The 281492-nt window shown below is 49.7% G+C and overlaps 6 protein-coding genes and 1 non-coding gene across 27 annotated transcripts in view; 5 read left to right on the top strand and 2 right to left on the bottom strand.

Annotated features, from left to right (window-relative positions):
• METTL2A (methyltransferase 2A, tRNA N3-cytidine) overlaps positions 1-1191 on the top strand; it is a 12324-nt gene extending 11133 nt beyond the window's left edge. The window contains exon 9 of the mRNA XM_072356541.1: positions 1-1191. This exon is cut by the window's left edge and continues 337 nt beyond it. The gene's annotated coding sequence lies outside the window, so the exon portion shown is untranslated.
• Positions 1192-9943: 8752 nt separating this feature from the next.
• On the top strand, positions 9944-52928 carry TLK2 (tousled like kinase 2). 6 transcript variants are annotated; one of them, XM_072356519.1, is made up of 23 exons: positions 9950-10225; positions 12121-12206; positions 13928-13993; positions 21027-21098; positions 23277-23346; positions 24421-24464; positions 25465-25560; positions 28246-28413; positions 28973-29068; positions 31914-32006; positions 33352-33462; positions 34833-34969; positions 36409-36561; positions 39603-39669; positions 42386-42483; positions 42797-42878; positions 44500-44591; positions 45514-45603; positions 46076-46245; positions 47710-47848; positions 48729-48840; positions 49832-49939; positions 50325-52928. In XM_072356519.1, exons 2-23 carry the CDS (start codon positions 12126-12128, stop codon positions 50496-50498), a joined length of 2319 nt encoding a protein of 772 aa, XP_072212620.1. In that variant the 5' UTR covers positions 9950-10225; positions 12121-12125; the 3' UTR covers positions 50499-52928. The 6 variants fall into 6 exon arrangements, with proteins under 6 accessions (XP_072212623.1, XP_072212624.1, XP_072212620.1 ...); XM_072356518.1 differs by having other exon boundaries at positions 9952-10225; positions 12118-12206; XM_072356522.1 differs by lacking the exon at positions 28246-28413 and having other exon boundaries at positions 9944-10225; positions 12118-12206.
• Positions 52929-57957: 5029 nt separating this feature from the next.
• MRC2 (mannose receptor C-type 2) lies at positions 57958-80057 on the top strand. The gene is given in 34 exon segments (XM_072356875.1): positions 57958-58039; positions 58150-58315; positions 58317-58422; positions 58424-58549; positions 58552-58726; positions 65453-65851; positions 66877-67050; positions 67201-67365; positions 67522-67635; positions 68143-68286; positions 68795-68983; positions 69285-69439; positions 69682-69789; positions 71188-71303; positions 71412-71560; positions 71664-71881; positions 72100-72242; positions 72321-72423; positions 72578-72716; positions 72796-72831; positions 73176-73336; positions 73511-73578; positions 73839-73939; positions 74033-74178; positions 74322-74436; positions 74517-74680; positions 74929-75037; positions 75438-75676; positions 75759-75927; positions 76083-76232; positions 76508-76627; positions 76875-77054; positions 77223-77249; positions 77946-80057. Coding segments are annotated over 34 exon segments (4977 nt in total). The 3' UTR covers positions 78167-80057.
• A 3360-nt stretch (positions 80058-83417) lies between these two features.
• On the bottom strand, positions 83418-83499 carry TRNAS-GCU (transfer RNA serine (anticodon GCU)). The gene has a single exon. It is a non-coding gene; the product is annotated as a tRNA-Ser (tRNA).
• A 24309-nt stretch (positions 83500-107808) lies between these two features.
• TANC2 (tetratricopeptide repeat, ankyrin repeat and coiled-coil containing 2) lies at positions 107809-243939 on the top strand. Of its 13 annotated transcripts, none has more exons than XM_072356811.1 (31): positions 107809-107866; positions 122506-122652; positions 145255-145317; positions 148942-149041; positions 157631-157702; positions 159297-159365; positions 164135-164212; positions 171631-171741; positions 180206-180354; positions 183467-183653; positions 189806-190069; positions 193876-194001; positions 198670-198951; positions 200898-201031; positions 208716-208947; positions 211157-211323; positions 212108-212715; positions 220506-220614; positions 222460-222582; positions 222792-223028; positions 224857-225042; positions 225772-225865; positions 230085-230218; positions 230810-230933; positions 233996-234171; positions 234741-234873; positions 235406-235435; positions 236241-236332; positions 237818-237964; positions 240112-240212; positions 241760-243939. In XM_072356811.1, the coding sequence occupies exons 4-31, from the start codon at positions 148975-148977 to the stop codon at positions 243732-243734; spliced, it is 6207 nt and encodes a 2068-aa protein (XP_072212912.1). In that variant the 5' UTR covers positions 107809-107866; positions 122506-122652; positions 145255-145317; positions 148942-148974; the 3' UTR covers positions 243735-243939. The 13 variants fall into 13 exon arrangements, with proteins under 13 accessions (XP_072212912.1, XP_072212914.1, XP_072212907.1 ...); XM_072356808.1 differs by lacking the exon at positions 164135-164212 and adding an exon at positions 120324-120454 and having other exon boundaries at positions 107832-107866; positions 159297-159476; XM_072356813.1 differs by lacking the exon at positions 164135-164212.
• A 717-nt stretch (positions 243940-244656) lies between these two features.
• On the bottom strand, positions 244657-254150 carry CYB561 (cytochrome b561). Of its 4 annotated transcripts, none has more exons than XM_072356822.1 (9): positions 254062-254150; positions 253658-253828; positions 253010-253159; positions 252525-252675; positions 251330-251898; positions 250482-250580; positions 250310-250413; positions 250071-250228; positions 248880-249519 (listed from the first exon to the last, which is right to left on the bottom strand). In XM_072356822.1, exons 5-9 carry the CDS (start codon positions 251529-251531, stop codon positions 249324-249326), a joined length of 759 nt encoding a protein of 252 aa, XP_072212923.1. In that variant the 5' UTR covers positions 251532-251898; positions 252525-252675; positions 253010-253159; positions 253658-253828; positions 254062-254150; the 3' UTR covers positions 248880-249323. The 4 variants fall into 4 exon arrangements, with proteins under 4 accessions (XP_072212920.1, XP_072212923.1, XP_072212922.1 ...); XM_072356821.1 differs by having other exon boundaries at positions 251330-251537; positions 254062-254145; XM_072356819.1 differs by lacking the exon at positions 253010-253159 and having other exon boundaries at positions 244657-249519; positions 251330-251537; positions 254062-254145.
• Positions 254151-260606: 6456 nt separating this feature from the next.
• ACE (angiotensin I converting enzyme) lies at positions 260607-276101 on the top strand. The gene is made up of 25 exons (XM_072356538.1): positions 260607-260996; positions 263826-263993; positions 265118-265205; positions 265628-265771; positions 266000-266191; positions 266321-266418; positions 266690-266862; positions 267132-267355; positions 268431-268575; positions 268866-268964; positions 269194-269316; positions 269810-270021; positions 270416-270552; positions 270707-270865; positions 271273-271360; positions 271552-271695; positions 271902-272093; positions 272225-272322; positions 272588-272760; positions 273101-273324; positions 273543-273687; positions 273887-273985; positions 274317-274439; positions 274968-275155; positions 275433-276101. The coding sequence occupies exons 1-25, from the start codon at positions 260784-260786 to the stop codon at positions 275627-275629; spliced, it is 3846 nt and encodes a 1281-aa protein (XP_072212639.1). The 5' UTR covers positions 260607-260783; the 3' UTR covers positions 275630-276101.
• The last annotated feature ends 5391 nt before the right edge of the window (positions 276102-281492 follow it).

The following is a 281492-nucleotide window of genomic DNA, read 5'->3' as shown; positions in this document are numbered from 1 at the left end:
TTGCTACTGGGCTGGGTTTTTAAAGTTCATAGTTTTTAACTACATAAGAAATAGTCATGCTAAGAGCAGCTGTGCAAGTTGAGTAGCAAGCCTCTCTTACTGTGGATTTCTACATGAAACAAGATCTTCAACCTTGTCTCTGTGCTGTGTACTCTTGTTTTTTTTGTTCCCAAGACACAGTTGGTAGATCTTATTTCCTTTGCAGCTGGTCACATGGATCCCTTTGCCAACTTATCTCATGCAATTCTCTTCCAGTCCTTCAGATCTGTGCAAATCCAGAAGTTAAAATACACTTATTGAGGGCATGAACTGAGAGCACGCTTGTTTCTCTGTGCCACTTTCCACACAGATGTATCCTGGTGGGCAGATAACCTGTGGAGAACACAGACTATTGCTCTTGCTGTCTTCAAGATTGTTTGTATAGGGAGCTAGCACACTATAGCTCAGGTGCTGTGAATCCTCATCAGGCAGAGTTCAACCTTTCAGAAATGTGAGGTTGATGCCAGTTCTGAAGCACCTTCAGAGGGCAGAGAAACCAAAGCAGCTTGTGGGACCAGAGTTTGCACAGAATCCATTACCTGCTTTTTCTGCCTGAACAGTCAAGAAGTGTTCCAGCTGGCTGCAGAACCATGTCACAAACTGCACTGCCCTGTCATGATAATGCACTAAACCAAAGTAGGCAAGGCACTTGTCTTTGATAAGAAATCTGAAGAGTGTCTACCAACATTGTTTGATTTATTAAAGGAAACCAAGTGTGGCTTTCTGAAGGTATTACCCCACTTTTGACAGCTGACAACCTTTATCTCACATGGTTGTTTTTTTTGTTACTTTTAGGATGTGGGACGTCGGATATTCGAATAAATTCTGAGGTAATGTTTTTCATTGCTGGTTTGAGTAATATAAATGAAGCCTCCACAGAAACTCACATGCCTGTGGGCACTTGATCTGAAGGATTTCAGCTACTGTTAGGTAACTACTGATTTCTTTTCCTTGAAGAAACAATGCCTACTAAGTGTGCACCATCAGCTAAAGAGCAGTTTGTGCTGTTCATAGCACATATATTTTGTTATCTGGACACTAGTATTTGTAGTTTACAATTGCTTAAGAATAACCGTCGACTCTGAGGCCACATAGATGATGAAATAACTGCCTTCTTGAAATGGAGGAGAAAGTAAAAGCTGATGAAGTGTCATTGCTGTATTTGGAGGGTCTGTGGGAGTTTTCAAGGAGCATCATGGTTTGTGAAGGGTTGGAAGGGGCGTGCTCCTTGCTAGGTATGTGGTAACACAATCGGTTCATAACTTGCACATCACTGTGTCACCCCACAGTGATTAGTTTGTCTTCTAATGCAGGCTTCCTGGGTCAGGACGTTTCTTACCTTACTGCGGAATCAAAGAGTTGGGAAGAGAATTCTTGTTCATTTGGTTATAGTATATTCTATATGAAGAATTCTCTTCCCAGTTTTTTGGTTTTTTTTTCCTAAAATGCTGGGAGCATTTCTGAATGACATAAAAAATGAGGCTTGAAGCCCTTGATGGATCTTTATTAGGGTGCAGGAGTCAAAGCATGAATGCACCAGTGCTTGGGAGGAATTCCTTAACTCTCCAAATCCTGTCAGTTAGCCTGTGGGCTTGAAATGCTGAAAGAAATGATAGTATTAAAGGCAAGAGAAAACACCAATGAAATTCTGAATTCCCCTTCCATCCCTTTCACTTGCCTCTAACATATTTATCATCTGTTGGCCACAAGCTTGACCAAACCCCAGAGCTATGCAGCCACTTTTGTTTTTGTGCTAAGCCTACAAAGTTTGGTCCCCAGCAAGGCTGGAAACTCAAAAGTCTGGGCAAACTGCTCTTGAAGGCCCCCAGGAGCTGAGCAACTTCATGTCTCCTCATCTTATCCAGGCAAAGAATCAGTCTTAGCAAAAGAAGTACAGGGGGGTTTGACATGATGTGATTCATGTAACCAGCTCTGTTGCTTTCTGTGAAACCCCTCTGTATGTTACTGGTGCCTTAGGCAGTTCCCTGGGGTTCTTTCCCTCTTGGTCCCTGGAGGGGAGACCACCTCCTGGGATAGCTTTAATTCCCTGGAAGAAAAATTATTGACTGGGGTAAACAAGCAACTTAATTAGTGTGAATTAAAATAGTTTGAAAAATGCCTTATTAATCATCCAGGGGCTTATTTGCAGCACAGGAAAATGTTTTTAATTATGAACAGGATTTATTTAAAGTTGACGGACTCCCCTTTAAGTTCAAACTCCTGAAAGGGAAGAAATGAAGACTAGTAATTTATTCCTTTCTACTTTGAAGGCTACATCCCAGTTGTCTGCCTGGTTTTGACTTGGGCTTCATGCAAAAACTTGCAGCCCTGTGAGCCTGCAGCCATTCAAGTGGCCCTGCACCTTTCTCAACGTTCTTCATTCTGCTGTAATCTTTAAGCAGTCATTGAACACAAACCATGCTGGGCCAACGTGCTTCTGCTTCCAGTCCTTTTGGTGCTGTTCAGAGAGCAACAAGTTAATGGCCTTGAGTTGAGCCAGGCCTCCTACAGACAGATACCATCTGAGCTTCATGTATTAATGTCTGTCAGCTCCCATTCCCTCTGAAGCTGCTACGATTCTGCAACTCCAGGCCTTGCCTCCCACACCACTTTGCTCAGGTACCTTGGTCTTGACTTGCAGCAGCTTCTGCCATTCCCACTTAGAGCCTGCTGAGCAGGCTGGGTTGCACAACGCATTTCTAGCGTGTGCAAAGATTTCTTGAGTTTACTTTCACTACGTTTCACTGTGTGTTGGGTTTTTCTTATATCTCCTAAGTGTTGTGACATTAATTTTAAAGCAATTCTGAACACATCTGCTCAAGTTTTGTTCCCAGTGCTCCAGCCTTGTGGTCTGTAGCTGACGGGCATTGCCAACATAGCTGGTTGAACCTCCCAGGCTGAAGGGATGATTTCATTGCTCTTCAGAGGCTCTGCCCCTGTGATTCTGGAGCCAGACACATTGTTGCACTTTAGAAACTTGTGGTCCTGGCCCTTGCCAGAGGATGGTGGGTTTCCTTGGATGTTTGTAGATTGTTTTGGCTGGAAGGGGATCTTATCATCACCGATTCTGACCCTTCGCATAACCCTTTCGTGTAGAGATTGTGGCATCGTGCCCATGAATTAGGCTGAGCCTGAAAAAAAGTCCTTCAGAAGAGCTTTCAATCCATCTGTGATCCTGAGGGTTCCAATAAATAGCAAGGAACGCTTTGCCTCCCCAGGTATTTCATCCCAAAGCATCCAGATTTCACAGGTGGGCTTTGGAACCTGGGGGGGGGCAGAAGGGGAACAAGGCAAAGAGAGCAGGAAGCTGAGAGTGTTTCTGATATCCTCACTTCAAAAATAAATGCATTGTAAATTCCAGTGAACATCAGAGCTTTCTCAGGATCTTCCTGACAGCGCAGGGATGTAGGAGACAGCAGTCACCTGTAAGGACTTCTATGGCTACAACAAGTAACCACCGAATGCTTCTGAGACCAGACACAATCGTCTTCTCTTCTGAATGCTTTGTCTCTGCCTTCTCAGGGTATGTCACCATCATTTCTGGTTGTGTAGTTACTTGCAGAGCTCCAGGATAAGTGAAACTTGATTGTTTTCAATGAAAGGTGTGAGTGGAAGTGCATGCCTGTGGCTTTTGTCCCTGCATGGTAACCAAAGCTGAGCGAGCTTCCTTTGTCATCAGCATTCAGATGAGCCTTTGGCTGCTTTGCAGTCAGGTTCCCTGCAGGAGCCCGAACCAAACAACTGTTCTTCCTGAGCACAAATAAGATATACACAGGTTTTAAAGCCTGGAAGTGGGAGTGATGATGGAGACGAGGCAGCAGGGGTCAGGTGAGCATCCCTCCATCTCTGTAAAGATAGATGGAGGGAAACTGAGTCATGCAGGTGTGGGAAGAGATATCTTTATTCTTGTCAACAAACTGGACCTTATTTGTCAATCTGAGCAGTGCAGCTGCTTTTGGTTTGGTGCCACGACAGAGGAAAATCATTCCAAAAGAGAATAAGCACGTTCAGATACTGGGAGGAAGTGTTGAATGCCAAGGATCGCTTTTGCAGTTGTAACTATTCATCCTCCCAGACAGGGGTGTGTGTTTGGCACACACCTTTTCGTACAGCTATCTGTAGGGTTCTCACTTTGTGCTGTTGTCACATACGCTTTCAGGGCACGATAGGAATTATTAGAAGTGCAGGGAGGTGGGATGAGTTTTTGGAGGAGGTTCCTGTGAAGCCTGGTGCTCTAAAGGGGAAGGAATTGTCAATTCTGTGCTTAATCAGCAAAGCTCTGAAGTTTGTCCTTAACTCCTGCTGAAGGCAGTGAAGTTCCTGTGCTTTGCTGCCTTGCAGAATGGGAGCTTGTGTTGCAGAGAAAGTGGGACACACGGCAGGAAATCACCTGTGCAGGCAAAAGCAGTGCTAATTTGAACCAAGGGAAATACAGCTACCTTTGTTACAGACAGCACGAGCCCAGGAGTGATGTGGTGTGATTGGGGATGTCAGCCCTCGGAAGACTTCTACCTTTGTAAATGTGGTCTTTGACCCCCACGCAGATGTGCCAGCAGTTGGATGAGTGGGACCTGGTTGTGGTTGGAAAGCAGCAATGGCAGAGATTGGTAGCACGTGCCTGGAACTGCCAGCCTGTTGGCTTACAGCTGCTTCCAGGAAGAAAGAACAGCCTAATGAGATTTGGACCCTGCTGCCCTGACTCATTCTATGCAGAAGCCCCCAAGTCTTCACTGCAAGCAGCAACACGGAACATGTGAGCAGCATCTTGATTTGGGGGAGGAGAGCTAGCAGGACTGCCGTATTCAGGTTACTTTGATGTTTTGTGGTCCAAAGGACTTTTTTTAGCTCTCAGGTTTTCATTTTATTTGAGGGCTGAGTAATTTTTGGGACCAATCTGAAGCCAAACCTTTGGTCTGTGAAACGTTCTTTTGGCTGATGTGAAATGGAAAGCTGCTGTTTGCAGCTTCAGGTTGTGAGGGCCAGGCTTACACCCCCGTGCATGAGGCATATCAGGCAGGGGATCTTTTGCACAGCTGGAAGTGGAGGGGTGTCCCATACCACCCTTCTCTGGGAGTATTGGATGGGAGTTTCCTCATTTAGAGGCAAAGATGGCTGATCTCCCCTCAGATTACTGCTTTATCCAAGCACAGGGTGCTGCTCTTGATCCCCCTTATCCATACAGAACCACCTAGGCAGATACTCTTCACTGCAGTCTTGAATTGCACAGCTGTACGGGTTATTTTCTGTACTCATCACCAAGGGTGGATATGAAGAGGTCGATTGAGTTTGCATGGAAAACAAAACGTAGCTTTTCCTTAACTTCAAGTGACTTCTTCCCTACCGAGACACCCCTCGTTGTGAGGGTTGGTGTGTATTTACACACGCACACGTAGAGGCTGAATATACTGCCAGAAATATGCATGCAGTAACTCCAGCTTTACAATGGGATGTTGATTTAATTTTCCTCTTACACAAATCTGAGAGCGGTTTTGTTTAATAGAGGCTTTCAGAAAGCCCTGTAAGGTAGGGTGTTATTATGCCTGTTTTAAGCAGGAGGAAGAGAAGCAGAGGACAAATCCTGCTGAGAATAATATTCTCTTGTATTCTAGGAAGTAGTGAATGAGGACGGGGAAAGGTTTGCTGGCACATAGAGGAAAATCACACCATTTCAGGCAATGCAGAACAAACAATGGTTCTCAGCCGTGTGCTGTGGGGAAGTGAATGTGATCATGGAGGTATTCGTTTCCTACCTGCCAGTTTTGGCTGGGGTGCTTCCTGCATGCAGGTAGGACACGCGCTGCCTTGGCTCAGGCACTGCTCTGAGGTTGTTCTCTGCTTGCTGGATGCTTTCCTGCTGGGTTCGGGTATCAGAGCTTCCCTAATGGGATACCTGAAGGTGTAGACAGAGGGAGGGGCAGGAACAACCTCGGAGATAAACTCCATTGTGTGGGAGGGCGGGGGCTCCAAATGGCCTCAGGAAGGAGTCAGGTGATGGCATGTTGTCTTGGAGCAGCTTTCTCCCTATCTAATGAAAATGAGAAGAGACCCTTTTAACTTTCCTAGTGAGGGAAGGGCTGCGCTGGAGCCACTAGAGAATCCACATAAGGGTGAGCTGTTTTGAATGCCTATGTCCTACCAGCTCTCCAGTTGCAGCTCAGTAGGACAGCCTGCTCTGCAGGCAGGGCTTGGCCTCTTCTGGATGTGATGCCTCGAGGTGAGATCATCTAAATCCATAAGGAAACCTGTTGAGTGAACTGATTCGGGTGTTTCTTTTTCCATCTCAACAGCTGTAAAATTTCCTGATTTGAGATCAACGATGACAGTTTTCATGCTTTAAAGGTTGAGGCAATTTGGTGCTTTCCTCGGGTCCCGGATTCCTGCTATCACAGAGGAATCTCAGCTCTCCTTTTGCAGTGTGCTACGTTATGTCGGTGCATTCCTACACCTCACAGCTGTACAGAAACAAGAGGGAAAAACGCAGTTAGAATCTTTTACAAGCCTGGAAAGCAAAGGCAAAGCACTGATAACACAGAAGGGGGGGGGGGGGAGGGAGGGAAAAAAGATAACAACCTTCTGATATTTTATCTTCAAAATTCATGACAAAGAACTTGTTGGGTGCTGCGTTGCGGTATCTCTAAAATCTCAGCACATTTCTTTTTTTGCCAAATCTAATGTTGGTTCAGAGCACAGCAGCGATGCAAAGGTTTTTTGCTCTCTTTTTTTTTTGCTAAGCACGGTGCTGGCTGGAGGCTGCTCCAGTTGAATTCAGTGACAAAATGGCTGCGGCAGCTGAGTAGCTCTTTCCAAACCGTGATAGAAACGCAACATGCCAAAGATATTGCTGACATCCAGGGAGTGAAAACAGGAGCGCTGCCACGGGGGGATGCAGCAGGAAGCATTGCTGCTGGCTGATGGCAGACCTGGAGAGCAGGATGCTGTACAAGAGGAATCTGGCACAGATGAGGGTGTAGGAGGGCTGGCTTGCCCCCATGGATGAGATAATATTTGGTCAGCCCTGTACGTCCTGCATTGCTCATAAGCCGTCCTGCCCGCCAGCTTTCAAAGCAGCTCCTCTAAAAGGACCGGTGTGTCGGAGCTGTAGCATCTCACATGGAAATGGGGGGAAAAGTGAGGAGTGTTTGTGTGCCACGCAGGTTTATTGCGTGAAGAATGGAGGGTTTATTGCATGAGGGTTCTTAGAGATCCAAGTACTCTGAATACTGTGATGTTGGGATAACCAAACTTTGTTTTCCTATTGTTCTATGACTATGTTTTATACGTGATGAAACACAGCAGGAAAACCTCCAGGATCTCTGACTTTGACCTCCTGCAGAAGCTGTATGATAAGCTCGTCTGTCCTTTATACCTACCAGGCACTTTGCTGACAGCACACGATGCTCTTAGAGGAATTCTCCAGTATTTCTGCCCATGGCCATAAATGTGGTTGCCTGTTGATTCCTTTCCCATCCACAGCATAGAAAGGTGAGCTGCCTCGTCCTATGGGAGCTGCTTCGGTGTCTTGGAAAGGAGCCGCAGCTACAGGTGTTACATGGAAGACAATTTGTGGAGGACAGCATGCAGGTTTGCAGCAGAGATGGGGCTGTATGATGCAAACCCCGACCCTTTTTGGTAAGGCTGGTGTTAAGCTCAGCTTATTGCTGAAGTAACCACCCACCAAAGTGACCCCCATCTCCTCCCAAACACAAAGATGGGGAACAGAGCAGTGGATTCAACAGCACCGCATCCAGTTCCTGTTTAGTGCTCAGAGATCACAAACTGCCCCATTCAAAGCTCATCCCATAGATGCAGCCCTGGCTGCTGGGATCCCTTCCTGGGTCCGACAGCCCCCAGAGCGTCTCCTCCCTCCACCCAAAATCAAACAGAAACACACAATTGAAATGTATACATCCTTTCAGAACCGCGCTCACTGCAAACGGCACTAATTAGCACTGCCCTAAATGGCTGTGATTGGTTTAGCAACCGATGGGATATTTACTTTAGAATGCCTCCTTTTTATTTGGGGGAGGGGGAGAGAGAAAAGCAAAGCGAAATAGCAGGTCGTTTATTTCTTTAACAAATTCCTGCTGCCGGCCGTGCTGAAAACGTGAATCACGCAGCGAGGAGCTGAAACCGGAGTGGATCCTCTACCTTAAAAACAACAACAAAAAAAATAGCAGATTAAAGTACAGGAAACACAAGCTTGTTGAGATGAGCCTCGGAAAGCCATTTGCAACGCGAAGTTAACGAATAACGCCGGGTTCGGAGCACGATAAATGAGTGCTAAATAACAGATCCTCCCCCCCCAACACATACACCATCAACAGCGTGTTGTAAGAGCGCTGTTCCCCCCCCCCCCCCCCAACCCGCAGGGCTGAAGCTCAGCCGCTCCCCTTCATTCCCCCTCCCGCTGTTGGATGGGCTCCGCTCTTTGGCTGCGCGGTTTTGGGGTGGTGACACCCAGCTCTCACTATCCAACCCAGCTCAGATCCCATCTCTGATCCACGCCTGCCTCCCCTCGGACAGGCCTGGCCGCTTCCCGACGTGCTGCTTTCCTTTTTCTCCCCCCCCCCCCCATCCTCCTCTCTTTTTTAATGCTTTCTTTTTGTTGTTGTTAATCAATCCTCCCCCTCCACGTTTGCTCTGCAGAAAGCTGATTCAACCTCGGAGGCGAGCCAGGTTGCATCGGCGGCCGAAGGGGCGACCGCACCGCCACGCCGCCTCTGGAAGAGCCTTTTGCATCTTCATTCTCTTCTCCTCCCCCCGACCCCCCACCTCCCTTCGTTTTATTTTCTTCAATCGCACCGTCTCGGCCTTAGAAAGGCAGCAGTGAGCGCAGAGCCGCAGGGCTGTGTCTGATGGCTCCGAAGGGATGCGAGGGGCAGCCTGGATCGTGGTGTGTGTGTGTGTGTGGGAGGGGGGTTCATTTAGGACTAAGCCATCATCATGGGGGGCTGCAGGGGTGATGAAGGGGGGTGGGCAAGGCCGGAGGGGCATGTGCCCTCAGCCAGGGGGATGGAGCTGCTCCTTGGGAGCGGGGTTAATGCTGGTTGGGGAGTGCAGAGGGGTGTATGGACATCCCCTCGCAGACCCATCCTCCCCCCCTCATCCACATAAGGGAAACCCCTTGAGGAGGGGTCGGGGGGGGGTGTCAGGTCACCCCTAAAGAGAGACAAACACCCTCAGGGCTATCCTGACCCCCCAGCCCTGCCCACCTTCCCCTTGTGTCTGCTGACCCCACAGCCGACCCTGACCCTCATAGGTCGCCCCCAGCCCCGCCCTGCCCTTCCCCCCACCCCTCCGTACCTGCTGCCCCCCCACCCCAGGGCCGGGCAACGGCCCCTCCCTCACTTTAAGCCCCGCCCCCTCCCACTCGAGGCCACGCCCCCCGCTGACCTGCCCCCCCCCCCCCCCCTCCCCCTCCCGTGCTGACCTGCCCTCCCCCCCCCCCCCTCCGCCCTCTCGCCGCCGTGCAAATCTCGCGAGACGCCGCGCGCTTTCACCAGTGTGTGTGCACCAATCGATCCGATCCGGGCCGGGCCGGGCCGAACGCCGTGGGAGGGGGAGGGGTGGGAGGGGGAGCACCGGCCCCGCACCTGCCCGCACCGCGCCGCCCCCGCCGAGCGAAGGGTCTCCGCCGCCACCCCCCCCCCCCCCACCAAACCCCGACCCCCCACCTGCCCGGGCGCCGCACCCGCCGAGCCCTCCCTCGGGCCTTTGTCCTGCCGCGAGGCCTCGCCACCTCCGCCGGCCTTCGCGTGCCGCGCTCGGGCGAGGCTTCTACGCGAGGCCGGGGATCCGCGGCCTGCTCCATCCCCGCTCCGGTCCCCTCCCCGCCCCGCAGCGCACCGAGGGGCTCGTCCCCATCTTCCGCCCCTACTTTCCATCCCCCCCCCTACCCCCACCCTCCCCCACCCTGTGCCGCCGCTCCCTTCCCCTCCGCCCTTCTCCTCCGGGCGCCCGCAGCGGCGGCGGCTCACGAGAGGCCGCGGAGCCGCCCCTGGCCTCCCCCTCCCGCCCGTGCCGCCGCTGCCGCCGCCGCAGCAGGTTCCCTCCCTCCCTCCTCCTTCTCCTCCTCCTCCTCCTCCTGCCCCCGGCGGCGGCGGGATCCGAGCGGTGCCCGGGGAGCGCCGGGCCCGGGCGGGAGGGGAGAGGAACGGCGGGGCGGCGGCACGAGCAGCAGCGCCAGGTGAGAGAGCCCGGGGGGCGGCGGGGATCCCCCCCTTCTTCCCTCCCTTCCCTGGGCCGTGGGGGCGGAGGGGGCGGCGGGCTGCGACCCCCGGGGGCGGGCGGGCGGGGTGGCGATGGAGCGCTGCCCGCTGTTGGCCGCGGCGGGGCCGGGCCGGGGTCAGGCGGAAGGGCCGCGGCCTGTGCGTGCCCCGAGGCGGCGGAGCGAGGCCTGGGCCGCGGGTGCTCGGCTCAACGCGAGGCCCTGCGGGCTCCGGTGGAGTGTTGGGGGGGGTTAAGACCGAGGACGGCCCGGCCTCAGCCCGGGGAAGCGCGGGGGCCGCGGTGAGGAGGTGAAGGGGTGGGCACGGCCTTTGGATCCCCGGCCTGGGAGTGAGGCAGTGACGGGAGGAGGCAGGCCGAGGCGGTGCAGCGGCTGGCGGCGGGGCAGGCTGCTCCTCACCCGCTGCTCGCCCAACGCGTGCCCGTGTTTGGAGAGAGGGGGGCAGCGCGTCGCCCCTCGGAGCCGTCGGGAGGAGGGCAGGGAGGGAATGCCGTGTGCTGCCGGCAGGGATGGATGGGTGGATGGGGGGGGGGCATTCCCCAGGCCCCAATGGGCAGAGGGGCTCCGGGGAGGGGGCAGTTTGGTGTGGCCCCTTTCCCAGCCCGGCATCCCCGTGGTTCCCTCCCTATAAAGGGGGGACAGAGTTCCGAGCACTATAACACCTTCGCCTTCAGGGCTTGCCTGTCATTTTCCTCGGTGCAGAGATTTCCTGTTTTGAAAACTAGGCTGGTAGCTTTGTTGGAGCAAATAGTAGAAATGGGGTTCTGCGGTGACCGCGTTTGGTTGTTGAGGCTTGCTGCTGGATGGGGAGAGCACTTGTGAATGCCCCTGGATTGATTCACTGAGCCCTCTGTAACTTAGAGCCGCAGCATTTGGAGGAAACAGCAGGGACAAAATGGACAGTTAATAAAAGGAACAACTGTATGCTGCCTGATCTAGAGGGCACTTGCTGCCCTTCAGGAACTTTCCTCCTCACATACACTCTTTATACAGCAAATCTTCTGTCTTTTTTTTTTCCCCTTACCTTCGTCTGGCAAATGAAACTGGAACAGACATTTCTGGAAATGACGGACTCGATTGGTGCATTTGGGAAGATGCGATTCGCAGTTCAAATGAACATTGAAATTCGTCCCATTTTTCTTTCATAGTTCAGTATCTGCATTTTACGTTTTATGCTTTTTTTTTCTTCCACCTCTTTACGCAGCCGTGCTCGTTTGGTTGGCTGTTTCTGAACCCTTCAAGTGATGGCATCCATTGCATCAGATTGCCGAGAGGTACCCCAGGTTATATGCAGCGTGTAGGTGCAGCTGGGGGTATCCGATACTTTATAATGGATAGAAGCATCCATTATTTTCCCCTGACAATCCCTTTCTGAGCTTAGAAGAACCAGAGCTGTTGTCAGTGAAATGTGGAGTTTTGGGAGACCTTATATTTTAGGGCTTGGCCAAAAATAAATTCTAGGATGAGGATCTTTGCTTTTTTTTCTCCTAGTCATGCAGTATGGATGGGAAGCTGTGAAGCCTTTAGTCATAACGCTCTGGTCCTGTGTTTTCCTTTTAATAAAGCATCCAGTGGGAGAATGTGACATAATTGGTTTCTTGGATTAAGAGATCTTGAAATGGCTGGTGCTACAGACAGATGAACCTCTCCATCAGGGCTGTGGTTTACATACAGTAATATGGTGACAAAATCACGTAGTTATTGCATGGTAATCTCATATTTCTCTTGCAAGAAAATGCTCTCTACGTGGTTATGCTTCAAAACAGGCAATTTTGAGTCATGTCAGTGGCACAGAATCTTAAATCTTTCCTTTCCTTGCATTGCATAATCTGAACGTTATTCTCCCACAGCAGCAGAAATGATGGAAGAATTGCATAGCCTGGACCCACGAAGGCAGGAACTACTGGAGGCCAGGTTCACCGGCGTTGGTGTTGCTAAGGTGAGTGCAGATACCTTCAGTGAAAGGCATGACATCCTGCACCGCATTCTTTTATTTTCCCCTTCCCTCCCTTGCTAATTTTGCTTTGCTAGCAGGATGTGTTTGTATCCCTAGTTCTGTTTTGACTGCTGATATGCCTGAAGTATGTTGAAGAGGAATGAAAATGGGATCTCTATGAGCAGTTGCACTGTTCTATGGAAGATTTGGGGTTCCAAGTTCTCAGGAGTTGCTCCATCTTAAGGCAGCTTGCACTCCGCTGACACCTTTGTCTTTGGGAATCTTACCCCTCTCTTCCTTTCTCCAAGTCTGCATTTGGGAATTGGATTTGGCCCCTTGTTAGATACGGTTTCAATCTGATTGTGTTTAATACAGCATATAACCGGGCTGAATATTTTCAGGAATTTATTCATGCAGTTCTTTGTGGGTACAACGTGTTGAAATTGCCTACTTACTTGGTTGCATGAAACACACCCAAAAGTACTTGAAGGTAACCTTTCCCCTATCAGTGATCCACAACCTGCTGGTAAATCCCATCTTTGTCCTCATGTACAACTTCAAAACCACCCAGTAGCTGATTTTCTTGAGCGAGACACCTAACAACAACACTGTGTGGCTGCTAGATATGCTAGCATTAAGTTAGTACTTCTCCAGATGTTGTTGGTAGTGCTAAATTGATTTCCTCTCTGAGCAATGAAATGGTGGCAGAACTCATTTTAAACTAGGTCAGTGATAAGGAGTTTATTTTTCGTGAAGATGCTGAGTTTTGAATGAAGGGAAAGGTGGAAAGTAAAACACCATCTTTGCTATGGAATTTTTGGAAGCCTCTTCGCATTGTTTTGGAAAGAAACTTTGTAGATTTGCATTAGAAAAACTGATAGTAAATCAGAGCTTTAAATTGGTTTAGTTTGAGTACATACTTTTCTTTATGTACTTCAGCCAGGACTCAGACATGGTTAAGTCTTGGAAGAGAGCACCAAGAGGTAAAAGATCCAGTTCTGAAGCAAAGTAGTGAGGGCGATTAACACTAAAGTCATTAAGGAGTAACTCTTTCAGTTACTGAAGTAGGAGTGTGGGCTTTTTTGATCTTTTTCCCACTGTTAAGACTTGTAATCTCAGGGCTTTTACTGGTTTATGCTCTGTAATGTAGTTATGATCCTGAAAGATGTTTTATGCAGCGTTACGACTTTCTACGTACTTTCTCATCTGTTTTTGCTTCTTCCTCCCAGCGTGGGTAGAGTACAAATAAAGTCAAACAACTTTCTTAAGACTTAAAACCGTAGAGACTGCCTTTGTTTAAAAGAGTGCCAACATACTCAGTGCTCTTGAAAAACGTTAGGAGCTGCTCCTTTTAAAGGAATAACCTTTAAAGGATGTCGAAAAGCAAGTCTGAATTGTTTTCTATGTGTCTAGCCTAGAAACTTTGTACAGGTGGATATTAAACAATCATGTTGTTACTAAAACGTGTCCAAGTGATGAGTCCTCATTTCTTGGAGAGCACGTTTTGAGCAAAGCTCTACACTGAGTTTTGTTTTTCCCTGTTATTGTGCAGTATTACCTTGTGTTGGTCAGTAAACTGTTAAAAGTGCATTACACGTTATATATTGATATACTTGCTAATATGCAATAGATCAGCCAACCTTTGATATGAATTAGCATGACTCTACTATGTTGCAGCAAGTCTTGGTTGCAATATTAATCTCAGATACTACGTTCCCTCCCAGGTTGGTGCTTCAAATTCCCTCCCCACCCCCCCAAGTCTCCGTCCGTCATGCTCCGCACTGGCATTGGTAGGTCACTGTCTTCAAGGGAATGTGTTGGGAAAGCTGTGATACAATTTGTGTGATTCAACTAAGATTTCTAGCTCTCTCCAATTAAATGTTTAAGGAAAGCTACCTAGAGTAAATTAGTGCCATCTAGTGGGACTGGGACTGGCACATCCTCCTGGGATAGAGGTATTCTGTTGCTGTTTATTGCATAAAAGGAAGAAATGTCTTCTCAGATGCTCTCCTATTGGGTGAATGCAGCAGGCAGTTACAGCTCTGAGCTTCCTGCCTTCCATTGGCCTGTTGTGCCGCTCAGTGTGTGCTCAGTTCCATTTCTTTAATGTTGAGAAATACAGGGTATGTTTTGAGCCTGCATAAAACTGACGTGCTAGTTGGCGTCTTTAACGTAACTGCAGCATTAAAGCCTATTTTTCCTCCATGTTTGCAAGCAAAGAATATCTGCGCTTAATTCTAAGAACGAATAGAAGTAAGCTGATCAGGAATAAGTTTTTGATCCAGAAACTAGGGGAAAAAAAATGCTTCTAGCCATCAGGGTCATGGGATTCTGTGAGTGCCTTCCAGTAACAGTAGTAGAGCACAGAAATCCTAAACTGCTTTGGAAGCAGCTGTGTGCTGTCACCTCCCATGTTGGCTGAAGGCACAACCCAATGGCTGAGGTCGTTTGCAGTCCTAAATGCCTCAAAATTCTGTTGCAAGACTGTGATGCATTTTCTTAGTAGTTGGAGAATGTACTTCTCTAGAAGCTTGGAGTTAACATGTGGAATTTATGAGCCAAGGATGTTTCTAGGCAACTGTTATAGTCCTTGTGGTGCATCCGGGTCACTAGATAGCTTCAGAAAGTCGGCGATGCTTTAGATATGTATTCTTGCCATATGGTCAAGTGCCATTCTCCCCCAGATTCACAGAGTAAGTCCTTGAATTAACATGTGACTGTCTGACATCCACAAGAATTCTTGTTTATCAGGCTCTAGTTTGTGTTTACATGTATAAGGGGTTTTTAAGCATGTTCACCTGAGATGTTATTCTGGCTAGTCATCTTGGGTGTCTTCCTTGGGTCGTGAGGTCCAAAAGGCAAAAAGTAGCGTGTTTCTAGAGATGGCGTTGTTCAGCTTTATCTATTAAGGTACGTGGGCTAGCTCCCAAGGATGGGTATCATTATCAGAGACTTCTGCTGGGTGAGGGTTGGAATAGGTAGATGTGATGGGTGAATTCATGTGCTTGTGCATAGTTTGCTTCAGGCTTAGCCAAGCTGTATCACCTCTACATTGTTGGTATTTGCTACAGGTTGATGGTTAAGTGGTCTTCAAACTAAGCTGCATGCACCACTTTGCTGTAGTTAACACAGAAAGGCTTCAGTGTTACTAGAGGGTGACTGGGTCTGTTTTTGTGTGAGGTGACTGAAGAAGCATTGGTCTTGGTGGCAGCTACTGCTCCCTTTCCTCTCGCTTTGAGGTATCACAAAGAGGAAAATAACCTGAAGAGTGTCACTGACGTTGCAGAACATCTGCCTCCAAAAAGAGAATAGCTCATAAAAAAGAACGGCTTTCTTTTTTTTGTAGTTTTTTTTTACCTTTTCTCTGATGCTGGACAATAGAAAGTCTTGATCAGTCCAATAACTGCCACTTGTGTAGTCTGCTTAGCAATGTTTTTAGCAACAAAAGTTACCAAGTTGAGAATTAATGCACGAACGTAATTGTTTTCTTTGGAGGGAAGCAGAGCTGCACAGTGGCAGTCCCTGACAGGTGTCACATGCCACCAGAGGAACTAATTAATAAGAGTTTTGAACCTTAGAAATACGTTTCTCAGCTACTGCAGAAAGTGCCAGGACTTTATGCCAGATAGCTGAAAACTGTTTGGATGCTTCTTTGGGCAGCATTCCTTATTTCGAATGTGTTGTCTAGCTGCTAGAGTTCAGAAACAGTTATCAGATTTCAGTTCAGCTCCTGCCCTTGACTTGGCGTTCAGGTTGAGTTGTGTGACGTTTCTATCCAACGTGCTGTCAGTAAAATAATCATCTTCTTTTTATTTTCTGAGGGAGCTCTTGAGACGTAATGGGACTCAAGCAGATCCTGTTAGAATTTTGTTTACCTATCGCATATGAGGGAGGGCAACTGGGCACGGCTGATGGTAGCTTAACTTGTCATGGCAAAAAGAAACACCTGCAGCATATAGGTGATATGGGGACTTCATTATTGACCAATAGTGTTGGTTAACATTGAGCTTTCCTAGAAGCAGGCTTTAATTCTCACACTTCAGAGATCCTTGAAAGAAGACGGAAATGTTTCTCAAACCTGGCTTGTAGAGCAGCCCATGGATTAGTGTGACTGGAAAAGCATTTCTCTTTTTGTGTAAGGCTGTGTGGAGTCAGCAGTAACTTCTAGTGGCACAAAAGACTGACTTTCTCCCTTTGAAATCTCTTGATTTGCTGCAGAATTCAGAATAATTTGGGCTGCATTGGCCTGAGGTAGTGAAGCAGATCTCCGCCACTGAGTTAGCAAGAGAGTTTTGCAACGCGTGTAACTCCACATGTGAGACTCCAGCTAGGCAGCTTGGATTCCTAGAGCTCTCTTCCAGTATGAGGAGTTGCAGAACACAAAATGGAGGCTGCCCAACGGAAGAGGTGCGGACAAGCTTGGAGCATCGTGTCTGGGAGCTTGGAGAGGCTGGGGAGATGCACGAGTCATGCGAGGCAGTATGTAGGCTTGAACAGGAGGTAGGTAAGGGCCTGAGTCAGACTAACTTTGTTACAGGAGGTGCAATGGGATCTATTATCAAGCCGAGTTGTTTCTATTGAAACTTCAACCATTGTGCCTCATTTGTGGCATTCCCAGGGCTCTTGCAAAGGGAGAAATGACTAACTGAGTAGCTTGTGTAAGTGGACAGGTTTTTAATTCTCGCCTTTGAGTGGGAGTCTTGAAAGGGCCTGCTGCTCCTGCATCCAGTTCTTAACATGGAGGTTTTATTGTGCATAGGTAGGCCACTTAGAGCAGTTGAAAGGTGAATCACAAGGGAAAAGAGCATGCCAGCTTATCTCAGAAAAATTCCTCACGGAGGAGGAAGTGCGTGCTGTTCTTACGCTTGTCACTTGGGTACACACCGTAGGAACTATGAGCTTCTTTCAGATGACCCATGTGTTTCAAATGTTTGCTGAGCCTCATTGCCATTTCCCTTGATGGGGTATAGTGGGTGAGTGGGCTGAAAGTGAGGGCTGAGAAGTGCGGTGTTATCCCAAGGCAGACTGCTGGAAAAGCCTGATGCCACTGCAAGTGGCTCAAGAAACAAAATTCATAAGCTCTTCCAATGTGAACTTTTGCAAGTTTATTCTCTCCCGCTGCTTCCCAAGCTGTATCCTGGTGTTCCTGTACTTTGCCATTGCTTGCTTACTTCTTCCCAAAATTCGGGTTCATTCCTTTAATTCTTTTTGTGTCATGACCGCTTAAAATGGTACGCTAAATTAAGTACTGAACATTTATCTGATGTCAGATGCTGAGTTAAATATAAACAGCCAGGAGTGATAAAACATAAAGGTTTTCTTAGTATGCACACGCGCTCCCTCAGTGTTAACTGAAGGGCAGACACTCAGATGTATAGCTTCTCATATCCGGGGCCTAAACCTGTTGCTTTAGGGAGCTGATAGCATGAGGTTGTATGTAAAAGTGGTTGTGTAGCTGGCATGAAAAATGTCATCTTCCTCTTGTATAACTAGGAGAGAAGAGCAGTAGCAGTGAGGCTGAGGCCGTACTCCTTAAGCATCCTGGGTACTGCATCTTCATTGCTTCAAGTGCAACACGTTCTGTGGTATCCAGACTATAAAAGCACAGGGTGCTCATTAGAACAAGTTGTTTTTTCTTACTAAGTTTGACGTGAACATGATGCTTTAGCTCCTTGCCTGTAAGATGGGCCTGATGCTTTGCTGTAAAAGAAATAGAAGCTGGAGGCCTATTTGAAGGCCTTCAAGGGAAGCAAGAGCTCATTTGGTGGAATTAGGTCAAAAATCGTCTCCAAAGGGTCTTGCATTTGTTCACATATTCAATAAACATGGCAGTGAACTTGTAGATACTTACAAACCTCTCACAAACTTTGCTTTCCTGATTCTGTAACAAAGTACCAAGTTCCTTTTCACCATTTTTGTTTCTTGATTGAATTCAATTTTGTGATGTTGTCAGTGTAGTTTCTAAGGAACTTTCTGCAGTAATGGGAGAATCTGTAATCAGAATGGAATTGCTCTTTTGTTGATGGCAGGAAAGTGTTTCATTCTACCTCCTCTAGAACAGTAGATTGCACACGTGGAATAGTACAGATAGCTGTCTTCTGGAGGGGGAAAAACATTAGAGATGAGGTATTTTGTGAGGCTGCTTGTGTTCCAGATCTTAATATTACACTGCAAGGGAGGATAGTGATAGGACAAGGAGGAATGTTTTCAAACTGAGATAGGGGAGGTTTAACTTGGATATTAGGAGGAAGTTTTTCACCCAGAGGCTGGTGATGCACTGAACAGGTTGCCCAAGGAGGCTGTGGATGCCCCATCCCTGCAGGCATTCCAGGCCAGGCTGGATGTGGCTCTGGGCAGCCTGGGCTGCTGGTTGGCAACCCTGCACATAGCAGGGGGTTGGAACTGGATGAGCATTGTGGGCCTTTCAACCCAGGCCGTTTTGTGATTCTATGATTGCATGAGTTTAAACCTGGATTTCTAAAAAAATCTTAGGATTGTTTCTAACTACCGATGGCTTCATCAGCTTATTATTACAGGTTACAGTGCAGTGCAGCTTGGCCCCATGGAGAGCATCCATTCAACTGCAGTGTTCCTGAAAAGCTCAAATGTGGCATTTCAGGAGCAGCTGTTCTTGTCATTTGCTATCCATGTGCAAAATGGAGGCAAGGAAATTGAAGCAAATGCGGGAGCAACTTTCACTTTCATCTGCATGATGTCAGAGCCCCAACCTGTCCATATGAGACCAGCAAGTGCTAATTGGCTGAGATGCTTCTGTGTCTAATCAAGCTTTCACACTCGCACAGAAGGTTGACATCTCGGCTGTGCTGCTGAGCTTTGATTTCATGAGAGAGAGAGTGAAGAGTTGTAGAGGGACAGCATTTGTGTAGCTTGTAAACAATCTTTTTACATGGGTGAGAAGGTTAACTTTCTGTCACATTTGCCATAAGATGTTATGCTTATTATGTGAGGGCTTCACATAGATGTGGTTAAGGTTAGTGTTGGCACTTCTGTGAAGTCCTGTTGGCTAAGAAATAAATGGCCAGGACAACCAAGAGTTCTAACAGTAAGATTTGTGCCCCGTCATAGCGGGGATAATCAGGGATGGGGCAGTGTGGAAAGCTTGGTTGTTAGTACAGGACACAATGAAACGTTAAGCCTTGTATCACTGAGGGCATAAAGTGAAATGTGTGTGTGCTAATTGTAATGTCTTGAGTTAATTGGACAATGAGTTGAAGGGAGTAGGTTCCTATACATCTTACTGTGCGGGACTTTGTTAGCAGGAGGTTGGGCTAGATGATCTCCAGGGGCCCCCATCCAACCCTCTTAAATATCATCTGCCATGTTCTTAAGTAATTTGATTCTGAACAAAATTCCTGATGTAGCTTCTGGAGTTGTTTGAGTGTAGATTGTTTGAGTGGTTTGCTTGTTTTTTTTATTATTTCTATTCTTTTATTTTTGCCTTGAAGCAACTAAGTGTGTCCTTTAAGGAGAAGCAGATTTACTAGTTAACATTCACAGTGTCACACAGAAGGTAAACAGAACTGCTGCTTTGTGTGGATGCCTGCTTGGAAAAGGGATTAGTAATAGCTAGGTTGTATCACCAGCTTCGTTGTATGGAGATTGTCTTTCTTATAAGTGGGGAAGAGAGAACTGCTACCCTCAAAAGTAATCTATTATGAGATCCTTCCGTGGTGCTCAGGCTTCTGAGCTAACCCTCCCCTAAGTCTTCTGTTCAAGCATGTAATGAGAAGCGGTTTTGCCTTGAGGAAGGGTTGGTTGGTGGGAAGTGCTTACTGCAAAAATAAGAATGCCAAAATAGAATGAATCTTGGGGAAAAGATGCTCACAAGTTATTAATGGAGAGATGGCTTTATCGTGTCATTCTTCCTGTTAATGCATTCCATCGGTAATTGTGGATTTTGTCTTTGTCAAATTTGTCTACATGTCTTGAGTTCGGGCTGTGGGAGGACACTTTTGTGTCAGAGCATTAGGCTAAAACAGTGACTTTGCATGATTCACTTTTCTTTCTTTCTTAAAAACAATTTTGAAGGTGTTTTTTTAGAAAATAATATTCCAAAATGCTTGGATACCTAAAGCTGTAGGTGTGTATCCAGCAGAGCCTGCAGAGATGCAATCAGACTCTTGTAGGTAACTGGATACTGTTTTGATAAAGCTATTCCAGCCTCTTGGGTTTGTGCTTTAGCTTGGTGGGAGCAACTGCTCTTATGGCAGTTCAGCTGTGGGCCCATAAAATAGCCCGGTGAGAGGGATTGTCGTGTGGGTGACAGTTTTACTGCTGTTAACACAACTTGTTCACTTTCTTAGTGGGGGAAAAAAATATACATTAAAAAAAGTTAAAGAAAAAATGGTGCTGCTGCCGGCATCTGATAGCAGGAATGGATGCCTTGCCTCTAAAGTTGTAGCCAAGGCCAAGCAGATACTTGCCTAAAGACCCGTGCTTTAAACTAATGATGCTCAGCAGATCAAAAGTTTTGTTTCTCAAGCTGGTTAGCTGTTTTAGACCTTTGTGAATACTGCCTTGAACGCCTTGTGACTGTGGTTAAATAGGAATTAAACGGACACAGAAATAGACATAATTGCAAAGGCCTAATCAGAACACTGAGAAAAAGCTGCCTGGCATCAGTTTTGCTTCTTGTGGCTTGTGGAGATTTTTAGTGCACTACCGTGTGTAGATATTTGACCCACGTTGCTGTTGTATCCACGTGGCTTAGTGCAGCATAGTTTGCCCAGAGATGCAATGTGTGATAGAGTGCATCTGCCTTGTAGGGAAATTTTCTAACTATATTTGCTTGTTTTCCACTAGGGTCCATTAAATAGCGAGTCTTCCAACCAGAGCTTATGCAGCGTGGGTTCTCTCAGTGATAAAGAACTGGAGGTAAGCGGGCACAAACCCTAACAGTAATCCAGTTAAACACGATTGGATTGAAAGTGTAGAAGGAATTTTATGGGAGTGAGCGCAGCCTTCGGACTGTGCTGTGAAACAGCCCTTCTTGAAGCTTCCCAACTGCAACAGACAAATTTTACCCAACCCCCAAAAAAACACAGTATTCATAAAACTCAGCTTATGAAATTGTTTTCAGCTGCATTGTGATTTGTTTGTGGGTTTTGGATAAAGTTTTGGCCAAACGAAAAGCCGGAGAGCATTAATGGAAAAGTTTGCCTTACCTATCAAAAATGTGGATTTGCAGAAATCTCTACAAAGCTGAGTGTTCTCATGAACCGCTCTGTAGAATTGTGGGGAGGTGAAAATTGATCCTTTGTCCCCATTTAAACTCGCTGCTTTAGTGGCGGCTATTTCTAAACGCTCACTAAAGCAGCAGTGAAATGAATTGCAGAGTTAATTTTTTCTCTTGTTGTTTTAAAATCGCATTTTCGTATAACAGTGTCTCAAATTAAAGGCCATTTTCTTATGGCTTTAAAGAGCTTTCCACCCAATTACCAGGTAAGTTGTGGGCCATATTTCCTTCTATTATGAGGCAGCACTGGTGAAGCTAAGTCTTTCAAGAACAAAGTATCTGTACAAGTACAGCTAAGAGTGAAAGATGGAGCATTAAGTCTTATTTTACTTGATTTTTGATCAGCCTGTGTGAAGTGATTTAAATTGACCAAGCTTACATAATCATATCTTCCATTCCTGGCTTTTCAGTCTATAAAAGATAATGTTGTGTGTAATTTTGGTTATATAAATGTACTTGAGTGGAAAAACAACTGAAACTGACTCTCATTAATATGCCTAGAATTCCACGGAGGCTGTAATGTGGAGCTTGTGTTGTTACAGTCACTCCAACATGAGTTGCTCTTCGCTCAGCGTTGAGGAGGCTTTTTCATTCACTTGTACGCATGCAGGAGCTGGTGCAGCAAATCTCTCGATTGTTATGGGGTTTTTTAGCCTCTCACTTTTAAAAAGTGCTTTGCAGTCACAGTGGCCACCTCTGTCTTAACAACGCTTCCATCATTTTACCAAGATAACACGTCAACAATGGCCCAGTTGGTGATGTGGGACCATAGGTGTCCAGCATCCACTGGGGATGCATCCAGGTTTGGGTTCTGGCTGTGTCAGCTTTATCCTTTTCATTCTGTTAAAGTAGGTAGATTGATTTCTGTGCTTACTGTGAGCAAGTCTTTTGGCAGAGGTCTTAAACAGGGTACTTTGGACTTTGGTTTCCAAAGAGCACAAAGCTTAGGTTTACCACAAACTTTCTGCCCAAGCCTTTCCCTCCCCCAGTGTTGTTTTGCACGCTGTGGGTTTCCTCCTGCCCCTGGGCTACAGTTTTGCAGTGACTGAAGCTATTGCAAAGCCTGTAACTTGAAAATCGTTTGGGACCCTTTAGGATAGATAAGAGATTCTTTTTTTTAATGTGACACAGTGATGGAAATGACGAGATATCTTTCTTTCCAGCAGCCTCGGTGAGCTGCTTCCAGTGCTGTGCTTCCTCATGATCACAGCAGGGTTGGAAACATAAGTGACACCGGTAACACAGAATACACCATGTTAGGGTCCCTTCTGTTCATCTTAATGAGAAGAGATGCAAAACAAACCGAATCCTGATGAAGTGCTGCACCTGTGGCAGCTTTCTGCCATCTCAGGGAACTCTGCCTTTGTTTGTGCAAGGTTGCAGATGTGCACCGACGGATGGCATAGTTGTGACAGCCATGTGCAAGCAGCTTCAAGGAGGTGAACTGTCCTGTTCTTAGCCACACTACACCCCTTGTGCCAGGTCTGCAGTCACCCTGAAATGGTTTACACAGATTGTTTTATTTTTAAGTGAAATTATTCTAACTGTGAGGCTGACATATTGCAGCTAAAACAGTAGAGGAGGGGGGAGGAAATTAACCTAATTTCTAACCGTGTTCTGTCCATGTTGCAGTGCTTATATCCAAAGGTAGCAGCTCTTTGGGAGCTATTGTTTCTTTAAGTACCGGCAGTAGAAGCAAAATGCACCAGAGAAATGAAACGGCCACTGGGGATGTGGAGCGAATTATTGTGTTATGGCATTTTCTTTAAACTTTGGAATAACTGCAGAAATGTTAATTTTGAAGTATTGTTTAACAGACTCCTGAGAAAAAACAGAATGACCAGCGGAATAGAAAAAGGAAAGCAGAAGCATATGAGACCAGTCAAGGTAATCCATTCTCCTGACCCAGCTGCAGGATTTCTGAATGGTTGGTAATTTGTGTACGTTTTGCACAGTCAGTGTCTTAGGAAACTAATGGCTCTTCTCAAGGGTGTGTCAGGCAGCTTGTTATGAACAGCTCCGTGATGGTGTAGTTCTCTTCTGGGAGCCTTCTTGTCCTTATTGGCAGGAAAACGCTCATCTTCAGCTTATTTGCCCAAATGATTAGATTTTTTGGGACAGACTGCCCAAAGGCTTAATATGGCATCTCTGCAGTGTCGTTCTGGTCCCATGTCACTACGTATACCGCAGCCAGGCTTCAAAATACAGGATGTACTCTCTCTTGCCTATTTGAGACGTATGCCTGCTTTGTTAAAGGAGGTTCTCACCATAACAAATAGGGAACAAACTGTACTTGGGTATAAAGCAGGCAGTGCTGACTCAAAGTACTGAGAAGAACCAGAGTGTTTCAGTCCAAGTTCAGATTTCCTTTGGGGCATGGGGGCAGATTTCAGTTCCTTTTATTCTTCAAAAGAAAGGACTGAGGATTGTGTTGACAAAATGGCTTTGATAGTACTACAGTGAGAGAGAAGGGCTAATTTTTTAATGGGGTGCTATTAAGCCACTGCTAGTTATCTCTCTAACTTTTACAGGGATGCTTGTGAGAAATCTAATGTGCAGTAATTTATGTGAAGGTGATGGAGTAAAGTAGAGGTAAAAGTACCCTTTGCTCTGCCCTCATCTTGAAGGAAAGTTTGGAGAACTGTGGAATGTCCAATGAGGTTTCGTGTTTTCTAAGTCCTTCAGCAAGTACAAATGATGTTTGATTAGATTTGACGTGTTTGGAATTGAGAGTTAATTGAATTGTCAACTCTAAACCCTCCCAACAACCACACAGAGCTGTAACCCTGGGGCAGTCTTTTGTTCTTTAGAAGCTTCTGTTATGGTCGGTGTTGCACCTAAAGAAGTACAGGGAAAGTGTTGAAGCATAGGAGTAGTTTTCAGAAAACTACTTCCTAAGTTCTGTGCTTAATGTGTATATATGTGAACTCTTTGATATTTGTTCTTTGTTTTTCCTTTTAGGAAAAGGCACTCCTAGGGGACATAAAATTAGTGACTATTTTGAGGTAAGTATCTTTGCGTAGATTCAGAGATCTGATTGAATTCACGTTATGCATAATCTGCAGATGGAGGTCTGTGATGTGACCGCTGTTACTGATCATATTAAGTAATGGCTTGGAGTCGTTGATTGATGATGTGAACCTGATACATCCAACCGTGGTTGGGTAGAGGCTGGGAGATATTTTGGAAGCTGGTTTTTAAATTAATTTCTCTCTGAACAGTGGATAAAACAGTTTTGCTTTTTATTTTAAAGAGCAGTCATGTAAATGCAGGCCTGGCACCTGGATCTTGGATGAGGATATTTGAGCTCTTAGTATGCAAACCTACTTTAATACAGGTCCTGTGCAGTGAAATCTACCTGCCGCCTTCCCCAACCCCCCAAGAAGTTTATTCTTTATTTTACTCATTAACTTGGAATCAGAAATCAACTGCTTATTGGTGCTCATTTCTTACCTTGTTTAAGTTTTTGATAAGTCAGGTGCATTGGAGGTTGGTGGCACTACCTATGACAGAGGTTGGAACTTGATGGTCCTCGGGATCCCTTCCAACCCAAGTCATTCAGTGATTCTATGATAGTGCAATGCAGGAACAATTCCTGCACCAGCTAGACCAGTTGCCCAGCTGCTTACCTATCTCATCTTCAACAGTGACTGGCACAAATGCTTCTATGGTGCACAGTCAGATGCACCTCCTCACAGAGAACTGAATTCCTCATTCTGCACCGTAAATAATTAGCCAAGCATTAGTGATGGCCTGGCTTATACCTTTTGTTTGAAAATGAGTGCAAACAGAAATGTTTGTCTGAAGCACTTTTGCTGTTATTTTTGAAAACAGAGCATGAAATTTTCAAGTTTCCCTTCCAGCTTATCTTCAGTTTGTTTAAACGAGTCCCCGGAGCCCGTGTGGCTTCATCTTTAATATCACGTTAATTCTTTCCCTGTTAAATTGACTGAATTGCAGTATCTCTGTGGAATTACTGATAATCAAATCTTTTGCTTTGACCAGTTTGCTGGGGGAAGCGGCCCAGGAACCAGTCCTGGTAGAAGCGTGCCACCAGTTGCCAGATCATCACCGCAGCATTCCTTATCCAACCCCTTACCAGTAAGTGTTCTCCTGGGGATGGTGTGGGTGGCACATTGCGTCTGTTGGTGGCTGCGCTTCAGGCAGGTGATAAAATGTTCTGAGCAGGAAGGAAGGGTCTCTTGGTGAGTGGTTTCACTTGGTCTTTAATTGCTTTTTTGTTTGTTGGTTTTGTGTTGTCATGCTTTGGTTTTTCAATATCTGACGCTTTGTCTGGGAAGCAAAGCCGAATGTCTAAGATCCTGCTGTAGTTGTTAGTCCAGTTGTAAACGATGTCACTATCTGAGCTTAAAGCATGCAGAATCTGTATTTTTACATGCTGTGTGGATACAGATGGGTTGCTGTCCTTAATAAAAGAAGGAACTGGTTTAATTCCTGTTACCTTGCCCTGTACTGTGGCTCATGAACTTCTACATGAAGTTGGGAGTATCATGTATGCTTATATAGCACCAGTTCAGTGATATCTCTGATCTTGATTTCACCCTTTGGGCCTACTGAAAGATGTGCATACCATCGTAATACCGGGAAAATCTTTTCCTTCTGTCTGTGTGTCTTGATTTGTGAAGAGCATTAGCAAAAGCTTGCAAAGAGATGTGTATACAAGCACATCTGTTGCTATTTTTTGTTAAATAATTCAATTTTTGCTGTCCGAGCATTTCTGCACGATCTGAATATGAAAGAGTAACCAGTATTTTAAGCTCTTTTAGCACAAGCTTGAGAAATTTCTTTCAACTAGCAAAGCAGCATTCAGAGGCTGTGATATTTGATCTCTAGTTTTGAACGCTCCCATTGCCCCTCTTAAATATTGTTCAGCATTTGTTGAGTGTCACAGAAGTACAGAGCGCTATGGGAAAGGTTAGTACCCCAAAAACCAAATGCAAAGACTTCACTGATTGTATTATTCTGCAGAGACCTTTGCACAGTTCATGAATGTGTACTGAACTAAATCCCAGCACTGAATCCAATTTATGTTACTAGATACTGTAGCTCTGCAGTGCTGCTTTAAGGGAGAGCTTCAGCTGTGCTTCTAGATGTTTGGAATGTCTGTAAGAATAAGGTGTATCTATAGCTGATCATCCTTGTCTTACTAATTCACTAATACTCCTACTTAAATAGAAGTTAATGAAAGAATCCCTCTGAAAGGAGGGACACCTCTTCATTCCAGCAGATGAGATACCCTACAAGTGTTTATAATGGGACCACGTGTTTCTTCCTTTCCTTTTCTTCTTCTCTGCTTGTATATACCGATTAGGTATAAGTTGGAACAGAACATTTCTCATGTGGTGAAGGCTGATGGTGTGGTTAGTTTGAGCTACGTCAGTTTGTCTCTCTGCTTGCACAGGTGCTCTTTGTGTTTCTTCTCTTCTTTACTCTTGCAGCTAAACTTGCAATGTTTGCATATTCATAACAAACTATTATGTGCATTTGCAAGATCTATCATCTTAGAAACTGCATACCAACAGTTTGAGCTAAGCCCTAAAAATGGGGGGGATGAGTGAAAACTGGAGAAGATGGTGTATCTTATCCATTGCAGGTGTGAGTGTGATCTAGGAAGAGAGCGGAGTGTTAAAATGTCTTTCACAGGGAGACAAGCCTGCTCCAAACCTGTGAGTTAATGTATGCTGGACTGGAAATTTTCTGCAGTGAGGACTTGCAGATGAATTGTAACAGCATCAGGTTGTTGCATCTTGTCTTCAAATCTCTTGGCTGCTTTATATTGCCTCGCTTCTCCTTTGGTTAGAAGAATGACATGTAGGTCTTCTTCCTCTTGCAAGGTCGCTCTTATATACAGATGTTCCATTGGCAGAAGAAAGCATGCTCTTGACGTTTGTAATGTTAGGCAGGAAACATGCTGCAGGTTGCAATTTAGGGTTTAAGTGAAACTAGAGCCTGACCTGACTTCTTACTTTCTGCTGTATGCCTAGCCTGGAGTTATGACTCGGAAAGACTTAGATCTGAGTGTTAACCAGGCTGCCAAGTCTCAGTGGTCATGGGTTGGCTTTTGAAGTCTGAGTATGTAATCGACGTAGCTCAGATAACTCTTGTTCTTATTGAACCCCATTTCTGGATCACCTTTGGAAAATGAGTCTGCTGTATGAGAAGGAATCTGGCCCTAACAGATGCTCTGCATCTTTGTAAAGAGTTTTTGGTCTGTTTTAGTGTTTTGCTTATCTCACAAGTGGTTTATCCCTGCCTTAATGACATAAAAGAAGTTACTACGATGTCTGGATCTTGGACGTGGTTAGGTTGCTGTATTTGGCAGTTATGACTTCGTTTACTTCACTGGGGTAACCAATTTATTATGACAACTGACTGTGTTAAAATGAGTCCTTAATAAACAACCTATTGTAACTTCAAGCAGAGTTACATTGTACCATGCCTTCTGCATCTCTGACATATTTTGCCCCACTGGCTCAGAAGTACAGATATCCACAAAGGATGGGGGTGTGTCAGCTGACAAGGAATTCTGTCCTGTGTGTCCCTTTGTTATTCTGTTCAATTGCTAACTTCATCTCCTTTTTGATGTTTGGAACGAACACTCTGGGAATCCAATTGGAACCATGAGATCCTCCCCGTGCTGCCTGCCCATTCCTGAGCAGCTGCTTCACTGACAACAGTTTTGGCAGAGACAGAGAAATCAGTTTTTTAAAAAAATTAAAAAAAAAAAAGAAGTTTATTGTCTTTGTTTTTTTGACTGTGTTACAGCGGCGAGTGGAGCAGCCGCTGTATGGGGTAGACGGCAGCACAGCAAAGGAACCACAGGAGGATCACTCTGCTCTGCCAACGCTGATGTCGGTGATGCTGGCGAAACAGCGGCTAGAGAATGAGCAGCTGGCACAGAGGGGAGGTGGCCTCTGCTTTACTTTTGTCTCGGTGAGCAGCTCTGAAAGGACTTGAATGCCAGGGGATGATGTTTCTAGTTAAGGGATGGGGCATTTGAAGGAGCTCAAGTGCAGCCTGGTTTATTGATGACCAAGTCTACCACCTTCTGGTAAGTTCTTCTTCCTTGTGAAGAGTTCTAGGTCCCAGGCTTTGCTTGTTAATAAAATGAGTTGAGTTTTAAGTTAACAATTTAAAAATCTTGTGTAGATGGAAACCATAGGATGAGTGCCTGCTCAACTGTGAAAATCAAAAAGAATGGAGTACAGCCTTGCTTGTAGAAGTGTAAATTTTGGGCTGGCTTAATCTCAGCTGACATGAGTTATACTAGGTTTTTTAAAAGCTTTGTCTCTTAGCAGGTTGGGCCAGACATCTTCAGAGCAGCTGATTCTCTTGTGTTAATGAAATAAGCCTCTAGAGCATTCTTAAACCTTAACATAAAAGTATGGTACCCAGGCCAGATTACACCTCCCATGTAAAGATAAGTGTATCTGCATGGGCACCAGCAATCGTGTTGAGGAGCATATAACGATACCCTGACTTTCTTTTGCAGGCCCAGCAAGGCAGCCCATCTTCTACGGGATCAGGGAACACTGAGCATTCCTGCACTTCCCAAAAACAGATTTCCATCCAGCACAAACAGTCACAGGTATAGCTTACCAGATGATACATCTCTTGGATATGAGATTTAAGCTTGGTATAGCTTGTCTTCTACACCATAGGCGCAATGTCAAAAGAACTGATAGTACCAACTTAGCCCTTAACTGTACTGGTTAAAGGTGAATCATGCTGAACTTTGTTCTTTATCCTGTCAAGGATACTTCTCAGTTGCTGCTACTGGAGTTTGCTTGATGTGTTCCTGAGGCTTTTCTGTGTCAGTATCGTGGCCAGTTTTTCAACTGCATTAGAATGTGATGAAGGGAGGAATAGTTCTGTCTTGCCCTGTCCATTTCAGTTGTGTTGTATCCTGAATGTTCTTCCTCTCCTTATTAAGTGAATACATTAAGTACATTATACTTACGGATGCCTCTGTTCGAATGCTGCCAATCATGGGTGCATCCACACTGATTACACAAATACCCACAGCCTAGCTGCGAGTTCTTTGTCCTCTGCAGTTGTTAAGAGTACACCCGTGATGTAGTTTGCCTTGAGACGTGATGTCTTCTTCAAGGTGCTTCTCAGCAAGTTCAATGAGCTGGAGACAAGAAGAGGAATAGCTGTTTTACCTGTGCCAGTCTTGTGATTTCTTTTATAATCTGTTAAGATTCTTCTTGTGGCGTTACGGCAAGATTTACTTCTAGCTATGTCACCTTCCTCTGTTGCATATCAGGACATTAAGCTTTACCTACAATGCATCTTACTCATTTGTTCTTCACGCCTTCTCTTAATCTTTTGATTTTCATCTCTGATTTCTCCATGAGTGACCCTTCCCTCAGGTGATTTCTAAGCAGTCGGTTCTGTGTCAGTCATTTTCACACATCAGTCTGTGTCGGATAGTTTGGCTGCTGGGCGAAGTTCATTCTCCATTTCCCCAGCAGGTGGTACAAGTTCTTTGTGCACGAAGAATCGCTGGGGATGCTAACTAGCTAACATCTCTGAGATCTGCCCTGTCACTGGGGTCAGCTCTGTTGTCTGTATTGTTAAAATGCTGGTCTGTGGAGATCCCTGTATCTTGCTAGTACTTGTGACAGAATGATGCTATGGCTCAAGTACCTGCCAGAGAGGCTTTTTAGATGTCAGTCTCCGCTATCCCAACACCTCTGCTTAAAATAGTGGTACCAGCTGTAGTGAGCAAGATGTTCTTATCATCTCCTGTGCTCAACAAGCCTGCAGCATCCATCTTCCCTAAGAAGGGAGATGTGTTAGCTCTGAATGCTTTGTGCCAGCACTCGGCTTCCTTGTATTTTCCAGAGATGTAGATGTAGTAGCTGCTTAAGGCAAAAAAATCTGTAAAGATGCTTGCCTGTGCAATGAGAATGTGTACATTTTCATGTTTTCTCAAACTATTTGAGGTTGATAGATGGGGAAAATAAAATATCCAGAGATTTCCAGCTTAAATTTCTTGGCATGCCAAAAACAAGGGAGTATGAGCATGATTTCCTTAGTGTTTTCCATCAGTGTAAGGGCCTTCCATGCTCTCTGAGGCAAGGTTCGTTGTGATGAAATAAATCAGTGTGCATGTAAGAGCATACATCCTGAAGCACGACATCATCTGACATGGTGCAAGTGTGTATGTGCATCTGACAATGGGGTTTAGCAGTCAGTTACTGAAGAAACTTCTGCTGCTTGGCTGAGTGGATAGCCTTGAGTTTTCAATAGCCAGCCTTCTCATTGCCTTCAGTGACAAAAGTTTTAGTCCCGTGTGCCTCCTACAGGCTCTCAGGAAGCATAAATGAAGTGAAAGGAGCAGTGGGGTGACCTGCCCAAGCCCTCTTCTCTTTATCTTGTGGGATTTAGGCTCATCTTGCCTAAAATGCAGTGCTGGCAGGTGTTCATTTTGATCTTTTCCATACTGGATAGAGAAGTAACAGTGTTCAGTCTGCCAAGTTTGTCTCTTGCTTCATGGTGTTAGCTTCCAGGCAAGCCTGAAATTTGGAGAACAGTTATTAAGAACTCAGCAGGTAAGTCTCTGCTAACTCTTCTCAGAACCAGGATAGTGGCTTGATAGCTGTAAAGGTTTGCAGTCAAGGAGCAAGATTCCCTTGAGCTGACTTGGTTTTTCTATGTTCGTGTGCTTAATCACTACTTCTTGTTGCCGTAAAATATAGCGTGTCTTTTGTATTTTGTTTATGGCTATAATATATCGTTGGGTGAAGGTACTTTAGGTGTACTGCGCATGGTACAATTTTCCAAACAGATTTCACTCAAAAACAGTAAAGTTTGGGACCCTCGTGGGCACTAACAAACACATCAGTTTGTCAGAAAGAAAAGCTTGTGCCTAATTACATAAATAACGCCAATGTATTATATTTTAAAATAAGAACCTGCATTTTTGGCCAAGACCTTTTAAAACAACAACAAAACCCATAGATACTGTCTTTTGTCTAACGGGTGGTTGTTTGTGCCCCTTAATTTGGCGTTCCAGCTGAGGGGTGAGTTTCAGTGGGTTGGTTTTCCTTTTTTTCCCTGTACATGTTGTGTTACACTGCAGGAAAGGGCACTGAGTGTTAGAGAACACCACGGGCTGGGCAGAATTCAGCTATTAAAACAAAATTGGCAGTATATGGAGGTGGTGGTAGCTTGTTGTGTCTGTGTTCTCCAGAGCAGAGCATTAGGCCTTTGTGCTGACTGTCCAAACCTCCTGTGCTGAAGGAGCCCATCATGCAATAAGAAAATGAAGAGTGGAGGACATCCCCTAGCCTGGGAAATGGGAGGGGATTTGTTCATTCTTAAATCTGTTCAGGTTCAAGAGGGTTACACTGTGATGAGCTGTGCTAAGTGTGAAATATCAGCTGTTCTTCTTAAATGTGGTTTATGATGGTTTTCTTCTACAGTCGGACCTCACAATGGAAAAAATATCTGCACTAGAAAACAGTAAGAACTCTGACTTGGAGAAGAAGGAAGGGAGGATAGATGACTTACTAAGAGTAAGTATTTGAAGTGGGACAACTCTTCTAAAAGCTACTACTTAAAGATACCAAGAAACACCTACACAAGCTGGGCTGCAGTGGAGCATTTTGTGTCCTGTGTACCACTTGTAGAACCAACACTCACAAGGGTTACACAAATTAGTCATCTCTTACTTTCAGAATAATTATCTGGTTTGCAGTCGATACTCTGCTTGGGCCTGCTGGAATCCACAACCAGGGCAGCTGTAACAATGTGGTTCTGTAGTGCAGAGTCATTGTAGCTAAGCTCAGGTGTTTGTCTCCTCAACAGGGTTGGCCTTTCTTTGATCTGTTGCATCCCTGTTGTGAGTTTTGTTAGCTAACTTAACATATTTCTCTTCAGAATATCCCCTTCTGAACGCTGGGTGCTGCCCTGCCTGTCTCTTGCTTAGCAGGATGTTCTGCAAGGGAGTTTATTCTGAAATGTTGATTTATGAGTCAGTGAAACAAATAGAGGTAAAACCCACATATTTTGATCAAACCTAAAGAGTGAAGCTTTACTGTCTCAGTATTATTCTTCAGTAAAAGATGAGATCCTTGTTTTAAAGGTATTTTTCTTAATGAAGGAGTTGTTGTTGATCTACTTTTCATAACTGGAGGGGCATCTCTTGTGAAGTGCTGAAAAGGATTAGAAAATGCACTAGAAGGAGAAGAGCAAAGACTGTGTGTGTCTGGTCTCAGTACTTAAAAACTAAGGTGTGCTCTTAGATGCACGTGGAAGCAGGTATGGCTTTGAGGGAAAACGATCCACAAAGCAGGATTTGTACTATCAGAAAATCAGTGAAATCAGAAGCTGTTGGTTGGAAAAGGAAGGGTTAAATTTAGCTTTTTATCAGAGAAAATAGGAGCACATCAAATACGACTGTGCACTGTGGCAGTGTTACTAGGAGAAGTAACTCAAAGGAGAATTTAATTGAAAATGCAAAGTCCATCCATTTACTCTGCCAGTATTGTGGCTAAAAGGGAGAGGATAGCCCAGGGTTGACTCAGCTGTTCTGAGATAGCTGTGACAAGGCCTCAGTTGCTTTAAAAGAAATCAAATCCTTGTGCTTAGTTTCTTTGTACCTTAGTTTTTCATATGTAAAAGAATGATAGCTTCTCTGTTCTATGGGGGTATTAAGGCTTGAATGGGTTAAAAATACAAGAGCTTTGCTTGGATGCTAAGAGAAGAGAAACATGGCCTCTTTTATTTTTGATTTTTCTCCTTCATCCTGCTGCTTTGCTTCCCTTTATCTGATGCCTCGAGCTAGCTTTCTTTCTAGGTGGTGCTCAGCTTGGCTCTCACAGAGTGACTTAAAGGCTTGTCTTCTCTGTTCACTTTCAGGCCAACTGCGATTTGAGACGGCAGATAGATGAACAACAAAAGATGCTGGAGAAGTACAAGGAGCGGTTGAATAGATGTGTAACAATGAGCAAGAAGCTCCTTATAGAAAAGGTGAGCAGCGGGACTGCAGTCACAGTGGATGCATTTGAAAGCTTCTCTATCTTTTTGGGCAGTGAAAACCTGTTCCTCTTGCTCCGGTGATAAGAGACAACTGGAATTTTGTCTTGAATTGTTTCTCTGCAGATAGGAATGTAATCTGAAGACTGAAAAGCATTCAGAATGTTTTAGTTTGATTATTTTTGAATCTCAGAGATCTCCCTCGCTTAAATGAAATAGTCTGAGCTCTAAATGCAGCGGGCGTTACTTGCTTTGAAACTTGTATACCTGAAAAGCACCATTGTCCAGCACTTGCTGTACAAGAGTAGTATCCCATTGTGAAGTGAAATTGCCAGATATGCTCTGTGACACGAGCAAGTGATTTAAAGCTTTTTTCTTTCAAATGGCAGAGCTGGAGATCATTGCTTTGTACAGTACTCAAAATAACATGATAAAGACACTGAGAAAGTGCCAAGCTGTTGTTTACAAGCATCCAGCTTGCTTTGCTGTTGAAAGATTTGCAGATTTCCTTTTAGTTCAACAATGTGGGGTTTTGATTGTTCTTTCACCTGTTGGCCAGTAACATCTATTGTTCGCGGGCACTGGATGGGTGCAAATACCAGGGTGCTGGCCAGTGTGGGCAGTCTGTTTGATTTGCTTTTGTCACAGAGCTGATTGTTCTTGGCTGAATGGGACTCTGTTTTCTGGGAAGATTTGTAACTCCGGACTGTATTATGTAGACCTGACATTCAGATAAGCAGTGTGTAGCTCCAGTGAGGAGCTGTGCTTGTTCATCTTTAATCTTAATTGACTGAAGCTTTGCTGCTCTCATCTCAGGCCTTTGAAACTTCCTTTCACTTACTGGAAATACTGTGTGACAGATAGCACCACCTCTTTTTTTCTGTTAGAGTATTAATTGAGGCTGGCTCTTCTGGGAGTGCTGTTTGGCTAGGATGGAGTTGGCTTATCATTGTATCTCAGTCTTAACATTGATTTGAGGTGCGTTTTCCTCCTTCACCTCCTATTAGAGTGAATAAGGGCCTGATCAGAGATGTGTCTGGAGTCCAGCTAAGCTGCTGATACGGAGATAGTTTTAATCCTACTGCTAAATTGAGTTTCAGCTGATGATAGAATGGGTGAGCTGCCCAAGCAGTAATGGGAAAGAAAATAACAACGTTGAAATGTCAGAAAAGAAGCTATTAAATGAATACGTGTCAGACCGCAGAAGCACCATCAGTAATTTTTACCAATAAAGTTTAGCTGGTTTCAAATAAGCAGTACTGGAACAGATCAAAAGGTGTCAGGGATTGGAAGTGAGTTTTGACACGGCATAACTCTTAGCTGCCGATTTGTGGGACTTATTTTAACACGTGTTTTGTTTTCAGTCAAAACAAGAGAAGATGGCGTGCAGAGATAAGAGCATGCAGGATCGATTGAGGCTGGGTCACTTCACTACGGTGCGGCACGGGGCGTCCTTCACCGAGCAGTGGACAGATGGTTATGCCTTCCAGAACCTCATCAAGTAAGGACAGTTTTCTTTATCTTCAGAGGCAGAGAAGGAAAAACTAAGCAGTTCTGTGTGATGTCTTGCATGCCAAAATGCGAGAATGGCATGGCTGATGCATATATGGATCAGACAGGGACTCAGCTACAGACAGTGAGGAATCTTTTAGCGTTGAAGTGAGAAATATGCTTCCACTTAACTCCAGAGACTTAAAACTGGAGTCAAATTGTTTGAGTTGGCCTCTGGATTGGAAAGAAGCAGACTGCCCTGTGTAGGTGCTCTCATTGCACCTGCCTGGCTGTGCAATCCATAGAGTGTGGGGAGAGGGAGGCCAGATTCTCTCTTGTATCCTGAGTCAATCAATTTGGTTTGTGTATCTGCTTATATTCCTCCAGGAAAGTTGCTTATCTTCCCCTCCTCCCCTCCCCCTTTCTACCTTCAAACTGTAAAAGAAAAAAAAAAAAACTTAAGAAAGAAATATCCATGCTATTTAACTTCTTTTGCCTCCTGGTAACTGTGATCAAAGTAGCTGCAGAAACCTGGAAACGAAGATCAGAGACCATTTTATGCAGGATGTTAATGGAAATATCCACTAAATTCCCACCTGGCTTTGACCTTTAAGTAGGACTTGGCAAATTAATTGCATAGAGAGCTGTGTACAATCCATTAAAATCATCTTATTTTTTCTATGGTCTGATAGAGTGTGCCCATCTTGTTAGATGCAGATTGTGAACTTGATAATATTCTCATTAGTTTGTGCTGTAAGACATGGAAGAAATACTTCTGGAATCCTTACCTGCAATCTCAGTCTATTTTAAAAAGTGAATTAAGAATCTAAATTCACAAGTCATGTAGGTTTGTAATTCCACAAATGCTTTTATCACTATAAAATAACAAGGCAGCTTTATGATAGTCTCTCCTCTGAAACAAAGACTGTTTTCTTTGTGAGACTGGGGATGGTGTTAGTTACACTTCAGAAAACTAAGGATAGCTGAGCTGTGCCCTTAAAGCATAGGGATACTTTCTCAGACACTGCCAGACTTGAGGAACAGTTCAAACAGGAAAGTCTAGGATTTAGAACAGAGTATTCTAGGAAAAAAAGTGTGTGGAAACTTAGTGACTTACCGTAGATCCCTGGGTTTTCCATGAGGCTAGCAGCTCCTTGGTTTTGGATATCCTCTGCATGAATAAAACCTTTCACTTACTGAAGGGTTTCTGTGGGCTGGGAAAAGAATCCACTTCTATGTGAAAAATACCTTGGAGAAAAAAAATAATCTGAGTCAATGTTTGGCACATCCTCCCTTTCTGAACAAGAGTATTTTGTTGGTAATCTAAGAGTACAGCTGATTTGAATTCATTGCTCAAGTCTCTGAAAAGCAGATGCTGAGGACGACTGAATACATTCCATTAGTTATCTGCTTTGTGTGTTTGTTTTTTTTCTGCCCTCATCTTTCCAGGCAACAGGAAAGGATAAATTCCCAGCGGGAAGAAATAGAAAGGCAACGAAAAATGTTAGCAAAACGGAAGCCACCTGCAATGGGACAGACCCCCCCAGCAAGCAATGAGCAGAAGCAACGCAAGAACAAGACCAACGGAGCAGAAAATGAAACGTACGTTATGTGGCCGCCTTTGTGCCTTGCAAAGCTGCAGGCTTTGATTAGAGCACAAAATATCCACTGGGAAATGGAATCTTGCCCTTGCCTCTAGGCTTCACTACACGCACAAATGAATAGTGTGGAATTAGCCTGGCATTCAGAAACATCTGGCTGCAGTTCTAAATAGTTTTCATTGGAGTAAAACATGGATCGTTGCTGAGTCCGGAATTTTTGTAAGCTTAATTTCTTTTGAATGCAGTTAAGTTTTTCAAACTTGATGCTGAAAAAAGGGATGTGCAAATGAAGTAAAAGACTTCACCCTTAATTTTGGTAACACTGCACAATACTTTGCTTTAAAAAAAGCATGTTCAGGAGCTTTTATGTCTGTATACCTTCTGGTGAGGCTTTTCAAAGAATGGGTTTGGTATACTGAGGAAAAAGGTGCTCTATAAAGACAGCTCATAGGGCACTGAACTGTGTCTCAAAAGCATTTCTTTCCAGTTATTTGAATGAGGGAAATGGAAGCATTATTTAAGTACTGCCCTGTCATCTCATAGGAGACTTTCTCCTCTTTTTCAGGTTGTTGATACTTGGGGAATGCTGGTGCTCTTAGAGAGCAAAGCTTCTCACAAGAGTTTTTTAATCATTGCTCTTTCTTCTTTAAAAGTTTTTGCTACTTAGAAATTGAAGCCAAACCCTGACCAGCTTGTTGGAAATCACATTAAGTAACCTTATTGTAAATAAAACTCACTCGCAATGTGCTGCTGAGGCACATGACCTAGTTTTCCTTTCTTCTTTTTCTCCCCACTCTGGGCTAGTCAGTACTTTCCCGTAGCTTCTACCAGTCTACTTTTCAGTCGTCATTTTATTGCTGTCAGCTAACATCATAGTTCTCAATGACACTTTTCTTCTTGTACTATTTAATCTCCTAGTTATGGCCTTACCTCACAAGTTCTGGAGCCCTTTGTATTCTTGCACTTTGCACTTTGAAAAGTGCATATGAAGCAAAAGTTCCCACTCTTTTTTTTTTCCACCTGCAGTGAAGATGGCACGTGGTTGGGTGAGCTGTGTGCTTGAAATGCTCTCACTTGCTAAAGCGGTACCCCCAGATAGGATGCTGAGACTGGTCAGGTCTCCTGTATTGGAGGTATATGCTTTCTGCATACATAGCTTGAATGGAGTTCTTCACCACTTATTCTGGCCGAGAGGACTTAAGAACAACTGAATACCCTTTTAAAGCTGAGTTTTTAAATGGCAGTTGGGTTTTGGAGATGTAAATTGTGCATGGTCACCCATCTGAGCAACAACAGTGCTTTCCAATTTGTGTAGCAATGGCTTCACCTAACAGAAGGGTGCAGCTGCATTGAGGCTTATGCTGTTGGCATGGCAGTGTGGGTCTGATGTAGCCTGGAAATCATGATGTATACCTGTGATATATAGTGAGTTTCTACCTGTAGTGAACCTACATTGATGTGATTTCCTCTCAGTCTGGTTACGTTGGTGCTGCCCAGTCTTTTTCTTAGCATTTCTTACTGGTCTGTCATTCTTTACTGTTGTATTTTAAGGTTTTGTCTTTGTGGTTTAGAGGTGTTCTTGATTAAAAACTGCTCACCTGTTCACATGGAGTGTTGTAGCTTATGATGAATACATTGGTTTTATAAGTCAGCTGCAGTGACCACTTGCATACAGATGCATTTGTTGGACCAATGTGATTCAGTTACAACATCTTTCTGATGCTGGAGGGAGGTCTTGCTTTATGTGGAATTCTTACAGAGCCTTCTGGGTGAGTTGAATGTAAATGCTTATTCTTTGTAAAGCAGCACCAACCAAAGACCTAAACAGCCAGGAAAGCCTTTTAGATGAGCTAAATCTGATCCAAGTTCAGACTGTTGTATTTTTCTCATAGAGTAGCACACTTTTATATGAAATGAGACATCCCATGAGCATTTACGATACCAGGTGTTTATTTGTACCTATCTTTAGTTTGTAATAAGCACTTCCTTATGGTTGAAATCCTTTCAAAGGGAACGTTCTGAGCTTTGCATGAGATTTACCTGCTTAAAAGCTACTGTAGAAGTTGTTTCAGCTGTGCAGCCCGTCTGCACTGTGAGCAGGGGAGGGAAGTAGTGTCATTTCAAGACAAGCACTGAACCAACTGCATCCAACATTGTCTTGGTTGGCTGCATGATGAGGTGAGGGAGCACAGCCCAGCAGACAGAGGGCTCCATCTCCTCTTGAAACTGAGCGTGATACTGATGCTGTGGAGAACTCATGCTGACTTTTGTACTAGGTACTATACAGAGCGTAACTGCTGCAACAAGGATCCCCTTGAGGCATGATTTGGACTTAATTTTAGGTTCAGAAAGGTTATATTTGTGTGTTCTCACATGTTATCTCGTTTACAAAGTAAACAGATGCAACTGATGTGGACATCATAACCTTATGTTCACATGTGTGGTGCCTTTATCCGTGTTGGCAGCAGTGAGAAAATCAGTGTAATGATTGGTTTTGTAACTTCACAGATCTCAGTGTATTGTTAGATTTCACTTGGGATGGAACCTATCACTGTTGTAGTATGAGGCTGAATTTTGCCTCCTGCTTAGAATGGAAACAGTGAATGATATTTACCATCAGTAAAATGGGAATCGTTTCCTTATCCCACTGTAGCTGCTTGCAGGGCAAAAGATGTGGAAAAGTGAAGTAAACTTCCCATGGTTTCCTTGGAACCACCTGACAGCCTGAAACAGAAGTTCAGAGTCCCAGTTCATGGCTCACTTTGCAGTGTCACTGTAGCCAGGTGTAGTGTTATAATCCTGGCACTATCCTAAATAAGTGTTATTAGGGACCTGCATTGAAATCGATACGTGCTTTAATAAAGTTTAGCTTTTGGTCTCTTGCTTGATTGGCAGCTAGTGGAGTTAACAAAAAACCACGTTGCTGGATGTTGACATACTCTGTGCAGTTGTTGCTTCCATAGGAGAAGGTGTATACTGCAAGTCACGTGCTTTAGCACACGCATTGAAATTCAACACCTTGGATCTGTCTCTTCCATACAGGTTAACGCTAGCAGAATACCATGAACAGGAAGAAATCTTCAAACTCCGACTGGGTCATCTGAAAAAGGTAAGAACTGCAGAGAAGGCTTTTAGGTGGGTTTCTGACTCTGTATTCTCCAAACAGTATCATTTCACTGCAGAAGGAGGTCGCTACCACAAGTTTGCTAAGTAAGAGGGTTTTTTGTTACTTGAAAAGGATGCTTTTGTAATCGTATTTTCCAGGGCAGTAGTGTTTCTCTTGACTTCAGCAAATAGATGGTGTCCTCACAGTTATGATTTCATGGTGGGACTTCTGCTGTTTCCGTGCATCTTATTCTGCCAATAGGGCCTGCCTGGAGCTGGGCTCTGCATGTACTTAGCATGAAGGGACCAAGGGAAAGAAATGACAAGAGCAAACCAGAAGCTGCAAGCAAGAGTGGCTTTTCCTTTTCTTTGTCACACACTATCAGTAACAGATCTGTAAAGTCTTATAGTTGTGTTTAGGTAGCTATACTGCATAATTCTTTTCACATACATTGGCTTCAGTAGGAGTGAAACCTGCAATTGAGCTTATATTTCAATAGGCTGCTGGTTACTTTCAACATGGTTGCAAAAAAAATGTATAAGCAAAACTTCTGGGACACTTAGCAAATGAAGTCAAAATATAATAAAATAAAAGGCTTTCTGCCATTTTCCTGGCTAGCTGTGATCTGTAAGGCCAAAGAGCTTTTTACTGAGTGAAAAGAAGTGGAAATGCAACACACTGCCAGCCTTCCATCTTTTCTCAGGTGATGTACGACCTCTACACTAATATTTTTGTTCCTGTAACCTTGACACTTAAGCTGAATGCAAGGCCTCATTAACACTGCTGTACCTCGTTATTTTCAGAGGTGAGGGAAAGTTAAAGCACATATGGAATCCACTGGCACACTGCCCATTGCGTTTTATTGTCCAGTGAGTACAGATATGTGATATGAGCAGGAGCATGCTGCAAGCATAACTTGCTTTGTAGCTTCCGCATTGCTGGAGTGGATTAATTGCAGGTTGTCTGGCATGTCATGTGCCACCCTGGAACAGAGGAATCTCGTTTGGAATTGGACCTTAATGGAAAATGAAGTAATGTTCTGGGATCGTGGCATTGTCTGAAGCTGTTCTTATCCCTGTCTGCTTTTGGAAACTGGCTCATTCTTTGTGCCTAAAAATAGAACCAGTTGAGAAGGGAAGGAGAAGTCACAAGGCAAATGGGTAACTATGTCCCTTGAGTCATGTGTACCAAATAATGCTGCTCAAGGCACGTGTTTTAATTGAGGTTTGTAACCCTGCCCTTATCAGTGTGAATTCAAGTCTTGTATTTGAGGCCAGTGGACCTTCCAGTCCTAAAGACTGTGACATGGTTCCTTCCTTCTCAAGGAAAGGGGCAGGACCAGCAGTGCTGCGCATCACAGAGGTGAAGTTGTCCAGAGCACATTCCTATAGGAGGCAGAGCCTGTCAGAACTTCCTCGCTTGGTTTCTAGACCTAATGTTCTCTGGAACAGAAGTCATCTTTAAGAACTGAAATCTCTGACTCAGATAAAAACTCTTTGGTCTTGCTAAGTAACAGCTGAAAGTTCTTTCAGTTCACGTGTTGGCTTATCAGTCACTTTTGCCCTTTGATAAAGAAATCAGTCTCAGTTGAATGTAAAGAGCTCTGGGGAGAGGGCTGCCTGCTTGCAAGGTGAGGTGGTGGCTGCTGACCTGGTATTAAAGAGAAACAAGAACCCACACAGGGACTGAAGAGTCCATGAAACTTACACTGAGATGTTCTGCTGTTCATAACTTGACCTGCTGACCACTGAAATGTATGTTAAGGTATTCCTGCTTTTCAGCTTCAGACCACGTATGTGGTCAGTGTGGTGTTACTCCCATGTGAACAAGCCTTTGCTTGTCTTAACTTTGTTGATGCGAGCGTGCTGTCCATTCAAATGATGTCTTAACAGCAGAAGCCGTTTGCTGTAACTTCCATTTCTGATTTAGGCAGCTTTTATATTTCCTGGGTAGAAAATACAACACCCTGAAATGTGTTGACATTATCATGACATCTGTGTGCTGTGATAGTTTTCAGAGTGGTAGTCTATAAGAGATGGACACAGAATCTGGTACTGGAGATCTCTTTATCTTTAGCATTGAGTTAGAACCATGCACATGTAATGTGTAAGCCAAAGTGTCAGGCAGGCCACATCATCCTGCATCCTTCAAACATTCCCTTTTTATGGCTTTTCAGACTCCAAAGTCTGTACTTTCTTGAGGAAAAATCACATTTACTTTTGTTATCTACATAATTACGTGTCGAAGCCCAGGATACCAGTCTCTGTATTTATAGCATGTCTTTCTTAAAACGTCTTGTCCCAGTTTTTGAAGATGCAATCTTAAAAGATTTATCACACAGCTAGCTTGGATAAGGGGAGTGAGGTTTGGAGAGGGAATGGCTGCCATTTTAAACAACATTATCTGGTCGGTTTTCATTCACTTTCTGCCTGACTCTTTAAATAGAAGTTGGTGGCCCTGCATGCAGCAGGGGGGTTGGAGCTGGGTGATCCTTGAGGTCCCTTCCAACCCAAGCCATTCCTATGATTCTATGATACGATTCTATAGATATGAATCTATTGCTGATTCTATGGCTGTGAGCAGCTTTTTAATCTCCCAGACACATTATTTGCCAATAGTCTGTTTATACCTGAAGTTACAATTATGGTTCCAGGTGGAAATGCTTACTATGATAATCTGAAACAATGTCGTGTTTTCCTTTTGGTTTTCTCTTGCACAGGAAGAAGCAGAGATCCAGGCGGAGCTGGAACGGCTAGAGAGGGTTAGAAATCTACATATCAGGGAATTGAAAAGGATACACAATGAAGATAACTCACAGTAAGCCCGTGGGAGTCGTGGAGGGTGTATTGCAAATCTCGATTTGTCCCCTTCATAACAGCAAATACATTAACATCTTTTAAATTAGTGTTCCTCCTTAATGCATTGCTAACCTAGGGCGCAGGGCAAAGGCTTGTGAGCACATCAAAGTATTATCATATAACCTCGTGTCAATAGCAAATGATTAAATAGTGTCAAAGCTTCTAGTTTTGATGCTTTTAGTCTCAATATAAAAAATGCTTCCAAGTTGTATAAGAGCTGTAATGTGTTGTAGTTCATTGTCAGTGTTGTTAAACTATATCTTTCTTGCCAGATTTAAAGACCATCCAACGCTAAACGATAGATACTTGTTGCTACATCTTCTGGGTCGAGGAGGCTTCAGTGAAGTATATAAGGTAAATTCGAGGTGCCAATCTGACGTAATGTGAATTTGCAATGAGATCCCACACTAAGCAGAACCTCGCAATCATTTTCACAATGGAGTGTGTGGATGTGAAAGGAAGAAGAACAGAACACATGTTACATCTGGCTTGTATTAGACAGCAGGCTTGACATTTTTAGGTTCTGCTCGTGTCCTCAGAGGTCAAATTTCCTGCAAATGTATGTTTCAAGAAAACATTGCACTAAATCTGCAGGTTTCACCAGGGCAGAAGTATACAGTTCAAGTGCTGTATGCAAATACCTTAATGTGACGAAGTTTTACTGAGTATGGCATAGCAAGTCTGAACTTTGCTGTAAGTAAAAGAGAAAATAAGTAAGAGCAAAGCCTTCATTTCCTGGGGGTAAAAGGCTTTTCTCTTCATTTTATGCTCTGAAGTAGTAGACTGGGTGTGTGTGTGTAGTCCTTGGAACTGAGGAGTGCTTGTCTGTCAGCACTCTTTGCCTGGCCAAGACTTACGGTACTTTGGAGGTTCTTGTTATTTGATTATTGCACTTAAATCCTCTCCAGTGCTAAATATTCTCCACTTATACCCAGTAGCCTTTAATTCATGTTGAATTTGGGTAGAATTAACATAACTATGCTAGTGCAGACGTTGGGAACGTGATGATGTATTATTTTAATGCAGTATAACAACAGGTACCTAAACCAGAGGAGCATGCTGCTCAGATAGCCAAGAGGGAGTGCTCCCAGTTTCTATTTGGAGTCTCTGATGACTCAGTAGAAATCCAGAGCTGCACAGGTGAAAGGTAAAAGCAAGGGGATAGGAATGCTTCATACCTGACTGTGCAGAAGAGTTATAATTACATTATTAGAACAAAGAAATGTTCATTTCTCTTTTCCATGGTCCATGCTGATCTGTTAAGTGTTAGGATTGAAGTATACGGTTTTTCAGCTGGATATGGATTATCCTTGTTCGCTTACAATAGGATTTTACCCTATCCTGTAAATTATTAAATGCTTCTGCTCTCAAAGTAACAGACTTTTTCATTTCATGAACACAGTTCCACTGATCTATTCTTTAAAGGCTGCCTAAATAGCAAGATACTGAATACACAGCACCAGAATTACACAGTTCAGCCCTCAAATTCTCTGGCTTCTAAACAAGCTGAGCCATTTTGCTTCAAGATGGAGAGCTGAGCTACCAGCGTGAAACAAAGTATTAAAGATCTGCTGTGTGATTTTTCGTCTTGTTTTTAACTTAGTGTAGAAAAATAAGTAATCTGGTTGGGGGAATAATGACAGAGTCTTTCCCAGAGTGATTAAGTGACTGTATTTCTGTAATTTGGCCGTTCTGATCCCATTGTAGCACTGGTAGTAAAATGTCAGAATAAATGCAGCATGAGTTGAATCCCGTAGGGAAGGGTCAGATCAAAGCGTAGAATATTCAATTGTTTTCGGAGTTGCTTGGTTTCATTAGTGAAACTAATTACATCAAAATGTGGGTTTGCTCTTTGCTCAGTGTGTTGTAATGCTGATTTCCTGGGTGGGGAGATTGATTTGTTAGATCTTGTCTGCTTCTGCAGCATTAAGTTGAAGCTGTGATTCCTACTGATGGTCAGCTCTTTTCTCTGCAGGCATTTGATTTAACAGAACAGAGATACGTAGCTGTGAAAATACACCAGTTAAATAAAAACTGGAGAGATGAGAAGAAAGAAAACTATCACAAGTAAGTAAGGCTGTAAAACAGACAGATACGTTTCCAAGTTGTGTTTTGTTAGTCTCTGTCTATGAACAGGCTGCCATATTTTCCTATGTTTTGCCACATTTCAAAAGCCACTCTCTGTCCCAGCATCTACTTGTAAAATGTATATCTGTGTTAGAAATGCCTTTGATATGTGCACACACCCCCAGTTCTGTATAAGCACGAGGTTTTAAAGTGCCAGTAGGGCTGTAGAAAGAAAGCACCAAAGTGGCTTCTCTTCAAAATGTGTAAGATCTTGCAGAAAAAGAGTGCTCGTCTCCATCTTCCAGGCACACACCTGCGTGGTGAAAGACTTCTTTTTGTTTCCTACAATATTTGAGCTTTCTACAGGTGATAGGAATAACTTGTCACAGCCTAGAAGAGGGCTGCAGGAAGCCTGTTAAGCATTGATAACACTTGCTTCCTAATGCCTCAGATTAGATAAGTGCTGCAGAATCACAGCCAGACTTTTTTTCACAGAGCTTCAAAGACAAAACTGTGATCTTACTTCCTCAACGTGTCAGTGGGATGAGCTAAGCTGGAGTTGAAGCTCGGGCTGTTGAGCATCCTGGAATTTTTCTAGAACTTGCTGATTTTTGCATTCAGCTATCTTGGATCCCATAGCAATTTATGATGAGATAATTCTGTTTTGGCGAGCAGTACCATTAATCAGGATTATGTTATTTTGTAGTGCTGCCAGCATTTAGGAATCTGATACGCTTGGATTCTGTGGTTCTCAAAAACTATTCTGAGCAGCTCCTCATTTGCTTGCCTTTTCTTAAGCTGTGTGATGTGCATGGCTTTGTGATAGAACTTGGACTGCCGAGCGGTACGTCTGGGTGCTCTTTCTGCAGAGCTTAGAATTATGTGACTTGTATGACTAATGCTCACACTTTCCTATTTCCAGACATGCGTGTAGAGAGTACAGAATTCACAAAGAACTGGATCATCCTCGAATAGTTAAGCTATATGATTACTTTTCACTGGATACTGACTCGTAAGTTGCGTTGCTGCTTGCTTTGACTCGGTTTGACCCATCCACTACCAAGTTTTTGATCTCTCAAAGCCTTACAGCAGAGTCCAGAGTATATTCATGCCTTGCAAACTGTACTGCAGAGATGTCTGTCTGAGGCAGTTCCAGCATGTACAGATTTTCTAGAGATGCTGACTCACACGCCCTGTTATGTCAGACATGATGCTCTGCTAGTAAATCCTGCTTTTTGTTGACCTGGGCACATGCCTCAGCCAATACTGCTTTCCATTTCTGCTCTGGTACTAAATGGGGCGTATCTGACCTTTGCACTATTGAGCGTTGATGATTGTGCTCTTGGTGCCCTAATTTTGGAAGGAGATTAATTAGCTGGAGAACTCTTAATGTAATGATCGAATAGATGAGACTTACAGACAGACAGCAACAAAGTGGTTTCTATCAGATGCCTTAATTACAACTGCTATTGTTTTGCCTTCAGGTTTTGTACAGTGTTAGAATACTGTGAGGGAAACGATCTGGACTTCTACCTGAAACAGCACAAGTTAATGTCGGAGAAAGAGGCACGATCCATTATCATGCAGATTGTGAATGCTTTAAAATACTTAAATGAAATCAAACCTCCCATCATACACTATGACCTTAAACCAGGTATGCCACGCTGTTAGCTGACGTGCTTAAGGATGCTAAAGGGTTATAAGTAAAGCAGAAGGTGTTTATTTTGGTCAGACAGCAAGGAGGAGGCAGTTCTGCCTGGGAAAATAAACTTGAAATAAGAAAAAGCTATAGAACATTCTGTAAAAAGGGTATTGTCTCCCAGAATTGCAACATAAACAAGGAAGTAACATTCCAGAAAGAGTAACCTCCTTATTCAGAATGAGCTCTCGAACCACCAAGTGTCTGTGTTTGGTTTCTCAATGTCCTGCTTATGTTCTGCTGTTGAGAGCTTCTGTTATTGCTTCATAAAGGTTCCCATAATTACTAGTGTGTTTTATGTTCCCATTCTTCTGGCTTATTCTTTCTGTAATCATCTGCCTGTAATCTTGGGGGCAGAAGCTGGGAAGTGTTCAGGTTTTTGGTTGGTTTGTTCTTTATTACGTGGCAGCTCACAAAGCTGAGGACATGCACACTCTGGTCTTCCTTTGCATTCATTAGTGTCTACCAAGCAGGAGGAGGTCCTTTGAAAGGTGTTGCAGGGCTCTGTTTAGCACTGTAGTAGTGAAGGCAGAAATGGAAGTGCTCTCTTTTGGGACGTGGGCTACGTTGCTTTTTCCTAGTCCAGTAAAATTCAACCACCTCTTCAGACAGTTGTCTCTGGTTTGCCTTCCTTTACTGGTGGCACCTCATTGGTATTGTGTAACTCTGTGTGATGTGGTTTGTTGCATCAGCAAGAGGAATCTGTACAGGAGGTGGTGCTGTTGCACTATTCTAGTGACCGTATTTCTTCCCCCAGCTGTTGGCTGTTCTTACTCTGTCTGAACATGCAGCAGAGCTCAGCCTGCAGTTGTCTAAAGCTGTGATTCATCCGCTGCCATCACACACAATTCTGCTGTTTTATTGTGTGCTTTGAGAAAAACAGTGATGATCTGAATTCTTGATCCTTGATGGATTTATGAAAGACTCTTGCTTAAGCAGTAATTGTCTTTTTTGAGCTTAGAAAGCCACTGGGGAGCACTGCCAGGAAGGGAGAGAGTTTCTGGCTGTTGAGAGACTGGGGCAAGTCAGGACTTCTGGACAGAATGAGTCATACTGTGTATGTTTGCTTCTTTGCTTAGTCTTTCTTTTTGACCTGCCCTTCCAACAGGACCTTTGGGAGGGGTCAAAACAACATGGACATCAAGCTGATTTGTAGAACAGGGCTTGTAGCCCAAAGGCTCCAAGTAATGTTGGGCAACTGAGCCATTTGAGGATGGATAAATCACATCTAGCAGTCGGTGGGAGCTGAGTTGTCTCTGAAGTTTGGTGTACTGTATTTAAAACACCTACCCCAGGCAGCTGCAGCTTGCTGTGCTTTGTAGGATGCTTGTTTTCTCGTAGAGGACCAGACTTTGATGCAATTTTATTCTTGCTTTTCCCTGCTAAATGTATTTCTAAGAGACTTTTTCCTTTACGTAGGTAACATTCTTCTAGTCAATGGTACTGCATGTGGAGAGATAAAAATCACAGATTTTGGGCTTTCCAAAATCATGGATGATGACAGCTACAACTCTGTTGATGGCATGGAGCTGACATCGCAGGGGGCTGGTACTTACTGGTAAGCATCACCTGGGGCACTTGCAGCTTAAAGATCAAGAAGAGGTTACCTGACCTCTTTGGGTCTGCGTTAGCTCTGAATGTGCTGCTATTGTCAGCTTGAGACCCTGGAAATCAGGAAAGGAGAATACCTTGCATGTACATCAGGGAGAAGGAAAGAGCGTTCCACTGAAGTGAGGTGAAAATCCATAGAGGTAGCTCTTACAACATACATAAATCTCACAGTACTGTCTGTAGCCAAAGCTTCGCTTCCAAGTGCCATATGAAAGATATTTGCAGCAATACTTGACTCCCAGTGCCAGATGTCATCGCTGCAAGTGATGCAGCTGAGAGCAAGACCTGCAGTTGAGTACCATGAGGTGCAATTATTAGATGTTGCCCAAAGTTCAGTGTGTCACTGTGGGCAATATTTGTACACAAACATTTGTTAAAGTCTTCCATATTGTGTGAACAAACGTTTAGGCCCGTTCCTTTCCAAAAGTAAAACTAGCTGTAGCTTGAGCAAAGCTGTCTTCTATGAACTGCCAACTAGGCTTGAATTTCTAGAAATACATATTTTTGGCTGTGGATTTCTATTGTGAAATTGTTGGCCAAGCCCTTTTGACAACAAATACCAGCTTTGAAGGTGAAAGAAAACAAGGTTCTTTTGTGTGCTTCTGTTGAAAGGAAACTGACTGTGCTGACTCAGACCGTCAGTGTCTGGAGAGTCCTTGGGACTTTGGTTTTCAAGAAATGCAGTGGTGTGGCAACAGTGGTCTTAGCTGCACAGGATCAGAACTGGGTTCTTTGAATCCCAAGCCCCTTGCCTTTTTTTCTCCAGAAAATGACTGAAAGTATATGAAGATAATACTCATAACCTGTTGTTTGTTCTTCTTAATCAGGTATTTGCCACCAGAATGTTTCGTGGTTGGGAAAGAACCTCCAAAGATTTCAAATAAAGTTGATGTCTGGTCAGTAGGGGTCATCTTCTATCAGTGTCTCTATGGCAGAAAGGTAAGAGAGCACTTAATTCCTTTCCAAGCAGTGATTCCCAAACCTTTGGGTGGCAGCCCTGGCTTCTGCTCCCTTTTCCTTGCCAGACTGGAAGATGCTTCTGCCCATGTTAATGGAGTGAGGATAATTTGTTAGGGCTGTGATTTGCTCTACATGGCAATACTTTCAGAAGCAATGTTCTTCAGAACATCTTTCCTGCTGGTCTTGTTTGCAGTGAGATGATAATGGGCAAGATGAGTGTGTCATTCAGGGCCAGATACCTGGCATTCTAGCTTTGGCATTGTTTTATCGTGCTTTCAATGCTCTGATGTTATTTGAATGCTAAGTCTTTGTCAGGCCTGATATTGCTCAATAGCTGCAAGTGTTTTAGAATAAGAAGTAGATATAAAGACCTACTCTGGCTGTTTTTAGAATGCCTTTTGGAAGGGAAGAGTCTGTTTCAGGAAGAGGTGATTTGTTCTGAGAAAAGGCAATCTTTTTTTTTATTTTTAATGACAACAGAAGAAGTTGGTTGGACAGGAAAAGGATTCCATCAGCTCTCGTGTTTACAAGTCTTTGGTAGCCAGGAATAGGGAAAGCTTGGGCTGATAGAAACGCTGTGGTGTCAACCAGACAAACAGTGGGACCAACCCAGCAGGGGTTGAAGGAGGTGAATCTGCTGGCAGTGCAGATGGATGAAGGTCCTCCTGCATGTGATGAAGCTGACCAATGAGGTCTGCAAGCACACGGAGGTCCTTCCTGTTTGAGCTGGAGACACCCCAGACATGTTCCAGCTTGGTGTCCTTTTGTTCAGTTCAAAAACAGAGCAGTGTGTCAGATGTTCATCTGGCTGGAATCTGCAAGCACCTTCACAGCACTCATGGGCTTCTTGCCTGGAAAAATGCTGATGTCAAGTGATGATTAACGGTAGCACTATGGGATTTTCTTTTTTTTAAGGCCTGTCGTCAGGTTTTAACTACTGTTGATTTGGGGTTGCTTTTGTTTTTGGTAGCCCTTTGGCCACAACCAGTCACAACAAGATATTCTGCAAGAGAACACAATTCTGAAAGCTACCGAGGTGCAGTTCCCTCCAAAGCCAGTAGTCACACCAGAAGCAAAGGTGAGTCCTCAGCAGCATTCGGTCACATTGCATTGCTATTCAGCAGCCAACACCAATGGTTCCTTTCTCTTGACTTTCCTAAACCAACAAGGAGTTTGTGTTCAACGCTTGCCTCCTGCAGGGTGATTCCATGGCTTTGCATCATTGTTGTCAGCCTCAGGGTTGAATGGAGTACAGCACGTCTCTCTACCCCTGCTTTCTCCTGCTAAAAGATGTGCTTCTGGCACAGCAGCTGGGCTGTCAGCGCAGTCACTGGGGAAGGAATTTCAGCGCTGGGTTGTCAGATTGGCCCAGCTCCCAAAGAGTTAGATCTATCAAAGAAAGCTTCCTGTTCCTGTCAGTCTACTAATTCTTGTTTTGCCTTGGGGGGGGGGGGTATCTGCAGGCATTTATCAGGCGTTGTTTGGCCTACCGAAAGGAGGATCGGATAGATGTCCAGCAGCTGGCCTGTGACCCATACTTGCTGCCTCACATCCGCAAATCTGTATCCACCAGCAGCCCAGCTGGAGCTGCAATTGCATCAACCTCTGGATCATCCAATAACAGCTCTTCAAACTGACACAGAGTAATAGGCCAAAAACTGCTTGAGGAATCGGCAAGAAGACTTTCAGAAACGGCTTTGGAGTAGAGGAATCCGCAAGGGTCTTGAGAAACCTGTACCAGGTGCTTTTTTTCTCTTGCTTTTTTCCATCCATAGAGCATGACGACATCTAATCTCATCAAGAAAACCTTCAGCATCTAGGCCAAGCCATGTGGATTAGGAGGTGGCTTGAGGTTTGTCCAGCAAATGACCACAAAGCGTGACTGCTCTGAACAAGGAGGGGGAAAACTCAAGAAAAGATGAAAAACAAAAAGACATGGTTCCACGTACTGTGAACTTCTGAACGTGCAGCCTTGGGGAATCCAGAAACGCCGTGTGTGCTTCATATGAAGAATGTGGACTTTGGAAAAAGACTGGTCGAGTCCAGTGTTGATATTTAAACATTGTTCTTTTTTTTTTTTTTCTTTTAATAAAGTTTAGGTAACATCTCCTGAAAAGCTCGAAGCACCAAGGTTCAGCTGGGGATGGTATATGACTCTTTGCCCTTTGGAGGGGAAAAAAGTTGATCCTGCCTGTTCATGGCACTAGCGTTAGTGTTTTACCCCTAATTAATTTCAGTTTTTTTTTTAAAAAAAGAAAATAACAATTTTTTGGAAGAAAACAGTTTTCTGGTCTCAAAGTGAAACCCGTATTAGCAGCTTCGTGGCATCCTGCAGGTGGTGCAGCTTTCTGCTCCCTTGGGGGTGGCCTCTTGCAAATAACTTCTCAGGAGAGCGGTGAAGCTCATAGGCAGGCCTGCATGGATCTCCTGTGCTCAGAGTGGACTACAGTTCAGACTGCCACCAGGTTTTCAGCTGCTGCTTCATCGCTCTCTCAACGGTTGCACCTTTTTAATTTATTTGAAGTGCTGTTCTTTCTGAAAACAAACCCTGACGTGTTCGCGACGTCCTCTCTGCTCTTGTTGAGCGTGATAACTGCTGGCTGTTGAGGAGGCAGAGAACAGGAAAGAATTGGAGCACAGCTCAGTTGATCGCGGGTATAATCTGTGCTCGCGCAGTACTGGACATATCTCATTAATGTTACAGAAATCCAAAGCTGAAGAAAGAAGGCTTGTCTTGTTCTTCTCACTTAGGTGACTTGGCAGGAAAGCTTCCTCTCTCCCTTAGTGTTTTCCTTTTAAAACTTGCTGACTTTTCTAACTTGCTGCCCTCGCTGCACCAGTTGGCAAACGGAGGGGAAGGAGATAATGTTGTAGAAGGGAACTAATATCCTCGTTAATTCTGTCACCCTTCTGTAATCTGCCTGGAGGGAGCTCGCACCTCCAGCTGGAATCTGCCTGCTGGGAAACATCAGCCTGTTGTCCCCACCGTGCCCCCTTCCTCCCCTGCATTGAAGGAGGACTGAAAACACCCACCGAAAAGTGCAGCGCTTGAACATGTGGCAGCCAGCTTGGAGAGTTCCTAACATGTGGCAGCAGCTCCTGGCCAGGCAAATTTAAAGATGCAGTGTTCAAGAACAAAGTTTTTTCATGGGAGAGAGGCAGTGCCGCTACTGCCTTGTTTAAAGAACAGGTGATCCCATGCACGCTTCCTATCCTGATACCCAGACCAGTGTCTTGTGGGCTATTGCATGGCACCTCTGGGTCCTGCAGCTCCAGCAGTGTGTGGGGCACGCAGGACCTGCACGGTGTTCTTGTGGTGAGCTGTGCTCTCAGCCTTGCATTTACTGAGGGAACTCACACTCGCCTGCCTTATGGAAGCCATAACGAGTGTTATTTGTGCAGGATCTCGTGTTAAACCGAAAGGAAAAGATGAGTAATTAAGCAAATTGATCTGGGAAGCACAGAACCGTGCTTTGGATTTTATTGCAGCCGTGTGAAGGTGGTCTCTAAACTGTAGTGTTTTGAAACAAAGGAAATACTGCATCTTTAAATGCTCGGCCATCATTTTGTGGCCCTTTTATCCTTGCTGGTCTGTTCCAGAAATAACTGCTCAGCCAGCAGCAGTTCCATGGATCTGTCGGGCAAAATCAAGGCTGATGCTTCATCCTGTTTGCTGCTATGGCTGATCCGATATCTGTCCACAGTGGATTCTAAAAGGGTTTTTTGTATCCCAGCCCCGTTGTTTCTTGGCCATACAGTTGTGTGCTATCTCTGTGGGTGTGAGTAGTTTTGTGTCAGATGCATTTATTCCTGCTGTGTGACACCCATTCAGGGGCCTGGGGACGGCGTTGGCCTTTTTTGGGGGCTGAAAGCAGTGAAAGAACCCTGGTAGAATTCTAGCTGCAAACACCTTGTTAATACGGGTTTCACTTCCGATAACAGACCCTATTGCCACACTGTTCATTTACTTAAAGAGAAGTGTATGAAGAATTTGTAACTTAAACCAGGCCAGACTGTTTTGGCTCTACCCAACAGATGAGACATGGATATTAAAATAAGTTTTAAGAAACCGATTTGCTTGGCTCTCACTCTTTTGCTCTTCGTAGCCTTGGCGCGAATTGTTTGCAGGATGAGGATGGAGGAGGTGATGCTCAGCAGCTCAGACCATTGGGGTCTCTGCATCAGAAGAGGGAGCTGATGAAAATCACTGAGCCTTGTCTATGGACGTCAATCAAACTATGGAGGAAGGCATCAGAGTGGAGTTTGTCCCTCATTTCTCCTGGAGTAGCGGCTGCCTTTAGAAGCTGTAAACGTTTGGGCTACAAAGAAATGGGCTTTTTGTGTGTCTTGTTGATGAACATGAACCTGCTCTGCCCCGGCTGTGCTGAAAGCTGATGGCCTGGAATAACAGCAACAAGAAGTCCAGCTCCTTTCATTTCATCCATCCGAGTCTCAACAGCTTTTAAACTCTAAAATAGAAAAGGAGAGAGGGGGAAAAAAAGGCAACAAAGCCTTGGCAGCTGATGGCACTGTATCCACTTGTAGGTGGATGAAGCACTGCAGGGCCCAATTTGCAGCCCAGATCCCCGCTGCGTGGCGAGGAGGTGCCATGCAGGGAGCAGTCAGCTGTGCTGCAGGATGGTGGGTGAGGATTCCTCTGCTCCCAGCAGCCCTGACGTCACCCTCTTCACACTCAGGGTCAGAAAGAGCTTTCAGCAAAGCACGGATGAAACCAAACACCGACGGCAGCTCGGCTCCCTCTGTGCTGCTGCAATTGATTATTGCCAGTTGGGGCCGATGCAAGGCAGATTTTGGACAGCAGAAGCTGGCAGCTGCCTTTTAGCAGCAACAGCACAGTGCAGGGGTGGTCAGGTACACACCATGTGCATGGCATGCCTGCAGCTGGGACGTGTGCAGTGCTCAGTGCAGACAGGAGCACCCTAGGGGCTGCCTTGCTGGATGCTTCGCCTCCTACGTTAGCAGTTAGGCGTCATGCTATGAAAAGAGCTTCCCTCTGCCAACTAGGCCAGTCCTGCTTTATTTTGTGACCTGGCAAACCCTCAACGCGAGGTTTGCTACCGCCTCCCGGGGTTTGCTGCTGGAGGAGGTTGTTTTCTAGGTGCTGAAGCAACCCTGCCTTGAACCTGGAACCACCTGGAATGGAGATTGCAGAGCTGACTTTCCTGCTGTGCACGGATGCCTCTTTGCACCGAGACCCCCACAGTGCACACATGGAGCATCCACTCAGCCCTGCAGCGATTGCCCTGGGTAGGGCTGGGGGCAGGAGGCCAAGCAAACTCTGCACTGCGCACCCAGGGCCAGGCGGCTTGGCCACAAGGACCCGATTGTCTGCCAGGCAGGGGGGGGCAGGAGCTGGGGCTGAGAAAAGCTCTCATTTCATGCATTAACTGTGTGGGGGGCGTGAAGGACTGGAAAAGCCGCTGGCGCGTGCTGTCTGGTGAGGAGCTGCCAGCTCCTCCTCTACGGCTCCCAGCCCTGCATCGTGCCACAGGATTGCTTTGCTGCAGCCTTTCCCTTTGCTCCTAGTTGCCAAACGTCAGCCTGCTTCCACGGTTGGGTCGGTGCAGGGTGGTGCTGGTAAAGCCTGAAGTGAAAGGTTTAGCAGAGCTTGCCATCATCTCCTAATGGCCAGGGCTGGCCTGGCCTGGGACTGGACCTGCAAACGTAATGGTGTGGCGTGGAGCAGGACAGAGGTTCGTCTGGGTTAGTGCAGTGTTTGGCTCTGGTTTGCATTCACAGGAAGCACAACGCGGTGCTCAGCTCAGCCCTGTCCTCACTTAACCGAAGCTGCCTGCAGCCCAGGAGCTGTGAGCATGCGTTGGCTGGGGGACAGGACAGTGATTTGGTCATGCCCTCCCTCTTGGCCTGCCTCAGCTTTGCACTGAGCCCACAGCTAGAGCCCTGCAGTGTTCAGCATTGCCTCATCCCAGCTCCTGCTACCATGAAAATCTGCCTGCCTGCACCAAAAGCAATGGACACCAAAACCAGAGAGGGGTCTACGAGGGAGGTGAGGTGGAAATAAAGGATCCAGGGCTGCCCACGTGGCCCTGAACTTACGATGTTTCATCTGGAAGCGTCCATGGGGAGGGGTGGGAGCACTGCCCCCCCACTCCCATCGCTGCTCTCCCAGTGCACCACGCTGTGCTGTCCTCTGCCACCCTCCAGGTGCCTTCCCTCTTGGGCCTCATATCCAGGCACTGCAAACTCTTGACTGAGTCACGAGCGAGGAGAAAGTGTTTTTCTCCATAAGTAAAACTGCTGGAACTCCTCGCAGCTCCTGCCTGGACGCCCTGGGAGGAAGAAGCAGCAGCACTGTTGGGTTTGGGGCAGCTCTCCTCCCCACACAGCCCCGGCCTCTTCTCGCCCCCGTGGCGGAAGGGCAGGGATTTCAGTGCCGGCCCTCCCAAGGCTGGAGAGCCCTGAAATTCCTCGTGGCAGCTCTGAGCGAGCACATCTGGTTTTAATAAATAATTTGCAGCTTGAACTTGCCTGACACTTAAGGGCCGTTCTTGGCCAGCATCCCTCCTCACGCAGCTGGGTGCTGAGCAGAGCCAGGCTGACAGAGCTCTTGGATGTGGCTGCTGGCCAAAGTCCCCAATGCAACCAAGTCCTGGCACCCAGCACAGCCACAACCCACGGGCATCTTTGGAGGGTGCAAACTGGAGCTGTAGGGCTCATCCCCTGCCCAGCTCCCAGCAGGGACACGTGCCAAAGCCCCCACCCAAGGTGGCAGAGCACTCAGCAAGTCTCAGGCCTGCAAGGAGCACAGGGTCTGTGGTGTTCCTATGGCCAGCCCTGCTCTTGCCCACCCCTCATCCAGCCCTCAGAGCGTGGCATCAGTGCTGGACGATGTGAGAGCTCATGGGATGAAGGCTCCCCCGGGCAGCACCGCCATGCTCATGTGTGCACCCAGCGCTGCTTCACCCTCATTTATTTTGCATCTCCCCACAGCTGGGATGGAAAGGGAGCAGCCAAGAACCCCCACCCCAGAGCCTTTGCTCCTCCTGCGGGTGGGGAGCGACGTGGCCTTCCTTTCCCTTCCTTTCCCTTCCCTTCCTTTCCCTTCCCCAGTGCGGGGGAGAGAGGAGCCAGCAGACGCCGAGACGGCCTCTTCCCTCAGCAGTGACCTCAGTGCAGCTCGTGCCAGGTGGGTGTTGATTTTGGCCCCACAGCCCCACGTGGAGGAGGAGGCTGAGGTGGGCACTGGGCAGCACAGCCCCTCATGCAGCTGCAATGGCTGATGGTGCCCTGGGAGCAGCAGGAGCAGCGCTGAGGGTTGTCCTGCTCTCTAGGTGCAGCTGGAGCCCTGCAGTGAAGGGGGGCATACAGTGCTGTGAGAGCATCCCAAGGAGAGCTGCAGGGATGTGAAGAGCTGAGGGTCAGTGGGGGGGGGAGTAGGGAAAGGGTCTGTCCCATAGGCCATTGAGCTTCTGGGGTTCAGATGTGCCCCATTTTGGAGCCAAATTCACAGGCTTACAGACCTCTCTGACCCTGAGCACCCCCACTCCGGATCTGGACTCTCTTTAATCCTTCAGCCTCCTTCAGACCAACTCACTGCTTTATCCAAAGCGGTTTCCCGAAGCCATCACATCCTCTTTCATTAGCAAAACCACTCCTGAGGACCCCTCCTGCACCCTGGGAGCGCGGGGTGGCCGTGAGGTTTGGTGTCCCACCCCAAATTGCTGGGTAAGAGCTCATCCCACAGCTCAATGGGAACATCTCCCTCCCAGCCTGTGGGGCACCACACTGCCCCAGGTTTGCCTGTGCTCACATCCAGCCAGCCTCCATCCAAAGGTGTCTTCAAAGCACAGTCTTGAGCCCAGGAAATGATTCTCAAACCCTTCTGCACGTTGATTTGCACTCAAGCACGGTGCCCCCATCACACCCCCCGTCTGCTGCGACCATCATGAAAAGCAGTGTTTATTTTGTTCTCCCATACAGCAGGCAGGCTGGGATGCTCCATCCGCAGCCTGGAATCTCCCACTGCTGACTCAGCTGGGATGAATCCGCGGTTCCCGGCCCTCACTCGGTGCAATAAAGCTCTCCCCAGAGCTGTCCCTGCAAGCGGCTGCAGCAGCTCGTTGGGGCCAGCGGGGTCAGACAGCTTGGAAGTGCCCCAGGGGGAGGGAAAAAAGGCATTTCCTCCAGATCTGCACCGACGAGTAGCAATTCAACCGGTACTAAACCGGATTAGGAGGAGAGTAAGCGAGGAGCTGTTGGCTTGAACCGGAGGGGGGGGGGTTCATTATTAGGAAGTGCTAATTATCTTCTAACAGCACACAGCGTGCTGCGAGAGATGGGCTGAAGGAGGCGGGGAGGCGGTGATGCTCGGCAGGATCTGGCTGTGCTGTGCCCCTCCTGCTGGTGGGATTCACCTCAAGGCAAAGCGCTGCAGGGTCTGCCATGGGGGAGGGGGACCCATCTGTGGGGCTCAGAGCTCCACTGTGTCCCACCTCGGCTGGTGACACCACCCCAATGCTTATGGGATGGGGCCAACCCCAGACCCTGTGTGGACCCCAGGCTGTTGTCAGCAGCCCCCAGAGCAGAGCTGCTTCAATTAAAACTAATCTACTGCTCCAACAGCCCAGATGCTGATGAGCTTAATTAGCCCCCCCCCCCCACTCTGGAGGGTTTGCATCCCCAAAGCCCACCCTGGCCCAGCTCTGTAGGTCCTTCCTGCTATGCTGGGAAACAACAGATTCCTTTCTATTTGCAAGAGCTGCCAAACTAAACGTGGCAGCCCAGCAGCATCCATTGCACCGCACCATGTCAGAGCTCCATCCTGCAAGCAGTGCCACGCTCATTGTCTTCCCTGGGCTATATAATAGGAGGTTACATCTCCTCGGGGTGCCCCCGTGTGCCTCAGCGCTGCAGCTCCCCCTTGTTTGAGCAGCTCCCCGTGGTTGTTGCTGCTGGTGTTTAATGATTTTAACCCCAAACACCTGAACAGGCTCTGAGTAGAGCTCAGATAGAAACACGCAGCCCTACAAGGCAGGGAAATACGCTGATTTCCAGCCTTTTCTGCACGAAGCCATCCCTGCAGGAGCCCTGGGGCGCCCAGGGAGATCACTGGCGATGGGGAGAACAGGAGCTAAAAGTAAAGCTGGACTTCCCAACGGCAACACATCCTTCCCAGCTCTTTGCGTGGCATTTGGAGGTTGTGCAGCACCGGGTGGAGGGAAATGTTTCATAGAGAGAGAGATAAGCTTAAAAAATAGCTCGGAGTTGTTCAGAAATCACCCAGCCCGTGGGTGGTTGTTGTGGAAGATGGGGGGGGGGGGATCGGTGCCAGCTCGGATGTCAGCGCTGCTGTCGGGCAAAGCAGAGCGGAGCGCATCCGCCCGCACTGCCGGAGCAGCGGGGGTGAGGGGGGGTGGGGCGGGCAGAGCAGCCCCCACCACGCAGCCCCCGACCCCAATCCGCTCCCACCCCTTCTTTCGAGCTCATCGGGCCCGGCCCACGGTGAGAGCAGCGCGGCTGACGCAGTGTCTGAGGCCGTCCCTGGCTCCCCGCACACCCTTCGAGTTTATTTTTTTTTTAACTTTTTTTTTCTTCTTCTTTTCTTTCCTCCCTCTTTTCACCGTCCCACCCCCTCCTCCTCCTTCTCCTCCTCTTCCCCCTCCTCTTCCCCCATCTCCCTCCCGCCCCTCCGCCATCCCCCCCCCTTTCACCTTCCCCCCCACCCCCCCGTCCCCAGCGAGGAGGGAGCAGCGAGGCCCCGAACGCGGCGGAGCGGAGCGGGGCATGGGGAGCCCCGCGGGGCCGCGGCCCCTCCGCTGCCCCCTGTGCCCGCAGCTGCTGCTGCTGCTCGCCCTGCGCCCGGTGCTCAGCGCCCCGCACCCAGGTGGGACAGCGGGGGGGCACCGCGAACAGCGGGGAGGGTGGGAGCCGCTTCGCCCCCCGGTGCGGGTCGGTTTCGTTGCGGTTTTATTTCCTCCTCCCTGCTTCGAGTCGCGTTGGGCTCCGTTTGTTTTACTTCATCTCCCCGCGGTCTCCTTTCGTCCCTCCTCGTTTTGTTTTGTCTTGTTTTCTTTTCTTTTCTCTCTCTTTTTTTTAGTTCGGTTCGTTGGTTTCTTGGTTGTGTTTTTTGGGATGGGAGGGAGGTTGTGTTTTCTTTTTCATCGCCGCTTTTTCTTCCAGCTCCGTTTATTTTTTTAAGGCTTTTTCTTCCTTTGGAATTGAGCTTCCCCGCTCCGTACGGCCACGCAGCTCCTGGCGAGCCGGGCGGAAACGCTGCCGCATCTCCTGGGGGGGGGTGGGGGGGGCGGCACCGGGAGGAGGGGGCGGCCACGGCTCCCAACGCCCCGCAGCCCCGAGGTGTCCCGGAGGGGCTGAAGGTCTTCGGGGTCCCTTCGTCCCCCATCCTGCCTCCCCTCACAGCGCGTTAATCCTATATGGGGGTATCGCGGGATCGGGGTCCGATGGGGGGGGGGGGGTGCCCCGCATTTCTCTTTTCTCCCCGCATTTCTCTTTTCTCCCCTCTTTCGCAGTGAAGGGGTTGGGGGGGAGGGTGTTAAGCCCTCGGAGGTCACCATGTGTGCAGATGCCCGAGGGTTTGGAGCAGCGGTTTCAAACTCTTTTCTAACCCCAGGATAGTCCGGTAGAGAAGCAAGCATTGGATTAATTTGCCTTAAAGATAGATAGATAGATAGATAGATAGATAGATAGATAGATAGATAGATAGATAGATTTGTTACTTCTGGCCCATCGGTAACAAACGTGAGCCCTCGGCCCTTGTTTTATTAGCGTCGGCTCAGCAAATCCAAAGCAGATTTGGAAATGGCAGTAGGGGAGGTGCTGCCGCCCGGCCCCGCTCCCCCCCTCGCCCCGTGGCATTTCCCCATAGCCGCGCTGGGAGCCGCTGCCTGCCGGGGCTTTGAGTCGCTTTATGGTGCAGCCCAGCAGCGTTTAGGCAGAGCTCGGGAGGGGGGGGTGGAGGTCGGCGATGGGGGAGGAATGGTTGCAGAGCCGTGGAGACGCTCTCGGATGAACTTTTCCCATTTGAATTCCCATTCACCCTCTTCTTGCCCCCATAAAACTTGTCCCGAAGTCATGAGCTCCTCTTAGCGGCACTCCGGGGGTCTATGGATTCCAGCAGGGTTGCGTTGCCCATCGGGGTTGATGCTGGCTGCGGTGCCGCTGGCGGATCCAGGGCTGGCGCATTCCCCTCTACTGCACGACGCGGAGCACAGAGGCGGCTCTGTCCCTGCGGTCGGTGGGAGCCGCCGAGGTGGGAGCCGGGGGGGGGGGGGGGGGAGGAACAAGGCTGCTTTCAGCTCCCCCAGCCCAGGTTCCACTGCTGCGCGGCTGCAGGCACCATTCCTTCTGAACTTAGGCTCTGGGGGGACCTCATCGTGGCCTTCCAGTACTTGAAGGGAGTGTATGAACAGGAGGGGGAACGGCTGTTTGTGGGGGTGGGCAGTGATAGGACAAGGGGGAATGGTTTCAAACTGAGACATGGGAGGTTTAGGTTGGATATTAGGAGGAAGTTTTTCACCCAGAGGGTGGTGACGCACTGGAACAGGTTGCCCAAGGAGGCTGTGGATGCCCCATCCCTGCAGGCATTCAAGGCCAGGCTGGATGTGGCTCTGGGCAGCCTGGGCTCCTGGTTGGTGACCCTGCACATAGCAGGGGGTTGGAGCTGGATGAGCACTGTGGTCTTCTTCAATCCAGGCCATTCTGTGGTTCTGTGATTTATTCCATAGGCAATGGGATTTAATGGTGTTTCCTGGTCCCCAGGGAGCCCCACTCCCTGCCACAAGTAGGGTCACCAACCACTAGACCAGGCAGCTTTAATGGGGACAGCAGTGATAGCTGTGCCACGTCCCAGGTGCTGCCAGTGCATGCAGCTCCATCCAGGCAGACGCTGCTGGGGGACGATTCCTGCTTGGCTTTTGGGATGAATCCCATATTTCCCTTTAAACGAGTGCTTTGGGAAGGATGCTGGGAGGGTCCCTGGTAGCGGGGGGGTCTCAGGGCTGAGCTGATGGCATCACTTCCCTCCCCATCACATGGGAATGGGCTGAAAAAACAGAACTTAAGGAAAACTTCTCCACCCCTCCAAACTGTTCCCCAGCATGGAGCCATGGGCCGGGGCTGCCGTGGGGCTTTGTGGGGAGGGAAGAGGGCAGAAGGGACCAGGGGAAGAATTTGCAGCCTTTAAAATAAACACAGCAGGCAGTGCATGAAGTCCTCCCCGTTTTCCTTTTTGCTTCTGGCACAACAAACCCAGCTCCAAGGGATGGTAGCTGGGATTGTGCAGGGAGGTGGGATCAGGTTGTACATCCACAGCTTCAGGTACCTCCAGGGATGGGGCACCCGCAGCTCTCTGGGCACTGCTGGGCCCTCATTGCCTCTGGGTAAAGAACTGCTGCCAAACATCCAACCTGTGTCTCCAGGGCCCCACCAAGCAATGCTCCTTCCCAGTCTCAGTGATTGTAGCTGCTGGCCCCCGGGGTTACCGCATGCAACCAACCTTTATGGGATGGTGACACAGGAGAAGCCCACGTGGCCTCAAGGGCTGCCCCAGCAATCTATCCCAGCTCCAGTGCTGCCGAGGAGCAAGATTTTAATTAATGTGAGCTGTGTGGAGCCCGTGGAGCATCTGCATTTTTCTCATTCTTAAGATTGCTCGGAGCCCAGAAGAGACCCGCACAGATGCTCTCGTTCTTAAAGGACCCATCTTTAATTAATTAAGGGTTAGAAAATGATGAGTGGGGATGATTGGCAGCTTCTGGAGAGAAGTGTTGAGCTCAGATGGGGCAGTTTGGGTGCTTACAGAGGGCACTTTTCAGGCTCCTCTCATCCCCTCCCAGAGCTCATCGCTGCGTTGCTCCTCATGCTGCCGCAATGGGGACATAAATGGGATTTTTTCCTGTAAATCAGATAGATAAGGGGAATGGTGCTGGAGAAGCATGGGAGGAATAACCTGTGTCTTTATGCTGTTAGTAGCGCTGAAAGTGTTGATGGTTTTCAGCTGGACCCCACTATGGGGGGGTGTGTTGGGTCTGTCCTGCTCCGTCCCACTGCTGGAGGCTGGGAGAGGGTGGGAGGAGGAAGGGAAATTCAAATGCTGGGTGCAGTGCTGGGATTTGTTCCCTTGTCCCCTTCCATAGCCAGGGTGAGCTGCTCGCCCTGCCCACAGACAGCATCCCCCATGGAAAACAGATGGATGTTTATTTGTCCACATCCCAGATGAGGAGAACGGGCTGACCGCCCTCAGGGAGCTGGGATGTGGGATGTGGACCCGATCCAACATCGCTCTGAGGCTTTGGAAATGGAGCAGGGTGCTGATAGCCCTGTCTGGTCACAGCCAAGTAAGGAGCTCGTCCCAGCCGGCCCCCACCCACAGATATCAGCTTTTCCACGAGCCAGGAGGCACTCAGCAGCTCCGTGCAGCTCTGGGCTTCACCCTTGGACAGCTCCTTCTGTGGGCTCTCTCTGGCCAAAACTGGCTCATTATGACCATTTTTTTGCTCTTCTCCATGGCAAAATGTTGGGGATGCTTGCAGCCTCACCTGGGCAAACTGGCTAGGAGTACCAAAGTGGGGGGTGGTAATGCTGGGCTTTTGTGGTGCCACTTTCCTAAGGAAGGAGGATTTCTACCAAACCCAAACCCACATCACTGAAGATGGATGGATTTGGGGTCAGGTCCTTCCTTTGCCCATGATTCCATCCCCACCTGTGTGCGTGCAGGGCTGTGCACATGGAGCTCTCCTGTTGGACAATGGGATCCAATGAGAACAGCGAGGGGTTCCTCTTTTCCTCTAGGTTTTGTTGCAGGGTTTTCACTTCTCTGGTGTTTACCTTCCCCCTGGACTGGGTACATCCCCATGGCTTTTATTGTGGATGAGCTGCTGCTTCTACCTCTCCTCTGGCTTTCTCGTGTGGTCTTGGGGTGATGCTCTGCATCACTGTCCCACTCCCCCTTGCACTATGAAGATAATGAAGGCAGTTTTGCTTCTTTTGCATGGGGTCTGCAGCCCTGTGGGGCTACGTGGGGCCCTGTGTGCTCCCATGGAACCAGCATCCATCATCATCCTCCTCCATTGCCTGTCATCCCATGTGCTGCCCACGCTGCCCAGAATTGCAGGTGGTGTCGCTTTCCTTATTTATTGTGTGGTGGCAAAGCTGTTGTGGGAAGGGCTGAGCTGAGTTCCTTTTAGTTCTGGCTTTCTGGCTGGATTTTGAGTATGTTTTGGTCTGGTCCAGGCAGAGCATCATAGCTGTACCATCACTGGAAGGCAGTGCTGGCATTTCCAGTGCTCTGTGCATGGATTCAGAGGAGGTTATGTCTCTGTAGTTTCTGCACTGGACTTTAATATCAGAGCAGAACCTTCAGTTCTGCCCACGTTTTGCTGTTATGTTGAGCAGATCAGGGTTTACCCCAAGAGCATCGTTTCACCAGCACTGGATCCTGCCAGGACTGACTTGAACCCACAGGATAATGGGTTGGGAGCAGGAGTTTGACTGTGCACCTCTGCTCCATGTGTGTGTGCAGCACAGCAGAGCGCATCCAGAAATGCCACGTTCCTGCTGAGTTCTGTGGGTTTCCAGTTTGTGCTTAATGCTCCCGAGCACAACATACCCCTGCAGCTCTTCACAGGAGCTACCAATGGGTCACACTATGATGTCCCAGCCCAAAAAGCCCAGCAGGTGACTTCCCATTCCTTCCTTATTCTGCAAGCCCAAAACTCTTAAGCTATAATTACCAAACTCCAGCTGTGCTCTTTTTAGAGGATGGTGGTATTTTCTTCCTTTCCAGCCCCAGGACTGTCTTTGGGCAGCTTCCTTTAAGCCCACACAGCATTGTGTGCAGGAAGGTTGTCCTGATGCTGACCCTTGTTGTGCTCATGATGGAGAAGGTTTTTCCAGCCCCAAAGCGCTGCTTGCTCAGCCCCTCACAAAGAGCTGCAAGCGCAGCCTGCAGTCCTGCTCCGAGAGGGTTTCGCTTAGTTTGAAACTTGTTGGAATCTGAAAAATGTCTCTGAGAAACTCCAAGTCTCTTCTTCCAATCCTTGGCTTCCAGCACTGCCCGCGCTCAGCCCGCGCTCCTTCTCACCCATCATTATTTGAGGTCATCCCTGGTGCCGTCCCCATTGGGGAATGAACCCTTTCCAATGCCGTCTTTTTGGAGCCACTCGAGGTGCACAGAACTCTTTTGCAGAGCTGGCCAAAATCCCTCTGGTTGCTTTCTTTCTCCTCCTCCTCCATTTCTTTTTTCTTTGCTGGAAACGAGTGGGATTGGTGGCCTGGAACAACACAGTCGGAGCAGGGGGAAGGTTGGGATGAATCGGAAATGAGAACCTTTTCAGACCAAAAAATTCATACAGTGGCAAAAAACCAAAGCAAACCAAAGTTAAATATAGCCAAGGCCCGTGAGCAGGCTGACTGCTCGTGATGTTTGTGGTGGAAGAAATGGGATGACGAGGAAAGAAAAAGGAAAAACAATATAAGTTTTTTTCTTGACGTGCTGCTTCTCACTGGCTCCTTGGGTGAAGGATGGTGGCCCAGGAGGCTGCATCCCAGTGCAGAGTTCTGCTGGCTTTACAGCTTTGGGGGTGAGAGGGAATAAAGCTCTCAGCAATGTGCTTTGGCAATGGGGGATTGAGAAAATGCTGTGGGACTGAGAGCTGTGAGCGCAGGCAGCAGCTGTGTGGTGTGGGCATGGTGGAGGTTGGGATTTTGGATGCCCACAATGAATGTCTGGGAATGGCTTCATGTTGCGCCAGGTTGGGTGTAAGAAATACTTCTTAGAAGCTGGCATGGGCTGACCAGGGAGTTGGGGGAGTCACCATCCCTGGAGGTGTTCAAGAAACATTCAGATGTTGTACTGGGGGACATGGTGTAGCGGGGAAATACTGGTGGTAGGTGGGTGGGTGGGCTGGATGGTCTTGGAGGTCTTTTCCAACCTTGGTGGTTCTATGATTCTATGGTGACAAGGGGTTGGCCAGCTCAAGGGAAGGTTGGCCGGATCAATGAGGTGGAGTCGCTGCTCCTAGAGGTGTTTAGATGTTGTACTTTGAGACTTGGTCTATTGGTGACAGGTGGATGGTTGGACTGGATGATCATGGAGGTCTTTTCCAACCTTGGTGATTCCATGATAAGGAAGAGCTGGCCATCTTGAAGTAGGGTTGGCCAGCTCAGGGAGTTGGAGACACCATCCCTGGGGATGTTCAAGAAGCATTCAGGTGTTGTACTGAGGGATGTAGTTTAGTGGGAAATATTGGTGGTAGGTGGTGGATGGTTGGACTTGGGTCATCGTGGAGGTCATTTCCAACCTTGGTGATTCTGTCATAAGGAAAGGTTGGCCAGCTCAAAGTAGGGTTGGCCATGTTAACAGAGGGTTGGCCAACTCAGTGAGGTGGAGTCGCTGCCCCTGGAGGTATTAAGGAAATGTTCAGATGTTGTACTGAGGCACATGGTGTAGAGGGAAATATTGGTGACAGGACTGGGTGATCTTGGAGGTCTTTTCCAACCTTGTTGGTTCTATGATCTATGATGCCAGGCCAACCACTGGCAGCACTTTAACCCTTTCTTTCTCCACGCTTCTTCTTCTCTCACAACCCAGACTCCAAAGTCTTTCTCATCTACAACGTGGGCGCACAGGGCTGCCTGGAGACGAAGGACTCTCTAGTACGGCTCGCCAAGGGCTGCAATGCCAGCTCTCCAGCCCACCAGTGGAAATGGGTCTCACGCAACCGCCTCTTCAACGTGGGGGCCATGCAATGCCTGGGGGTGTCATGGCATGGGGGCAATGCCACCTCTGGCCTGCACCCCTTGGCCACCTATGAGTGTGACCGTGAGTCCATCAACATGCGCTGGAGCTGCCGTGGTCTTGGGGAGCAGCTTTCACAGCACCTCGGAGCCCGACCGAACAACACCTCACTGGATAGGGGTGACCAGGCACGCAGCTCTCAATGGAGGACATATGGAACTGAGGAGGATTTGTGCTCTGTGCCCTACTCTGGTAAGGATTTGTCACTTGCCGGGCTCGCCATCTGCTTCCTATAATGCTACATAGCATTACAGCATGGTTGGGTCGGAAGGGACCCCAAGGACCCCACAAGTCCCACCCCTTGCTGTGGGCTGATTGCCCCCCATTGGATCAGGCCTCAGGGCTGAATGCAGTATTCCAAATGGGGCTTCCCTTCTCTTAGTGTTCTTTGCCAATCTTAATAATTCTGTGGTTCTGTATTGGCACAGCAGTGCAGTCACCATCCCTGGAGTGGCACTGAGGGACTCAGTTTAGTGGGCATGGAGGGGGTGGTGGTGGTGGTTGGGCTTAGAGATCTTTCCCAACCTTAATGATTGTGTGATTCTCTTTGTCCCCATTGCCTTGATGCCTTGCAGACACCCAGGAGCCATTAACAGTAGTGGCAGCCCTTAAGCAAAAGCAGTCCCAAGCTAAACACCATGCAGCTCTCTGCCCCAACCCTGCAGTGGGATAGGGAGAAAAATAAAGTGTAAGAAGTCGTGAGTTGAGATAAGGGCAGCTTAGTAAGGAAGAAAAAATGAGGAAAGAAAAAGAAAAAAAATCAACAGTAGCCAAAAGAATAAACAGAACTGCACAAAATTGCACAAGGCAATTGCTCACCACCAGCCAGCTGATGCTCAGCCAGTTCCCACAGCCCCCCCCTTCCAGCTCCTCCAGTTTTATCACTCCACATGACATCGTATGGTCTGGGATGTCCCTGTGGCCAATGTGGGTCAGCTGTCCTTGTTCTGTGCCCTCCCAGCTCCCCCCTGGTGAGGCAGTGTGAGGAGCTGAAATGTCCTTGACTCAGTGTAAGTGCTGCTCAGCAACAAGTAGAACATGGCTGTGTTATCAACATTATTTTCATCCTAAATCCAAAACACAGCCCGTAGGGAGAAAATTAACTATCCCAGCCAAAGCCAGGACATCCAGGCACCCCCTGGACCCCAAACCAGGAGAAACCTCATCCTCAGCTCCCCTTTGACACAGCCCTATGGGGGGGTCCTCTTCTCTTGCAGAGATCTACACCATCCAGGGCAACTCACACGGGAAGCCCTGCACCATCCCCTTCAAGTACGACAACCAGTGGTTCCATGAGTGCACCAGCACGGGCCGGGAGGACGGCCACCTCTGGTGTGCCACCACCCAGGACTATGGCAAGGATGAGCGGTGGGGCTTCTGTCCCATAAAGAGTAAGTGTGGGTGTCTTGCCCCATCCCAATGGGATGCAGGGGCATCCTGGTGGCTGCTCAGCACCCGGCTTTGGTGGGATATTGGTTTGGTTTGGGTTTTTTTTGGAGCTGGGGTGGGATGTGCTGGGTGCCAACTGCTTGTCCCCATAGGCAATGACTGTGAGACCTTTTGGGACAAGGACCATCTCACCAACAGCTGTTACCAGTTCAATTTCCAGTCTACGCTGTCCTGGCGGGAGGCTTGGAACAGCTGTGAGCAGCAAGGAGCCAACCTGCTCAGCATCACCGAGATCCATGAGCAGACCTACATCAATGGTGAGGCAGTGTGGCCCTGGGGCAGAACTGGTGACACCAGGGGCAACTGTTTGTGCTCTCTGTCCTGGTTGAGTTGGGCTTGGTTTATGGGTTGGGGTTGTGAGTGGAGCTGGAGCTGGAGGGCTGATGATGATCTTCTCTCTGCCTTGGTCTCAGGGCTGCTGACTGGGTACAGCTCCACGCTGTGGATTGGGCTCAATGACCTGGACATCAATGGGGGCTGGCAATGGTCTGACAACTCACCGCTCAAGTATCTCAACTGGGAGAGTGGTGAGCTGGGGGCTGTGTGGGGGGACAGGGGCAGGGGATGGGTTGTGAACAAAGGATGTGGCTCTGGGAATGTGGCAGGAGAGGTGTCCTGAGATCTCAAGGTGCCCTGAGCTGAGCAGCAAGTGCTGCTGAATACCAGTGATGGGCAGCTTGATGGCCTGGTGTGGAGGACACTGGTGGCATTATTTGCCCACTTCCATCTCTAACCCTTAACTCATGGGGCAGAAGGACCCATTGCAGGGGATGCTCCAGTTGTGCCTGATGTCATCACCCCCAGGGCACTCATGGGGATAAATATACCCCTGGAGGAGGGGACAACAACTGATGGCCACCTGGCATTTCTAGTTCATGCTGATGCTCCAGCTCCTCATGCATCGAGGCACAACAAATAATCCCTACTATGCCACAAAATCAATCCATCTCTGCTTGGGGCAAGGAGAGCTGTGACCTACCAGCCCTGCTCTGTGAGCCCCCAGCAGCCTGTCCCCCTTGCACCCCCATTTCCAGACCAGCCTGATAACCCCAGCGAGGAGAACTGTGGTGTGATCCGCACTGAGTCATCTGGGGGGTGGCAGAACCGTGACTGCGGCATTGCCCTCCCCTACGTCTGCAAGAAGAAGCCCAATGCCACCACTGACCCCTTCCTGACAGGTGAGTAGGGGCTGAGCAACCCCAGGCTGTGGGTGCAGGTGAGATCCCTGCTTCCCCACCAGTCTCCAGCTCTGGTTCCATCTGGTAGCTCATGGAGGTGATCAGGGTGCACCAGGGTGGGCATCGATTTGGAAAGCTGCAAAGCAGCATCATCTCAGTGCTCTGTACGCTCACAGGTCAGACATCAGGAGAGGCAGCAGGAGAAATGGGAGATCCCTGGTGCTTCCCCAGATCTCTGGGCTCTGCTGTTGCATCGATGATGTGCAAACAGAAGGGATTTTATTTTGTTCCTGGAGATTGGGATTTTATTTTGTTCCTCTAAAGTTACCACTGCTTGCACCTTGCCAGTGCTTGCACTTTGCCGTTGGGTGCATAGCTGTCCCAGGTCTTGGGCTCTTGTCCCAAGCACAAAGCACTCTCTAAGCATCCCCTTGGGACCACCACAGTCCCCCTCAGAGGAGAGGCTGGTGGAGCAGGGTGGGAGCCCTATGTTGCTTTTCCCTGCCAGATTCATGGTCAGAGGTGAAAGTGGACTGCGAGCCCAGCTGGCTGTCCTTCCAATCCAACTGCTACCGCCTGGTGGGAGAGAAGAAGAGCTGGCAGGATGCAAAGAAGACCTGCCTGCGGAGCGGGGGGGACCTGGTCAGCATCCACACGCTCTCTGAGTTGGAGTTTGTCACCAAGCAGGTCAAGCAAGGTGAGGGGAGCCCATCCAGCCTATGGGTGTGGGGTGTGCATCTGAATATAGCACTGATTCCATTTGGTTAATGCAGAAATAGGATGAAAACGCCAAGAAGTAGGCAGATTTTGTTCCGTTTGCCCCTCTGTGGGGAGAGAGCATCCCTGCCCTGCCTGCTTTATGGTGCTGAGCCCTGCAACTCCCATGCAGTGTGGGGGCTTGGGGAGGGGTTTTGCAGTCTTTTGGGGAGGGTCTCTGCAAGATTGCAGCCAGGCAGAGGGCGTTCTGCCTCCTGGCTCTGAGCCTCCTGTTTTGGCAGACGTGGAAGAGCTTTGGATCGGCTTAAATGACCTCAAGCTGCAGATGAACTTCGAGTGGTCGGATGGGACACCCGTGAGGTTCACCTATTGGCACCCCTTTGAGCCCAACAATTTCCGTGACAGCCTGGAGGATTGTGTCACCATCTGGGGACCGGTGAGAGCATGGGGCAGGAAACACATCCTATACCCCCATGGCATCCTTATGGCAAGGGAGGAGGGGCCTGGGGGAGTATCTCTTGCTTGGATTGAACCTGGCTCATCCCAGCTGCTGGGAGGGGAGAGATCCAGAGAATCCATGGGGGCTGATGCATGGAAGGAAAATCAATGGCGTACAGGCTTGGAAATTCCTCAGGGCTGTGAGCTGGGCTCAGTTCTGCTCTTCTCCACCCTTTCCAGGAAGGGAGGTGGAACGACAGCCCATGCAACCAGAGCCTGCCCTCCATCTGCAAAAAGCCCGGCCGGGTGAGCCAGGAGAAAGAAGAGGATGACCATGGATGCAGAAAGGTGAGGGGGGACACGGGGCAGGCATGGGAGCCCTGTACCAAAGGGGTGCAGTCTCTTGGGCAATCCCTCAATGTCCAGAAGATGTAAGATGGATTTGCAAAGTGCAGCCTTGAAGGTCCCGTTGGCACTCCTAGAGCTGCAGGTTTATGCCCAGGAGACTGCAGAGTCCTGAGCTTCTGCAGTTGCATGAGGCCACAAGAAGAAATTGGGATAAAATTCATGCTTTCATCATCCAAAATCCTCCCCCTTGCTCTGGCTTGAGTTTCCTGCTCAGAACTTCATACTTTTTTTTGTCCTGCTTGCTTACATTGAGTCTTGATGTACCAAAATGCTGCAACAAATCTGCTCCATGCAGGAGCCCAGTGAGGTGGGGATGGGATGGACATGGGATGGGATGGGGAGCCCAGTGCAGTGCTGCTGATCCTGACAGTGTCAGGAGGGGGCTGAGCCCTCTCACCCTTCCCACCCTTTGACATCCCATCATGTGTGCATCCCTCCCTGTGCTGCTGCCCTCTCCCTGCCCCGCCAGCAGACAGGCACTGTTGTGTGTCCAGCTCCGGATGGGCTCCAACATCAACAGGCGGGTGATTAAAGCAGGCTGCAATGGGACTTGCTCTCTGTTCAGCCCCACGACACAAGAGGAGGATAATCCTCCCCTCCCTCCCTGCTCTCCGTCAGGGCTGGATGCTGGCAGGGAGAATGATATATACTGCTTTGAAGCTGTCTGGCTGTTTGTTTTCCTTGCAGCCCTGTCCTTTGGGATCATAGGATTGCTAGAGCTTGGTCATGCCGGGTCAGCTGGGGGTCAGAGACCTCCCAGGAAAAGCTGGATGTGACAGTGGGGGATGTGGCTCCCATCCCATGTCCCCACCCTACCACAGGGGCTCAGCCCCCATGTTTGGGACAGTATTGGCGTGGGTTCAGCTGGAGAGTTGGGCTGAGAAGAACCTTATGAAGGTTCTACAGGGGCATCTGGGGAGGAATAACCACATGCACCAATACGTGTTGTGGGCTGAGCTGCTGAAAAGGAGCTCAGTGCAGAAGGGGTCCTGACGGCCAGCAGTTGACCATGAGTCAGCAGTGTGACCTGGTGGCCAAGAAAGCAATGGGACCCCAGGGTGGCCAGCAGGGTGAGGAAAGTGCTCTTCCCCTCTGCTCTGACCTGGGGAGGCCACATCTGGAGCACTGCAGCCAGTGCTGGGCTCCCCAGTTCAGGGCAGATGGGGAACTGCTGGAGAGAACCCAGTAGAGGGCTGCAGAGCTGGTGGGGGCCTGGAGAACCTTCTGATGGGAACGGGTTGAGAGTCCCAGAGAGCCTGGAGAGGAGAAAAGACTCAAGGGGATCTCTGTGGAGGTCCATTCCAACCCCAACCAACTTCTGCTGTCTCGTGTCCCCAGGGCTGGAAGTGGCACAGCCCATCCTGCTTCTGGTTGGGTGAGGACCGCGTCACCTACAGCGATGCCCGCAAGATGTGCTCCGACTACGGCTCCACGCTGGTCACCATCACCAACAGGTCAGCATCGTGCCCTGAAAATGAGCATCATGGGGATGGGGTTCGACCTATTGGTTGGGATGAGATCAAGGCAAGGGGGGGGCTCAGCTCACAGCGTCTGCCTTCCAGGTTTGAGCAGGCGTATGTCAGCAGCCTCATCTATGGATGGGATGGAGAATACTTCTGGACAGCCCTGCAGGACATCAATGAGACGGGAGCTTTCCGCTGGCTGAGTGGCGATGAGGTCATGTACACCCATTGGAACCGCGACCAGCCTGGTAAGGGGATGGCAGCGGGTGGGACGGGATGTCCCCATCCCCACTGGTTCTACCTAGGAAGGGGATTGGCGCGACCACAGCCTGACCCTGAGGCTGGCTGCAGGTTACAATAAGGGTGGCTGCGTGGCCCTGGCCACCGGCAGCTCCATGGGGCTTTGGGAGGTGAAGAACTGCAGCACCTTCAACGCCAAGTACATCTGCCGGCAGAACCTGGGCACACCGGTGAACCCCGAGCTGCCCAGCGCCTACCCCACACCCAGCCTCACCGGGACCTGCCCACTGGGATGGAGCACAGACCCCAAGATGCGGCATTGCTACAAGGTATGGGGTGCTGGGCTGCAGTGAACCCCAGCTGTGCCCCCATCTTGTTGGTGTAGATTGGTACATGCAAAATGCATCCTAGACACAGCGCTGGGGCTGGAAGTTGGGATGCTGCTGCTTGTAGGGTAGAGATGATGCTCTGTTTCCTCCTCCTGCCCAAGTCAGGGGTATCCAAGTGGGATTCCAAGGCTGAGCCCCCCACCTTCCTTCATCCCCAGGTGTTTAACTTTGACAAGCTGCAAGAGAAGAAGACGTGGATCGCAGCACAGGAGTTCTGCCGGGAGCTGGGAGCCCAGCTGCTCAGCTTGGGCAGCTACGAGGAGGAGCACTTTGTGGCTAACACCCTCAACAAGATTTTTGGGTGAGGGGCCAGCTGTGAAAGTGCAAATAAAAAAGCCTCCAGGTTGGAGGTTGGCTGTGTTCTGACCTTTTCCCATAGGGAGTCAGAGCCAGAAATCCATGAGCAGCACTGGTTCTGGATCGGCCTCAACCGACGTGACCCATCAGGGGACCGGAGCTGGAGGTGGAGCGATGGGTTGGGGGTGAGTCCAGCAGTGAGGCTCTGAGCGCTGCATGCAGAGCTGAGCTGGGGAGCAGCAGCACTGCAGGCAGCTTTTACTGGAAGATTAGGGGATGTTTTTGGGGTGGAAATCCAGCCCGGGAGCCCCAGCCCTTCCTTTCTGTCTCGGCCCACAGTTCTTCTACCACAACTTTGACCGCAGCAACTACGATGACGATGACATCCGGAACTGCGCGGTGCTGGACCTGGCCTCCCTGCAGTGGATGCCGATGCAGTGCGAAGCCCAGCTGGACTGGATCTGCAAACTGCCCAAAGGTACCGTGTGGCAGTGCTACCCCAGGCAGCATCCACAGGGGATTGCAGATAAGGTCACAGCTTCCTTTTCCTTCTCCAGGAACCGATGTGAAGGAGCCGGAGATCACAACCCAAGGTGCGTTAAGGGCTGTGTGTCCTTCTGGTTCTACCATCCTCCCTGGTTGCAAGCAGCCCATGTTCACAGCAGGGCATTAGGGATGGACCAAGGGACAGACCTTGTGTGTGGGTTCATGGGAGAGTGGGAGCCAGGGTGGGAACCAAAGTATCCTCAGCTCCAGCCCAACACCAGCACTCAGCTCCACTGTTGTTGCTGACCACCCAGAGCAGGACATGCTCAAGCTCCCAGATGGATGCTGAGTCCTGCAGGGAGCAGCTCAGCAGGCAAATCCTCATGGGGAAGGGGTGTAGGGACATAGGAGGTGGCCCAGCTGCGGTGTGATGTCAAATCTCTGCTTGCAGGCAGCAAAGAGTGGGTGAAGTACCAAGAGGCTGAGTACAAGTTCTTTGAGCACCACTCAACGTGGATGCAGGCACAGCGCATCTGCAGCTGGTTCCAGGCAGAGCTGGTATCGGTGCACAGTGAGTCCGAGCTGCGCTTCCTGGGCCAGAACCTGAAGAAGGTAGGAGGTGCCCCTGCATGAATGCTGCTTTCCAGGGCTGCTCTGTGCCCATCACATCCCCCTCCTACCATGGCCTTATTTGGGGACAGCCTGACTCTGCGTGCCTTGGGTGGGTGGTGGTGGGGTGTGCAGGGTCCTGGAACAGGCACTGATGTCCTCTCTCTGATCCTGCAGTTCTCCAGGGGTCAAGAGCAGCACTGGTGGATTGGGCTTCACACCTATGAGAATGATGGCAGGTTCAAGTAAGTTGTGGGGACCAGAGCCCCCTGTATCCCTGTGTGTCCCTGTGCTGCTGTCCCCAGCCTGCAGAGCACCACAGCTCAACACCTGTCTCAGGTTGTGCCCATCCTGGGTTGGTGCTTCTGAGATGCTGGGGTGAAGGATGCTGGTTCCTCACCCAGGAGAAGGAAGAGCTGCAGCACGGTCCCAGTTTGGCTGTGCCGCTGGTCCCATTGCAGCCAGCTCACACTGTTCACCAAGTCCTTGCTTTGTGCTTTCCTAGGTGGTCTGATGGGTCCCTCCTCAACTTTGTCTCTTGGGCACCAGGCAAACCCCGTCCCATCAGCAAGGACAAGAAGTGTGTCTATATGACAGCCAGCAGAGGTGAGGGGCTGCATCCTGCAGTGCTGGGCTCTGGAGGGGCCGAGGGCTGCAGGCTGAGCTGAGGGGGTGTCCCTGCCCCATCTCTCCCCACAGAGGACTGGGGGGATCAGAAATGCCCCACGGCTCTGCCCTACATCTGCAAACGGAGCAACACCACTGCCGTGAAGCCATCCATCCCACCACCACCCGCTCCCACAAGTGGGGGCTGTCCACGTGGCTGGGTCCCATTCCTCAGCAAGGTGAGCGGGGCAGGCATGGGTCAAATAGGGCAGAGTGGGTCTGGGCCTGGGGGGCAAGGAGAGGTTGGGGTTTTGGGACTGGGAGTGATGGCTGTGGGATGGGAACACTCCCAGACCACGCTGTGTCCCCGGTGCCCGTGCAGTGTTTCAGCTTCAATGGCCACGACAAAGCAGACATCGTGAAGTGGCCGGAGGCAAAGCAGGCCTGTGAGAGCCAGGGTGCTGTGCTGGCCACCATCTCCAGCCCTCTGGAGCAGGGTATGTCACCCCCCAGCCACCACCAGCACCAGCCTCAGGGCTGTAGGAGGTGGCCCTCAGCGCCTCGCCATCCCTCGCAGCTTTCATCACATCCATGTTGCTGAACATCTCCTTCGACCTCTGGATTGGCCTCCACGATGCCAAGAAGGAGTTCCAGTGGGTGGAGGATGAGCCTCTGCGGCACGTCAGCTGGGCACCTGGGGAGCCCTCGGAGTGCAGCTCCTCCAGCCCTGGCAACAAGCCGGTGAGACCCCACTGCTCCATTGCATCCCCTGGCCCTGGGCTGGAGAGGGGTTGGGACACCCACCACCTTGAGAAGGTTTCATCGTGGTGTCCCACCCTGGGGATGGGCTGAAGGTTGCACAATGCAGGGGTGGTTTTCGGAGGGCAGAGCAGGATCTGGTCCTGCTGTTTGTAGGCTCCATGGGCTGGGGGTTGTGTGTGGTGGGACACATGCTGGGGGCCGTTCTGATTCTGTGGCTTGGCCTGCAGACCAACTGTGTGGTGGTGTGGCATGGCTCACCCCCCCACTTCACGGGGCGCTGGGATGATCGGAGCTGTGTGGAGGAGAAGCACGGCTACATCTGCCAGCGGAGCATAGGTAGGGTGTGGGGTGACAGAGCCCCATTGTTACAGAGCTGCTGTAAGCACCCCACCAATGGGGAGCAATGGGATCGGCTTTGGGGGAGCATGGGGCAACATCCAGGAGGACAAAAACCTTGGGGAGCACCTGGCCCCGTTGTTTCCTGGGGTGCTGCTGACCCTGTGCACATCAGCCCAGCCTGGTGGGCTCCATAGCAACGTGCATCTGATGGGCATCCTCAAGGTTAGGATGGCACCCCATCACTGAGCAGCCCGTGGGGACATGCCCTCTGCAGCCATGTGCACGTGTCCTATGTATGGCACTGTTGTGAGGACCCCCCAGCTCGGTGGGGGACAGGCAATGAGGTGACCCCCAGCATGCAGAAGCATCCTCTGACCATGTCTCTTTGCTCCCCCAGACCCATCCTTGAGCCCCACGCGGACGCAGTACCCCCCCTCGCCCACTGGCACCCTCTTTTACCACAACAGCACTTACCGCATCCTGCAGAAGCCCCTCAGGTGGCACGAGGCCCTGCTGCTGTGTGAGACCCTCAATGCCACCCTGGCCACCATCCCTGACCCTTACAGCCAGGCCTTCCTCACCCAGGCCATCAGCAGCCTACGGGCCCCACTCTGGATTGGGTTGGCCAACAACGAGGTGAGGACGCAGGGTAGACACCCAGGGTGGGGGTCCCAAGGGGGTGGCAGCTGCCCCTCAGCCTCTCCCCTTGACTCTCCAGGGTGGTCGGAGCTACTCATGGCTGTCGGAGGAGAACCTGTTCTACACCAACTGGCAGGATGGGGAGCCCCAGCAGGCTGCTGGCTGTGCCTACATGGATGTGGATGGGAGCTGGCGCACGGCTGGCTGTGACACCAAGCTGCAGGGTGGCATCTGCCAGCTCCAGTCAGGTGCGTGGTGGTTGGCCTGGGGGGCTCCATGGACCCTGGTAGTGGGTGTGACGTTGGTTTGGAGATGACATCCCACTTGGGGACCTTCTGGAGCTCAACCCATGGAGTTGGGTGCCCTGATAACCCCTACCCCCCAACTGTGTTCCCCCTGCCAGGTCCCCCCCGCATGCACAAGTGGAGCTACAGTGGGAGCTGCCCCAAGTCACTAGAGGACTCATCCTGGATCCCCTTCAGGGACCACTGCTACACCTTCCACATGGAGATCACCCTGGGGCAGAAGGATGCAATGCGGAGGTGCCAGAAAGGTATGGAGGGGGATGGGAAGAGGATGGAAGGGGATGGGTCTCCATGTTACCTTTGGATACAACAGAATACCTTCAAATGTAGCCCCTGTCTCTGTTGCCATGGCCCAGTCCTGGTCAGCCATCATCCCTCCTCAGTGCTGCTGTGCATTTGGCTCCCCATGTGTCTCACAGTTCACGGCCATCAGCAGTTCCTCAGCTTTGTCTTCTCCATTTCTGCTGCTCCTGAGCTCCATCTCCAGCTCTGGGCTCACCCCTGACCCCTGTTTCTTCTGCAGTTGGTGGCACAGTGTTGTCCATCCAGGACGAGATGGAGAATGTCTTCGTGTGGGAGCACCTCCAGGCGTATGAGGGCTCATCCAAGGGTGCCTGGCTGGGCATGACATTCAACCCCAAAGGTACAGGGCACAAAACGACCCTTCCTGGGTAACACCGTGAGTTCTCGGTAGCTCTATGGTGAGCAGAGGAGCCCTTGGTGGTGCCTGCAGCATGGGGGGCTCAGGTTGTGGTGTGACCACAAGGGCTGATGTCTCAGGCTGTTAGATGTGCCAAGTGTGTCCTCCCTGGCCTTGGGGGTCCTTCCCATCACCCCTCCCCCTGCTTTCAGCACCAGGGCATCCCCAGCCCCAGTTCTTTCACTTCCAGGAGGCACCTTGGTTTGGCATGACAACACAGCTGTGAATTACTCCAACTGGGGCCAGCACGACACGGGGCCCAGCATGCTGAGCCAGAACAGCTGCTACTGGATCCAAAGCAGCAATGGAGTCTGGCGCTTGGGTTCCTGTACCAACGTCACCATGGGTGTCATCTGCAAGATCCCCCGAGGTAGGAACCTGGTGCTGGGGAGAGTGGGGGTCTGGGCTGCAGGGCAGAGCTGTGTCCTGCTGGCAGGGTTGGCCATGTTTGGGGTGATTGTGGTGTAGTGGGATCTGTGGGGATGGAGGAGGGAACCATGGTCATGTGCTTATCTATCTCTCTGTGTTGCCATTGCAGTGGAGGAAAGCAGCTTCTCCAGGGCAGGTGAGTGGCACCATCAGCCCGGGCACAGCACCAGGAGCTGGAACTGTTCCTTCCAGGCTGATCTGCAGCATGGGTTGTGTGAACAACAGGAAAATGGTGGATTTGGGTGGGGACCCATAGAATCAGAATGGTTAGAAAAGACCTCTAAGATCCTCGTCCAACCCCAACCCATTCCCACCATGCCTGCTTTGTCCCCATATCTCCACAGCTCAACCACCACCAGGGTCAGGGACTCCCCCACCTCTCTGGGCAGCCTGTGCCAATGTGTCCCCACTTTTCCATAGAAGATATTTTCCATGAGATCCAACCTGACCCTCCCCTGGCTCAGCTCAAGGCCATCCCCATCCCCAGGCAGTTCTCAGTCCTCCTCTCTGTGGAGGAGCACATCTGCCAGCCCTTTGCTGGACCCTCTGCCCTTCTGGAGGTGCCACATCTGAAGGGATCCTATAGATCCAGCCTGGGCAGCTGCCAGATGTGGACACCCATTAGGACCGACCCAGAGAGGCTGTCCCCGAGCTCTGCCATTGGCACGATGCACCCAGAACACCCCCCGTTGTGTCCCTCCCTGTCCCATTCTATCCACCCACCCTCCAGGAGAGCCCCCAACTGAAGCTCTTCCAAAGCCAACCTGGCGTTTGGGGCAAGGACTTGAGGATACAGCATCATTATTTCACCGGGCTTTTCCCTTCCCCGCAGCTCTGCCGGAGAACACAACGGCTATCGCGGTGGTGGTGCTGTCGGCGCTGGCGCTGAGCGCTCTGCTCGGCATCGCCGTCTTCCTATACAAGCGACGAAGGAGCTCCGAACGCGGAGCCTTCGAGAGCGCCCGCTACAGCCGCACCACCTCCAACCCCAGCGAAGCGGCCGAGAAGAACATCCTGGTGTCAGACATGGAGATGAACGAGCAGCAGGACTAACGGCAGGGGGAGCGGGGAGGGGGGGGGACGGGGATCGGCACGCAGGCGGTCCTTGGGGTGAGCGTGGCTGGGGTTGGGGTTGCTGCCGTACCCCCAGGCTTGCCCCTGGCTGCTGGAAGCTCTCCTGCAGCAGCTGTGGAGGCGGTTTCAGGGCTCAGAGGTTCAGAGGAAAGCTGCCTTCACTTGGAGAGCTTTCCCTTGGCTGGGCTCCGAGACACCTTCCCCTGGGGAGAAGGTGTGCATGGGCAGTCAGAGCCCTGCAGGGGCTCATATCCCCCCAGACAACATATGTCTGAGAGCACATCCTCCTGGGCAAGAGGTCTCCAAAGCCAATCTACCTCCCCTTCCTACAGTCCTCTCTCCACCCACCTCATCCTCACCTCCCCCAGCAGCAGAGTTGTGGTCCCCCCCCCATAACCCCAATGTTTCCATGCCCGGCGCTGCAGCTCCTCTCCCCACCATGCTCCCCCTTGGGCTGGCAGTGCCATCCCATCCCACTCGCTGTCCCCCGCATCCCATTTAGCACAGAGCACCCCACACCACCAGCAGGTGGGAGAACTGGAAGCCCCACGCGTCCTTCTTGTCGTAGCCGTGCCTGTTGAGGTCCCATTGGCCAACTGCAGAGAGTGCAAAGGAAGGAGCCCAAAGCAAAGGGCTCAGGGCTGCTGCATGCTGTCCGTGTGGGGCAGGGATGGCGTATGGAGCAGCTGGTCTTGTGGAGGCCCTGAGGATGAGCGTTAGGGATGTAGGTTGGGGACTGATTCTGTGCTTTTTTGGTGGTCATTTTGGAGGTTTGGTTGTTTATTTTCCCCCCTTTCCCCTTTAATGGAAAGAAGAATAGCTTTTTCTTTCTTTTTTTCTTTTTTTCTTTTTTTTTTTTTTTTTTTTTTTTTCCTGAATATACACGTCTTTCACACAGCTGGCTGGGGTGTGTGTGGTTGCATTCCACGTGCCAGGCGTAGGTGAGGAGGAGGAAGGCACTGTGGGGTTGCGCCATGGGGCTGAGCTCCCATAGAGCCCCACAGAGAGGGGGGTTGGGGGTTCCCTGCTGGGAATGGGACCCAAGAAAGCCCCCACAGCTCCAAAGGGAAACGTCACAACCCCCACACGGAGAGGTTTTCCTGTCCCTTCCAGGTTGGTGCTGTGCTCTCCTTTCTGTGGATTTAAAACTGTCTATTTCACTTAAGCTGGACATTAAGTGTTGGAGGAACTGTTGGTTGGGGTGGGGATGAAGGGATCGCTTCATTTTGATGTTTGCTTTTATTTTTGCCAATGATGTCCAAACAACATCGTGATGTTTGTGGGCAGGAGGGGCCCCGGCTCTGCCCCGGTTCCATTCCTCAGTCGTGGCTTTTATTTCCTGAGGTCATTCCTGGCGTGGAGCTGTTGGTTTCATTCCGGATGAGGTGCCAGATCTGGGAAAGCTGAGCTTCGATCCGTCCCCATCTCCATCCTTGTGCCGCTGAGAGCTGCTGTTCGCGGCCGGGTGGGAGCAGGAGCAGCTGAGGGGTCCTCTTCTATCTCCTGCCATGAGCAGAGCTCAGAAATCCCAAAGGGAGGAATGCTGAGGCTGGGGTGGGCGGAATGCAGCAGTGCTGAGCTCAGGGTTGGGCTCAGCTCAGAGCTATGAGTGCAGCATTGATGCCTGCATGCGTCCTAGGAACGCTTCTTTAAAGAGATGATTTCTTTCCTTTCTTTCCCCCCCTTGATTCATCTCGCTCTCTTTCCTCCTCCTTTACCTTTGAGCCAAGAGATCTGTCCAATATAGGGGAAATTTTGTATGGGAAATACCTTTGCCAGCTGTCGGCAGCGATCAGGATTACAGGAAAAGCTCATATATGGTTACGTGATATCTCCTATCACCATTAGAATAATGTGAAGAGTGGCTTAAAAGGACCCCATCAATTATATATATTATATATATATATATAATATATATATATATAGTTTTGCAATTTTTTACTCTCTGTGGTTTGTAAGATCCTTTTAGAAGCTTGGAAATAAAATTTCCTCCCCCATCTTTTTCTTTTTTCTCCCTTTTCATTTATTTTTTATTATTATTATTATTATTATTATTATTATTATTATTTATTATTATTTTCTCTCTTTTGGGGGGAAACCCCACATTTGGTGCTTGCAAAGAAAGCTCCGAATTCAGGGTGGGAACCATCAGAAGAAGGAAAGTGCTCCGTGCTGGAGTTGGGGTCTGCATGTGTTGCAAGCCCTGCAGGAGCCACCAGCACCTGGCAATGCTTTGCATTTCAACCAGCCTGTGCCAAACCAACGACCATGAGAGCTTTGTTTCCTCACTCCCAGAACGCAGTTGGGAGTTTGACTCTGAAGTTACCCATCTTTGCTGGCTGGAGGAGGAATGCAATGCTCTGGGAGCACAGGGTCTGCTCAGAGAGGAGCTCTGCTCAGGGGCAATGGGAGAGCTGCAAGGTGCTGCCATGCATGCAACGTGCACAGCTCGTATTTGCTGACTGCCCCCTATTTGCTGCAGTTATGTGCAGTTTATGAGGTCCAATTTAGAGCTGGATGAGCACAGCCGGGTGGGTAGATTGGTTTTCCAGCACTGGGCAATAACAGCACAGGGTTAGTGCAGCACAGGGGGTATTCAGTGCCTTGAAACTCGCCAAATTATACCCTCTCATCACACGCCGTAAAAAGAAATGTATCTTAGGAAGCAATGGGTTTTATGTGGAATCGTGTTAACCAGGCAAGAATTCAAAGGGTTCACGTACAGCTCTGGCTTAAAGGAATTCCTACAGCACTTTTGTACCAACAAATGAGAGCTGTGCAGAGCTGTGCTCAGCCCGGCCTCTTGCTGTGCAGCAAAGCTATCAGTCTCCTTATCTCCCCTTCTAAGGACCAGCAGTATTTCCCAGATGCTTTGGGTGGAGTCAGCGCTGTGTTTTTGCATGTCAGAGTCCTGGTAATGCAATGCTAAGGAGCTGTCTGCATTCATTCTCTTCTTTGGAATAAAGGGAGGATCTTCTGTCCAGGTGATGAAAGAGAAGGACTGTTAAATAGGAGAACTCTCAGTGAAGCTCATCTCGCTGTGTCCGAAGGCACAGCAAAGGAACCACAGGCATCTCCGTGGGTTGGGATTGTGAAGATTAAAGGAGGGCGGCTAAAAACAGCTCTTCCAGCCGGCTGTTCCCAATGAGGCACAACAGCAAATCATGAACAGAAATGCCACGTTGACATCGCTGCCTGTTACCTCCACCTGTGGTCTTCCGGAGCAATTAGCAGTCAATGTTTGGGCTTTTAAAGTCATCCAAAGAGGATTGAGTGGCTGGTGCTCGTGTTTTGGCTTTAATTAAAGGAGGACAGAATAGACAAGGTATGAAAGGCACAGACGGGGGTACGTGATGCAAAGCTTTGGTGGAACACCAAAGTCATGGGGCTTTTCAGAGGCAGAATCTGCAAGAGAAAGAAAGAAGGTGTTTTAAGGTGCGTTTCTTCATCAGCAAGAAAAGTACTAACTGAGCATGGCAAGGTGAGATGTCTGCTTTCTTTTCAGCTTAGAAGTAGAGACTAATCTCTGCATGATTTGCTTTGGGTATGACTGTCAGCTCTGCAGCATCAGGTCTTACAGAAGTAAAGCTCCGCAGCCATGCAGAGAGCAAACCATGCTGTGGGTGGGGGGTTCCCAGTAGCACCAGTACGCCGGGCAGAGCAGCCCAAGAAGTAATTAGAAAACCTCAGCTGTAATGAATGGAGCGGTTCCTAGGTGTCACTGCAGCCCCAGCTGACAGAGCTGGGAGAGCCCTTTGCTGGCACAACCCCAGGGATTGAAAGCCAGTCCAACAAGGAACTTAAAGCTGCTCCGACTGCGAAAGGTTTGCTATGAGAATATGGGCTGTGTTGTAAACACGGAGGTCTGGAGCCTTCCTTGGAGCTGAAACAACTCATTTGGCATTTAGTGCTGTTCCCAGGCATTGCAACTCTTGAAATCCTGTTTATAGGATGTGTTTTCTCGTAACTGGAATGCTAGGATTCAGAGAAGGCTTTCCCCAGCAGCAGTGCTATGATTCCATTCCTCATCGTCCCCTCTTGGGCAAAGTGATCTGCAACACAACAGCCACCCACCACCCGCTGGCAAAGTGGGACTGAAAACGTCTGTTCTCCTTTTCCTGCTCAATGGCATTGACAGTGACATTGGAACAGGACGTTGAAGGGCAGCAAAGTGGCTGAGGACGGCAATTTCACATCTCGGAGGAACATTACCATGCCAAGGTTAATCAATGATTTGCCCGAGAGCCCTTTGTTACCACTTTACTTCTGCCTCTGAGGGGAACACAAGTCCTTCCCGTTGGCTGAGGATCAGCAGAGCCGTGCAGCCCATCTCCTCTCAGCCAATAACCATTGGCTCCACAACTTACCCGAGTGCCACGTTTGCTTTGGTTGGGTGACTTGTGACACCGTCAGGAGTCGAATCAAAGCAGAATATCTTTGGAATGGAAAATGGATAAAATAGTTTGCTAATGTGACGTAGAGGTCAACCCAAGGCTGTGGCTGGACGACATGGAGGCAGCCGTTCTACAGTCACAAACAGAGCCTTAATTACTCAGCAGTGTGAGTGCAGTGATTTCCCCACCTGACCAGGTGAGGAGCTGTCAACAAGCAAATAAGCTCCAATAAGCTCATTAATTCCTTAAAGAAAGGGACCTACTCAAGGGTAGATCTTGCTGTCAGCTTAGGAGCACTGTAGGATTGTTTCTCTCACAAGCGAGTCCCTCTTGCTGATACATGAGATGCTGCATATTTGATGTGAACAATTAAACAAGAGTTTTGTAAACGTGTTTTAAGCTCCAAAGCTGATTTCCCCCCACCACCACACACACACTCTTAGCTCTCTTCAGCACTAGGAGAAAGGCCACCGAGATCAGTCAAGCTTTCCCATTTAAACACTGATTTCTCTAGACACACCGCTTAATAACGCTAGAAAACAGCAAAGAGAATGCTTGCTAAGAAAATGAAAGCGTGGAAATGCTTAAAAGGAAATTACAGAAGCACAGAGTTGGAGTGGATGGGTAACCCCCATATCTGGTCCCACCAATCACGGGAGATTTTGCAGATCTCCAAAGGTAAGAGATGTCCAACAACATCTGGAGAGCAGAGAGCTCTTCTGCTGCCGTGCAAAACTTCCCGTGCTCCAGTTTGTGCCCATCACCTCCAATTGAGGCACTGAGCACCACTGGGCAGAGCACTTGCTCTGTGCTCCCATTGGGATGAGTTTTGCCACCGACGAGGATGGGATTCGAACCCACGCGTGCAGAGCACAATGGATTAGCAGTCCATCGCCTTAACCACTCGGCCACCTCGTCTGCCAAATTTGGGTGCTGAGGATGCAGTAAAGCTCATTAGCAGAATGACTTCTAATTAGACACGGCTGTGGGCTGCCATTAAGTCCTCCTCCATTTATCTGTGCTATACTGTGTTTTATATAAGACGGTTAATGCACCATTCCTATTTCAACACCACCGATAGCATTAAGGAATTCGAAGGCTGCCACTTAGTTCTGTGATTTCAGATTCTTTATTTGTTTAAAGTGCCATTGAACACCCACCAAGAGAAATCGGGTGGATTTAATCGCGCTTTTGTGCTAATAATGCTCAGAGTCTCGGAGGTAACGCGAGACCAGGAGTTCATACACTCTTCTGAGTCACACGGGGCAGAGCACTTGGCCTCTGGATTTGGTGTTTTTCATTTCCACGTCCAACCCGACCTGAGCTTTTATAAGAGAAGAGCTGACACCGGTCTGCGTTGTCACTTCAGCTAAAGCTCCTTTGTCTCTCCACGACGGGATGATTATGGGAAAGCCTCTGTCATCCCTTTGAATTTAAGAGTGGCACTGGGGAAGGAGCAGCTTTTCAAACCCAAAGGTCTCCCATAGCCCTGGGCGGATGCGTCTCGCTGCCTGTTCCCCATTCCAATGGCATCAGCATGGACCTGCGTGGGAGGGAGGGTTAAATGATGCGAACAGCCCTGCAGCAGAGGAGCGTGCATGGTCAACATGTGAAAAAACAGCATTGAATGCTTATTAATTGTCCATCACTGAAGCAGCACATCGTGCCCTTGTGCCCCTTTGGGACTGCTCGTTTATTTCCCTGCCATCACCTATTAACATCAGGTGGGCTGAGTCAGCCATTGGAAAGCATGTGCCCTTCAGAAGGGAACCGGCGTGATTCTGTACCAAAACATTTGTATGTCTGACTAATGAATGTTCTAACAGCTTCACCCAACTGCTCCCACGGGGCTCTGCTTTCATTCTGTATTCCCTCTGAAGTGTTTGTTTGCAAGTGGATTCTCTTTCAAGTGTGCCTGTTGCTGATAGGCTTCCGTGGGAGAGATTTAACACAGCTATCCGGTACCTCTGACCGCTGCAACGCTGTTATTTGGCACTAATGTTGTCCCTTCCATTCCTGACCATTTTGGGTAAATGATGCTCATTACAATTTTTGTTTTGCATTTTCAAGTATTTACCCCGCTCGCAGTAAAATGGACCGCATCGGATGAGCGTGGCTTCTATTATAGGAGAGGGAGTTGGACTAATTTAGAGCACGTTTGACCATGTAATGCTGAGCCATTAACAGATAATTGAGGTTGCTTGGAAGCCAGCATCGTTGCAGCTGTAATTCGGTCCTGCTGCTCCATGCCCAGCCACAGATTCTGCTCCTGATGTGATGGGTATCTCACACCTGAACCCAAACTTTCAGCAACTGAAATATTTGCCTCTAGGTTTGCCAGGTTTTTTGGGGTCTCTCATTGACACGCGGTGGCTGGAGGTTCAAAACGAATCATAGAACCATTAAACCACCAAGGTTGGAAAGGAGTTCTAAGCTCTTCCATCCCACCGTCCCCCTTTGTCCATAAAGGGAATGATGTGGGAATGCTGAGTCCTGGGGCACCAAGGCAGGTTCATGCTCTGCATCTGGAAGTGGTTTCACTTTTTGTTCCCTCATCCAGATGGAGGATTTGTCAGGAGAAATCTAAAGGCGTTTGGTCCTTTGGTTTGGGGTTTTCTGCCTTGTGTTGTCTCGTCTTCTTTCCAATGCTCATAACAAAGCCAGGAATTTCGACTAATTGTAAGGGTAGGCATGCCATAAAACATCAAAAGAAGAGACCAAGAGTTATTCTTATCACTCTTGTCTGTATGATTTGAGAGTGGCTGTTTCAAAATGGCAAGGCTAGAAAGGAATCCCAAGAATCCAGATCACAGCGAGTGGGTTCTCATTAAAATCCCACCCAACCTCCAGAATTCAGGACTGAGGATCGCTGCTGATCATGACTGATGAGAGACTTCAGACAAGCCACAAGCAGCCCAGGATAGCTCAGGGGAACCTTTTTTAGGCTGACTCCATGACATCCATAGATCTCCATCCAAGTGATGTTCTGCAGCCTTAAAAACGTCCCCAGATGTCATTGCAGACAGCTCTGTGTGGCACTGAGCGCATCAGGAGTTTCACCTGGGATTTGTCTGACAATTAAAAGCTGCAGGTTCATCTGCAGCTTTGCAATTCATAGCGAGCACACCATGACAAGGGAAATGTGTTTTAATTTGGCACATCTGACCCAGTGCCTGCTAACAAACAGCAGCACTGATGTATTTATTCTCTTTCTGCTCTGCCTGCTAATATGATGGAACTCAGAGTGATCTCCCCAAGATGATGGCCACAGTGCTTCCTCGCAGCCAGGAAAGCACCTTGGCATGGGTTTAGAGGCTTATGTGAAGGGGGCAGCTGCTACAATTAGGAAATCAATTCCCTTGTATCAGGATGTTGGAGATTAGGTGTGATTACGGGCTGCACCTGTAAGGAGGCACCTAATAGAAATGAGTGGGTGATTTTTAGAAGGAAAGCTCTGTTTGCAAGTAGTTTGTTGGCTGAAGAGCTTGAGGGTCAAAGCAGGATGGCAAGGTGTGCTGCAGCTCCCAGCAACGAGGATGAAGCAGAACCCCAAGGTAAGTGGGACTGCTGCTATTTTCACTGCTTTTCTTACCCTCTTTTTGGTGTCTAAGAAGTGGTTCAGCCCCATAAACTTTGCAAAGCTCTGTTTGTAGAGATCTTGCAGCCGAAGCTAGAGACCTGTTAGCTCATGTTGTGCCCACATATGACCAAATAAGGCTATGTTTTCACTCTAAGTGGCTTTTAATGAACCTGGTAAATAGACTAAACTACAGAACGATGCTACAACTCGCTGTGGTTTTAGGCAGCATTACAGCAGTGATAACCTGTCTGTTGGCTGGGCAGGCTGTGTGGCTTCTTATCTCCATATTCCAGCAACCCCTCTTATCTTACATGAGTGAAAAGCAGATGTCCTGTGGTTATGTGCTAACAGGCATGTGGGAAGTGCAGTGCAGATTGCCCTGCTGGGTGGGAGCGAGCCTGTTGCAGCAGGAGGTTGGGAATGTCTGGCCAAAGTGAAGGCAGCCCTGGTGAGGGGCATGCAGGTGACATTTAGCTATGGATGCATGTGTGTATTCCTGTCACTGCTCAGCATATATTGTATTTTATGCCTATGCAGGGATGGAGGCAACAACTAGGACAATGTATTTATTTCCTTGTCTGTATCTCAGAGGCCATCAGGGAGGAGGGAGCTGCGTAAATAACACTCAGCTAAAACAAAAGCCTTTGGGTTGAGCATCTCGGATTACTGAATGCAGTTCACCTGTTCGGTCTGGGTTGTTCCCATCATTCACGTTTCATTTGTTAATTGTTCACATCAGCAGTACTTACAGCTGTTGGCCTATTGTGAGGGCTCGGTGTTGGTGCTGAGGGAGGTATTGGCTCTTTAGGTCTCAGCCTGTAAAGTTCAGAGCTTCCAGCTTTAGTGGGAGGAAATCTGTTAGATAGGAAAACAAGGAATGGAGGTTTGAGTGCAGATAACCAAAATTCAGCATTTAGGGTCTGAAGAACAGCACTGTGTGAGCACAGGCTTCTGGAGAGTGGCTGACAATCTCAGCCCAGCACTTCATGCTCCCATATCTATTTTACAGCATAGATGCAAATCAATCACACACACACAAAACATTTTGCTGCTCAACACGTCGAAGCATCCCGGGTAGTAATTTACTTAAAAAGGAAGGCTCAAAGGCATACAGATGGTGGGAAATAGACTCTGTTTAGTGCAAATAATTTGAGAGGCACATTGCAATGTTTCCTAGTGGGTAGGAAGGATTCTGGCATGGTGAGTTATTTAGATGGGTAGGAGCAAAGGACACCTAGCCATGTGGTTTAGAAGCTTCTGGCATCACTGTGTAGCGCTCTAAATGATATGATAGAGGTGCAGTGGTACACCCTAATAGAATCCATCTCAAGAGAGGAGAGCAACCTGCAGTTTAATTACTCAAAGCATTCTGGGCTCTTGCAGTTTATCCCTTTTTCCCCCCCCTCTCTTAAATGCATGAGGGGGAAACGAGCCTTGCAGTATCTCCTTGCACAGAACATGCAAACACGACAGGCTGGATGATCCAGGTAGATCTGCAAGCTTCAGTGCTGTGCATGGCACACAAGGAGCCTGGTTTGCTGGCTGCTGGGAGCACTGGAGCTGTGCAGGCTGGGCAAAGCTCCTGGCAGCAATCAGAGGCGAGCTGAGGCATTGGTAAGGCTTCTGCAGAAGGCAGCTTCCATTGTGCCTTGCTCAAAGGCTGTGTTACAGGATCTTATTTACTTCCAGCTTGCATAGTGGGGTTCTGTCTGACTTGAGCTCCCCAGGGTTGTGGAAACTTGTCAATAACAATGAAGTAACAGAATTTGTGCATTAGAATTCAAGAAGAGTTGTTTTGAAGTCGTACCAAGAAGGCGGGCTTTGGCTGCTGAGTGTGTTGCTCAGCTCTATAGCATCGCCTTCTAACAAAATCAATGCATCTCGCAATTAACTCCTCAGAAAACTGAATCCTTGGCTACCATCAAACTAGGAAGCCCTCTGGTTTGTATTCCTGTCCTTCTGGCTTTAAAACTGCACCTTCATTTAAATCAAGAAAGGAAAGGAGGGGCAGGAAGGTGTCCAATTCTTCTGTCACTTTGCTCACTCTATTTCTCATCTTACATAATGTTGTGAAGTACAATGGAATCCAGTTGCTCTCCATCCATCTGTTCCTGTATTGCATCTACGCAGCAAACAAGAACCTTTCCTTCGCTGCCCTTGATGACAGATTTCCTCTATGCAAAGCTTCAGGACGTGGGGCAGTTCTATGAGTCACTTTGGGATTATACAGGTTGATCTGAAGATGGATTAAGCTTCTCTCTATCTCCTATACACCTGCTTATGCAGATTGTCTCTTCCTTGCAGTGTAGCAGGTTTCCACTGATGCTGACGTTTCATTGCAGGTGGAAATACTGCAAAGCAGCAGCACCAAAATGGGATAATGGACTCTGATCTGGAGAGGGGCAGTTTGTACCCTGTGACTCCTGGTGATGGCTGCAATACCATGTTATGACTGCCCAAATCACTGGCCAGGTTCTGCTTGCACCTCTCGGGGATCTGCACAGCCCTCCATTGGCCCCCACGAGGAGGCCAGAAATTAAGCTTTTTAGCTTCAAACTGCATCACATTCCTGCTGCAAAACCAGCTCTGAATTTGCTTTTAGACAGCAGTCTGTCACTCTTATGGGCTACAGCAGCAGGAGCTGGGAGATGCACTGCTGCGTGGTGGTGCAGCCATGGGCATTGCACTGAGGGTTGTGTAAGGCCATTTCAGTCCCAGCAGAGCTGAGGAGCTGCCTGGAATTGTTTACTTGCCATCTTCCCTTCTCGTTGAAGACAACAGCGATCACCATCTGAGTGCCATACAACAAGTGGATGCCTTCTTCCCTTATGAACAGAGTCTCATTTTTGGCTTTCTTCTAAAGGATGAAGAAATGAGAGATGTTAAAGAGGAAAGCCCATGCTCTACATGCACAGATGACCTTAGAATCAGTCATATCACAGAATGGCTTGGGTCGGAAGAGACCTGAAGGATCATGAAGCTCCAACCCCCCGCTGAAGGCAGGGCCACCAACCTCCCCATTTAATACCAGCCCAGGCTGCCCAGGGCCCCATCCAACCTGGCCTTGAACACCTCCATGGAGGCATCCACAGCCTCTCTGGGCAGCTGTTCTGGCACCTCATCACTCTCAGAGTTAAGAACTTTCCCCTGACATCCAACCTAAATCTTCCCCCTTTCCACTTAAAACCATTTTCCCTTGTCTTTCCCTTATCTACTCTTTCAAACGTTGACTCCCCTCTTGTTTATAGGTTCCCTTTAGGTCCTGGAAGGCTGAAATGAGATCACTCTGCAGCTTTCTTTCCTCCAGGCTGAACAAGCCCAGCTCCCTCAGCCTTTCTTCATAGAGGAGGTGCTGCAACCCTCTGATCATCTTTGTGGCCTCCTCTGGACCCTCCCCAACAGCTCCCAGTTTTTCCTGCATTGGGGGCATTACGCAGCACTGCAGATGCAACTTCATGAAGGCAGAGTAGAGAGGGACAATCCCCTTCCCATCCCCTGCTGGACAACCCTCTTCTGATGGAGCCCAGGATACCAAAATCAAACAGAAAACACTCTCTATGCACTTCAGTAGCCAGCAGCAAAACCTCCATCTGCTGTGATGGTTATCTTGACAAGTGTGCTCCTTGGGGTGCTGCCTCACTTGCTTCCTTTGCTGGATAGCATGGAGCAATCGTTCCCTTGCTCTCAGCCTGTGGCATTGAGGGGAAGCTTCAATTCTTCTACGGACACGATTCAGGGAAGGTTTGGGAAATGTGACTCACTTCCCCAGGCTGGAAGCGAGCCAGGGGGTGTAAATGCACAAGGCCTGGCATGGAACCAAGGAGTCAGGATTTCATTGATGCATCATCTGCCTCTGAAGGCTGAAGAAACAAAGCTGGCATAAGCTATTATCTTCCCACGTACAGGATCAGCGTTTCGCACAATCCACCCTGGGTTAGGGTGTGTGTGTGTGTGTGTGTGTATCACAGACGTGTTTATATCCTTTCTGGAGGTTAATTTTCAGGTTATTATCTGATGGTGGCTTTTTTTTTCACGTTGTTAGTGCTCGCTTGCAAGGAGTGAGTTGAAAATGACGCTGCTCCTTTGGAAGCTGGAGTACATCTGAGTGCTTAAGCAATGCTGCAGAATGCGCTTTAAAAGGAGAAGATACCAAGCTGTGTTGTGATTACCTGCAATCTCTCCATAAAGATACCATCTGAATTGTGAAAACGTGCACTTGCGTTGCTGTAAGCTTCGCTTCTAACATCCACTCGAGGTGATAATGGCACAACAGGAGCAGTGATTGCAGGATGAAATGGGTGCTGACAGAAGTGAGGGCGAAATCAAGGGTTGTTCGCCCAGCAGTAACAGCAGGGCTCTTTTTTTTGGCTGGAACCTGCCTTCCTGATGCAAATATTCACCTACCCCTCCTTACCTGAATCCTTCTGACACTTCGCACATCTCACTCCATTTTATGGGTTTGTGTCTCAAACATTTCTCATGCAGGCTGGTCTCACACGTGCACTTTATGATCACTATAAAACCTGACGTTCATCTGATACGGCTAATTGCTGTAGGTTGGCTCATAAAATCTTTCAGCACTTGGTGTCAAGATCTTCTTTCAATCCAAACCAAGCACAAGAAAACTTGGATGAAACAAGGAAACCAAGCAGCACGGTTGGGTTGCAGTTTTGGGTTGCAGTTGGACTGGATGATCTTGGGGGGCTTTTCCAACCTGATTGATTCTGTGATTCCACGATGATGGTGCTGAGCTATTCTTTTAGATGCTCTTGGTGAACCATCCTCAGGCTTTGACAGTGGATCTGTAGGAGAACCTCATCTTCCTTGTCTGAGCGCTCACCTGTAGACTAATACACAATAGAAGAAACAATAATAATCATAATTAAAAAACCTCCTGTTTTTGGTGAAGCCTCCCATTGAACATTGGGCAATAGCTTTGTACTAATATCCTCAGATACGGCGAGGTTTTGCTAAGGATTCCTATTGCTTGGTGACCTGGAAGTATAATACCCAACATCTAGAGCTGATGTGTACCTTAAGGCTGATGAACATGGAAATGAAATAACCTTCCAGTCTTTAGATCTCCCTTTCTGCTTTCAGTGTGTCTGAGTTGCTGCATGCAAGGAGATATGCATCCCCTCTATTGGCACAGAATGCTTCTAAACATTTGTCTTGACGTGCTTTCTAGGTTTGTGGTGGTGTTTGTTTCCTGCTTGGTTGACTGGAATGAGTTTTCCTTAAATAGGAGTTGTGCTGTTATAGAACAAATGTTTTAATGCTTTTCTATTTACGGCCGATGGATGAAAACACGTCAAGTATTTACTGATTACCATCTAGTTCTTTCTGTGTGGCAGCTGATGAGCAGATTGGGCTCCTGGTTAATAAACAGAGGAAAATGTTGAGGCTCCAGATCTACTGAGATTGCAGAAATAGAAATCCAGTAATAATAATAAAGCCATTTGTGGATCAGTCACTTCACACGTGTGAACACGGAGTTCACTCTGTCCTTCATTTTGGCTGCCTACAAATACAGATACATCTCAGGACACCAAACTCTCCTACTTGATGCCAGCAGATGAATGTTTGTTTTCCTTTTGTGGCTGGTTGTTTTTTTTCCCCCCCTCCCTTTTCCTCTCTTATTAACTGTGTTATGCTTTGCCTAAGAAGGTGATAATACAAATGTAGGTGAGGAGAAGGGACCTTCCTGTTGTTGGTAGAGTGGGAGCAACCTGAATATCTGCAACCTTCCAGGGCCAGTCAGGAAGACCCTCTCGGTGTCCATTTTTATCCCTGAGCTCTGAATTTCCATAACTTTCAGAGAGAAAAGTTCTGGGTTCTGAAGCTCCCGCCTGCTGTGGCCCCTGGGGTGGGTGAGGAACTCCGAAATACAGATGGTTGGGTTATTTCCAGTGGAGCTGAGAGCTGGGATGTGATTTTGATGGCATCTCTCGTTGCCAAAGCAGTTTCTTGAGAACAAGCGAGCAGCTTGTTGATTGCAATGAGCAATGGGGAAACCTATTGCTCCTCCATTCTGCTTTCGTTTGAACATCTCTGCAGTCAAAGAAATGACGGTATTTAGAGCGCAAGTAGAAAAAAGCAAACAATTAAAAATAACTTTGATGAACAAAGCTGTGCCTCTTGAAACTTGAGCTAATGGCTATGGATGGAGTATATAAAGAAGCTGAAGTGTAAGGACTCAGAACTGGTCACGTGGGCTCTGTCCCAAAGGCAAGCTTTATAAAGGAATGAAAGGACAAGTCTTATGGCTGTGCATTAAGCCACGTTCACAGTGCTCAGAGAGCGTGCTTGTGGATTGTGGTGGATGCTGTCCCAATGAGGGGACCATGCTGAGCTCCTTTCCTGTGACTGCTTCCTGTTCTCAAGGGTGATTTCATTTGATTTGCTTGCACAATCTCGTGGAACACTGAGATCTGAATTCAGAACAACGACAGAAAGCAAACATCAAAACCCATTTTACTCCTAGACAGAGCGTTTAGCACACTGGCTTAAAGATCTCAGCTTGGTATTGATGATGTGGCACAGGCAGTTATGGGTAATCCCAGCTGCAGTACGTTTCTTGTTAGCTAACTGAATTCATTGCTGAGTTTTGCTGGAGTGTAGACAGATAAATCAATACTGCTTGTCTGGTAGGACATGTGACAAGAGCTAATAAATACCACTAAATAATGCAACGGCAGCAGAAAGCCAATTAATACCGGAATGTGTTCTGACCCACCTGGCCTTTGCTTCATTGAATATGTAGGATCAGATGAAAGCAGCTCTATATATGCAACAGGAGCTGCACCACCAGCTTGTCTTAGGGCTTGCTCTTATGCAGGGTAAAAGATGAGCTTTTCCATTTGAGGTATTTTTGTCTCCTTGGCTTATCGCACACCCGTGTAAGGTTTTTAGCCAGTTTGTTCTGCCCTGCTACAAAGCTGAGCTGCTTTCTCGTTGTGTGCTCTGCAGGAGGCCTGCTGTTTGCTCTCATCCTCAAGGGCACCCTGTGACACTCTCTGGCTCTTAACACTGCTACACAAACCCATATGTTACAGTAACAAAAAGAAGTGCGGTTTTAGAGACTAATGATTATCTCGCATGTGTGTCTGCTGTACTTTGCAACTGAAACTTTGCAGGAGCTGGGTGGGAGTCGATGCTTTAGCCAGCGATCTTTGTGCAAAGCCAGCTCTGTGTGCAGGTTGTAATGGAAGATGACCCTATTAAGAATAATGAAACTGGAAAGTTGTGGCAACAGACACATAGGAAACTGAGCAATGAATGCCATTGAAAGTAGCACGGCAGTGAGTGAAGATGAGGATCTGAATGTCCCCATCTGACATCACGTAAAGAAAGGAATTTGCACCCGTGATAAACTTTTCATTGTGTTTTTCGCCAAGGAGTGCAGGTAGTAACTAACATGAACACACACACAGTGCTCTGGCACCAGTAAATCCTGTCTGCAGTTCCTTGTGCTGGAGCACTGACAGCAATGGCTGGTACCTGCTTGTGTCTCCTTGTGGAGCTGCCTCATGCAAACATAAACTGGCATGAAAGACTAAAAACTTACAGGCAAGCTGTCTGACAGAGCTACTATGGCAGACTATATATACTATATACTGGTATGGGGCCCATGGGATGCTTCCTTTTTCTGTTACGTGTGTGCTTGCTTTCCATACCAAGGAAGTATTTGGACAGCTTGTGTTGTTTGCTCATTTGCACAGTTGGCTTTTAAATTTCCTAGGGGTTTCTTTATCATGTTTTCTCCTATTCCACTAGTGCCCTTGAATGTGCTTCTTTTCAATTACAATGCAATTTGAAACTATGCTTGTGCTCTCCACGTGATTGCCATTGCACGTTATACTGTGGCTACGTCCTCCCGTCTCTCACTGTGACACTGTGCAGGTTTTACTAAACTTAGGGGCAGCTTTTAGGAGCTCATTGAGACGTGGTGCAGCAGACACTTCCCATTATGTTTGGTTTGTGCTGCTCCTGATCTACTACATGCTGAGATATGTCCAAGATGATAAACTTTGCCAACCTACCTCCAAAGCATAACTTAAAGATAAGTGAACTGGCAGCCCAGCAATCCCATCGGTTTTGAGAAGCTGGAGTATTTTGTTCTCCTACACCATATGTTCACTGTCAAGGTAGCAGTCTGAAGCAGATGAAAGTGGTCATTCCAAAGGGGTGACATCAAAGAACGAGAGATGGCTGTGCTGTTCTGCACGACTGCCTCATTGCCCACGGCCCAGCAAAGCAAAGCTCCCTGAGCCTCAAACAAACATGGGATGGAAAGTGTAATCTGTAATCAGGACCTTCAGATAAGAGGTCTGTATTCAGTTCTGTGCTCTACTGAAACTTATCCTATGACTTATGCCATCCATAGCTCCTTGCTCAAACAGAAACCAACGAACTCAAGGTGCTATGAAGATAAACGCATTGAAATGGTGGGGGGCAGCAAAACCCACATTGGGAAGGGCCAAATGGTGACCCACATTGAGTGTGTCAAGTAGCCTATTGTGCCTGCATGCGTGCTAAGGATAGCAGGGAGAAATAAAAGATGAAGATAATACACATTGGGAAAGCAGTGGGAAACTGAAGGAACACATCCTTAGTCTGAGGTGGTACGGAGAGAACAGCCAGGAAGGCTGCTGGAATGGGGAGAACTGGAAGATAAACTTTCCTTTGAACTCCATATTGCTGATAAATTAGAGCAAAGCTTGAGTTGTGCTCCCCGCAGGTGAACAGCAAGTCGCATGCACATAGATAAAACACAGCAGTGCTGCTCTCTGTTTATAGGGTTTTCTTCTCAATTCTGCCATGGCTGCTGGAGTAAAGCAGCCCTTCACCCCCAGGCTGCACACTGATGTAAGTGTGGCAGTAAGATTTTGTCCTTACATGACTACAAGAGTGAGGCAGTGGTTAATTCTGACTCTACCTTCTCCCCAAATAGGCCTGTTTTCTGCTCTGGATTGACTCAGAGATGTGAAACAGCAGTGATGTCAGTGGCATTACCTCAAACCTACGAGTGCACACTTGAATGGGCTTAACCTTAACTTAACAATATTTATCTTTGCAGAATGGTGTTGGTTTTGAATAAGGGAGTGCCTCTACTGCGCAGCAAATTGCAGTTAGAAATGGACCTGTTCTATCTTCCCCATACAAAACCTTGGAAGAGAAACAAAACCAACCAAAAACACGACAGCAAAACTCACACCTGTGAGTCCTGAATAGTGTGCAGAGGTCTATGGTGCAATCATACACGTAGAGAGCAGCATCAAAACCCTTTGTGTTACTGCAAACTGCTTCTGCAATGATGTAGATCTGGCAAGATGGCGATCCCTGCAGAATCACATAGACTAGGGTTTTGTCTGCAGAGATACAGCTGTGTGACCACCATCACTCCCAAGGAGGGAGAAGCCGCTCCTCTGCTGTTGCGTTTAGGGAGCATTCTGCTCTGTAAACGTGCTTAAAAATGGAATATCACTTTAAAAGGCAGCCTGCTGGCATCCACACTGACTGGCTTCAGCGAAACAATGCCCTGATGAGCTCATCCTGACAAACTTGGTGTGGGTTTCTCAGAATTTACTTGTACGCATCGTTGGGTCGGAACCTGTTGAACGCCTGCTGTTTAAATCACTGAGGCTTTGTTTGCTGTTTGGATACAATGAACGACAACAACGAGGAGTAACTTTACTGGTTTTGATACTTTCAACCCAAATAACCCATCTAAAATGGCCCTTATCTCAACCAAATTGCGTGAAATATGGAGTCATTAGAAGCCCTATGAGTAAGGAGACGTGTTTCATCTCTGCCCTTTGGTTCCATGTTTGACAGTGACCCGAAAGGCACAGCAGCATATTCTGTGATTCCTTATTATTTTCAGGTGCCCTGAATAACACTGTTAAACCATTTCCTTCAGTTCCCAAAGACAGAATTTATAGTTACAGTGCAATTCCACCTTAAACTTTCCACCTTGTGACAGTTTAAAAATGACCTAAAAATGTAAATGTGAGCTCTGCTTGCAAAGGTTCTATTCCTAACCTCATTTGTCTGTATGGAAGAACACAGAGGAAATTCACTGCAGTAATACAGGAATGATGACATGGCACTGCGTCCTTCCCATTGCTGTTTCTGAGCTGGGAAAATGGTTCACTTCCATGTCTCTAACTCACACCTGAGGAGTCTTCATTTGGGCCAGACCTAATTCTCTCAATGTTTTCAAAGCTTATGTTGCGTTTCAGCTTCTGCTTGACAGAACCATTGCCTATAGGCAATATAGGAAGTTCTGGGCAGCACGGTCTGGTGGTTGGCAACCCTGCATGTAGCAGAGGGGTTGTAACTGGATCATCTTTGAGGTCCTTTTTAAGCCAGGCCATTCTATGATTCTATGAGATGTAAGGGCTGGTGTGGTCCCAGAATTGTTGGTGATGGATCCATGTTTGCTTCCAAGACTTAAGAAAACAAATTGCATCGATAGCAAGAAGGAACAGTGGCCAGATTGGAAGCTTCTTTTTCCTTCTCTTCTTTGGTCTTTCCCCCAGAGCTGTATGATATGGAGTAAAGAGAAACATTTCTGGATAACACAGAATATTGTTGAATATCTGTTCATTCATATTTTATTTAATCCCATTTTGGAGTGGGGGGCATCTCTGCTGTACAGATCAGAGCCTTCCCCAAGAAATCTTTACCCTTCTGTTTTACAGATAACATCCCAGAGTGGTTCATTACTATAAGAACAAACGCAGAAGCTGCGATTCTGTCATCCTAGAAAAAGTAGAACCAAAACAAGACACAGACAGCAGCGAATGTGTCCAGTTACCAGATTGTGACTTTGCAAGTTTAACTTCAACTTATGACCTTTTGCATGTTAATATCATCTGGGGAGCCACAATGTGAGCCATTCAAACACTGCCACGGTCGCTCAGTTCTGAAGCGCTTTGTGTGCTCCTCTGCCACAAAACAATTCTGCCCTCTGTATTCTGGAGGACAGACACGACCTTTGTTGAGATGATGTTGGGGTTTCACACTGATATGTGTCCATCTACCATTGGGGGTTGGACTCGATGGTCTCTACACATCCCTTCCATCCCCTTTAATTCTGTGGTTCACTCCCATATTATTGCCAGTCTTCAAAAGTTCCTTGCAATCAGAACACGGTAGCTTTTAATGCTCAATTAATTGCTCTGTAGGATGATACGTCCAATTCACTGTTAACAGCTTTCCAAGGATTAAGCTCCTATCATGAAAACTCTGCAGGTTCTCTTCGCATTTCAGTTTTGCCACTCGAGTTTTCAGTCGCAGGTTTTGCTCTTTAATGAAGAAAACAGCTTATGTTTTAGTCTGCATGGCAGCTGATGGAGAACTGTATGACTGATGTGTTGGTACCAGGGTAGGTCTTCAGTATGTCCTGCTTCTTTTCGAACATCCTAGCAAAGTTCGGATGTTCACAGGTGCCTGCTCTACTAGTGTGGGTTTGGAGGTCTCACACCAAGCTCTGGGTGCCATTTACTTCCAAGCTGTGGGTGCCATGTCCAAGCTCTGGGCACCATTTATTCCCAACCTCTGGGTGCCATTTCCAACCTTTGGGTGCCACTTATTTCCAACCTCTGGGTGCCACATCCAAGCTTTGGATACCATTTTCAAGCTCTGGACAACACAGCTTCAGCATTGAGCAGTCAGTGAGGAGCAGTGTGATTTACTGTAGCGTGTGGTACAAATGAAGAGCAGGAATAAAACATTCCTTAAAGCTACCTGTGCTGGGAGTGTAAGCATTAGCCAAAGACAAACAGTACGTAACTGTGTTCTATCTCTGCAGATCACAGAATGATCCACGTTACTCTGCTTTAAAATGATTTAGGTTCTTTTCTCAGAGGCGTTGCAGTTTCCTTTCTTTTTGCTCGGATGTTTTGACGTTCATTTAATCTTCTAATCTCACAGACCATTTTAATATACTTAGTTCCACCATTTTAATTCTATTTGGCTTTGAATTTAGGATTAAAAATGATAAAAACACCCTATTTCACAACGTGGAAACGAGCCACCAAGATAAACCTTTGGGTTAGGGAGAGATTTATTTGAGTCTCAACTCCCTGTTGGCACCAAACAATTCAGAGTAAAAACTAGAGGGAGCCATTGATCACAAATATCTCTTTAGATCTCTATTGTCCTCTATTCTGAAATTAGAAAGCTGTTCTTTTCACCTGATTGAGTGGAAGGGTATCAAGTGTCCCTGGATCAGGGAGCAAGCCATGGGAGCAAACGTGAGGATGAGTGAGAGACTAAATTCAGGTGTCCTTTGGTTTCTATGTGCAAATGGATATACTCTGGGTTAACGCTTTCACTTTTGAAGCAGAGCAAATGCCCTCGACAAATACTACCCAATGGAACCGAAAAATATTAGAGTTTTGTTACATAAATGATAGACCAGGAGGCAGATACATTCATCATGAGCAAGGCTACTGAATTAGCTCAATAACTGCAAAAGCAAAAAGCCCTTATAAAGCAAACAGAAATGTTTCCTCTGGAAATAACTATTAAGTAACGCAAACAAACTGAATCCTCACCAAAGAGCTTCGAAGTTGGATGAATAGAAATATCTGTAGGGTAAACTTCTTTTCCTTTAAAAGCTGCGTGGATGTCAAGGAATGGTCATGTAATGCAATACCTGAAATATGCAGAAGCCAAATATATTTGTTGGCACGAATGTCCTCTGGCAGACAGAAATAAAACACCCACGTGTTCCAGGGCTGCCTGGTCAGCTCCTTGTCCATCATCGGGTCATTGCTGGATCACTGTCCCCCATTCTATTCTAATCATAAAACAACTGTGGATTTGCTCAGCTCACCACCCTTTCCTGTAAGGAACTGAGAAAACATCACTGTTTGCTGTAGCAACACACAAGGGCCAGATGCAGCAATGCAGTGGCACCGAGGCTGAGCTTGCTTGTTTCTCTGGAGCTGAGTTCAGTTGCATTGAATGCCAAGGGACTCAATAAGACATGTGAATATTTCCTCACTTTTTACTTGAGAATCTCTCTCCCTGGATGAAGAATAGGCCTTATAGAGGTTAGCGACCTCCTTGCAGCATTTGTATTTCATTAAAACTGCACAATTGTAGTCTATACGCATTAAATATCAATCTTAATTTTCAGTGTGCAAACAGAACAAAGTTGCTGTGTTTCCCTTTCTTGTATGCCATGTGCACGGGGCTGAGAAAAAGATTTCCAGTCAAGCTGTAGGAATAGATGATTGGGGTTTAGCAAACAGTTTGCATGGTGAATGGTGTTTTCCTTAACGTGCTGTTGTGTGCTGAATGTGGGCAGACGGCATCAGTCTGCCCTGCACCTGAATGAACAGCAGCAACAGCACTTCACCTGAGTGACACCCAAAGGAATTTAAACCAAATCAGGTGACTGATCTGTGGCAAAACAGCCCTTTCTTCTTGCTAAATAGTTGTCTCGTTTCGGTGATACACAAAAGCAAACCAACAAAACAAGACCTATCATGTGCCTCATGCGCCATTGAGAGGGCAGGGTGCATCTGCAGCTGCATTTTGTTCAGGAGTTGGGCTTTTGGAACAGCTCTGCAGTCTCCACTTGCTGTGGAGGGGACTGGGAGAGCACAGACTAGCATTCCTTTCAGATGAAGTTTAACTAGAAGACAGGCTCCAGCTGGTAATTAGCATTCATCCACGTGACCAGCCATGCGATAGGCAGAAGTGGAGCCTCCTAAAATGTGTATAATGTGGATGTCAGGTCCCTGGCTTCAACTCTCACTCTATAAATCTATCGAGCTGCATTACTGCATGATGAAGATGTTGGCCAGAGAGCTGACTGAGATGGGCAGAGTGAACTTCCAGAAAGCTAGAGCCCATTACAAACCCTTTGCTGACCTCAACACCAACACTTGGATGCGCTTTTTTGACTTGGCCTTCTCTACTAAAAGTATGTAGCACTGCAGCTCTTGGAGAAAGAGGGGGAAAACAAAGGTAAAATCAGAGCACTGCCACGTGCAGTTCTCTCACTGCAAATACGATGGGGGGGAAAGCCATAAATTAGTGCTAGTTATTTTGTTCACGCAGCGCACTGATGATGGCAGCATAACAACCAAAACAGAAGTGAGGCTGGTAACGGAGCGCTGTGTTCAAACTGGTATTAGAAATAAGCACCAAAACCTGGATGCAGCTATTGCAGAAGTAATGCTACTTGGAAGAGGAAGCATATGGGAGAGGCATGAACCTCCAGCCAAAACATTCACCCGGTGCCTGTTCTAATGGTTGCCGAGTTCAAGGAAGATCGCTTTGTAGAATGGGAAAGTCCGAGTGCAGCCAAGTTAAAGTAATATGCTCTGCATTTGCCAACAGTGTGCATGTTAGGGAATGGCTCTGACCTACATGTAATGACCTGATTTGAGAACAGACTCAATCCCATAAGAGAATGTTTACTCTGTAGACTTGATTTCACACTGTAGAATTTTTCCATGTCTGAAACCCCATCTCACACCCTTCAGCCCTCCCTGAGAATGTCCACGCTTAATCTTGCAACACAAGAAGCACGGGGGCAACATCCCAGCTTCTTACTAATGAATTTAGCATTTAAACTGCTCACTTGTGCTGTAGGAGAACTGGAATTCCGCTGTTGGGGGCTGGCAGAGTAGTTCAGGGATCTATGGTTGCTACAGCCCCCAGTGAGGCAGGCTGGAATGGAGATTTCCTCCCTCTGTTTCTGGCTCATTGAAATTTCACCCCAAAACTCCATCAATCCAGACGTGTAGGCTGGGGGAATATGTGATATTTGATGCTCTTGAGAGGGTCTCATCATGAATGAGAAGTCAAACTGCTCTCAGTGCTTGAGATACAGCTGGGCATGGCCAGTGTTATTTAACTTCTCTGGGAGCTTGACTGGAGGATTTACAATTCCTTGGCTTTCACCTTCTGGATTGCTAGCTGGTAAATCAAGACATAAAATGGTGGTTTCCCCAACAAATCAAGCAAAAAAAAACCCCAACTCCTTGTGTTAAACTCCTTGTGTTAATACACTTCAACTGATTTTCTAATATCTAAAATGTAACACACAACTTTTGGGGTATTTTGGATGAAGGTGAGTTCGGCAAAACCAGCAAACAGTGTTTTGGAAAAGAGATTAACCTCTGTGATGAGCCGCGTCTGTTTTGAGGAACATCCCACTCTGATGAGAGACGCAGCACCGAGTTTTCATGTTTAGTACATTTCCACTCTGAGAATCTCCTTATGGAGATGACAGCAAATGGAAAACAGACTATGAATAGCAATAAGCACAGAGATCCAGATCTCAGCAGATTAAAGATATCCAGGAAATGGCGTGACGATGGCAGTGGAGGGCTGTGTTTTTATGATGGCCTTAGGAAAGCAGGTGAGGTGTGGTGATCAGATATGGTGGGCTGTAGCTGATCCTTCAATGGGTGGACACAGCAGGTGGGAGTCCTGGCTGAGGGAGAAGCGTTTTCCTTCATGGCAATTCCCACTTGTCCCAGTTCACCATAGATGAACGATGATGTAAGGTAGAGTCCTCCAAAGAGCTGGGTTTCCAGTCGTGTTGTAACTGGTGGCTGTGGATGACTGAGCTTTACTTAAACCACACAAACAATAGAATATCTGCGTTATCAGAGTCTTATTCTAGGAATAATTTCAAGCAAAAACAGAACCAAACTTCTGGAGATCATAGAATCATAGAACCACCACTGTTGGAAAAGACCTACAAGATCATCCAGTCCAACCATCTACCTGTCACCAACAGTCACTAAACCACATCCCTCAATGCAACATCTGAACCTTCCTTGAACACCTCCAGGGTAGGTGACTCCCCCACCTCCCTGTGAGCCCATTCCAGTGCCTGCCCACTCCTTCAGAGAAGTATTTCCTAACATCCAACCTGAATCTCCCCTGGCACAACTTGAGGCCATTCCCTCTCATCCTAGTGAGGCTCTTCCCATCCTGAATCTATCAGGAACTGCACGCTGAACAATTACACAGTGGATAACAGAGATAATCTGGGGAGCTCTGCATCACCACTGCATCATCACGACCCACCCCTTGGACTCATTGATGCTAATCCAGCCATTAGACAAGTATTTCTATAGCACGTCTGGTATAACCGCACCTTTATTCAGCATTTGGGGCTTCAGGTGAATGGTGTTTCCTCATCGTGCATTGTTGTGTGCCAAACTGTGCCTCTGAGGAACTGGGAGATGCGGTGTGTGTAGGAGCAGACGGAAAACATAGGTGTGAGTTTCAGTCTTCTTTCCTAAATTAGTTCTCATGTTTGTTGTTTGGATTTTTAAGGCAGGTACTGTGAAATGGAATCCTTTGTGTTGCTGGTTCTGTTGCGAGCACAATTTAGTTCCCTATCTGAGCGATGTGCTGGATGGCCATGGAGTGCCAGAACTGCAAAGACAGGACTTTGGGTTTTCCCACTGTTTTCCCCCTGTGCAGAGTTTTTGTTTCTTGTTTTCTGTTCTGCTTCTGTAGTTTCAGACTTGCCTCAGGAACAACACGTATTATTTGTCTGCAATGAAAAGAGATCTTTCTATGCTGTGCACCTGGATGAGATGATCTCATGTCTGACTGTTCAGCGCTCGTATTCCTTATGAGGTGTATCACATGATAAGAGTTAATCCACGGAGTGACTAAGCTCACCACTAATGGGAATAATTATCTGACCTGGTAATGCAATAACGTTGGTAAATATAAACAAAACACTGCAGTCGTTTATTGGAACTCAGCGCTGTGTTCAAGAATGCTCATTGCTAACTCAAAGGTCTCTAAAATGGGGAAGCTGTTGCTTCTCATGGAGTTTTCCATTCCCCTTTCCTTACTTCGAGCAATTGGAATGGCCATAGATATCAGCTTGGCCTGCTCAAGTCTCTTCATATGATCAAAGGAACCCACAGCCAATACCAAAGTCATAGCAGTCCCTACACTCCACAAGCTTTTGGCATGGTGAAATAGAGGGGGTAAAGGCAGTTGCTCTTGGCTGCCACACACTGTGCTGTGAATAAAGCTATCAGGGTGGCTGGTAAAGCTGAACTGGATACCAGAACCTAAAGCACCAACCTAGGGAAAACCTATTCCACAAGTTAAAACCCACAGTTTCCAGCAAAACTCACAGTTCAACTTAGAAAACATAGTTTGGGTCTTACAGACCTATGTTTGTGTGATGCATAGTTTGTCTGTGAGCCTGTAGATCAGGGCTCAGGGCATTTCTCAGTGAAGGGAAACACAGAAATTAGATCCAAAGTGTTGAGAGGATGCTAATTCCTGCATCCCATATTCATTCCTTTGGCAGAAACAGTGCAGTCAGAGCCAGGCTGTAAGCAGCACAGGTCAGATGTTGGTACAGCTGACACGGAGTTGATGCTAACAGGTAGACCAGCTCAAAAACGTCACTAGTATCTTCACAGCCTTGCCCATAAATACAACACTTTGCACCTGCCTGAGCAGGTGGGCTTCCCTGGCAAACAAACAGCCTTAATTTACAGACTGGAGACAGATTGGCCACAGTGCTGCTTCTAACAAAAGCTCCTGCACTGCACAATGTTCCCTCCTCCCCTTTGGGCTCTTAAATTATTGACGATCAGAGAGCAGCTGCAAACAGATACATTCATTTCAGGGCAGCCATGTCACATCCTAGCAGTCTTTCTGGACCTTTCCTTGTTGCTTTAGTCGCCCCATTTTAGTTAAGTTTACAAGTCCATTGCGTTGTTCCAAGTCAATGGAGTGACTGAGCAAACAGCTTTGCAGAGCTCTGAATTTGCTTCCAGTGACTCCGTATCAAACCATCCCGATCTGCAAATCAACAGATGATATTACTGGCATCTTCACAGATTTCAGCTTGGCTCCAAAATGCATTATGTGATCTCTCTGCCTGTTACATAATTACCAGTAATAAAGACCAGCATTTGGAATTTAGCTGAGAATTATTTTGATGATGCACGGAGCAGAAGAGGCTCCAGATGCTCTCCTGAACAGCTATCATTGCTTAGTAAGCAATTAGGAACAGTCGCAGTCTTTTACTGTATTTAAACAGCAAGTGGGCTACTGGGGCCTAATCCGTCTAAAAGCTTGTAAGTGCTGCTGAAATTGAGCAGTATTCCAAGGCTGGGAGCAGAAAACTCACGTGTGCTGGTGTGGTAAGCAAATATAAGTAATTAAGGATACATTTGAAGTACATATATTAGAGTATTAAAATATTAAGCCCCACATAAGACAAAGGCAGAACAAAGATGCTGAAGGGAACGTCGCTGTATGTTGCTATAAGATAATGAAATCAATGCTGCCTTGTTTAGAAATAAGCTTTAACATGTGATGCAGGCACCTCTTGGCTCTCTGTATTGCTTTCTGTCTGCCTGAGACTCTCAATCCATCTTGCATGGCATCTCCTGCAAACATCCAGCACTGCTGCTTGTTCTGCGCTTCGTATCTCACAGCAGGTAACCAAAAGCTGCACACAGAGCAAGGATGTGGGGGGCTTTTTGTGTGTCTCTTAGAAGAGGTTCTGTTCAAACACGTCCTGCAACAGGTGGCAGTTAAAGATTTGCCTGACTGACTGCAAGAACAGTCGCTGTAAAATTGATGGCTGCTTTAAATCAGCTCAGTCTGTTTCTTAGCAAGGAGTGGCATTGTGGTCCAGCGCTGCACTGGCTTAGTGATAAGGCTCTGCCTTAGCTCTCTGCACGCATGCAGATCTGGTTGCTTCTCACTCCATCGTGTGACGGTCTGAATATATCCTGAAGCTGCATCACCTGGGTTCAGCTAATAAAGGAGAGGTAATGAGAGAAAGCCAGAGTGGCATGAGCCAATGAGCAGCACACAGAATCCTGCTGGCCTGTAAAAACAAATGTGTTCCACCGGAGGAGAGAATGCAAGCTGTATTCACAGAGAATTAGGAGATGAATCACAAGTGCTAAGAGCAAAACTCGTAGGCTATGGAGCACAATGCAGGCTTTAAGAAAGTACCATGACAACGTTCCTCTGAAAGAAGCCAGGATATCTGAGGGGATGTCAGAATCAAAGTTTCTTAGATGTGAAATAGATGTTCCGAGAATGTATATCAGAAATTCATATCAGCGGTGATAAAAGGAATTGGGAAAGATGGTGAGTGTAAGTTACTGTCATCCTGAACTACTTCTGCTGCCTTAATGACTTAGCATCTGTCAGAGAAGAAAGAGAAACGAACAGCTGTGCGAGCCAGAGATAAAAAAGCCAAGAGTTTGATATTCAAAATATTATATAGACTTGCCAATGACTTAAATAATGTCGGAAAGGGATTGTTATGGAAAATAGTTCCTGATGTTCAAAGAGAGAGCAGACGTGATCTAAAATACCCCAAACATGGATACTGGCTTATTAATGGCATGCCTGCAGCTTCTTCCCTGTGAAAACCACAATGCAGCTCTAACACGTCTTCCATCATATGCAACGACCACATGCAGCCTGACAGCATCTCAGATACCACAAAGTTGTGCCTTTAAAATTTGTCATAAAAATGCACATTCGTGTTTTCAACGCTCTCCAGCAATGAAATGCAGTGTCAGCCATGTGAAAGCCTACAGCGTAACACTGCAACTACGTCAGCCAAGCAGCAGCAACAAAGGGAATAGCTCTCACTGCATGGCACAAATGGATTGCTTGCTGGCAAGCTCAGGAAATGAAAGCAGTGATGGAGTGAGATGTGAAAGATGACCTCATGCTTTGCTTCTTGTAGCACGTGGGGAAGATGATATGGGCAGAGATTCCACTGATGCTGCTCGTCTCGTGCATCTTCAATAGCTGAGAAGAAAGAGTTGTGTTTTCAGCAGGTTTTGTACCGATATATGTGTAAATTAATGATGACTTTTTAGAGTTGGAAAGGGAAAGACCTGTTTTCACAAAATGAAAGTCATACTGGCCAATTGTAAAGACTCCATTTAGCCCCTATGCTGAAAATCCCTAATTCTATTAGGAAGGCTCTGGGGAAACCTCACTGTGACCTTCCAGTACTTGAAGGGAGCATATAAACAGGAGGGGGAATGGCTGTTTATAAGAGTGGGTAGTGATAAGACAAGGGGGAATGGTTTTAAACTGAGACAGGGGAGGGTTAGGTTGGATATTAGGAGAAAGAGGGTGGTGACACACTGGAACAGGTTGCCCAAGGAGGCTGTGGATGCCCCATCCCTGCAGGCATTCAAGGCCAGGCTGGATGTGGCTCTGGGCAGCTTGGGCTGCTGGTTGGTGACCCTGCACATAGCAGGGGGTTGGAACTGGATGAGCACTGTGGGCCTTTTCAGCCCAGGCCGTACTATGGTTCTATTTCTGCAGCTCATTACCTTCCATATCTGAATGCAGAAGGCATCCAGAGCAGCACTCAGTGCAGACATTGGTCCCCAGCGACATTCCCACCTGTAAAACAGATTTGTTTTGCAAAGAGCAAAGCATGGGAAAGGGTGGAAAAGAGGGGAAAACAGGACACGGAGGCTCAGTGATTACTTAAGAAAGGGAAGAGGCTCTGAAGGCAGGAGCTGTGATTCTCTTTCAGGTGCTGTTTACGTAGGCATTTTCAGTGACTTAATATATTAAGAACTGTGACACGCCAACACTTGAGACTATTTCCCATATCAGATAGCCTAAGCCAGCTGCTAAAGTCATTCCCCGAGGGCCAAGCTCAGCCTTGTTGCATCACTGGGAGCCTCCTGCAGTCTGCATGCTGGGATCTATGGCAGAATAGCGTTTGGAAAGCACACACGCTCTCCATTTTTTCTCTTCCCAGCTGATACTGAAGGCTATCTGAAGCTCAGGAAGTGTCTGCATTCATGCCACGTGCTCCACAAGCACTAAAGCACAGCTTAATGATTTGAATTTATGGCCAACAAGGCAGGAATCAAGTGTTTCACAGGAATATGGTGCTCAGTATAATGCATTCTCTATAATACGTTTCTCCCTCGAAAACAAAAGCTTGTGATGGTCACTGAGGGCTTGGAAATGGGCACGAAGCTGTGTCCCCTTCTGGGAGCAATGGACAGATAAGAGAGGATGCTGTGTCTGCTTTTCAGCTCTTGGTCCACAGAAGGATGGAGAAATGCTAAGGCAGGTTCAAAGAGGGGCCACAGAAATGATCCAGCTCCTGGAAAACAAGCATTAATGATGTAAGGTTTAAGGAGCTTAACTTACTCGGCTTAATTGAAAAGAAGGTTAAGGGGTGACTTGATCGCTGTGTGTATCCACACACACCTTTAAAAAGCACCTGATAGGGAACGGCTTTGCAAGAATACAGACAAAAGCAGAACAAGATCTACTCGCAGCGCTGGCCAGGAGGGTTTTGGAGCAACGCAGTTACCTGATGGCCGGGATAACAAGGCAGGGAAGGGCTTCACCCGGCATCACCCGACCCTCACTTATGATAAACACTCTCGCAGCTTTATGCTAACACGACTCCAGCTTCACGTTTCAGGGCGCTGTGGGTACATCCATCACCCTGAGCGAGGCTCACCCAGCGCTCCCCGTGCACTCTTAGGGCCGCTTCCCTCTTCCTTAACGTGGGAGAGCACCTGAGACCGGCCCCCCCGGGGCGGGGGGGAAGTGGAAGAGGGGGAGGAGAAGAAAAAGGAGGCGGTGGCCGCGCTCCGTGTGGCAGAGCCGGGGAGGAGCTACCTGAGGAGGCCATTTCTCGGTGGAGGAAGGCGGTCGAAGGGGGTGAGTGAATGAGGGAAGAGCGGGGGAATGGATGGGGAAAGGCCGGGTGGGGTTTCAGTTCCCGTTTCAGGCACCGCGTGTTGGGTTGCTGAGCTTCTTCCTCGGGTAAATCCTATGGGTTAACCGCGAGGTTGCTGCGGTTCCCGTTTGCTTCCTCTCCGTCTCATCCACCTCCAAAGGAACGCGGATGCTCCGCGTAGCATCAGCTCTGCGGGCTGGAGAGCAGCGGGGCAACCGCGCCGTTGTGTTGCCCGCACAGAACGGAGCTCTGCCCGTATTTCGATAGGTTTGATTTCCAGCGATTCCTTCTGTCACTCACACCCGAGCGTTTCTCTCCTCCTGCTGATGGGGACAAAAAGAGCGAGAGGAAGAAACGGATGTGAATACAGAAGAGTTTTTTGCTCAGCCTCGACTCTGCCCTCAGCTCACCCTCCTTGTTCTTTATATTGTCGGGTTTCCAGGGCTCAGTGGTCTCAGTGTAATTTGGGATTTCCTTGTTTGTTGAGGTTTGTGAGGCTTGCTCTTACTGACTTTCGAGCTGTTCGTGCAATCCTCCTATTGCAAAGAGGAAGAAAGAAATGAGAACGTTGGAAACCATTCATTAGAGCCATTCATTAGAGCACAGGGAGCATTGCCTGAGAGTGTCAGGTTTGAGAGGAAAACGGGTGTCTTTCAGTGTAGTCATGGCTGTTTCTCTTGCTGTGATCCTTATCCTGATGCCTGCAGTGCACGTGGACTCCTAAACTGCATGAAAGTAAAGCAGTCGTTGCCCAGAAGAAGCTAAAGACACAACCTGAGGATGAGAATCTCCACCAGCTATTGGAATATAGCCCAAATGGGAGGCGTAACCTTGCTTGGCGTTTCTGCAGATGCCATGTGACGTGTGGTAATATGCTTAAGTCCCCCGAATACTGTTGTAAATCTGGCCCATAATCTATAGTGAACAGGCAGCAGGGATCTGGGAGCAGCATCTGCTCAGGGTGTGCATATGAAGAACGTCTTAATATCTTATAGCACTGAAAAAGGGCCCCGCGTTCCTTTTCCCACTGAAATCAGGTTGGCTTTAGGAATGATGGAAGCGATCGCAGACTCAGACCCATCACGGCTGTAGAAACGGCCTTTTAATGTTAATTCCCTTTGTTTAATTGAATCTTCAGATATTTTGCTTTCTTCCCTGTCGGCCTCACCTCCCCCTTGCTGCCTGTATTGCTTCAGGAGTGATTTCTCACTGCTGACTTTCCTGCTAATGCTGCAGTTGTGCTGGGCAGATGACAAAGACTGAGAGCTAACAGATGAAAGCCAACTGGTGTTACCCACGTGATTGAAAGCTGCGTTTTCCTTATATAAACAGCATGCCTGAGGTTGCTGTCCCAGCCTGCTTTATCCCACCCATGAATCTCTGGATTTACATGTGACTCTGTGTTCTGCACTATAACTTTTTTCCTTTCTTTTTGTGTGTGGGTGATTTGTTGCAGTTTAGCATCAGGAAGAGAATCTCAAGTGTACAACACACACAAGTCAGAGTGAAATGGGAATATGGCTTGAGAGGGAACCTCTGCTTCCCTAAGATGCCTTTAGGATTCTTGTGAGGCGATGTATTTCCAGCCTGCCCCTGAGCTTGGGGTATCAAATGATTCTCAAAGGCTGCGTTTCTTCTTTTGTGCAGGTTATTTTGGGAACGAAAAGCGCAAAATCTAGTTGAGGGCTGTGGAAATGGAAAGGTCCCAGCCTGATCAGTCGCTGTGGAATGACATGAATTGAACGTGTCCTGTTGGGATGGCGGTTGTGAGACACGGGGCCTTGTTGGCAAACAGCATCACTTCTCAAGGGAAGCTGGGAAAGGCAGAACATCACACTTGTTGCAGACCTCAACACTGCCTTTTTTGGGGGGGAGGGAGGGGGAATATTCTCAGTTTGAGACCTCTGTGTGCAGGTTGGGTTTCTTTTTCCCTTTTTGTTCCCACCATCTGGGTATTAATTTTATTCCTAGAGGATCGGGACTCGTTTGCTACATTCTAAAGATGGATCCTCTTGCATGAAATCTGAAATGCAAATACAGATGAGCAGAGAATGAGTTCAGAAACGATGAGGATGAATGGAAAATTGAGCAGCAGCACTTTGTCACAAGACGTTTTACAATCAGATTCTGCTAGCAGAGGCAAAACTACTTATTGGGACTTGCACTGTACTGCGCTTAGGATTCAGAAGGGAAGAAAGCAAAAGATGAGTTGGTTGACTTTAAAACATAAGTAATGATGATAATACAAGGCACAGTGTTTAGAACTAAAGGAAATACATTTATAATATGGACTTGTCAGTGTACGTACAGCTGGAGGAGCTCCAATGTTCTTGGACTCCTAGATATGAGCTAGTAATTGCCTTCGGTCTGCAACTATTTTTGCCAGGCAAAGCACATAATTTTGTTGTAAGCTATATTTTACTTCAGAAACCACAACAATCCTTTGTCCTCCGAGGAATGTGGAGCTGCATTTGTCCCCTTTTGATGGGGTTTTCTGTCTTAGCCTTTGTGTTTGGGTTTGCTACGCAGGTTAATGTCTGCTTTGTAAAGATGGGTTGGCCCCCAAGCACCACACAGCCCATATTTGTAGAAACCCTGCAACAGATGAGGAATCCAGCACAGACCTTCAGTCTGTCCTCTGGTTAAAGAAAGAGTATCTCTGGTCAGCTCTCTGTAAGCAGCTATTATAACTGGGAAAGTGGAAGGCAGGACTGTGTCTGCTGCTTATAGCCTCACTTGACCTCATAGGGGTCAGCTCTGAAGTAGAGAAATGCTGCTGCAGGAGTCAGGACTTTATAGCCCGGTGGGTACAGCAGGAGCATGTTAGGGGTATTGGTGGTGCAAGGCCAGAGTGAACCTTCTCTTTTTCCAAAGGCCTCCTGTTACAGATTGCACATTCCTGATGTAGGTTTGAGTGGTCTTGTTACCCCCATTCCAATTGCTGCATGGCACCATACTGCTAACAGTGTCATTTCTGTTACTGCATCTGTTGTCCTCTGGGCCAGCAAACAGCCTTTAGGATTAAAGTTTAATCAATCCGAGTGTTTCGAGTGAGCAAGTGTAGACTTCATCATTCTTCTGGAGAACTGCAGCCTTCTGCTTTGCAGTCCCTGGCAGAGATAAAATGTTCTGTCAGAAAATGTCTCCGGTGAGAAATAGCAGGCAAGGAATATATTCTGTGGGATGGCATGAGCAACCTTGTGCTTTAAAGCTTGTTTATTAATTGCTTGTTAATGGGCAGCGTTTGGCAGAACTTCTTTTTGGTATGGCCTCTGGAATTTTAATGGTGCATCAGTCAGCGTGTGGAGAAAATATACTCTAAAAGCAATGAATAGGATGTTCGGGGTTTGTGTCCTTTGGTGACGTGGGTGAATCGGTCACGTTCTGGTTTTGGTCTTTTACAAGCTCTACAGTAACTTTGTTGATAGCAGGGGCGTGCATTGTGCTCTGCAGCTCCAGTGCAATGTGTTGACTTGCATCCCCCACCCACCGTCAGTGTTTTCAGACATGCCAAACCCCAGCAGGTATCAGAAGTACTGAGGAGTATTTTACACATCATGCTTAAAGGTCTCTAAAAGGGATTCCCAGTGTGTTTTCTGGCTGACTGAACGCTTTGAATGCAATGTTTTCACGAGCAGAGGGGCCATTACACTCATTGGTCTCATAGATGTAGCAGTACATGATTCCATATGTGTAAATATGCACAAGTTGCTTGTTGGTGGGTGTGGGGAAGTCTGCTTTTGCTCTGGTTGTGAGAAAATGGGTGCCACTGAGCTGACTGAGCCCCTTGGTTTTCATTCCCCTGCTTCCCCTTTTGGTAATCAGTGGATATATTTCCCTACGTTCCCAAAGATACCCTTGTTTAACAACATACCTGAAAGCAGCCAAAGGTGATGGATAAACAGTGCGGTGCTAAAATTGAAGCAAGAGTTCAGGCTGCCAGTTTTGAGGCAAGGAGCTCTGCACACACACAGAGGCTTTTCTATACCCCGTTCTTTGTGTCCCTTCCTCCTCCCGTGTTGCTGCTCACCTTCCTTGACAGCTGGAAGGGAATTCTGAATTGCTGCTCCTTGAATGAGTTTTAACATCTACCTGATCCATTGAGTGCTGTTTTGGCAACCCGGTAGATGAAGTTGAAAGCATGCAGCAGATTCTCCCTTCCCCTGATCTGGCACGTTCCCTTTCTGGCTTGCTGAGCATCATTCCCACAGAAATGGCAGGAGCAACTCCCTCTGTAGAACGGAGGAGGAGGAGGAGGGCTGCTTCTTGGCTTCCTCCACCTCCTCTAGCTTTGCACCTCATCACTTCTGTTTCCAAGAAGTAGATGCAGTAACAATAATTCCATGGGAAACACGTTGTAACATAAGAATTGGCACATTTTCCTAGGGGAGAGAAATGGCTCCGAACCATATATATATATATATATATATTTATTTATTTTCTTTCCCAAATTAGATGGTAAATGTTTTGGCAGAAACTTAACACGAGCTTGGAGGCATCCTTTTTGGGGGAGGGATGATATCAGTCGCCTTACAGCTGTCTATGGAAAGCAGCATCCCTGCTGTTGTTATAGAGCATTCAGAGGCAAAAGGTGGGAGGTGTTGCTCCTGGTGCTGTGGCCATGGGTCCTAGTGCTGCCTGCTCTCTGAGCTCTGCTTCTCATGTCTTCCGTGTCCCTGCTAAAAGTTGCCCATCCTTGTTTTCCCTCCAGTACAAAATGTGGTTTCAGGGCTTGGAATCAATAGGCAAAAGTATTGTGGAGCACTTAGGACTGCTGTGCACATAACACCAGGCGACATGAGCAAGGGACTGGAGAGTTAAACAGCTTAACACATCCTGCTGTTCACCCCTTAAGTACACACACTGTTGTATAAACATAAGCACTGTACACATAGCATGCTCTGCAGCTGTACTGTGTCTTTGTCCTTCTGGAGGCACTGCTATTGCTGGATTGGGTTTTCTTCAATTCTAGCAGATCTTCATGCTTAGCACAGAAGCAAGCTGGGGGATCATAGTGTAACAAAGGTGCTGTGCAGTGGTTAGTGCCTTCAGGCAGCAGCTGTAGTGCTGGACCAGGGCCTTCATCTGCAGTGGGGTTTGCTGGAACGAGCAGCACTTTGGGTATGGTCATCAGTTGTGCTCGTCTCCCACTCATCCTGGAGGAGGGACACCATCAGGCTGGTGAGTGTACCAAGTGAGTCATGCTTGTGCACATCAGGCTTCCATTAATCAGGTCTATCTGAGCAGCACACAGGCTTTTATTTAGAACGTGGAAACACAGCCTGTCTCAGAATAAACCTACCTGTTGCACTGTATCCGTTAAGGATCTTCTCCTCAGTGCAGGTTCCCCGTCCTCCCCATACCCATGCACATATTGGTGCTGACTGTGTGCATCTTCCTTCTCTCTGAGCCTTTCCCTGTGCTTGGAGTATCTGTCCAAGCAGAGTCCCTGTTGTTTTCTAGAAATGATTCTTAAAAGTGAATGCCTTTCTAGCCACTTTCCAACTCATAATGCCACATGTCCTCCTGCGTATGTTCTGTATGGATTTGTGTGCTGCTTTGGGTTTGTTAGACCGCACCTTTTTGGGTCTGGCTCTTATTTGTGCAGCACATTTTTATCTAGTGCACACTGCTCTGCTTGTCTGAAGCTGTATATAAATAATGGAACGTCCAGGGCTTGCTGGCACAAGTCAGCAGAGAGCTGCATTTCCTGAGGCGCTACTTCAGAGCCCTGCTTGGTTTTCGAGTCCGCTGTGCAGTTGTTTTACATACAGCCTCATGTGGGTCTCAGTGCTGAGCCTCATCTGTCTGCTGTCTTACGTAAGAACACACAGACCTGCGTTGAACCTGTGAGTGCACGATGCAAACAAAGGTTAAACCGACTTCCTTTCCATTGCCATCTCTTCCTGAAATGCAGAGATAGGATAATGAAGAAGCCTGCCTGCAGCACGGGAGCGGTGTTACTGTCCTGGAAGCATGCTGGGCTGCTGCCAACAGGCATGTGGTGTGAATGAGTTCTCAAAGTAATATGAGCTTGCTATGGCCAAGGCTTTAACTTTGGGGTATAAAAGCAAAAATGGTTTAAAAAGTGGGCACTGATTTAGGAACCCTTTTGCCATACAAATGGAATCATAAAGCACAGTCAGAGGCAGCAGCCTTCCTAGGATCGCATCGAGTTGGTTTTGCCTTGTGATGTGCCTTTAGACCATTCTGAAGGGTTCTATATAAGTAAAACAAGTGTCTGATTGGTTTAAAGGGAATCCCTTAATTTCTGTTTCTGGGGACCACGACAGGCTTGCTGGCTGACACTTTGCCCTGCATTGTGGGTCAGACTAACTGCAGAAGCAACAGGTTGTCTTCCTGCATCCGAGATCAGGGCTGCAGTGCACTGGTGATGTCTTGCACATGGAATTCAGGTAGGAGCTGAGCTTTGCAGGCACTGTTCTTACCCAGTCCCATGAGGATGTGCAGAGCTGAAGACAGAGAACTTTGCCTTTGCTTTGTGCTAAAGAAGTAGTGTTTGCAACTGGGAGTTGCAGCAGTACTCAGGTTGCAGGACGCATTGTGTGCATGCATGCTCATGGCTGCTGAGAGGGGTCTGCCTGATCAGATGATGCCATGTTTGTGTGCCCACATCTGGCTTAGTCCATCAGATATCATATATGGATGCACTTGTTTGATACCTCAAGCAGCTTTGCAGCTTGCTTTATTCCTACATACACAAAAGCAGCTGGGTGGGACTTGCAGGCCTATGGATGTCAGGCCTGAGCCAGCCGGCAGGATCCATGTTCTGAGGCAGTTCTCCTCTCTGGGGGTTGATGGCAGGAGCTGTGCAGAGACTTCTGCTTCTGGAACAGCATTTGTTTTTGTTATGTGGTAGCATGCCGTTGCAGTGCAATTAGAGGAGCTATTCCTGATCCTTTGCTGTCATTTGCAGATCTCTGCTCGGTAATCTGCTTGGTGTCCTCTGGAAAGACATGTGAGTAGTCAGTGAAACTGTGCATTTTCAGCTAAGTGAAGAACAGAACGATGCCACTTTGTCCACTCTGGGGGAGTTCTCAGTAATTTCTGTTCAGAATGGTTCCAAGTACACAAGGTGACCTTCTGAAGTGCTGTGCTGAGGCCATCAAACTCAGGTCATGTCGAGCCAGCAGAGAAACCCATTTGTGTGTCCAGACATCATTACTAGTCCTGCTGATCCATTTGGAGTCACTGGAGCACTTCTATGGATTGTCTATAAAGTTGGTGATTTTCCTTAAAAAGAGTTATGTGTATTTATTCGAGGAACAAAGTGGACGTTATCTCCTGCAAGATACAGCTAGGGAACGGTTAAGCCTTTTAATATCCCTAGGTGGGAATTAAGGAACAAGAATGGATGCTTTGTAAGGAATTACTGGTTATTATTACAGACTTCTGAGAAACAGACATGAAATTAACAGTTGTGTGTCATTTCATTACTGCTTTGGCAGTCTGCTTTCCTTTTCTTTAAGGGTAAGATGGTTGCTAGGGCTTTGTAGTGAATAACCTTTTTGTGTTCAGCTCAAGGCAGAGGATAATTATTGTATAATTTTGGTTTGTGAGGCCGTTTTAGACATTTTCGGGAAGAAAAGAGCTTCGTTTCTGCTGCTCCCCTCCTTGCCAGGTACCCAACGTTGGCGTGTTGCTGCAGCAGAAAGGGAACTCTGTGTCTGCCATGTGCTCTTGGTGTTTGCACGAGGATCGGGGGATGAATGTGGCCTTGTTGCTGCTGCCTGGCCGCAAGGAGTGCAGTCCAGTCCCTGTGTGTGTCTGCTTCAGCAGCATCACTGCCATGCAGAGGTGGTGGGCAGAGATGCTGGAAGAGCTGCACGTTGGGTTACAGCTGACATCCTGTGAACCCATGTTGGCTTCAGGGGCCAGTTTTCTTCTAGGAACCAACAGCTTTCCCTTCTCACATGGCCTTGAGGAACTTACTCCCCAGTCATGCTAATCGTTAGGACTTGATGGCTCTTCAGCCCTCTGTACCAGACAGCACAGTACAGCGGCACATCATGGGGTGACACAAGGTGGGACTTTCTGGGTTCAGTTTGGTGTCCTGAGCATGGGCATCTCCTCTGAGCTGCCTCACCTTTGTTCCTCAGTAGTCATGGTGGGCCCAGCTGGGTGTCCCAAGCGCTGCCTGTGTCCATCAGTAGCACAGAAGGGCACACAGCTGTGCCTTGCTTTGCATGGTGCAGGTCCCTGCATGGCTCCCCAGGCTCTGCACTCCTTCTGCAGTCACTGAGGCTGGGCAGACCCTGTGTTTCCCTGCAGCTGCATGGTGAGGCTGCACAACCCTGCTGTCCCACAGCCTCACTGCAGCCTGTGTCTGCACAGCACCCTCCTCCCTCTGTGTGTCAGCACATTGCAGGAGTGCCTGTACGCATCTACTGTATGTTTTTCTTCACTGCTGGATGAACGTTCACAATTCAGCGTGGCAGCTGTTATCTTTTCTTCCTTGCAAATTGCTTTGTTACACATGCAAAGTCTTAAACGAAGGCAGACAACAAAAGTTAGCCTTGCTGGGAGCTATCTAGAATTGCAGACTGCATGTATTTATGGGGTGGAAAATATTTAAGATGAGAGAAAACATATTCTTGCTTAAGGTGTGCCTCTAACTCGGGATCCATCACTTCTGCACGTTGCCGTGGCAACGCTGCAATAGCAAGGGAGTTCCTTTTATGGCTGATTTCCGAGCAGGGAGCCGGCAGGCTGGGTTACTAAGCAACCCCATCCTATGCTTCGGTAGCTAGGAGAGGCAGCCAGTGCTTTGTAATAGTGCCCGTGGTTCTGGTCATATGTTCCTTCCATCCACTTCTGTCTCTTTTGGTGTGAAAATAATTGCTGTGGAGTATGCTTACTGTTCCTGCCTTTGTGGGGCTGTTTTTTCCCTCCGTTCTGCTTTCTCTCACTTGAATGTTCAATGCAGGAACATTCATAGGAAGGAGAAGACAACGGTCCATTTATCTGAATATAATCAGTCAGAGTGCTCTATTCAACATGTGATGCTGGAGAGTAATTAAAGTGATGCCGTCTGCACGGTGTGAAAGGAGACACATTCTTGGCCTCCCAGGTTTGCAGCTGATCAGATGTCACATCAGAGCCCTGTTGAGGTGCAGGTGCTGGGATCTGCTGGAGAATTCTTCCAATCTCTGCTCTGACACAGGTTCCTTCCAAGGTTTGATCTTCCCTGTCCATCTGAGGGCTGCTGCTAATGAGCTGCCTGGTGGAAAAGGGACGTGTGTGTTCGTAAAGCTTAGGAAATCATTAAGAGCTGTATGGTGAAATGGAAACGTAAGGTTGAGCTGTGTTTGCATTTGAGTCTCATCCTACCTGAGGTTCCTTGTCAGGTCTCCCCTGCTGACCTTAAACATGTTACGAGGACATCATCTGTGCTGCCAAGAAGGGGTGCATCTTTCAGTCTTCCCATTCAAAGGAATGGGGAGCTGGTTTTGCAGGGACTGCCTTCAGGCGCACGACCCCTCCTACATAAGCTGGCAGAATGAGGCCCAAGTTTCAAGTTGTGTGTGGCTGAACTGGGATCACTGTGATGCGCATTGATCTGCCAGTTTTGAATAATGCAAATTTTTACCTCTTTCTTATGGATCTGCCCAGCTGAGCGGCTGGAAAGGAGGAGCAAGTATGGTGTGTTATCCTCAGAGCTGCAGTCTGCAGGCACCTTGTGTTGGGTTGGCTCCAAACACCACTGAGAAGTTCATTGGGTCTGCTTACAGCCTCCTTCCCTATGGGAATAATGCATTCCTAATGCATTTGCCTGCAACCAGGGTGTGCACAGGATAGTGAACACCCCAAGGGGACATGAATCAGCTTCTTGTTGGTTCACCTGATGTTCCAGTCAGGTAGTTAATGACCTATGTAGTGGCAGCTCTTTCCATCCTCTAAATGTGGAAACATAGTGAGGGCTGATAGGTTGCATTTGGTGCTGCAGAGAACTTGTGAACACCGTGTCTCTGGTGACCTTTTGCAGTGTGTTTCAGAAGTCCCAGCGAGTGTTCTGCAGTTGGACTGTGGGATGTTGTTGGTCTGTGGAGCATTGGGTTTGGCACTGTGTCCATCCCTCCTGCTCTGTTGGCTCTGCCACTGTCACTGCTTTTAACTGGGGTTAGCAAACTGAGCCTAAAGCATCTGTTGGAATGTTGAAAGGCCCATCCTAAGTTTAGCTGCACGGTTTGTGTGTCCCAAACCTTGGAGTTAATTGGCATGTGTGCTTCTAGAAAAGATACAAACAGTTTTGGCTGCATAGTTTTTATTGGTTTGGGATCTTTTTTTAGGTAATATATTGGAATTCATCTGGACAAAGCAAGGTGGGTTCCCTGATGGTTTATTATCACTCCGTTGTCTTGAGATGGGTAGTTTCAGCTTGATACAGCAACCGTAAATGTGGCCCTTCGTATCTTGTACCAATGTTCTTGTAAACAGCACTCACACCAGCCCACAGTGACATTTAGCATTACTCAGTCCTTGTACAAATGACAAACGTTGGCTCCATGCAGAGTTGGCTGCGACTAGTCACATATGTCAGCAATAACAGAAGACAGCACCTAAAGGTGCCCCGTGTGCTTTGCTTCTAATGCTCTGTTCTGTTGTCTGCATATGGAAATCCCCACTGGAGTGCTCCTTGTCAAGGGAGGTCATTTCACAACCTATTTAGGGAATGGGTGGTGAGAGGTGATCCTGGTTATTTTGAGAGGGCAGATGTTATTCCCTTGGAACAAGTTGACCATACCCATTGTGACGGAGCATGGGTATGCAGCCTTGGCTGGAGCAGAGTGGGGCTGAGCCTGCTCGTTCCATGTGATTTCAGTCCGCTGTTGTCAGCAGAAATGGTTCTTAATCTTTTGTAGTAAATGTCAGGTGAGGAAGTGACAGTTCCGAAGGTAACCATTTTCCATTTATCCTCAGTCTGTAATACATGAGCAGATACATTCACTGCCTGTGAATGACCACTGCTGTCAATCCAACCTCAAATCCGTGCTTTTCTGTGCTTCTGGAGGGATTCTGCCTGTGTAATTTATCTGCAGACGATAAAGCACGGAGTGGCGGGGAATTAACGGCTGCATTCAGTTTATTAGTTAGATGTTAAATATTTGATTGCAGTCAGGCTGAAGATTCACTACAGTGTGATACGGCGCTGTGAAACGGCTGCAGTGTCTGAAATGGATCAGATGGGAAAACATCCTTATGTTTGTGGGAAGCCGATAACCGCACGTGCATCGCGCTCCAGGTCGAAATGGCATATATTATTCTATGGCATTACTTACCGTCTAGGAAAGGGATATGAGGATCCAGATAAGAGGGAGAAGACAAAGATTAGTTTAATCCCTTTGGTAAACATCCGCCATAGCTGGGCGAGGCAGCAGCACAGAGCGAAGCCTGTAATGCTTATTTATTTCCCTTCCTGCACGTGAAGAAATAAAGCTGAAATAAGGTGTGAGAAGGCGCTATGTACAGCAGGCTGCTCCTCTCCTCGTTGGGCTGCTCATGCTCTGAGGATGCAGTATAAGGAGGCTCTGCCATCTCCTGTTGCTATTCATTCCCATTGAATAACAGCAACCACGTCTTGAGTAGTTCACCAACCAGCTTTTAAATACAAGAGGCGAGCGCTGTTGAAATTCTGCCCTAATTTGCTATGTAAATGAGGCTGTTAGGTTAAATGAATCTACTCGTAAGTTAGTGTGCTAGGCAGTCTGGGTTACAGGGGGTGCAAACAATGAGAGTTCTGCATTGGAGTGAAATACATCTGCGTTCCCTGCTCTCTTTATTGGGTGGTTGTGCCCCCTGTGTCACTGCAGTGTGTCCCTGGTTCTTTGGGGCACAGCATTGACTTAATGAGTTTTGAGCAAGGGGTACACAGCATTGGAGGCCGAGGCACACAGGGAGCGAGTGGCTGGGAAGCAGGCTGTGTCAGGTTGGAGATAAATAACAAGAAGAGCAGAACTGGGACGAATTCTCATTGCTGTTTTGTCAGGGGATTGCTTTTCCTCTCAGCCACCGGCAGCACTACCTGTGGTTGCTCCTTGCTGGGTGCAGTATCAAGGGACAGCAGAAAGCTTTCTGACTCCATGCTGTCCACGGAGGCTTCTTCCTCCTCAGTTATTTACAGCTTGTTTGGGAGAAAAGCACATGGGCTGCCCACTGAGTTTCCATTTCTGTTGCAGGGCCGTGTTACTGCTGCGTAATCCGTCGTACAATTAAGGTTTGATAAAGGGAAAAGAAGCGTGGTTAGCTACGCCTACGCTGTTATGTCTTTTGCCATAGCATAGATCTTTAAGATAATGTAGAGATACAATCTGTATCTGCACTTAAGGTGTTCTCCAACCCCACTGCTCACCTGAAAATGCATTTCTGGAAGGCTCTGAAGATCCCATAGGGTAAAGCCTTCTCTTTTCCATTCTGCAGATGTGTCTGTTGGTCTCCAAGAGCTCCAGAAGTCATTTTTTTTTGGAGCAACAACCTGAGAAACAGCCTAAAAAGAGCCTCGGGGTCATGCTGTCACTGTTTAGAGTAATGCATTGAGCACGTAACACCTGGTAAGTACTGCAAGTGTCACTGCCAAAACTGAAAGTTATTTTCACGTGGAAAATGTTCCAGAGCTTGACAGTGTTTCCCACACATCTGTACTGGCTTCCAAATGGAAGAGCTTGTGAAACAGTAGTGAGGTGCGAGTACGCCAGGAGGGAAAGCTCACTCTGCAAAGTGAGCGTGCTCGGATTGCGTTTGGAAGCAATCTTTCTCCGTGTCCATCTGAAGTGAAAGAAAAGGACACGTACAACCCTGCTATACTCCTTACAAGAGCTGTAAGCAGCCAGCACATGGCTGCCTGATTGCATAGAGCTGAGGGAACAATGTGCTGGGCTTGTGCTTTCCAGCTGTTCTCTTTTCATTGTGTGTTTCACTTGTTTGCCTGCAGTTGTGTGTTTGCGCTGTGCTGTCACAAGGCCCAGCAGTGGAGCTGCAGTGTTGGCAATGGAGCTGCAGCAGACGTGGCTCAGCGTAAAGAACCTTTTGGCTTTTTTTACAGTACTGAACACATTTGTCATGAGCAGTCAGCAAGAATAGCATCCGGAGGGCTGGTTGGAAGCAAGGAGAAGGGGAGGACCTTCACTGCACGTGGATAAAATTGTTCTCTGCAAGACTAAAATGGCTTTAGATTGGCAGCTCTGACCCTCAACAGCTGTCCCCAGAGCTCAGCAATACTCATCGGCCCAACTTTGTGCTCCAGACACTTTTGCTTGCAGTCCTCTTTGCTGATGAAGTTAATGTATGGCTCGTGGTCATGCCAAGTCAGTTTGGAGTATTCCCCAGAAGGTTTTGTATTTGTTTTCAAAATAGAGAGGAAAACAAAAGGGAATGCTGCTAAAATTATCCTTTGTGTCATAAACAACTGTGGGGTGTTGTGGGAGCTCTGGCTGCTGTTGGTGGCCGGCCCCAGTTTCTGAGTGCTCATCTGCTTCACCTTTGCCTATGGGTGACACTGTGCTGAGCTGAAGAAGCCATGGGAAGTGACAGCAGAGTGCATGCATGCAGGCAGTAGTTTTTGCTGAACAAATGTCTGATTGGTTTCATGGTGTCCACTGCAGAGCGGTTTTAACTGCGAGCTGATGACCTAAGGAACTAGAGCAAGTGCACTAATAGGTATGCAGGGAAGGTAGCACTGACAGGCAGCAAGCACAGGGCCAATGATGAAGCAGATGAATGCTTCTCCAGTGACTCTGGAGTTTATGGTGTGAAACGGCCTTTGAAGCCAAGGGAGCTCTGCTATTAGTTGGAACAGCATCAGGGTCTCAGCTTTGGCTTTGGAGGCTGATAGGGATTGTGGGTGTACATGGTGTGAGCTCTGGGACACATGCTGTGGGTAGGGCAGCTTCTCCATGATGCAAATCCCAGGGTGCAGAGCAGGAGGTCTGCACTATGTTCTCTGCTTATGGTCCTCCAGCCTTTGTCTGGCATGTTTTCTTGTTCCTGTCAGAGGGTGAGGAAGAGGTTATGCTCTGCCCTCTCCCTACCATGGCTGAGGCAGTGTAGCCTGTGAGAAAGGTTAATATGAACGCTATCATTCTTTTCCCATACCGCAATAGAAATGCTTTTTAAAGCTCGAACGCTTATTTTTAGGATTGACAATACGCAGCTCTCTGTATTGGCCCACAGGAGAGTAAAAATAGACGGAGGGGGATTGTGCAGATGTATGTGAATAATTCTTGGCATAAACCTGTGATATATTCCTCAAACGCTCGTCTTAAGACATTTCTCTTTCTCTTTTTTTCCCCCCCTTTCATTTCCAGTTATGCATTTTGCTGCACTAAATCTCTTAAAATGAGATCATTCTCAGACATTGCCATTTGCAGATAGTTTCCTTGGTGTCGGGCTTTCTGGTTTTTTGGTTGTTTTTTTTTTTATTTCAAGCTTCTTGAGTGTCATAAATATGATTTCTATGGGTGAACATCAGATGGGTTGCTGCAATTAACGATGTCAGCGTGCTCAGCTGTTTGCTGCTGTTGTGTTGTCCTTCCTTGTGGGTTCTGCATTGGAAGAATGCATTCCTCTTGGCCTTGCTTAGATGTCTTTACGTTTGTATGCACAGGTTTCCTAGCTGGGGCTCACAGCATGGTTTGAAGGCAGCCAGGAAGGATCTTTAATGGCTCTCCTGGAAGATGTTCAGCAGCCGCTCCCACTGAGTGCATTGAATACTTACACAAGGCTCCAGCAGCAAACTGCAGTGAAGTATAAGGTAAGGGGTGGTCACTGGAGTACTGCACGCATGTGTTAAGGACACCTTTGGAAGCCGAGATTAAAACTTGTACGTGTATCTTTTTGCTATACAAGAAATATATCTAAGTCCTAAACTTTCAGACACCCTTGGTTTTTTTATGGTGCTGCAGCACATACTGTTCATAAGTCCTGATAGCCCAGCCATTATTTCATGTAGTCTCTTCTCCCCATTAGTTCAGGCAGTCCCTTTTCCTCAGAGTGAAAGCATTCTATCTTATGCTCAAAAGGGGAATAGTTAAAAGGAAATACTTTGAACTCCATCAAAGCCGGCCCTGGGAGCCTCTCAGGGAACCTCTCCTCTCCCATGCATACAGCTGAGAGCAGGCAGCCTAAAGGGTACTTCAGAGACAGACAGTCCATAGGACAGCATCAGCACTGCAATGGAGATGTGTCATCTCAAAGCTCTGGATGTGAGGACTCATCACCAGGTTATGGGGATCCTTGTCACCCACCTGTGCCGTGGTGTAATGCGAGGACTCGATGTTTCCCTGACAAGGGCAGTTCAGAATGTTTTTGCTGTACCTTCCTTTGGTTTCTTTCCCCTGAACTCCAGCCCCAACCTTAGAGCTGCCCCAGCTCTTGTGGTGCTTGTGGTTCTGCTACAGTGCATCCTGAAAGCAGGTGCTTGTGTAACAAAGCAGGGAGGTTTCCTGCCCTCCACACCACTTGCCTGGCTGCTGCTGTTCGTTTTGCAAAGGGTGTGAATGGTCTCCATCTCCCATAAAAGTGAATGTAATTCAGGGTGTGTGGAAAGTGAAAGTACCGGAAAAACAGGCTGTTTTGTTACTGCCTTTCCTGATTCTGACTAGAACAAACTCGTTAGGGGTGTTCCTTGTCTGCTTGAGCTTCAGATGAAGAAATGCTGTTCGTTCTCACTTCATACACAGGCTAGTGAAGGGAAGTGTCTTATTCTGCAAATGGCAGAGGGAAAATATTCTCTTTATGTTTTTTATATTAGAGCTTGAAAATGGCTTGCATCACCAGTGCTCAAACCGGTGGTGGATTGCTCATTTCTTATACGTAGTCGCTTCATCTCACTTCACCTCATCACATACAAGCACTTTCTTTTGCTTCAATTTCCCAAAGTCCTTATTTCATTGAATAAAATGATAGAAAATCCAGCAGCATGATAGCAAAGGCTGCTGCTCCCCCTTTGCTCATCCAGCTGGTACCTGGGAGGAGCAGCTCTGTGTGCTCTTGTTTCTCTGGTTACGTCACCAAAGTTGTTAGTTTTCCTTTGAGCTGCTTCATCTGTGTATGGAGGTGAGCACTTTGACATGCAACTTAATGCTGTGTAACATAACCCTTGTCTGTGTTAAAGGACAGCACTTGCTTTGTTCTGCAGTACCTGGGTGTCCATGGGTAAATGGGTAAATGACTGCAGACTGGAAAGCTTGGGCTGAGCTGTCTTAACAGAAGGAGCTGTTTATCATTGCCTTTCCCAGCTATACTAGTTGTTCCATAACCCATAACAGATCTTATCACCATTCTGCTTAGTTATCTGTTTACTTCTGTAAAAGACTTTGGGGAAGAAGAATTAGGAGCTCTATGTACAATTGTACATACGCCTAAATATCTCAGCAAGAGAGGTGTGGATGTTGGAGCAACACAAAGTGCCCAAAGCTGACCAAACTGTGCTTTCCTTGCAGTGTTTTGCTTGGTTAATCAGGACGCTTCTCAGTTAGGCATAAAATGAAAGTAAATGATGAGAACAAAGATGTGCTGAGCTACTTGACAAGACTTGAGCACAGGGTACAGGATCTGTAGGTGTTTGGCATAGCCCCAGCACTGCAGATATTTTAGCTCTTGGTTATTTTTGATTCGGCTCAAATATGGTTTACCTTAAAAAAAAACAAAAACAAAAAATAATAACTGCAAAGTATCTGTTGTTATACAACAAAGATTCATAATGGGAGAAATTGCTTGGCAAAGCTATAGGTGTGAGCTGAGGAGTTCAAAGTGCTGCTCTGAACTATCCAGGTTCCAGCCTGTCATGGAGCACTCAGGGCTAACAGCTGGTTTGTTCTGTCAGATCACCCTCTTGGAGAGAAGAAAAGCATAGGGAGGCTTTAGAGAGGCACAAGCCCTGTGGCCACCTGCCATTGCTTCTGGTCAGGTATAAGCCTTTGTAGTTTTGGAAGCAACTAGGGTGGGATGCTGGGGAAAGCAGTATTGTTCCCGAATGGAATGGGAGTCCTTCATAGGGATGAACCAGCAGAGCCAGTGAAGAGCCCTTAAACTTCAGGCTGAAGTGGTGGAGGGGCTTGCAGGCAGTGGCAGAGAACCCTTCCCATCCTGCCCCTCGCTGCTTGGATAGCTTGGAGGTATTGCTGGGCTCCTTTGCCATGAGCATGCATGGAGGGGGAGTCCAGTGGCAGCAGGAGCAATCTGTAGCTCTCCAGAGTTGCTTCGTTAAGTATAAGTCCATTATCAACTTTTGTTCCTCAGTGTAGGTCCAGTCTGCAGACAGCAACTCTGGAACAGGAGGAGGAAATGACTTTATGTGTGGGCTTCTGTTAACTGTCAGTGCAAAAGACCAGTATATGAGACAGAGGCAAGGCCTGCAACGGCAACTGGGATCAACTGTGAAGTAAGGAAAGTGTTAAAAAGGAACTGTAGATCAAAGTGTCATTTTTCACTTTGTAAATTCACCTCAAGTACCTCTACAGTGTCATTAGTCCTGAAGATCTGGATTCCTTTGCTGCCACAGAGTGCTAATATTGCTAGCAGAGGGATTTATCACTGAACTGCAGCCACCTCCAGGGTGTAAAACAACACCGGCCCGGTGGCACACAGGAGTGGCTCACAGCAGTGTTAGAAAGAAGGTTCAGGAGAATAACAGAGCAGTTGGGAAGGTCTGCAGGAAGGACGTATGAATAAAACATGGAGTAATAGGGCTCAGCAAGCTACATTTGGGGCATTTCCTTGCCTTTAAGATACACAATTCTGAGGGAAAAAAATGCCATTCAGTGTTATTAATAAGAAGCAGAGCCTCCATTTTTTTCCCCTTCTGGCTTAATGCTCCCACAGGAGGCTGACATTCCCATGGAAGCAGTGTGAGGACTGTGCCAGGCCTGGCAGATCCTCTGACCTGTCACCTTGCTTGGGAAGCTGTCGTGAGAAAGGCAGCAATGCTTACAGGAGCCACTGAATAGGAAGAGAGAAAATGATGATCATTTTCCTGAAATGAGAGACCCACACCCCCTTTCATAATAAGAAAATCCTTTGAGTGTAGCCCACACACGTTTCAGAGGCGGCTGCTTTAGTGATCATTGCAAGCCAAAATGTTCTGTCAGTACACACCTACTTCCCAAAACCAGTTGGGTTCATTAAGAGAAGGTTGCGTTGTAGTTCGTGCGCCTTTTGGAATAAATGGAATAAACAACAATCTTGACTCCCCTGGGATAAAAAAGAGCACAGATTCTGCCAGCTGGTTTGTAATATGAGTGTGCTTTGCACGGTGTATTTTCACAGCTGCCTTATCAGTTTCCTGAAATGAATCAGGGTGGAGCAAACAGTTTAGGAATGTCATGAAAGAAGGATCTGGAGCGTTGCTGCAGTTCATGATAATAAGGCCCTCTTGGGATAGCGTTTCAGAGTCAGGAGGTATCCTACTGGGGATGGGAATGAGGCTTTTACAATGTTATTGCAAACAAATTCATCAGCTGTTGTGTCTGCCCTGGGCTGGAGGCATGCTTTTCACTCTTTGTGACAGCCTGACTTGATGCCGCTACTGGACAGGAGGCACTTCCAGGCCTCTCGCTGTGAGATGCTGTTTAGCCAAATGTGGTGGTTTCTGCCATCGTAATTCATCTTTGTGGGAGCTGAGGGATCTCAGAAGTTTGCAAAGCTGAATGCTTGCTATTGCTGAGGCATCAGCTCCACCTAAACCACCTGCTGTGGGTCAGCCTTCTGCGCATCGAGGGCTGCTGGGACCAGTGGGGCTGATATGGTGTAGGAGAACCAGAGAGCCAGAGGAGGAAGCATTCACTGTGTTAGATCTGGAAAGAGTTACTGTGTTGTTTCTCTGTCACAAAATAACCACTCAGAGCAACGCTCATATGCAGCACTTTGGATTTTGGGGTAGGCGAGCAATTAAAAAATCTATCTTGATTGATTGTATGGGTTGAATGGGAGCCATGACGTGCCGGAGAAGAATCTGACTTGTTCTGTTAATGCAGTTTGGTTAAACACCCTTTTTTCCATCACCATTGAGTTACAGTGTATTTAACAGAAACAAATAGTGAACCAAAGCTTTCTCCTTTCCTAAGAATGACTTTGACTAAAGCTTTACTCTTTACAATACAGCACGTGAGCTCCATTTATCAAACCGCCGACAGTTATGCTTTAAATAAATAGCCTTATTATTTTGTTGGCTTGCAAAATATCAATTGCTGCTTTAGAACCAGTATTGTTCCAAGGTCTGACGGTGAAGGAGTGCTGTCAGGCTTCCCTGAAGGTCCCACAGATGTGGGCTGCAAAGGGTGGCAGTGCCCTATAAGTGCCTGCTCAGCAGAACTCTGTGCATCTGCTTTGTGCTGTTGTGAATTCCAGTGCTTTCCTGTTAAGGTTTTGCAGTGCTCAAATCAGGTTCAAATGTACCTATTTTATGACAAATACTTATTGGATAGGATATCCTGGTGTTGACATAAAGCCTATTTCAATGTTTAACCATCCATGCCATTAGAAAATTACTCCTTATTTCCAATCAGAATCATCGTTGCCACGTTTTATTCCCGGTACCTCTCATCCTGTTCATGTCAGCGATGGAGAACAAATAATTCCTTGCCTTTCCTGTTGATCCTAGACATGCGTGAAGGTTGTTGTCTCCTTTCCTTTTGTTTTAGCACACCAAATTGCTCCTTTCAGTGGAGAAGAGAATAGGAATAAGTGGGACGTGCAGAAAATAGCACCATAATTGGTCGTCTTTTCCCTGGGCAGTACTTATTAGCAGAAGTGTTTTCTTAAAACCGACTGGGCTAATTAGAACCACAAGACTAATTTTGGGGCGTGCAGCCCCTATAGCAGCAACCTTTGTCTGAGCATTCACTTGGTTGCCACCAGCAGTCCTTAACTCTTAAGGAGGGAGTTAAGTTGGTCGCTGTGTGACTTGAGTGGGAAAAAGCCAGAAGCTGCTGTTGTGTTTGGACACACACAAATTCCAGTGCCTTCTGTTTGCAGAGAACACACCAACTCTGTAAGGTGAACACATTGGAAGCTGTGATCATGACCTTTCTTTACACGAGTGCTATTTGCACTCTGATAGCTGTACCCCAGTGTGCCAGAGCTGCGTTGCTTCACTCAAGATGTTATCTTGATCACATGCAATCATTAAAGCTCCCCCAGTGCCTCTCAAGTGGAAAATGTTGAGCTTGGCATTGTTGCCGAATTATCATCTGCATAAATACATCCTCTCTTCCAAACTTGCAGTTAGGATTTGCCATACACTATTACTCTTTTGCTAATGGGTGTTTGCTGTTAAACAGAATCCCCGAGGTTCCCCTTTGCAGTTGGTTCTGCGTTGCCTGCCCATCGTAAGCAATGTTTATTTTCCTATGGTCACGCTGAATAGCATCCATCTGGAAGTTTATCTGCTGGTATCTGAGTTAAGAGACTGAGTGTTTTAATATCTTACCGTAGGTATTCCGGCTCTTTAAAGAGACGAGATCTTGTTTATTACAGCCATTTTATTTCTCTTTGCTGTTGTATAAACTTCATGGCAGTTTGCTGCAAAGACCACACAAAACATAAGGAGTCGATTAAGGTTTGATGTCCTATTTAGTCCCCTGTTTCACCAGGAAGATGTCTGAATCAGTGCTTGTCAAGCTGAGGGGCCAAAGGTGGTAAGGTGTGGATGTGACCAATGGGGAACTTGGACCAGATTTCTGGAGCAAAATCCAGAATGGTGACCCTGAAAACTCCCCCCCATCCCCGAGTCCATCCTTGAAGCCTTAAGTGTTATGAGTATTTTGTGTTGATATTCTTCAAATACCTGCTGTTGTGCCTCTGCAGTTCTGCAGGTCTGGGCGGGTTGGTGCTGTATATAAAGTCTGAATGGCCGAGATGCAGGAACCAAGCGTGCCTGTGTGTCCCAAAGGCATATTCAGAACAAGCCTTGTGTGTTCCAATGGGATCTGGCTCATTGCAAAATGCAGAGGAGGCTGCTGGGGTGGCAAGCAAGGATGCTTTCTTTTCAGTCCACAAGGATTTCAAACCCGAGCACTGACTTGGAGCAGTGGGTTCCTACTTGGAGGGCGCCCAGCTGAGATTAACACACTGTACAGAGCCTGTGCACACAGCATAAATACATTGGAATCACATCTGCTCCAAGAGGTCCTATAGCCAGAAACATCGCAGAATGCCGTAAGACCTTGGGGGAACCATTCTGTGTGCATTTACTTCTGGCTACTGTTGGAATGGACAGTGCAGGAAATGGACCTTCTGTGACTGCTCTTAAATGCATCGGGCTGCCCAGCACCACTCAGTATTGGTCTCACGTGGCTGCTGTGTTCCTGTTCGGAGCTGCCCTCCTGCCATTGCCTCCTTCAGCTCTGAATGGGAGCATCACATCTCGTTTTTGTCCACAAACCTGCGGCCTTGGATCTGTTTCCTTCGTAACGATACGGTGACATATAAAGCAGCTGACATCAGTTCTGAGAATACTCTCTCGTAGGTGGAACTATTCTCTTCACGGTGCTGTGAGGCAGTGATTTGCCATGCTAAGAAGGAGAACACAGGACGTATTCTGACGTCTTATTCACCCCTGGTGTACGTGGTTGAAAAAGGCCGAAGGGGTCAGCAATTAGAGACGGCCCTTCTGGGAGCAGACACAAGGAGCTGGGAGGATGCAGGTTTCTGCTTCTGGAAGGTTCCGTGCTGCTGGTTGACCCGTTCATTCATCCATTAGGCCGTTAGCTGGACTCCATGCACAGCGCTGAGGGAAGGGCAGCGAGACGGGGCATCATCCGGCCCAGCGAGCGTAGGGACTGCAATTAACTTAATTAAAGGGAACAGTTTGTACTGCGGCTGAAAAAAAACCCTTGAGTAAGGCCGAAATAGCAGCCTGTCCACCGAGCTGCGGCCTTAACGCCTCAACCCCGCGCTGACTGACGCCTCCTCAGCGCCGCTCCCGCCTTCCCGCCCTCACTGCGGGCCGGACGCGCGACCCCTCGCGGCGCTAAGCCACGCCCACTCCTTGCTTTTGGCCACGCCCACTCTCCGCTGTGCGCCGTCGGAGGAAGGGGGCGATTTGCATAGCCACGCCCCCTTCATGAATACCCATCCGCCCCGCCCGCCTCACCTCCGCGCGCATCGCAGGGACGAAAGGAGGGAAGGAGCCCGGGGGCGCGCCCGCCGTTCCCTTCCCCCTCCGCCCGGGGGGCGAGCGCGGCCCCGCCCGCTTTTTCCCTGCGCCCTCCGCGCGGCCCTGCGCGCGCGCGCCCGCGAGGCGGCGGCGCGCTGCGAAAGGAGGGAGTGAGCGCGCAGAGCGGGGAGGTGGGCGCAGAACCGCCGCCGCTGCCCGGGAGCAGCCGCAGAGCCGCCCCCCCCCCCCCCCCCCCAACAACAACCAACCTCCACGCCGCCCCTCCCCGTCGGGCGCGCGCCCGCGGCGGCGCCGTGCTGAGTGGGAGCGATCCGCGTGCGTGTGTGTGTGCGGGAGGGCCGCCGGCAGGTATGGGGGTGTGTTGTCGTGGGGGGGGTATGTCGGCGATATGTCGAGGGGGAACGCGGTATCGCGGGGGGGTCGGCAGCCACTGGCTGTGCGAGGGTGGGGGGGCGGCCTCGGTGCGGGGAAGCGGAGCCCGCAGCGCCGCCACTGTCTGGGAGTGGGGAGGGGGCGCGGCGCGGGGAATAGGGGATAAGGGAGGGGAATGGCCGCGGGGGGGGTCGGCAGCGCTGCTTCCGTGCTCCGAGGGGAGGGGGGGTGGTGGCGGAGCGGGGCGGGGGGCGCGGAGCCGCAGCGCTGCCCGGGGGGGGGGGGGGACCGGGGCAGGGCGGTGGGCGCCGCCTCTCCGCTCCACCTCGGCGGCCGGAGCGGAACTCGGAGCGTGTCCGTCCGTAAGGCGTGAGTTCAAATATCGATCCCCATAAAGGTGCCGCAATCGGAGCCTTTCGGTGCTTCGGAACCTCTCGGCGAACGGCTGGGAGCTGCGCTGGGATGGCCGGGTGGTTGTAATGCCGTGAACCCGCGGGCTGCGCTCCGGGGCGGTGCGGGTCCCTCGGTGCGGGTCCGCTCTCACGGCTGACTCACGGCGATGCTAGGAATGCAATCATACATCATATTGCTGCTGCTGCTGCTGCTCTGTAGCGGTTCCCATCTTGCTTTCATCTCTCCCGTTCTTCCATTGCTTTGGCCGCGGTGCAAGGTTTGAGTGTCTGTTTTATAGCTGGAATTCCTTTTTTTTCCCCTGAGCAAAAATGTGTTTTTTAAGCTACCTGATGGTCGCCCTTCGGGCTCTCTTTCTCTTCAGAATGCGAGTTTGCATAGAACACCACCTTTAGAATGGAGAAACCCTCAAGCATAACCTGATAGATCGGGTGAAATGTCACTTGTTTTTTACTGCAGCAGTGCATGCAGGCACACCCACCTTCCAGCCTGCGGTCCTCATGGCTGCATGGCAGTGTGCGGAGCTGCCTTTGGACCAGATGTGCATCCTTCAGCACAGCTGCATGCAGTGGGTCCTGCAGGTTGTGCTTCCCATCTGGTTTTGCAGCAGAACCCTTCACCTGTGGGGTCTCCTGGTTTGTTTGCAGCAGGTTTGAGTGTTGCTGGCATGGAATCTTAGTCTGCCTTTCCTTTCAGGGTGCTGCTGTGGCAGTAATAGGAGGCTGTGGATGCTCCATCCCTGCAGGCATTCAAGGCCAGGCTGGATGTGGCTCTGGGCAGCCTGGGCTGCTGGTTGGTGACCCTGCCCATAGCAGGGAGTTGGAACTGGATGAGCACTGTGGGCCTTTGCAACCCAGGCCGTTCTATGATTAATAGAATATATGGCTTATTTTATTAAACAACAAAAGGAAAAGGAGCTGGAAGACTCTTTAGAGCTAAACCAAACTAACATTGAAGAAGGGGGGAAAAAAATCAAGCATCTTAAAACCCTCCTGATCTTTGTGTGCGGGTTCTTATGTAAGTTATGTTCTTCTCTACCCTTTATGCAAGTTTTTCTTTCTCTGGAGCTGGTCCTGTGTGAGCTCAGCTGGTGCTCAGTGCAGTGCTGTGCCCATGGGATGTGGATATCCAGGGCTTGGGTGTCTCCAGGAGCAGCACTTCCAGCTGTGTGCAGGTCCATCCATTCATTGTAACTCTTGCAGTCAGCTTCATTGCTCCTTCCAGATGACGTCTTGCACCTTGTGCCCAGCGTGGTTAATACGTTGCTATGGACATCGGTGAGCGCTGAGCGCATCCGTGGAGCGAGCAGAAAAGCAGTTGGAGCTGTGCAGGAGCAGGGAGCTCTGTGCTCATTGCAGCAGACAGACCTGGTGGTCCTGAGTGCCATGGGATCATAGAATCATAGAATGGCATGGGTTGAAAAGGCCTGCAATACTCATCCAGTTCCAACCCCCTGCTATGTGCAGGGTCACCAACCAGCAGCCCAGGCTGCCCAGAGCCACATCCAGCCTGGCCTTGAATGCCTGCAGGGATGGGGCATCCACAGCCTCCTTGGGCAGCCTGTTCCAGTGCATCACCACCCTCTGGGTGAAAAACTTCCTCCTAATATCCAACCTAAACCTCCCCTATCTCAGTTTAAAACCATTCCTCCTTGCCTTATTGTCATCCCCCAAACACACGTGTTCCCTTCAGCTCTGAGGTGAGGAGCATTCCTGCTGTATGCACTGCACAGAAGCCCGTGTTCAGAGCCCACGGAGTCTGCAGATATTTGCTAACTGGACTTTGAGCTTCCAAAAACCAAATTCTAGTCATTCTCCTATGAATTATTCTAGTCCCATTGTTTTAAAGACGTGGAATACAGCAGTTTGGTTTACGTTCACTTAAGAAGTTTGAATGCAGGCCTTGCGTTCATTAGAGGGGGAAGCAGCTTGGTGTGTGTGCCTGCAGCAAGAGGAGCTGGGAATGTGGATGGAGCCCCCAGATGTGTTTGTGGCACTGCCCAGCTCTGCACAGAGCAGAGGGCTGCAGTGTGGGGTAGGTGGGCAGGCTGGGGGCAACCTGCCTTGGCCTCCTATGGGGGGGATCCATAGTGTCAGTGCTGTGGCTCTGCTACAGGAGCTGCAGTGCTCCGCATCATCAGGAAGGAAATCTCCTGTGTTCTTTTGGGCAGCACTCACTGCTTGTCTTCCTGATAGGCGTCGAATGATTTATTTATACTGCTGCGGTGTGAGAAACTCCACCTTGAAAGCTTCTCTTTCAAAAAGCATCAGTAATTATAGAGTGCTGCTTTCATGTTTGACTCAGGTTTGTTTTCATGCCACGCTGCCTGTCTGCTGCAGGAATCGTTGCTTAAAAACACACGGAGAAGTCGGTTTGGTGTGTCTGTGCATGGAGAGCCACAAATCACATGTGCTGACATTGCCCATGTTTGTTATCCATGTGTCTGCACATGGAGCATGATGTGACTGCAGGGTATCCCGGAGGTGGATAGAGGCTCCATGGAAGGAAGGAGCTGCTTTATTTCTCCCTTATGAGAGGTCTATCAGAGCCGTGGCGTGGAGTTGTTGCAGCAATGGGGTTGGCTTGTGGTTAACACAAATGGAGCGCTTGGTGCACGTCCCAGCCTTCAGATCCTTGTGTGTGTGAATAACCCTCTTTCTGCCCCACAACCACTACCATTCACGCTGCTCTAGTCCACGTGAGTTACCAAAGAGTCATCTGATGAGCTCTCTTGACCCGCAGCCAGGCAGAGCAAGCGCAGAGCTCTGCTTGTTCCTGGGCTGACACACACGGGTGTGCAAACAGCAGATGTGTGTCTTCCCTTATCTGCAGCTCAGAGGGGCAGTGGTGTGCCTGCCTTCCTCCAGGCTCAAGGTATGGAAGCTGCCATTTGTTCTCAGAGCCTCTCACCCATGCTGCTGAACGTTCTGTTGCCCAACTCATATTCACATCAGCTGAAGTTACTCATTGTGGTTGGACTGCAGTGATGGCCGTTCTGTAGCACGGAGCTGGAAGGGTTACATTGATGGAAGAAAGTCTGCTGGGCAGGTGAGCTCTTGTTTGCAATAGCAGTCACATTGGGAGTGTGTTAGTAATTACTGAGGTGGGAGAAGAGGTGGCTGATCCGTGTCTGTGCAGCAGAGGACCTTCCTATTTGCTTGCTTTATTCCTCCCTTTGTGTTGCTCAGGGACATGGTTTATTGGAGGGTTGTTAGGGTAGTATGGTTGGGTTGCAGTTGGGCTGGATGATCTTTAAGGTCTTTTGCAACCTGAGCAATTCTGTGATCCTGTGATTGTATGTCCAGGACGGGCTGGTAAAGCAGGGCTCCCCACAGGGTGGGTTTTCTGTCCTTGGATCATAGAGTGTGAAGCTGGAGGGGCTCGATGGTGCTGGAGTGGTTGGTTGATGTCTGGGTGAGCCCTGTTTGTGTTCTGACTTGTTACGCCTGGGCTGCTTCCCTCTGAGTTTGATCATCTATTTCATATGGGAGTGGGGAAAGCTGAGAGGTGGCTGCAGGGAGAAGCAGATGTGAGTTGGGGTCTTCCTGGCCGTCTGTCAGCACTCAGCTGCAGGTTATATAAAGGGTTCACATGCTTTTTGCAGTGGTGGCTGGCTCAAAGCTGCATCCCCATGCAGTGTGCAGCAAAGGAAACATCTGCCCTTGTGTTTGCCCTTATGCACCTCCTCTGGAGCACGTTTCCCTTGTCCCCAGCTCCTGTTCTCTCCTGTGGGTTCTGCATTGAGATGCTATTTCTGACAGCTGCATGCTCGTGATGTTCCAGATAGCGATCAGAAGAGATCCAGGAGCTGAGTGGTGAGAGCACAGAGGTTCTTAATACTGAGGATGTCACCTGGGAAATATATGCTTGTGGCCGTGGGGGGGATGGCAGTGTGATGCTCCCAGTGCAGGACATTGGGCAGAAGGATGGACCTTTCCCATATGCTCCTTTGGTAGCATGTGGGGCTCCAGGAGCACATCTGCAAAGGGGAGATGGTGGTCAGAGAGTGGCAGCTTCCTCTTCCAGAGAGATGTTATGGCTCAGATCACTCTTTCTTGTTTAATTATCTGTGGAAGGTTCGGTCCGAGGCCCCCAGCTCACATCCCACTGTTGCTCACATTTACTGGAGCTGCTGGGACCTTCCACCAGCACAACCCATGGGTGGTTGTGTGTTGGGGCATTGGCTGCCCCTCTGCCTTTGGGAGCTGGGATTTGGTGCAGCAAGCACTGAAGGAAGATTGTTCTGAAGGCTCAGGCCATAACGGAGCTGCGTGTGCCCACCTGCGTTCCCTTCAGGCTGGTAATGTTATCTGTCTCTGGCTTTCTTTTCATGCCTCGCTGACAGCAGGCAGTGCTCCTACACCTCCTCAGCAGAGGTGGAGTGTTACCATCTGTCACCGTGTGGGCAGCAGTCATCCCAAAAAGTAATGGCAAGTGGGAGTTGTTGCCAGTTACAAGTTGTGATCACAAGCCAAATGGCGCACTTCTAAATTAATACGTTTCCAAAGGGAAAAGCGATGCAAGTGTTTATTTTTTGCAAAGTATTTTCAGCGGTGGGCACTCAGCTGGGGTCTTGGCTTGGCCGTGTTTAGTGAGCATGTGAGGAACCACTGCCCTCAGTGCAGTGGTATGTGGGGTATGTGAGCCCATGTGGGGCTGTGGATGGGGTTCTTGTAAGGGTGTGAATGATGGAGTGGCTCCCATTGACTTTGCCTGGTGGGAACTGGAGGATGTAGTGTTGTCCTTTGGCACAACCAGCCCTTAGCAGGGCTTTGCTGCTCCCCTTGGGTCATGGGGTGCGAGGTGGGAAGGTACCCAGTGCTTAGTCTGGTTGGTTGGAAGGGTGTAAATCTCACATCCTTGAGCAGGGCACCAGGTCTCCTATAAATGCTTATACAATCAGTGATCAATGGGGAGAATGCACTTATCGGTTAGAACTGACTATCAGTCACTAAGTTTTAATTAAAGAGAGCCCAGACAGGAGATGTCTCCTCGTAGACAGGTGGGAAGAGTTGGAACTAATAGTTCTTTTAATAATGATTTTTAAGCGTGGAGTTAAAATAACAACAGTAGGTGAAGATAACGTGGCACATCTCTGTGGTCCCCCTTTCCCTCCATCATGTTGGATCCTGACCAAGAGTTGCCATTGATCCAGCTTCACTGACAGCAGTGGAAGATGATGACCATTACTCTTCAAATAGAGGCATTTAGAGAATAACAAAAAGGAATACCATGACAACCCAGGCCTTAAAGATGATCCTTTCCGGGCATTTTCTGCACATAAGCTGTGTTGTAGATATACAGTATATCCTTGGATATTTGTATATGGATGCAAATAACCTTTGGAACAGGTTGCCCAAGGAGGCTGTGGATGCCCCATCCCTGCAGGCATTCAAGGCCAGGCTGGATGTGGCTCTGGGCAGCCTGGGCTGCTGGTTGGTGACCCTGCCCATAGCAGGGGGTTGGAACTGGATGAGCACTGTGGGCCTTTGCAACCCAGGCCGTTCTTGTTCACATAGCACAGCAAAGGACTGTGGTTACCTCTGTGCAGAGCCTCCATGGAGCTGAGCCGTGGCACCACTGTGTGGCTGTGAGCTGCGTCACCAAAGCGTGGTAACGAATGCAACAGATGGATTATCTCAGTTTAGTGGGAAAGCTGTGCACGGGCAAGCATTGCTTCTGTAATTTAAAAGGGAGAAGGCTGTGTCTGCAAGACATGTAGCTGAGACGTATCTCACCCATGTACCAGTAATGGGAGCTGATTTACTGGATGCTGAGCCCAGGGAGCATCCCTGAGCAATCAGTATCGATGCCCATCTCAGGGGAGTGGAAAAATACCACGTATGGATGAATTGGAGTCAAAGATGGATGTAGATAAGGGCTCTCACAGCTCGTTGTTGTCGTTGTTTGTTTTGGGAGATGCCATCTGCACGGGGAGGTGTAGAAGTGCTGAGCTGACATTTCTGAGCTGAACAGCTGATGCGTCTGAGACATCTTCCAGTGTGGGATAGAATGCTTGGATGTGAGCTCATCTAAAGGAATCCATTGCGGTGCAGGGAAAGGCTTCCTTTGAGTTGGCTTTGCTTATTTATTAGAAGAAAAGAGGTAATTAAGTCTCCTGTATGCAAAATAAATGATCTGAAAACGGGAACGGCGGAGTTGAGAACATGCAAAGCTCTGTGGAAGGTGCAAGAAGAAAGCAGAGCAGCACCAAAGGCAATGAAACCGAGGCAGACGACCCGCTGTGAATGGCAGTTCTGTGTCTGCATGATGCACTCAACACCGAGCATGGGAAATTTGGGGTGGATTGGAGGTTTCAGATCAATGCGTTCAGTGGGAAGGTGAACTCTGCATGGAGCAGAGGGTGGGTGGAGCACGGCTGCAGAGAAGGCAAGGTGTGGGTTGTGCTTACATGCAAAGAATGTACTGACTCCTATTCCTGTCTGTGTATCTCTCCTAGCTGGGACACTTCTCCATAGTCCTGGCCTTTTCTCAGGGCTGTGCTGTGCTCTCAGACCCTGAATGTATCAGAGCTGTGCTCGGGCAGATAGGCTCTCAAAGAGCTCCTTTGTTGTTCCTTCTGCAGCTCTTTGGGGGGGGCTGAGTTAGCAGTGCTTCTGTCAGCACACAGCCTGTCTGCTGGGGCCTTGGCTGCTGCCCATTTCCCTGGCACAGCTGTAACCACGGGGTCCTTGCAATGCAGATAAGCTTTGCATCTGGCTCTTCTTATTGCTCTGTGGACTTCTTAGTGACTGAAGGAACTGGGGCTGTTTGGTCCAGGTTAAGAGGAGGCTAAGGGGGGACCTGATTGCTCTCTTCCAATACCCGATAAGTGATTGCAGTGAGGTTGGGTTGGTCTCTTCTCACTGGTGACAGGATGAGGGGAAATGGCCTCAAGTTGCACCAGGAGAAGTTTAGGTTGGATATCAGGACAAACTTCTTAACAGAAGGGGTTGTTAAGCACTGGGATGGGCTGCCCAGGGAGGTGGTGGAGTCCCCATCCCTGCGTGTGTTTACAAACCATCTGGATATGCTGCTCAGAGACGTGGTTTAGTAGAGGGCTGTTAGAGTTGGGGCTGCACAGTTGGGTTGTGGTTGGACTGGATGATCTTGAGGGTCATTTCCAACCTGAGCCATTCTGTGGTTCTCTGATTCTTTTACACCTTCTGTCTCCTGTAGTCATCTGTGAGGCTGCATGATAAACGTAGGCAGTAATGACGTTTCTGAGCCCCACCGTGCTGTGCTGCTATGGTTCTGATCTGCTGCAGAGGAGCTCAGCACCTGGGCTGAATGCATGCATGGGTTTCAAAGTGAAGTAATGAGTGTACTTTAGAAAGCACATACATGGGCTTGTTTCATCTGCTTACCCCCCTATAGATGAAGAAGCACAGTTTAAGGAAGAAGGATACACCGGGGTAGGTGTGCTTATTGAAGCAGTAAGCTCAGGAGGATGCTTTGCCAGGAGTTGCAGCATTCATGCAAGCAGAAGGCGCTGTGAGACTGGCTCTTATCTGATCGATCAGTGTGCTGTGTGTTCTATCTTGCTTGTAACTAAAATTTCACGTGACACAAAGCACTTGTGATTAACTTCAGACTCTCGTGCTGCATTTTTCCTTGCAGACAAATGTTTTTGCTGTCAGGAGATGAGATAAGGCCCTGCATGGGGTGCACTGATTGCTGTGTCTGAGCAGTACATGGAAGGAGGAGCTTTTAGCAGAGATTTGCACTTCTCACTCATCTCTCCCATAGGAAGCAGTAATATTGGCGTCACCTGGGCTTTGCATGGTGGCTGTTGAGTTCTCTCTAAAAATGAATGTATTAACCATCTATTAATGCTTAATATTGGCAAAATATCCCATATTTCATAAACAAGCACTGAGAATGAATTCTGGAGCCTGACTTAACTGATGTGTCTGTAGGGACGTGTAGTCTGGCTCTGAAACTCAGGTGTGTGGCTGGATAGCTTTGGGTGAGGGTAAAGAATGAGCTCCTAGGAATGTGCCCATGTATCTAAAAGTCTTGGGCACGTCTGGCCTGTGTATTTTTGGGAGGAAGAACAGTGAGATTGGCATGGATGTTGCTGGCACAGATAGCATTGCTTTCTGTATGGGAACCGAACCCAGGCTGGGTTCAGAGGAGCTAATCTGGTACAGAGGCTCTGTCTGTGCTTCGGAGATGCTCTGGGACACACTGTTAACACACAGCTGGAAGCCAGATAGGAAGAGCTGCGTGTCCGTGCTTTCTGATGTAAAGCAAGCAAACAAACAAACAGAAAATGCTGTTTGCATTCTGCTGTGGTTTTTTTTCCTGGTGTCAGAGTTGTTCTGTGTGAAATATTCATGCTAGGGGAAGTAGGCCAGGACATAGACCGGAACACAGAGAGAGCATAGACCAGAACATAGAGAGAGCATAGACTAGAACATAGAGCATAGAGAGAGCATAGACCAGAATGTAGAGCATAGAGAGAGCATAGACGGAACATAGACCAGAACATAGAGCATAGAGAGAGCATAGACAGAACATAGACTAGAACATAGAGCATGGAGAGAGTATAGACCAGAACATAGAGCATAGAGAGAGCATAGACGGAACATAGACCAGAACATAGAGCATGGAGAGAGTATAGACCAGAACATAGTGTAGACCATAACATAGAATGTAGGATAGAACGTGGGACAGAATGTAGACAAAATATAGAGCAGAACACAGACAGAGTGTAGACATAGAACATAGATCAGAACATAGAACGTAGACCAGAATGTAGAGCAGAGCATAGACCAGAATGTAGAACATAGACCAGAATGGAGACCTGAATGTAGGGGAGAATGTAGACAAAATATGGAGCAGCATGTAAATCAGAACATAGGACAAAATATAGGCTAGAGTGTAAAGCAGAACAGAGACAGAATGTAGGCCAGGATGTAGACCAGAATATGTGCAGAAAAAAATGAAACCAAATTGAAACTATTCATACTTTAATGCTTCTGAATAAGAAACCAATTGAACGATGCATGGCTTTGCTTGCATGCCTGATGCATCTCGTTTGATGGAAAGCCTCAATGCTTCTCGTTCCTTTTAGGTATAGGAGAGAGGTCTCCAGGGTTCACGTTGTTTTATGTTTGTGGCTCTCTGTGTATTTGCTGTTCCCTGATGAGGAGATGGCTCTGCCAGGCTGCAGGCTTTTGCTAAACGTTTAGGCAGAGAACTCGAGGCCAAAAGAGTTGGAGCTATTCTGGGGATGCTGTAAGGAAGCTACAGCAGAGCCTGGTGTTATTTCAAGTGTGTGCTGTTGTTTTCATTGTGTTTACCTCTGGTGTAGCTCCCAGATGCGAGCTTTTGCATATTACTCATTATAGAAACATCAGGTTGGTTTTCCTTCCTTTATTTGTGCTCTTCCTCCCTCCGCCCTCCCTTCCCGTCTGGCTGTTGTTACATCCCTGCAGTGCTGTGCATCCGACTTGCAAGGCCTGAGATTGACCACGTGGGAGCTCCCAGCTCCTCCAGTCTGTGCTCTGTTTGCTTCAGATGAACTGCAGCACCAGCATCTTACATACAGCATTAGAATGTGTGCTTTGGGGTTTGGGTTGGATTCATGCACTGGTGTGATGACAAACTTCAGCTGCAGACGGATGGAGATGGTCTCTTGCAGATGGTTACACGATGGAAGGAGAAAGCGGCGATGTTTCATTGCACCTCTGAAGCCAGAAAATGGGGAGAATTTGTTATGTTTTGTGGCAGTAATGTCTCTGAAACAAGCAATCTGCCTGAATCTAAAGAATGGATAAACGTGGCATGAAGAGAGATCTGTGTTTGAGAGCTCAGTGTGTTGCATTGGTCCTCTAACAGTGCTCCAAACACAGTTCCTCTCACTGCTGGTGTCCATGGGGATGGCTGAGGGCATCATCTGGGCCACTAAGATGGTCAGAGGGCTGGAGCACCTCTCCTAGGAGGAAAGGTTGAAGGAATTGGGCTTGTTTAGTTTGGACAAGGGAAGGCTGGGGGAGACCTCGCTGTGGACTTCCAGTACTGGAAAGGAGTGTATAAACAGGAGGGGGAATGGCTGTTGGTGAGGGTGGCCAGTGATAGGACAAGGGTTTGTGCCTGGATGATGTCTGGAAGGGGATTAGCATTCAACAGGTCACTCAAGGATGGAATAAGCTTTTAGCAGGAGGGCTCTCAGCTTGGAACTGAAAGAGCAGTGTGAATATCAGTGCTGGTGCTGTTGTACTGTTCCTTTTTCCCATCCCTGCTCTGCATGAACATCTCCAGAAGGGAACAGCTGAGGAAATCGTAGACTCATAGAATGGCCTGGGTTGAAAAGGACCACAGTGCTCATCCAGTTCCAACCCCCTGCTGTGTGCAGGGTTGCCAACCAGCAACCCAGGCTGCCCAGAGCCACATCCAGCCTGGCCTTGAATGCCTGCAGGGATGGGGCATCCACAGCCTCCTTGGGCAACCTGTTCCAGTGCATCACCACTGTGCCTGGAGCACAGAGAATGTACTGTCCCAGCACAGAGAATGCTGCCTCTTTGGGCCAGCTGTGCTGTCATCTTCACTGTCTCTAGGTGAGAATGCTCATAAGTGGTTTCCGTGCTATTGTTTGCATTGTTTTGCTTAAAAAGCAGCAAACTTTGGAAAATGTGATATCCTCAGATGGAAGATAATCCAATCGAAGCACAACGCTGATTGTTAAATCATTTTTTCTCCTTCCAACTCAATCTCATTAGGGAAGAAAGGCCTCCTGGTGCGGCTGGCAGCGCAGCAGCAGATGATGCTGTGCTTTCTGTAGCATGTCTCAATGCCATAGATGTGTTTCTGTAGGAAATTTCCTCTGCCTGAGGAAACAGACCTTTGTTTATTTCTGGACATTGTTCCAGAGTGAAAGAAAGGTGGATGGAGGCGGTGGTGTCACAGCGGAGCAGTGGGATGGGGATGAGCTGCTCTTTGCACCAAAGCTGAACATGGGGATGGATCCCGGGAGGGAGCAGTTTCCTTCTACGTGTTGTGTTTTGCAGATGGGGTGAGTGAAGAGGATGCTCACTATTGTCAGCAGGCAGATGGTGACTGTCTGAGCCGCAGGATAGGATATACTTGATAAACACCCTTTGTTCTCACAGTCTTTGGGCCGTTGGTGTGAATTGCCCAAGGTGTTTGCATGGTTCCTAACTTTGGGCTCCATTTGGATAGGGATGGATTTCAAGAGCTCCATTAGAAATAAGTAAACAGTGGGTTTGGGAAGTGCTGCTTGCTCCATTGCCATCTCTGTAGTTGTTTCGAGTGCTGCAGTCCATCTTCTGGCCATCCATCAATATGGACCCATAACAGCTGGCTTCAGGGCAGCCAGTTCTCCCAGTCAGATCTCACTGGGTTTGCACCTTGCGTACCCATCCCCATACATCTCCATACCTACCTGTACTGCCCACTGCGTGATGAAATCAGAACCAGCTGAATTCTGAGCTGGGATGGAGCAGCTCTGGGCACAGTGCAGCACTCAGCGTTCTATCTGTACACTGTAATTTCAAGTGTGCTCACACAACAGGTCTGTTTACAGCTGCTTTTACTTTAAACACATTGCTTAAGTAGTCAGGCCTATTCTAAATACCACTTACCTTTTGTCTTTGATGTGTAAAATGTGCCCTTTCCTTCAAGCACTTATCCATGTGCACACTGCTCTGGGGCTGGGATGCTCTGAGTGCTTTGCCCCTGTGGTTTTTGTGCCTTCCTTTCCTATCTTGAAGGCCAGTTCTACCCAGAGTGTGAATGCTATGGAGGGCAAGGAGGGGAGGTCTTCAGTGCATGGTGGTGGGGGGTGAAATCTTCAGTGTGTGGTGGTAGGGGCTGAGAGGAGCAATGGGCATCCTGGTGGATGACAGGTTGGCTGCAGTCATCACTGTGCCCTGGTGGCCAAGAAGGCTGATGGGATCCTGGGGTGCATTCAAAAGAGTGTAGCCAGGTTGAGAGAGGTGATCCTCCCCCTTTGCTCTGCCCTAATGAGGCCACATTGAGTGTACTGTGTCCAGTTCTGGGCTCCCCAGTACTGAAAAGACAAGGATCAAGGAGGAGGGCCACAGAGATGATGAACATCTCCCCTATGAGGAAGGGCACATCCTCCCCCCCTTGTTGTGCTCTCTGGGCTGTCGGGTTTGCTCTTCCGGTTATCAGCTGGCATCTATTAAAACGTTAGATAATTGCATTACTTCTGGCCTTGAATGACTCTGGAAGGAAAATATTTGCCTTGGTGTGTGCTGAACGAACCCTGTAATGGGTGCTGGCATTGACATGCATGTTGTAAGTACTGCACTGAAAACAAGTAGTTAATAAATAGTGACCTGTGTAGAGAAAGACCAGATAGGTTGTGTTTAATGTTATTAAGCATGTAATGTTAATGAGCATCCGAAGGCATCAGAAAGGTGAGGATTTGCAGCAGTATTCATTGTAACAACAAAGCAGTGGCAGTTTGGGCCCCCAAAGGGCTTTGCCAGTACAGATCGTGGTGCATTTGATCAGCGTTATTAAGATGCTGGGAAGATTGCTCCATCGATAGCTTGGAACTCTTTGTTAAGCAGGAAATAAAATGGAAGCTCATTGTAATGTTCATATTAAACCAACAGTCTGGGCTGGTGAGATGGCACGATGCAAATGCAATCCTTTTTGAAGGTGGGAGAGGTGAGCAGAACCATCTCATGTAAACATGGGCCGTTCTCTGATCCTTGTGATGGTTCTCTTGGCATCTGGATGCACATTATTTGCAGGGATGATTGCAAAAGAGCTGCTGCCAGCTGAGAATGTGGAACAGTGAATACCAGCATAATGCAACTGCAGATCAGTCAGGTGGGATCTGAATATGGACCGAGGTGCTGTGTTGGTTGTATGGTCTCCTGTGCAGTTTTTGATATATCAGTGGGATCTGTTCCTGTGTAGCAAACTGTACAAGTGCAGTTAATTATGTAATTGCTTTCAATTAGAGAGTCAGAAGTTGAGAAGACTGTTTATCAGGATGGAAAATAGCTTATTTTCTGGGTGGGTCCCAATGCAGTTGGGTCATCCCTGCATTGCTCTGGTTTGAGGGTCACTGTCATTTTCCTGATCTTTGGTTTGCTGGATGACCCCTGTCATTAAAAAACCTGACAAAAAGAAGCACATAGAATCATAGAAACGTTAAACTGAGTTAGAGCTTGAATTGAGGCTATTTCCTGTCAGTCTGTGCTTTGTTTCCGACACCTTTGTATATGCAAAGTAATGCTTGAGTTGAGAATGCCCACCGAGCTCCTTTGGTTTCCAGGTGTGTGCCAGATGATGGCCAAACAGGACGAGGAACCTGGTGTGAAGGTGGAAATCCCCATTCACAGAGCATTCCTTTCCAGCAGAGCTGGTTGGGCAGCATTGCTCAGCTCAGTGGTGTTGGAGGCAGGTGCTCACTGGGTTGGAAGTCTGCATTAATGCTGCGTTGATAGAAGTGTGAGCTGGTCATTTCTCTGGGTCCACGTGACCCGGAGTGTTTGTTGTAGAGGCTTCAAATTCAGTTAGCTGTGTGCCACTGAGGTATTACCTGCTCCAGTGCAGTGTCTGCATAGATGATGGGGAAAGCATTGCTCTGTTTGCTTTAGGAGGAGCAGAAAGTCAGCCTTGCATTTCACCCCGCTGGGGCTTTGCTCAGTCATGATGTTAAACACTTTATACAAGGGATTGTGTTCATCTCAATGCAGCAAACTTCTTAAGCTTGGGATGGGCTGCCCAGGGAGGTGCTGGAGTCCCCATCCCTGCATGTGCTGAGGCCCAGTGCTTGTATCTCTAAGCTTGTTGGTTCCTTGGCTTTGCAGCATTAATAACAGCTGTGTGCATTTCAGTAGCACATCTTGGTGAGTGCATGGCATCCTTCTAGTTGCAATAGTTCTAACATTGATTCTTCTCCCTGTTGCAGTTTTTATGTTGCTCTCTGGATATATTTGTTGTGATGCAGCGCTTCCATGCAGCGGAATTTATAATTACAGGGTTAAAGGCATTAAAAGAAGAAAAGCACTTTGATGACATTTGGTTTTTATTGACAGCTCCCTCGTGGCTGCTGCATTCACATGAAGATTTGTAATGCAGCAATAGGAGCAGCAAAAGCTCAGTGTGCGGGTAGGATGGGCTGCACTGGATTGCTTTGCAGGCAGCACAGGGCTCCATCTCACTGCCCAGCTGCCCGCTGCTCTTGGTTTTATGGAGCATCACGTGAAGGGAGAAGCACAGAGATAGGCATTGCCAGCAGAGGGGCACGTGTGGCACTGCTGCAGTGTTGACCAGAATGTCTGGAGTCTCCGCAGAGATGGAGAGGTGTGAACACAGGCTGTGATTGTGGTGATGGTGCTCTGAGAGCTGTGAGTTCATTCTGGGCTGAGATCCTTCACTTTGGTGCACACAGCACAGTGTTGAGAAGATGCTGCTAAATTCTGCTTGTTTCTTTTCTTTCAGGACTTGTGGTGCATGGAGGAAGACACGCTTTCCTAGAGATTTAACTTGTCTAGACATACCAAGGTAAGAGAATTGGACTCACCACATTGGGGTTTTTTTTACTGTAATTTAATTGCTTAAGTAGAACGGAAGCCCTCTGTGCTTTCATCTCTACACTCGTGTCTCATCACCTGTAATTAGGGGTGGGCACTGCAATGAGGAGCTGTTTCTTGAGTGGCAGCAGGATTGCTGGCTGCTCTGAGCTGCAGTGCTCATGGCTCTAGGTGAGGAACCCCTTTCTGGTGCTGGGCTCATTGGGCTCCATTCATTCCAGCTGTAGAAGTGCCTGAAGATTTTGTGCCAGCTCCTCATTTTGTAGAGGTAGACTTGAGTTCTGCAGAACCATTCCGTTTCAATGCCTGCTTGTTTTTGGAATGCCCAAGCATTTTCTGATAGAGGCAGCTGCTGATGTTATTGACAACACAAATGGCAGTTCTCACTGTTATGGGCAGCACAGGAGGCACTTTCAACACTGCAGACAGGGAGGTGATCAGACTCCAAACTGTCCCCCAGTATCAGTTCTCTCAGAGTGGCTGGCATTGCGTACAGAGAACGTCAGCATCCCTTATGGACTCTGCACCATTAATCTAGAATTGGAAACCAGGTTATGGGAAGTGATAAAGCCCCATTCAGAATTAAATTTCCTTAATTTCAAGGTCGTTACCTTTCCATGCTCAGCAGAGGATGGTTCTGTGCGTCAGCTTTCTTCTAGGGACTGACTGCATCCTTCCAGTGATGTTTCTGATCTCAGTGTTACCATGTTGGCAGTGTGGTCAGAATTTCCTTCCAGTGATAGCATCAAAGGTTCCTTGTTTTTGCTCAAGTGAAAGAGCAGAGATGGATGCTGGCTTCCCTCTTCCTTGTGAGGCATTCTCGTGCTGCACGCTGTGTGTCCTGCTGGTTCTTTCTGTGGTTCCTTGCTCATGGAGGAAAGCTGGGGAAGCAGAAAGTTTGGGGGACCTGGAGGTGTGTAGGAGTTCTGGTGGGAGAGGACAGACAGACAGACAGACCCCCATCACAACAAGCAGTACCCAGTACCCTTCCCTTGAGGATACATGAAATTATTAATTCCTCTTCTGTTCACATTCCATTGTTCCAGAGCTGCGTACAGAACTTGGTGTAATAAGTTCCATATTGCAGTGATAAGAAACCTGATGAGGTTTAGCAAGCAAGTGTAGAGTCTTGTACCTGGGAGAGAATAACTGCATATATCAGTGCAGGTTGGGACAGGAGCTGGACACAGGGGGTCAGTGCATGAAGGAGCAGCCACGTCTGTGTTGTGTGTTTTCCTTTTAGCTTTCAGTTTCTTTCATCCTGTAATCACGAGCTTTATAGATCTCTCCCTTCTTTCTTTCTTGAGGGGGGGGCCTCAATGTCTGCTCCTCCTTGAAGTCTGAATGCTCTCAGCATAGCAAGCAATTCACTAATTGCTGAAAGGTTCCTTTTTGCCCATAAAACATTAATTTAGCGTTAACATGTTGTTAAATCTCGAGAGCTGATATTCAGAGAGACAGTTTGGGTGTGTTAATATACACTTATTATACACACATCTTAATTTCTCGTGCAGTGAGTTCAGCTTTCTTGGTGAGAAAGAGGCTGCTGGGAGCTGCAGGAAAGGTGTGCTTTGTGGCCACGTGTTTTGCTTTGTTTCACCTTCCACGAGCAGTGCCAAGCAGGAGTGAAGCAGCAGGAGGAAATGCCTGCTGCACCGATGCACGCTTTGTTACACAGTGTTTGAGCTGCGTCTGCAGGATGGCAGAGCATTGCACCGAGATGGGGGTCTACAAAGGATGCGCGCATCAGTTGATCTGAGTTCTCTCTGATCTGTGACACTGTTTGCAAACTTAAAATGTCTTTTGCTTTCTCCCCCCGCAACCATCTACATGTATGAATACAGTGTTCTTTTCTTCTAGGTAGCATTCATCAACTCCTGCTGGATGTTGTTAAGGTTTTAGGAGTAAATTCTGCCTTTGCTGCGGTGTGAGCTGCTGGGATGCCAGGTCTGGCACAGAGATGTCCTCGTTCACTTATCTGTGGCAAACAGAATTTGCTTTGATTTGGAAATCCAATCTCTGCTGGGCCATATCTGCCCCTCACATCTCAGGACAGAAGTGAAAATTACTTCTGTAGGTCCTGATAATGTGCAGCTCCCCCCAGAACACTTGAGTGATCAGATGTCCATCCAGCGAGGGCTGGGATGCTGCAGCACTGTCTGCAGGGCACAATATGGAGCTGTGTCAAGGATACAGGCTGGGCCTGCTGCTGAGAGCCTTCCTTACCACCTCTGGGGGCCTCTGGTCTTCTGAGGCCTCAGGGTGAGCTCTGAATGCAGATCCTGGTCCATTAGGCCGCCAGGGTGGACCGCGGAAGGTCTGAAAGCAAAGCATCAACTTGTCCTGCATGAGTTGCTTCTTCAGAGTGAGTTTGTGGAGCCTTCATAGAGGCACTGGGCAGAGGGTTCAGAAATTCCATCACATCAAGGCTGGAGGTAAACATCGTTAGCAATCTTTCCTCCTCACCTTTGGCATTGTTCAGCCTCAGTCCAGTTGGCTCCATCAGCGTAATTAGGTTAATTATGTTGTTCCTCAGCTCTGCTGGCGCAGCTCCACCCGCTTCTGTTCTCAGCTGGAGCAGAGCTGGGTGCATCCCAGCTCCTCCTGCACCTCTCCCTCCTCTGCAGGAGCTTCCAGGTTCTGCTCTGCCTGCTGCCTTTTGCTCTGCCCACCCTCACAAGGCTTCTGCGTGAAAATATTCTCTGACCATAAGAAGAAAGCAAGTGGTAAGCACAGCAGCTTGGTCTCAGAGCAGAGCTGCTGCTGCTTGCTCGATATCTTCACCCCTTTCACATCTTCCTTTACAGCACTTACGGTGCCGTGATGCTTTTAGCATTGGACCCAGTCATTTCAGAGCTGGCTGGTTATTCAGACAGCGGTAGGAGCTGTTTGTTTCCTTCTTGCTGTCTTGCTCAAAGCCCCAGTAAATACATTTGGGTTGGTGGGATGCTGCAAGGACTGTAATGGTATCACCTTCCAATCTGAATACCGCTGTGTGTTCAGTTGTCTGTTCTACGTTCAGCACCTCCTTCGTGTTTTTCTCTTCTGCTGTTGCATGGGGGGGTTTGATGTGAAAAAGTTCATTACAGGAGCAACTGATGAGGGTGGAAAGGAAATGCTGCTGCTGTGTCCCAGCTAATAGCATTCAGATACGCGTCCCCCAAAATCTGCCTTTAGATGTTGGTGTGTCTCAGTGAGCAGGTCGTGTGAAAGGGCTTTTAACCATTCACAGGAAGCTCTTTGCATGGGGAATTGCCCTATGAATATACCTCACAACACCAGGTAACAGTGCAGTAACTCTGGGTGGCGTTTACTGAGCATCCTCCAAGGAGAATCCTACCTTGTTAAAGACAAAACATTGTGATGTATATGAATGTGTTAGAAGTGTGGAACACTTCATATACAGCAGAGCAAAGTCACACCTCATCGCATGTCCCAATCAAAGGCTCTTTGCTGTTGCTCTGCTCCAGCCTGGAGCTGCCACTGCACTTCTGGTGGCTTATTGCCTTAGCAAAATGGAATGAGCTGTCAGTGCTGCGATGCTCCAGTGGCACAGAGGCTCTCATGTCTGTGTATGTTCTCTCTCCCTATGCAGGCTGTGGGATCCGCGCGGCGGGACGGCATCGCCATGTTTCGGAACAGCCTCAAGATGCTCCTTACAGGAGGGAAATCGAACCGCAAAAACAGGTCCAGTGGTAAGTAAGTGAGCTGCTCACGTGTGTTCTGCTGCCAGTGCTCCTCTCTGTGTCACGTGTGCTGCTTTCACTGGGCCCTTTTCTTGATAAGGAATGGATGCGTCGGTTGGTGATGCGGTGGACTCAGCACATCGTTGTGGGTCATTGTAGTACCACGTGGTGGTGTAATGCTAGAAAACACTGCAAGTAAACCATGTCTGCTTTCATTGCAGAGATGGGGTGCAGAGAAAGATAACAGTTAGACCTCAGCAATGCTTGTTGGCAGTGTTGGCAATCCAGTGTTCTGAGGAACAAAGGTGAGGGGGATGGAGAAATGGGAAGAGATGGGAATTAAAGAAGAAGTGTTCAAATTTGGTCAGTGTTTCTGCCCAGCTCCTCTCTGCAGCATCCCAGGAGTGCTGTTTGCTGCTCCATGCTCCTTGTCCTGCTCCATCCAGGAGGGTTGTAGTCCTAGAGCAAAGCATTGCAAGAAATACCACTGAGCTCGATCATAGAGTGGCCTGGGTTGAAAAGGACCATAAAGATCATCCAGTTTCAACCCCTACACCATATGCAGGGCAACCAACCACCAGACCAGGCTGCTCAGAGCCACATCCAGCCTGGCCTTGAATGCCTGCATGGCTGGGGAAAGTGATAAGTATTCTTGTTGAGTTTTAAGTAGTTCCTTCCAAAAATGGATTGCTGGCAGCGTAAGAGCTTTGAATTAGTTCTTCCATTCTCCTTTGTGAAGCCATCTGGCAGCACGCTTGGAGTATTTGGGGATGGATTGTTGCTTCGTGCTTGTGTGTCTGTGTAAATAGCATAGCTGTGTATTCCGTGGGAAACCACAAGAGAACATACAGAGATGCAATGGTGATAAAGGCAATGGGAAAAACAAACCAAACAATCCCCTCCTTTCCCTTGGCTGAAATGATTTAATATATGCTTCTGATGAATTCTGATTCTGATATATACTTCTGATTTCCCCTGGTTTTAATATCAGGTTTGGTTTGGGAAGGAGGATTGTGACATCCAGGTCACTTTGGGTTGCAGACAGTTGTTGGGAGCAACTGCAGCAGTGTGTGATGCTGCTCACTTCCTTGCTCTCCTGGTTGCACTCATCATGTACCTCTTCCAGTGGGAAAAGCTTTGTTTGCAAATAGCCCCGTTGTGACTGCAGCCCACGGGAACACTTGTTGTTCTCTCCTCTTCTGAAGCAAGTTTTGTGTCCTTGGGGTTTGCTTCATCTCTGTCTCTGGTTGCAAGGTGCCCACATAAGGGGCTGGTTAGGTTTTGGAGTTCATGCTGCCACGTGGCTCTGGTGATTCGTAGTTTTTTTTCTTGTTTCTTGTGAGCAGAGCAGAGAAACACGTTCCTGGGAAGCACCGTGGTGGGGTTTTCCAATGGATGGACCTTCCTGTAATGCCCAGTGGCTACAGTGTACGTGTCAGACACCCTGCAGTGCTGTAAGTGCAGGGCAGTAGCAGTGGGAGCTGTGCCCACTGCTGGGAGCCCAGAGCAAGCTCTGCATCCCATGTCACCAGCAAGGGACTCAGCTCTGTTGCTTGGGTCACTCCTCCCATAGGAGGGTTGGAAATGGGGTGGGCAGGGGGCAGCTTCTTGCTTTGGTGCATGGGGACGGATGGAGCTGCAGTGTGCACATCTGCATTTCGTCTGCTCCACTCCTTTGGCATCACAGAGCCCTCTGAAGCAAAATGAAAGGTGGTTTGGTGGTGTTTTCTTGCTCTTGTGGAACCCAGGGAACATGGTGTCTTTGCAGCTCCTCCTCCAGGCACCCGCTTTACTTTGCAGTGATGCAGCTGCAACTGGGGTTGCTGAAGCCAGGCTGATGGCCTTGTGCTTTGTGCTGTGGTGGTGGTGATGCTGGATGGATTAAAGTATTCATAAAAGGAGAAAGCCAATGACATTGGTGTGAATGTACGTGGTGTGCAGCGATACCTGTGATATGATGCTACTTGTGCATTCGTTTGTGCACATATTCTACAGGTGCAGTTCTTTCATTTCTCCCTTTTCACTGAAGCAGTTTGTATCCAAATGCTCATTCTTTTCTTCTCCCAGTGCAAAATGAATGAGAAAATGTAATGAGAGAATCTTCAGACCCTGCTGTGTTTTTCAGCTATACACCTGGCAGGGAGGTGTGATGTATTTGTTCTCCTCTGATGGCATCTGTGTGACACAGATGAGAGTGGGGGATGCACAGTGAGCATTGCACGGGGCCGTCCCATTGTAGCTGCTGGGAGCTACATTCCCTCCAGGCAATTCCCATCTGTGTTTTTCTTTCCTCTGGTCATCCCCATGTGGATTTGCAGACATGTTCCTGCGTGCTGCTTTTATCCAAGCTTTATCTCTGGGGTTGATCTGCAGGTCGGTCAGCCTGTTCTCCAGCTCTGCCTTGTCCTCCTGCAGCCCTTCCCCGTGGTGATGCTGCAGGGCTGGCTATGAGCTGGACTCACTGATGAGCCACACTCAGAGCTGCGGGGCCAATTAGCCGCCTTCATTGCATGCTTTCTGCCAGGACAACCCCCCAGTGGAGAGCACTGCAAGCAGTCAGCAGAGCTCGCAGCTTTCACTGTGTGCATGCACAAGCTTGGAATGAGCAAGACAGGGCTTGGGGGGGGGGGGAAATAGGGGCCATTCTGCACTGGAGCACCCCATCCATTCCCAGGGGGGATGGGAAGGGCTGGAGGAGTGCACACCAATGGTGCCATGGGCCTGGGGGAGGCAGAGTGAGGGTGGTGGGTGCTGGTGCTGTGGTGCAGTGCTCAGAGTTGGGGTTGGGATGTTGGCCATCCTCCCAGCAGGGCTTTACATGGTGTGTGCACCCAATGAAGGTGCATTGTTGGTTGGTGACCCTGCACACAGCAGGGGGTTGGAACTGGATGAGCATTGTGGGCCTTTGCAACCCAGGCCATTCTATGGTTCTATGATGATACAGCTGATGTTTGGTTTTCTGTGCTGGAAGTCCCAGCCCTCGTGTCAAAACAGACTTTGTTCCCTGAGCTCCAATCTCACTTTTAAGTTATAGAGTCAATCCAATCCGTACAGCTGCACGTGTACTGTGTGATAGCAGCAAACCAGAAGTGATGCATTTCACGTTTCCAGGAACATACTGAATATTAAATGCTCGTAAATAAATGGGTGTAAAATCAACGTGCAGGTGTTGAACATTTCTGTCCTGTTTTGTTCCTCCATTGAAGGCACATCTGTTCCTGTGCAGTCATTGCTTGGAGTGGTGTAAATATGACCTCTTTGTGTGTCATAGGAGCAAAGGAAAGTACAACAGGGGAAAGTTGGTGCCAAACACCAGCCCTGCATTCCTGTTTCTCACTTGATGCTCTGCCCCCCATTGGGGAACACTGGGGCAGCTGAGCCCAGCTCCCCTCCCTGCAGCAGGTTCTATGTTCTTTCCCAGTGCCTTTGCATGGCTGTTGGTGCTCACTTCATCCTTCTGGAGTTCCTCAGGGATGTGTGAAAGGTTTTTGCTTCAACATCAGAATAGGTTCAGCGTCAGGACGGTGTTTTAGCAGCAATGCATCACACTTGATGCAGCCGTGGAATGCGTTTCATCTGCGCCTTTCTTTGCAAAACCACAGCTTCAAATGCATCTTTGTGACTTCGTTTAGGTAAGCGAGTGTTGCTTTGATGCGTTGGGAACCCAAAATCAGTTGGTCTGTAATGCCATTCTAATGCTTTTTAATTGCAGTTGCACTCGCCCTTCTTTTGTATTCCCCTTTCCTTAAGAAGGACGAATATCCAGTGGGTTTCTGACACTTAATGGAAGGACTCTTTAAAGAGGATTGATATTCTTTGAAGCTCTGTGCTTCTAACAAGTTCCTCATCTGCAGAGTTTCGCTCACATCTTTGTCCCTCCCTGTGCTCATATGAGGACTTCTTGTAGTGTTGAATATATTTGGAGGTAACTGATAGATAATCCCAGGTCTGTTCTCATTGCTGATAGCCAACAGACAGGAGCTGGACCTCTGGTCCATCACAGTGCCTCACAGTGCATCACAGTGCAGGGGAATGGGGACTGTCCCTCCTCACCCCACAGCTGCTGCAGCACAGGGTACCATGGCTGTGCTGGTGACCCTGCAAGCTGCTGTTTGCTCTGTCAGCTTCCAGGACCCCCAGGTCCTTCCCAGCAGGAGTTTGAAGTCAGGGAGTTGTTCTCCCAGTTTACATACTGGGATTACTCTGAGTGCAGCACCTTGCACTGCGCTATGTTGACCATCATGACCTCACACAGCACTCGGAGCTCAGCAGCTGTGAGCAGAGCATTTCTCCAGCCCGGATTGCAGGAACTCTGTTGGCAATGCATGGACCAAAGGATGCTTATCAATGGCCAAAGCCCCTCAAGCCAAATTGCTATTTTTTACTTCATTAATTAGAATGTGCCCGTATTGCAAACAGCAGTGCTTCCTGCCCCCCAGCAGATGGCTCACTCTGTTGGAATCCTGACAAGGTGGGAATACCAAATGCTTCCATTAAAGCTTTCCATGCAATGAGTTTGCATCTCCCTTGCATTGCAACCCCCTTGGAAAATTGCACCTTCCATTTCATGTGAGGCAAAGTGCAGGCAGCAAACAGCATGGAAGGGCTGTGTGGGATAAGGCTGAGCAGGTACTTAGCAAGGAAAAAAGGCACTTGCAAGCAGGTGGCAGTGGAGGGTTGCAGCTGTTGCAGTTTGCAGGGACTCTGCAGGGGGATGGTGGCACTGCTGCATTGCAACCCTGCTGTGCTGCTGCTCAGTATTGCTGCCCTGCTGTCCTGCTGTCCTGCATTGCTTCCCTGCTGCATTGCTGGTGTGCAGCGTGGTGTGCTGATGTGCTAGCATGCCCCGTGCTCCGAGCAGTGCTTCTCCCTTCTACTTTGCAGCTGCTTTGTTCCAACATTGCCAGGTCTGCTAACAGGAACAGGCTGCAGGCAGCTCCCTCCCCAAAACACTGCAGCTGTGTGCATTGGTGCTGCACAACTGCAGACGGAGGCCTTACTGCAACCAAGCTGCTTTAATTGCATAGGAATTGAGCGGAGTGCATTCTCGTTCTGGTGTCACACTGCTTGCAATATGCTGGGCATTCTCTTGCTGTCGTGCTTGTTGCAATATGCCATGTGCTTCCTGCATTGCGTGGCTCCATGCAATTAATCCCTCCTGCGCTGTAATAGCTGCCAACGTGAGAACTTGCTCACAATTTATTTAATTAGCAGAGCAGCTGCCTTGCTGCGAACTCCCATTAATGAGATCCAGAGTTTGCATGGATAAATAGAATGAGGTCACCCAGCCCAGCACTCAGTGTGGGATCTCAGGGTCCTGGGGTGCAGCAAGGAGTGCTCTGCTGCTCTGCATTGCTGTGACAGAGCATCACAGTGCATTCCTGGGAGCATGGGTGCAAATGGAAGGGAAGCACGAGGGCAGCTGCAATGAGAGGGCAGAGTGCAGCAATGCCTGCGGACAGGGAGCAGCATTGGGTTGCTTTTCAGCTGCCTGCTGTCTCCAGGTGTTGGAAAACAGCAGCATGCGGGGAGCATCACCTGCACTGCACGCATTGCTTTGAGTCACAGGGAGCATCACCTGTGCTGCATGGCTCCATGGGGCTGAGTGTGGCTTTGTGGGGCTGAGAGGCAATCTGTGGACCTGAGCGTTGCTCCATGGGGCTGTGCACGGATCTGTGGGGCAAAGTGTGGCTTCGTGGGGCTGAGCAAGAATCCGTGGAGCTGAACATGGTTCTTTAGGGCTGAGCTTGGATCTATAGGGCTGTGCGTGGCTCCATGGGGCTTGAGTGAGGATCCGTGGAGCTGAACTTGGTTCCTTGGGGCTGAGTGTGGATCCGTGGTGCTGAGCAGTGATCTGTGGATCTGAACGTGGGCTCCGTGAGGCTGAACTTGGTTCCTTTGGGGCTTCGTGGGGCTGAGTGAGGATCCATCGAGCCGAACTCGGTTCTTTGGGGCTGAGCAGCGATCCGTGGAGCTGTGTTGTACTTCCGTGGGGCTCAGCGTGGATCTGAGCACCTCTCGTTGGCGCTGACCCGGCGCATCCCTTGGGCTGCTACCTCGACTGAACGCCGCTCCGTGGAGCATCACATCGTATCGCATCGCTCCGCTCCGTCCGCCGCCGCCGCCGCCCGTCTTTGCCGCAGATTTCCCGGCATGCGTGCCGAGCTCCGACCCGCCCTTATTTTCCTGCGTTAAAAAGTGCTTTGTCAGAGAAAAGCACGCGAGCGGCTGGAGGCGCTGCGACGGAGATGGAGCGGGCCGGGATGGAGCGGAGAGAGCCGGGCGTTGAGCTGCGCTGTGCCCGGCTGTAACGCGCTGTGCCGGGCGGGGCTGCAGGTGTGTCGGGAGCAACGCTGCGCTTCGTGCCGTGGGTCTGGGGGGTGATGGTGGGATTTTAGGGGTGCTGTTGAGTGCTGGGGGAGTGCTGCGGTCAGGGGGGCTGCTGATGCATGGGGGGCTTTGCTGGGATTATGGAGCATTGCTGGGACTTGGGGGGGGGGGGGCTGCTGGGACCTGGGGGCTTCATGCACTGCGGGGGCTTTGCTCTGTCAATGAGTTTAAATGTAAAGCTGGCAGCTGTGGCTCTCAGGCCGTTCTGTGTGCTGTTTTAGGAGCTGCTGTCCGTGCGGTTGTTGCAGTGTCTCCATTTGCAGTGTGAGGAGCAGCAGACCAGGCTCGGTGCATGCAGTGCTGCACGGGCTGCTGTTTGCACACCTGCTGTTTGCACACCTGCAAGCAATGCTTCGTGCAGACTGCTGTGTGAACAGGGCTGATTCCTGCCCACAGCTGGCAGTGTTGAGCTGCACGGACCCACCCGTGTGCACAGGACCCAGCAACACTGCAGGGCAGCCATGCACAACGTCCTGCTCCTGCCTGCCTGCTTCAGCATGCAGCACTCAGGGGCTGTGCACACTGTAGCACTCTCAGTGATTTGCTCCTTTTTCTGCATGCACGTGGAGATATAACTTGCAGGCAGTGTGTAACGACGTGGTGTTGTCCCCCAGCTGCATCGCTGCCACCACCCCTTGCTGAGAGCCATCAGCACTCTGCTCCCATTCAGCTGCATCAGCACCGAGTGCTGAGTCACCACTGCTGAGCCCTCCCACCCTGTGTGTGTCTGCATTGCTCCACGGCTGCAGCTCTGCTATGGCTGTGTGGTCCCTGCGAGGCCTCCAGCAGTGCTGTGATCTGCTCTCGTCATTGTGCTGCATGCTGACAGTGTGACTTGCATTGCTGCTCCCTGCTCGTCTACTGCTCGCTTCCTGCCTGCTGCTTGCTGCTCCCTGCATTGCTTTGCTCCCATCCTGGTGACAATACAGCATCATCCACCTCCCTGCTGCTGGTAGTGGGACCAGCTCAGACCAGCTGTGGCTGCTGCTTTGCACATCCCTGCACAGAAAAGAACAAGTCTGCTTGCTGCTCCTGCATGCTGCATGCATAAGTTTTGGGGTGTTTTGTGGCTCTTTGGGATAAATTAGTGCAAGGGCGTTTTAAAGTTGGTTTGTTTGGCTGTTTGGTACTGGAAATGTGTTGTTAACACAATGCAGAGTGATGTGCTGTCGCTGTGCAAATGCATTAAGCTGCACTGTGGCCTCCATCACACTGCAGAGCGCTGCAGAAAAAAGTTACGGTGTGAATTTCATGCAAGTCTTACAAACCTGTTTAATGTCCCCATTCTTCGTGTGGAGAACAGCAGCTGAATTTGGTTCTGAGGTTGGAGCTTTCCCAATGACATCCCATGCAGCTGGGTGACACCAGGGCCTCTGCTGTGTCTCCTTCCCATAAGTAGGGGCTGTACACTTGATGTTGGTGCTGTGCTTTGCTCCGTGTGACAGCGCCCTTCTAGAGCCTCCAATCCTTAGGACTGCTTGGTGCACACTTTGTTTGGGGCTCAGACTCTTCTTGCTTTCTTCCTGACCTCACAGCTGCTCATGCATGCTTGCAGCAGGGCCTGCCCTGGTGTTTGTTGCACACACACACCCAGCAGTGCTCAGAGCAGCAGTATGTGTTGCAGAAGGTGCAGGCAGTGCTCCACAGCCCCTGTTTTATGGGTGTGTTTGGTGCTGGAAGCCCAAATGCAGAACCAGCTCTTGGGGCTGCGGGTAATGCAGCAGTTTGCATCCCAACTGAGTTGGGTGCTGCTGGAGCTTTCCTCCCTGCTGTAGGTTCATAGCCTCTGTACAGCACCGTGCATTGCAGCAGTGTAGCTGGGCTTATTTCTGCATCCAGCCCACGGCAGCCCCACGTGCCCCCAATGTCCCCATCAACACGCACAGCCGTTGTTTCTAATCCGGCCAGCTGATCGATGGACACCAGCGTGCAGTTAATTGTGTGCTGCCGTGCTCTGTGCCCATCCCCATTGATCCAAGTGGGTTTGTTGCTCGTCAGCTGCAGCCCAGGAGAGGCAACGAGCAGCATCCTGTGCTGACTGCCTGCCCGCTTTGTAGCCTGGCAGATAGCTTTAAAGGGAAGCGATTTCAGAGAGAGTTGAGTTTCTTCGTTGCGGGGCTCCTTTGGCCATGGGGCTGAAGGAGAAGCTGCGTCTGCCTGACCTGTCCGCTGCCATGTTCTACTTGTGCTGTTTTGGTTCTCATGCAGATGGAGGGAGCGAGGAGCCGCCAGACCGAAGACAGGCAAGTGTAGACGCCCGGCAGAGCCGATCTGGGCAAGGTAATGGCTGCTGCTGCTGCTGCTCTCCGTCGTGGCCTTGCTTCTCCATGCACTGCTCTGTGTCCGTCTGTTTCTTGCAGCCATTGCAACCCCTGCAGCTGCAAACCCCGCTGCGACCCCCCCAGAGCTGCTCAGAGTTTGCAGGAGCTCACGTTGCTTTGCAGCACGGCTGCCCTGTCTGTGTGTGCAGGCTGAGCTCTGTGCTGCTGCTCGGGGCAGTGCAGCACCGCCGCTGTGCAGTGTCAGCAGCTGAAGCTGCTTTGCTAATGTAGGAGCTGTGCTGTTGTTGTCTTCGCGTGTTGCATCTGGAAGCAGAACTCTCTCAGCCCCCTCGTTCCTCTCCAGTGTTCTCTGTGGGAGCTCAGCAACAGCTTGCATGCATTGCTGTGTTGTTGTGGCAGAGTACAGGAGTGGTTCTTTGGCAGCACACGGAGCTGCTGCTTCCCTCTCTGTTGCTGTGTGCAGTGTTCTCCTGTTTGTTCGGGCTGGATTGGTGCAGATTTGGGGCAGAGGACCCGCTTGGCTTTGCTTTCTGGTTGTTGTTATTTTTTTTGTGGCAATTCTTTACTTGCCATCCTGGTGGTGTGTGCCTTGAGGCCGTGCTGGATGCACACCTGGGGGAGGTGTGGAGCAGCACAGCTCCTGCCATGCATGGATGCTCTCAGCCCAACTCTGCAGCACAGCACTCATAATGGGCTGAGGGCTCCGGCTGTGCAGGGTTGAACCCTCCATCCAGATTGAGAGCTCATCTTCCTGCTGTGTGCACTTCCCACATGGTTCTGTGCAGCACCCAGCTCTTACATGGCTGATCCCTGACGCTGTGACCATTCCTTTGTTCCCATTGCTCAGTTCCCCATAGCTTTAGGCGTGTACCAGTGCTTGGGCAGAGTTCTGTGTGTGCCTATGCCATGCTGGCACCAACACCATTCGCCCTCCTGGTGCTGATGGGTGGTTGGGGATGGGCTGCACAGTGAGCAGAGCTGCCGAGCTCTCTGCAACTCCAGCAGTGCACTGTGCAAAATTAATGCAAAGGATAAACGATGCTCCACATGCCCTTACAGGGATGTGCTCTGCAGGGGTTCCCGCGTGTGCTTAATTAAAGCAGCATGAAACAAATAGAAAAGCATTGGTGCCCGGCTCAGATTGCACCTGTAAGGACCATCTCTAAGCCAATGTACCTGAGTGTGTGCTGAGGAGGGGAACAGGCACTGAGAGCTCAAACCCGGCCTCTATGGGAGTGCTGTGTGTGTAACCTCATTATGCTTTGGTGATATCAGAAACATCTTGTGGTGTTTGCAGTCCTTCCACGTTGGGCTCTGCATGTGTCCCACGCTGGCCAAGCAGAGCTGGGGCGGCCATTAATGCTGAAAAATCAAAGGGCTTTTGGTACACTGGGGTTAAATTCGACATGCAAGCAAGAAAAACCCAAACAAACAGTTCATGGCATTGCTGTTTCCAATCTGAAGAGCAGCCCTGGGACGCTGTTGGAGAAATACAGTGATTTCTTTGTGGGAACGACCCCATTTGGGAGAGATGAACCCAAACCCATAGAGCCTTCCCCTCATCACCGTGCTGTCCCTTTGTGTTCCTCCAGGCACCTCCACAGAGAACGACTGTGCTTTCGAAGCAGACTACGCCATCCCGCCGCTCCCCGTGACCGAAGGTATGCAGCAGTTTCGGATTATGGAGGGCATGTCCCGCTCCCTTCCATCCTCCCCCTTACTCACACATCAGTCTATCAGTGTTCGGCTCCAACCCGTGAAGAAGTTGCCTGGTAAGGACTTTAAATAACGTTCGGTGGGGGCTTTTTTTGGTCCGTCGGTGCAAAAATGTGTGTAAGAGAACGTTGGTGACGCGCAGCGGAAGCGTTCCCAGCAGCTGTATAAGAACTTTAAGCTGATAGTTTGGAGGCTGGGGGAGTGCATCAGGGAAGTGGTACCATGGTGAGGCAGAGGGATCTTTAAGGAGGGTCTGTTTATGTTGTTGCACTGTTTTGTTTAACTGATGTCATTGGGTTTGGGTTGGAACACCGAAGGATGGCAAAGCAGGTGGGTTTCCCAAAGCAGCTGCTGTTGAGCAGCTGTTGGAAAGCCCGATGCTTTCTTGCTGGTTGGAACTTTGGGAAGCTTGCTTCTTGCCCCAAATTGGACTTTTCTCTGTGCCCATCTTTTAAATCAACCAACCAGGGTGCAGCGTTGCACCGAGGGAACCCTCCAGACCGATGTTCAGCCAATGCCCTGAATGCCGCTGTGCTTCGTGCCGTGCTGTTCCTGCCCACTGGTGAAAGGAGAAGTTGAAAAGGGCTCAGTGGTTGCACTGAGGATGGGCTGCGTGGCCGTGGGGGGTGGGAAGGGGTGTCCTCTGTTTGTGCCAAGTGTGAGAGTATCTCCTGCCATGCCCTCATCCCATGGATGGAACGGCCCCAGCTGCCATCTCACAGCTGCTGCTCTTTTGCCAGCAAATCATTCCCCTCATAGAGCTTCACAGGACCATGGGACCCTTAGAGATGGAGGGGACTCTGAAGGCATCTGACCCCTCTTCTGGGCCGGCGGTGCTGTTGTGTGCGGAGTGCAGCAGGATGTAATGCTGTGGGTGTAGGAGGAAGGTTGCTTCGGGTCTGTGCCCGTCTGGATGTGCATTCATAGAGCAGAAGCTGTGGGGTTACGTCTGCTCCCATGCTGGGTTCTGGTAACCCAGCTCCTTGAATCCTGCTTTTCATCTCCCTGGGTAATTAGGGTCGTTAACGTGGGACACCTGAGATGAAGTGGCAAACCTGTAAACCTTGCAGGTTGCCTTTGTGGCTCTCTGTTAGCAGCCAGCTTCCTTCAGAGCTGCATTCTGGGGACAGCCCTATGCATCCATTGGAGCCCCATTGGGAAGGTGGGCGCTTTGTACTCCAGTGCCTTTCCACCCATTTAAACACCCCATCCCAAGCAGAGCCAGCGCAGCCTCTGATTTCACACATACACATCCTGATGCTTTCAGTGGAGCTCCAACATACTTGAAATTCAAAGCGTGCGTCGGTGGCTTAGCGTGATTTTTTTGTCATTATTAGTTTAATTTACTGTCGGTACGGTGGAAGGGAAGGGAGGTGTTTGCTGTGCATCCTCGTGCAGTCATTAGAGGGATTTGTTTGCTTTCATTGAGGTGATGCGTAAAGGAGCTGGAGGAGCAGCGTTGTGCTGCCGGTTGTTATTTGTGGCGTTTCTCACATCTCCTCACCCATTTCTTAACATCCTCATATTTATAACCCAGCTGAGAGCTTCCCAATGCTGAGCATCCCCTCAGCTGCAGGCAGAGAGGAGAGAAAATGGTTGAGGTATTATCCCGTTGCTTTGGTCTCTGTGCAATACGTGTGGTGCTCGGGCAGTGGGATGGTGCCTTTCATGGCATCAGATGCCATGTTGGCTCTGTGTGTTTTTCCCCTTGGAGATGTAGGACCATTTGCTGTGCCGTGCTGCTGTTGGGAGCTGTATGGGCTGGGGGTGGAAGGTTTGGTTTCCATACAAGGGCTGAAGTGCTGTGGGTACCTCTGGGGCTGCATTCCCCATAGGAGGAGCAGCACTGATGGGGCAGGAAGGTGGCTGTGGGGGTTGGCCATCTCCATGGGCATCACCAGCATCCCTTAATGAGGGTCTTAATGTAACCCTTTAGAAGGAGCAATAAGGCTGTATAGCAAAGAGAAGCTTGCCCAGCAGATACAGCAGCACTGTCTGTTTGCTTTAATATCATCTTTCATAGCAGTGGATTCACTGATCTGTGCACAGGTCGGCGTTCCATCCACTCCACAGCAATGATTTCCACCTTGGGTTGAACACCACCCCGTGGTGCCATGATTTCCTCAGCAGAGGGCTGCCTTGCTCACTGCCTGATCCCTCCGTCTGCTCCGTGCAGAGCCCTGGTGAGGAGCTGATAAATATTCAGTGTGCTTGCAATTTCCCTTCTGCCGGATTAATGAAAAGCTTAAGGTCATCGTTGCTCTGAGGGGTGAATTAACACTGAGCATAATTGATGCGCTCCGTCCCCCTCCTGCATTGGTAGCAGTGGGGCAGCAGTGGCTGAGGATGCTTTGGAGCAGAGCATGCAACCCCCGTCACTGCATTTGTTCTCCTTATAATGACAGCTTTATTAGGAAGTCCAATGGGAAATGTGCCTGAGAAGGCAGTAATAAAGCACCAGACAAACCCCAAACACAATGCTTGCAGGCCAGGTGAGCGTGCAAACCATTCGGGTTTGCTTGCAGGCACGCTGGCACTTGAAAGTTGCTTCTCCTGCTGCACGGCACTGTTACACATCATTGCACTGTGGCTGCAATGCAAACAGGGCAATGCATTGCATACCCCAGAGAAAGCACTGCTGTGCATGTCTGGGTGCTGCAGAGATGGACGTGTTGGGGTGCAGTCCTGAGCCATTCCCATTTGCACACATGGGGGTAATTTTATTCCTCACCGTCCTCGGCTATTTTTAATTCTCCCGTTGGGTAACAGGTTGCAAACTGAGTTCTTTCTGAGTGGGAGCGTTTCTGAAGGCTTTAAATAGTGCTTGCTGAGCAGGGCCTTGGGAGCAACCTGTTCATCAGCTCGTGGTGCAGGAGCTGCAGCTCCTGTGCTTGCAGTGTGCTGTCTGTGCATGCATCGGGTGAAAGGCACCAACAACAGCATCAAGCAATGTGGCTGTAGTGCAAGATAATGTGTTTTTCCCATGGATAATAGCATAAAACAGTGGGTTTTTTTTCCCCTGTGTGTCTAAACCGTGGCTGTGCCTCAGCTTATTCTGGCAGCTGTGTGAGCTGCCTTTCAATGCGCCCATGCACCCGAGGGTGCTCTGTACCCCATTGTGATGCTGCTGCTCAGTGCTGGTGCTGCAGGTTGGTGCATCACGGTGCTCAGGCCTTTCTTTGGGGCACCATCAGCTCAGTGCTGTTTCCTTCATCATTCCTTCAAGCTTGGAAAGCGCTGCAAAACCACCTCAGTGAGCTGCAATCTGTGCAAGGCTCCCCATGCATGCAAGGCTCCCCATGCATGCATCCCCTTCCAGCCAAACAATGCCGGCTGCAAAGCAACGAGAAGGGGGATGCTGCGGCTTTAAAGCATCCCAGGGCCAACAGCCTCTTGGTATAAATTGTTCCCAGAATCCATGTCACAGCTCCTTATATGGGGCTGCTTTTTTTTTCCTCTCCGTTGCCATACCAACCGCAGCACTGCACCATTCATCGGGTCCTGGGCTGCATCGCTGCCCCTCAGCTCACTCCAAGAGCATCGGTGGATCATTGGCCCCGTGGTGCTGTGCCACCCTTTACCTCTTCTTACAACAATTTGCTCCGGGGGGGGTGAAAAAAAAAAGGGCAAATTAAATGCCAGCTGAGAGAGAAAGCGGTGTAGAAATCCTTCTGTTTTTCCCCCAAGAGAGGCATGTAGTCTACGTTTGCTGCAGCATTCTGGAAGGAAGGAAGGAAGGAAGGGCTCTTTAATAGCGAGAGGATTAATGAAGAGAGGAAGCTGTGAGCTCTCCTGAAACCATCATCTCGGAGCCCATTCTGTGGGGACGGCGAGGATGCAGAGGTGATGGGGGGGGTTGCTGGGGGGCACTGATTTGCTGTGGGCAGAGGGAGCCGTCACTGCGCCGCAGCCCTGGGCTGATGGCATGGAGCTGTGTGGGGCTGGGATGTGGATGTGATCTGTGGGGCTGGGCTGTCGGTCTGGGTTGTGTGTCCAGGCTCTGGGTCTGGGCTGTGAGTCTGTTCTGTGGGTCCAAGGCTGTTCTGTGGGTCTGGGCTGTAGGTCTGCACTGTGGGTCCAGGCTGTGATTCCAGGCTGTGCATCTGATCTTTGGGTCCAGGCTACAGGTCTGGGCTGTGGGTCTGATCTGCAGGTCTGGGCTGTGCGTTCAGGATACAGGTGTGGGCTGTGGATCCGGACTGTGGGTCTGCTCTGTGGGTCCAGTCTATGGGTCTGGGCTGCAGGTTCAGGGCTGCTCTGTTGGGTCTCGCTGCCCTCCTGCTGCAGCATTGCATGCTTGTGGGTGCTGGGGCGAGAAAACAAAGCCCTGTGAGTGTCGGCACTTCTCCTCTTGCATGCACTTGCATTGAAATTGTGGCAGGCTTTGCTTGGCCTCCTTTAGCTCTGCAGAAAATCAATGTAGAATAAAAGGGCTGAGCACCTGGAGCTGGCGTGGAAGCCATTAGGTGGCTTGTAACGTAAGGGCAGGTTTTGGAGCTTTGGGTGTTTTTCTTTTGGTCGTTGCAATAGTTTTACATAACCCTGAGCTCGTTTCCTGCTCGTGGAGATGAGGATTGTATGGACAAAAGCTTATACGAACCTGCACTGAAAAACATTCCACTTCCTCAGCATTGCTGAAGTAGAACAGATCTACTGAGGAGCGGGCTGGAAAATAATCCACCAGGGATATCAAGGATGGTATTTTTGGTTTCAGAGCAACGGCATCATGACGAGGAGGTGTTTAATTGGAGCTGCTGGGAGGAACACTGGTACAGCAGTGACCATTTGCAAGGTGTGGTTTGAGGAATGGCACCTGGTGCTGCTCTGTGTGCAGGGTGCTGTGTTTGCTGTCATTCCTGGCTGTTTTGGTTCCATTGGGGTTGCGGTGTGGTCACTTTTTCCCTCTTGCTTTCTGTAGCTGTTGCTCTGGCAGCTTGGTATGGGTCGGGAAGGGCTGTGTTGGAGTGTGGGTGGGATGGAGGGCTGCTTGTGGGGAGCCCGGCAGCATTCAGTGCCACCTGCTTCAGGATGCTGTGTTTGTCAGGATGCATCATTCACTTTCCATTTCATTTTCCTTAATCCATCGCCATCCACGGCAGTCTGGAGGCTTAGCACAACCCGGCACCTTACATAATGTCAGAAGGGGGAACTGAATTGCATCTCAGGATGAGAGGCAGAAGGTGTGTGTGCAGAATCTCCTTGTGAGTTCAGCCCCCAGTGTTTTTCACCCCGTACCCCAACCTGAGATGCTACATGCTGGGCTGTGCCTGCCAGGACCTTCCTGCTTCATAGAACCATAGAATCATAGAATGGCCTGGGTTGAGAAGGCCTGCAATGCTCATCTAGTTCCAACCCCCTGCTATGAGCAGGGTCACCAACCAGCAGCCCAGGCTGCCCAGAGCCACATCCAGCCTGGCCTTGAATGCCTGCAGGGATGGTGCATCCACAGCCTCCTTGGGCAACCTGTTCCAGTGCGTCACCACCCTCTGCATGGAAAACTTCCTCCTAATATTCAACTTAAACTCTTCCTTTCCTGTCTGTGTGTGGGTAACATCACTGCTGTGCCGGGGGGTACTGGTGGCATTTTGTTCCGGGTGTTTTGTGTATGGCTGAACTCAATGGGAAGGCTGTTACTCGGTGCAGTAACATTGAACACATCCGTCACCCCAAGCTGCCCTGCCTGCCCTGGAGCTCAGAGCCAGAAGTTTGTCCTCATCTCACACCGGTGTTGCACAAAATGGAGCATCTGTCATCGCTTTGCTTTTGAGGGTGGGAATTTCCAGGCGTAGCAATGAGGTTCCTCCAGCTGGAGGAGGTTCTGTGGGGAGTGGGGATGTGGGATTAGATTGGAGGAGGTGCTGTGTGGGCATTGGACCCAGCTGCCCACTCCCGCAGTGCTCCCCACTAGAGCCACCAACCTCCAGGTCTGCTACTTGCCCAGGTTGCCCAGGGCCCCATCTGGTCTGGTCCTGAGCACTTCTATGGATGGAGCATCCACAGCCCAGCTCCATCAGCCTGTCTTTACAGGGGAGCTGCTCCAGCCCTCTGCTCATCTTTGTGGCCCTCCTCTGGACCGTCTCCATCAGCTTCACATCCCTCCTCTATTGGGAGCCCCACACCTGGATGCAAGACTCCAGATGGGGCCTCCTGCATATCTGCGTGCCTCTGTGCCATAAACCTTTAGCAGTCTGTGCACCTCGGAATAGGAAATAGTGTAATCCGTCCCTCTGCTGTGCACTCAGCCAAGAAATAGCACCGTGCTTGTTACCAGGATGCAGCTCGTGATGAGTTTCTCCAAGCAGATGATGCGTGTGCCTGCGTTCTGAAACCTGCTGCTTGCTTATTTCGGCATCAGCTTTTTTAGCCGTCCAAAGAAGCGGCCTTAAAATATCAGCTCTTTGCACAGCGAAATGGGATGGGAAAACAAATGAACTCCCACTAATTGGACATTGTATTTTGACCAGATTGGGGGGAAGGAGGGATCCTGATTTCATAGAATAGGTGGAGTGGACCTTCACGGATCCTCTGGTGCAGCTGCCCTGCACTGAGCAGGGATGCCCACAGCTCTGTGCCCCCCCAGCCTCATCTTGGGGTCTGCATGGATGGGTTACCTCTCTAGGCAAGATTCCCAGCACTGACTTGGTTATATACCTCCCTCTTTAGTAAACCAGATATTTAGGCTCCCAGAAGGTGTTGTGTTGTAACCAACTGCTGCTTGACACAGCCTGGGGGTGCCCCGCTGTGGGAATCCTCATGTCCTTTGGGATCCACGGGGTCTGCTCTGTGTCCCTTTCCATATAGAAGGGACAGGGTTTGCTGGTGGCTGCCTGGTATCCCTGCAGCCCACTGACGGTCAGTTCTAAATGTGGTCATCTCTTATCATAGAGCCGTGGAGCAGTTAAGGTTGGAGAAGACCTGTGAGATCATCTATTCCAGCAGCCAACCCATCTCCACTGTGCCCACCCTCCTCCATCCTCCCATTCTGAGCTCCAGAATCGTGTTCCTCCCTCAGCCAGGTTGTACAGGCAGAGGCGTGGAAGTGGGATGGGGATTTGGGGAGGGATTAAAGCATCCCACAAAGCTTTCCTTGGCACAGCAGTGGGGATATGCAGCTCAGTGCCCACCGGGGCTGCTCCGGAGCAGGCAGATTCTGGCCACCCACATCAGACGCAGGCAGGTTGCATAAGGGGATAAGAATAACTCCACATTGTCTTCTAGTAAAGGGGATTGCTGTGTGGCACATACAGACTTTTGTCTTGTATCGTATCTGTTAGAAGGCATTTGTGCGTGTATAAATAGGTTGCTGTGCTGAAATCTGCTTGCTGATGGCCAGGTACCCAGCTCTGCTAGGTAGTAACCACCTTGACATTGCATATTTGATTGATTTATTGTAGAATCATTGTAAAACCATGACAATCATAGAATGGTTTGGGTCGGAGGGGACCTTGAAGTTCATCTCATTCCAACCCCTCTGCTATAGGCAGGGACACATTTATATGCTCACATTTAAAGTTCTGCTTTCATGGTTGCATGCAATGTGGCTATTGCAGATACAAGGGCAGATGGGCTTCAAGAGGAAATAAGGATGAAATAAGGGTGACACCAGGATGCTGCACTGTGCACAGAGAGCAGCAGGGTGCAGGAGCTGCTGCTTGCAGTGGGTTCTGGTGTTGGCTCAGCATCCCGAGAGCTTCTGCATTGGATTTCAGCCTTTTCTATGTTGGTAAACACCAAGGTGAGGAGCTTCGTATTGGGGATAGAGCAATCCCTGTGGCTGCTACCAACAAAGAAACATGGATCCAACATAGTTGGCTATCAGCTGCACAGCTGTGTGTGCATTCCAATGGGTTTACAAGCCTGCCTTTATCACCCAAACCAACCGGTTCATTGATGCTCTGCTCCCAGCCTTGGCCCTACCGTATCAGTGCAAATCTGGCTGTGTAACTGGATGTATAACTTTGAGCACCCCCGGCCTGTCATGAAATATTGAAGTAACACATAATTAGTCCTGCTTTCTCACTTTGGTGACTAGGGTGGACAATTCCCTTTGGTTGTTGTTCTTTAGACCCCTTGCAGGACTTCTCTCTGAACTGGGGAGGTATGAACTTGAGGCTGTTGGGTGGATTAAGAACTGGTTGGCTGCTTGAAGAAGGGTGGCCAGCAGGGAGAGGGAGGTGATTGTCCCCATCTACTCAGCTCTTATGAGACCCCATCTGCAGTGCTGCATCCAGGCCTGGGGCCTCCGGTACAGGAAGGATGTGGAGCTCTTGGTGCAGATCTAGAGGAGGGCCACTGAGATGATCAGAGGGCTGGAGCATCTCTCCTATGAGGAAAGGTTGAGGGAATTGGGATTGTTTGGCTTGGAGAAGAGAAGACTGTGGGGAGACCTCATTGTGGCCTTCCAGTACTTGAAGGGAGCATATAAACAGGAGGGAGAACAGCTGTTTGTGAGGGTGGACAGTGATAGGACAAGGGGAATGGTTTTAAACTGAGACAGGGGAGGTTTAGGTTGGGTATTTGGAGGAAGTTTTTCACCCAGAGGGTATTGATTGATGCACTGGAACAGGTTGCCCAAGGAGGCTGTGGATGCCCCATCCCTGCAGGCATTCAAGGCCAGGCTGGATGTGGCTCTGGGCAGCCTGGGCTGCTGGTTGGTGACCCTGCACAGAGCAGGGGTGAAGCTGTGGTCAGTGCTCCAGTTGTTTCCCACAGCCCAACCTAATCAATGTGTGTGATGGAAACCTCATATGCTAAAGCAGAAGTGCATTGCTGGGTCCTGCAGTGACGCACAGCTTTGGAAGGAGGAAGGGAATATGTTTGGAGGACACTCAATGTCCTAAGTAAAGCAGGGAATCAGGGAATTAGGTTTTCCTTTCTATGGTCCTCCTCAGCTCTGTCCTACAGCAGCTTCCTACAGAGAAGAGGAAAATGCCTTTCCTTCGGTTCCAGTTCCATTTGCTTCTGGTTTCTCCCATTGAAACTGATGTGAAAATCCAAGCCCTGTGCATTCACGGTTCAGCCTTTAGCTCAGGATAACGGGCACACTGCCTTCCTCCAAACAGCAATTTAATGGCATTACCCTTCATTTGATCACAGGGACGGAGCGCTTCGCTTCTTTCCTTGGAACAAAACACCCTTTTGCTGTGGATCCGGGTCACCTTGGGCAGCTGTGCTCATTTTGAGCCTCGGAGCTGCTGAGAGCTGCCAGGGGCTGAATGGCAGCACCGCATCTCAGTGAGTGCTGTGCTCTCATCTGTTTTAAACCTAACTTCGAACGAAGCCAAAAAGAAAAACAGGGGAGGAGGGAGGTGAGGAACGTTTCTGCCGCAGCACTGCTCCCGTTTTCTGCCATTCAGAGGATTCCGTGGGTTTTTGAGCAGAACGTGAGTGGGCTGAAAATGCTGATGGCGTGATCACATCACGGAGTCCTGGGTCTTCATCCATTGTTTCTGTAGTTTAACAGGAGTTAGAAACAGCACTGGGTATATAGGGATGTGTGCAGGCCTCTGTTTGGGAAGCTGAGGCGAGCGGCGCTGGCTTCATCCTCATCTTTCCTCCTCCCTCTGAGGAATCTTCCCTCCACGCACGGAATTTGTACTCAAAGCTGGTTCAGAAGATACTGAGAAGGAGAATTTTAGATGGGGAAATGACGTGGAGAACTGCTGCTGTGTCACAGCTCGGAGATGTCAGAGCCGAACTCCTGGGTTTGGATGGGAAGATGAAAGCACCATCCGCTCCTCCTGCAGTGTCAGTGCGTGAGATGCTGCTCCTCAAATCTGTTTTCCCTGTGGAGATGAAGGCTTTTTTTGGGTAGTCCACGTTGGAAATAAATTAAGCAACAGGGAAAGGAGGATCCTGCCATAGAATCATTGCAGCTTTTGAGTTGGAAGGGACCTTTGCAAGTCATCTTGTCCCACTCCCCTGCAATGAACAGGGACATCTGCAGCTCCATCAGGTACTCAGAGTCTGGTCCAGTCTGACCTTCCTTCCTCTCCTTATGGTCAGTTCCTTTTTCTGAGTGCATTTTGATATAAGGAAAGCCTTTTTTAAATTAGAATGCAAACTCATCTATAAATTACATGACAGTGAATGGGAATGGAGGACAATTAGAGTGCTCAGCAGAGCACAGTGCTAATGGAGACCGAAGGAATATGGGCATGCTGGTTTGGTTCTGTTTTTATTTGGTAGCTTCATTACAGATCTCTGCTTTTGTCCCTAGTCCATCTTTGGTTTTGTGTGCTGTTCACTTCACACCTTGCTGTTCTGGATGCTGGTTTTGGGTCATGGGTGATGCTGTGATGTTTGGTGGCCTTGTGAGCCTTGGGGAGAATTGCTGTGCAAAGAGGAGGAAGCAGGAAATCATTGCCCTGGTGGAAGGCAGCCCCACTGCTGCACAAAGGTCATAATAATGCAGCTTATTAAGCTTACAACTGCTCACCCTGTGATGGTTTTGCATTACATGGTGAATTCCTGGCCTGGAATGACCATTACTTCCCTTAAAGAGGTCTGTGGGGACAGGACAGGGGGAAATGGCCATAAACTGGGGTCTCCTTCTCTGGGGATATTCCAGACCCATCTGGATGCCAACCTGATGTAGGGGGCTGCTTGGGCAGGGAGCTGGACTCAGTGAAGGTCCCTTCCAACCCCTGCAGTTCTGTGACTCTGTGAAGGATCAGCCCCAGCGGGTGGAGGTGTGAAACACTGCAGGTCCCTTCTGTGAGCTCTGTTCACGTTTCTGCTGTTTTGCAAGCGCTGATGGTGTGATTTTGGTCATTAAGGTTTTGCTGTGCTTATGGGGAGGAAGGGGGGTGCAGGATGTCAGCAGGCTCTTAGGGTTTGTACCTCAGCTGTAGCACAGTGCTAACTGAGCTTCAGTGCCAACCCAGTTGTGATTATTAACATCTCCAGCTGTGAGAAGCACTTCTTTTCAGTGGAACGTTGCTTGGTTGTCGCAGCAGAGGTCTGTGGCTCTGACGTGAGCCTGGAACAATGAAATAAGGACGTGCTATTCCAATTATAAAGATGACTTCTAGTGAGGCTGCAGTAAGGCGGCTGGACCAAACCCCATTGGCAGAACTGCAGCTTCACGTGAAATATCAGCACGTGGCTCTGAGCAGAACGATGGTTCCCAACAACTTTCAGGCCTTGGCAGCAATTCCCCTGGTGCCAATGTGGTTATCTGGCACCCAGCTCTTATGCCTCTGCTGCAGGAGATGCATGAAAGCAAAGCCCATCATGAGGTTTTTGGTGCTGAGGGCAGGAGGACTGTGATGCAAGTGATGCACAGGAGGGCTGTCAGGCTGAGCAGCACAGGCAGGAGTTGGGAGAGCAGCTTTTCAAGTTGGCCTTTCACTTCAATGGGCAGTGAGAGCAGCTGAGAAGCTCAATGCCGTCACCAGCACACATCTTACAGCCCGGTTCCGTTACTCCGGTCTGGTAGAAATACCCATTGAAAAACATGATGCTAAAGGCATTTCAGAAATCATTGCTGCACTACCAGCAAAAGGGGCACAGCGTTTTGTGACTGAATTTCAGAGCTCAGTTCAATCCAGTGCTGTTGGTGCAATGCCGGTGCTGTTTTTGCTCCTGGTGCTTCTCCTTTCCCAGCTCTTCCTTTCATTCCTTTGAATCATTTCTGGATTTGAAGGGATGAAATTGAAGCACTCGGGTCCTCTCCTTCTGAGCTGCGTTGGTTTCCATCCCATCATCCACAGGCAGCGCAGCACCTGTGAGATCAGACGTTTGCAACGCTTCAAAATGGGTTTAGTTTCATTGCTCTGCAGGGGAAACAATCAGTGAATACAGAATCTGTGGATTCATGTCAGTGTTTTGGAGTTAAATACCTGAAACCCCGTCAGGTTCTGCGTCCCTCTGTGCCATCTCAGCCCTTTACGTGGCGGAGTGCAGTCCTGTTTGCTTCCTATAAAAGATGGGTTAAAGTGGGAAGGAAACAGGGAAGTGCTTGGGAGCATCAGGAGCTGCCGCAGCCCTGCATGCTCTGAAGGCAGCAGCCTGCAAGTTGGAATCAGAGCCATCTCCTTTGCAAAGAATGCAGATAATGCTTTTTTTTTTCCAGCAGAAAAGAAAAAGAAAGGGGGGGGGGGGTAACCTGATCTGAGTCTGACAGTGTCATTAAGTGCTTCCATCTGTTGCTTGCTGTTTCCCTTACTCATGAGCCCTCTCTCTCTCTCCCCACCTCCTTCTCCTTAGCCCCTCTGAGGAAAGCAAAGTTTGTTGAGAGCCCTCGCATCCCCGAGTCCGAGCTCGGCTCACCAACACTCTCTTCAGCACAGAAACTGGACGTGGATGCGTACTGCCCTGGTAAGCTGCATGCAGAGGTGCTGCATTTGGAGAGGGACAGCAGCTCCAGCCAGGAGCAGCACTGCATGTAGTGCAGCTCTGTTATACGATGCTGGCTGGGAGCTGCACAGCCCCGTTGCATCGAGCAGGCAGCTCCATGCATTCATTTCTCACTGTTGCCCATTCGCTCGTGCTGCAGGTGAGAGCTGCATGGCTGCTCCCCCTTGGGGCAGCATAGGAGATGAGGAGTGTTGATTATAGGAGGTGAAAGTGATCGGATAGGCTTGAAATTTCATTTTTAATGCTGGCTCTTGGAACGAGAACACGTTTCAGAGCTATCATTGCTCACAGTGATGTGCACTTGTGCAGTGTTGTTGAGCCTACACCCAAAAATAGCATTAATGGTGAGAGCCTATGGGGTGTTTGTGGCTGGGGAAACTGTGTGAGCAGTGCTTGGGGTGCAGGCTTTCTTCTTTGCTTGAGATGGGGTTCATAGATAACAAAGCAGTCTCTGTGCTTGGAAGTGCCTCCTCCAGACCAGAGCTGCTATGGAAAGTGCTCTTCCTTTGTTGAGGATCATGAAATACTTAAAATGTTGCCCTCGCAGCCCTTTCTTCTTCCAACTGAATGTCTTTTCCTTGGTCTCTGTAATTGTAAGTAATTATAACTTGCTACGGTTGCACCTGCAGAGAATTAGAGTTGTAAATGTGGCTTAAAAGCAGAAATCCTGCATTTCCCACTCATGGCATCTCTGCCAGGTGTGCCTCATCCTTCTGCCCCAACTCCATGTGCCCGTGGTTTGGGGATGGGCATCTTCCCAACGCACGCACAGCCCTGTGTGCTGGTGGTGGCATTTCCTAATGTTATTTCTGTCTTTCTTTTGCCTTTTGATCTCCTTTTCTCGTTGCCATTGGAGTGATGTTGAAGGTTAGAGGTGTGTAGGAGCTGAGAGGTGGGGTGGGGGGTGGAGGGGTTTGGAAAGTGATCCCAAGCAAGCAACGTCATTAATTGCACCCTTAAAGGCAGTTTAAAGCACTCAGTAGCGATGAGGTGAGAACATTTTCTGCTCTGCTTCAGCTTGAGGTGCCCCAAGATGAAGTTCTGCTCAGTGCTGGGATGTCTGTGTTAAGGCTGGGGCTGATTTCAGCAAGGAAAGTGTCCTTTGCTGTGCTGTGGTGTGAACCAGTTTCCTCTTAGATCCGTGGTTGCATTCTGTGTGATTTATTGCCTTGTCGTTGGGCTTCAAGTGCGTTCCAATGTTAACTTCTAATGGCTTTAAATCCTTCTAAAGAAGAAGCAGTTGGTGTCTGCTTGCCTGGATGTGGGGCTCTCCTTCCATTCCATGAAGTGGGGCAGCACCTCACAGTGCCATAGACAGTGAGGGCTGACCTGGAGGCTTCCCACTGCCATGTTGTTCATGGACTGGGTGGAAGGCTGGGAATGATCAAACCAACTGTGACCTGAACAAATGCTGTTACCGGGAGCCCTGCATCTGGCCCAGTGTTCTCCAGCCCACTGACCTGGAGGGAATGGGAAATCGTTGCAATCAGCCCTAATTGCAGCAGTTGTGGCCATTCCCTGCCTGGTTGCTATGGGAGCCATCGATGTCTCTCAGGCTCCTCTTGGGAGGATAGCGCTGTTTTCTGTTGTGCTTTGAGGTAGGAAGAGCCTCGAAGTAAACCAGGCTGGGGTTCTGCCATGAGAGCATGCATAGAGGACACAGATCCATTGAGGATGAAGAAGGGCTTTAGGATCACCAGGTCCAACCATCAGCTCTTACTCACTGCATCCCTCCAGCACCCCATAGGAGCATCAGGTTGGGATCGTCTGCAGACCATTCACCATTGTGTGCCAGGTGGCTTCTATGGCAGTTTTGGCCTGGAGGTGCAGATTGGGGTTTGTGGAATGAGCCTTCTTGTCAAAGTGCCCGAGGGCAGAGCTGGAAATAACAGGGATTGCAGATACTGCTGCCATCCATTTTGGCTGTTAAGTGTGCTGAGATGACACAGTACTCTGGAAGCTTCCTGATGTAATCTACAGACCACTGGCTTTCTCTTGTAACCTCAGGTTTAGTTTCCTCTCTCTGAAAGGCAAATAAAAAGACATCAGGTGGTCCAGAAATGCAGTGTAGGAGAGCTTCAGCTCCAAGGCATTGAGCTGGAAGGCACTTGTGGCACAGTGCTGCTATTGGTTCTGCAGCCATCAGTGATGAGCCCATCGGGGTCAGTGCAAAGTCACATCTGAGCCCATGTGATGCTCCATACTGCATTTCCCTGTGTGCAGGCAGCACTGGGGGCCTTTGCTGTACTGCGTGCTCAGCTGTGGCCTTGCTGATGGGCAAAGACAAGGTCACACTTCACCTTCAGATTTCCTAGTGGGAACATAGGGATGCTAAAGAAGCAAAAGGAAAAGGGCAGTGATGGTAGGTGGGGCTCTTGGTCATCCAATTAGTCATCCTTTTTTCCTCCCGACTTGGATATTTCATAGAACCATTGAATGGTTTGGGTTGGAAGGGACCTTGAAAGGTCATCTGCTTCCAACCCCCTGCTGTAGGCAGGGACGCCTTCCTGTGCACCAGGTTGCTCCAAGATGTATTTATTCTCAACTACTCTACAGTCTGGACTAAGTGGTCAATAATTCAACTTCTGTTGTCATTTCGGAGATGAATTTTGGGGCAATATTAGTTTCGTTGCAAGTTTCTATGAGTGTAAGAAGTAAATGTTGGTTTTACCAGCTCTAAAGATAAGTTCATTTCTGGAGAACTGCTTCATTCTTTTATAAGCTTGGTTCCCATGTCCTAATGGTTGAATCAATCCAATGGGTTTTTTTCCCCCTTAACCAAAAGGCACTTGAACTTGAACAGGGATGCTATGGAGAGCTTCTCATCAGTGAAAATATGCGGTGCTCTGAAAGCTGAACTGCTGCTCTCTTACCAGTTGCCTTGACTTCCTATCACTATTCCGGACTGCAAAACAGGGTCTTCTTTATTCTTTTCCAGTGGGTATATTGTTCCCAGCGCTGTAATTTGTTTTGATTGTCAGTATTCTGCCCATCCTATCTGTTCCTTTCTCTTGGTCAGCACAGCTGCATGCTTACACTGCAGACAGGAGGTGGCGTTGGGGTGTCCAATTCACGGAGCAGACATTTAGATGCCAGTCTTATTGATGGTGTAACTCCTGATCACTGGGAAAAGAATGACTTGGAACCCAACCATAACAGTGTTGGCCTGATGCTGACTGGAAAAGATGGACAGCTTACAGCCTTGCTGGGCAGCATCCGTGATACTGATGTATCTTCCAAAGGTCTGCAGCTTATTGCACGCTCCAGAATTGCTGCTTGGGCCTGAAATTGCAGCCAGTTTCCCAAGCTTACTACTGGATTCTCCTCTCTGTTTCCCAACCCAAAGAGATGTGAGATGTGGGGTTACCTACGTGGCCGTCCTGCTGCCTGTCTGCTGACCTCACTGAATTAAGCTGGGTAACAACATAGATGATGACAACATAGGGAGGTGGACCTGCGGTGATGGCTCTGCTATTTGGCCACATCCAAAGTGATGTGGGGACAGCGGTTCCTCTGTGCTCTGTGGCAGAGGAGCACTCATTCCCTGTGCCCATGCTCAGTTTGTGACAAACGTGGCCTTTTTTAACACGAGTTCAGTGGTGGGTGTGTTGAGTGTCCTCATCTTTCCCCCATTCTCTTTTCTTTGGCTTGTAAACAGGAGGGGAAATCCAAGTGCACAAGTGCAGAGGGTTTTTTCAAACCCAGATCATGACATACGTTGGATTGGATTTTCTGGTAGCGTTGATGTTCCTTTTGCTGTGTGTCTGTGGCTCAGTTGGTTCCTGACTAACGAGTGACTTCCTTCTGGCAGTGGGAAGGAGTGCTGGGAAGCAGCTTTGGTTCATGCTGGAAAGGAGAATTTCTCTTGAATTTCTCCATAGAACAAATGCTGTGCAACTCAGGTGAGGTTTGGAACTGGTCTTGCAGGAAGGGAGAAAAGCAGTTTGTTAGTGAAGCACCTGGATAGAGCAGCATGCTGCCAAGCTCGGAGCCATGGGGTGGCCCTGAGCCGCTGTTTGAGCTCCATGGTGTTCATCCTCTGTACTTTTGGCAGCTCGAGGTCACAGCTGAGGAGTAACATGGTTCTATAGGGCTCATTCCAGAGCAGTGCATCCAATGTAGCCTTCATCCCTCACTGGGGAAGTTTTCTCTTCTTGACGTGAGCAAGAGTAAAGAAAAAGCCGTCCCGATAATTCCGAGATGAAGGAAATATGCAGAAATGGTCAAGGGCATTTTCCAAATATAGCTCGAGTATATCCAGAATAATTTAAAGCAGATGTACATAATAATGGGACGGATTCAGGTCACATGTAAAGAGGGACGTCTTTGGATAAAACCCTACAGTTATGTAATGGGAGATCAAAATAATATATGGCACCGTTTCTTCCAGTGCTGTATGGGAGCTCAATGTTGCAACGCAACTGCTCCATTCTCCCACTGCTCATTAAAGAATTCCTGATTTTCTCAGACAAATCGGTTTTATATTCAGGCAGATTCTAGGTTGGGTGCCACTGAGCAAACTGTTACCCTCTTGTTGTAGTTCGACGCTCACTGGAATAGATTTCAGATGTAATTTCAGTTCCATTCAGAGTCTGGTTTTGGAAGTGAGAGCGTAAGCATTGCAGTAAAGATATTCTATGGAGTAAAGGCACACTGTTGGTTTCTCACAGAGGTGCCACCCTGTGTTGCAGATAAGGGAGATTTGGCAGTGGTAGCTGTTCAACAAGCCACAGGGTTGCAAAATATGTCATAGGGAAATCTCATTCCGTTTTAATAGGAATTGAAGGGGATTGAAGAGAAACAGTATTTTACAATGATTATGTTCAAAACGAGACATTTGGAGTGCTTTACTGAGAAGAGCAAAACTAATACAGTGTGCTTAGGAAATTATAGGTTTGATTGCTCAAGGAAATGTTATGAAAGTTATGATCTGCTCCTGGAGGAGAGAAAACAAAACTGATCTGATGAGAAGCAAACCCCAGTGCCCCTGCTTCTGCCTGGAACCCTTCTGGTGATCCCTGGCCAGGGCTACTGTTGTGTCACTCATAGAAGCAGAGAGCATCTTGAGTTGGAAGGGACCCACAAGGATCGTTGAGTCCAACTCATGGGTCAGTAACTACAAACCCAACTCCAGTTCAAGGCTCAGTACCTACAAACCCAACTCTAATTTGTGGTTCAGTGCATACAAACCCAACTCGTGGCTCAGAATCTACAAACCCAACTCCAGCTCACGGCTCTGTACCTACAAACTCAGCTCCAGTTCATGGTGCTCAGTATCTACAAACCCAACTCTAACTCATGACTTAGTATCTATGAACCCAACTCCAATTCAAGGGTCAGTACCTACAAACCCAACCCTAGTTCGTGGCTGAGTGCATACAAACCCAGCTCATGGCTCAATATCTACAAACCCAACTTCAGCTCATGACTCAATATCTACAAACCCAGCTCCAACTCATGGCTCTGTACCTACAAATCCAGCTCCAGCTTGTGGCTCAGTACCTACAAACCCAACTCATGGCTCAGTATCTGCCAACCCAAGTCCAGCTTGTGTCTCAGTGCCTACAAACCCAACTCCAACTTGTAGCTCAACACCTACAAATCGAGCTCCAACTCACAGCTCCTACACCTACAAACCCAACTCCACCCAAAACCTTTTTGACTCAGTCAAGGTAACCTGAGCTAAATGCCATGTGGCAGAAGTGGAAGAACTGCAAATTACTTCTGGGGCATTGAGAAAACTCTCTTTTTCTTTGAACCTGGCTCCTGAGAGAGGCCAGGAATGGCACTAAGCAGTGTGGTCTGTCCTAGCATGCTGCTCTGGAATCTGATTTTGTTACACATAAAGGTTTTCTTGGCAACCAGGAGACCAGCATAGTGCTGGTCCAGAGGTACTGGAGTTGCACCCTTCCACGGTACCCAGAATGCGTGTAGATAAGTTGTTGGGATGCATAAAATTGCTCCCAGCAGCCCTAATTCAGGTAATTTTGGGGTGAATTGCAGAAGGGATCGGGCACAGCTGGTGTGTGTTCAGCTGTTGGAAAGGAAGGAGAATCAGAGGCATCCGTTTGGTCTCTGTGCTCAGCTTGTGATGCTCTCAGTTTCTGCACAAGCCATCTCACATCAGTGCAAGGAGCTTGGATTTGCTTCTGTTGTGTAACGCAGCAGCTGCCTTTCTGTCCTGAAGATGAAGGGTTGGTTCTTCAGAAATGGGATTACCTCTTGCGTGTGGCCTTTTGGAAAGCGCTCATCTGCTTTCTGTTTTGAAGGTGCTTCTTATTGATGAAAAGGTCAGTCCGGAAGAATCTGAATGTCTTATTTTTGGGTCCGTTTGTTCTGGCAGCACACAGCGAGGCAGCGTGCGTACATTTTTCTTCCCCAGAACTACACGTGTGCTGCTCAGACAAATTACCTCTCCTTCCTCCGAGCCCGACCTCTCCTGGTGCTGAGGGTATTAATAACAGATTGTTATTTATGTGATGGGAAACGAGCAGTTCCCTGCAGTGTGTTGGTGCTTCTTGCTGCTAGGTTTGTACTCCTGGAAGCCATTGCACTGAAGCACGCATGAAATGCAGCCACAGCATTGCATTGTGCATGCAGGGTTGAAGAAGTGAGTATTGGGTATTAGGAATGATATCTTCTGCAGAGAGTGGTCACGTGCTGGCATGGCCTGCACAGAGGACAGGGAGCTCCAGTCTTTGGAGGTGTTCAGAACCATGGAGATGTGGCACTGAGGGATGTGGTTATGGGCACGGTGGGGTGGGGTTGGATATGGGGGTTACAGAACCTTTGTGGTTCTATAAGCTGGGCTAAGCTCAGAACTTCATTCTAGGGACAAAAGACAGTTTTGTGCCCCTGGGAGCAATTGTAGGGCTGCTGTAGGCAGGGTTACACCCAGCCCCAAAGGGGTGAGCCATGGCTCAGCTACAGGAACCCATACCGAGTGCTTCTCCCCATGCATCACTGCAGACATCACACTGCACAGTCGGCTATTTGCTAATTTTAGGCCAGTGCAGAGATCTGGGATGAATTCTAAAAGTCTACTTTTATTAGAAATAAAGCAGAAATAACCTTGGAAATCAAAGTCCCGTATCCTGCTCATTTTACGTAAACGTATCTGTTCTGAATAGGACTCCCTGGGATGGTAAATGCCCACAGCCCAAATGTGGGTGGTCAGCGGCTCGGGAAAATGGGGCCATCCATCTAAATTTGTCTCTGTCTTAAATCCATCCTGTTCACATCGGCGCCGTTTAAAGCGGTACAATAGGGATTCAGTGACTTAGAAGACAGCTTCCATTCTCACGCTCCATAATCCACTTTCGCCGTGGTGAAGCTGCCATGTAAGCAGTGCTCCCAGAGCCAGAAATGCTCATAAGCATTGACTTTCGTTGCACAGAAGGGCTCCTGAGGGCTGTGGTGTGGGTGAAGCACCCAGAATTGGCTGGGAGCTGGGTGAGAGTTTCTGGTTTGTATATATCCCTGATCCCATGGTTGGTGGGGTTCAGTTATCAGAGAGCTCTATTTGAAGCTCCAGGCTGAGAGCTGCAGCAGCCCCAAGCCAGGAGATGGGCTCTTTTCCAGATTGTACACGATCAGATGAATAATTAACTGTAGAGTAATTGCAGATCCTCATTAGTATCCTACAACTGCACCAAGCGCAGTGTTGCATCGGTGTGATGTGGGAAGAGGTTGACCTTCAGGGTTCGACTGTACTGCAGCAGCTGTGGTCAATGGGGGCAGAATGTGCCCTTCAGAACCTCACCATTGGGATGCCAAAAGTCCTTAAACAGACTCAGTTCTTTGGCAGGAAAACTGGAGGAAACAATCATCTGGAATTTTGCTTTTTGATGTAATTTTTAAGCTCGGAGGGGGGTTGGGAGGTGCTCTCACCTCCATGTCTCAGCCCATATGATGCACATGGAAACCTCTCCAAAGCAGCACTTCCCATATAACCCTGAGCATGTCCAAAGCAGCAGCTGACAGCAAATGATGCTCGGGATTTTTCTGCCCTCTTCTTTGCTGTTAACCCCTGAGAAGTGCAGGTTTGCTGCTGAGCATCTCGTGTAGCTCTTTGGGAGCAGCAGAAGTTGGCACATGGAGGCTTGAATTCATCACATCCAGGAAATCTTGCTTCCCAGTTGGGTTTTGGTGGTGGGGCAGGGAAAAGGAGGTGAATGTGTTGCTTCTACCTGAGGTGCTGAGGGCAATGAGAGTAGAAGTGACAGCCGGAATAAGAGTAAACGTGCCTTCGCAGCTGGGGGAATGAATAACCTTAAAGTTAATGACCATCAAATAACATTAACATAGACTTGAATGTAACCCAGAATCCTGGGTACAGAAGTCACATAACTGTGTTATGCTGGTAAATGCACTGAGCAGTAGGTCATTAATTTACCTGAACCTGTTTGTTTCTCTCCCTCTTCAGGTGACGCTGAGCAGGAGCTGGGACCCCCTCCATCCGTAGATGAGGCAGCAAATACACTCATGACTCGCCTGGGCTTCCTCCTGGGGGAGAAAGTCACAGAGGTGCAGCCAGGGCCCCAGTACAGCATGGAGGTGCAGGATGAGAACCAGGTATGATGTGTCGTCTGCTCTCCTTTTAACAGCAAATCACTGCGTGCTTGGGTTGGAAGGGACCTTACAACCCCCAGCTCTTCTCCCTGCTGTGGGCTGGCTGCCCCCCCCCCCAGCTCAGGCTCCCATCCATGGCAGTGGGCATCTCCAGCAATGGGGCACCCACAGCTTTGGGCAGTGCCAGGGCCTCACTGCATCTGGATAACAGATATCTCCCTCACATCTGACCTGAACGTCCCCTCTTTTATTTAAGGCCATTCATCCCTTGTCCCATAACTCTCTGCCCTATGAAAGCCTCTCTAAGTGCCATTCCAACACTGGAAGGCGCTCAGTGGTTTTATTGGTTCCCATCAGAATGCAGGATGAGAGATGGTGGTTATTTCCTCATGGCAGCTGAGTGTTTCCTGGTGATGAAATGATTGCAGTGAGGTGGAAGGCTGGATCTCCTCGTTCAGCAGTGAATCATTGCTGTGCATTCCAGTGATGAGCTGCCGCCATGTGAAACAGCTCCTATTGTTTCTTTCTGTGTCTGCAAATGCTGTGGGAGCGGGCAGTGTTTGTTGGCCTAACAGGATGGTTTCATGCTTGAAAACAGGTATAGAAGGCAAACGGTACGATCTCTGTTGTGGTTGAACTTGCTGCATCTTCTCAGGCTGCTGAATAGGGAAAGAGCACAAGGTCGGGCTCTTGGCTGTGATGTGGGGTTGGCAGAACCTGCTTGAGTTTCTCCCTCCTGCTGTTCAGCCTTCAGCCCCGGGGCTGTGCCTGCTGCTGTCAGCAGTGATGAAATGAGGACAAAGCTGGGAGACATCTTGCTGTTGGTTTTGAATGTTTTGTTTTAAGCTAAGAGAAGAACAGAGCAGGTAACAGCAAGGTGAGACTCAGAAGCTCAGCTGTAACTCTTCTTTTAACAGTTATTGCATGACTCTGCAGGATTCGGTCTCTGCTTTAGATACCAGCACAGCACAATTGCAGGGACTGGACTCACAATGCTGACTTCTTCAAGGAGCAGCAGTCAGAAGTGGCACTGGGCACCCACATGGCCCTATTGGTGCCCATAGAGCTCTGTTCTAAAGTGCCCCTAGGACAGGATGGCACAGCACCCAGCCCCAGGTGCTCCACTGGGCAGCCGGGCTCCCTCAGCCCCACTCCATAGGCACAACCAATGGGTTTGGGTCTTGAATCTCCTTTGCAGCCTGAAGGGCTGATACGTGGAAGCCAAGAGATGTGCTTTTATAAAAGCTTGGCCTTTAACACATTCATGAGGCTTTTTGTGGTTTCATTCAGCTTTTTGTTGAGGTGAGTTGTGATGGATTTGGAAGGTGCTCTGCCATTGTGCTGAAAATGGTGTGCTAAGAGATTTGTGGGATATGCAAAGATTAATGCTTCCAAGGCTGAGCAGAAGTGCAGATAAGGGGCAGTGGTGCTCTCACTGCTACTGCCCCATCAGCACATCCCATTCCCATCCAGCTGCCTGGTTCTGGACCTACTGAAGGATACAGTCCTCAATGCAGATGGCTGTGGAATGACGTGCTTGTTGGACGGACTCTTCCTTAATCACGCTTTCCTTAATGAGAGATCATGAATATCAAAGAATTAATCCTTTCTCTCTGACTTTTCGGGGAGCTGTTTTTGAACCAGAGCTGCCGGAGCAGCACAAAGGGCCGTGACAGAGAACTTGAATTCTGTGAAGCTTAGTGAGGATGTGGCAGATGAAACAGCAGCAGTCGTATTAATACAGAGTGTTCTGTCAGTGGGAATGGATGCTGAAAGCGAGCGCAGAGGAAGGTTCTTTTATACAGATACAGAAATAAAACATCAGTCAGTGCCGAGCCGTGGCTGCGTTACAGAGCTGCTTCCTTCTGCACGGAGTTCAGCCTGCAGAGCTGCATCGTTGGGGCCACAAATAAAAGAATTGGGAAGGACATCACTTCTGGCATTTCATCAGACAGGGATGCTATCGGCCAGCGGAGGGCTGAGCTTTAATTTCAGTGTTTTAAGGCTGGCAGATTGTTTTGCTGACCCCGAGATAAGCTATGATTTCGGTAAAGCAGTTGAGATAAAGGCTCAGCAGAGCCTTGCCGTGCGCAGCTTTGGAGCTGCAGTGCTGAGTGCTCTGACTGCTCACTGGGGATGTGCTGCTCAGGGGGCTGCCCCACGGTGCGCCCACTGCCACCCCACAGGGACCCCTTTGGTCGGGGGAGCACAGAGCTTGGAGGCCTGCCTTGGGATCCCTGTTCTGCTTACTGACGTCCATCCTGAGCAATTCTTGAGCTTTAAGTGTAGAAGAGTGAGAAGGAAGAAACCAATCTGACTTGAGACACGCTTTGTGACTTCTGAGCATGGTGCTGTCTGCGGGCAGTCTGGGTTCAGATGGTGTGAATGTGGGAATGCAGACCTCTGGGATCGTTAGGAAAGTGTTCACCCAGAATACAAGACATCCCCATTAAGGAAATTCTTAATTGGCAATTAACTTCAGCTGCTCTTTCCTTGAGGGCTGTGCCACTTTGCAACAGCAAAAGCAGGCAGGCAGGGTGGGCTCACCCATTGTCAGTGTGCTCTGCAGCCACACTTAGAGCACAACTTGTCACCAACGGCACCCAGCAGCAAACCTGTTTGCTTAATAAACTCATCTCAGCGCACGGCATCGGGTCTGTAAACTCACAGGATTTTTCTGCGTGCAGTTTTGCACAGATAACTTTTACAACAGCGTCCTTTTTGTGCTGCTGCATTTCTCCTTGTGTTCTGTCCATGGAGAGTCACCCTCCCAGTGTTGGGATATTTTGGGAACCCTCTATGATGGGGGAGGCAGCATCTCCAGGGCTGACTGCCCTGATTGGGGTTTTGGAGTCATCCCTCTGAGCAGAGCTGTGTTGGTTTTCCTGAACAGAGGAAAACATTTACAAGGCAAAAGGAAAATTGCAATCCCGCTGGGATTTCTGAGCAGATGCAAATGGCACAGAGGTCTGGGCAGGATTTCCTGACTTTGGTTTGTCTCGCTGTTAGTCAAGGTGAGCTCATCACCGCTTAGCAAAGCGCTCGCACCCTTGCACAGCAGCTGACGGAACCGCCCTTTGCTGACTGCTTTCTGCACCTCTTTCCCTCTTTGCAGAGCTCGGCCGTCACGCAGCGCATCAGCCCCTGCTCCACACTGACCAGCAGCACGGCCTCACCGCCCGCCAGCAGCCCCTGCTCCACGCTGCCACCCGTCAGCACCAGCGTCCCTGCCAAGGACTGCAGCTACGGGGCCGTCACCAGCCCCACGTCCACGCTGGAGAGCAGGGACAGCGGCATCATAGGTGAGCAGGGCTGCGTGCCCTCCTGCTTTGCTTGTCCCCTAATGCTGGTTGCTGTGCATGCAGCATGCTTTGTTGGAACAGCGTGTGCACCTTTCATAACAAGTGGGAGGCGTTCACCGTGGTCACCCTCCATCCACCCCTCCTCACTGATAAGCTGATATGGAGATGGTGGGAGCCGCCGTGGTTGAGGTTGGTGAAGTGGGAATCATTTGGTGCAAAGTCTTGGGAAGTGTTTAAGTGGTAGAAGACAAAGAGTGCAGCTGCTCTCTCCCTCTGCAAGGCCCGATGCAGCACAAGCAGAGGGATGGGTGTGCATTTGTGCCCTTGTCATACCGGTTGGATGTGAGCTGCTGTGCTCTGGATCTGTTAGGGCGCTCTCTGCATGACAACAGTTAGCAGGAATTATTTGCAAGGGACTGGTCCATATATGCAGCACAGGCAGCTGTGCTCTCCTTGTTTTTGGAGGGTCAGGGATCAGGTTTCCCTTTGCTGTGTTCCTCCTTTATTGGATGCAGGGCCCCCCCGTGCACCTCCACAAAGGCTCCATAGAACCCTTTCTCCTTATGGGAGAAAGCTGTTGTAGAACTGTTGGGTTTTCTTCCTCTTGAAAGCTCAGCCCCAGGTTAGAAGAGCAGGGCAGGAGTGGTGTGATGGTAGCATTGCAGCTGAAGGAAGGGCTGATGTTTGGGGGGTTATCTGCTGCATCTTTTACAGCTGCTACTGAAAGCTATCATAAATGTATGTTGCTTGCTTGCAGAACAAGGAAAGCGGGGAGGAGGGAGGAGGAGGGAGCTGACAGGAGCCCGGAGCCAGTCAGCCTTCTCCTGGAAGCTGCTAAATCCTTTCAGTGCAGTAGAAGCTGCTGCTGGGAGTGCTGACCTGGCTTTAACCTCAGAAGAGCTGTTGGCTCTCACAGCACAGAGGCAGCCAACTGCTGATGTTCAGAATCTGCTACTGGAAAGAAAAGTGTTCACACAACCCCGCGTTCCTCCACTGGACCTCAGTGCTGTTGGGTGCTGTGCATCCATCCCAGCAGAAATGCACTTCTGACACGTGACGGAATGCAGAACATCTCCCACATTGCCATGCAAGGCTCTACTCTTGCCAGCACATAAAGAATCTTAGAATCATACAATGGCCTGGGTTGAAAAGGCCCTCAATGCTCATCCCCCCGGTATGTGCAGGGTTGCCAACCAGCAGCCCAGGCTGCCCAGAGCCACATCCAGCCTGGCCTTGAATGCCTGCAGGGATGGGGCATCCACAGCCTCCTTGAGCAACCTGTTCCAGTGCATCACCAGCCTCTGGGTGAAAAACTTCCTCCTTTGCTGCTCTGCAGTACTTAATGGAGAGACCATTTGGAGCAAGGAGATGTTTATGATGCTGAAGCAGCTGAAATCAAAGGCAGTGAACTGGGTAGGTCCTCCTGCACCGCTGCTGTCGTGGTGTAGGTGGATCTCATCCCATGCACTCCAGTTGGCTTCCCTTAGGTTTTGTGTGCTTTACAATGAAGGCTGACTTCTGAGCTGTCACAGAGTCGCTGCTTCCTACATACGTGTCTGTGGGTGAAAAATGGGTTTGTGAATAAATTGGTCCAGGCTGCACACTGAGCAGAAGAGATGCTGCTGGCAGGAAACCAAGACGGGTTTCTTTACAGATTTGAGTTTGGAGAAGGGAGCAAAGAGCAGCTCAGAGGTCCCTCCGAGATGGATTTCGCTCTGGTTCGATATTGTTGTGACCCTACAGCTGTTGAGTTCAAGTTCTGACCTTCTCATCAGTATTATGAAGCGGCTGCTTAATAATGAATTAAGTTTCTAAGAGCTACAGATTTTTCAGTTTGCCCATCCGGGTTCATTCCCCAAAGGAGAAGCTCCCTGGATAATGTTGGATGTTGATGAGCTCTGCTCTCTAATGCACCTGCATCTTGCAGCAGTGGGGTGATGTGGCAGGAGGAGGAAAGAGAAGTGATTTATCAGACATCTCATAGCGTGGAATCATAGAATGGCAGAATCATGGAATGGGTTGGAAGGGACCTCAAGGATCATCACACTCCAACCTCCTTGCCTCAGCCTTGGTGTATGAATAACTCCCCTCCGCATTGCCTCCTTTTTGCTCTCTTGTTTAATCTTATAAAGCTTCAAGGCCATTAGGAACCTGAGAGAGCCCCTCATCTGTCATTGTGCTTTCCTGTCACAGAGGTTCTCCTCCAGCTGTCCTTAGGATCACAGAACCATCACCGAGGTTGGAATAGAGCTCTAAGATCACCCAGTCCAACCGTCCTACTTGTGTGGTTTTATAACAGGGATGTGTCCAAATAATTGTATCTTGGGACACTTTCCCTTTGGAAGATCAGAACTGTTGCATGTAGATTAGATTTGGAACCTTACTAACAGCTCTCTTTGGTGTTTGCTGTGCTTAAAAACACTCATCACCATGATTCCCCAAACAAGAACCTGCAGTAGAGGAGCTGGAGCTGTGCTGTTTGCAGAGGGCTGTTTGCAGCGCTGCTGCTCTGCTGCATTTCTGCTCTGCACAGCACGTAGCTATGAGCCCTGTCTGCCTCACAGGCACTCCTGTTGTTCCTCATCCTGCTTGTCAGGGAATTCAGATTCAGAACAAAAAGAATACGGGGTCAGCACGATGCTATGGCCAAGGTATTTTTCATTATGTTCCGAGAGCTTTGTGTGCTCCCTTGTGATTGATGGTAGCTTCAGGCTTGAAACAGAAATGGGTTTACCTGTTTAGTCTCTGTTGTTTTTAATAGGATTGGTGATGTGACTTAAAGCAGTGCTTGTTTTACCCCTCTTTGTGAGACCAGTGTTGTAAGAGAAGTGAAGCAGATGAGGAGCAGGCTGGGGTTTGACCTGCAGCTTCAAGAAGGGCTGAGTCCGTGTCCACTCCTTCCTTTTAGCTTGGACATCTCCAGTGTGACATGGCAAGTTGTATCTATACTTGTATATTGCCCAGGGAGGTGGTGGAGTCTCCTCCTGTGGATAGTCCTGACCCATCTATATACTGACTTATTGTAGGGAACTGCTTTATGGGGATTGGACACAATGATCTCTGGAGGTTCCTCCCAACCCCTGCGGTTCTGTGACGTTGGGGGGCCACGTTCTAAAGTTCTCCATCCACAGATTTGAGTTCAGGTCTTAAACTGCAGATTCCTGCCACGTGAAATAAGTCTGGTGCAGGATCCAAGGGTTGGGAAGTAGTTTTGCAACTCTCTGTGCAAGGCCTGCATGGTGTTGGGAGTGAAAAGAGGTGAACCCGCAGTGTTTGCACAAGAGTTTCTCCTATGCGGTGTTTGAAGCTCACTGCTCTGCTGCAGTTATTTTTTTTAATGCAATAAAATCCCTGTTTCCTTCTTGAGGTTTATCCTTAATCCCTACCTATAATTAATATCGTAGCTGCTGCTTGCCATTAAATGGTAACCGAAGAAAACTGCTTTTTCCTGCCATTCCATCTGCAGTGTGAGCAGAAAGGTGATGTTTTCCAGGCATGATCTTTGCCTCGAAGAGAGTTGGATGGGATGGCAAAAATCCCTTTGTGTGACTGGAGATAAGTGCAGCTGGAGCTCTCTTGCTCTGGGGTGCACAGAGGTGAATTCCTCAGTCCTGCCATCACAGGGCCTTTGTGCTCCTTAAAGGGCTGCACAGCTCTCAGGTGCTTTTGATGCCTCAAATTCTATCTGCGCTCGTATTAAATACGATGTAGATTGGCCACCAGCTGATGCACTGAAGATCTGTATATACGTGCATCTATGTTTATCTGCACATGGCATTAGTGCAGTGCTGTTGGGAAGCACAGCTTGTCAGGTCCTATGCCTTTAGCACGTGACTCCAGAGCTGCCCTAATGCTGTGCCTTCTGCCCCTATCGCTCTTGTGCTCCCCAGCCTACTCATGGCTGCAGCCCACCAGCTCCACTGGAGCAGCCCAGAACTGCACTATTCTGCCTTTTCTAGTACCCAGGTTGTGCTTTCCAGATGGATTCAGCAATGGGAAGATCACAAAGTGCTGTTCTCTGTGCACAGCCCTGCAGCCCTTCCAGCTATGCTCCAGCACATCCTGTAACCCATTGCGGGGCTATAGACTGGGAAAGGCTCAGTTTATCTTTCCCAAACCTAGAGCATGCCGTCTGGTTTTGTATCCTTCTCTTTAAAGATGGGACCCACAAGAGGTTTTGCAGCAAAGAACTCTTGGTTTCCTTTATAAGCTTTGCATTGAGGAAAGGTTTCCTCTGTTATCTCCATCAGTGTGACATCCATTGTGTCATCTGACAGTGCTTTGATTTGCATCTCAAGGGTGCAAGGACTTCAAGCATGGGGTTCTGATGGGTGCTGCTGCAGCCCCTTTGGCACTGGCAGGATTCAGTGCAGCTCAGGATTGTGGGCTGTTGGAATTCTTTGTCATTAAGGCTCATTTTCACAGTCCTGAATCACAGAGCCGTGAAATCTCAGAGGATTGACCCTGAATGTTTTGCTGCAATGATCCACACTGCAGCAGGGCTGTGTGAGCAGCAGCAGAAGTTTGGAACCTGTGCTTCATTTCTCAAGGTTATGGCGGAGCACAGCACAGCGCGGCGATAAGGAAGCAAAGTTATTAAGTTTATAACTCTTAGAAGTCATATTTTGCTCAAGAGAAGAGGTAAGAGAGGTGATGGTTGGTTGGGCGTAGAGCCTGCCATCTGTGCTTGAAAAAGCTTACTTTGACCCATAGTTATTTTGGTTTTTACCCTCAGTTTGGTGTATTGGAGGTCTTAGCTGCTGGCGTTTCTCTGCTAAGGTTAATGAGAAATGATTAATGAGAAATAGGCTGAGGTTTCTGAAATGAATGTTCTGTCAGTGAGGTGTATTGTGCCCAGCATTGCAACCCTGGCTGTTCTAGTGGAGGTTTTATAGTCCAAAATGTATTTATCAGTGTTGGCAGCCAAAGAAAGCTGTAAGTGTCACCCTGGGTTTTATCTTAGCTTCTCCAATTGAAGTGTGAGTATGTTTACCTGACAGAAATGGGTGTCTGAATGCCAACAAGTGGATGTGGTTCTCACCAGCTGCATGTGTTGGGTTTCAGGTCTCAGGATATATTACAAAGAGCTGAATTTTGGGACACTCGGGGGGTATGCAGGCATTGAGCTGACAGTGTGGACAAGCAAACACAAAGCCCAGAGAGTAAAAGATAGGAAAGGTGAAAGTTGAAGGCTACCCCAGCTCCATTGGGATGGATGCGGAGTGGACGTTTCTTTTATGTCTTTGTATTTTTGGATGATGAGTTGGTGGCTTTACGAGGTTGATCTCTCAGTGTGAAGCCCAGCGTGGGGATGGGTGGTAATGAGGGAGTGCATCCCCTGCTCTGGGAGGGACAGCATAGGGATCTACACAACCAGCACGAGGCCACAGAGCCACAGCATTGTGCCCAGGGACAGATATGAGCAAAGAGTTTGGCCTTGGCTTGGTATTTACCATGGGCTCAGTGAAAGTGATGCATTTCAGGGGATTTAGGAGATAAATATCTCCAGGTCCATCCACACGCACACCCAGGGTTTGGGAATGGCTGGAATGAAATTGAATGTTGAGTTGAATGGTGAGTGATGTGTTAATGTATCAGCAGCTTTGCTCTTGGGAACTGGACAGTGCAAGGGGGAACGGGTGGATTGAACAGAAAGCGTCCCAAAACTGGAACAAATCAAACCATTGCGTTCAACTTCTGAGCTGAACTCACCCAGAGGAGCAGTTGATGGTGTGAGGCAGGTGGGGGGGGTTCCGTCTGTGTGGCGTCTCATTGTCAGACAGTCTTTATAAATGATATTTGGTAAGGTTATGCATTTCTGAGAGCGCCGTCTGGAAGGGTTGTGGCTGTGATGTGAATTCGAAGGTAGGAGCAGCGCTGCTAACGGATCGTCCTTAATTGTTTCTGGGGCTGTGTACCCTTAACGCAGCGTTACACATCATTTTTAATACTCTCTGTAATTACAAATGGCTTCTATCAGTGTGAGCCCAAATGTTCCTGCAGAAGCAGCATCATTAAAAGCAATTTCATCTGATTTATGTGGATGTGGAATGTATGACGAGCGTGGCTGTTTGGCTGCGGCGTTGCAATGTGTGTGTGTGCAAGCAGTTCTTCCTCCCGTGCTCATTTTCTTTGTGGTTCCTTCCTTCAAGCCACTTTGACGAGCTACTCCGAGAACGTGGAGCGCACAAAGTATGGAGGGGAAGGCAGCAAGGAGATGGGATCCGGCGGCAATCTGAAGCCCTGGCAGTCCCAGAAGTCCAGCATGGACTCGTGCCTGTACCGCGTGGATGAGAACATGACGGCCTCCACCTACAGCCTGAACAAGATCCCAGAGAGGAACCTGGAGACCGTCCTGTCCCAGTCAGTGCAGTCCATCCCACTGTACCTCATGCCACGGCCCAACTCGGTCGCAGGTAAGAGCATGATGGCTTTACTTTCAGGTTGGGTTGTAGTTCAAGGTGCAGCCCTTCCATATCACAGCCCTTGTCTTGTGCTCCTCATCTCCTTTCCGTAGTCATCATCATTTAGTGGAACAAAAACTGCTTTCTCACATGCCATATTACTTCTAAATGGAAAACTCTGGTGAAAAGAACCGTTTCTGTTGGTTTTTAATGGCTGTTTTGGCCATCTGTGATGTCGTTTTAACAAAGCTGTGCAACTGTAAGAATATTGGCAAGGAGATGTAAAAAAGCAAAAAGTATTTCCTTCCTGTCTTGCAATACAAATACACAGTACTTCAAACCTGAGATCGATTCCACATCTGCCACTTCTTGTCTTCCAAAGGGAAAAGCCAAGTGTCCAAACTTCCCTGCTGATCCTCAGAGCCTCACAGCAAAGTCAATTAGGATAAATGGCCTACAGAATAATTGCTGTGGATTCCACCTCTCTCAATGGGACTTTGCCTTGGGTGCATTAGCACACACTTGTGCATGCATTGCTTCCTCTGGAGCAGCACCTGAGATCAGCCAACAACCAAACTCCTTTTGTTCTGGCTTAGCATCAGAACTCTCTTCATTTAATTTCAGGTGCCTTGTTGGAAAGGTTCTTAAGCGATACAGCAATAGCTTAGTGGTGTCTGAACGCTGCTGAGTGAATGCTGCACTACCTCAAGTTGGTACCAGAACAGCAGCAAGAGGATTAGAAACACTAAAGCTGTACTGAAAAGCTTCTTGCTTGGAAGTATTCTTTCTTGCATTGCTGTTGTATTGCTTGGATTGCATGTGGGTGATCCTTATGGGTCCCTTCTGACTCGGGGGATCCCGTGATGATCTTGTGATGATGTTGAGATATCTGTCTTCATAGACACGTTGGAAGGTTTGGCCTTGGTCTGTGTGCAGTCCAGTATCTGTGCTAGGATAACGTCTGTTAAAGCAGCAATGCTTCCCAACCCAGGCTGCATTGCATAACCGGGATTACATTGCCTCTTTTAATCTCACCCCAGACAGTCAGAGGCCCAAAAGCAATGCAGAAATGGGTTTGTCATCAGGACTAAAACACACAGAGTGGAGGTACAACATCTGCCACGCACGCACATCTCAGAGACTAAAAGCATGGGATTTCAGCATGGAAACAAGTGATGGAACTAAAAGACTAGGAACTCAGGCTGCAGAGCCTCATCACCTTGGGCTGAGGTTCACTTCTTGTGGGTGAACCCTCACCAACACCATCAGAGGAACGCTGGGCTGCCTACTGCACTCCTTCACTCTGACGTGTGGCATTCACTGAGCAGTCATGTCATCAGCAGTTCTTATTGAAACCTCAGCCTCAAAGCCAAAGAGAGAAGATGAAAGAAGGAAGTGGAAAGGAGCAAAGAAGTGGATAATGGAGCTTGTTGGGCAGTTCCTTGTGATCACAGCAAATCACAGCAGAGGTGGTTATGATTCCCTGTGTCATCACGTTACCTGTTCTACAAAGCAGGCTTTGCTTTTGTGCTGTTCTTCTCTGCAGAGATGGAGCATGCTCTATTCTAATGTGGGAAACCAGAACTGCAAGCAGCCGGAGCTTGGATCCAAGAAAAACACCTATAAAAGTAATCCCAGGTCTTCCAGCAGTTCAGTTGTACGGCTCAGAGCCATGTGAACGCATTGAGCTTTGCTCTTTTACTCTTTTATTGTTCATGGCAACTGAAAGCTGCTACAGTGTTTGCTTTCTTCCTGCTGCATCCCAGGCAAACACAGGCAGTAATTCATCGTGCACTCTTGCAGCAATTAGCAGGAGGCACTTGGCACTGAGGCTGTGCATTCAGGCCTTTGGGTGAGCACACATGCAGGGATGGACACAGCAATGGCTCTGGGAAGGAGCAGCACAGGAGCTGTATATGAACACCTGCTTTGCCCAGGGGAAAGAGAATCAATGCCAACCGGGCACAGAAGGAATTCAGTTAAGACCCAAAAGGAAACATTACCCTAATTGTGCTCAACTCCTCCTTTGCTCACTCAGAGCAGACGTCCAGCCCAGCAAGATGTCATTGAAACTGAATTGTATGTATTAATATGCTGAAGTGGGATGCACAGGGAGGATCTCACCTTGCAGCGGTGCATTCTGCCCCAAGCAAACCGAGCCCACGTGTTTGGCTGCTGCATCACAACTCCATGCCTCCTGTTCCATATTCAGAGCTCATTGGGACCTTGGAAGGATTGCAAGTATCATTTTTGAGGAGGCATTTGTTCCTCCTGTGTGTTATATCTGCGGTCACAGTGTCTTGCTGCACAGAATAAACCTCACCACTGAGGAGAAGCTTTTGTGAGTTTAATAGTATATTTTATAAGATCAGTTCATCTTGCATCATGTTTGAAGTACCGCAGCGTACTGTCAGGAAAAAAATGACTTCTGTTTCTCTGGCTGGAGACCTCTTTAATTATTCCTCTGTTCTAAATGGGAAAGAGAAATCTCAGCTGATCAGTGGGGACACTGCAGGGATGCTCTGTGACAGAGCAGTGCTGGAGGTGGGAGCAGAAGGGCAGCTCTGTGCTGCTGGGAGCATCTCTCCATCACACAAGTTGTTATCGTAGAGCCATAAAATCCTTAGGGTTGGAAGGGATTTCTGAGGGCCATCTCTCCCAACTCATCACAGTGCACAGAGACACCACAGCTCTATTGGGTTGCCCAGGGCCTGGTCCAGACCTGCAGGTCTTTTTCAACAGGGCTGCACTCAATTCTTCCACCGCCCAGCTTGTATTGGTAATGGGGGTTGCCTCGACACGGGTGCAAGGCCTTGCACTTGGATTTGTTGAACCGCATGAGGTTCACCTGGGCTCACTGCACAGCTTGTCTAGGATGTCTAGGATGGCATCTTGTACCTCTGCTGTGTCACCTCAACCCACAGTTTGAGGTGAGTGAAGGAAATCTTCATCTTGGAAATCTTCATCTTGGGAATCTCTCAGTCTCACTTTATTTTTGGCTGCAACAAGAGCTTGGAAAGATCTGTGCACATCCATTAGGTTCCAGGTGGAAGGAATGCTCCTCTTCACTCCAGAATGCTCTGCTTTGTGAACTTGATGCGTCCCATGCAGTGGAAGAACCCAGCACTGCATGAGCAGAGCTCTGCCCAAATATTGACTCATTTCACAGTGGAGGATTGGAGTCAGCATCTCCAGCAGTTTTTGAAGGAGTCCTATGATTAATTATTTTGATGTGATGTAACAGTCTCGTTATGGTATAGTCGTGAATGGAATGTAAATGGTGCTTAGTCCCAACATTGCAATGGATGTATCAACAGAGGGAGGTGGGCATGGTGTAGAGCAGCTGGGTGCTGGGCAGACGATGCATCACTGCACTGTGCCTACCAACCACATCCCTCAGTGCTGCATCTCCTTATCTCCAGGGACAGTGACCCCATCACCTTCCTGGGTGCCTTTTTCGAATGCATCACTGCTCTTTCAGATCAGTTTTTCCTGATATCCAGACTGCATTATTGAGTTGTCTTTAACAATCCTAACTGTCAAGGCCCGTGTGCATGTAGTTGAGTGAGTTTTGTATTGGGGGGTATCAGATATGAGCGTCCCCATTTGTCTTTGTTGTTTGTGAATGTTGACAAGGGAGCAACCCAAAGCAAACACCACCAGGGCACGAGAAACCGTTACCAAAGCATTTCTTGATTCCTAGCTATGGGAAATCAGCGTTGCCTCATCTCAGCTGTGTTGACACGTGGTACTTACACCTGCATGCTTTGTTGACAAAAGGAAATGGGAGCTAAGATGGGCTCTGCTCTCTCCGGCAGCCACCAGCTCGGCTCACCTGGAGGACCTGGCATACCTGGATGAGCAGCGGCACACCCCCCTGCGCACCTCCCTCCGCATGCCCCGGCAGAGCGTGGCCGGAGCCCGCACACAGCAGGACCTGCGAGGTAGGAGGAGGAGCCATGTGTGTCTGTGTATCACTGTGCTGGATGGGGGATGAGCTCCTGGTCTGTGGGGATGCTCCTGCAGACGGTCCCTGAGCTCCTCTCCCCGCTTGCTCCCTGAACATCCCTGTTTCTGAGTGCTGGGTTCATTCAGAGCATTGGGAGTTCTCCCCTCGGTCCCTTTGGGGTCACCCTCTGCAGCAGGGGCTGCTCACAGTGTCCCTCACCTGCATTCAGGTGTCCCTCTTAATGCTCAAGGGACTTTCAAGGGAGAAGGCTTGCGTGCTTCTTCCTGACAAGCCCCATACAAGGTCATCATGAGAAGAAGCACAAGGGCTGGCAGTTCCGCCTTCTATTTAATTCCAGTGAGACTTGGCACTGCCGTAACGCTGTGTCCATGAGCTTTCCATCCCTTCTTACTCTTGGTTTTAGCTTCCAGTATCTCTGGGAGCAGTGGTGGCCCTGCAACCGCAGCGCATCCCCCAGTTGGTTCTCCCTTCCCATTGCCAAGTGAGCAAACAGCAGAGGGGCTCAGAGGGCAGCACACAGGGGCTTCTTTGGCTTCTGCTGCTTTGAGGGTGATAAGATAAAACCTCCTATTCCTGCTCTGGGGTCTGCACAGAGCACATGAGCCCCCAGTGGTGGGGAGAAGAGCATTAAGAGCATTTGTGTTGTGCTGGATCTCAGTCTGTCATGAAATCATCTTGGCTGGTGAGGCTGTTACAGAAATGGATGAGCAGCAGCAAGCGAAGAAGGCAAACTTTGACAGACAGGATTTCCATATGCTCGAGCAGAGCAGCTTGCCAAGGCTTCGTAATTTGCAGTGATTGCATCCAAAACATGGAAGTTTATTGTAGGAACAGAATCAAGTTGTTTTCCAGACGCGCTCTTGAGGAACGGAGCGCGGCATGTTTTCTTTCTTCTCTTCCTTTTGTGTGTTTTCCCTTTATGTTGGTGTTGCATGGGAATAGCAGCAGTGTTTGGGTTTTTGGAGCTTGTTCCTGGTTCTGTGAGGAGGAGATGTGCTATTTTTAAAAAGAGGAGGGGAGAGAGGAGGGTGTGAAAAAAAATCAAGCAGTATTTGGAAATATTTTCCTTTCAATGAATAAACCCTATTTGGGGTTGGCTTTTTTCCCCCAAAAAAAATAGGAAAGAGCCCAGATATTGCTGTGAGGTTGCAGTCATCTGCACTGCTGCCATTTCCAGCTCTTTGTTCCAACTGGAGATGCTAAACTTGGGTTCAGTTTCGCTGCCTCCACTCTTGGCATTTTGTTGGGGCAGTGGATCTGGACCCATTGGGCTGTGGGTGCAGCAGCATCCATCACAGCCCACTTATTTGGGTCCCAGCCTTTAAGAATCCCAGTGCAAAGAAATTAAATGGGGACCATCTCGGCTATTTTCTTTTATGGGCTGCTAAGTTGGTGATTTGAACCAGAAGTGCAACTTTGCAATGTAATCCCCGAGGCTAAGAGCATTACAATGTTTGTACCGTGGCAGGGTTTTAATAGGATGGTGAAGGCTCTTTTTGGTGTTGCTATTTTGAGCCAGCACAGTTTGAAGCTGTTACGGGTTTCTGTAACCTAGAATAGAACTGCAGAGTGGTTGGGTTGGAAGAGACCTTAAAGATCCCCCAGTTCCAACCCCTGCTGTGGGTTGATGCCATCCAGTAGGTCACAGCACCCAGGGCCCCTTCCAAGCCAAAGTACAAGGCGATGGTTGGGATCTGCCATGGTGGCTCCCAGCTGGTGCAGTGTTAGAGGACCCCAGCTTTTGCCAACAGGGCTTCTTTTCCTTCCCAAATGTCAGTGTTGGTGCAGGGGGAGAACCTTGTTGGGTCAGGTGTCGTCATCCTTCTTGATGCCTACTCCACACTGCAGCCTTTTGGGTCTGTTACAGCGTAGTTCAGCATTTTCAGGCACACAGTCCATGAAAAATAGGCCCAGGTTTCATGGTGATGGATGGAGGCACTTAAGATGACACTTGAAAGAAGCTGCAGTCTGAAGCAAGGAAAGGAAATAAATTCAACATTTGGCTAATTTATGGGCTCCTATTTACCAAAGGACACAGTAGATTCTGATAGATACTGTGTTATTCAGAACCACGTTTCATTGTAATAAATATTAAAGTGCTTCTTGCCTGGGCTTCATTTCAAGATGCTGGCAATATCCACATCGTGCATCTCAGCCCTGCAGAGGCTTCCTTTGGACAGCAAGATGCGTTTCCATCAGGAGTTCAAATGCTTCTGGAGCAAAATAGCAAACAAATAATGAGCTGTGGGTGCTGGTTGTCAGCACAGGCTGTGAAAGCAGGTAGTTTCTGGCCAGGTATGGAAGGTTCTTTCAGCAAAGCAAGGTAACACAAACCTACATGGAGCAGCAGAGGATGACCTGCATGGTGCAGGCTGAGCTGTGGTTCCTGCATGTTGGCAGCCCAATGGGTTTTGTTCAGTTGTGCACATAGTACAACCACTTCACTCGGATTTAATTGATGTTTTCAGCTGTGAAATAAGAGCCAGGAGAGAGATGGCAGACAGTGCTTCAGCTGGGGGTTGAATACATTGCTTGGGCTCTACCGAAGCTTGCACAGTATTTTATCAGTGCTGTTACACTGCCATGAAAACATGATGCTGCTAGATTTGGTGCTGTCCCGCTCTGATAGCCATTTTGTTCAGTCCTTTGCTATCAGCTCAGCTTCTAAGAGCAAGGATTGGTTGTTCTTCTGCAGAACGGAGCCGGTGGAGGCTGCAGCTGTGGCTCAGCAGAGCTTTGCAGCACTTGGAGCCTGTTCCTTTGCATGGGGCTTGCTGGCTTGCTCTGCTGTGACCCAGGGGGCTGATAGGGCTCTAGGACTGGGTCATGGCAGACAAGTGGGCACGTCTCCACTGGGGTCATGTTGTTCTTCAGGGCTGTGCCCATTTATGTCCAATTTTAGGACAGCCTTTGTCACTGTAGGATGTAGCAGTTGGCAGTGCACCCATCCCCATCCTCACCTCTGGAAAGAAATGGGGATTGAAATCTGTTTCTCCCCAGCATAAAGCAGAGTTCACTGTGTCTCACAGCTGGTAGGTTTAAGCAGTGAAAGCTTTTCATTCACTCCTGAGGCCGTTTGGTACCTGATGGCCGTCTGGCTCACACCTGCATGGGCTCCACACAGCTTTGCCATACATTCCCACTCACTCACACATCCCATAGAGCTGCAGCTTATCAACCCCCAATCTGAACTCCGTGTTTTAAAACCAAAGCAGGCACCTGCTGCCCTGAAAGTTTCCCCTGAAGAAATCATCTCAGCAATAGAGTGTGAAGGAGCAGCAGCTGTCCCTGCCAGCACAAAGTACTTCCATCCATTTCTTTTTTAGGTTTATATGTATCATCTCCCATTTAAAGACCTTCCAGGCAGAACGAGCTGTATGAGTTGATCCTTCTGTTCCCAGGTTGGCATCGGGTTGGTGTGGAGCTCCTGCTTTTTTTAGGCGTGCATTCCCTAGATAGCTTGCACTTGAGTGGAAAGAATGGCAAATACCTTCTCCCTCCACCCCCAAATGTTCCTGCAAAGGTTCCCAGACTGGTTTAGTTTTAGTTATTCACTTGATAAGAATCCAAAGGTGGAACAAATGCAAAGCCAAGAGCTGAGCGTGGCAACAGCAGGAGCCATGCAGGAGTCCCTGTGCCTCCCCAGGGTCCCCAATGTCTTTGGGATCCTTAGTATTACAGGGAGGGAACAACGTGTAGTCGTAGAATAGTTGGGTTGGAAGGGACCTTGGTTCCAACCCCCAACCAAGGGCTGTTCCAGGATGCAGAGCTGAGGACACTGTCCCCAGGTGCCCTGACTCTGGCAGCCCATAGAAATGAATGACGGTGTTAATTTCATCATGAAAACAAACTCCAGCAATGGCCAAGTCATTAGGTAAAAACAAAATAGAGCAGGCTGCTTTTTTGGTGCTTCGTGCCTCTTTTAAATAGAGATGAAAAGATTCCGGATGCTATGAAGCCATTTGTAGCCCTCTTTTATTACCTTCAGAGGAATTAATTAACCCACAAACGCTTGCGATTTTCCCTTGATTGCCAAAGGGAAGCACTTGAATTTCTCTCCCTCCCCCTGCTAAGCTCTGAGGACCATTTCAAAAGATGAGCTTGCATACAGAAATGGGGAAACGAACCCAGCCAGCTTCTGCATTTGTGGCTGTTGGTGCTGCAGTGTGTGTGGCAGGTCAGGAGTCCTTCCTGTGCTCCTTGCTAACAACAGGGCGCCTGCAGCACCGCTAGGATCTGCTTTTGCATCTCCCACCTGAGGCAAAAACACACACGCATGTAGCTAAACTGGGATAACCACAAGGCAGGGGTTGGAAGAGACCTCAGAGGAGAGGCCAGCTCCCTGTTGTGGTAGGGTCCCTACCATAGGTTGGTTTCCCTTCAAATACTGGAAGGCCACAATGAGGTCTCCCAACAGCCTTCTCCCTTATCCATCCACTTCTGTGATGTTTTTAACAGAAAAGATCCCTTCAGTTTAGCCTTTGTTGCAGAGCAAAGGAAGCAGCTGCAAGCAATGTCTGTACTACTTGTAATAACCAAGCTTATATTCTTTTTCCCTCTTGCAATGCAAAGATGCCCAACTAACAGCTCAGTAGCTGCACTCAGCATTAACACGCAGTTCTCTCCTGGTGTTTGTTTGCAGTGCGCTTTGCACCCTACCGACCTCCAGACATCTCCCTGAAGCCGCTGCTCTTCGAGGTCCCCAGCATCACCACCGAGTCCGTCTTCGTGGGCCGGGATTGGGTGTTCCATGAGATCGATGCGCAGCTGCAGAGCTCCAACACCAGCGTGAACCGCGGTGTGGTGATCGTGGGGAACATTGGCTTTGGGAAGACAGCCATCATCTCCAGGCTGGTTGCACTCAGCTGCCACGGCACTCGCATGAGGCAGATCGCATCCGACAGCCCGCACGCCTCACCCAAACGTAAGTGTGACACTGTACAGCTCTTCAAAGTCTGGGGCCCTAACCTAACCCTAATGCTAACCTAACTAAACCTTATCCTAACCCTAACCAAACCTTATCCTAACCCTAACCAAACCTTATCCTAACCCTAACCAAACCTTATCCTAACCTAACCAAACCCTAACCTAGCCAAACCCTAACCTAACCCTAACCTAACCAAATGCTAACCATACCCCTAACCGCTAACCGTAACTTAACCCAACCTAACCAAACCCTAACCCTATCCCTAACCGCTAACCCTAACCTCACCAAATCCTAACTCTAAATGTCTGTGCCCTTCTGCAATGTTCTTAGTGAAAAAGATCCCATTCTCCTTCAGTTTAGTCTTTGTTGTGGCTGCAAGCAATGTCTGTACTACTTGTGATGCAGATGTTCTCTGTGAAGGGTCAGAATAGCTCTCTCCCCAGTTCCTGCCTTAGAAGCCTCACAGATTTTCTCCCATCAGAAAGACTCCAATGCTACTTTCAAGTATTCTATCATTACAAATCCTTCCCGAGGATTTTCTTTAGGACCAGGTTGGATGAGGCCATGGGCAGCCTGGTCCAGTCCCAGGACTGGAGGTTGGTGGCCCTGCTGTGGCAGGGTTTGGATCCCAGTGGTCTTTGGGGTCCCTTCCAACCCAAGCCATTCTGTCATGTTGTTGCCCTCCTTTCCCATACAGACTCAGTGTGTGATGCTGTAGAAGCCCAGGGTGAGTCCCAACCCATGTGGGTTTAGCAGCCAGGACTGCTCTGCCTCCCAGTCCCATCCAGTTCCCATCACTGCCCCAGTGCGTTTGCAGGTGGGGATGGCAGCATTTTCCAACCACTCTGCTTCCAGTAAGCGAATAAGACGGGACTAAAAATACCAGGCTCTGTACCTAACTGTATCTTCAAGGATCCAGGTCACTGTATCGCACAGACACTGTAGTTAAATCTGTTTACTGGAATCCAGTGCTCTGAGCCATGGAGAGATATCTGAGATGTCACCGCTCGGTGCCATGTTGAGGAGTGCCACTTGTCAGCACTAACCCAGCAATGCAGGGTGAAAGGCAGGCCTGGTTTCTCTATTTTAGCTGTAACTCTGCAGAGCAGAGGCTGCACGTCTCCCCAGTCTGCTGGAAAGGACTGTGGGGTTTAAAAGACTGTTCTGCACTGAACAGCCTTCATGCACGAAGGACAGAGATCCCCGCTCACCCAAAGCAGCCCTTGAGTTCACACTCAGGTGTGCCCATGAGGTTAAAGCTGAGCGATTCCTCAGTGTCAGTCACTGGGGTGAGAACCAAAGAATCACTCAGTTGATGGCTTTTATTTCCTAAAGCCTCCACAAGCCCAAGTGCAGCTCCAGAAGATAAAACTGCTCTACAGATTTCACAGGCTGAAAGAAGTCTGTAGCACTCTGTAACGTCTGTGTTGGATGCCCCGACTGTACTGCAGCACTTGTGTTATCAGCATTAGCAAACTGGAATAAATGCAGCCTTGTACCATTAATTCCTGGCTCATCCCCCTTCGTTGTTTGCCATTAAGTGGGTCATTGTTTCCATGATGATTTCAGGTTGAACTCAAGGATGCACTGCAGCGATCCATCCAGGCCAATCCTCTGCCAGCAGTTTGTTCTTCAGACTGTTGCTTTTAAAGCATTCCTATAACTAATAAGTCAGTAATTAGGCATCACCAAGTTCTGCGTGTCTCAATGTCATTCAGTAATACTCTGAGTACCTATGAGTGTGAAGATGAGTGGGTTGGGAATGTTAACCAGAAAGGCCAGGTGAGTAAACTGTTGTGCTTTTAAAGCTTCCTGCTTTGCTGAAATGCAAGAGGAATGGATAAAATGCAATGAGAAGCACATCTGGCAGAGGTGATTCCTCTGTGTGGCTGTGTTGGCTGTGCTCATCCCTCAGCAGTTCCTAACCTCTTTCTTTGAGACAGATGTGGATGCAAACAGAGAGCTGCCCTTAACCCAGCCACCTTCTGCTCACTCCTCCATCGCCAGCGGGAGCTGCCCAGGGACCCCCGAGATGCGTCGGCGCCAGGAGGAGGCCATGAGGAGGCTCGCTTCCCAGGTAGGGCATCATTTGGGATGGCTGCAGGCCTCAGGAACTTCTCTTTTGTCATGGGGTCTCTTGGAAGCTCTCCTGTCCTGCATCGCTTTGGGCACTGGGAAGAGTGCGCATTCAAAGGCGTATTGGGGAAGCAGAGAGGAAGAACTTCTGGAAGGAGTTTTATTACCCACAAAAAGTTTGTTCCGTAGGAGGGAATTCCCATTACACAGAGTACACTCACTTCTATTTCTGAGACTTGATCTTTTCCAGCCACCGTTACGATAGCAGATGCGTTACGGGATGGCACAGCTGCCAGAGTTACCATTGCTTTTGTTTAGCAGTGGAAAGCAGATTGCTTGGTGCTTCCCTTTGAAAGGGGTTGGTTTCAAACAGCAGGAGAGGAGCTTGCTGCATGGGCTGCACATGGATGATGCAGAGCAGATCGCAGCCTTTTGTGAGCAGTACACAAATGCTTCGGTGTTCTGATAAGTGCGGGCTGTACATAGTGGTGTTTGTTAGTGGGGGTGAGCTGTGCAGCTCGTGTTTCATTGTGGTCCTGGGATTTAGCCCTATTTTGTGATGCTGGGAAGGTGCCATTGTGTTGCTGTGAAATCCAAGGGGGCTGCTCCACCCCCAGGGTTTGCAGGATGTGAGCAGTGATGCTTTCCTGTTGCCTGTTCCCTTTTGGAGAGGAAAATACCAAGCAAAGCCTTTGTTCTCCGTCACCACCGGGACGTGTTTTGCTTGGCTTTCAGAGCCACATACTGTCTTGTGCTGTCTGCTTTCTGCTGCACCCAGATGGCAAAGGCAGAGAGTGTGCGATTGCTGTGTAAATAAATACTGGGACTTGATATTCTCCTCTTCCACATGGAGCTCTTGAAAGGAATGCAGCGGGCAGCTCTGCTTTCATTCAGAGTGCGTTAGTCATCGTGCTTCTTGTCAATCCTCAGCATTACAGGCTGCCAGAAGGCAGTAATGCGTGCTATCTCTGCCTCAAGCACCTCATCTGTCCAGACTTTCTTCCCCCTGAGTGCTCCAGTAATCCTGCTGGATACATAACTGATAAATGGGTGCAGTTTTAGCTTCGGTTTCCCACTGAAGAAGGTGAGGGACACGGCTTTTTCAAGCTGTATGTCATAGCTGGAGCACAAAAGATGCACTGAAGCTTTTTTCCATCTCTGGTTGCTGGTTAAAAGGAACAATCTTCATATCCAAAACGTGAAATTAAAATAGCTTGGCTGCGCACCCCTTTAGGAAGGAGTTTTAAAGCCCCATTCATCCCATAGCCAAAGCTTGGGGAGATGTGCCACGTCCAGTGCTCACTGCAGGACTGCAGCGTTCTGCTGCAATTCATCTCCCAGTCAGTCTCCACTGCTGGAAACACAGATAGATTCCAAGAAGTAACTGTCACTGCTTCCTTCCAACATGAGGCTGCCCTGAGCAGGTGGATGCCAGGGCTGATGAGCTGACCTGGGGGTTCTGGGAATGGCTTCTTGTGCTCAGGTGGCTGACACAGCATGCAGGAACTTGGGGAAGCTTTGTAGTGCCATGCAGGAGCTTGGGGTCCATTCCCTGTGCTGCTGTGAGCCTCCGTGGGCTCCGTGGAGATCAGCATCTCCTTGGCCTGCTCTGCTTTGCTGTTACTGATAGGGAAGTGGTCCATGCAGCCAACCATCCTCGGGTGTCCATGTTGGGAAGGGTATATAACAAGTGACTGGTTGTGCTTCAGCAGCTCAGAGCCATTGAGTGGCTTTGGTTGGAAGGTCATTGGGCTCCAACCCCACACAGGCTTGTATGGAGCCACTGCAATTCAGCATGCATTCAAATCCTGATTCAAAGCATCGCATCCTATCACAAACAGACTTCTACTGAAAATATAGCAGGCTTTGGGGTTTGGTTTCTCTCAGCTTCCATGTTTCAGTTCCATAGCAATAGCAGTTCTGGTTTTATTGCATCTGAGCAGCTCAGCGTGTTGCAGATGGATCAGGAAGGGAAGTAAAGGCAAATGAAATGGGGTCAGGGTGTTGGTCAAAAGGATGGCTGTGGGTTGTTGATGGCTGGACATTGTGATGCGCTCCTGGTAACATCCAGAGGGGAGCTCAGCACCACCACTGATGGATGCACGCTGTCAGCAGCAGATAACATGGGTTTGCACAGAAGGAGCAGTGCTGTGTGATGTCCACCCAGATAAAACAAACAGCGCCTGTTCCTCCACAGCTGCGGGTTTTGAAGTCGTTGAGTGACACCAGGAGAAAAAGGATTACTGACCTGGCAACGTAATTGAAAATCCATTAAAATAACAGTTCTGAGCTCTTTGTTCTGTGTGTGATCCCCTCGGTCGGAAACTCGGTCACACGTGTCTAAGTTGCCATTGAGAAATCATGAACATGTGTTGGTTGCTTGAGGCTTTGAAGGTGCTGAAATCTAAAATAGAGCAAATGTCCTTAATGGTCTCGGTCAGCAGTTGTGGTTAAAGGCAACTGAGGGTCTGAGGCCACGTGCTCCAACGGGGCAGGAAAACACATTGCGAAGCTCAACTCTGAGCCCAGAGCCCCATCTGAAAAAGCAAAGGGGAAATGCTTTGGTTCAGGAGGAAGGGAGAGCAGAGCACATTCCTGCATCAGGAGCTGAGGAATGAAATAGGGATTCCTGGCAGCCTGCTTCAAGCTTTTGTTGTTCCACTGGCTGAAGAAGAAAGGGTGACCCTTAGGGTTGGGCTGTTGGAAGAACGGCTCTTGCGCACACATTCTGTAGTTGCTGCTTTAATGCAGCAGGTCAGAATTGAAGGGGGAAAGGAAGTGGTGACAGTGATGGACAGCCGCAATCAACAGGAGTGTTTTAGGAGCCATAAATCAGATGTAAGGAGGTAGATAACAGCGTGTGCATGTCCCCCTTCTGCTTCCCAGGCTGTGCAGCTCTGCTGGTTGCTGTCAGATTCGTGGTATTGCTGCCCTCCCTTGGGTCAGAAATGGGTTCTGTTGTGTGAGCAGCAGTCGTGGTAGGAAGGGTCGGATGCGCTCTGGGGGCTGCATCAAGTTTCTCTTGAAAGAAATGAAAGAAAACAAGGAGCTTAAAACTTGAGATTGCCGTGGTCCTTTTGTCACTTCTCCCCTTACCCCTCCATCTTCCTGAGGTGCTGGGAGTGGAAGTGGTGTGATTGCCACCCAAAGGGATTAGCACAGAAGGTGCTGGAAGTGCAGTGATGCTGTGTATAAGCACAGGGAATGCTGAGGGACAGGCAAAGCTCCGAGTCCTGCTGCCATCCCCAGGCTGCATTGGAGGCTTGTGCTGTGTGCTGCTGTTTGGGGAGGGATGGAGAAGTGCACCAGGAAGCACGGAGCAGCAAAAACTACCTCCCATTTCACGGGAGTCTTGAATGCGTGGCAGTGTGAATTGCTTCCCATCACAGATTTCTGTCAATCAGCTTCCCAATATATTTTTTAAAGGCAGCATTAATAATCCTCTTGCTGGGAACCTTGCTGGCACTGAGCCCTTTTTCCCCTCCAGCCCCAGAGGAGCAGAAGCAGCAGAGCCACAGACGTACCCTGGCCATGCAGTGCAGTCTGCTGGGCAGCTCCTGCCTGCAAAGCTCCTCTTCCACCTCTGCTCCATCCCTGCCCTCTGCAGTGCTCTGTGCCTTAGAGAGGGAGGGAGGACAGCAGGGTTTGTCTTGCCAGATCTGGCAGACTCAGAAGCCACAAGCAAAGCTCCTCGACTTGCAGCACCCACCCTGACACTTGCAGATGAAACATGAGCATTCCTGGCAGCGTGCTTGGTTGGCTTTTTGTTCTAATATGTATATGCACACGTTATGGAAATAAGTTCACAGGGCTGCTGAATGCATTTGAAGGCAGCCCTCTGCCATGGAGCAGCTGTAAGATCTCAGCAGTGCAAGGGAGGCTGCTCAACCAGGGCTTATCCTGCAGGAGATGCAAAGCAGTGTTCTGGTGAGCTGAGCACGGCATAGCAGAGCTCTGTGTTGTTCTTAAACTCATCTGGGTTCGTCAGTGCTTGTAAATGTATTGCTTGATTGTGCAGAGCAACTGCAAGGTTGCTCCAGTATTTGAAAGGTCCTTCCAGTGTTTGAAAGGAGCATGTAAACAGGAGGGGGAAGGGCTGTTTGTGAGGGTGGGTAGTAATAGGACAAGGGGAATGGTTTCAGACTGAGACAGGGGAGGTTTAGGTTGAATATTAGGAGAAAGTTTTTCACCCAGAGGGTGGTGACGCACTGAACAGGTTGCCCAAGGAGGCTGTGGATGCCCCATCCCTGCAGGCATTCAAGGCCAGGCTGGATGTGGCTCTGGGCAGCCTGGGCTGCTGGTTGGTGACCCTGCACATAGCAGGGGGTTGGAACTGGATGAACATTGTGGGCCTTTGCAACCCAGGCCATTCTATGGTTCTGTAATTCTGTGAAACCGCGAGGCTTTTAAATGCAAGACACACTCTGCACCTGTCATGGTTTTGTACCTTTTTCTTCCTATTTTTTTACTCTCCTCCACTGCAATGCATTCGAACTTCACTTCCTCTGAGCAAGGTGGGTGAGTGGTGTGGCTCAGTCACTGCGGCACAGCTTCCCCAACCTCAGATGTTCCTGGCTTACATTCAGCTGGTGCTTCAGCTCAGCTGAAGGAGCCCAGCGGTGTCTGAGCAGCACAGAGCCACATCCCAATGACCTCTGCATCTCAGCAAGGGCTGACAGCTACGGCACAATGGGTTCAGCTCAGGAGAGGGAGAAGTGTGGCCGTGTCCCCTCTGGTTAGGATCACTTCCCCACTATCCCTGAAGGTTTTGTCCTTTATTCACACAGGATTGTTAATGGCTTCAGTACGTGGTTTAAATAACCACTGAAAGCCATCTTTGCTGGGCTTCTGGCTGCTGGCTGGCTGCTTTTGGGCGCAGCACTTAAACAGATGAGCCTGAAGGGCAGCACAACACTAATGGATAATCCCATACACATTGCTGGGGAGCTGCTCTTTCATTGCATAGCTTGCTCTGCTGATGCTGAGCACGCTGCTGACTTCTTTCCCCACCCTTATAGCCATAAGGCAGAGCATCACTACCATTGCTGCGGGCTGTGGAAAGAAAGGAGCTCTCCCACCTCATACAGAGGTGGCAGGGTTCGTTCCTCTGAGCCCTGTGACGTTAATGAGCTTCAGAGGGCATTTGCTGGCAAACTCAGCTATGTAAAAGTAATGAGCATTCCCCATAAACTGGGTCACCCCATCCACACACAGTCATGTGCAGCGAATAAAACACAGACACGCTGATCTCTATTTATGTGATGACAGCCAACGTTCTGAGTGGCAGGCAGCCTTTTGGCAGGTGGAAGCACATTGACTCGAAGCTGTTTTGTACGGGTCAAAAGGAGATCAGTCTTATTAGGGGGAGAAATGTGGTTAGAATACAGTGCTGGAGTGGTTGGTTGGGAATAAGGGAGCACTTGGGGGTGGGGGGGGTGTTGCTGTAGGTGCAGTGATGTGGGGTTCATCCAGATAGGGGGGGGCTGGAGGAGGATGAGACAGGGCAAGCAGAGCATGATGACAAAGGAATGCTTCTGCAAGGGAGGGTATTACTCGTTACAAATAGCGCCAGAGAACTCCTTTGAATTGGCCTGTCCTGTTAAGTAAAAATAACTTGTTTCCCCTGAGCCATCTCAGCCCCTTTCTCCTTTGATGCACACTGCCCTCACAGCCCCATGTTCTTGCTCCTGGCCTGTCCACCCAAGCTCTCCTCTTCCCCCCTGACCCCGCTCACTCTCTTTGCTCCTCTGCACTGTATAGATGATGCACGGTCTCTTTTCTGCCTTATTTTCCCCACTCTCTGCCCTTTCTGTCCTCCTCCTGCTGCTTTCCCCTAGCTCTCCCTCCTGTTCCAACAGCATCTTCTGTTACTCTCGGAATAGCTGTGCTGCTTTTAACACGTGTCATCCTTTCTCTTCAAATAGCTGTTCTCGTAGATCTGATCTATATGAGGAAACCTTTCTTTTTTTTTAATTCCCCATTGCATGCAATTCTTTCTCAACTGAATCAGAATCCCCCTTGGGTTCAGCAAAACCCATGTAGCGCAAAACAGCTGAAGTGGGGAGCGCAGCCCCAGCAAGCAGCATGCAGGGCTGAGGGGCAGGGAGAGATGCAGGAAGGACAGAGCTTCCAAACACAGCATCCTGGAAAGGGTGAGTGAGGATGGAGTGAAACAGGGCAGAGTTGTGTTGGTACCTACGGGCATAGGCCATGGACCGTGAGAGGCAGCATCCACCTTCCCTGTGTCTGGTGTTTCTCAAGCCTTATAACATCATTAATGTTCTTGTCTGGGTGAGTGAGGCTGTTATTGCAGTCAGAATCGCAGCCAGAGGAGCATTTGTTTCAGGTTATCCTGAGGTCTCCTCCTTTAGCTTTGCATGTAAAACCCAGTCTTGTTCCGAAGGTGGAACAGGGAAACGTTCTGAAAGCTTTGTGAGTTTATAGGATGAGGGAGCTGCTTGGCAGGCAGCTCTGAGATAGGCAGGCCGCCTCCTTCCCAGCACCACGCTCACTTTTGGCAGTCTCTTTTGGGTCTGAAGTAGAGAAAATGTCATGGAGAATAAATACCATCAAGCTGACGTTGTGCAGTTGCGTTTCTGAGAGCACCGTAGCGCCTTTACTTTGGGGCCCTTCTGATGTCCTCCCTGCTTACGAGTGTATCTTAGGTCCATCCCTTAAGCACTGCATTGATCTTACAGGCACCATCAGTAAGCTGATGATTCAATCTTAGGTATCAGGAGTGGATGTAATGGGTTCCCATGAGCTGTGCTGGCAATCCCATGAGCTGTCCCCACGTTTAGCACTGTCCATACCCTTCAAGGACAGTTCAGTCCCCTTTCCCATGATGTGGCTCCTTAGGCTCCTGGATAAAGGTAATGAGCCTCTTGTAACAAAGGGGCCTTCATTTTTGGGTCTGCATATTGTGCTGGAGCTAAGAGCTCTGCATGTAGGAGGTTGGTTTCTGTTACCCAGAGCGTGGCATCAAGGGAGGGCAATTAAAGACCTTTGTACTGCAGGAATCACAGTTATAATCCCCAAATAAATGGGAAAGTTATCACTGCCTTTATTACAGCTTGATGCAATGAGTACATGGTAGCATAAGTTCTGTTGTGAGGTATCCAATAGAGCTTAGGCACATGTATGCAGGTGTGATGCTTGAAGGAGTAGCCTGTAAAGACCTGGGAAAATGAGTTGATCTAGGAGAAAAGGAAGGTTTCTTCTATTTTTTCCTTATGTTTTCTGAATGAAGAGCTGCATAGTGGCAGATGGGCGATGCACAGCGCTGTGCTCTCATTGTTGGTGGGATCCATTGCTTGCAGCTGCTGCTGTGCACAGTGCTCTGCTCCAACAGGAGCCATGCAGCGGCCTCCCAGCACCCAGCACTGGGAAGCAGCCAGCAAGAAGTAAGTGGAAGAAAGCAATCCCAAACCCTTACCAGCTGCTGCGTGGAGCTGGGAGTGCTGTCAGTGCCTGCGTGAGGAGCAGCACCAGCAGAATTTCATTGCTCCCTGTATGGCAGCTCTGGTCATTCTCAGGATGAGTGTTGGTTCATCTGGATCCCTGTCAAGGGCACTTAATGCTGGGGATCCTCCAAGAGCTCACCTGCCTGAATGCATCAGAATCACACAGTGCCATGGTTAGCAGCTCGACCCAGGTGCATTTGTCCTTCCTTCTCTCTCTTGCAGGTCGTCGCCTACCACTACTGCCAGGCAGACAATGCCTACACCTGCCTGGTGCCTGAGTTTGTGCACAACGTGGCCGCGCTGCTGTGCCGCTCACCCCAATTCGTCGCCTACCGGGAGCAGCTGCTGCGTGAGCCTCACCTGCAGAGCATGCTGAGCCTCCGCTCCTGCGTGCAGGACCCCATGGCCTCCTTCCGCAGGGGGATCCTGGAGCCCTTGGAGAACCTGCACAAAGGTATGGGGATGGTGTTCCCTATGCTATGCTTTCTCTTTGCTCCCTGACGCCGTTTTGCTTGTTTGTTTGTTTTGAAGTGCTTTCTTGCATCTGTGCATTCAAACCCAGCAGCGATCCGGAGCTGCGGGTGGGAGGTGAGACATGGAGGAGCTGAAATTGTCACTACACTTACCTGCAAGGCTGGCAGCCCCTCCTCTCCTGGGATGCATTACAGGGCCAAAACCAAAATGCTGATGGCAGCGTGTTCTTGGTTTCTTCCCCATCCCAAATCACACAATCATAGAATGGCCTGGGTTGCAAAGGCCCACAGTGCTCATCCAGTTCCAACCCCCTGCTATGTGCAGGGTCACCAACCAGCAGCCCAGGCTGCCCAGAGCCACATCCAGCCTGGCCTTGAATGCCTGCAGGGATGGGGCATCCACAGCCTCCTTGGGCAACCTGTTGCAGTGCATCACCACCCTCAGGGTGAAAAACTTCCTCCTAATATCCAACCCAACCTCCCCCTGTCTCAGTTTAAAACTGTCCCTCCTTGTTCTATCACTGTCCACTCATGTGAATGTGGCCTCGCAGCTCTGTAGGTAAAAACACGTGACAGTCTCCATACACAGCTTTGCTCATGACAACATATTTTGTTTCATATTTTTCGGGGGGCGGGAGTGTTTTTCCTTCTCCTTTTCTTTATTTAATGGGCTCTTGAGAATTGGAAGCTTTCAGCAGAAGGACTGATACCACAGAAGTTTATAGACATCCTGTCTGAAGCTTCTAAGGCAGCTGCTAACAGATCAGATCCTGACTGCTGATCTCAGAGCTTTCCCAAAGCAGCATTGATTTTGTCTCCTTTTCTTTCCTCCTCACCCAAGATGTCACTGACTCGTTGTGACAGTCACTGCACTGAAGGTCTTTGCTCATTGTCATGAAAGCTGTCAGAGTGCTGCAGAGTTCAGGGCTCTGTTGTCCTGCAAAATGGTGTCTGTTGTCATCGGCCTCACAAATAGTCCACGTTAGTTTCTGTTCTGACCCTTCGTATCACCACATCTGAGCCGACGTAGCATCTACCTGATTTGAAGCCTCGTTGTTCAGAGCAGCTTGCAGAAATAGCCCAAAGTGCAGAGCAGCAGCTTGCACCCAATGTGTGTGGTTCTCCCGGGCATGGGGGGATATGCAGAGCCAGCACGAGCACAGCACTTTGTTTTCCTGGCATGCACAAATGTCACCGTAGGAGGAATGGGGCTGCTCCTTCCTCCCAGCACTCCTGGGTTGGGAATCTCTGCCATGCAGGAAAACGAGCTGGGTAACTCATTTGAGGTATTTCAGCTCTGGGTTGTAGGGCATTTTGGAGGATGTTTGTTTCTCTTGCCACACAGGTTGACCTCCAGCTGGTCCCAACTTATTGGGGGATGGAAATATGGAATCGGGGGTCTCCATATCTTCCAGCACTGCAGATGGGGAGTGCTGGCAGGCTGATGGCTACCGAGAGTTCGGCAACAACACGAGCAATGTCTGGAAATTGCTTTTAAGATCTATAACGTTTAAGGCACTGTAAATATATCAGCAGGTCTTTTACAAGGTGCTGATGGAGTTTTAATGGTGCTGGGGCAAAATTGTTGCGTAATGGTTAATGATGGATATCACTGAGAAACTTATATTCATGTTTCTCCAATACGTGTATATATTTAATCTCAAGGAATTTAAATAATATATAGGAGAACAAAGTAGGGATTCTTCCCCTCTCTCTGCTTCCTCCTTTGGGCTTTATGAGAAACATGATATATGGATATAAAACTCAGGCTCCACTCACTCCATGATTTCAGAGCCATAAAGTGTGTTTCCAGGTGCATCCAATGAGAGGGAGTCAGCTGAAAAAGGATCTCTGGCGACTTTAATGCAAACTGTGTGTTCTTCATATGGCTGTTAGTGGGTACGTTCAGAACTAAATGCAACTTGGTAACGTCAGGCTGGGACAGAATGGGATTCCACTGATCTCCCCGGAGCACCGTGGGCAGCTCATGTTGGCAATGAGTATTCATTCATTAAAATACCTATTTTTGAGGATGGAAGTCGAGTATAATGGACCTACCTATGTGCAATTAGTGTGTCATAAGAGAGAGGTTGTCACCGTATCTTCTTTCTCCCTTACCCTTAAAGTACACTGTAGCCACGTGTTTGGCCTCATAAGGAAATGCTTTCTTCTCTTCTTTTTGCATCTTAGAGAGGAAGATCCCTGACGAAGATTTCATCATATTAATTGATGGTTTAAACGAGGCTGAATTTCACAAGCCAGATTATGGTGACACCATCGTATCATTCCTGAGCAAAATGATTGGGAAATTCCCTTCCTGGCTGAAGCTGGTCGTGACCGTCAGGACGAGTCTACAGGTACTGAGTCCTGGTAACTGCTGGGCTGTCAGGGTGGGCTGTGATAAAGAATAGCTTAGGGTCTATCAGGCTTTGCTGGTGGGAGCTAAATTGCATCCCCTGTTGTCTTTACTGTGAGCTTCAATTGTGCACCACCATTCAGGAGATAGGGCTGCTCTCCTCAGTCTGTGCTGTCTGGCTCTGCTGGGTCATTTCTCCCCAGTCTGCAGAGCCTATAACATAAGAACCCTGTTGGAAAAGCCTTTAATGATTTGGGGGTTTGCTCTATAAGAACATCCATCGCTGAGCTTAGTAAATGAGAGATTCCCTGGCCATGGTATCCATCTAGACATCACTGCTTGGAAATAGTGGGACTTACTCCCTGTGACCTGCCCTGTTGGTCGGGTGCCTGTCCCTGCTGATGGCAGCAGTGGGATTTCTCTGTCACCTCCACATCCTTCCCTTTCAATGGCTGAGATGACAGCAGGAGGGTTGGCACGTTGCTGTTGGGTTGGGCTGGGGATGATGAGGGCACCTCTCTGTGCCAGTTTCCTGGTCCTTCTCGTGGATGCAGTGTTAGGAACCACGTCCTGCATTTTTATTTCAGTCACGTCTCACACAGAAACTGTTTGATTATAGATGAGGTTGTGAGGTCCTGAGGGCATAAACCGCCTTCTCATGTGCTTTCTCTGATGGAAAAGGTCTTAAAGGAGTCTCAGAGGTGCTATTGTAATACAAATCAAGTTTACTTAATGAATAATAAGCATTCCCAGAATGAATATACTTCTGTTTTCTTTCTTTGCAGGAAATAATTAAGCTGTTGCCCTTCCACAGAATATTTTTGGATAGACTGGAAGAGAACGAAGCCATAGACCAGGACCTGCAGGCTTACATCCTCCATCGGATACACAGCAGCTCGGAGATCCAGAACAACATCTCACTGAACGGCAAAATGGACAACACCACCTTTGGCAAACTCAGCTCTCACCTCAAGACCTTGAGCCAAGGGTCCTACCTGTACCTGAAACTCACTTTTGATCTCATAGAGAAAGGATATCTAGTACTAAAAAGCTCCAGCTACAAAGTAGTCCCAGTGTCTCTGTCAGAAGTTTACCTGTTGCAGTGCAATATGAAGTTCCCAACGCAGTCTTCCTTTGATCGGGTTATGCCTCTCTTGAATGTGGCAGTGGCATCTCTGCATCCTTTAACAGATGAGCATATTTTTCAGGCCATTAATGCAGGTAACATTGAGGGCACTTTGGAGTGGGATGACTTTCAGCAGAGGATGGAGAACCTTTCTATGTTTCTTATCAAACGTAGAGACATGACGCGAATGTTTGTTCATCCCTCTTTCCGAGAATGGCTTATTTGGAGAGAAGAAGGTGAAAAGACCAAGTTTCTTTGTGACCCTCGGTAAGCAGACGCTCTGAGAAATGGGTTTATGGATGTGTGTTCATCTAAAAGCGCTCTGTTCTGTTCTGAGAATCGCTTCGTTGTTTGAGGTCACACGTGGGATGAAGTCGCTCTCGCTTGGCTTTCTGTCCACACTGGGAGGGTCTGCATCTGTCTCCTTAAACCTTTGTATTGGTCGTGGAAAGCTGTGGGTGCTTCCTGGGGTACACAGATGAGCCAGCAAACATCAAAGTCATCTCCAGGGTGAGCTGAGCCCTGGAAGGACCTCGGAGGGTCCATGCTCAGTGGCTCAGAGCTGCAGTTGTGGCACTGCTGGGGGGGGCTGCATTGACATCCCCAGCTCTGGCTGGAGGGAGAATCCTCCCCCGTTCCCTCCCAGCCATGCAAAGTAAGGGATGAGGAGATGAAGGATGAGCAGCGTGGATGCATCTTTTGAAGCTGGCTTCTTTTTGAAGTCTTGCTCCTTGTAGTCCTATTAAGTGTCATTTGGAGAGCAGAATGAGGAATAGAGTCAGGCTTTAGCAATGTTGGACTGTAAGTGCATGTGTAATCTCTGTTCTGACAGCAGCAGAGTCCCTGGCTTAGCTCACAGAGAACAGAATTTAATCATGGTTAGATTTACATTCTGTAAGCCCAATGATCGCTATTAACCGCGTTATCTTTTGTTTTTTACTGAAGAGTGGAAACAGACGCTCTGACTGTAATTCTGGTCGTTGATCCCTGTAAGCTCTGCTCTCTTTTCCCTGCCCATCTCCAAAAAATACGATTAGAAAACCCAGGGGAACACTTGGATTCTCAGCCTTATCGGGGCATCTCTGGGCCCTGCAACCAGGCTGATGAAACACAGCATTGTCTGCTGGAACCAAACAGCTCCTGGTTGATCAAAGCAGCCGTAGCTGCTGGCGGTCTCGGGGTAATTTACTGCTTTAAATTTGGTGGCAAACAGGCTGGAGTAGAAAAATAGCACGTAGCTCCTCCCAATGGGAAACCGACCTGCTTTAATAGGTTCTGCACAACAGTCCTATCGAGTGAACCCTTTGGAAAGCATCTTACAGCAGCGAGTGTCTTTGTGTCAATCGATGTTAGCTATTTGATATCCTTCCTCTTGAGTCATTAAGTGCTTGTCGCTGGGGAATTCTCCTCGACCTTCTTTGTAATGTGTGTGTGCCTGTGATGCCCGTGGAGCTGGGATCTGCTCCCCTTCCTGGGTATGGGCAAGCTGGGAGCAGTGATCACCACCACAGGAGCAGTTCAGGCAATTCAATGCCATCTTGTATCGCCAGGAAAAGGAAACACACCTGCAGAATGCTCCCCTGATGCTGAACACCCCCGTATGTGGCACTCTGCACATAGCAGCCAGTTGTGCAGCTGTGTAATCCAGGTGCTTTTGGTTCCCTGAGCCCAGCACTGTTCTTCCTGGTGCTGACAGAGGTGGCCAGGAGCTTCCTATTCTCACAGTGGTAGGATGAGAGGTGATGGCTTCCACCTCTCAAGTGGTAAATACGTGGTGACTTGAGCATATGTGGGCATCTATAGGGCCCCATGGGATTGCCAGCACTCAGCAGACCAGGTGCCTTGCCAGGGGCAAGGAGGCAAGTTACACAGTGCTAAAACAGGCTGCCAGTGCCTTGGGTGCGAGTCTGTACGTACTGAAAGGCTAATAAATTTCTCTAATGTATAATGCACGCTAATTGCATTACACTCTGATGGTAGATAATGAAGCAGGATACATTTGGGCGATTAATAGGGAAGACCCCCTGAAATTCTGCCATTGTGCTCCTCAAAACCCTCCTGTCCAGCCCTGGGGGAAGAGCTAATATTGAGACATTGAGCTCAGGGCATGGTAAACCCTTAGTAACAATGAAGATAAGTGATGATTTTTCGCTTTATTTCTCTAAAAGAAGCACAGCTTGCCCCTGACTGAGCTACCAGGAGCAGATTTGGCTCCAGCTTTGATTTCCTTTCTGCTTGCATGGATTCATCATCGCCGGGGCAGGAGCACATTGTTAGCACAGAACTCATTGCCGTCTCTGTGTCGATGCAGTGAGGAATGGAGCTGCTGTTGTTTGGCCAAGTTTTGAAGTGAAACGTGGTTCTGTGAGGCTGTTCTTAATTGATGTACCCTGGCAGAGTGTTTGGGTTTGAGGACACTGTGAAGGAAATAGGGACGATGGGCTTTGGGGCTGCGGCACCGCCACTGGGGAATCTTTCTCCTTGTGTTGAAGAGAGTGTATTCCCATCTTCTTGGAACTATAGGGAGAGGGAAGAGGAAGAACACAACGTCCAGAAATTGCCATGTTTTCTAAGACAAATGGCTCGTCTCCAACCTCCAGCTTTTGTATTGGCTTGTGGGGCTGCTGACCCTCTGTGCTGGGGCTCACTGTGAACAAGGGCTCGTTGGCTCGTGATTGCTGTGGATCTCCCATCAGGGACCCCCAGCATCAAACAGCATTGCAGTAATGACTTCCCCAGCTGGCACCGTTTACCAAGTGTCGTAGTTGACAAATAACATAAAGCATCACAGGGAAAGGCCCCAATCCATTGTGACCAGAGCATGAAAAAGTGTTGTTTATTATGTGCTCACTCAGACACTTCCTAACCTAAATCCTGTAATGCTGTTCTGCATTTTGATTTCATCAGAACCTTCCATGCAGTGATTTTGCGTCCTTTTGCAGCACTTAGGAAATGAAATGCTTCATCCCTGTGCTGCTGTTGATGGGACTGATGGAAGTGGTTGGTGTTGGTGAGGTGGTAGAAGAGCTGCAGTCAGATGCAGACCCCCAGAGTGAAATGACTGTGTCCGGATTGAAGTACTGCCGTTTTTTTGCATCTATCCCAGGATGTGGTGTTAGTCTGAAATCCTAAATGCCTGGGATTGGGTTTCCAGAAGATGGGTGAAGAAAACCTGTGCAGCATCTGGTATTTTTCAGACCCTGATTGCCACAGGAGCTGGCGTGGCACTGCAGAGCTGTTTGCAGAGCTGTTTGGGTCTGAAACCAGACCCAGAAATGCTGCATAGGAGATCAGTGTTCTGCAGTAAACGTTCACTGTGCACCAAGAATTGATCAGCTATTAGAAGATAGCTAATAATAACAGGATCTCAGTGAAGAAATGATGTCTCTGGAGGTGAGGGTGAGGGCAGCTCCTCACCCATTCCCTTCAGTTCCACATCATGAGCCAAACCTGCTCTGTCTCTATGGGGCTCGGTGTGGGCTGGCTCAGCAGCAACAGTGATAACTGTGCTCAGTTGCCATGGTTTCGAGCAGAGCTGTCTTGTAACACAATGCAGTGGAGGTGTTTTGCATTTTCCTTTCTGTCAGGAGACAAGCTGCAAGGAGAGGCTTGATCCTCCTCCAAGTTGCATACTTACATCTTAACCCAGCAGGATGATGGAGAATGAATTAGAAGCAAATGGGTGTCTTATTGCTTTTGATGGAAAGGCTGATCTGACCAGCAGTCCCCAGGCAATAGGTTTAGGAGGGGTATAGGAAAGGAGTGCAGTGCAAATGTTATCTTTAAGAGTCCAGTTATACAACAAACACGGAAATGGGAGGAGTGGGGCCATAGAATGGTTGGGATGGTGGTGACCTTAAATGTCATCTGGTTCCACCCCCTGCCATGGGCTGTGTTGCTCCAATGGTCAGGCCCCATCCATTGCACGTCAGATGCTTAAAGCTCGTCCACAGATAGCTCCTAACTGTCATAGAGTAATAGAATTGTAGAACGGATTGGGTTGGGAAGGGACATTTAAGATCATCTGGTTCCTACTGCCCTGCTATGGACAGGGTCACCTCCCTCTAGACCAGGTTGGCTTTCCAAATGCTTTTCCCAAATTTCCCCAGTTTCCAAATGCTTTTCCATTTTAAACCTGAAAAACTAGTCTCACGTGGGATGCTTTTCGCTCCATGAAACAGATGCCCATTTGAACTGAAGGTGAGGCAAAAGAATGCGTTTTGTATTGATTTGAATCCCTTACATCGTTGGGCAGCTGGTGGTTGTGCCGTGTCCAGCTGTGTACTTTCTATCCTGGTGTTTGCCTTTGCTCAGAGCCTGTGCTGAGTTGCTGTGGTCAATTAGCAGATCACCACGGGCTTTGGTGGCTGGTAGTCATTCCTACAGCTCTGATTTTGGCATGGTGGAAGCAGTGGTTTACCCATGGTTTGGGGTTGGGATCCCTCTGTACCCGCCACATTAAAAGGGCAATGAAATGTTTCTTGTTGGTTTAATTTCCCCATCAAGAGGGAACACGGCTGAGCACCGTATTTTTGGATCCTGGTGCCCTCCTGGTCATTGAATGGGCAAACACAGTCTGTCCACCAAGCGGTGAGGACCCAATCCCTGCTGACATCAGGAGCACAACTTCTCACCTTCCTCTACCACTTCCAGGATAAAGCTGTTTGACTCCCCGACTTGTAGCTGGTACATCATGGAATGTGAAAGGAATGCGCAATAACTCCATACAGGGAATGCTGGAGGCCACATATGAGCATCCCCATGGCTGGCATTTCCAGGTGCTGGCTCTGATCTCATGGAGAAGTACGGAGCTGAGAAAGGAGTGATTAAAGCCACTGGGGATAAGTCAGGCTCAAGGATCGTCCTCACACTTGGATGGAGCTGCAGTGTTGGTTGGAAGAGAAGAGGGAGACGTTACATGATGGGATGAGATGAAGAGCAGATGTGATTGCTCCCACCACAAAGGACATGAGCTGAGCTACTGGTTCAGTAGACATGCAACCTAAGGGTTCAGATGGAAAACCCTTCTGGAATATGTTTTTTCTGCAGTTACTGTCCTCATAAAATCTCTGTCTTGTTATTTTTTTCCTTCTCCGGATGGCAAACTTGTGCACGCTGTCCCACTTTTCACATCTAAAGAAAGAAGAAATATTCACTGGAAGAAATAACCACTGAGTAAATCCATTCGGTGGCACCGAGCCACCAAAGAGAGAGAAGTGGAATTAATTGGAGGCAACACGAGCGCTGACTGAAGAGCTGAAACGTTGCTTCATTTGCTCTTGTTATTGCATTCCTCCAATCCTCGCTGAGCAGAGGTTTGCTGAGGGCAGCTCCCGACGTTGTTCCACATCACTCCCAAGCAAATGGAAGCGAAGCACTTTCCAAGTCACATCCCCCGCCCTGCTGCAATCCTACATACGAGAAGTTACAGCAGGTGAAATGAGGACAGAAAGCGTGTCACCGCTCTTCAGCCCAGCGCTCCGTGCATTGCGGTCATTGCAGAGCTCACAAGGAGATGATGGCTTTGCCCATTCAGCCCACCCAATGTAGTCATTAAGTTACGCCAGCAGTCTTTACACTGTGCTCTCAGGCATCACTTATTTACTCTGAATACGAAGTAATCTGCTGCTGGCAACCGGCAGGATCTGGGGGAAGCTTTATGAGCTGAGCGGAGACGGCAGAGTTCCATCTTTGCTCTCTGGATCTGTGGTTTTAAATTTGATTCAATCAGGCTCTGCAAGTGTTCCAGAATGCTTTTCTCTCTCTTGTATTCCTTATTGCTCTGTATTTTTTAAATCATTGCTTTGTTGCCATGAATCAAAGGGTTCCGCCCGTGTTTCCTCCTCATTGCCCCCCCTGGGAGCGCTCAGCACCCCGTGCCTTTCTCCCATGTCACACAAAGGAGAGGCTCTCCAGGATCAGCTCCTGGTGAGGATTCAGGTACGTTATCCTGGATGTTATCCTACAGATGAGCCCTCTGACCGCCACGTCACACGCTCCCCATACTCAATAACACATGGATGCAGCATGGTCTGTACACAGCAGCATTGGAGGCTTCATTCCCCAACCCCATCCCTGCCATGTGTGAGATGCTGTGGCCGTGTAGGTGGGACTGGTTTCCCCAGTGTTCACTCCCAGCCCAGCAGTGAGGAGACATCCATGAGTCCTCCAGCACCGTGGTGCTGCTTCGTTCATCACAGCTTCACCCCGCCATAGTTGGGCAATTCCATCTCTGCCCTTCCCATCACTCACAGGTCTGTGCAGTTCTTTAGCTCTCCTTAATTCAATGCACAGCTCTGCTACATGCTCTGCGACCCATGAGGTGCTGGGGATGGCAGTGAGGGAGTTTGTCTTTCTGCTGTGACATCCTCAGGAATGGGAGGGTCAGATAGGGCCAGAAGTGGAAGGGACTGATTCTCACTGAGCATTGGGGTCCTTCCTTCTCTCTGTGCCCATCCCAGAGCACAGCCCTTGCCATGCAACGCTCCGGAGCTGTGCCATACACGATCTGCAGCAGCAAACAAAGGCTCTGGGAGCTGAGCTGGCAGCTCTTATTAATTTTTCACGAGAAGAAATCTCACATTAAAAATAGAAAATCTCTGATGGCAAACTCTGCAGTGGCGAAATTTAAAGCAGATCGTTTCACTGAGCTCCTTGATGTAGAAAAATCATTACTGCCATCCGCTGCTCTGTTAAGGGGGGTGGGGGAGTAGGAAAGGAAAGCAAGGCTGTGCTGTTGGAGTCTGCTTTAGCACGCAGTTAGTGCTGACAGAGCAAGTGACTGCAAGTATTTCTCCAGGAGCCTGGAGCCGAGGTCTGGGAAACATTGCAGAGGTAATGCATTGCTCATGAATGCTGTGCTTGATTCTGGAAGAGTTTGTAGATGCCTTATTTGTAACAGCCATGCGTGTGATCAGACTTGGGTAAATGCCCTCCAGCTGCAGCAGAGCGGGGACGCCAGGCTGGCGTGTCAGCATGGAGCTGCTCATCATCATGGCAGAACTTTCTGGATCTTCACAGAACCACAGAGTTGTTAAAGTTGGAAGAGACCTCCAAGATCATCAGGTCCAACCATTGACCCATTCCCAGCATTCCCATTCAATGAGTCGTTAGGGTTGGAAAAGACCTCCAAAGATCATCAAGACCAACCCCAACCTTCCTGCTCCAAAAGTGGGGAGCCAAGGTGGGAAGAGCAACGGGAAGGAAATGCAGAGAGCCAAGGATGGCTCAGCATCCTACAACCACATCCCAGCCCTTCTACTGCACCAACTTTCCTTTTGTTGCTGCTGTGCAGAGAGCTTTGACAGCACAGCCATATGCAGACAGCACCTGGGTTTGGTGTTCTCTCTGGACAGAGACATGCAGATAAATCGCTTGCCCTTGTGCAGACGTCTGCTTGCTTCTGTGCCTTTTGGCCAGGCTGAGCACTTTCTGCTTTACCAAACAGTGATGAGCTAATAACATTCCCTGTCCTTAAAAGCCCTTCTGAAGCCGCAGCTTATATCATGTTTGGTTTTGTTTGGCTTGAGGGAGTTTGGTTGCTTTTATATGGAATCACATTCTTATTTGGTTCCAGGAATTAAGTGGGTTAAAAAGGACTCCCTTGAGGATACCCGGGGGCTTATGGAAGAATCTGAACTTCTTCTCTGCCCTCAATGTCAAGGCTAGGAGTTGCTTTGCTTATTATGTTCTGCATATTTGGCCACAGAAGAATTACTTCTCTCTTTTTTTGATCAGATAACACTTGGGAGACCTTGGAAAAGCCTCGCTTGCTCCCAGTTCTTTGCAGGCATTGGCAGTGCCTGCAGTAGGGAAATGCATCTCCAGCTTGTAAAGGCCTGGGCTGCTTTCTTTAGCAAATGGGGAAAGGTTCACAGGGAGCATTCGTTGTGTGGTTGCATCTTCTAATGATCTGGTCCCCATGGTCACCAATAATCCAAAGACAGTGGAATTGAGTTGGTGGTTTACAGCTCTGCCTCCCAAAGGCTTTGCTCTCCGAAGCCCTTTTGTTGGTAGAAGGCTTTAAATACTGACGTGCTTCCTTCTTCTCTTTCCAGGAGCGGCCACACACTGCTTGCCTTCTGGTTTTCCCGTCAGGAAGGAAAACTAAACCGACAGCAAACGATCGAACTGGGACATCACATTCTCAAAGCACATATTTTTAAGGTAAGGAAAAGGAAGTTTTGCTCCAACCTCGTCCTGGTTGTGTTCAATCCACCAACACCGGCAGCGATTGGTCTGTCCTTGTTTTAGGGCTTCTGTAAGAGACGTGCTTTATTAGATCTACAGAATTGGCAGCAGCATGTAAGAAGTTCTTGAAAGCAAACTAAAACATGGGTTAATCAGTGAGGGAAAGTTATTGTCCATCTCTGTGGGCCAGAGATGGGCATGGGGTGTTGCACAATGCTGGTACTGAGGCTGGGACCCAGTGATGTCCCTTCTTGGGCACAAACATCCTCAAACAGTTTGGGAAACACGAGTAGGAACGTTTGAGTGTCTTAATGTGATCACCAGTCCTAACAGAGCACAGGTCTTAGGAGAGAAGAAGAGGAGGCTCCAGGGAGACATTATCACTCTCTGTAACAACCTGAAGGGAGGTTGTGAGCTGGGGGTCAGCCTCTTCTCTTATGTAACTAGCAATAGGATGAGAGGGAATAGCCTCGCGTTGCACCAGAGGAAGCTGAGGTTGGATGTTAGGAAATACTTCTCTGAAAGAGTGGTCAGGCACTGGATGGGCTGCACAGGGAGGTGGGGAGTCACCAAGCCTGGAGGTGTTCAAGGAAGGTTCAGACGTTGTATTGAGGGATGTGGTTTAGTGAGAGCTATTGGTGATAGGTAGATGGTTGGACTGGATGATCTTGTAGGTCTTTTCCAGCCTTGGTGGTTCTCGGATTCTATGTGGAAACCCAACCAGGAAGTGTGGCATGGATGGGAAGGGCAAGAACAGAAACACACAGTCATGATACAGCTGGGCCCAAACTTCAGGCGAACAGATATTTGACAAACCAAACAACAAGGTGTTGCAAACAGGTTGCCCAAGGAGGCTGTGGATGCCCCATCCCTGCAGGCATTCAAGGCCAGGCTGGATGTGGCTCTGGGCAGCCTGGGCTGGTAGTTGGTGACCCTGCACATAGCAGGGGGTTGGAACTGGATGAGCATTGTGGTCCTGTGGACCTCATAGCACTGAGGAAGCAGAAATCAGGGCTTGAGTATTGTGGCAGAGCTAGAGATGGCTGTACAGTTTCCATGGAAACAGCAGAGTTAATAGTAAATCAATAGCAGAGCAGCACTGTGCAGGGTGTACCCACAGCACACAGCACTGCTGGACACTGCTGCCCGTGTGTCAGGGCTGCAGGCACATCCCTCTGTCATGGATCTGTCTGCAGACACGTTGGTTGCAAAGCAGTTGTCCCCTTGGTAGGAGGAGGGATGCTTGCTTATGAGCGCTCTCACATGCCCACGGGAAGGGTTGGAGGCAGTCTGGTGTTAGGTATGGAAATGTTAAGGCTTCCTTAATTTATCCTGTTGTGAGCACGCATTGTCATCTCGTTTAAGCCTGTGAATAATAAGGAAAATCCGTGAATCAGTTCTGCCAAAATAAGATGTGCTTTATACAAAAAGAAGAATAGAAGCGTGCCGTGCTCCTCAGCACAGCATCTTCTGGGGGAGGTGAGCAGGTTTGGGCTGCTTGCAGCTTCACCCTGCCTTGCATCGAGCTTGCAGGTGGCTGCAGCAACTTTGCGGGTTGTTTCCTATGAGCTGATTGATTCACCCCAAAGGGGCAAGTGTTTGTGCATTGACATCTTGTGTCTTAAAACTGCACCATGTCTTTATGCCTGGGAGGATCAGTGTGGTGTGGTTTAAGGTACCTGCAAGCAGCCTTCTGTGCAGAGCTTGGGGATTACAGTTAAATTGGTGGGAATGTGGTTATTGAATTAATCCTGATTTAATCCAGGCTGGGTTTGTGTAAAGGAGAGGGCTTGGATCTATGCTGTCTTTTCTTTTTCACAGGGGCTGAGTAAAAAAGTTGGGGTATCTTCCTCCATCCTGCAAGGGCTTTGGATCTCCTACAGCACCGAGGGTCTATCCATGGCTTTGGCATCGCTGAGAAACCTCTATACCCCAAACATTAAGGTACTGTAGGGAGGGGAGAGCTGGAGGGGCTCCGGAGCTCCCATGGGGAGTTTCCACCACCCCACAGCACTAGGAGGAGGATCTTCCTGGCTTTGGATCTGCTTAGAACCACACATAGAGCTCTGATTTCAACTCTTGTATCACCCTGACAGTCATCTCATTCCCATCCTTAACACTCAGCTAACAGGTGCTTTCCTAATGCTCTGCAGGTCAGTCGGTTGCTGATTCTAGGAGGTGCCAACGTGAATTACCGGACCGAAGTTCTGAACAACGCCCCGATTCTGTGCGTGCAATCCCACCTGGGTTACACAGAGATGGTGGCTTTGCTCCTGGAGTTCGGTGCCAACGTGGATGCTGCTTCTGAGAGCGGCCTGACCCCCCTTGGGTATGCTGCTGCTGCTGGCTTCCTGAGCATCGTTGTGTTGCTGTGCAAGAAACGGGCCAAGGTACGGTGACTCCCTCTGCTCAGCTCTTGTGAGGCCCTATCTGCAGTACTGCATCCATACCTGGAGCCCCCAGCACAGAAAGGACGTGGAGCTCTTTGAGCAGGTCCAGAGGAGGCCACTGAGATGGTCAGAGGGCTGGAGCTCTTCTCCTATGAGGAAAGGTTGAGGGATCTGGGCTTGTTTAGCTTGGAGAAGAGATGGCTCCAGAGGGACCTCATTGTGGCCTTCCAGTATTTGAAGGGAGCATATAAACAGGAGGGAGAACAGCTGTTTGTGAGGGTGGACAGTGATAGGACAAAGGGGAATGGTTTTAAACTGAGACAGGGGAGGTTTAGGTTTGATATTAGGAGGAGGTTTTTCCAGAGGGTGGTGACACTCTGGAACAGGTTGCCCAAGGAGGCTGTGGATGCCCCATCCCTGCAGGCATTCAAGGCCAGGCTGGATGTGGCTCTGGGCAGCCTGGGCTGCTGGTTGGTGACCCTGCACAGAGCAGGGGGTTGGAACTGGATGAGCACTGTGGTCCATTTCAACTATGACTCCATTCCTCCAGCAGCTGGCATACAGTGCTCCATACTCAGAGCATGAGCTGCAGGCAGGGGACATCCCGCTTGCTAAAGAGCATCCCCTATCAGGTGAACACAACGTGCTGCTGCAGAGGGTTTGCTGCTTAAAGAGTATTGCCTGTCCAAATGTCACATTAGCACCAAAGGCAAACAGCTCCGGGCAGTTTGTAACCAGTGTTCTGGAATGCAGGTCTGGTGCAGGAGCTGCCTAATTGTGCTGCACTAACAGCCTGCTGAGGTCTGGTCTGGTCCTTGAGTCTCACAATGCCAAAATGGCAGAGCTGCTCCTGCAGCACAGTGTTCTTTAAATACCTCATTGAGAAACATCATCCAAGAACTTCTATCAGACTTATCCCTTTGTTTAGCTCTCTGGTGAGCATTTGGAGTTTTAATTGGATGTAATGAGTCACGTTTGAATACTTGGTTAGAGAAGAAAGTTGTGCTGCTATTTGAAGCGAAGCCTCCTGGAAACAATTAGTGGTTTCCCTATATGGTGAGCTTCAGTTCGAAAAGCAAAACGTGGGTTTGTGAAGCTGCCCTATGAATGTCAGGGCGACTGAGGGACTTCTCAGACCTTGCCCTGTTTGTTATAATGTGAAGATGGGAGGAAATGACATGATTTAATGTCACTTCTGTTGGGATATGTTTAAGAGTCAAGTGAACCCCTGGCACTTGTTGGGGGATCTGCTTGAGTATCCCTAAGTGTAGCAAAGAAATCCCAGCTGGTGGATTCTGCTGAACTGTGCCCCGTCCTGAGCAGCCGAGCAGAGGAGCTCCTGCAGAGCTGCCAAATGAAATCTGTTTCCTATTGACTTCTGCTTGCATCGGGTTCACATCAGGGTGTCAGGCTGCAGCTGAGGCACTTTTGTCTCCCTTGAATGAATCCTGAGATGGTATCTGGGAAACGAGCTGCTTTCTTTAGTGGCTTTGGGGAAGGGAGACGACAGCGTGTGCGTGATTGCAAGAAAACAACGATTGCTGCATTTCAGGACACAGAGGGAAAACAGTTTTGCAGCCTTTGAAGAAGACAGTAGTAAAATGGCAGCTTAGCCAAAGTAAACACTTGTGGCCAAGAGGATGCCTCAGCCCTGGGCAATGCCTTTGGGAAGAGCTGCTGTCTGATCAGGGGAGGGACTGTGACCAGCAGAATGCACATTTTGCACACGTGGTGTGATTCTGAAACCAGGGCTGGAAACTCAGGAAGGAAGGAAGATGTTTCACCCGAGGTTTGGCTTCACTGCATTTTGTTGCCTTCTCTTTTCAAGGTGGATCACTTGGACAAGAACGGTCAGTGCGCTCTGGTCCACGCTGCCCTCAGAGGACACCTGGAAGTGGTGAAGTTCCTGATCCAATGCGACTGGAGCATGGCTGGGCAGCAACAGGGGGTGTTTAAAAAGAGCCACGCCATCCAGCAGGCCCTGATTGCTGCAGCCAGCATGGGCTACACGGAGGTAAGGCTCCCAGCCCATCGCTCTCCATGGGACACCAAAGGTTAACCATGATTTCTAGCCAAAATATCAAACAAGGGGGGCTGGGGTTTGGAGCCATCATTGACTTGACTTTAGATTTTGCTTTTGTTCTGTCTAATCCATAAAAACATAGATAACGTGCTCAGATCAGAGGAGCTGATTAAAGAAAGCTGGGTAATTGCTATTAGCTTAAAGTGACTGTGAGCTGAACCGATTAGAAGCAGATGTGACTTCAAAACCATACGGATCTGCACGCTGACATCATTTGTAACAGGGCACAGAACGTTGCAAATGAGAGTTTTCCCCCAAACCATAGAAGTCACCTTAGCAACTTACAAAAGCAATTTCATGTTTGTTACATGAATGCACTAAATGCACCCTAAATGCACGTGGCTGCTTACAGAACATACTGCAGGTTCCTGCTGGGAGGTGCTTGCAGGCGCAGCTATAAGCTGGTGATAAACTCGCTGAGTTTTCCAGCTTTGGTGATGGAACAAATGTTGTGTGTGTCTATAATTGATCCTAATCACTGCTGGAGCCACAGCAGAGTCCTTGCTGGGATCTCTGGGAGACTGTTTAACTCAAGCTGAGGGTTCCAGGCAGAGATTCTGTGCCTTCTCCTCGGTGTATTCAGAGCAGCTCCTGTTAAGATGTCAGCAGTTTATCTATAATGCATCGAGGTCTGTGAGCTGACAAGTCGTTTTGTTTTAGATCGTCTCCTACCTGCTCGACCTTCCAGAAAAAGATGAAGAGGAGGTGGAGCGAGCGCAGATCAACAGCTTTGACAGCCTCTGGGGAGAGACAGGTGATTTCTGCAGATCTGTAGCTTCTCCTGCATGCTTGTGTTGGTGTTTACAGGCTCCTGGTACACCCCTGATCCCTGATTTGCCCTGTGGGAGAGGCTCCCCTTCCTCTGATTTCACTTCGGGTGATTTACAGTTGCCAAGGGGCTTAAGTAGACAGTTGGGCTTTGAGAAATCCTGAGCTTCTGCAGCTCCTGATGCTGGCTTTGAAGCATGGGGAGCACAGCAGCTCTGAGTGCCAGCCCACTGGTTTCTGAAACATCCCACATGAAGTCAGATGGATGCACACTGCTGCTCGTTCTCTCTTGATATTTCACACGTTTACTCAAAGCATCTCCCCTTCCCTGTAACACACAGCACTGATTGCTAAGCTATCCATTATTTAACACCTGCTAGTTACAAAGAGGAAGTCCTTTGCGCAGTGTTCTTGGTGCTCACAGTCTAACACTCGCAGCCCTCCTTCTCTCACTGCCCCCAAAACAAAACCAGCCATTCCCCCCTTTCCTCTTCACACACACACACACAAGTCACGCTGTCATCTCCATTTCTTGAGCTATTCAAACTTGGCCTTGTTGGCTTTTGACTCCGGTGACCTCTTAAATATTACCCGCTGTCTCCTGCACTCAGGTCACCAATCCATTTGCATCAGTGCTCTTGTCAAGCTGATGCGCTGGTCCCTGTCTGGGTGAGAGAGCTCTGCCTTCAACCCCATCAGCTTTGTTTAACAGTGACATGCTCCGGGCTGCAGGCACTGCTGTGCTGGGCTCAGGTTGGCTGTAATTGAAGCAGGGAAGGGCTGGGTTATGGTCTGAGCTGGTTGGCACTCGGTACTTCTGAAAGTACAGTGCTGTAATGGATGGAGCTGGCTGGGATGTATTGCCTCTGAGCATGCTCTGCTTTAAATGGCAGAGGGAGAGGAGTGACATGTCCCAACATGGAGTGGAGCACAGGGAAAAGCAGCAGCTTGCTGCACACACAGACACAGAGCAGCGAGGGCTGCTGCCTTTATTGGGGGAAATAATATGACAAATGTACAAATAAACCATTTTAAAGTGCCCCGAGGGCATCACAGAGCAAAAAACAAAAAGAAATTGGATATAGGATTCTTCAAATGAAATGATGGAGCATTGGCAGTTAGTAACAAAACAGCAGCATTTTTATTGGTCAGCCAGGCTGTAACCCCAGGTCAGAGATGGCTCATACAGGACATACACTGCTGAGCAATGGTCCTGCTGCAGAAGGGTAGCAGATAGGAGGTGGTCCAGATGGCTTCAGAGTATGGTTAGAAGTGATGGAGACGTGTCCCTGCAGTGTGCCCTCAGAAGCTGCATCAGGTAATGCTGATGCTCTTCTTGGGTTAGGATAGTCCTGGTTGTCTGGATAAGCTGGCAAAGCCTGGTGGAGAGCCTTGCAGCTTTCCCAGCTGTTCTGTGGCTCTGCTCTTCCCTGCAGCTCTGCCCTCACAGGTCACAGCCCTCCCATCCCTCCTCTCTTTCTGCTCCCAGTGCTTTGCTGTATATTCTTCTCCCTGCAAAATCCCAGCTCTTCTCTTCCCTCACATCTGGGTGGCTCTGCTATTCCCACTGCCTGCTGCCCCAAGGACTCCAGCAGAAACCTTTCCCCACTGTCACCTTCCTCCTGTACCTCCCCCCTCCAATGCCAAAAGCTGCACTCACATCTGGAAGGGATAGCTGGCAGCACAGACTGCTGATGTGCAAATAGCACACAGACTGGGAAGCTGTTAGAAATGGATCCTCGCTTATCCATTACAACAGCTGTGGGTAAGGTAGGAAAAAGAGCCAAACTGAGCCAAGCACCAAATGCCAGCAGTCCTTCCTTCCATCACAGGTAAGATAACGTTCGTATGGATCACAAGACTCCAGAGCACATCGTTCTGTTTTTATTTTCCCAAGAGTAAATAGTGAGTTTAGTTTGGACTTGAAGAGAAAACGCTCATTTCCACCTAAAAAAAGCAGCCTGCTCTAGAAATCCAAGTGGGGTCTTTTCTCTCTTTTGATACTTGTTGCTCGTGTGTCTGATGTGCCACAGAGCAGAGCCTGGCTCGGTGATGTCAGCCCGATCTCATCCCACGGCAGCACCAAGTTACATCATAAGGTCAGGAATTGCTGACAGCACAACTCCAGATGGATCGCGTGCCCCCGGGACAAGGCTCCCATCAAACCCAGCACAAAAGCATCTGAATCACTTGTAACAGCTCCATCGGGGCTGGAGGTGCAAGAGCAGCGATACTGCCTGTGTGTGCCCTGCTGGCAGCCCCTGAGGTGGATCCAAGCGCCGTGTTGGAGCCCACTGCCATGTAATGATGCCTTCTGCAGATCAGCTTTGTTCTTCTGTAGGAAAGCAGGCACGCTTTGCACAGCAGGCAGTGGGCTGCAGCAAATCCCTTCTGCCAGAGAGCCGGCGATGGAGGGCGGATGGAGTCGGCTTGGGTTTTGTTGGCTGTGTTTGGGGAACTGCAGCAACTGTTTCATGGCATCTGTGCCAAGCTTTGGTTATTGCAGGGTGTGATAGGATGGCATTCTGTTCTCCTGGAAGAGCTGCAGTGTAAACACTCCCATTTTCCATCTCTGGTCTCCTCTTGCTGGCTGGGCTCATTGGGCTCAGTTCTTCACACTCTCAGGCAGCAAAACTTCCAACCAACCAATTTTCTCTCATTTCCTCTCATCTCCTGTCCCAGCCCTTTGCAGGGTTGTGCCTTATGTTGCGGGTTCTGTGGTGGCTCCTGCAGGCACATCAGAGTGCATGGGGAAGTCAGCAGGTGGATGCATGCACCCGAGGAGTACTAAAAGCTTATGGAAGTGGGTGCTTGCAGGAGGCTTCTCAAAGTGGTTTAATTGAGCTTTGGAACTGGGATGGACGAGCAGAACTGCTGCCACAGTGCTGCAGGATGGAGGAGTCCAGCAGAGCAGAGCTCAGAAGGGTATGGCTACAGACCAGCCAACCATCCTGCTCCAGTAAAGTCTCTTCCAAAGTCTGTTTTGTGGTGAACACAGACTGTGTAGCTGCTTTACGTAAATCACTTTGATGTGAAATACCTGAAATTAACCCACAGCATTTCAAGTGCGGGCAGGTTTAGAAATAGAACCCCAAAGCCCCGCGTGCTGATCGCTCTGCCGTGCACATTGGTCACAGTCCTCCTGCTATATTGGTAGCTTACGTTTAAAACCCACATGGATCTGATTATAGATGCTGCAGTATGTTCTGCTCGTGGTAAAGGGATGATTTTTTCTTTTAACTCTTGCTGTCTCTCAACTCCCAGCGAAGAAAACTCGAGCATAATGTGGAACAGAAGAGAGAATTAATTAAATCCCCCACCATTAAGAGTGATGCAGTTGGAAACCCATCGACACCTCGTAATCAGCCGTCCCACAGAAATGTACTTCAGAATAAGAAACAAGAGACGTCAGTTTGAAATAGACTCCCACCTTCTGCTCCAGCTCCCACCGGAGGCAGGGCTGAAGTGCACAGAGAGCTGGGGGGGGGGGAGGGAGAGGGAGGAACTGAGAGGTCTAAAATTAATACCAAAGACGAGTCAAAAGGCAGGTCCTGCACTCAGAGCTATTTTCAGGTTGGATTTGTCTTTTCAAACCCAGCCTGATTTTTTGGGTTGGAAGAGCAGACTTGGACAGGGAGGAGTTATCAGCTGTTTCTTCCCAGCCCACTGAAGCTGAGAGACCGTAGAATCATAGAACAGCCTGGGTTGAAAAGGCCCACAAAGCTCATCCAGTTCCAACCCCCTGCTATGTGCAGGGTCACCAACCAGCAGCCCAGGCTGCCCAGAGCCACATCCAGCCTGGCCTTGAATGCCTGCAGGGATGGGGCATCCACAGCCTCCTTGGGCAACCTGTTTGAGTGTGAGATGATTTGGTTTTTGCACAAAGACTGTTGCAGGTGGGATTATTCTTCCCCAGAAGGAGCAGCCAAAATGAGCATGGGGAACATCTGAGTGCATGGGCACCTCTTTTGCTTTCCAGTTACTCCAGAGATCCACAGGCTGACATAAAAAAAACAAAACCCCATACCAACAACACTGCTCTGGGTTCACTCCAACAGAGGAGAGCCCAGAGCTCTCTACCTTGCTGCCAGGAAGCTGTCCCTGATCCATCCCCCATCCTCATTCGGTGTTGCCCATTGGGGGCTGCGGTTGGGGCACCATGGAGCCATCATGGCTGCTCCTCTCACTGCCTCCTCTCTCCGCAGCACTGACGGCAGCAGCAGGCCGGGGGAAGCTGGATGTGTGCCGGCTGCTGCTGGAGCAGGGAGCTGCTGTGGCACAGCCCAACCGGCGCGGTGTGGTGCCACTCTTCAGTGCTGTCCGGCAGGGCCACTGGCAGGTGAGCATCCCATCCCATCCCATCCCATCCCATCCCATCCCATCCCATCCTATCCCATCCCACCTCTGTCTGGGAGCTATGAAATGCAGCTCTAATCTCAACATGCATCTGGGAGCTGAGATTTTATACAGCCATAGAATCATTAAGATTGGAAATGGCCTCTCAGATCCTCAGGTCCAACCCCAGCCCACCCCACCGTGCCCATAGCCACATCCCTCAGTGCCACATCTCCATGTTCCTTGAATGCCTCCAGGGATGGTGACCCCCCTCACCTCCCTGGGCTTCCTGTGCCAACACATTGCCACTCTTCAGAGAAGAAATTGTCCCTAGTTCCCAATCTGAGCCACCCATAGTGCAACTTAAGGCCATCACCTTTCATCCTGTTGTTGGTCCCTGGAGTAGACACCGACCCCCCTCCTCATTACAGCATCCTGTCAGGGGGTTGTAGAGTGTGTGGTCAGCCCCCGACCCAGCTTGCTTTCCAGGAAGGTTTTGCAAAGCCCTTAAGCTGCAGGGAACAACGTGGACCTTCTGAGCTCCCACCTCCTTCCAGCAGCTCTTCCAGGTGTGTCCTCGCTTTGTGTGTTGCAGATTGTGGACCTGCTGCTCACCCACGGCGCCGACGTGAACATGGCAGACAAGCAGGGCCGGACACCGCTGATGATGGCTGCATCCGAGGGACACCTGGGCACGGTGGAGTTTTTGCTTGCACAAGGTTAGAGCACGTGTTTGGAGCATGTTGGGGTCTGACCACAGCAGGTCCCCTCCCAGTGCCTTCTGCATGGCCTCAGGGATGAGGATTGTGGCCCCATTGCTGGATAGGGGAGTAGGAGGTACCCATCATTTACCCAGCTGTTGGAGAGCAGTTATGGTCGGTGTGCTGATCTTGGCTGTCTGTTTTGTTATCTCTGTTTGACACTCATGGCCTCCAAACCACATACTGTGTAGGAATTACAATGGTAGCATATGAGAGGTGCTTTGGGCACTGAGGGCAGAGTGTGCCCCTGAGCTGTACTCCAGCTTTCCCCTCAGACAGAAATCAATGTGAGGTTCACATGAACTGCAAGCAAGACCACAGAGTGATGCTCAGCCCCAGGGCCAGGGGTTGGGGTGTGTAATCACTCCCATTTGCAATGCTGGCATTGCTACCCATGGTTTTGGCACCCACATGAACAGGATGGTAAGGCCCTAACATGGGAAAGTATGTTGGGTGTTTTGAGGATGGTGTGCTCTTCAAGACTAGTACTCACAGACCCACCTTGCTCAGTGCTTTTAGTATCTAATAACTGCTTCGCTCGGAGTCATTCAGTCAGCACGAATGTGTTTCAGTTTTATTCATTTCTGATGCACACGTTTGAGGTGACTGGGAGCAGCACACTGCCTGCAGCCTGTGCAGACACCACTAGTTCTGTCCTTGCTTCAATACAGGCCAGTGGGACTTGTGCTGCCCTGCATGGGGCTGTGACAGCGATCACGAAGCTGTAGGTGCAAGAAATCAAACCCACAGAAACCTTTTGTACTTGAAAGGGACCATTCATCTCAGTAGCTCATTAAGCACCACTAAATCTGCCATAACACACGGTCCTGCAAAGTTAGCCCAAGCCTGGGCAGAGTGCAGTGATATATAGGTTACGTTAATTAAATGGCTTTAACAATCCTGTTTAATGTTTCATGAAAATCAAAGCGTGTGAATCATAAGCCATAAGCAGTAATTAGAGTGTTGCAAAGCAAATCTCGTTTGGCTGTACTTGATGAACGCAGTCAGCGTTTGTAAACACTTTTTATTAACTGGCTTGCAGTCCTCAATCAACTTGAAATCCAGACTGGTGGAGTTACCTGCTGCTCTGTGAGCACCTGGGAGGAGCAGAGCCATGAACCATGAATTAAACCTCCCTGGCTGCTGTTGGTCCATTAGCTGTTGTATCCAGACAGAACCTTTCCCACTGCAGCAGGGTTCTATCCTATGATGGCACCTTAAGTCAGTTCCCCTTCAGTCTTTCTGTTTGTTCCATGTCCTTAATGCTGAGTGGGTCAGAGACCCCCCGGGAGTGCAGGATGTGTTAAGGAGGAGCAGAGAGGTACACAGAGGTTCTGCTGGGAGCCTGGCACTGTCTGCTCGCTGGGACCTTCAGCTTGGATCACTGCCTTGGTGCCCTGAAGTCTGTGTGTGCCACTCCGTTGTGTGGTGGCTCTTCCCTTGGGCTGGTGAAGGAATGGGATGGTTGGGTGTTGGCACAGCTCTCCAGCCTTCCCACTTCCTGCAGGAGCCTTCTCACCTGCTCCAAAAGTCAGGGGGGGAAGAAAACAAGAAGAGAACTGTAAAATATCCCAAGTTAAAAGGAACCCATAAGGATCGTAGAATCCAACTCATGGATCTGCAGAAGGGAATCATGAAATCATAGAACATCCCAGGTTGGAAGAGACCCATAAGAACCACTGAGTCCAACTCGTGGCTCTGCACAGGACCACCCAACAACAAAGAACTTCCTTTAATTGCAAGAAAGAAGATGGTACAAATGAGAAGGAATGAAATGGGGCTTATCCTTTGTAGTGGGGCAGCATTGCAGGAGGTGGGGAGCAGTGTTTGTCAGCACAGTGCCACCTCAGCACACCAGATCGCCCCAGCCACGCTGTGCACGCAGCAGGCACAGTGCTGGGGCTGTGCTGAGAGCTCTAGGTGCAGATCTCTGAACATAATCTCCAGCAAACGTTCACGTTGTTTTGCTCCTCCACAAACAAGATGGGCGAGCTGGAAGACACAGCAGCTCGCTGTCATCTGGACAATGTTTGCTACCCAGGGATGTGTCAGCTGGGATGAATGGGAAGCTCAGGACGTTTGCATTCCTCCCCCACTTGCTAAGCTTTCTGGAGCCAGGGAGAAACACATGCTTGAGAGTTTACCTACAGGAGAAAATCACTGCAGCAGCGATTCATGCCAGCTTGATGGCGGGAGCATCTCACAGGTAGGCACGGCTGCTCAGAGCAGCAGAGCTGATGCAGAATCTCTTCTGCACACTGGAGAGCAAGAGCTCAGCGCGTGCTATGGCAACAGGAGCTGTCTTTGTGCCACGCAGAGGAGTGTTCACTTAATGCTGGTGTTCAAATCACGTATGCGGATCCATATGCCGTGTGAAGCAATGCTGACCCGTTGGTATGGCAGCGCAATTTCTGCATCCAAGAAAATGTCAAGTTCCCCCCCCACTCCTTGGCTTGCAGTTGGCAGTAGTTTATCCCACAGCGTTGTATTTATGTTGGGTAAAGTTCAGGGAGAAATACTGCTGGAAATCGTGTCCATTTGGGTGAAAGGGAGGGGAGTGAGAAGGGGGAAATATGCGCTTTTGGGGAAGAATGGGGGTGATTTAGTTCCCCTGGTACACCACGACCTGCTGAAACAGCAAAATGGCCCTCATCTCTGACTCATACAGGCTGGATTGAAAAGAAACGACACCAAAAAAACAGTTAAAAGGAAAGACTGACATCTCAGCTGAGGGATGTCAGATCCACCCGGCTGCTCAGATGGCTTTGCCAGGAGGGTCTGCAGAGCAGAGTGTGAACAAGCTTGCAGTTCGGTGTGAATAAACCTGCTTGCACGGCTCTTATCAGTGCATTTGGAGTTGTGATGGAGGGTGAGCTGCAGAGTGGGAGAAATGCTAATATAAAGTAATTAATAATTACATCTCTCGTTCCCTAAAAACAAGCTGTCATCACTGTGTGGAGAGTCTGTGATGGTTTGTTGTGTCACTGAGCTTGCAAGTGAGCTGCCACTTGTCCTTCCAGGTGCCTCCATTTCTCTGATGGATAAGGAGGGTTTGACAGCCCTCAGTTGGGCTTGCTTGAAGGGCCACCTGGCTGTGGTGAGGGCCCTGGTGGAGAATGGGGCGGCCACCGACCATGCGGACAAGAACGGGCGCACACCACTGGACCTGGCGGCTTTCTACGGCGACGCAGAGGTGGTGAGTGGCAGATCCAAAAGGCCAGGTTGCCTTAACCCCTCCAAGTAGTACTGCACAGCTTGGTGTAGACAGCATGGCTTGGTATAGCAAATCACGGGGTCATAGGATGGGTTGGGTTGGAAGGGACCTTATTGATGGTAGAACCGTGGAATCGCAGCGTGGTTGAGTTGGAAGGGACCTTAAAGATCGTAGAAAGATGGAATGGTTGAGTTGGGCTGTAGGGGACCTTGAAGACCGTTGATACAGAACCACAGCACAGTTGGATTGGAAGGGGCCCTGAAGACCATTGACCCGCATAACCACATCATGGCTGGATTGGAAGGGACCCCAAAGCCCCTCTGCTCCACACCCAGCCATAGACTGGCTGCCCTACACCAGCTAAAGCTGCCTGGAGCACATCCATGGCAGTGGACACCTCTAGAGATGAGGCACCCACAGCTCCGGGCAGTGCCAGGGCCTCAATTGTCCTCCCAACATCTAACCTAAATCTCCCCTCTTCTAGTTGGAGCTGGGCAAGCTGTTGCTGGATATTGTTCCCCAGCAAGCTGACGGCTGGTTTGCCATTGCAGGTTCAGTTCCTGGTGGACCACGGGGCCATGATCGAACACGTCGACTACAGCGGGATGCGTCCCCTGGACAGGGCGGTGGGGTGCCGCAACACCTCGGTGGTCGTCACCCTCCTGAAGAAAGGAGCAAAGATAGGTAGGGCCTGGGGGGCAGCTGGTCAGCACTGTGCGTGGGCACTTGGGGTGAGAACCCCAACCCGGAGGCAGCCTCAGCCCCAGTGCTGCTTCATACCCCAAAAGCAGCCCCGAGCCAGGAGTGCCGTGTTGTTAAATGGGGATGGTTTTATTGCTGTCGTATCACTTAGAGAAAGCGAATAAACAACTGTTTCTTTGGCAAGGTCTTTCCTCTGGTAATGCCTTTTCTATCTTTGCTAGTCCGAGCCGACAGGCGTACTGTGTCCATGCATTGCTGTGAGCTGCTGCCTTCACTGCTCTGTATACGCTTCAGACCTCAGTGTTACCTGCACTGCGCCACGCAGCCGCTCACGTTGTGTTTTCCTGTGAAAGGGGATTTTGCTGGTGCATTGGCTTCTTTGCTGCCTGCCTCTCACAGCTGCTTTTTTTTTTTTTCCTTTTCTTTTTTTTTTTTTTTTTTAATTTCTTTTCACCTTCATCCATTTTTTTCCCCTTCTTCTCCTACAACTTTTTGTTTTCTCCTTTCTTTGAAGGTTGTCAGACGTTACCGAGTCGCCCACGAGGTATATCTCATTGCTGTCAGCATCAGCCTCGATCTGATAGCTTTGTCAGCCTTGCTTTCTCCTGTTTGATTTAGCCTGCATGCGTCCCCAACACCTCTAATCTTTTTAATTTACCTCACCTTCGAATAATTTCTTTAAATGACTGTTGCAGAGAATAACTTGAACTCAAAAACTAACCCGCTTCCCCCCAAAACGTACTGAATCTACTTATAGAAATAGCAGTGACTTATTCCTCCCCCACACTAATGAGCTGGCCCCGGATTTTACCACCCCAGCATCAGTCAGATAACGATGCTCTGCATTGGGTCCCCTTGTGCTGTCCCGCAGCACTTCTTTGCACAGAGCATCCCCAACTCAGCACTGGTTTTTAGCTAGGATTTGCTGCTGCACCCATATATATACATATATATCAATCCACAAGTAAGTTACGTACTGTTACTCTCGACGTAACCACTTGGATTTGCCCTTTAAATGCTTCTCACTGCCCCCACACTTTGCCCCCCACCCCAGTTCTGCAAACAGCACTGCCCTCTCGTGGAGATGGCTCCCAGCATTTCCACACACGGCCGTGCTGATTAGTGCCAGCATTAACGACTGACCGCCAAGGAAAAACCATTGCAGTGTGGATGCCATTGATTTTAAGTGTGAGAGGAAATGTCAGCTCCGTCATTGGGAGCTCTTTGACCACGCCACAAGTTGTTCTCTCCAGCAGAAATTCCCACCCCAGGATATTTTTTCCACCCAGCTTCCTACCACCCTTGCATTGTATGAGTTTTTTACCCATCATGCATCCTGTACACTGCAGGTCCAGCAACATGGGCGATGGCCACCTCCAAACCAGACATCATGATCATCCTGTTGAGCAAGCTGATGGAGGAGGGAGACATGTTTTACAAGGTGAGAAGAGTTTTCTTGAAGAGATGGGGAAAAATGCAGCTCACAGCACGTATTCGTTCCTCCTTTGATAGCAGTGTGAGCAGTGCTGCTGCCTTAAAGCCTGCAGGATTCCTTGTGCTGCAAACTGGCTTTGGTTAATGGGGTTGGGGAGGGGGAGGTTGAATGCCAAACTCCCTAACAAAGCTGAAGCAAAGCCAAGGCTGTGCGCATTCTGGGCTTGAGCCAGCACTTCGTTTCCTCCTTGAAAACACCAGAACCCAAGTGCTTTCCAGAGGTTCTCAGTGCTGATGTCATCGCATCAGATCTGGCAGCGTTGTGGTTACCAAGCAGCTCTGTGCTGTGAGCAAGGCAACAGGGCAGCATAGCCCAGAGAAACCTGTGATGGAAACAGATCTTCGGGACGCAGGTGGTTTTGTCATTGTCCTTTGACTCGTGGGATGTGTTTTACCATCATGGTTAGAGTCGCTTTGTCTCCTTGTGTATTAAGACTTGGAGATCTGCATGCACACACAAAAATGTGCAAGTACAACAATGATTCACTGTTAAGCTCCAAGGGTAAAGCAGAAAATATGCAAAGCTGGCATTGCAACTGCAGTTATCTGCCAGAGATACGTGATACGACTCCGAAACCTGAATCTAAGAGGTTTTAAAGCTCACTGCTTATAGCTGCAAAACTTCTGTCTGGGTTATCATGAATTGCGTGCGTCCCAGATCCCATTCTGCCCTCTTTCTCTCACTCCAGTTGCTATTGATGCCCCCCTTCAGGGCACAGAACCCAAAATAGCAAGGCTGAGTCACCTTTTGAAGGTGACTGTTGCATCCCAGTAGCGATAAAAGGAACCCAGCTGACAGGCTTAGATGTGGACACCTAATTTCTAGACATCTGAACTCCAGATGAGTCCCGGTCCATTTGTCCAATGTCAGAACCACTCCAACACCATAATGCTTATCTTTGCTTTTGCTGTTGCACCCAATGCTTTGTGTTCCTTACCCTCCCTAGTGCTTGCTGAGGTTTTGGGTTGGGTCAGATTGGTGTGGAAGGATCATTGCCAGAGTGCTGCTCCTCAGCACCATGAAGTTGCACTGGTTATGCACTGTGTGGCTGCTGAGGTGCACAGCACTGAGCTGATAGTGGGGTGCCAGGAGTGAATCTTCCCACAGGAGGGATGTAGGGTTTTCTGCAGAGCTGGCTTACTGTGCGCCCAGCTCACAAGTCCATTTGTCCATAAACCAGATGGAGCTGGATCGAGCTATTAAAACAGTTCTTGCTGAGTTTCCCTCTGTGTGAGAGTGGGAGAACTCAACTTGCACATGGCATCTGCATTTCCAGATCAGATACTGGACAAACGGTCTGGCTTTCATTTCTAGAAAACATCTAAATAATGAGATCATTTTACCTCGGCTGCCAAAACACCCGTGGGTCTGGCATTGCTTTGCAGTAAACTCACCCAAAGGATTTGCTTTGACGTGTTCTCCTTCTATCAGAAAGGTAAAGTGAAGGAGGCTGCCCAGCGCTACCAGTACGCCCTGAAGAAGTTCCCCAGGGAAGGCTTTGGGGAAGACCTGAAAACCTTCCGTGAGCTGAAGGTGTCACTCCTGCTCAACCTCTCCCGATGTCGAAGGAAAATGAATGTAAGTCGCCCTCCTCTGCACAGTGAACAGAGCCACGTCCCTCCTGCAGCCCTGCCTCGACCTCCACAGTCTCCTCTGCGTGTCCCGCTTGTCCTTTGCAGAGCAAGAACATTTTATATTGCCAGAGGAGCGAAGTAATGATTTAATGTGCATCTCCGGTGATGAAAAATTCATGGCTGTGTTTACAGCGTTTTGAATTTTTTATCGCTCCCTTTTGATGGTGATTTTGTGGATTTGGGGGGTGGAGGCATTTTTCACATTTCTAGGGCAGTAGTGAGGGAGGAGGAGCCAAGAGATGCTCTCCTTGGAATGCTAATTAATGTAAAATGAAGGAGCATATGCTTAGGGGGCTGATGCTTCCCCAGGGCAGTGACTCATCTGCAGACACCCCCACTCACTCCCTCTCATCCCAGCAGTGCCGTAGCACTGTCACTCCCTGCTCCAATCCAGCAGCACCTACCCAGTGATAAACCTCAGCAGCACGTCTGTTCTCCAGCACACTGCCACCTCCCCCTTGCTCTCAGACTTTCACCTCCACAACTTTTCGAGTCTCTGTAGACTCAGAAAGTGATATCTGAGCCGGCAATGATTGCACAGGGAGGGAGGATGGGATTTTGTGACACCTTTAAGCTAGGAGGGAGACGGATGAAGGGCAATGAAAAGGAAATCTGAGTGCTGCAGAACAAACAGCGCAGTTCTCAGAAGTGTGAATGTTCTCTTGAAGCGAGGCAGCCCCCTGCTAAGCCTGCGCATTAAGGACTGGATCCCCAGCTTACTGCTTATTGAGTCACCCCAGGGTTTGTGATAAAAACTGGACAGTTGTGCAGCTTTTGCACCTGTAGGTTGGATCCTCCCTGGGGTGAGGCAGGTGCTGCTCTGTGGCCTCGTTGCTCATCGCAGTGTCAGCCTCTCCCAGCAGTGTGTCCCCATAACAAACCCCAGCATGGACACCTTGGAGATATTAAACCTCACCCTGTTTTTTTTTAGGGTGCACATGGCCTTGCCTGGCCCTGCACGGCTGCTTGGTGCAAGGCAGTGTGGTGTGCTCATGAACTTCATCTCTAGCAGGGTGGGCTTTGGTTACTGAGTTCTTGGACAAACAAGGGGTATTCTTGAGTGCTGTCTGGCAGTACTGCTGAGGGCTGGAGCACAAGTCATAGAATCATAGAATCATAGAATGACCTGGGTTGAAAAGGACCACAATGCTTATCCAGCTATGTGCAGGGCTGCCAATCAGCAGCCCAGGCTGCCCAGAGCCACATCCAGCCTGGCCTTGAATGCCTGCAGGGATGGGGCATCCACAGCCTCCTTGGGCAACCTGTTCCAGTGCATCACCACCCTCTGGGTGAACAATTTCCTCCTAAAATCCAAGCTAAACCTTCCCCATCTCAGTTTAAAACCATTCCCCCTTGTCCTGTCAAGTCAAGCAGTGAGCATTCAGTTGGAGGAGATCCCCTTCACCCCAGAGCTCAGCGCTGAGGATGGGCAGCAAGCTGTGATCTCATGGCATTGCCGCTCAGCATCACATCTCCATTCTTCACTGTCACACTCTTCCTCCCCACTCCCAACAACATGACATGCAGGGAGAGTCAAAGGGACTGCAAAATAGTGGCCCAGATGGGAGATCTTTGCCAGGCAGGTCCTATTTTGTAGCTCCCAAGGTACCAGCAGTCCCTTCCTTCGTGCACAGCTTTGTTCATCTCTTTTCAACTATGTCAGCGTTTCAGTGTGGGAAGTTGAGGGCGTGGGAAAGGTTTCCTATCGCTTTCAACTGTGGAAAAAGAATCCTTCATGAGATTACATTCCAGGCTCTGTGAGACCAGATGTTTCCTCAAGACTGTAGGTTGTTGGACAGGGATTGCATGTTCATGTTGGGGACACAATGAGAACAGAGCTGGTGGCACGCCGGCCTCTGATGGGTGCTGACAGCATCCAGCAGCATGGAAAGGGCTTTGAGTCTCTGGATGTGCCAGCAGAGCACTTTGGTTGTGAGTGATGTGGAATCCATATGAAACATTCCAGTACCGTCAGTTTCTCAGAGCTAACGTGCAAAATATGTCTGCAATAAGTTTGTTTTCTCCCTAGTTTGTATATGTTTTTATTCTTGTCTATTCAATGACTCACCCACTCGCCTATTGTAATGACAGGACTTTGGAATGGCAGAGGAATTCGCTACTAAAGCACTGGAGCTGAAACCGAAATCTTATGAAGCTTTCTATGCAAGAGCAAGAGCCAAACGCAGCAGCAGGTGAGGAAACTGGAAGAGAAAGCTGAGTGCATGCAGCTCTGTGTGAGTGTCCCCATGTGAAGAAGTGGCAAAGGAACTTCATGAGATGACAATATGGAGCATAAATGTTTTTGAAGCATTCATCTTTGTCTGAACACTGTGCTGCACCGGGAGCCTTTACACCAAGACTGGGTGTTCTTTTTAAAAGACACTTCAGTTCAACCTCAGCTTGGACTCAAAGCAAAATGTGATTCACATGATGTGAAAGGGCAGGCTCCTGCTCATCACAGTGCTTTTGTCTGACCTTAAATCCCCAGCTCCTTGCCTTGCAGGACTGCTTGCAGGGCAGTGCTGGTGACCAATCATGCAGTGACTGTACCAGCTGTTGTGCTTGCGGCCCTCAGAGCGCTGAGCTGTGCAGCATGGCCTTTCTGTGCATCTGGAGCCCATGGCATTCCCATGTTTTCCCCCTGGAAGTGACCCCCCATGGGGCTGCCTGCTCCTCCTGCAGTGCAGCCCTGACCTTCTGTTCTGCAGAGGAGCCCCTCAGCTGAGCCATGCTGACCTTGAGCCTTTCCTTTCATGGCTTTCCCCTCCATTGTTTCCAGAATGCTTTAAGGAAGTGTAAGAACTGGGCTCCAGATGATGTCAGCCCCCAGGCATACAAGCATCCTTTTCTCCCCAGGTCTCTCTAACAGAAACCATGATCACTTCTGCCCTTGTTTGTTTCCCTGTTTGCGCAGCAACCCTGAGGTCAGCACATCTAGGGAACAAGGCTTTTCCTTCTTGCACCTGGATTCCAGTGGGCCGTGCAAAAGCTCAGGCTGCTGCTGGGAGGTGCTGGGGAGTTTTTCTCTCTCTGTGATAGAGCAGCAGGCTGAGGCGTTGGCGTGTCCAGCCCAGGGAGGGGATCATCCTCCAGATCACAGTCACAGTCAGATGGATGGTTCTACTCCAAAGCCAAACTCCTCACAGCCTTACCATTGCCACACCATCGCTGGGGAGGTTTCAAGCTTGCTAACATTGCTCAGACCCTTCATTCTGCAGAAGTTAGCCAAACCCATTGCAAAACTGGAGAGACAGCTGAGCCTGAAGCACTGCCCCTGGGAACCCCTGGGTCCTGCAGCCAGCTCTGACGCCGTGTGTGTTTGCCAGTGGGCAGAAGTGACGTTTTCACTGGCATCAGCAGCTGCAATTCCATCAGAGCTGCACTTGTTTACGGCTACAGTGAGCTCAGCTGCTTTGGCTTTGCCTTTGCTAACACAGGGCAGGGCTCATGGTGGTGCTGTGAGGAGTAATCAGTCAGCCCGTAATGCACGCTGCAGAGGTGTTCTGCTAGGCTGGGTTGTGCCATCTCGGGACCGTATTTTCCCCTCTTCGTAGTGTGGCTGGCAGTGTTTACCTTCAGGTGGGGTAAAATAAATCCCAGGGAGGGTTGTAGGGCAGCAGCCAGCTGCAGCGGTCACAGTAAACTGGACAAAGCCACTTAACCCCTGATATCCTCCGAGAACGGCTCTATTTGAATGCAGAGTAACTTCAGTTCTCCTTTCTGTCCCTTTGTCGAGCAGGCAGTTTGCAGCAGCCCTGGAGGACCTGAACGAGGCCATCAAGCTGTGCCCCAACAACCGTGAGATCCAGCGGCTGCTGCTGCGGGTGGAGGAGGAGTGCCGGCAGGTGCAGCAGCAGCAGCAGCAACAGCAGCAGCAGCAGCAGCAGCAGCCATCCCCGCTGCCAGCAGAGCCCGAGCCCGAAGCCCAGCACGAAGAGCTGTATTCTGTGCAAGACATTTTCGAGGAGGAGTACCTTGAGCAGGACGTTGAGAACATTTCCATTGGCTTGCAGACAGAGTCCAGGCCAAACCAAGGGCTTCCCATCATCCAGAGCCCGCCTCCATCCCCAGCTCATCGGGACTCAGCCTATATTTCTGGCTCACCCCTCGGCTCCCATCAGGTCTTTGATTTCAGGTCCAACAGCTCGGTGGGCTCTCCCACCAGGCAGGGCTACCAGTCCACATCTCCCACTCTGTCTCCGACACACCAGAACTCCCATTACCGGCCCAGTCCTCCGCACACCTCTCCTGCCCACCAGGGCTCCTCGTACCGCTTCAGCCCACCTCCCGTGGGGAGCCAGGGGAAGGAATATCAGAGCCCACCTCCTTCTCCTCTTCGCAGAGGCCCTCAGTACCGTGCCAGCCCCCCCGCAGACAGCATGAGCGTGTACAGGTCGCAGTCGGGCTCCCCAGTTCGCTATCAGCAAGAACCCAGCGCCGTCAGCCCGCTTCCTGGCAGGCCCAAGTCCCCGCTATCCAAAATGTCACAGCGCTCCTTCCAGATGCCCCAGCTGCCCGTGGCTGTGCCGCAGCAGGGCCTGAGGCTGCAGCCAGCAAAGGCACAGATCGTTCGGAGCAACCAGCCCAGCTCAGCTGTTCACTCCAGCACCGTCATCCCCACCGGTGCGTACAGCCAGGTTGCCCACTCGATGGCCAGCAAGTATCAGGCAGCGGCGGGGGAGATGGGGGTCAACCAGAGCAGGCTGGTGTACCAGGGCTCCATTGGGGGGATCGTAGGGGACAGCCGGCCCGTGCAGCACGTGCAGGCCAGCCTCAGTGCAGGGGCCATCTGCCAGCATGGAGGGCTGGCCAAGGAAGACCTTCCGCAGAGGCCGTCCTCGGCGTACAGGGGGGGCATGAGGTACAGCCAGACACCCCAGATCGGGCGCAGCCAGTCGGCTTCCTATTACCCCATGTGCCACTCGAAGCTGGACCTGGAGCGTTCATCCCTGCCCTCCGGCCAGCTCGGCTCGCCAGACGTGTCCCACCTCATCCGGAGACCCATCAGCGTCAACCCCAGCGAAATCAAGCCTCACCCTCCCACCCCGAGGCCGCTGCTCCATTCGCAAAGCGTCGGCCTGCGCTTCTCTCCCTCCAGCAATAGCATCTCATCCACCTCCAACCTGACGCCCAACTTCCGCCCCTCCGCCTCGATCCAGCAGATGGAGATCCCTCTCAAGCCGGCCTATGACAGGGCGTGCGACGAGCTGTCCCCGGTGTCCCCCACGCAGGGTGGGTACCCCAGCGAACCGGCCCGTTCCCGGACCACGCCGTTCATGGGAATCATTGATAAAACAGCTCGGACTCAGCAGTACCCCCACCTCCATCAGCAGAACCGGACCTGGGCCGTGTCGTCAGTGGACACTGTAATTAGCCCTACGTCTCCTGGCAATCTCCCCCAGCCGGAATCATTTAGCCCACCTTCTTCAATCAGCAACATTGCCTTTTATAACAAAACCAACAATGCACAGAATGGCCATTTGCTAGAGGAAGACTATTACAGCCCCCATGGGATGCTGGCCAATGGGTCCCGGGGAGACCTCCTGGAGAGAGTCACCCAAGCCTCTTCGTACCCCGATGTGAAGGTGGCGAGGACGCTGCCGGTGGCACAGGCCTACCAGGACAACCTGTACAGGCAGCTCTCCCGGGACTCCCGGCAAGGGCAGACATCCCCAATCAAACCAAAGAGACCATTTGTGGAGTCTAATGTGTAAGAGACGCTTGTTGGAGTAAGACCTTTATGTTTGCAGCACACACTTCCAAGCTTGATTTCCATGCATATTATTATTATTATTATTATTATTATTATTATTATTATTATTATTATTATTATTATTATTATTATTATTTCTCTTTGGTAGCGACATGACCACGTTTCTCCGGTACTTGGTGCGGTGATCAGACACCATGCACGCTCTCCAGCCCTTCTGTCCCCCCAGCTGACTGTGAAGCCACCATCAGCCAAGCAGTACATTGCCCAATTCCAGCTGAGCTCCCTCACTTGGCAGCTGCCAACCAGGATATCCCAGTACGTGGTGCAGGGTAGGCCAGGAACATCCCCTACACAGTGGGAGGTAACCGGATCTTTTTCAGGAGACAATTGTGTCTGATTTCAATTAGTTTCTTTTGTCTCAATGAGCTCTTACTGATGACAGATCTCAGTGGGAGCAGAGCAGGTATCCCAAGAGCCTGCATCTGCAGGCTGCCACGCAGCAAGGCCATTCCCTTCCCAACATTCTCTTTGCTCACACAGAGCAGAGCATCATTTGTAGCAATGCACAGCACCCACCCTTCTTGACCAGTGTGCAGCATCGCGGTTGGAATTGTATTTAATGAGTTGCTTACACTGCTGGAAGGGGTGGGGGTCACCCGGTGCTTTGCTGCTTTGCCATCTGGGTGCCCTGACCTTGGTTTACTCATGGGCACTTTGCAGGTGCTCAGAGATGGCGCATTCATCAGCCAAGGGAACTGGGTTAGGAGTGGGACCACAGCTCGGTCGCCCCTTTAGCTGATGGCTGCATCCCACACACGTGGCACCACATTTATCACCAGGACAGCTTGAACGTTGGGGTTTTCATTTATTTCGGGGCTTTTTATGGTGTTCTGTCTTTTCGATGAGGAAATCCTTTCCAAAAAGGAAACCCACAGTTTATTTCTTGGCTGGGATGCGTAACGTGGCGCTGTGGCTCCGGGATGGGATGAGTCCGGTGACAAAGTCACTTAAGGTTGCAGGATCCATCCCAAAATCTTGGAAAGCAATTGCTCTGTTCTCTACCTATAGACGGCAGAGATGGTGCTTTGCTCTTTAAGGACCTTTAGTTAAAAGAGGGATATTTATAATTTATTTATGTGCTCTGTTTCGGGACTTTTTTTTTTTTTTTTTTGTGGTTTGGTTGTTTTTTCTCTTATGTTTTATAAATCAAACACAAGTCACATCAAGGCAGTGGGAATAGTGGGGGACGCTTCCAGAAACCTTTGTACTGAATTTTCCAGTTGTTCCCTGGCGTTTCTTGGGATGAGTGGAGGGACTTCTTTACCAGTGCTTCACTTAGTGCTGCTTGCTTTGTAATTTGCCTTTCCATTGCTGAGGGCGATTGGTTGGATGAGTGATAAAGCTGGAGCTTGTTTTAAAGCAAAAATAGTGCCTGTTGCCCACCGCCGAGCCTCACCCATATCAGCTCTTAACAGCAAAGTCATAGAACCATGGGGTGGTTGGATTGGAAGGGACCTTACAGCCCTCCCAGCTCCGAGCCCTGCTGTGGGCTGGGTGCCCTCCCCAGCTTAAGCTGCCCAGGGCCCCATCTGTGGCCTTGTGGAGCAAGAAAGGGATCTGGTGCTGAGCAGGAAGAGTGAGCAAAACCTGTTGATGTTTCCAAAGGGCTACCCAAATCTGGATGTAGTTTGCTGAATGCCTTGAACCAAACTGCAGCGCTCAGCCTCAGCGGTGCAGGTGGGTTTGGAGCTAAGCCAGCCCCAGTGGTGGTCGTGCTCAGCCCAAGCTGGGTACGGCGGGTCCTTATGGCTCACAGACATGCCAAGAGCATCCTGGGCTTTTCCTCTGCTTCTGCTGTTGTGTATTTGTCCAGGGCAGTGTTTGCATTGAGGTTGACTTGTTGCTTCTGCAGTGCAGCTCAGCCCCGACCTTTGCTTTCTCACAGGGCTGGGGGGAGCACCAGCAGTGCTGCTTCTCTCCTTGGAATCAGCGTGCTGCTGTGCATCCCTCTTTTGGAAGCAGTTTTGCTTTGCAAGGAGAAAACCCCTTCCCCTCATCTTTCCAAACACGAGCAGCTTTCTGCCTTCAGTTGCTTCTTGGAGTGGGAAAAGGAACCAAGCTCAGCCCCGCTCTGCTGCTCAGCAGAGCTCACACTTGGAGAGCTGCATTCTCTGTGCTGCTCACTGCCCCATGGCCCCCAGATGTGAAGGTGTGAAGGTGTTTTAAGGATAAAACCAAAACACAGCTCTCACTGCAGGCACACCACGGAGACAACACTGGAGTAGTGCAGCGTGTGGGTTTGTCACAATAGCAAGTGTTGCGTTTTCACGGGATTCTTGCACTAATGGCTTTCCATCTGTTCTCTCTTGTACGTGGGTGCACTTTACTGTTAGAATTTGTTCCTCTGATAAATACTGGGTACTTAAGTGTGAGTAGTGTCCTCGTTAGGAAATAGCAAAGCAGCTCTCGTCTCTTAGTGTATTTTTCAAAAAAAAAAAAAAAGAGAAAAAAGGGAAAAAAAAAAAAAAAACAAACAACCCAAGGAGTTGTTGCATCTCTTGCACAAGGACCAACTCTTGTACATAAGCATCAATAAGCGGAGTCACTTTCAAACACGATGGCCTTTGCAGTGGCTTTAAGGCGCTTCCCCAGCAGTTCTTATAGGGGTGAGGAGCCGCCATCTCCCCCCAGCATCACGCTCGGGTTTGCTCGTGCAGGAGCAGAGGTCGGTGTGTGTTTGTGGTCCCTTTGTGAAGTGCCCTCATTGCTCTGATCTTGCCCCATGTCCCCTCACTGCCAGGTCTTTGCTGCAGACCGTCGTGCCCCACGTTGCGCTGTGCCTTCAGCTTCTTTCAGTAACTCCCATCTGGGTTTCTCGCATCTTGCGGGGTCCTTTAGGTTGCACTGAGATGACTGGCAACTAGGAAACCCTCTGGATTTGGCTCTTGCGGTGCATTCGGTCAGCAGTGTGGGAGCACATGCCTGTACTGAGCTGCAGCACCAGCAGATGTCCCTCATTCTCTGTATTGTAGAGCCACAACCTCAGTGTGGGGCTGCTGCAGCACTGTGTGGGGTCACGGTTCTGGTTTGTGCCCTGGTTTGGAATCACACAGTTCTGGTTTGTGCTCTGGTGTAAATTCACTTGGTATTGGTTTGTGCCCTGGTGTAGATTCACATGGTAATGGTTTGTGCCCCATTGTAGACTCACATGGTTCTGGTTTGTGCCCCGGGATGGAGGATGCTGCGGTGCCAGGCAGGTTGCCTGCATCGTGTGGTCGTGCTGCTGGCCCTACATGCTGGGCATGACATTGGAGGGCTCTGACAACAGCTGTGAGGGACCGATGGAAGTGCTTGGCAAAGGGAAGCTGTTCCAAAGCTGAGGTCCTTCATCCAGCTCCAGAGGTGGAACTTGGGCTGCCCACCCTGCGCTGCTTCATCCAGGGCTGAATTTTGTTGTGTTTGGTTGTTGGTTGTTTTTTGTTTTTTTTTTTTTCCCAATTTCACATGGCTGTAAAGAAACCCGCTTAGCTTGCGTAAACTGTGTGTGTGCATCACGCCTAAGCCATATGTGGGTTAGGTCCTGAAGCGGGGTGGTACGGAACGGGTGGCCATGCAGTCCCCTCGTACAAAGGCAGTTGTGAATTCAGGGTTACCCAGAAGAAGTCTAGCTTGAACCCAAGTGCCAGCTCCGCCTTACCTAGAGAAACAAGCAAGCCGCCGTGCCTGTTGGTTGCAGAGGAGGTCCTGGGTCACTCCTTGGTGGCTTTGGGCTCGGATTTGTCTTCGGGGTCTCCGACAACTCCTGGCTGTGATTGATGGTGTGGTGAGAAGGGCTGAGGGCACGGCGTGGCACGGGGACCTCCGCAAAGGACGCCTTCACTCCCAGCTGGTTGCGCTCCCCGACGCCGCTGGGGTGCGTTTGGACACAAGCACAACGGTGAAAAGTCAATCTGCTTTTTTTTCAGATTTGTTTGGATAATTGCTGGATTTTCATTCAATCAAACTCTTTTTTCTAATCTAAACCACTAAGGGCTCAATTCTTTAGCAAGGTGCGTTCGTGTCCAACTCCTGACCGGCAGCTGGATCTCACTGGGACTGCTCCAGATCCACCCGAGACTTAAAACCGAAGCTCAACGCGATCGTCACCCGCTACACTGAACGGACACCAATGGGATCCGCTGCGTCCTCCCCTCCCGGCCACCGCCGCGTCTCAGTGCCACGCCAGCTTTGCAAGAAGGACTTCATCCCTCCTGGGGGAGCCCCGCGGGAGGCAGGTGGGCGCCGGGACCCCGCGGGGTTGGGCCAGGTGGGCTCTCCTTTACCCAGGAGAGGCGGTCGCTTCGCCTTCGCTCCTCGCTGCGCCGCTGACTTACGGACTGGTGTGGACTTCCAGCGCCGCAGGCGTCGTTCCTGCCAGGCGTTCCCTTTTCCCATAGTGTTGCATTCAACGTTTTTGTCTCTTGTTTCTGTCTTCACTTCCGAGAGGATCCGAGTTGGTACAGACCTGTACAGTATGCACACTTTGTGATTTGTACAATCCCCCCCCCCCCTGGTTGCCATCCTTCGAGACACTTGCTGGGAAGATCTTTAAGACACTTAATTTTCCTTTAGCTTTTCTATAATTCCGATGTAAAGGACTTTCTCTGTACAGTATATTATTCAATGCATGTTCTGTTCTCTCTACTGATGATATATTGAACACCACACAGTTGTGACATTGTGCAGTGGGGAGAACACCCCCTGCGGACAGCGGAGGCCTTCGCCTGTCACATATAAGGAAAGAAGAAAACATATTTTTTCCTTTGCTGTATTTGCTTGAGCAGAGTTTTCTTGTCTGTACATGTGAGCTGTGAGATAGATGTGAAAAGTTCAAAAGAATGCATTTCCCCCCCCTCCCACTCCCTCCCCCTCACTCCAATGTATACAGATTGTAATCTGTACAATGAAAACTGTATGTATGAAAAAAAAAACAAATGTACTTATTTATAAATGGTTAACACTTGGAAACAGCCTTTGGACTGATGGTTCTTCTCAACCTGACATGAATGATCCCAAATGGCAGCAAGTGTGGGTGGGAGCAGCCCAGCTCTGCCCATCCCGGTGCAATGGGAAGTGCATTGGGGTACTCGAAATGATGAGCGCTGGTAAGAGGCAGGGTTAGCTGCAAGTATTTATTAAGGCAGGAGCGTTCACTTTGCAGACAACACATGGTGAAAGAGGGGAAAAGCATTTTGAACACAGACATTAAATTGCACGGATGAACATGGCATCACTCGGAGCTGCAGGGGAACTTTGGTGGCTGCAGCCCTATAGGGTGTGGGCTGAGAGCAAGTAGAAGTGTCGGTGATGGGACGCATCTGATCTGCTGCTTGGCATGAAGAGATGGGAATGGACTTTGGAGGTTGGCAGTAGGGAAATGCTGAGTCTGGGGACACTGTATGTGATGGCAGCTCCATTTGCACATAGAGCAGGAGATGCAGAGGGAGCCCTGAGCAAAGGCTCTGCTCACTAACACTGGGCATGGAGCTGAGGCACACGGAGACATCCAACATCCACCAGGACCGGGCAGCTGAGGGCATCGCTGGGGGCCTCACTGGCTGCCTCCGGGGCTCTCACCCTCCGTGAGGGTCTTGAAGTCCATGGACAGGGCCATCTCCTCAGCCAGCGGTGCCCGCTTCCAGTCATCACGTGTCAGCACGTAGCCCACCACCAACCCAAAGGCCACCAGCAGCAGCCCCAGCACGTTGGCCAGGACTCCCTCTGGCACAAAGTTGCTGTAGGAGTCCCTGTGGGTGCAGAGGGGGATGCTTGAGCTTTGCGGCGTGGGTGACCATCCCTACCAGGGTTGGAACCCCTCTCATCCTCATCTTCCTCTTCCTGGAGAAAGCTGTGGTATCTCCACAGACAGGTATAGACACTGGGAAGGGTCCTTTGTCCCCAGTCAGAGCAAAAAGTGAGACTGCTTTGCAGAGAGACCCTACAAGCAGCCTGGCCCCACATCACGCAGCTGAGGGACATTCTTGCATCCTCCCAGCAATTGGGCAGAGGTTTTTGGGGGGACCTGAGCTTCCCAGTGTGGTTATGCACGCATCTGTCTGCAGAGCAGCCACATTGCTGATTGTATTCCACATTAGGACCAAAGGAAAAAGCTGCTGCAGGCCCCTATTAAACAGCATCTGGGAAGTGACTCAGCACCAGCACAACTCAAACCTTCAGGGCGATTCACAGCCATAGAACCACAGCCTGGGCAGGGGCTGGGCTCTGCCCCACAAGCTGAGGCTGGAGTAGCCCTTAATGGGGATCCAGGGGCTACAACCCTCCCAGGTCAGTCACGCACCTGATGTTGAAGAGCAGCATCTCAGTGATGCCCAACAGACAGGTGGCGATGGAGAAGGCAAAGAGGGCGATGCCAATGAAGATGTGATGGGGTTTGTAACGGCCGCGCAGCGAGAAGGACGCACCAGGCACCAGGAAGAAGCCACAGCCCAGGAGCCACTGCAGGTTATTGGGACATCAGAGGGTGCTCAGCCCTACAGGCAACCAACCCACAGCTCCTCACAGGCTGCGAGCACTCACCTGAAGGAGGTAGAGCACAAAGGCGGCCATCCCACACCAGCTGTGCAGGCTGTACATGTTGGAGATGCCCTTAGCACGGTGCGACTCAAAGACGGCCACGAGGCCTACAGAGAGGAGCCCGTCAGCACTGGGGTGGGGGTCCCATCCATCAACCCCCACCCACAGCACCCACCAACGAGCGCGATGAGCAGCGCCAGGCCGTGCAGCAGCGCGTGCAGCGCTTTGGTGGAGCGCCTGGCCTCGTTCCTGAACACCCGGTACACCAGGAGAGCTGATGGAGAGAGGGCAGTGAGCAGTGGGGCAGTGTCCACGTCCCCCCCACCTCCCCAGAAACAACACATGTCCCTGAGTCCACCCCACATTCCTGGGACCCCCACCTCCCCATGGACACCCACCTCCCTAGGACCCCCACATCCTTGGGCCCACCCCATACCTCCCTGGGACCCCCACATCTCTCTGAGATTCCCATACCTCCCTAAGACCCCGGACATGTCCCTGGGATCCCCCACCTCCCTGGGCCCCCCACGTGTCCTTGGGACCCCCCAATCCCCTGGGCCCACCCTTTATCTCCCTGCAACCCCCACATCTCTCTGAGATCCCCATACCTCCCTGGGACCATAACCTCTTTAGCACCCTCACATGTCTCTGGGACCCCCACACCTCCCTGGGATCCTCACACCTCCTCAGGACCCCCACATTCCTAGGACTCCCCCTCCCCGCACATCCCTCAGCCCACCCCATACCTCCCTGGGACCCCCATATCTCCCTGGGATCCCCCCACTTCTGGACCCACCCCATATCTCTGTGGACAATCCACATCTCTCTGAGATCCCCATATACCCCTGGGACCCCCCTCACTCCCTTTGTCCCCCCCACATCCATGGGAACCCCAATCCCCCCTTGAACCCTAACCTCCCCTCCCCCCCTCTCCCCCCCTCACCCCAACACCCCCCCCAATTTCTCTAGCTCTTCCCACCCACTCTATTAGCCATCCTGGTTGACCTTCCCCCCATCACTCACCATCCCCCTGCAGGAACACCATGCCCAGCACCATGCACAGCGGGTGGGTGTTGAATTGCAGCGGGCTCTGCCAAGCCACGCCGCCCCGGTACCGGCCCAGCCAGGCTCCCGTGGCTGCCAGCATCGTCAGACCCAGCAGCTGCGACACTGCCACGTAGGCTGAGAGCCCGGCAGGGCTGGCAGGTGATGGGGACCCATCCATGGTGGCCTGCGGGGACACAAAGAGGGCAGCCAGGCCCTGACAGGGCCCCCCCCTGGGGCGGTGGAGCCCGGACCGCCCTCACCTGCCACGAGACCTGGATGCTTCCTGCTGCCGCTGCGTCACCTGCATAGGGTGGCACCCAGCAGCCATGGCACGCCCAGCCCTGCTGGCCTCCGTCCTCGCTCTGCTCCCACCCTCTAAGCTCCTGGTCCTGCTGTGATCCTGGTTCTGAGCTCCTGTCCAAGTGCTTCTGATCCTGAGCTCCTGACCTTGCTGTACTCCTGATCGCAGGGTCCTGTCCCTCAGTTCTTATCCTTGTCCTCCCGTCTCTGCTCTCCTGTCACCTCCCAACACTTCTATCCCTGTTCTGTAGATATGAGGAGGAAGTTTTTCACCCAGAGGGTGGTGACGCACTGGAACAGGTTGCCCAAGAAGGCTGTGGATGCCCCATCCCTGCAGGCATTCAAGGCCAGGCTGGATGTGGCTCTGGGCAGCCTGGGCTGCTGGTTGGTGACCCTGCACATAGCAGGGGGTTGGAACTGGATGAGCATTGTGGGCCTTTTCAACCCCAGCCATTCTGTGATTCCCCCATTCCCTCCACTTGGCCCCAACCCCAGCCCTTCTGTCCTTTCATGGCTGCTGCTGCCTCCAGCCCTCACATCACATCTGTTCCTCCCCATTTCTCCTGCCCCAGCCCTTCAGCTACATCCGCACTCCCACCCCATCCTCACCCTTCTCACTCCCTCCCAATCCCCATCCCCATCCCTCCATTTCCATCCCCATCCTCCCCCCTCCCCATCTCATCCCTCCATGCCCACCCCACCTACCACATCCCCACCCCACTGAACCCCTCTATTAGATGAAAGCAGCACAGGGATAAGTGATGCTCCTCAGGGTCCCCACTTCACTGAGTGACCAAAGCAATGGCCCTTGGGGACTGGGTTTGGGGGGGAGGACACCACGATGACCACACACACAGCCCCTGAGACTCACCTGCAGCCACTTTGTGCCGGGTTATCTGCAGGGATCAGAGCCACCTCCACCAGCACAGCCACTTCTCCAGTCTCCGTCAGTGAGGGCCACCAAGTCACAGCCCCGAGGCCACCTCTGTCCCTGTCTGTGCTGAGCAGCGTCTGGAACCGGGCTGCGACAGACAGACCAAGAGTACTGCCAGGACCGGGGATGGTGGGTGGGGTAGGGCAGGGGGTGGGCATGCATTAAGACCACGCACACATTTTATTCCCAGCCACCTTTATTGGATCAGCTGGATAAGTGTGTTAAGGGAATTGGTTTATCCCATTAGGTTTCACTGCAAATGTCGCCTGCCCATATCCAGCCCTAATGCCCCGGGGCCACAGAGGCTCTGGGAGACACAATGGGGAACAAGAGCAGGGTGAGGGTAGGAGAGGCAGCAAGGTCCCCTCCCCACTACACAAGGCCCCCCACAACCCTGGGACCTGCCTCGAATTGGCACCTACCCCATACAGTCCTGCCCCATTTGGCCTCAAGGTTGGCAAAAAGCACTTAGATTTCATCACCCAGATCCTGAGTGCCAGCTGCAAACACCTGGATGCGAGGGGGCAGCCTGGTCCCCAACCACCGTGGGATCTGCAGGTGGCCCCTTAGCCCTGGAAAAACAAGTTTACAGCCACCACCAAGCACTGGGGTGAAAAGCATCCCCCCAGCAAAGCAGGGGGTCAGCAGCATGGCAAATCAGCGCCCCTCCCCCAAATATTGTCCCCCTCCCCCCCCCCAAAATGCTGTCCCCTCCCTACTGCTTTTTTCTCATGGTGGGGACATGCCTGTCACCCTGCTACTCCATCCCAAAACATCCCACAATCCACTCCAGGGAAAACTCAGTGTCATTCAGAGCAGGGGAGGGTCTTTGCTTCTCCCCCTCCAATGGTGTGTTGGGGGGGTGGGGGGTGATGTGTGCACCCCCTTCACCGTGGTCTCTTCCCAGAGTTCCCCCAAAATCCCTGGGGATGGTCTGGGGGTCCCTTGGGGGATCCCTGCTCTGGATTGGGGCTACAGGTTCATGCAGAGATATTCTGAGGGTGGGGGGGATCCTGGTGTACAACGACACTGTACGATGCAGCCCCCCCAACCCCCCGCCCCGCTCTTACCTGCGGGTGCTGCCAGCTCCAGGCCCTGGGTGACAACGTCTGAGCCAGGGACAAGGCCACCGCGTTGGCAAGGCAACGGCACGATGGCAAAGCGAGGAGGGGGGGGCTGCACCCCCTCCCCCCCCCCAGCATCACTGCAGACCGAGGGTGCCATGGCAGCGGGCGGGGAGGCTGCAAAACGAGGGGGGATCTGCCACAGCTGTACATCACTGCTGTGTGACCCCCCCCCGCACTCCCAGGTCCTGTCCCCCCACCCACTATCACCGCTCCCAGGGGACACAGCCACTATCGGGTGCATCCCCCCCCCAACCCCACGCACAGCCTCATACAGAGGACACAGCAGCTTCACGACTTGTTTTTTTTCCATTCGAGCAGAGGGACACGCGTGGGTTTAACGCAATTACCTCCCGCTGATCACCTGCACCCCAGGGCTGATGGGAGGGCGGGTGTGAAGGCTGATGACGGGGGTGGGGGGGGGACGGGATAGGTCCCTGTGTCCCCCCTTTTGTGTGCCTGTCCGTCACGCAGTGCCACTAGATGTCACCAGGAGCTCGCAGTGCGCAGCATCCCCGGAGCTGGGCACCCCAAGGGACCCACAGCAACCTCCAGTCGAGAGCATCCCCGGAGGGATCTCGAGCATCCAAGGAGCTGATGATGGGATTCAGTGAGACCTGATGGAACCTGGAGCGCCCAAAGACCCAAAGGATTTGGTGAGACCTGGTGGAATCTGGTGGGACCTGGAGCACCCAAGGAGCTGCAGGACATGGAGGACCTGGTGGGATCTGGTGAGACGTGGTGGGATGGTGGGACCTGAAGCACTCAAGCTGCTGATGGGACTTGGTGGAACCTGATGGGACCTCACACCTGGAATAGCCAAAGACCTGAAGGATTTGGTGAGATCCAGTGGGATCTGGAGCACCCAAGAACCTGAAGGTCCTGGAGGACCTGGTGAGATCTGGTAGGACCTGAGGCACCCAAGGAGCTGCAGGACATGGAGGACCTGGTAAGACCCAGTGGGATCTGGTGGGACCTGGAGCACTTTCCAGCTGCTGCTGTACCATTGGGAGCACAACCCAGAGGTTCAACAGAGATGACATCCCCATTCCCAATGGAAACCCATCACCTCAAGAGCAAAGTCTGCTCCCTGCTCCAGGGCAAAGCCTCACGTGCAGCGGCCTCGAGACCTCATCTCTGCAAGCACGACTGCAACCCTGGGCACTGCACCTTACAGCAGCGTTATCTCTGCAAAGCAATTGGAAATGTGTCAATAGTTCTGATGGAAGGGACCAAGGAAGGTCAGCAAGTCTACCTGCCCAGCCACTAGAATTTAAAGTGGGATACTGAAGGCACTTCCAAGTGCCCCTTGAATGCAGAGGTGTGGACACCAGCTGCCTCACATGAACCCTGTGCCAGTGTCTGACCACTCTCATGATAAAGCATTTATCTTATGGCCTCACCTGAGCTTCCCCTGGCACAGCTGTGTGGTGCAATCACATTGTACCATTGGTGACCAGGGAGCAAAAACCAGGCAGCCCCAGAGCCTCTCCTCCCATCCATAGATGTCAAACAGATCCAGCCCTATATTGGAGCACTGCAGGTGTTGAGCCCCATTCACTGCAACCCCTGGAGCTCTTCCGCTCAGTCCTCCAACACTAAGAAATATACCAAGGATGGACCCCTCCTCCATCAGCCCACATTGGCTCTGGCAATAGCTTTGCTCTCTGAGGTTCCCCACCTGGGGGTCACCCTGGCAGGGCTGCAGCTCCCAATGGCAGATGGGGATAATGCTGGCTGGCATCCAGCTACCAGGATCCTCCCCAGACCTTTGGTAAACAGATTGGTAAATGGTTTACCAGAGCTAATCTCAGCCATAAAACCCACCATAAAGCTCAAACCTTTAGCAACTGGGCTGCAGCTCGTGGCAGGGGTCAGCTGGGCTTTGGGGCAGAGCTGAAGGAGGGATTCCCCTTCTGTGGGTGGGATGAGACCTTTGGAAAAGCCTTGCAGGGGATGAGAGCTGGGGGCTTCCTTTGGGAGAGATGGCAAGATGGGAAGCTGCACCTTCCTGCTAAGAGCAGCAGCGTTTTAATATTGAGTCATGGAATCACAGCATGGTTGGCTTGAAGGAGACCTCCAAGCTGGGTGTCTCTCACCAAATCAAGGCCCTGTCCACATCCTTGGGCACTTCCAGGCAATGCAACAAAGCATCTTTATATGTGTTTATAGCCACGCAGCAGCCCACAGCCCTACATGCACGTGGTTGCTCATCCCATCCACACAGTGGGAGCAAACACAAGCCCATTGGTCCCTTGCATGCATCAGGCACAGGGGACACAGCAGTGCAATGTGGGGACAGCCCAGGCCCTGCCACCAGCCCTGCATGCTGGGCCCCACCAGCAGTTTGTAACAGCCTCTTTAATTAGCAACGTTGCCAGGGACATAATAGCTTTATTAAATCTGCCTGTAATGAAACCATCACCACAGTGCCAGGATGACACTGTCCCCAGCTCTCCCCTCTGCGGCCTGAAGCAGCACTGAGCTCCTCTGGGGCTCCAAAGGACCATCAGGAGCCCCTCAGATCGATACCCCACATCCTGCCCCCCCCAGTTGCTGCCCCCCTCTCTTCCTCCACCTGAGATTATCCAGTTCCCATTTTGCTGTTCTAACACACGGCTGGTGGGTTGTTTCCTTCTTTCTCTCCCCTAAATCAACTTTTTATCGCTTAAGAAACATTCATGGGAAGGATGAGTCCCCAAGGAGCTGCAGGAGCACAGCTGCTGAGATTGGGTTTGTCACTAAATGCAATGAGAAAAACAATGCTTCAGACCCCCCCCCCCCCCCCCCCCAGCATGCAGTCCCCGTCCTGAACTGCACCCATGGCTGCCCCTCCAAGCCCCCAATTTCTGGGGGTCCCATAGATTCCCATTGAGATTCAGCTCCCCCGAACCCAAGGCTCGGAATGAAGGGCACAGACAACCCGTTTTCATCCCTTCAGCAATTAAACCTCTCCTCGCTGGGAGCACAGTGCTGTGATAAGATCTGTGCAGCAGGCACTCACACTCCATCTCTTTCAGAAGAGGCTGAAGGCTCGTTTATAGGGATTTTAATAGCTGCCTGGATAAACAGCGGCGATAACCCTCACTGGACTCACAGCGGGTGATTAATGCTCCTGCAGCAGTCACGCTCACTTGCCTTGTGGCTAGGATTGTTTTGTGTTATTAAGGAACAGGGGGTGGGGAGAGGAAAAAAAAATGTGGACTTTGCCATATTTTATCGGGTTGATGCATAGGTGTGGAGGGAACACAGAGATCTCCTCCATCACCTCACGCTTTGGGGCTTGGCCAACGGGGAGTGGGGATGATGGAGGGTGAGGGATGAAGGGTGGGGGGGTGAAGGATGGAGGGAGGACAAGAGATGAGGGATGGATGACAAGGGATGAGGGATGGATGACAAGGGATGAGGGATGGATGACAAGGGATGAGGGATGGATGACAAGGGATGAGGGATGGATGACAGTGGATGAGGAATACAGCACTAGGGACAAGCAGCAGATGACTTCTGGCCCTCAGTCCTTGCCCCATAGTGTTCCCACTGAGCTGCTTGTTGGAGTCTAGCATTGATGGGCAGCTCTCCTAAGATGGGCTTTCACACCCCCTGCGTGCTGCCTTCTGAAGCAATGGCACAACCTCAGGATGTTGGTGCTGGTCTCAGCCCAGGGGATAGAGCTGGAGGAGCTCCCATGGTGGAACCCCACATCTCCACCCCCTTCCCATCTCCACCCAGCCCCACCAGGCTGCTTGGTGCTGCACAGGCAGAGAAGCATGTGGTCCTTTTGGCATCTCCTCACGTGCCACCAGCCATAAACGTGTGTCCTATGGCCAGCACGCGACAGGAGGCGTTGTCAGAGGGCAGGGCTAAAATCTTGCTGATGTGGAGCTTTCCTGCTGTGTTCAGCCTCAACAAACGCTGACTGTGCTCTTTGGGTGCTATGGGGTGGCTGTTATGATGACACAGCAAGCTCACTGCCAAGCCACCACACCCCAAACCAGGGGAGAGGGGATGCTCTGGGTTTTAAGTGAGTCTTTTTAGCCTGGAAATGACCAAAGCAACTCTCAATGGATGTATTCTGCTGATAGCCAACAGAGCTCTGGTCCTGCTGACCCATCCCCAAGCCCAGGTGACCCATCAGGACCCTGAGCCATCCCATAATGCCAAGTGTGCTCAAATCCCTCCGGATCGGGATTGCAGTTACTGCAGCTCTTTGCTTGCATTGGCCACAAGCGCTTGTACCAACATTTTGCCATCATTTTGGCGCATGCAAGTCCAAAACAAACTGCACCAAAGGCACGTTGCCGCATTTCTTATTTGGCAGGACGACCAAAGAGCTGCTGAGATGAGGAATTTGGAGCAGTGATGTTTTCCTTCTCCCTCACAGCGACGTCACAGCATCAGGGAAAGCAGCTTAGCGAATTATGCGCTCTGATAATTGATTAAATTCATCAGTAAATAAAGCAGCATCATTTAAAACCGTGGTTGGGAGTGGGAGGAGGAATTCTCTTGGCAGGGTTCTCACCAGCCATCGTGCCCACAAAACCACAGCAGTGAGGGCAATTAACACACGAGGGGGCACAGCCGAAATAAAGAAGATGGGATGAATCATCCCCAGTGGAGGCCATAGGGAGAACCATAGATCCCCAGATCTCTCCATCCAGCACTGGGGATATCCCTCAACTCCTCCTCCTTTGCACACCTCCCACCACACTGCTATCTCAGCTGATTCCTTACAGACCTCCTAAGATTTTTTGCTTTCAGACTCCTTATTTCTTCCCAATCTGTGGCTCTCTGGGCTAGGAGCTCATTTCCCATCACTGCCCCCCTCTTTCCCCAGGGCTGTGGGTTGGGAGGTTTGCTGAGTCAGGAAGCCAAAGAGTTTGTTAAAGAGGATGAAAGCAAACAGTGATCCTTCCCCAGAAACATCCTGCTCTGGGCAATATGCTGCAGGGATATCTGAGATACAGGATGTCTGAGATTTGGGGATATCTAAGTCATTTTGGTCCCATTTCTTCCATTAGTCCCCAGGGCTCCGTGCCCGGTGCCAGGAGCCGCTGCCCCTCAGTGCCTCCACCAGCACACACGTGTCCACACACATGTGCTGCAGGGAGGGGGATGCTGCTGGTTGCAGCTCTTGATGGAAATGCAAGTGGATGGGAAATGTCCTCCCAGCTGGAGCAGCTGTCGGGGACACGGCATCTCACCCAGGAGCCCACATCACCCCACAGCCCTGCGGCCGTTCTCAGTCCAGTATCCGTCTCCGTGGCAACGCTTCATGCACATCCTTTGATATCCCTCTGGTCCACATCACATGCTGCCCAGGGTATCCCATATATGGGATCCAAATGTGTTCCCATATCCTCATCACCCACTCCAGCACCATCAGATTGCAGTGGGTATGTGGGTCCCTCTGCACCCGTGGGTGCCACGTGGCAGCACAGAGGCACCAACTTGCATCTTTGGGCTTGCATCCATCACATTTGCTTTCCTGGTTCACGGCTCCTTCCTCTGCCAGCACTGTCCCATGTCTGACCTCAGCTGGAAACCTTTAGGATGGGATGTCACTGAGCTGGGCAATGCAGCCACCCTGCCCAACACAGCATCCCACAGCAGCAGCAGAGCTCAGACTCACCTCAGGTACGTCAACCACAGAAACACCATGAGCTCTTCCCCATGGAAAATGGCTTTAAAGTGCCTCTGTTGGGGTCACCACACCATGCAGAGGTTGCAGAGTCCATTTCAGCCCTAATCCTGGCCCAGTGGCCGGGAAAACCCCTCCCCAGCATAGCTGGGAACAGGGGGATGGAGCTTCTCAGGAAATCTCCATTCATCAGCTCTTGGTCATCAGCCAAATTGGAGCCCAACCAACCATTTCCCCAACTTCTCCGGGATGTTTCCAGGATCCCGTGGTCGATTGGGAGAGAGGATGGCAAGGGGGGGCAGGGGACAGGAGGGTGTCATGGTGTCCAGGCTGCAGGCACTGCTGATCCCACTGGTGGGCACAGAACCAGTGTCAACAATGAAGGTTTTGTGGATGCTTGCATCAGGATGTGGTGTGACCAGGAAGTTGTGATTCTTGGAAGGGGTTTATTGATGTCGGGGGTTTGCAGGCTCCTAAATCCCTTCTTTCTCTACTGGAAGTGGTTCTCTTGCATCCCATAGGTCCCCCATTGGGAGGATTTGTCCCTTTTCAAAGAGCTGTGATTTCTCCATTGGGTCGCCATGGCCATGCCCAGCACGCAGTGGGACCAACAGTCCAAGAGTTGCCCTGTTCCCCTCTTTAAAAGCTCCTCACTCGGTGATGGGTGTCTGCTGTGACCCTACAGAGTAGTGATGTGCTCAGTGGGATGTGGCCAGCCCAGGGCCAGAGCTCAACCTGGGCACAGCTTCCAGGGCTGGGGCCAGACCCCAGAGAAAAGGAATTTATTTGATTAAAAAGCAACAACAACGAAGACACAAACAAAACAAAAACGTGACGTGAAATGAGCCGTCGAGCCCATCAAAACGGCTCTGGTTTTCATTTGGAAAGAACTTTTTGTTACTCGTTTGTCATCAGTTTAATTCCTCAAATCCAAACACTTCGTGGGCCGGGATGGGATTTCCTTCACGGTTCAAAGAAACATTGCTTTCCTCTGAAAAATGAGATGAGGTCCGTGGGGAGCTGTGCCAAGAAGCTGTGGGTCACTCCGGGATGACCATGATGGGGTTTCTCTGCCACAGCTGTGGGAGGGGCCCGGGGACAGAGCCCAGCGTGGGACAGACCCCGCAGCCTCCCACCCCGCACTCCCAGCCTTCCTCCTCCTTTATTTTCATTCCCACCCTTCCCTCAATTCTTCTCCCTCTTTCCTCCCAACCCCTTCCCCTTCCCTTTGGCACGGCCGGACGCCGAGGGGACTTTGCACCCCAAAGGCAGCTCTGTCACCCCGCTGCGGTGCAGCCCAAGGGCGAGAGCAAAAATGCTCGCTTCTTATCGGCGAGGGGAGGCAGGCACGGTGGGCAGGGTTAGCGCTGCCTTATAAGCAGGCGGCAGCGTTGGGAAGCTCCCTCGCAAGGCTCCAGCGCGGATCCCACCACGATGCCCGCGGTTCTGGGGCTGCTGCTGCCGTGGCTCAGCCTGGTGGGTGCCCTGCAGCCGGGGTTGGAACCCCCCCAGTTCGACCCCACCGAAGCTGGGGCCGTTCTCTTCGCCGATGCCTACAACAGAACGGCAGAGATCGTCCTCTTCCAAAGCGTGTCGGCCAGCTGGGACTACAACACCAACCTGACGACCGCCAACGCTGCCCTGCAGGTGGGTGATGGGATGGGGACATCGGGAGGGTGGGCGCTGCTGAGGGGGGTCGGCGGTCCCCTTCCTCTTCCTTCCTCCCTTGTACGTTCCTTCCTTAGTGCCCCAAGGTGCTGGCACAGGGCTCGGACTCCCAGCCTGAGAATTGAAAGGTTTTCCCCCCCAAATCGTCCCTCTGGGGAGCCCTCAGCACCACAGTCCTGGCCCCACCGCAGCCTGGGTTTATTTTTAGAGGTGTTTCCCCATTCCCAGCACTTTTCCCTGCCCACCCCCCCCCCCCCATCTCCCCCTCCCAGACCGGGGTCAGGTGTCATGTGTTCCTTCCCTGCCCCCTCCACGTCCCTGGCACTGTGCCTTGCCTGAGCCCCAAGTGTGAACACACAGCGGGGTGGCACCGGGGCAACATTCTTTCATCCCCAGCGCATGGGGACAAAGCTGCTTTGGGAACATGCTCCAAACGTGGGAAATCTGACATCTGCTCAGCTGGTGCTGGTAGATTCCAGTAGGGAGCAAAGCTGTGGGTTCCCTGCAGGTGTGGAAGGGGTTGGCATGCACTGGGGCTGGGATGTGGAGCTGCACGGCTGTGCCTGGCCCCTGCTCTGCTTGGGCATTCCTCTAATGCTTGTTGGATGAGGGGAGCTGCCATGGCCACAGCACAGGGACACAGACATGGGGATATGGACGTGGCATGGGGATAGGGATGTGGCTTGGGGTTATGGACATGATGGCATGGGGACACAATCACAGCTCTGTATGCAGCTCAGGGCTACACGTGCCACCCCATACAGCAAAGTGGACATGGGGTCAGCACAACCCATATGTGACCAAGTTGCATTCGGGGACCTGTATGTCACCTTCATGCCCTAAGCACCATCACTCAGCTCCAAGCCCAGCCTGTGGGATGGGGACACACACTGTGTGCTGCTTGTCAGTCCATGCAGAGCACAGCAAGGACAGGATGGGAACAAACACTGCCAGGGCTGCTGCCAGCTTGGCAGGACACCCTGTGTGCCCCTCTGGCCTTTTAGGGTGAGCTGACGTGAGCTCTGGGTACACACCCAGCTGCTGCCTTTGCAGATGTTGCAGTGGGCCCAGGGACCTCTGGGCACAGTGGGAGCATCCAAGCAGTGGATGGATGGATGGAAGGCAGTGGGTTTGGAGGTACCTCTGGGGCCTCCCCAGAGCAGCTTGTGCTCTCTCCCATGTTAATAAATACCTGAGGATCACAGCTGTGCACTCACTGTGATGTCAGTGCTTCTTGAGCCAGCCCCACTCCCTTCCCAGCAGCTCCCAGATGGTTTTTGGGATGAGAGGGTGGAGATGGAGAGAACTTTTCTGGCTGCTGTGCCCAAAGTTTTGCCCTCCATGGGAGATGCTCCCAGCAGCTTGCAAAGCAACCAGCACAATCTTTTCCCAGTCCCAATGCAGTGTTACCCCAGGCAGAGAGGGAGAGGAGGGAATCCAGCCTTGACATCAGCCCATCAAAGAGATAGAAGGAATGTGTGCCTGTGTGACTTAGAGACTGAGCACCAAAGGGTTAAAAGGGCGACTCAAAGGCTGAATCTTGTGGGGGGGGATTTGGTGAACCCTTGGGCCAGGTAATCCCTGCTCAGGTCTATAACACAGTAAGGCTGAGCCAGATGTGGGTTCCCCCAGGACGTGGCACCAGAGAAGTGGCCCAGGGGACAAAGTGACACTGGGGAGCAGCAGCCCTCGGCCATGCAGAGAGATCCTAGAAGGACAGAGGGGTCTTGGGAAGAGCCGGCAGCATCAGCTCACTCCACCAGAGCTGTCAGGAGAATTTAGGGCATGATTGGTCTGACCAAACACAGGCGGCTGCTCAAGGAGAAGACAAAACACAGCTGGACTCTGCCTCCTGCATCTCCCTGCTCAGAAACAGGGTGCTGGAAGGGATCAGATCTCCCTCCACACATAGTGGGGTGACTCCCATGGGTGAAGGGCTCTTGCTGCAGGGTGTCCCTGAGGCTGCCAGTGTGATGTCCCCAGGGAGGCACCAGGATGTGCCAAGGAGGGATCCTGGGTCTGCTTCAGGCATCTCCCTCCCTGCCCCAAACCACCTCCAGCCCCACTGCACTGCAACTCCCATCCCTATAATTGCAACTCCCATCCTCCCTAGAGAATCTGGAGATTAAACTAAAACAAACCAGGCTTGTTGGGGCCAGGCTGGAAATGCCACAAGTAACAGCTAATGAGGTTCATAAATCACACTGGGATGGCACAGGGCAGGTGTTCTGCATGTTCTCATTGCCCACTGCCCAGGCTGGGATTCTCCTAAGGAAATCAGTGTTTGCAGGCTGGGTGTGTGGATGCTACTGCCTGCAATGAGCCTCTTCCCAGAACTGTGGCTGCTTGCTGCAGTTCCAGCTGCTGCTGCCCCACAGCCTGGGAAGGGAGGTTGGGGCTGGCACGGTTGGAGGCTGGAGATGGTGGGAGCCCCAAAACTGAGTGCAGCTCCAGAGGGTTTATCACCAAGGGGTGCATCTCCAGAGCTTGAAACTCTAGGGGTCGCATCTCCAGGGGAAAGGAGTACTCCACTGCCAGGTGAAACACAAGCTTGGGGCTCATAGGACACAGAGCAGGGGTTACCCACAAGGCATGGACACCCCATCCCACCCAAGCTACATTGCCTCCAAAACAGACTGAAATGCCACCTCCTTGTCTGCAGCTGTGGATTCAGCTGGAAACTGCTGTCTCTTTCTATAAATGTCACTTGGGGATGTCTCTGTTTGTTCCCACATGTCCTGAGCCCTCTGGCTCGCACAAACCCTCGTGACACTGCATGCAGTGGTAAATCTCTCTCTCTCCATGCAGGTCGAGGCATCGCTGGAGGAACAAAACTTCACAGAATTGTGGGGGAAAAAAGCCAAAGAGCTGTATGGCAGCATCTGGAACAATTTCAGTGACCCGCAGCTGAAGAAAATCATTGGCTCCATCCAGACCCTGGGGCCCTCCAACCTGCCCCTGGACAAGAGGCAGCAGGTAGGTAATATTGTTTGTTGGTGAAGCCCTGGAGATACTTGCACGCTGTTCAACTCTCTGAAAGCCATTTTTTACCTGAGCATCCAGACTCCTCTGCTGGCCCTTCATTGTGTTTTGGAGGGATGATGTGAAGTAGGGATGTGATGAAGGGCATGGATGGGATCTGTGGTCCCCTCTTGGGGATGCACATGGTTTGTATTGGTCCCTAATATCAGCACAGAGCTACCTGTGAGGAGGAGCCAGAGATTTCCTGCTTACACTGAGGGGCTCTGTGTGTGCCCTGGATACCATCCAACCCATGCCCATGGCTGGAGGACAGCTGGCTTGGCTGGCCCTGGGCACAGCCCAGCACTGGGTACATTAGGATGGCCTGAGCTTTCCCCATAGTAGCCCTGAGCTTGCATGGTCTGCAGCTTAAACACAAGTAAAATGCACCAGGCTGCAATGTCTGTACATCTCTGCTGGCTCTTGGGTTACCTCTCCACTGACACACAGCTTGGCTTGTGAGCCCACTGATACAATCAATCCTCATAGGAGCAACATTGGCCCTGGTTCCTTCCTGGAAACCTATCCCTGATAACAGAGAGCATCACATCTCCCTACACATCATCCTCATTTCCCCCTACTTACAGTCTCTGCCGTCATCTAGCACCGTCCCCTCCCCTCCAAACACCCTGAGCAGAGGAATAGGGGCAGAGAGAGGGACGGAATTTCCTTCCCTGGGAATGAGCTCCCTGGGCACGTTCCAGGAAACCTCCCGTTGCTATTGTTTGCTGTTGTTGAAGTTTGGAGAAATAAATACCCTTCCCTCCTCCCGCTCCTTTCTTGAATTTTGTTTTATTTTTTGCCCACTCTGATAAACAGACTGTTCTATCCGATGAAGGGCACTATAAATAGCTGTGCTCCAGGACATGGAGGCTGTGCGTAGGTTGTCTGTCCCAAAGAGCCTCCTCACAATGAGTGCAGAAATGACGCTCATCTCCCCCAGAATCATGTTGTACAAACACACTGGGTCCTCTTCCGGATACATTCATGTGCTCTGGGGGTGGGAAGTCTTTGTAAATCCCTTTCTGAGCAGCTATTCCCACCCCCTTCCTGCCCCAATGCCTTTTCCCTCCCTACAGTACAACACCATCCTGAGCGACATGGACAAAATATACTCCACAGCCAAGGTGTGCCTTGACAATGGGACCTGCTGGGATCTGGAGCCAGGTACAGATCATCCCAATCCCCGTCCCCTGCCTCCCAGTGAGCTCTGATCCCCAAATCCTCAGCAGATCGTGGCTGACAGGGTCCTGGTTCACGGTCCTGGGGTTGTCCTGGGATAAAGAAGTTTTGAAGGGTCTGGAGCACAAGTCTGGAGGACCATGGCGTGGTGGAGATGGGTCGTTGGGCTTGATGATCTCAGAGGTCTTTTCCAACCTCACTGATTCTATGAGTGGGCACCGTAGGGATGGGCTGGTGGTTGGACTTGATGACCTTTGTGGTTCTTTTCCAACCTTAATGGTTCTATGATTCTGTGATGTGTTCGACACAATGATGGTGGCACCTCACAGACCTGCTGTGGGACGTGCCTTGCTTCTGCCCCTCCTTCCCACTGGGCCCTCATATCCTGCTCGTCCACTCTGTCCCAGACATCTCAGACATCATGGCCACCTCCCGCAGCTACAAGAAGCTCCTCTATGCCTGGGAGGGCTGGCACAACGCTGCAGGCAACCCACTGCGTGCCAAGTACCAGGAGTTCGTGACGCTGAGCAACGAGGCGTATCAGATGGATGGTGAGAGCAGGATGGGGGATATAGGGTGGACCAGGGGTGGGAATCGGGGCAGTGTGGTGTCCTGCTATCCCAAATGTACAGAGTTTCCACTTCCCTCCCTGCCCAGGTGTTGAAACCTTGAGGCAGGAGTAAAATTCCCACTGATGTTCAACAGTCCCAGATGGTGGGGATGGATGTGAGGTCAGCCCTTTGGGGTTAAAGACATGGGTCATCACTGTCTCCCTGCAGGATTTGAGGACACAGGCAGCTATTGGCGCTCCTGGTACGACTCCACCACCTTCGAGGATGACCTGGAGCATCTCTACAACCAGCTGGAGCCACTCTACCTCAACCTGCATGCTTTTGTCCGAAGAAAGCTCTATGACCGCTATGGCCCCAAATACATTAACTTGAAGGGCCCCATCCCTGCTCACCTCCTTGGTACGGGCCGGGGGTGCTGGTGGGGCTGGAGAGCTGTAACAGGACTTGGGGGAGGGGTCCCAACTATTGCTGTGTTTCACTTCCTTGTGTCCCATCTCTGACTCCACTCCTGTTGTTTTCTGCTTTCAGGCAACATGTGGGCTCAGCAATGGAACAATATCTATGATCTAATGGTCCCCTACCCTGATAAGCCCAACCTGGATGTCACAAGCACTATGGTGAATCAGGTACAGAGCTGGGGGACTTGCTTGTGGCACCAGATGGGGGGGAAAAAAAAGGGGGGAGGTACTGACCATAACATTGAACCTATGGGGATGGTTGCCCAAATCTGCACACAGAGCAGCAGAAAAGCCATTTTGGGGGAGGGCCAGGGACACAAAAATGACTCCACTCTCCCTCCAGCAATAGTCAAAGAGAGAGCAGATGAGAAAAGGGCATGATGATGCAGTGGGACCGGTTCTGGTGGCTACATATACACCATCCCACATGTCCCACCAGGGCTGGAATGCCACACGCATGTTCCGGGTCTCGGAGGAGTTCTTCACCTCCTTGGGGCTGCTGGAGATGCCACCTGAGTTCTGGAATAAGTCCATGCTGGAGAAGCCAGCAGATGGCCGGGAAGTGGTGTGTCATGCCTCGGCGTGGGACTTCTACAACCGCAAGGACTTCAGGTGTGTGGGTCGTGCAGGGTCTGCAGAACAAGACCCTCTTCAATCCCCCTTGATGGTCATCATTTTGGGTACCCCCAGCCTGATGTTTCCCTTTATGGGATAAGTTTTCAAGGTATGACCCTGCTCTGCTGTCCCCTCCACCGAGTTTATGTTTTTCCACATGGAGTTCTGCCACCCTATTAGGGACTCAGGGTTTGTTCCCATCAAGGGGTGCATGGGCAGGTCAGGAGCCCTCACCCATCTCAGGCAATGCTGCTTTCACCCGGCAGGATCAAGCAGTGCACAACAGTGACCATGGAGCAGCTGTTCACAGTGCACCACGAGATGGGCCACGTGCAGTATTACCTGCAGTACAAGGACCAGCCCGTCTCCTTCCGTGGTGGGGCCAACCCTGGATTCCATGAGGCCATTGGTGATGTCATGTCCCTGTCTGTCTCCACCCCCATCCACCTTCAGAAAATCGGGCTCCTCAGCAGTGCTGTCGAGGATGAAGGTATGGCAGCTTCTCTGCAGATCTGGAGGGTTCAAATACTGCCAGTGGCACCAGGAAGGGAGGAGGATGTGCCAGGGTAGGCTGCAGACTGGCAACACAGCCCAGAGAAGGAAAAGCCCCACACCTTCCACTCGTGCTTATTTAGAAGCATAGACCCCTTCTTTCCTCTGTGAATCCATGCATGGATCCTTTCTTGGCTCCATAGACATCCCTCTCTTGACTCATGGCGAGGATCTCCTCCCCGCAGCCACCTCTCAGCCAACATATCAAAGCAGATGGCAGCAGAGGAAACAGAGTGTTCACAGCCTCCTGCCGCAGGCGGCTGCTTTGCAGAGGAGGGACAGTCCCGGGTCCTCCTGCCTTGTCATTAAAGCTGCTCCATGAGGGGGAAGCCATCACAACACAGAAGAGTGCTGGGCCGATGCTGTACAAGCAGTGTGGAGCAGATGGTCCCTGCCTCCAGGCATCGCTGTCTGACTAACAGGTCCTTGGCTGCCACACCAGCACTGTGATGGCAGCCAGCAGCCCTTCAGAGAACTGCTGCCAACCCTTCCCGACCCCACAGCTTCAGCTGGCTCTCCAGCTGGTCCTTCCTCAACCTGCCTTTGTAAGGTTTCCCCAGGGAGCAGGGGAAAGCAGATGTCACCACCCGCAGTGCTTCCCATGGAATGGTGGTTACTGTCCCAGGTTTGACCCCAGTTCTGGATCCAAACTGTGGCATCTTTTGCTTTGCTATGCCAGCCCTGGGGAGCAAACCCCTTTCAGCCTGAAAACCCTCTAGAACGAACGTGTGCATTAGAGGTTTCCTCATCTGAGACCTTTTCATGCTGAGAGCCAGCCTGAGTGCAAGGGAACACTGAGTTTGTCACTTCCAAGTTGCCCCAGGCAGGAGCTGCGGCTAGAAAAACTTCCTGTGCCCCATGCAAACTTCACTAAAGAGCAAAACTAAATGTTGTAATGCTGTTCCAACTGCTCATCCAGATCTCCTCACCCTGTTGGCAACAAAAGGTCTGGTGATCTTAGTGCTTTCCAGCCAGGCTCCTTCCCAGCCCCATCTGGACTCTGTTTCCTGCAGAGAGCAACATCAACTACCTGCTGAAGATGGCCTTGGAGAAGATTGCCTTCCTGCCCTTTGGCTACCTCATCGACCAGTGGCGCTGGAATGTGTTCAATGGCCGCACACCCCCGAGCCGATACAACTATGACTGGTGGTACCTGAGGTAGGGCTGGTCACCGAGGGTGGATGCATGCATGGAGGCTGAGGATGTGCAAGGAGGGGAAAAGTGGCAGTGGAGATGGATGGATGGATGGATGGATGGATGGATGGATGGATGGATGGATGGATGGATGGATGGATGGATGGATGGATGGAAGGGTTGAGGAATGGGAATGCAGGAAAGGACACAATTATGCAGCTCTCTTTAGCACTGCATCTTCCTTTCCTGTTCCCTCCTTTGGTTCATCTGGCTTCCTCTTTCCAGCTTGTATTCTTATTCTCTGTTGTCCACAGAACCAAATACCAGGGTATTTGTGCTCCAGTTTCAAGGAATGAAAGCAACTTTGATCCCGGAGCAAAGTACCACATCCCTGGGAACACACCTTACATCAGGTAGAGAAGGTGCTGGGAAGGGGATGGGGGTATGTGGAAGATGCAGGGATCCCAATTCTTCAGATAGAGACTGGGATGCATTGCTCCTGCTCAATACACAGGGACCATCCAATGCTTGGGACCAAAAACAATGGGGAGCAGACGTGTGGCAAGGTGCCTTCAGCCATGCCCTGGGACACATCTGCTTCCCTTTGTCCCCATTGCTCACCTTCACGGGCTTCCTTGGCAGGTACTTTGTGAGTTTCATCCTCCAGTTCCAGTTTCACAAGGCGCTGTGCCAGGCGGCCAACCACACCGGTCCCCTGCACACCTGTGACATCTACATGTCCAAAGAGGCTGGAGCCAAACTCAGGTGGGGACAGAGGAGGGTCGGGACAATCGCCACGGGCAGATGTGTGCGTGGAAGCTGATGGTGTGCAAGGAAGAAAGGAAGGAAAGAAGAAAGAAAGGAAGGAAGGAAAAAGTGGCCATGGAGATGGCTGGAGAAATAGCTTTGCAGATGGATGGATGGATAGATGGAAATTCATGGAAGCACTGGGGTGGGGTGAGTGGTCCTCACCAGAGTCCTGCTATTATCCCCGTCACTAGCTCCACCCAGACAAGAGGTCACTCAAGCATGTTTGGTTCCAATTGACGTCTTGGGTGTTAATGAATGCATGAGAATGTGATGGAGAGTTTTCAGCCCCCCAAGCACAGGATAGCTGGGGGGCTTCAGTGGCAGTTCTCCAGGTCTGTGTCCCTCTCAGGATCAGTATCTGCCCTTGTGGTATTGAGATTCCATCACTGCTTTCCTCCCATCCATGCCCTAGTGTCATGCCAACTCTTACTGTCCCACTCCATTGCAGGGAGGTGCTGAAGGCTGGGTCTTCTAAGTCATGGCAGGAAATCCTGTTCAACCTCACTGGCTCGGATAAGATGGATGCTGGGGCACTCCTGGAGTATTTCAGCCCTGTCACCACCTGGTTGCAGGAGCAGAACAACAAGACCAACGAGGTGCTGGGCTGGCCTGAGTTTGACTGGCGTCCCCCTGTCCCTGAAGGCTATCCTGAAGGCATTGGTAAGGCTAATACTGGGAGAGGCCAAAGAAAATCACTAAACCCTAGGCAAGACGAGGAGGTTTCTGCTGCAGATAAGTGAGGGCTCCATACCAGGAAAAAGAGAAATACTCAGCCTAAGGGTGTTGTTTCCTGGGTGGTTTCATCTTCCATTGAAGCAGGTGCCATTTGCCTGCCTAAGTGGGTCTAGAGTGTGTAGCTTGTCTTCATATCCCACCCCCTGTCCCATGGGATGCTTCCATCTTCGTGATGCTTCTGTCTTCGGGCTGCTCCCAGGTTGTGGCATCCTTCAGTAGACCTGCAGCTGTGGGAGAAGTTCAAGCATGGTTTGTCCATGGAAAGATGCTCTTGTGAACAGGACTCCCTCTCTTTTCCCTTGTTTATGTCTTCCTCTAGATAAAATAGTAGATGAAGCACAAGCTAAAGAGTTCTTGGCCGAGTACAACAGCACGGCTGAGGTGGTGTGGAATGCTTACACTGAGGCATCTTGGGACTACAACACCAACATCACTGACCACAACAAGGAAGTCATGGTATGGAAACAACTCTGGGATTGTATGGGGAAGAACATGTGGAAAGCCATGGGGATGCTGGCAGTTGTGGCATAGCAGGTGGTGCTTCTGGTAATGGCCTGTCTCAGGGATCTCTCTCAGGTAACTTCTCTCCTGTCTCGTCTTGTTTTTACAGCTGGAGAAGAACTTGGCCATGTCCAAGCACACTATTGAGTATGGCATGAGAGCCAGGCAGTTCGACCCCTCGGACTTCCAGGATGAAACTGTCACCCGCATCCTCAATAAGCTGAGTGTCCTTGAGAGGGCAGCCCTGCCAGAGGATGAGCTGAAGGAGGTGAGCTGCAAGGGGACAGGGCAGGGCTGGGTGTCCTTTGCCACTATTTTGTGTGAAGATACAGGCTTCTCCCAGCTTTTAGGAAATGACGCTGGGCAGCTGCCTCTGCCCCTGCAGAAAGTGATGGTTTGGGACCTTCTACACAAAGTAAAGGTCCTTGCCTACAGCGTTTCCCACCAAAGTATTGTCGATCCCATCCTCCTGTGGGGTCCAGCTGCTTAGATGACAACAACACCTTGTGTGCTGGCCCAACATGTTCCATTTTGACTCAATTTTGCCTCCTTCTGGGCTCACACAACCATCCAGGACAGTGTGGAAGGAGGCAGAAGGAAACACCCAGGGGCTGTGTTGTTCCCCAAGAGCAAGAGCAACAATAAGCAGCTCACATAATGTCATCTCCTTTGCAGTACAACACCCTCCTCTCAGATATGGAGACCACATACAGCGTAGCCAAGGTCTGCAGGGAGAACAACGTCTGCCACCCCTTGGATCCTGGTAAGAGCTGGCAGGGAGTTCAGTGGTTCTTCTGCAGCAGCCCTAGGAAGGAGGGATTCTTCACAGGGGCACAGAGAAGGGGCTCTTCAACCCTCCTGTGACATCCCCTGGGCAGCATATTGGGTCTAGCATCATTGCAGAAGGCCAACCCACCCAACACCCTCAGTCTGCCATCGTTGCTCTCTCTTCAGACCTCACGGACATCCTGGCTACCTCACGGGACTATAATGAGCTCCTCTTTGCCTGGAAGGGCTGGCGGGATGCTTCTGGGGCGAAAATCAAGGACAAATACAAGCGATACGTGGAACTGAGCAACAAGGCAGCCGTGCTCAATGGTCAGTGTTCTGCTCCTTCAGACACCCACCATGACCTTGGAACCCTGTGAGCAGGGAATTGAGCTGATCATCCAGATCAGAGCCGACATCTTGAGGGCACAGAGATCCCACCAATTCTCATTGGGTCCACTGTCTCGTGGGGAAACCTGGGGCCCAAGGCTTGCCCAAGAAGGAAACTGACAGCTTCTGCTCTTGCCCTACCACAGGATACACAGACAATGGGGCTTACTGGAGATCCCTGTATGAGACACCCACCTTTGAGGAAGATCTGGAGAGGCTGTACCTGCAGCTGCAGCCCCTGTACCTCAACCTGCATGCCTACGTACGTCGTGCCCTGTACAACAAATATGGAGCAGAGCACATAAGCCTGAAGGGTCCAATTCCTGCTCACTTGCTGGGTAAGGGCTTTGCTCAGCAAAGTTGTATCTCCCAGCAGGAAAAGATTGTTACTAGCCCAATCCTGTGCACACGTTGAAAGTAACTGGTTGCCTTTTCTTTCCTCTCCATGTCTCCCTCCTGCACTTCCTAGGCAACATGTGGGCCCAGTCATGGTCCAACATCTTTGACCTGGTGATGCCCTTCCCAGATGCCACCAAGGTGGATGCTACCCCAGCCATGAAACAACAGGTCAGTGCTTTTGCAGCTTGAAATGCCCCTTGGGACCCTCTGGTCACTGCCAACAACAACACTGCGAAATGTTTTGATGCTACCAAAAACTTCTATGAAACACCTCTGTTCTTTCCACATCTGGATGTATCTCAGGCTGGACGCAGCTCTAATTGCCACCTACAGACCTCCCCTCCCAGAAGGACAAGACTGTCCCCAACCTCCCTCCAGCAACCCCAGGAGCCTCCTCTGCCCTTCAACAAACCCTCTGTCTGCTTCTCCCCAGGGCTGGACACCCAAGAAGATGTTTGAGGAGTCAGACCGTTTCTTTACCTCCCTGGGCCTCATCCCCATGCCTCAGGAGTTCTGGGACAAGTCCATGATTGAGAAGCCAGCGGATGGGCGGGAGGTGGTGTGCCATGCCTCAGCCTGGGACTTCTACAACCGCAAGGACTTCAGGTAGGGTGAGGGCACACTGCCCCACTGGTAACCAAGATGCTGGCATTGCTGGTAGGAGCTCCCACAGCAGATGAAGGGCAATCCAAACCTACCCTGACTTCCCCTAGTGGGTGAAAAAGGCAATGAACCCCAGCAGGAATGGGTAGGGGCAGCAGGAAAGGCAGGAAGATGGCCAGAGACCAACCATGTGGAGCAAGACCTGCCCAGGCTGGCATCAGACCTGGGAGGGAGGGGGTACACGCAAAGAGAACAAAGAGAACTGAAGGGGGGTGTAGTCTTTCCTGAAGACCTTCACCCCTCAACACTGCCCTCTGTTCCCATCCCACTTGTCCTTATCCAGGATCAAGCAGTGCACCGTGGTGAACATGGATGACCTAATCACAGTGCACCATGAGATGGGCCACGTGCAGTACTTCCTGCAGTACATGGACCAACCCATCTCATTCCGTGATGGAGCCAACCCTGGCTTCCACGAAGCCATCGGGGATGTCATGGCCTTGTCTGTCTCTACCCCAAAACACCTGCACAGCATCAACCTGCTGGACCAAGTGACAGAAAATGAAGGTGAGCTGGCATGGGAACACCACACAGCACAGTGCATGGGGAGGCAGCTGGAAATGTAGAGGGTCAGGGAAGAAGGTACCAGGGGCATGCATGGTGTCTGAGTATTAACAGAAGGGTCAAGATCCAACAGGGACACTCTGCAGTTGGGTGGAATGATCCATACAGGGTGGAGAGGTGGTTGCAGTGCTGCCTTGTTCACATCTTCCCACTCTGGGCAGAAAGTGACATCAACTACCTGATGAGCATCGCCCTGGACAAAATTGCCTTCCTGCCCTTTGGATACCTCATGGACCAGTGGCGCTGGAAGGTGTTTGATGGGCGGATCAAGGAAGATGAGTACAACCAGCAGTGGTGGAACCTCAGGTATGTTCACGTTCAGACCTCTCTTTGGTACTTGGTCATCATTTCTCTTTGTGTTTTCTCCACGTGGCCCAGTTGGCTGCAATGGGGATGTGATGGGATATGTAATCCTTCATCCTGTCCTCACATCCCTCCATAGCCCTTCCCAGCTAAGCCCACCTTCTGCTCCCCAAGCTGCACTAATTCTCCCTCTCTGGCCCAGGCTGAAGTATCAGGGCTTATGCCCACCAGTACCAAGGTCTGAAGATGACTTCGACCCCGGGGCAAAGTTTCACATCCCTGCCAACGTCCCCTACATCAGGTGAGCAAGCAGAGCTTGGTCAGGGCAGCACCTCTTGGATAAATGAGCCCATGCAGAAGAATGGACCTCCAGTTCAGATGCAGCAATGCCACTCAGAGGGGAAGGCTGGATTTGGGAGCTCTCCAACAAGCATGGGCTCATCCCTCCAAGCAGCCATAAGCACATGTTAAAAGGAAAAACAGCATCACCAGATTGGGCCAAATTGATGCAGATGGAGCTTCAAAGCCAGTAATGCTTTTCCAAGTTGAGATTCTGCAGTGAGGGGAGGAGGGGAGAACATTCAGCTCCCTTTACAACCACTAGCAGGATCTGTCCCCATGTAACCCTCCAGGTACTTTGTCAGCTTCGTGATCCAGTTCCAGTTCCACCAGGCACTCTGCAAAGCAGCTGGGCACACGGGACCCCTGCACACGTGTGACATCTACCAGTCCAAGGAGGCTGGGAAGCTCCTGGGGTAGGTGTATGGGCAGGGCAGAGGCTTTATGTCCAAATACCTTAAAGTCAGGCTCAGGAAGCCAGGAGGCAATGCAGCCCCTGGTGCTCCTTCCCTTCCTTGTTCCAGCCACGTCCCTGTCCATGGGCTGTGGGCAGGGAGACCCTTGGCTGGGCGCTGCAGCTGTGATTGCAAAAGCAGCCACTAGATGGTAGCTGGGACCCTGGCAGAGGGAAGGCTCACTCCTCCTCCTCCTCTTCCTCCCCAGCAGCCCCCTGTTCCTTAGGGAAAACAGCCCCCTCACTTCAAGGAAAGTGCCTGCAAAATTAACCCCTTCAACCCATAAAGTGAACTGCATCAGGCTGAATTCACTGGGGGGTTTTGCCCCGACATCCTACATGAAAACTTCTCTCCATGCTTTGTGCTCACAGCCCTGTGGGTGTCAGAAGGCACAGACTGAGCCCCAAGGCTGCTGGCACCACGAATCCCAATCCCTGGGGAAGATGAGGGCCACAAGGAACCCACTGGACCCAATTTCTCCCCCCACAGAGATGCCATGAAACTGGGTTTCAGCAAGCCGTGGCCTGAAGCCATGCAGCTCATCACGGGGCAGCCCAACATGTCAGCAGAGGCCCTGATGAGCTACTTTGAGCCCCTCATGACATGGCTGGTGAAGGAGAACACGAAGAACGGCGAGGTGCTGGGATGGCCCGAGTACAGCTGGACTCCTTACGCAGGTACAGGTGGGAGTGGGCTGGACATGATCCACAGTGGGGGCAGATTTTGGTCCTCGCCAGGGTGAGGATGCAGTTCATGGTAGACATGGATCTTCTCCAGTTCTCCTTGGCCACCCCAAAAACCGCAGGGGGTTTGGATGCTTCTCATTGATTTCCCAGCAAGCTGAGTCTCACATGCAGACAAGTCACCCAAGAGCCCAGCCAAGGGAGGGCAGGTGACCCACTGCACCCAGCCCAGAGCCACCAGCACCAACTACATCCCTCCTTTATTTTCCAGCCACCGGATTCCAAGCTGCCACCGACACAACTGATTTTCTGGGCATGTCTGTGGGCACCAAACAAGCCACCGCAGGCGCCTGGGTCCTGCTTGCACTGGCACTTGTCTTCCTGATCATCTCCATCTTCTTGGGTGTCAAGTTGTGCTCATCAAGGAGAAAGGCCTTCAAATCCAGCTCAGAAATGGAACTGAAATAAGGCAACCACAGACGGGGGAGCGCAGACAGGGTGCGAGGGTGGGCAACTCGGGCAGCTGGTGGCAATGCTGAGGGCACTTCTGCCCACGAAGCCATGGGTTTCCACAGCCCAGGACTCCTCTCTCCAATCAGGTTGGACTTGTTGTTTTTTTTCCACTATGCAAGAGCCAAAGCAGAAAAGAGCTATTTATTTGCCAACATCTGCATAAAAGGAAGAGAAATTCAGGCACCGGCAGGCACGGAGCCATCAGGGACTGCTCCTGTGCCCAGGGGGGGACTGAATCCAGCATGGGCCCCCACCACCCATCTCCAGCCCCTGTGTCAGGATGGGCAAAGCCACGGGGGCTTCGAGTGACAGAGGGCAGGCTTGGGAAGGACAGAGCGTGCTTCTGATCTCTGCCCATCCCTGGTATGCCCACTGCTGGGCTGTTCATTTGCATGGATGAGAAATAAACCCATGTCTTGTTACCCTCAGTGCAGCAGCTCCGCTCTTTATCAGGGGTGGGGTATCTCAATGGGATGCTCCAGCACTGAATGATGTGCACTTACGTAAGAGCATGAGGAGGGGAGGGAAGTTGGGGGCTCCGAGGTCAGCGATCGCTGCCTGCTCTCCAGCTCTGATTATCTTGGGATCAGCAGTGCTTGAGGCTTTTTTTTTTTCACCCCCATCTTTCTTCTGCTTCTGTAAATAAAACTTCGTATTTGTTCTACAGTGATTAGGTGCAAAACTAATCCCAGGCCAGGGATTATTGCAGCCTTAAAGAGCTGCGGTCTGCTGCAGCCCCGAGCAGGAGGGGAAATAAGGGGATGCAGGATGGATCCTGCTGTCCCTCCCATCGCATTGCCTCCACTCTCAGCCACGTCTTACATCAGGAAACTGAGACCCCAAGAGGAGCAGAAGGCAGATGTCTGCCCACCCATGCTCAGGTTTGTTGTTGCTTGCTTCCAACCCTCCTCCATCCATGCACAGGACACCCACAGGGAGGGACCACCGCCAATTTCTTCCCTTCCCACCACATTCCCTGGGCTGGCGAAGCAGCTGCCCTGTTTCCCAACACACTGATCACTGACTGTTCTTACCCCCATCCCAGCCACACGCTGCTCACAGAACAAAGACCTTGTATCACGTCCCATTGCAAGGTGTGGAACCAAGCTTATTTCCAGCCCCATAGGGCAGGCTGGTCAGGTGTGCTCCATCAAGCTTAGCTCATTGCTGGCAATTTTGAGCCCCATGGCTCCCTTCTGTACAATTAATGAAGGAATGAGGTCTCCAAGGTCAACGAGGTCCTACCAGCATCATGAGAATTGCTTTGAGGAGAGAAAAAGAGCCACACTGAACACTCATTCAGGGACTGCAATACAAGCTCAGCCCCAACCCAACATCAGAGGATACACAAGGATCTGAATGTCCTGGAAGAGGACATTGGATAATGCCACAGGCTTAGCCACACGGTAGGACAGAACATCAAGCTGCTCCCAGACCAGCTCAAGGCAGAGCAAAGTTTCCAACCTGAGCTTAAACTGAAAGGTTGAGACGTGGGTGGGGGAACAGGTGAAGTTTTCAGAGCAAATAATGACCAGTGATGCCCTCAGGGCTCTGGTAACCCATCAGTGTTCTACAAGATACCTTTAAAATGAGGATGATTTCCCTTCCCCATTGTGATAACATCTGGAGAGATTTTGCTGCCTTCTGGCTCCTGCATCACGATTCCTGCTGGAATTAGGAGGCTTGGCAAAACTGCTCCCTAGGAAATAAAAACACATAGAAAGGAGTGGGAAAAAGAGGAGATTCCCTCTCAGTTCACATTGCTTCCCAAAGGGGCTGTGCACAAAGATCACAGAGGGCAAATCTGCCTTAAAACCCTACAAATTAAAAGCAGGAATCACGCTGGGTTCCCTTTTCCATCTCAGGGATGCTTTGGGCACAGCAAAAAAAAAAGCATTTTCCAATGTTTTTGTGCTCGTTATCCACACTCAGTGTGCTGCAGGAAGGTGGCTGCCGTGGGGGGGACCCCACATCCCTGGTGCTGGCAGGGGCCCAGCCAGGCCAGGTCTATTCTTAGCTGGTGGGTGGCCGGGCAGGGAGTGCAGGGCTGCGTTCCTCACATTCCCCTTCCCCGGGGACAAGGAGCGCCTGGAAACATGCAGCAGGAGCTTGGCAGCACCCTGCACCCAGGGGCCAGCAGCAGGGGCCACCCCGGGTAGGGGGTGTCAATAGGGGTATATGCCACAGGGCTAGGGTCATCAGGCCCCCTATCCCAGAGCCCTCATACTCCCCATGTCCCCTCCATCAGCCCCTGGGCAGAGACAGGCTGCTTCACCCAGGGTAGTCCCTATGAATGTTTCCCCAGCTCTGAGCTGCTGCTTTCTGTCCTTGTACCCCCTGGACAGTGGCAGTGCCACTCCTGCTTCCTTGGGGTGTCCCAGAAGTGGAACCCCAAGAAGTCACCTCATCCTCGCGCCCACCATTCATTGCACATGGGACAAAGGGGACCATCCCCAGTCCTCCTATTTGGGCCAATAATTTCCCCTCAGAGCAGAGAAAGAATTTCCATGAACTAGAGGTGATGACAGTGTGTCACCAAGCCCAAGTGTTCAGCTCTCCTCTCCCTCAGCCAAGGAAGATTCCAGCCAAGCAGACTCACTGCAGACACCAGCAGTCACCTCCTGGCAGCCTTGACATGTGGCCACATCCTGCCTTTACCTGCACATCCCTGCAGCACTGCCTTGAGTTATTACAGCCTGCTGCTCACCCCACCCATCCTCCTGCTCCCCACATCCACCCTCCTGCTGACCCCATCCATCCTCCTGTTAACCCCATCCATCCTCCTACTCACCCCATCCATCCTACTACTCACCCTATCCATCCTCTGCTCTCTCCATCCATCCTCCCAATCCCAAGAACAAGGGAAGAGCCACGATCCTGCCCTGTGCCCCAGTTTCTCCCTCTGTGTTTGTCCCTCTCAGAATGGGGGTGAACTGAGCATGTCACATCCTGGAGCTGAGCTGCTACAGCTTTTTCTGCTGCTTCCACATGAGAATTGGCCTCTGCTGGGGAGCAGCCCCCATGACCCGGCTTAATGTCACCAAGTCCTTCCCAGGTTTCCAGCCTCCAAATGGGCCTCCCCCCTCCCCTGTCCATCCCTGGAGCATCTCCCAACAGCCAAGGGCACAAACACTACCAGGCAGGCAGGATGCCTGTGCCCATTCGGAGACAGCCCTGCTGACTGCCAGCAGTCCTATCTTTCTGTCCTCAGCCTCACTCTCTGGCTGTGCTTGCAGCCCAGCTCTAATTACAGCAATGTGGAGGAACACCAGCTCACAGTTGGCAAACATTTCTCCCGGCAGGCGTCAGCCAGCAGCTGCAGTGTTGGGATTTGGGTGGTTGCCCATCCTCACCAAGCCCCGTGTCCCCATCCTGCCACTCCATACCCAATCCCATTCCCTCAACCCGCTGCCTGCCCTGTGACTGCAGGTGTGTTGTACCTCCCTGCACAGTGCAAATATTTTATTTCCTGGTGTTATCCTGCACAGTCTTGCAGCTCGCTGCCTGCCGGGCAAACCAAACATGCCCTGATTGAACCCAGACTCTGCAGGAACAGATGGTTCGATGGGGTTTGTTGGTGCAGGACCAGGAGGGGAGGGCACCCAGCAGCTGGTCTTCCCAGGAAATTGGGAAGTTTCCCATTGATTGCTTGGGGTGTGGGAAGGAAAGAAAGAAGGGGAAAGGAGTGAAACCCTGAAATGATGTCTGAGGAGGAGGAAAGAACTGAGCAAAGGAGGAGGAGGAGAAGAGCAGAGCAGGGAGGGAGGATTAATGCTCAGTTGAATTAGAGGGAGCCCTTCAGCTGCCTTGAACAGCAGGATAATTTGCCCAGAGACCCCAGTTCTTCCTATTTGGGATAGAATGTAAGCTCAGGATTAACTGCAAACATATGTTTAAGTCCCAGAGAAGCCCGGGGAATTGAAAGAAGCCTGGGCATAAAGCACTCCTGAGGGCATAGACTCACTGCCTCGTAAATGAACTGGTTTTGCTGGGATGATATGGGAGACTGGGAGAGCCATGGGGGCAATGGGAGAATCACGGGGGCAGTGGGAGAGCCAGTGGAGATTAGGAGAGCCATGGGGTCACTCGAAAAGTCATAGGGGCAATGGAAGAGCCATGAGTGCACTGGGAGAGCCAGTGGGGGATTGAGAGAGCCATAGTGGACTCTGAGAGAGCCAATGGGGGACTCTTAAAGCCAATAGGGAGATGGTAGAGCCATGGGAGCACTGGAAGAGACAATGGGTGATTGGGATACCCATTAGTGCACTGGGAGAGACAGTGTGGGCAGTGGGAGAGCCAGTGGAGGATTGGGAGAGCTATGGGGGGCACTAGGAGAGCCATGGGGGCACTGAGAGGTTCCTGGAGCTCAGTCAAAAATAACCTGAGAGAATGACAGGACACATCTCCAGCTGCAAGGGCTGCATGGGGAAGAGGATCAGTAGAAAGCTCTTCCACCAGGTGAGATTCCCTGGCCAGAGTAATGAGGATCTGAAGAGGCTCCACCTGACATGGCCAGAGGGAAACAAAGCTTCCCAGGCTGTACCATAGACCATAGTCTGGTAGAGGGGCTGGGGGCCTTTCCTGTGCTCCGTCCCATGCCCAAAGCCCACCCCTGGTGCCCCCAATCTCCCCTCTGTGCACCTGCTCACCTCTGAGGAGGGCTGGGAGCCGACATGTGCCCGCATCATTGGGCACATCCGCATCCACGTGATGTGTCCACAAACAGTCTGGGCTGATTTATGAGATGAGAGGAGGGCAGGAGGCCAACCTTAAATCCTGACTACCCAGTGATTAATAATCAGAATTATGATCATATTAGCCATAAAAATAATAGTTTTCTTTCCCTTGCAGAACCGGTCACCCAGGAATCTCAGAGCAGTTTCATAAGGCTGAGTGACCGACGTCCCTATTTTCTAGTGAGGAAATTGCAGCACAGAGCTGTCTCCCTCGAGTCACCCAGTATATCAACAAGAAAACAGAGGAGGCAGGAGCCTGGACTCTGTGTCCCTCTCCCTCCCCCATGCTATTAAGCTGCATCTCTGTAATATAGAGCAAAATATCCTCCACGACTCACAGTAAATCATGGCAGAGGCAGTGTGCAGAGTGGATGGGGGGGAAGATAATGGGTTTTTCACCCTCTTCAACAATGGAATAAGTTTTTCTCTGCTGAGGGAAGGCTGACTTCTATGACAGGCAGAGATAAAAGCAGCAGCAGAGCTCTGAAATGGGCTTTCAGGGCTCCTGGCTGTGCCCACCTGCTCGTATTGCTGGCCAAGGGACAAGAGGCAGCTTGTGCCCCATGGCAGCCACCCAGTCCCTGTGAGTATTCCTGAGGTGCTCTGGAATATTAATTGAAAATCCCAGCAAAATACTCCTGCTGATGATAATGGACCATAATCCTCTTAGACCAATTTCATGCCTGAAAAATTGTGCATAGCAAAATAATAATAAAAAGCCCCTCAGTGGACACTGTCCTTAGTAGTGGGCCCAGGGGAAGAGGGCTGGCCAGGGGGGATTGCTCAGGAAGGGAAGGGAGGTGGTCTTCTTGGCCTTCTTTACATGTAGAGAGATGGGCAGAAGTGCTGAGATCGGGGATCTGTCTGAACATCATCTCTGGTAGGGCAGCGTTGGACCCTGTGTCCCACCTGGGTACTCACCGGGACCCCACAGAGCTCATGGGGCTGGATGACCTCGGGCCCAAGTGTAGCCCCTGGATCGCCCACATCCCACGGATCCCCAGTGTTCCTCGTGTCACCTAGAGACCCTCTGTGCCCACAGAGCCTCCTATCGGGCCAGGCTCCTCCCGGTCTGAGTCCCC

The sequence above is a fragment of the Excalfactoria chinensis genome, chromosome 24, assembly GCF_039878825.1.
Source record: "Excalfactoria chinensis isolate bCotChi1 chromosome 24, bCotChi1.hap2, whole genome shotgun sequence".
Classification (NCBI taxonomy): Eukaryota; Metazoa; Chordata; class Aves; order Galliformes; family Phasianidae; genus Excalfactoria; species Excalfactoria chinensis.
The sequence above is the reverse complement of the archived record's forward strand: the minus strand, read 5'-3'. Positions and strand labels throughout refer to the sequence as shown.

Bases quoted from the DNA above. Each gene is read 5' to 3' on its own strand.
- TLK2 (XM_072356519.1), top strand. From the start codon at position 12,126: ATGATGGAAGAATTGCATAGCCTGGACCCACGAAGGCAGGAACTACTG. The intron at 48,841-49,831 runs GTAAGAGAGCAC...TGTTTTTGGTAG, and splicing joins AGTGTCTCTATGGCAGAAAG to CCCTTTGGCCACAACCAGTC. The intron at 49,940-50,324 runs GTGAGTCCTCAG...GGGTATCTGCAG, and splicing joins TAGTCACACCAGAAGCAAAG to GCATTTATCAGGCGTTGTTT.
- TANC2 (XM_072356806.1), top strand. From the start codon at position 148,975: ATGTTTCGGAACAGCCTCAAGATGCTCCTTACAGGAGGGAAATCGAAC. The intron at 220,615-222,459 runs GTAAGGAAAAGG...TCTTTTTCACAG, and splicing joins TCAAAGCACATATTTTTAAG to GGGCTGAGTAAAAAAGTTGG. The intron at 235,436-236,240 runs GTATATCTCATT...TGTACACTGCAG, and splicing joins GTTACCGAGTCGCCCACGAG to GTCCAGCAACATGGGCGATG.
- CYB561 (XM_072356822.1), bottom strand. From the start codon at position 251,531: ATGGATGGGTCCCCATCACCTGCCAGCCCTGCCGGGCTCTCAGCCTAC. The intron at 250,414-250,481 runs GTGGGTGCTGTG...TCCTCTCTGTAG, and splicing joins GCTGCTCATCGCGCTCGTTG to GCCTCGTGGCCGTCTTTGAG. The intron at 249,520-250,070 runs GTGCGTGACTGA...CTGCACCCACAG, and splicing joins ATGCTGCTCTTCAACATCAG to GGACTCCTACAGCAACTTTG.
- ACE (XM_072356538.1), top strand. From the start codon at position 260,784: ATGCCCGCGGTTCTGGGGCTGCTGCTGCCGTGGCTCAGCCTGGTGGGT. The intron at 272,094-272,224 runs GTAAGGGCTTTG...TGCACTTCCTAG, and splicing joins AATTCCTGCTCACTTGCTGG to GCAACATGTGGGCCCAGTCA. The intron at 275,156-275,432 runs GTACAGGTGGGA...TTTATTTTCCAG, and splicing joins CAGCTGGACTCCTTACGCAG to CCACCGGATTCCAAGCTGCC.